This window comes from Poecilia reticulata, chromosome 21, assembly GCF_904066995.2.
Source record: "Poecilia reticulata chromosome 21, P_reticulata-male-v2, whole genome shotgun sequence".
Taxonomy (NCBI): Eukaryota; Metazoa; Chordata; class Actinopteri; order Cyprinodontiformes; family Poeciliidae; genus Poecilia; species Poecilia reticulata.
Window position 1 is genome coordinate 6431526 of NC_088850.1, and position 207684 is coordinate 6639209.

The 207684-nt window shown below is 39.4% G+C and overlaps 8 protein-coding genes and 2 long non-coding RNA genes across 19 annotated transcripts; 6 read left to right on the forward strand and 4 right to left on the reverse strand.

Annotated features, from left to right (window-relative positions):
- The first annotated feature begins 101 nt into the window (after positions 1 to 101).
- Positions 102 to 13822, forward strand: thbs1b (thrombospondin 1b). Of its 2 annotated transcripts, none has more exons than XM_081602385.1 (23): positions 102 to 355; positions 438 to 518; positions 654 to 1213; positions 1409 to 1484; positions 1772 to 1855; positions 2303 to 2412; positions 3242 to 3367; positions 4362 to 4458; positions 5328 to 5501; positions 5634 to 5810; positions 7073 to 7246; positions 7346 to 7473; positions 7555 to 7707; positions 8406 to 8624; positions 8710 to 8817; positions 9115 to 9274; positions 9361 to 9479; positions 10808 to 11042; positions 11122 to 11349; positions 11495 to 11766; positions 11845 to 11942; positions 12021 to 12160; positions 12240 to 13822. In XM_081602385.1, the coding sequence occupies exons 2-23, from the start codon at positions 455 to 457 to the stop codon at positions 12245 to 12247; spliced, it is 3510 nt and encodes a 1169-aa protein (XP_081458511.1). In that variant the 5' UTR covers positions 102 to 355; positions 438 to 454; the 3' UTR covers positions 12248 to 13822. The 2 variants fall into 2 exon arrangements, with proteins under 2 accessions (XP_081458511.1, XP_081458512.1); XM_081602386.1 differs by having other exon boundaries at positions 441 to 518.
- Positions 13823 to 26313: 12491 nt separating this feature from the next.
- On the reverse strand, positions 26314 to 27034 carry LOC145549753 (uncharacterized). Its single transcript, XR_014085596.1, has 2 exons — positions 26468 to 27034; positions 26314 to 26394 (listed from the first exon to the last, which is right to left on the reverse strand). It is a non-coding gene; the product is annotated as an uncharacterized LOC145549753 (long non-coding RNA).
- A 46461-nt stretch (positions 27035 to 73495) lies between these two features.
- gpr176 (G protein-coupled receptor 176) lies at positions 73496 to 90024 on the reverse strand. Its single transcript, XM_081602406.1, has 3 exons — positions 89112 to 90024; positions 83312 to 83564; positions 73496 to 79543 (listed from the first exon to the last, which is right to left on the reverse strand). Exons 1-3 carry the CDS (start codon positions 89350 to 89352, stop codon positions 78319 to 78321), a joined length of 1719 nt encoding a protein of 572 aa, XP_081458532.1. The 5' UTR covers positions 89353 to 90024; the 3' UTR covers positions 73496 to 78318.
- A 7704-nt stretch (positions 90025 to 97728) lies between these two features.
- Positions 97729 to 129473, forward strand: susd6 (sushi domain containing 6). The gene is made up of 7 exons (XM_008397386.3): positions 97729 to 97983; positions 104679 to 104841; positions 122552 to 122746; positions 123546 to 123740; positions 124341 to 124479; positions 125503 to 125981; positions 127092 to 129473. The coding sequence occupies exons 2-7, from the start codon at positions 104724 to 104726 to the stop codon at positions 127115 to 127117; spliced, it is 1152 nt and encodes a 383-aa protein (XP_008395608.1). The 5' UTR covers positions 97729 to 97983; positions 104679 to 104723; the 3' UTR covers positions 127118 to 129473.
- Positions 129474 to 130506: 1033 nt separating this feature from the next.
- Positions 130507 to 138629, forward strand: srsf5b (serine and arginine rich splicing factor 5b). Of its 3 annotated transcripts, none has more exons than XM_008397387.3 (8): positions 130507 to 130645; positions 130832 to 130980; positions 131404 to 131474; positions 132826 to 132939; positions 135026 to 135098; positions 136351 to 136424; positions 136640 to 136747; positions 137380 to 138629. In XM_008397387.3, the coding sequence occupies exons 2-8, from the start codon at positions 130855 to 130857 to the stop codon at positions 137717 to 137719; spliced, it is 906 nt and encodes a 301-aa protein (XP_008395609.1). In that variant the 5' UTR covers positions 130507 to 130645; positions 130832 to 130854; the 3' UTR covers positions 137720 to 138629. The 3 variants fall into 3 exon arrangements, with proteins under 3 accessions (XP_008395609.1, XP_081458284.1, XP_008395610.1); XM_008397388.3 differs by having other exon boundaries at positions 130511 to 130641; XM_081602158.1 differs by lacking the exons at positions 136640 to 136747; positions 137380 to 138629 and having other exon boundaries at positions 135379 to 136382.
- slc10a1 (solute carrier family 10 member 1) lies at positions 138519 to 146562 on the reverse strand. 2 transcript variants are annotated; one of them, XM_008397389.3, is made up of 8 exons: positions 146309 to 146562; positions 145182 to 145402; positions 145009 to 145095; positions 144346 to 144458; positions 142098 to 142302; positions 141684 to 141862; positions 139664 to 139863; positions 138519 to 138767 (listed from the first exon to the last, which is right to left on the reverse strand). In XM_008397389.3, the coding sequence occupies exons 2-8, from the start codon at positions 145386 to 145388 to the stop codon at positions 138706 to 138708; spliced, it is 1053 nt and encodes a 350-aa protein (XP_008395611.2). In that variant the 5' UTR covers positions 145389 to 145402; positions 146309 to 146562; the 3' UTR covers positions 138519 to 138705. The 2 variants fall into 2 exon arrangements, with proteins under 2 accessions (XP_008395611.2, XP_081458283.1); XM_081602157.1 differs by lacking the exon at positions 146309 to 146562 and having other exon boundaries at positions 145182 to 145417.
- A 5562-nt stretch (positions 146563 to 152124) lies between these two features.
- max (myc associated factor X) lies at positions 152125 to 166189 on the forward strand. Of its 4 annotated transcripts, none has more exons than XM_008397391.3 (5): positions 152125 to 152310; positions 152578 to 152604; positions 161098 to 161205; positions 162986 to 163109; positions 164745 to 166189. In XM_008397391.3, exons 1-5 carry the CDS (start codon positions 152275 to 152277, stop codon positions 164930 to 164932), a joined length of 483 nt encoding a protein of 160 aa, XP_008395613.1. In that variant the 5' UTR covers positions 152125 to 152274; the 3' UTR covers positions 164933 to 166189. The 4 variants fall into 4 exon arrangements, with proteins under 4 accessions (XP_008395613.1, XP_008395616.1, XP_008395615.1 ...); XM_008397394.3 differs by having other exon boundaries at positions 152126 to 152310; positions 162971 to 163109; XM_008397393.3 differs by lacking the exon at positions 152578 to 152604 and having other exon boundaries at positions 152127 to 152310.
- A 937-nt stretch (positions 166190 to 167126) lies between these two features.
- On the reverse strand, positions 167127 to 179702 carry fntb (farnesyltransferase, CAAX box, subunit beta). The gene is made up of 12 exons (XM_081602150.1): positions 179569 to 179702; positions 177455 to 177519; positions 175364 to 175436; positions 174970 to 175061; positions 172428 to 172574; positions 172191 to 172274; positions 171396 to 171482; positions 171170 to 171299; positions 170418 to 170550; positions 169777 to 169888; positions 169569 to 169683; positions 167127 to 167550 (listed from the first exon to the last, which is right to left on the reverse strand). Exons 1-12 carry the CDS (start codon positions 179665 to 179667, stop codon positions 167389 to 167391), a joined length of 1299 nt encoding a protein of 432 aa, XP_081458276.1. The 5' UTR covers positions 179668 to 179702; the 3' UTR covers positions 167127 to 167388.
- On the forward strand, positions 179678 to 207377 carry rab15 (RAB15, member RAS oncogene family). 3 transcript variants are annotated; one of them, XM_081602152.1, is made up of 9 exons: positions 179678 to 179802; positions 181587 to 181726; positions 182470 to 182502; positions 201039 to 201099; positions 202282 to 202342; positions 203117 to 203194; positions 203714 to 203803; positions 205632 to 205697; positions 205779 to 207377. In XM_081602152.1, the coding sequence occupies exons 2-9, from the start codon at positions 181603 to 181605 to the stop codon at positions 205938 to 205940; spliced, it is 675 nt and encodes a 224-aa protein (XP_081458278.1). In that variant the 5' UTR covers positions 179678 to 179802; positions 181587 to 181602; the 3' UTR covers positions 205941 to 207377. The 3 variants fall into 3 exon arrangements, with proteins under 3 accessions (XP_081458278.1, XP_081458277.1, XP_081458279.1); XM_081602151.1 differs by lacking the exon at positions 179678 to 179802 and having other exon boundaries at positions 181362 to 181726; XM_081602153.1 differs by lacking the exons at positions 179678 to 179802; positions 182470 to 182502 and having other exon boundaries at positions 181364 to 181726.
- Positions 182509 to 192439, forward strand: LOC103457352 (uncharacterized). The gene is made up of 2 exons (XR_532424.3): positions 182509 to 192103; positions 192385 to 192439. It is a non-coding gene; the product is annotated as an uncharacterized LOC103457352 (long non-coding RNA).
- Positions 207378 to 207684: the final 307 nt, after the last annotated feature.

Here is a 207684-nt window from a genome sequence, read left to right on the forward strand (position 1 = left end):
GACGCAGGTCCCTCGTCTAGTCCCCCTCCTCTCTGCGCACTAAAAAGGATCGTCCCTTTTTCTCTCCTCACCATGATTGGACGAGGCCACGTCTTAGGAAAGGCATCAAACTATTTAAATAACACTTTGTGCTGCCTCGGCTTAAAAAGGGAGTTTTTTAGCGGTGGATTCCAGAGGAGGCACATTTTCAATTAGGCAAAGGGGAAAAAGACGAGCAAGATTTCATTATTCCCCCTTTTCACTGTGGATTTTTAACTTCATAAATAAGGACGTTGGAATTATTGCAATTTTTTTTTACACATTTTCAAGGGATTTTATACTTTTGAAAAACTTTTTCTTTCATTTAAGGGAGCAGGTGAGTGTCAAAAATATTTCGCACGTTGCTCAACCTTGACTGAAGTCCTAAATTGTCGGATATTTCAATTTACTTGCGGCAGCAGGTTTGTGCTGCACCATGAAGGTGACAGGAATATGTTTGCTGTTGATGCTTTGTTCCTGTGACGGTGCGAGAGTCGCAGGTGAGCTTCAACTATTTAAATATCAGATTATTCTAATTTTCCAACATTTAATTGATTTTTAAAAAGCCGTAAAAGATTGAACATTTAGTATTCGTGCAGACAAAATGCTTACTGCTTCTTATTATTCACCCGCAGAGAGTCGAGACGACAATAGTGTGTTTGATTTGTTTGAGCTCATCCGAGTCCCCAGTAAGAACCACGGGGTCACCATGGCGAAAGGAGACGACCCGTACAGCCCCGCCTACAAGATCCTCAACCCAGACCTTATCCCCCCGGTCCCCGAGAGCTCCTTCAGGGACCTGATCGACTCGGTCCACGCCGAGAGGGGTTTCCTACTTCTGCTCAACTTCAAGCAGTTTAAACGCACCAGGGGCAGCCTCCTGACCGTGGAGAAGCGAGACGGCTCCGGACCCGTCTTCGAGATCGTCTCCAACGGCAAGGCGAACACCCTGGACATCGTTTACTCCACCGAGAACAAGCAGCAGGTGGTTTCCATCGAGGAGGTGGATCTGGCCACGGGGAGCTGGAAGAACATCACGCTGTTCGTGCAGGAGGACCGAGCGCAGCTGTTCGCAGGATGCGAGGAGGTGAACACCGCGGAGCTGGATGCGCCCATCCAGAACATCCTGACGCAAGGCACTCCAGCCGGCGCGCAGCTCCGGGTCGGGAAGGGAGCAGTGAACGACAGGTTCATGGTGAGCGCAGAAGATTGATTCTTACTCCGGAACGCCTTGTGTTTTCTTACGTTTTTAGAAGAAAGAACGCCTGAAACATTTGGATTTATGCGCAATTACGCACACAACTCAGGAACGACGGACTGACCAATTAAGCGTTTCTGAAATATCCAGCACTGATAACCATTTTTTCCTTTCTGACATCGATGCTTTTAGGGGGTGCTGCAAAACGTGCGGTTTGTGTTTGGAACAACGCTGGACGCGATCCTGCGCAACAAAGGATGCCAGAGCGGTAAGTAATCAAGTCCAAGAAGCGCAGTGCTCTTCATTACCCGCCACACAGTGCCAACACAAAGCAAGCTGCTGTCAGTGGGGAGTTGTTTTGGTTGTAATTTACACGCCAATTACTTGGTAAAAGCTTAAAAGTGGTTAACTAGTCTCTGAGGAATTTCAGGGTACAGCTCTCTCTGACGTCTAGTGTTTTTAAATTAATTTAAACTGTGAATAGCTGCGACATTAAGTGAGCACATAGAAATAAATGAGGATCTCTTGGAGATTTTATGACTTTTTGCCTTTCAGCTGCTCCAAGTGACACAATGATGGTGACCAACCTGAACGGCTCCTCTGCCATCAGAACAGAGTACACTGGACACAAAACTAAAGGTAAACACTATGTAATACTTGGACTTCATCGTCTTTGTAAGTGAAGCTCTAAAACTGGCACGACATGGGCTGATAGGAGATTAACCAGTAGTTACAGAAGTATGTGAAACGAAAACGTATGACATGATCCGACTGATCTTAAAATGGCATATGACAATTATTATGCACTGGTAGCAGTTGGTATGCTGCTAGAAGCTTCCCAACAGCATTTTATAACAAATTTACTTTAGTTATGGTGATGGGTGGTGCTCCTTTAGTTTTTACACCATGGCTGTCCTTATTTTTATGGACCTTTTTCCTTACATAAAAGCAAGGAAACCAGAAGTGTACATGAGCTTGTACGCTACATAGAAGAATTTCAGCAGTTTTAAAACGGGAACCTTGATATACTTTGTTTCCTGTGACAGGTCTGTCTGCAACAGACTTACCTAAGCTGTGTTTTTTAAGACCTGCAGATGGTGTGTGGCTTCTCCTGTGAGGATCTGATCAGCATGTTCAAGGAGCTGAAAGGCCTCGGCGTCGTGGTCAAGGAGCTGTCCAATGAGCTCCGCCAACTGGTAAGGACGAGACATCAACGTTTTGGGTTATTTGCTTAATTAACAGGAGCAGTTTGTGTTTATAAATGTGTCAGAGTGACACAAACTGTTGTTTTTCAAATGTGCTAGAAACAGTTTAATCCATTACCGCTTGAGTGGCTTTTAGAATGACGTAAAGACAGTTTTAGACCCGTAGTGTAACGTTAATCATTGAGTTTGTTCGTTAACCCTTCCAGACCGAACAGCCAAATTTGCAGTACTGTAACTCTGCGATACTTTACGCTATCAGAAAAATTCCAACAGTTTCTGAAAGGGGAGATGTTGCCCTTTCCAGCTAATATCGGGTTATTACTCTAATTTCATCCTCGCTGTAGCAGGAATACTCTTAATAGATGGTAAATTGCGAAAATAACTTGCTAGATGTTGAAAGTTCCAGACGTTATGGATAAATGGGCAAATATGTTTACCCAGGACATTTAAAGAACTGCGTACAATTAAAATAAGCAAAAATATCCAGGCAGAGATTTGAAACTTAGGTCTAAAATGGTTAAATCACAACCTGTGTTGTGCTCTGTTTGTGTATATAAATTGGAGTATCATCTGCATACAGTTTGAACTTACAAATGATATATCATTAAAATAAAGCAAAAACAGTCTGTCTTATCCACAGGATTCACTCTTCCATTTAAGGGTATGCACGTTGGGTTACTATGTCTCTCTGCTAGATTTGGTTTAGTTTCTATAAATGAAACATTTGTGATTACCCACACTGTGTTCGTACTTTTCAGTCTACTTATATGATCTCAAAACTCATTACATCATTGCATTTTTCTCTTTTCCACAACGCCAGACAAATGAGAACAAGCTTATTAAGAACCATATTGGAATACATAGAGGCGTCTGCATCCACAACGGCATTGTGCGCAAGAACAAAGACGAATGGACCGTCGATGACTGCACTGAGTGCACTTGTCAGGTGAAACCCTTCCCCCCCATTGACCTACCATTTGTGTCTGCTGCATGCTAAACTGTCAAACAAATATGACAGTTCTCCTCATTCAATCTGTATTGTCTCTTAAACTAAGACAATACAGATTGAATGAGGAGCACTTAACCATCACCTCAGCTGCTCGTGTTGGTAATTAGTAGTTTGTTGGTTTTGCAGAAGGTAGACAGTCTTGGTGTAGTAATGACATGTCTCTTGTCAGACATTCAGCATGAGTGTAGCCCTTGGGGACTCTAGCAGACTTTAAGTGATGTCCATAATTAGGAACAAGGCCTCGGCTCTGACAAAGTGGGGGATACTTGGCAGGAATCCTACAGACAATTCAATCCTATGGGCAGTTTTTTCTCTCCTACTTCTCTCTATTTCCACATTGTTTCCTGCCAGTAATCAAATCCAGGAGGGTGAGCATCAGCATGCAAACCTATAGAGCAGTTGTGAGCCCAGACTCACTTATGGTGTTGTGCTAGAAGGCAATATTTAGTTGTTTGTACCCCTGGATCTTTAAAGCGCCAATGTGAGACTGATTGTATTCAGGATTTTGAGCTTATGCCAACCCTCTCCTGACCCAGAGGGCAGGTGGTTATCTGCAGGGGGCATAAACTCCCTCCCAGGGCTCCGTGTTTTAACTTTTCTGGCATGGTTGAGTTCACCTTGTGATGTAATGTGTTGGTTGCACGAACAAACATGCAGATTGACTTTCCACTCACACACAATACGAGTGAAAAGACTGTTTTCTTAAGCTCAGTGCAACCTCTGAACAGTGATCTGTGCCAGAGCAGATAAGTTGAAGCACAAGTTTCAACACTAAAGTGCAAGTTACTGTCAATAACATTTTTATTTAATGATGTGGTGCCCGTTACGACGGCTTTGTCAGTCATTAGGGGGAAGACACAAGTTTGTAGAGTCAAATTATTCTCACATTAATCTCTTACCCACTAATCTGATTAGGAGTTTCTTTGTGCAGAACTCTGCCACCGTGTGCCGCAAAATCTCCTGCCCTCTGATCCCGTGTGCCAACGCCACCGTCCCCGATGGCGAATGCTGTCCTCGTTGTGGAACACGTAAGAATTGATATTTTCTGTGTGTGTATGTAAATAAATGCACACCATATGCTTGTATACATACAGTTCAGCTAACAGAAGATGCATTCAAACACTGCCACATTCACTGAAAGACCCATTTGTGTTTGCTTTACCACAAAAAATGCCCCGGATGGAGCGCTTTACCTTTAAGAGAGAAGGCTTGCTAACTTTTAAGATAATTTGTGTGCTGAAAAAAACTCCAGTTGATGTGAAAAAGGGGCTTATGTGGTTTGGTACTTTGAGCTCTAAAATATTTTGCCATTTTTCAGAGGTAAAGGTGGACTGAAAGATTCAATGTCACCAAAAACACAAAATCTTACCAAGTATATTTGGTGTAGTTTCTGGTACAAATGTCTTAGTTGACTTGAAATAAGACAAAATTAACTTACAAGAAATTTTTCAGCAAGAAATAGGAGTTTGTTTTAAGTAAATAATTCCTTAATATCGACAAAAAAGTACAAGTTATTTCACTTGTAACAAGATACTTTTAATATTTACTTGCTGAAAACGTGCTTGTTTTTCCAAGTGTACCGAGATATTTGCACTAAAACTAAACAAAAAAACTTGTTAAGATTTTGTGTTTTTGCAGTGTTTTGCAGCCGTTTCATCCTGAGTTACAGTCAACTTTTCTGTGTGTTAGTGTGTTAGTCATCTGCCTTGGCTCTGAACAGAAAACGTTTTCTGCATCTCATTCCCAGCTAAATCCTCTCCATTAGCCCTCCACTTGAGGAGCTTGCCCTCTTTGTTTATGCTCAGGGGCGTTTTAAAAAGGCTTGCTGCCTCTCTGGAATACCATTTTAATTGTTTCCCTCTTTTTCGTATTCTCTCCCGCTCCCTCCCTTGCGCAGCGAGTGACTATGCTGAGGACGGCTGGTCGCCCTGGTCTGAATGGACTCATTGTTCTGTGTCATGTGGGCGGGGCATCCAGCAGCGTGGCCGCTCTTGCGACCGTATCAATAATATCTGCGAGGGCACCTCGGTGCAAACCCGCGACTGCTACCTCCAGGAGTGTGACAAGCGCTGTGAGTAACAAATATATCACTTACTTGAAGTTTTGTTATCTGTAAAACATAAATAGCTTCAGTTATTAATCCAGCACATTACTTGCTGCCTGTTGACCTATGACCTCTTTTGCTTTTTCTTCAAATCTTCAGTCAAGCAGGACGGAAACTGGAGTCATTGGTCACCCTGGTCGTCGTGCTCCGTCACCTGTGGTTCTGGTGTCATCACTCGTATCCGCCTCTGCAACTCCCCCACCCCTCAGCTGGGAGGCAGGGACTGTGTGGGAGAGGGCCGACAAACTGAGACGTGCGAGAAGTCTCCATGTCCCAGTGAGTTTCAACGCCTTGGATTAGCCGGGTTTTCGGGACAAATGTGCACAAATCCTCGTCAACGGCAGCAACGGATGTAAACAGTTACATGAGATGTATTCATAATTCAGTCATGGTGCTAGTGTTCATCATCATCAATCATCAAAGGAGGCGTCGGCGTCTTATTCGGCGTTGGAGCAACAAAACTTTTATACCACTTTTGACAAATTCAAGGCCCGTGATCCAAATCTGGTCCACCATATCTTTTTATGTGGCCCATAGATTCGAGACTAAACAATAAGTGAGGTTAAATATTATTATCAATCAAATCAATGCAGTTTTTATCTGTTTACTGCCAAATTATATCAACCAGTCCTTCAAGGTTCTTGAGAATTATCGTGGAAATTCACGCAACATCAACAAATCCCCTCACCTTTTTGCACCAATACATAATTGGGAGCTTATTGCAGATTTTTCTCAAAAATTGTCAAAAACTTTCTTTCTTGTACTAAACAGCTGCGTCAGCCTTAACTGATGCCAGATTAAATGATCCATGACGAATAAAAAGTCAAATTTACTGTCACAGATAATATCAAATATTTCCAAATGTGTACCACAAAAATGTTGATTTTTATCGCAAAGAAAATTACGAAAAGAATCACGAAATCCTGGAGGAACTGAAAAGATGTTAAATAATATTATTTAACTTTAAGAATTCATTGATATTTTAAGAGTTTGTGATCAGTTTTTATCAATACATTCTGGCACAACCAGAGCTTTAAGAGCATTCATGATCTGGATTTGGCCCAAAACAAAAATTAGTTTAACACCCCTGCCTTATATATATGCAGCGTTTTAGGTAAGCTGTAGTTGCCGATTTTGCAGAAGAGTAATGGATTCCACACGTTCAAATGACACACAACTTTTTATGAACTGTGCGATTCAGTGAGAGCTATGGTGGAGCCAGAAAAAAACCCCTAAAAAACGTATTCCTCCTACAGCTTCCTGTTGTCTTCTTTGTAGTTTTCCTCAGTAGTAACATCCAGCTGTTAGTCATGTGTCTTTTGTATTTCCATTGCAGTTTTGTAAAATACATCTATTTAGATATGGCTGAAAAAACACCTCATCCTGGTGCAATTTTTTTTTCTTTAATCACAATCCATGAGTTTTTTTTAATCATCATTTCATTTTGCGCAATGTTATGTATGCTTCACGGAAACGCAGCTACTGACGTCTTGATTTTGCAGCGAGGGTAGAAACTGACCATGATTTCCTCTCTCCAGTTAACGGGAACTGGGGACCCTGGTCACCTTGGGGGACGTGCACCCTCACCTGTGGGGGTGGAGTTCAAAGTCGTAAGCGCCTGTGCAATGATCCTGCCCCACTGCATGGTGGTAAAGAGTGTGTTGGCGATGCCATAGACAGACAGATGTGCAATAAGAAAGCTTGCCCAATCGGTGAGTCATTTTAAAGCCCGCTTTAGGTTGATTGAGTTTTCATTTTTCACTTAAGCATTCTTAAGATTAAAAACAGATTATTCTTGTTGTTGTTTTCAGATGGATGCTTGTCCAACCCTTGCTTTTCTGGAGCCAAGTGCTCTAGTTTCCCTGATGGTTCCTGGAAGTGTGGAAATTGCCCAGTTGGCTTCACAGGAAATGGCATAAAGTGCAAAGATGTTGACGAGGTATGAGTTCATGATTGCAGAGCAAAAATGATTACCCTGGAAAAAAAAGTAACAGGGATTTTTATTTAACCACAAAAACAGTGCAAGGAGGTTCCAGATGCGTGCTTTGAGTTTAACGGTGTGCACCGCTGTGAGAACACAGAGCCAGGATACAACTGTCTGCCCTGCCCTCCTCGCTACTCTGGACCCCAACCGTTTGGCAAAGGAGTCGAGCAAGCTGTTGCTAACAAACAGGCAAGTGCACACCTGGCTTTTCCGTCAAAGTAAAGTCCAGAATATTTATGAACCTGTAGAAACTATTTCCAGTTATTGTTATTGATCGTCCTGACGTTGCTGCAATAAGAGTAACTTAGTTTGCTATGTAGACACTTTCATTCTTTCTTCTATACTTTTTAATCACTCAGTCTGTGGATGACAAATTCATTAATAACTGATTGAAACTGCTGTTTGAAACAAGTTGAGCATTTGAAATTTTCATCAGTACAGACAGAATGTCTGCATAATGTATTCTCATATTGAGTAATGGTCAGTCATTTCTGCATCTTTTGAGTAGCACGTACTCAATTTATTTCAGTATCGTGTAACACGTTATGTAGATTAATTACTCAGGCTGATGTTTACAAACATTTATCTTTGTTGTTAATTATGAGGATTTTCCACTTGCAGCTAATGAAAATATATGATTTTTAAAATGAGAACGTTTCTTAATGGAAAGTATGTTTAATAATAGCTAATTTAATCTGACAAATGAACCTAATCAGAATGCATATCAAGACGTATTATGAGTTTTTCAATGTTTAAATAAATTGTGACAAAATGATTTATGTTGTGAAGGAACTATGTGTGACATATAATAGTGTGACGTGAAATGTAATGATTTAGAATGGTACAGTTTGACTGATTACTTCTTGCTTAAACCGTTCGATCTACAGGTGTGCACACCCCGTAATCCTTGCCTCGATGGAAGCCACGACTGCAACAAAAACGCTCGCTGCAACTACCTCGGACACTTTTCCGACCCCATGTTCCGCTGCGAGTGCAAACCCGGATATGCTGGCAATGGTCACATCTGTGGAGAGGACACGGATTTGGACGGATGGCCCAATGCTGATCTGGTCTGTGTGGAGAATGCCACCTACCACTGTAAAAAGGTTCGTCAGGGTTGGGATGAAAAGATAAAATTACACGTAATGTTGCCTTCCAGTAGCCCATCTGAACATATTTCTCTTCATTCAGGATAACTGCCCCAATCTTCCAAACTCAGGGCAGGAAGATTATGATAAGGATGGAACTGGAGACGCATGTGACGACGATGATGACAATGATAGTATTCCTGATGACAGGGTTAGTATTTGTGTTCTGGTATCTTAACCCTCATGCACCTCAAAAGTTGAGGTGGGGCAGGAAAGCAAATGTTTTTCACTGATTCTTAGCCAAAACCATAAATATCAAAGCTAAGGCAGCGAGCAAAGGCACCTGCATTGTCTGACACTAATCCCAACATTAGAATTGAGCCTGAAAATAAAGCAGCCTTTCATCCTGCTCTGCTTGCACTGTGTACATAGACAGGTCCAGACAGCAAAAGATAAGCACTGCGACTGAAAACTTGTCATCAGCTCCTCATTCTGTCTTTGTGAACAGGACAACTGTCCGTTCGTGTACAATCCCAGGCAGTATGATTATGACCGCGATGAAGTGGGGGATCGCTGCGATAACTGCCCTTATAACAGCAACCCAGACCAGACAGACACAGACAACAACGGCGAGGGAGACGCCTGCGCTGTGGACATCGATGGAGATGGTAGGCATTCAAATTGTTTGTATAAAAACCCCTAAAAACTTTACTTTGGTGTTTCCAATCTTCACGGTTTCCTTGTTGATTGCCAGGAATACTGAATGAGAAGGACAACTGTCCCTACATATACAACGTTGACCAGAGAGACACAGATCTGGACGGAGTGGGAGACATGTGTGATAACTGTCCTCTGGAACATAATCCCGATCAGGTGTGTGGACACAGACGCAAACACCCTTCCCCATTTCCTTCCGCCTCAGCCACCAACAATAATCCACATTCAGATCCAAGCCTTTCTCTGTAGCTCAGCATATATCTGTCTTTCAATTGAGAGAGAGTCCCGGCGATTAGCCCTGTGTGGCTGTCTAAGCTTTATCACGCCATGTAATGGTGGAGCAAATCCCGCATGCAGCTCAAGGGCACATTAGTTCAATAAGGCGTGGTAGGAGGGGGGAGCAGGAGGCCTTTTCAATGGCCCATTGACGTTGGCTGGCTAATGTGAGGGAAGAGGCCCTAGGCTGGATATTATGGAGGAATTGGCTGGTCCTGGGGTATGTGCATGCCATGTCAATTCAGCACAGGCCTGCTCAGTCCACCTGTGCCATGCTACACTGAGAAATAGGAATGTGTTGAACAGCAGGAATTGGGCAGAAGTTTTGGGGAATGATAGGGTGTGTCAACGTGTTTTTTTTTTTTTACAAACAAATTGTGTGCTGCTTTAAACGACTAGAAGAGACTTGCTTACCATTGCTGGATGCATTAGTCCTAATATTTTCAAATTTATTAAACAAGTAGAGCTGCAACTAACAATTATTTTAGTTATCAATTAATCTATCAAATTATTCTGATGATTAATTGATTCATCGGTCAAAAAATTGACAAGTTTTGCACATTTTTGAGCGAATCCTTTTTTACGCAATAGTAGAAATCTCTTAAAAGATGCAAATAAATAGTTCAAGGAATGCTATCTCAAGGAATGCTATCTAATCCAAAAAGATAGCATTCTTTGAGTATACACTTGATTGTTTGGGGCAAAGGATGCATTTGCAGCTAAATAAAATACTTGGAATAGTACTAATAGTACAAAAGTTGCTGAACAGATTATTTTTTTAAAGAATTTGAGCCAGATGAAGCTAAAACTAACTAGTTAGCAAGTTACCTAACTAGCTAGTTTTAGCTAGCTTCCAGATGAAGCTAGTTTTAGCTAGGTTTGGGTAGAACATATTTACAGACAAAGATTTTTATTATCTTAAATTCAAAATGTATATATTTTGTTTGTATAAGGTTTTTTTTGAGTCTGTATATTGAAGTTAATGTTTAATCGATTACTAACTTACCTGACGATTATTTCAGTAGTTGATTCACAACAATTAATCCAATTAATCATTTCAGTCCTATCAGCAACACCATTGAAGGTCAACTCTGATTAATCTCTCAACAGAAACACAAGACAAATTAGTTGAAATGTTCATGTTATTCTATCCAGTCTAAACCTGTATTATGCTATAATGCAGATTATTTAACATCAACTAATTGCAGGTGGATTCAGATGATGATCGAGTGGGAGACAAGTGTGACAGTAACCAGGACATTGATGAGGACGGACACCAGAACAACCTGGACAATTGCCCATATATTCCCAACGCCAACCAGGCTGACCATGACAAGGATGGCAAGGGAGATGCTTGTGACCATGATGATGACAACGACGGCATCCCTGATGACAAAGACAACTGCAGACTGGCCTTCAACCCCGACCAGCTGGATTCTGATGGTAAGAAAATTCTGAAATGCATCTCACAGTGTGCAAGTACTTATGGAAAAACATTCTTAACTTACACCAAATTTCTCAGGCGATGGTCGTGGAGACGCTTGCAAAGACGACTTTGACCAAGACAACGTTCCTGATATCTATGATGTTTGTCCTGAGAACTTCGATATCAGTGAGACAGACTTCCGGAAGTTCCAGATGGTTCCTCTGGATCCAAAAGGCACCTCCCAGATTGATCCTAACTGGGTCGTCCGGCATCAAGGCAAAGAGCTGGTTCAGACTGTCAACTGCGATCCTGGCATTGCAGTCGGTATGTTAGTCTACTTTTTATTTCTTTTCTCTTAAGCCTTCTGGCCGAAAATGAAATTAGAAAAAGTCTACCAGTCATTGCATTTGTCTTGTTTTAATGCACAACTTCATGAAAACATTTTCTCTGGCCCCTTCTTCTGCAACAGGTTACCACGAGTTCAATGCCGTGGACTTCAGTGGAACTTTCTTCATAAACACAGAGAGAGACGACGATTATGCCGGCTTTGTGTTCGGCTACCAATCCAGTTCCAGGTTCTACGTGGTGATGTGGAAGCAGATCACGCAGACCTACTGGTCCAGTAAGCCCACCAAGGCCCAGGGATACTCAGGCCTGTCCATCAAAGTAGTTAACTCCACCACCGGCCCAGGAGAGCACCTTAGAAACGCTCTCTGGCACACAGGCAACACCCCAGGACAGGTAGGCTAGATTTAGATGAATATATTTAGTTGTTTGTCAGGCAGACTAAACTGCAGATCCTTTCTTCTCGGTTATTAGGTCCGCACTCTCTGGCACGACCCTAAAAATGTCGGATGGAAAGACTTCACTGCCTACAGGTGGCATCTGATTCACAGGCCAAGAACAGGACTGATCAGGTGGGAACAACAAAAAGCTTTTTATTATTCATGAACTCCGATCTTTGAACTTATTCAGTTGTATTTCTCTTTCCACAGAGTTGTGATGTATGAGGGTAAGAAGATCATGGCAGATTCTGGTAGCATCTATGACAAGACGTATGCCGGTGGCAGGCTAGGTCTTTTTGTCTTCTCACAGGAGATGGTTTATTTCTCAGACCTCAAGTATGAATGCAGAGGTGGGTAACATTGAAGAAAGTGTAAACATTCCTCTGAACACCGCAAAAGTATATGCTAACTTCTTTTATCTTTCAACAGATGCATAAAATGACGGTCAAACTCTCTGAGGAATGCACCTTTTATTTGTAAAGTAAGAACATATTTTCTCCTGCAAAGTCCAGGAGCTGATTTATTTCTGCATTACTTTTCTTCCGTGGCACGCACTCTCGGATGGGGCGAAGGGCGTACTGTTAGCCTCAGGGTAACTTGAAGTTGGTTTGGGCAAAGCACCAGCTAGCCAACTTCCGGTTGAGGATCAAAGGTCAAGGGGAGCTGAAAAGACTCTGACTTTGCAAGATGGACACCAACATTGGGAAAGGTTCCTCAGAAAAATATGCACTTCACTTCAATGCCTTTTCATTACTCCGTTTCTCATCTTCAGTCTCACTTTTTGGATAGACATCCCAAAGAAAGAAAAAACATATACTCTGTTCTTTACCAGACTACTCTTTGTATGACTTGTGAATGATACTTTTGCAGATTCAAAGAATGAACACAGAACATTTTAGGACTTGAAATGATTTAAGGGGAATGTTGAGTTGCGGGAGGTATGTCTTTATTCATGAACAGTGTGTGTGGAAGATTAGCCATGAATGGATAAAGAAAATCCTTCACCTGTCTACCTAAGAATCTCTGTTGAGTAGAGAAATTAAGTCTAGCTTAGTTCTAGTTTAAACAGAAGAACCACAAGCTGATGTCTGAATTTTTGACTCAGGATAAGATGGAAGTGACGATCTTCCGATATGAAACCAATGAGAAAAATCTAATCACCTGGTATCAAAAAGCCATGATCAATTCTAAAATTAACATTTAGTCACTGAAGAGATTTCTGTCCCTCAACTTTTGAGGATTTCAAGATGAAATGATGTAAATACATCTAGCTTATCGACTCTTGCCTACAGTGTAGGCAGTGAACAGAAGTAGTACTAAAACAAGTAAAACTCCTAATATCCGTTTCTTTGTTCTAGTAAAAGCTGATTTACAAGGTGAATTGGGTATTTCTCAGAACTCTTTTTTAATATGAAGTTGGTGTGATTTTTGTACTTTTTCTGCAGAGAGAGATGACATTTCTAATGTACAATTATTACCTCATTGCTGTTTATAATCTGATAAAACAAAACAATGCTTTTTCACAATCTTCTGAAATGTTGGACGTTCTAGTGCTACCCAAGCATAAGCTGTAAATAGTTGTATCTAAGAAACAGAGCAGAGTTCCCAGGGCCGTGGTGTACCCCAGTAAAAATGGGAGATTTTTATACATTTGCTTTGCCACATATTTTCAGTGCTATTTTTAGCAAATAAATTATTGTTTTGTTTGTCTTAGCTTTTTGTGAGAGCTTGATTTGTGTGTGCGTATAGATACATGCTATTTAAATAATTTATCAGGATGTGTGGTCTTGTAAAAGGGGACATGTCCGTCTGTATAAACAGTTTGCACACTGACGCGAGGATGTTCTGTTCTTTATTGTTTTACTTTGTTTTGTTGCCGTGTATCTGTTTCTACTATTAGTTTTGTCTGTAAACATTTTCTTAGTTGTATAAAGCAAAATGCTGTTTTTATTCACTGCTAATTTTTTGCTACCAACTTTTAGAAAATAAATAGCTGTTAAAATGTAAAAGTCTGCATGGACTTATGTTTTTTTTTTCTGTAATTAAATATTCACCTACAACGTGAAATAAAATTAAGAAACCACTTAAAATGATGAGTTTCTCTGATTTAAATTTTTATAGGTATACGTTTGAGTAAAATGAACGTTCTTTTATTCTATGAACTACTGACAACATGTCTCTGAAATTACAAGCAAAAATTTGGTTTTTATTTGCAGAAAATTAGAAATGCAGAGCTTTCAGAGCTCAAATAATGCAAAGAAAACAAGTTCATATTCATTTAGAAACGACAATACTAATGTTTTCACTCAGGATGAGTTCAGAAATTAATATTTGGTGGAAAAACCAGGAGGTTTTCTTAATTTTTTACAGAGCTGTACGTATAGCAAATAAGTAGCTCAGTGAATGTCAGTCTATTAACTAAATCTTCTAAACGGCACCGTTGATTTCTAGTGAGTTAGAATAACATCTATTTCAGCTTACTTAAGAATCCCAAAAAACTGCTGACAATTTATCAATCAGAATCAGCACACTAGCAAATATACATTTGATTTTGTCAGCTGATGGTCTTATTAGTCAAAGCAATGGCCATATTGTCAGCAAAACTTAAGATCACAAAGGGAATGCAACCAAACCGAACATGCGTCTAGTAGTCCAGGCATCACAAACATCAATTTGCTGAAGTTTACTACAACTTAATCATGTCTAAGATTAATCTTTTCAGCTGCTTTCCATGTAGGCGTTAAAGTAAAACAAGGAGGGGACATGAAGAAAAGCATCTACTTAAATGTAAGTCGTTTGGAGGATGTGTAGAGTTGACTGTCTTTCTAATCCAAAGGCCTTGGGAACATTGTTGAAGCGCCAGAAGATAGTGTTCTTCTGGAAAAAAACAATTACGCTGAACGTTTGTTCTGGAAAAAGTGGCAGTGGTAATAAAAGTCATCCATCCATTGCCGGGACCAGGGGGGAGATGGTGCTCATAATTTTTTATGACGCATAAGCATAGCAAAACGTTGTTTACAAATGGAAGCAGCTGATTAACAAAAGCTGAAGTAACGCTGAAGAGATAAATCCCAGATGAGTCGAAAAGACTCTTTTAATCTCCCTTTGGGATTAAAAAAGTATTTTTGAATTCGAAACAACAGTTAACAACTATTTCTTCATGTATTCTTTTAATCAGTAAGTTATTGAATAAAGAGTACTGGTGGATTTTTAGTGTTTACCATCTACTTCCAGTTTTTGTAAAAAGTTTAAAAGGTAAAATCTCTGTGTTGAATTAAAATAATTTTTGAATCCCAATGAATGTACATAGACATACAGCTCTGGAAAAAACTAAGAGCCCCATTGGAAACCTCCTGGTTTTTCCACTAAATATTGATTTCTGAACTCTTCCCGAGTTAAAACATTAGTATTGCTGTTTCTAAATGAATATGAACTTGTTTTGTTTGCATTATTGGAGCTCTGAAAGCAATGCATCTTTTTTCTCATTTTCTGCAAATAAATATTGAATCATTGCTTGTAATTTCAGAGACAAGTCAGTAGTTCATAGAATAAAATAACAATGTTCTTTTTACTCAAACATACAGATATCTTTTTATGTTTATGCTGTTTATACTGCTAATTTATTTATGCAGAGACAACGTACAACATCACATTAACCTTTCAAAGGAGAGATGCATGGTACCCACTGTTTTTTTTATTTGTTTAATTTAATTGCTAAAGCAGCGGCTAATGTTTAGTGCACAAAGACTATACATACACCTGCAAAACAGAAATTGTTTTATTTAATTCCTGCAGGAGAAACCATGTGGACCACCATCAGGTGGAAACGCCCAAATATCCTCAAACCTCACAATTAAAATCTGAAATACTTGATTCATATTCCACCAACCAACGACGGTCTGATTCATGCTAAATCCCACTGAAAACAGTGTTTTATTAATACACTTCCCTGCAACCTGCTTCTGTAAAAACAAGGGCTTTTGGATAACACCTGAACATACAGTTTTTGAGACTTGAATTAGAAAAGAATAACATTTTCTAAGACAATAAAGCTGTGACCAGCATAAGTCTGGAATGTGGTTTGGTAGATGTTTTTCTACTAACCTCGATGTACGGGTTGGTTCTGTAAATTCTGGTGCGTCGGTTTGCAAAATTTTTACAAAAATATCCACCTTTCAAGCATTAAATTCAGAAAAAGGTGAGTTTTAAGATCAGAGGCCCCAAATCCAACCTTTAGCACAAACCCAGGCCAGTTATTTTATTTTTTTAAATCACTGCAATCTTTGCATTTACAAAACAAAGACATTACTCTTTTAATTGTGTGACATAATTGCCTCATAATCGCATAAACACCTTGGCTACTTCTCTGTAATTGCCTTCCATAAGCTGTCATGAAAAACTGTAAACCCCCCCAAGAGAACAAACAGCTCCTGTGATTGTTGGCAGGAGTGTCGGGATTCCTGACGAGTATGTGCTCTGACCTCTGACCCTGTCGCTGCCTGATCCTGAGCACCTCAACCAAGAAGTTAATATTGTTTTTGTGAAACAATGATAAAAAATTACCTGAAAGTTGGACCTACAAATGGTTTCCTTGGCTCTTTATTTTTCAATGCATTGTGAGTTGAAATATAAAATAAATGACAGAGAAAAAAGGTAATTACTTAGAAGGGGATGGTGTTTTTTTACATTTCAATATAAATGAAGCCTGGTGGCCCGCCAGGCTTATAATATGTATTTCCCCAGACTTCCATACAATAAATCAAATGTGGTACAATGAGTGAATTATACAAAATAAACAAAGAAATTACAATGTTTTCTAGCTAAAGTTTAAATTTCTTTCTATTTTAGTAAATTAGGAATGTGCTATGGTCTTAACCTGAATTAACTTATTCATATTGTCTACATTTGTTGTTAGTGCACTTAAAAAAAAAAAAGCAAACAGCATGTTCTGGTACAATGTTCAGTGTTCGACCGAGACAACAGCTGACAGGAATGGGCCAAAATCCTGTTAGTTTGCTATTCATTAGCTGAGCTGGCAGCTGATGAGAGAAGCAGTGGCTTTTAATTTCGCGAAGGGAGCACGCCCTGCTGCTGCTGCGCCGTAGCTTCTGTTTATCTGCCAACCTGTAATTCCTTCTGGCCCTGCTCTTGTGTCGAGTTACACACTGGGCTTCAAAAAGAGCGCCCCTGCCACAGCAAAGTCACTGTGTGCCCGTTCTGTCTACCTCATCTGTGTGAGCAAGTGCAACACAACCATGCATTAACATCACTGTAAAACCACAGGTCTACTAATGACTGTAGGAGCTGGCAGGCCAGCTGCAAGTGGTTTGCAATGATTTTAGACGGCTACGTTAGCGGTGCGTATTTCTGGGGATGTTAATCCTATTGTGAGTTATTTTTATCAGCAAACTTGTAAAACATATTTGCCGATGTAACGTTCTCTTAATCCAGCGTTTCTCAAATATTTTCTGTCACAATTTTTTTTCAAGCCCTCCTAATTGAAATACCATTGGAAATCTGATCATACTGAATAATTTATCTGTACAAATAAATCACTGGCTCCAGCACCTGATTATCAATACGGTCTCAAAACAATTTCCAAGTTTAGTTTATTAAGACATTAAGTTAATCAAGACTATCCAGTCTGAAAGAGAAAAAGTGCAAATGATTCACTGGGATGTGTGTTTTTACAACTGTAAAAACTGTAAAAAAAAAAAAAAAAACTGGTTACTTATCAGCTTTTTCAGCTTATTGTTTTTCACAAAGCATATGATTTAACATTTATTGTGCAAAATGTGCAGCCATACTGCTAATATTTATTTTTTTCTGACCTTTTTCTGCGAGCTACAGTTATCTGTTTGTGATGGAATTTTGCCAGATGAGTTTTTTGTAGAGATGTGCCGATCAGGTTTTTTCCTGCCGATTCCGATCACCCATGATCACGGCCGATCACCAATACCGATCACATACTTCTTATTTTTTTAATCATGAGCACTACCGGTTACATTATGTGGAAAAAGGAACCATGAATTCACCTCAATTTAGACAAAAACTTGTTTTTAATAACTTTTTCCAAGAAGAAAACAAAACAGGCATTGTGCAAATTGTACTGCTATAGTAATACTATCTATAACAGACTGAAAACACATGAAGGCTCTGAAGAGGCTAAATAATGCAAAGAGCCAAAATAAAACCTCTCAACATTGCCAAAAAAATTAAAATATAAAACTTAACATTCAAAGGCAAATACAGGATCCATTACAATAAACAATCCAGTTACTGAATGAAAACTTCCTGATAGCATGGCGGCTAGCTGATTATTGCTAATTCTGAGTGGCTGTTTATGACTGAGCGGAGTAATTATGCAGAGCAGGGAGGAGATCGATTATTTTTTTAGAGATTATCTGTCTCATGTTAGGACAGCAAAAGTTTTAATACGCATGTAAAATGTATTTTTTTAGGTTAGATGCTGCGGCTTTAAGCAGAGGTTCGGTGTGAGAGTCACTACCAGGTGGAGCAGAAGCGGCGCTCCGTCTGTGAAATATCACTACCTGTAGCGCGTAGCAGCGGTTCAACAGCGAGAGCAGAACCAGCGTCTTACATCGCAGCTTGAAGACTTAAATAATTTTGCGGGTTATTTGTTTAGCTTTCTGACCATCATGTTAATCCAGGTGAGTGTCTGTAGCTGTGCGCTGCTTTACCTGCTATCTGATCCTCCACATGTCTTTTTTACTGCACTGAGCCTCGATGTAGCCAAACTCCGTCAAGTATAGCATTGTTTTTATGTCGTATTAGCTTCGTTGTGTTGATGCATTTCTACGTGCTTCACCCCACGTGCTTCAATTTTCCGCCGCAACACGCAAACGTCCCCATTCACTCAGTGCGTTATAGTTCCACGTCGCTTAGGATTTGTGTTGCATGGTTGCTGCGCGTTTGCGCAGTGTGAAGGAAAGAGGAGACCAGCTGCACAGGCAGGCTGCGAAATGAGATGCAGGTGATCGGTTTGTGTGATCGGCAACAAGAGACCGTGATCGGCGATCACTGATCATACACTTTTTCACGGAAATCGGCCGATTATGATCGGTGGCCGATCGATCGGTACACCTCTAGCGAAAACTAATGTGACTGAAGGTTTGAGCCAACTCTCTCTTGATTTAAAGTTTGATTTTTATACCATGAATGTGTCTACAGGATGTATAATATCCTCTGTTTATTTGAAGTGGAATCTTCCACCTTCACTCTCAACACAAAGGTGTGAAATATTAGGGAAAGTTGTGGTAGACAGATGTCCACACACCCTACATGTTTTTTGCAGAACAGTGTTTCATGAGATGTAAACAGTAAAGACAAACACCTGTGTCCCTTCTGTCCTTCGCAGAACAGAGTCTAATGTAAGTTGATGTTGACATTTCAATGAACTGACACAGGATGGTTTGGATTTGGAAGCTTGTACAAGAACTGGCTACACTGAAAGTAGGTCAACAGAGTCACGAATGACCCAGAAACCTATTTTTGTGTTTGCCAGTATCAAATTGTTCTTATTTCCAAAAAATTGGCGGATCCATTGACACACAAAAAAAAAATCAATTATAAGACTGGATTCACTTTGCAAGAACATGTACGACCAGGAACATCCTGTTCCAATATTGGTTCATCTGTTTATGTCTGTTTTGAAGAATAACTCTTTTGCAGCTGCTAGTACGTCAAGAAGGAATATAAAACAAATTTGAACCAAGTTGCATCTCACTACGAACTCAGTGGTGACACCTTTCAGCTAAAAGACCTTCATAAACAGATCACAGAGGACATGAGTGTGACTTGGGTGGACACAGGGTACAGAATCTCTTGTGGTATTGTTATTTTGGTATTGAATTTTGTTCCAGGACGAAACATAAACAGCATAGTAAAGTCTTGGACATGCTCTTTTGCAAAGCCAAAATATGTTTATATATTTTTTGTGGATGACTACGGCTCACTCCATAGATTTGTTATGCAGATTAGAGACATTGGGGCACCAGCACAAGACAAAATATCAGGAGTATGGTTAAAGTCCAAGATGTGGAGCAACACGCTGTTGATCTGCTATTCCTGTTTGCTGCCAAAGTTATAACATTTCTGGGAAAGCTTTTTTCTTTCTCTCTGCTTGTTGAAGAAATAGGGTTGAGGGATTTTTTCTTGTCATTGGACTATCATGTATAAATTACATTTTCTTCTACAGTGACCCACTTTATCACTTTACAACCTCAAAAATCTAGGCAAAGTGTCTAGATTTTATGCAATTGATCAACACAAAGTAACATTTTAGTGGCACGGCTAACAAATGTTTAATAAAATAATCGTTACACATCTACAGAGTATATTGTTGCTAATCTTTGTAAAATGGCAAAGTTTGGCATTTTCTGAACTGTTGTTTTTACTGTTGGACAAAGGTTTGATGCATTTTGCTAGACTTATCACTAAAGTTAAGATTAGTTGAATGAAAAAGGAGAAAAAATGTTGTCATCCGATTCTTCCAACAAAACTGTGAATCTCTGCAGCTGCTGCTCTGATCGAAGCTCTTCTTACTGGATCTTTTAGCTGTCCATTTTTTGAAAGTATTAAGTTCAAACACTACTTTAAACCTCACCAAAGATTCAAAAACAAGCGTTGGATTATATCAGCTGCATCCAAAATCTCAGTTATAACAAGCATACCATTAGAAGCACTCCACTCATATTGTTGTTCACTATTGTTCTCTGGATAATATAATTTGATCAAGTATTTTCTAATATTCCACACTAACAAAAAAGTAATGAAGTATGTATGGTATCAAGTTCATATCTGTCATATCAGAAGTGATTTGCCATCCAGGTGACCCTTGAAGGACTGTATTTTATTCAAGAGTCAATGCACACAAGCATGTTTTATACAATCCACACACATTTGTTTCTATTAAAAGCAATTCCTACAACTCTGTATGGGATGCCAGTAAATAATCTAAAGCTGTAATGATTCTTCCAACGACTCGAGTACTTTGATTATTTAGATTCGTTGAGGTAAATTATCTGCTTTGATGCTTCGTTAAATTATGTTTTATCATTATTTGCATTTCACAGCACTCTCACTTCCGCCTCTGAGATGCTGCTTAGTGCTAAGTGCTAACAGCATAACGCCCAATTTTCAAATTTAGTCTGGGAGAATTGTATTGATTGATGATAATGCCCAGGTTTGATCATTTTTCAGGGAATCAATAAGCATCCTTAAATTGACTGGAGTACGACAAACTTTCTCCTCCAGGAGCTGCTGCCTGGTGGCGGTGAAGAACGCGGCAGGTGCATTTATACAGATGAGCAGATAGACTGAACACAATGGGCTACTGCTCTGTAGTTGATGCTTAATGTAAGTGAAGCTTTACTGACGAACCATAAAATGAATTTCATATCATCTTGGCCTCAACAAATGGGTGGCAGAGCGCCCATAGAGAGTAGAAGTGTTTCTGTGTGTGACGAACAAATGTGTCAAATCCCGTCACTAGCATGGACACAAAAGCTATCAAAGGGCAAGGTGAGAGTTATAAACATTTTTTAAATCCGATTACGCAATTAATCGTAAGAATAATTGATAGAATACTCAGTTACTAAAATATTTGTTTACAACAGTTTGCTTTTTCAACACTGAACTACAATATTTTCAATAGCTACAACAAACAGTATTGGGATCTAAACCACACCACAAGAAACATTTAAGTGTCTCAGACCCATGAATGTAAATTCAAGGTTTCAAAATGCTGCTTATGTAACCATAAGTCACTGCCTAAAGTTTGATGTTTTGTTGGCAAAGACTGTGGCACAGACAATAAGTCACATTGTTGTCCATTTTTTTGTTATTTTCAGAGGAAATATTGAATAAATTTGTGTTCTTTTTAAGCTCACAACCAGATTCACGTAAGGCTGTCCACATCAGACTTCTTACAGGCAGACCATACCTTTGATAGTGAAGGTCAGGTTTGGTACCACACATATCTGATGGCAAATCTGTTTACCGGCAACATTCCTTCACCAATAAAAAGCTCATGTTTCAAGCCGTTGCTGGATAGACCCTCTGTAAAACTCTGGTGGAGTGCCTGCAGAGCAGAGCTACTCAGAGGAAGGCATTCTGCTCACATTACCGGGTCAGCGGCATTGCTTTACTATGTAGCCCACCAGGGAAAGCTTCAAGTGTTAGCTCAAAATACCACTTTAAAGGTTACTAGAAGAGGGTATTGCCATTTTTATCGTCAAGCTCCAGATAAAAATGGAGAATTACTGTACGCTGAGACAGCAAGTGCATAATTCAACACTGCTAAACGGATCCAGATTTTTTCATGTTTGTGACAGCAGCACTGACAGGGGGCAATGAGACATGTGAGGGCGCTGTATTGGGTTCCCTTCAGACCCATTTTGTGTCCTCAATCGGTGGCCTTGGACAAAAGGAGCACAGAAACCAGAGCTTGAGGTAGAACTGCACTTTTACTGTGAGTGAGGAAGGCTAGAAGAAAGGAGTCCTTTCTCTGTTCATCCTGGTTAGCTGTACTGTACACCTCAGAGAAGCACTCAGAGCTAAAGGGAGATGGGTTGTCTTTGATAAAGGACACCCACACCCACACACAGACATCCCCTTCAGGCTCATCTTTTCCTTCTAGAGTCTTAAAAGAGGCAGTGTGGCGTTCAAGGGATTTTGTATTGGCGAGAATTCATCTCCTTGCTGAGTCACAACAATCACGTTTGTTTGGCGAAAGTTCAGACTGTGAGGGGATCAGTCGTCTTCATCTCATCTGATACTGCAGGCTTTTTGTGGGCAAAAAAAGGACTTTTCATCACCGCTTTTTGTAATTTCAGAGACAGTGGGTGTCGTGCTGACACATATACACCACTCTTGAGTGCATGCAGCTATTGAGACCCGACTTGTTTCAGTGCTTCTTTCACACAACCAGACAATGAAGTGCGGAGATGAGCAAGGTGTTGTTCTCATGGCCAAGAAAATGTTCTGAATGATCCCATACGGTCTAAGCCGTCTCCAGAAGGCACAAATACATGAAAAAAAGATGAAAATGAATTCTTTCATACTTTTTTTGATAACTGCTGCCCATTGACAATGTCTTCATCACTGTTGCGTCTTAGCAAGATGGTCTTAGGTTTGAATCTCCCTCAGGTACTTTTTACATAAGTTTCTCAAATGTCTTTTGTCCATAGTGAGTGCATAAGAACTCACAAAGATTTAACATGGTCAATTTAAGCTGTAAAATTAATTTTTTGCAGATAACTCTCGTTGTCACCAAATGGTACATTTGTACCATAACTTTAGATAGAAACTTTTTCTTTCAACCAAAAGTTATGGTGAAGAAGATGTTTTGTGATGAAAGTACAGCATTATGCAGTCAAGACAAACACATTGTTCTCAGTAAATAAATAAAAAATAAGGGTAACGTAATTTCTAAATTAACTCGAATACTGGTTCAAAACTGATCTACCTTTTGATCAGTTTATAATCCTAATTAATTATTAATTAATAATCCAGTTTATAATTAAATGAATTACAATGCATTTTTGTTTTGAGTCAACTTTTTTCTCCAGTTGAACATTGAAGTCAGCTAAACTGAATTGAAATACACCACTTAGTTGGAGACTGTGTCTGAAAATTGGTACGAATAGGTTGAAATTCTTAAACATTTGCATCAGACAGCATATGGTTGTTGATTTGAAGTGATGTTTAAGCTGTTTGTAATAAATCTCATATTACTAAGGCAGTTGGCAGTTCCATGTGCCACAAAAGGTGCCCATTTTTTCCACTTGAGCACCTCCCTGTGTTTCTTTATTGGTCCAAAAAGAGAGAAACTTTTTATTGTTGTGAAAATTCAGCAGTAAACGGCCTCTAAATCGTAAGTTGTAAATGGCTTGTGCTTGTATTGTGCATTAGTAAGTCCGGAGGACGCCCAATTCTAATTTAGCTACCCATAAAAATGGCAACCTGTTGATAATTAGAAAACCCTTTTGTCTAAATAAAGCAGTGTGATATGGAAGACATTCACACAATGATAAAGTCTGTGTTCTTGCAGACTTCCTAAATCTTAAGATTATGGAGCTAATTACTGGCATTCCTTTAGGAACTTACAGACTTCGGCTCTAAACGTGGCAGCTTAGGAGAACAGTAGGCTCCTTATACGCCACTGTAGCAGACAAACAACATGTTGTTCTGTCCCACAAGAAGGACGTGAACCATGCATTGGATATAAAATAATGTTGACATTGAGCTCAGGCACTGAATACAGACTGCAAACTTTGTTATGTACAAACTATAAAAGATTTGATTTTTAAATGATTATTTTAGTAATCGAGTATTCTATTGATTATGATGATGATTAATTGAGTAATGTAATCAAATAAAAAATTGCTAAAATACAATAGTGGTAAATTTTTACAATAGGATATGAAGATCAACTCAAATTTCATATTTTTACATCACGACAATTACTTTTGTGTTGTTTAGAAAACTAACCAGTAACTAACCATAGTTCACATTTTAAGTTAACCTGGACAAAAAGTTTACAAAAATTTGAAGTTATATTCAATTTGAAAATAAAGAGGAAGGCTCACAAAGACACTTGTAAAAACATGTCGATTCTTCACTCTTTAGTTTATGTTTATTTTCAATCCATTTAATAGACAAACTCTCACTTTGCACAGTCATTTGTAGCTTCTATGTCAATGTTAGTGATGGAATTCGGCTCCTTTGTCACACAGAAGCACAAAAAATGACAGCTATGTACTGCCACGGTACGCTACGCCACCCATTTGTTGTGACTGGGATGAAAAGAAAAGTATTTTCTGGTTCGTCCGTAAAACTGCACTTATTTTAAGCATCAACTACGCCAGAGTCACCCACAGTGTTCAGTCTATCTGCTTACCTGTATAAATACACCCGCCGCGCTCTTCACCTCCACCAGGCACAAGCACCGGGAGCAGAAAGGTTGCCGTACTCCAGGCATCGCACCAGTCAGTTAAAGATACTTATCGTTCCCCTGCAAAACTATAAAAACCCGGACATTATCACCGATCAATGAAAAGCCCCCAAACTGAGGGCTTGTCATTGGACGTTATGCTGCTAACACTTAGCTTCTGTCAACAACTCAGAGGCGGAAATAAGAGCACTGTGCAATGCAAATAATCACCCGGCTGGAACACGGTGCGCTAAATAACAAACTTAATTTAACAAAGTTTCGAGGCAGATCATTTTCCTCCAGGAATTTTAATAATCGAGCTACTCGAGTCATTCTAAGAATCGTTACAGCCCTACTTTTTTCATTTACTTGCACTAATCAGCATTCTGATTAACAGAGATAATTAGGAATGGGCCTCAAAATGACCACTAGCACTAAAAATAGAAGTATTATAGATGGAAAAAACACAATTAAACAGTTGTTATGTGTCTGTTTTCCCTCTGTTAACCTTTTCATGTTACTTTATGAATGAGTTTTGGAAAACGCCTTTGTAGCTCCAGTTAAACACACCGCTTTTGAGTCAAACAGCAGACACAGTGACCTGATTCATGCTTGTTGGTATGAAAATGAGAGGGTCACAACCACAAGCAAGGACGGATGTAATGGTGCAATCTGGGCCAGTTTCTTTCATCTACTGTATACTTACTTTAGTGTGAAGAAATTATGACCCTAATTTGAAAGACGCATTCGTAGTCGTTTGCTGGAGCGGAACAGCCTTCGTAATTACATGGATTTTCTAAAAACCTGCAACTGCAGGCGGGAGTGGTGTGAGTAAGGCAGCTGAGGTGTCAAATGAGGCTGGTGGTGTTTATTACTCCACTGAATATCCAGAATATTGATATGATTGGAATTAAGATGCACGTTTTTGGAATCCATGCCATTTCAGGTCATTCAGTAGATTTATAAAGTTTTTGGAAACTTCCAACTCCCTTTTAAAATAATTGCTCGACTGATGTCACTTCATGTATTTTCATATTTGTCTTTTCTTAAAATTCCAAATGCCTTCGTAATTATAGTGTAGCATTTATGGTTTCCAACCATGTACTTATGTTATTATCAACATGGCAATTAAGGAATCCAATCGTTTTAGTACGACGGCCACAAGAAAGCGCTGAATTTCTCCCAGTTTTTCCCCTCCCAACAACAGCTTGAGTGGCATTAGCAACAAAACAGGCGAAAAGGGAGATCTTTATTTGAGCAACTTACAGCCAAAGTTCAGTCAAATTAAACACACAGTAAAAAAAACGCATTTAATTTCTGGAGATTCAACATTTTCTGTTCTACTGAGACGTTAAAAACAACTATTTTTTAATTTATCTTGCAATTAATTGATTTATTGGTTATTGTCACTTAGTACTCCATTCTTTTGAGTGAGAGCAGTAAAAACTACAAAACAAGACATTTCTTCTGTTTTTTTGTCTTTAGTTTGTGTCATGGTGGTGTCGAGTTTTCTAACCCACATGCAGAAATCACTCCAAAGACAGGAAATACAATGATGTGATTTATTTACAGTGAATGTGAACAAATGTGAAATCTGATCCTAGGTTCGTCTGGCAGGACTCGAGGCAACTAGGGGGGGGGCAGAGATGGTTAGTCTGGATCCAGGAAATCTTGCTGTTTGGGCGGAGGTTGGTGACTGTACCTGCTTGGGGAGAGTTTTGGGACCGGGGGAGGACCTAGAGGGTCGGAGGCTGGTCAGGGGTTTCGGGTTGAAGGCTGAGATCAGCGGCGGCAGCAGAGGACGAACAGGTCGGAGGTTCCGTCTCAAGGACTGGTGTTGACCTGATAATTCAGGACCAGGGCAGCTGTGAAGGCAGAGACAAGATGGGTCAGAATCAGAGATCAGATCGAGGCAGACGTAGCTCGAGGTAAGCCTGTACCATTACTGGCTAACACTCTGGCGGAGAAGTGTCAGCATCCTCCTCCACTTATACGCCTCCAAATGGTTTGATGGGGAACCGGTGTGCAGGCGCCGGCCCACGCCCTCAGGAGGAAGGTCACAGGCTCCCTCTAGTGGAAAAGAAAACTGACAAACTTCCCGATCCCAACAGTACCCCCCCCTCCCCAGCATTTCCGGTATCCGAGACCGTTCCTGAGCTGCTCCTAAATCCTGATCTGGAGCTTCGATCGGATTTGGCGTTCTTACCTGCGCCGAGGGAGTTCCGTGACCCTGTTCCAGAGTTGACGGGGGTTCCTGAGCTTCTACCTGTGCCAGAGGAGTTCAGAGATCCTGATCCGAAGTTTCGGGGTCTTCGGGAGCCCTTACCTGTTCCAGTGGGGTCCTGCGATCCTGTTCCGGAACTCCTGGATGTTCCAAGTTCCCGGTCATCTTCCTTGGAGAACTGTGGCCCTGAGCCTGAGACCTCGAGTCGTCCCGAGGGTCCACAGGCTCCGGAGTTCTCTGACGTTCTAGCTCCGGGATTTCAAGTGATCCCCAGATTCTTGCCATCCGGTTCGAGGAGGCAAGTTTCGGGGCCAGTGGACATTGCAGCTTTAGATGACCGCATTGAGCCCGCACGGGCGAGGGTGGGTCGTGGTCCTCAAACGGCTTGGAGACGCCGTCTGCTCTATGGATTTCGCTGTGCAGTACGCGGTCGGACCTCACGTCGACTGCCGGGCTGGTCGCCTGAGGTTAGGCGAATCTGGCGTCGACGTCTGGGTCGACCACCGGAAGGACTTTGGACATCACGATGGCGGCCAGGCCGCCCGCCTGACCTGAGACGGACTAATGCCCGGGTCCGCGTTTTAGTTCTGTGGAGTCAACATGTTGATTTTCCGGTTCACGGACTCTTGGGGGGGTTTTCTTAGGTCTGTCTCTGTGACAGTGTTTTTTGTTTTTTGCTCTGCCCCACGTCAGTTTTGGGTCGCTTTGGACTTGGTTCTTTCTTCCAATTAGTGGGGTTCGGATGATCATTGTTTCTTTTGTTTGGGCGTCTGGTATCCGCCCTTAAGGGGGGGATTCTGTCATGATGTCAGTTCTTTTGGGTTTATTTCTGTATTCTCATTCTATGTTTAGGGGTTTATTCTGTGTTTCTATGTTTATTCTGGTCATTTACCCTCTGTTGATTGATAATCTCGTTCACCTGTTCCCCTGGTAATTTAAGTCGGCGTGCACCATTGTGTGGCGCTGGATCGTCGTCAGAACCGTCAGAGAAGAAAGGTACCTCCGAGTTTAGTTTAGTTTTTTGAGGAAGACTCCGCAAGTTGTACTCTTGTATCTGACCTCAGTCATCTGTGTACGATGAAGAATAAACGCAGATCTACTCACCGTCGGCTCCCTGAGCGTTCGTTCCCAGTACCTCCAACCTCCCTCATGACAGTTTGCTGTGGAAAGTTAAAGACATTTCACTGTTTGACATGTTTCTGTCTATGTGACACCAATGTGTTTCAGTCGCCACATCAGCTCCAGCTTACCTATAAAAACCATGGACAGTTTCTGCTGTTATCCCACTGTTTGCTCCACTGGACTCCGACAAATTCTCTGATTGTTTTTTGGGATCTTGTAATGTAAACCAGCGGTGTCAAACTAATTTTCGCCTTGGGCCAAATCCAGATCATGAATGCTCTTAAAGAGCCAGTTGTACCAGAATGTATTGATAAAACCTGATGACAAACTGTTAAAATATCAATGAATTCCAAAAATTAAATAATATTATTTAACATCATTTCAGTCCATCCAGGATTTCGTGATTCTTTATGTGATTTTTCTGCAACAGTAAATGTGACTTTTTATTTCTCACTGTATAGATCATGGACTATAATCTGACATCAATTAAGGCTGAGGCAGCTGTTTAGTACAAGTAAGAAAGTTTTTGACAATTTTTGTGAAAAATCTGCAATAAACTCCCAGTTTTTAGAGCAATTTTCTGATTTTGCAGGAATTTGATTGATATAATTAGGCAGTAAACAGATAAAAACGGCATTAATTAGTTTGATAGCATAATATTTAAGCACACTTAGTGTTTAGTCTAGAATCTAGAGGACCACATAAAAAGCTACAGCGGGCCGGATTTGGATAAAGGGCCTTGAGTTTGACACATTCAAGTTTAATTTTAAAAAATAAGGGAGAAAATTGAAGAATAAAAAATCTGGGAATCACCATCTGCTTCAAAACAATAACATCCATGAGTGCATGTTTATTTTATGCACCTGTATAGGCTTAAGAAGGCATCTTTACAAAAACATCTGTTCTCCCTGATGGGTTTAGCCAAATAAAAGGAAGAGAAAGTTCCTCTCCTTCGGCTGGATGCAATTAGAGTCCAATCTGAGAGGCAAAAGGTGGTAGGAATGTCAGAAATGCCCATTTTGACCAGACTGTGGCTGCACTAGCCAGATGAGATTGTGCTCAGTTCGCTTTGGTTCTGCCACAAATTGCCTGGCTAATAATTGCTGGCGAATGCCACAGCTGCAGGGTGTTCCAAGTGGTGAAAGCCTGCAGTGAGGAAACCCAGACACCACACCCCAATAAAACACAAAGGTTGATCCACGCAGAACAACCTGCAGACCCACAGGATTCTGTCTCCATGGCGGATTTAATTCATAATGCATATTAACAGTTTCTGATATGGGTGTGATGGGCTCTCTTGTCTTGTTCAGTTAGTCTTACTTAGTTTTTAGAGTTAATTCGTCATTATTAGTTATATATTGTTCAGTTTTTGTTGAGGTAAGAAGTTTGAGTTTTTTCATACTTTAGCTAATTTTTAGGTGCAGAGTTATTGTGTTGTGTATTTATAATATAGTTCCCCATTAAATACAGGTTTTATTTATTTCAGTTAACCAAAACCTTTTCTCAATTTCAGTTTTTGAAATTACTGGAACCTTAAAAGCTACATGTGTCAAACTCAATTGGGCCAAATCCGGCCAGCTGTAGCTTTTTATGTGGCCCTCTAGATTCTAGACTAAACACTAATTTTGCTTAAATATCATGTTATCATTCAAATTAATGCGGTTTTTATCTGTTTACTGCCAAATTATATCAATCAGTCCCTCCAGTTTCTTGGGAATTATCGTGGAAATTCATGCAAAATCAACAAATTGAGCCAAAAACTGGGAGTTTATTGCAGATTTTTCTCAAAAATAGTCAAAAACGTTCTGACTTGTACTAAACAGCTGCCTCAGCTTTAACTGATGTCATATTATAGTCCATGATCTATACAGCCAGGAATAAAAAGTCACATTTACCGTCATAAATAAGCCCAAATATTTCCAAATTAGAACCACAAACACTTTGATTTTTATTGCAAAAAAATCACAAAAAGAATCAAGAAATCCTGGAGTGACTGAAAAGATGTTCAATAATATTATTTAATTTTAGGAATTCATTGATATTTTAACAGTTTGTGATCAGGTTTTATCATTACATTCTGGCCCTTTAAGAGCATTCATGATCTGGATTTGGCCCAAAATGAAAACCCCTGAAATAAACTCTACCAAATCTGAAAAGGTGAAATGTGGTCAGGTATTTATTGAAATATTAGTGGAGGTGTATGAATTTATTTGAGCTTGCATGTAAGTAGATGAGATATAGTTGACAGTAAATTGAAATGTTAGCACCCAGTCGATGTTGTTTTGTAAAAATCAGCTAAGCTTTAAATGGATCATAAAAACAAAATTTTTATTTGTCCTTAATGTCCATAATGAGTGTGTGCCATTATGAACTGGTTGACGGTTTACCTTCTCTTTTCTGCTATGGCTCTGAGTTTATTACATGATAATCTAGAGTCTTTGTTTCAATTACCATTTCTTTTAGTGTGTATTGTAAGTATCTTGTTTACAAGGACACAATTGTAAAAATTGCACTTCAAAATGCTAACAGCCAATTTGATTTACTAGTTTCCACAGTAATTATCCATTAGCAAAAGAGGGCATTTGGTCTTATAAAGTCCTATATTCAACTTGGTCGTTTTGGGATTTCCTGGCTAAGATCAAGCTGCAATCACCACACAGGGCTTTGAGCCTGAGCAATGGAGCGACATATGCAATTTGCGGTTGAAGTCATTGGTCTCAATCTGATCCTCTGAGATGGTGGCAATTAGATGCTGCTTGTTGTGCTCTCTTGGAATAAACCCTGAAGCAGACACATTGGTCTGCAAACTTCAGACAAAAACACAAAAAACACACAACTCTGAGTTCAGGTTGGTTTCGACATGCTAAGGGTTTCATTGGTGGCCATTGGAGGGAGTCAGATATCTACCAGTCCTACATTAGCACAGAGTTCCAGGTCAACTGGAGGTAGCTTATAACAGTGGTGTCAGACTCATTTAAAAAGTCTAAATGCAACTTTTTATCACTCACTGTATAGATCGTGGACTATAATCTGACATCAGTCAAAGCTGAGGCAGCTGTCTGGTACAAGTAAGAGAAAATATGCAACAAACTCCCAGTTTTTAGCTCAATTTGTTGATTTTGTGTGAATTTCCACGATAATTCTCCAGAAACTGGAGGGTCTGATTGATATCAATTGGCAGTAAACATATAAAAACTACATTGATTTTATTGATAAAATAATATTTGAGCTTACTTAGAGTCTTCTCTAGCTTCTAGGGCCACATAAAAAGCTGTGGCGGGCCGAATTTGGCCCACGTGCCTTCAGTTTGACACATCAGGTTTATTTAAACTGGTAAATTTCCTGGCAAACATCTCTTTTTGAAGCATATCTCACACAGTTTCAATTGTGCTGAAGCTGGAGTGTTTGTTAACATTTGTAATGAAAAAAAGACTAATTAAATAAGAAGTCCAACATTTAAAATCTTTTCCAGTATAAAATATGCAAAACATTGGAATTTAAAGTGGCGTATATCTTCTTTTTTTCACCATGAATTTAGGTGATGAATGCTGACACTGTTATCAAGCCACCTTCTATTATTTGTCAGATTAAGACCATTTTCTTTCTGTTTAAAAATGTCTCAACAACGTGCTTTCAGAGCAGAGTGTGAAAGAAAACCTTTTAGAGCCTTTGTGGTATCCAATCCAGCCTCAAGGCCAAGAATTTCCATACAACACACACGACTCACAAATGTCAGCGTACACAGAAAACAGGCCACTAATCGTCTTTTGTCACCCAGCAACATTCCTGATGTCCGCTCCCAGCAACCGGGACTTAAGGAAAGACGGGGATTTAGTTTGACAGCCGTGTCGCGGAGTTTAGTGCTTCTCAGGGCGGGGCGGACCGCCTGCGGACCGTGTTTAGGTGCCAAAGACTCAAACATGGTGATTCTGCTGAATATCAAAACAAGGTAACAAGTTTGATTAATGAACTCGGCCGCTTTTTTTCATCCAGTCTGAGGCGAAACTGACAGCTGAAAGACGTATCTACGGGGTAGAACGACAATGCCGAACCAGAATCCATTCTTTGGGCCAACCATTCATTCTTTTGGTCTTCAGATTCAAGTTCATGGATGTCAAGAAGCTTTTCTATTTCGTTTTAGATATTCTTCATAAAGCATTGTTAGTTAAGAGCACAAAATATTCAATAATAAATGCGTCATTGTAAAGATTAGAATGAAAATAAATAATTTCTCCTTCATGTTGAGGAAACATTGTACATATTCTCTAATGCTGTCATACAAGATTAGAAATTTTTCACACTTTTGGCGGATTTTAAGTTGTTTTCTTTCAACCAAGAATTACCAAAAGATGCAAACTATGGCATTTTTGTTTTAGCCACAGCATAACACAGACCAATTCCAGATAGATGCAGTTTTACACCTTTTGAGTTGTTAAGTTTCCAATTAATAAACTAATGCTTATAATCTAAATTTTAATACTTTTAAAAGTATTTTATAAGTACTTTAAAGTACAGATTCTACAGAGCTACAAGGCAGTTTAGGACAGAATGTAAACACTGGAAATAACTAAAGTCCAAGATTGCATCCACATCAGGAAAATCCGGGTCGCTACTTTCGATTTAATCGTGTCCTGCATGAGCGGAAGGCCTGTATGGCAAGCTCATTTATTACTTAATCAAAAGGAAAAAAAAATGCACCGATTTCTAATTCCTGTAAAATTTTTACATTAAGGTGAGCTTTCTCCTAGAAATATATCACTTTCAGGAAGACTGTATTTATGGACAGGTACAAAATAAAAAAAATGAGATGTCATTTGTTCTTGCAAAAATGACAGCTGAGCTAGCTGAAATGTTCATTTTGTGTATAAATATTCATATTTTTGTACATCTTTAAGTATATTTGTCAATAGAAAGAACTGATTTGTGGATGTTTGGTCTAAAAATCCTCCATTTCTTCCCACAAGCAAGCGTGCCTTCTGCTATGACATGCTTCACAAACACTAAGTGAGGATTTCAGAGTTTTCTGATCACATGTACCTTTATTGCATATGTGACAAACAGACTGCCATATCGCACATCTCTACTCCAAAGTGCCCTCTCTGCATGAGCTAATAGCTAATATCCTTATACATGAATAAGAAAATAGTGGCTGTGTTGCATCAAAAAAGTACTTATAAAATTAACATTTTTAAGTATGAGTTCACTTTTTATGCTTTTGTGCTGCTTCATGTCTTGTGTGGGTCACAGGGTATATTTTAGAGGTCAACATCTTCTCAGCAGGTTTTCTGAATAGCCAAGCTGAAAATTCGACGTAGTCAACAAAGACTTTCTGCTGAGGTCTTGGATATCGTTTTTGTCTGTTTGGTGCTATAATTGCCCATTTCATTTCATTTCCAAAACAGTTCAGATCCTTTCATTAGAGACATAGTCTGCTGAAAAACCCAAAATAAGCAGAGGTTTCCTGATTAAAAATAGCTAGAGCATAGTTTAGCTAGCCAGCAGAAAGGCTGTTTCATGTTAAACTGCTAGTGGCTATTCCTGTCACTTCTCCACAGGGTTCGGATAAACACGTCCATTCTGCAGTCTCGAAGACATAGTTAAGAGACCACGATTATAGCCTTGGGAGTGTTGTATAAATATCTCCTCTGGGAGCTAGCTGTGTCCTGACAGCCGCAGTTCCTGTTCCCCGTTTCTATTTAACATGTTTCCAGCAATTTTTCTCTCTCAGGCTTGTTGACCTGTAAAGCGAACTGTTTCTGCACGTGCTGAGAGTTTCCCTTTTCCTAAAAGTAGGACTGCTCAGACAGTCTGGCTCCGTGGCTGTGGTTCTGTCTTATATGAGCAAAGGAGCTATGTTTATTCTTTCTAGTCACCTTTACATATTCATTCTTTCCTGAATCTTTATAAATATTCAGTTGTTTAGCTGCACATGCTAAACACAAGCGATTATAGTACGTGTCAAACTCAAGACCCGTGGACCAAATCCGGCACGCCTCAGCTTTTTATGTGGCCCTTGAGATTATAAACTAAACACTAAGTGTGATTAAATATTATGTTATCAATCAACCTGCCAAATTATATGAGAATTATCGTGGAAAATCAACAAATTGTGCTAATAATTGGAAGTTTATTGCTGATTTTTCTCAAAATTTGTCAACTTTCTTACTTGTACTAAACAGCTGCCTCAGCTTTAATTGATGTCAGATTGTTATCCATAGATTCAACAATCTATATACGTTGCATTTAATGTCATAAATACGTGCAAATATTTCTAAATTACTACAAACATTTTGATTTTTATTGCAAAAAAATCAAAAAAAGATTCACGAAATCCTGGAAGGACCGAAAAGATGTTACCGTATTTTCGGACTATAACCATGCGTTTAATGCCCTAGTGCAGCGTTTCTGTGGATTTTTCTTCCACCACCAGGGGGCGCTTTAGCAGGAAGTGAATCATTGGAAGTCTAAACTGGAAATCAAAGAAGAACGTGCTAATTTTCATTTAGAACAAGCACATGCTAGCAGCAGGCCTGACAGAGAAATGTTTTCAAACTCATACCACCTCATCACGGAAACCACACGCAGAAGTTCAGATGATGCAGCTTTTAAGTTGAAAGGCTATCGATCTGTTAGGCTATCGATCTGTTATTACTGGAGGGAAATAGAGCCGCTGCATGTAAGCCCGGCGTGAACAAATCCATGGATCGGCTTTTTATTTTTATTTTTAGTTTAAGTTTTTTTTTTTTTTAGAGCTTTTTGAGTTCTTTTCGTCCAAAATGGTCACAGGCGACAATTGGACCACAGTCCATTATTCCAGGGGTAGGCAACGCAATCGGGAGGCGCGGCGAGGCACCGAACCACTGGGCTCCCCCTCAACAACGCTGGAGACCCAGCTACGCATCGGTGACCCGAGGCTACACCGCAAATCGCAGCAGGAGCTCCGGTCCTCCACGCCAGCGCTTCCAGAGCCAGCATCGCCCCCCTGGTAACGGCGGAATGTCCCATCCACGGCAGAGGGGCTTCCAACAGCGCCGAGGACCACATCCTTCTGGCCGAAACGGAGGATTCTGGCAACAACCGGACCGCTCACAGCCCCGCAACCAGTACCGCCAGCCACGTCCTCGCTCCCGGGGCTGGAATGGGAACGGAGGACCACGGCAGCAGCACCGGTGGCTACAACCAAGGCAGCAGCAGCAACAGCAGCCGCAACGTCCCGCACCCCAGAGCAGACCGAACCGCACCGATCACCAGCAATCAGACGACCCGGAGTTCGCGGATAAGGTCAGAGCCCTGCACAGGCTGCTTAAAGCTCATATTAGAATAATAATAATAAAAAAAAGAATCAGCAATGAAGACAGAAAAGTGAACACAGGAGTGTGAATTTATGTGCTGAATGATGTATCTGGTAATAAATCAGCAATGAAAAATTAGCTGCAGATATGTGTCACTAGCCCTCCAGTTGATAAACACATGCCAATTTGCATCTGTAACTACCTCTATCAGCAATGGATCATTTATGATTGTGCTTCTGTGCTGTCATACATGGCAACACCCACCACCTCAAGAATGTGTCCCAGAAAGACCGTGATCCGCCGGCCATTCAGCGGATCACCACCAACCTGGCAACCTCAATCAAACCTGCCAACCCGTCCATCAAAACACGGGATTTGATTGATGGGAATGCTAGGAACTGGGCGTTCAACACGATGTGCATCCTGAGACAACACTACCAGGATGCACGAGAGGAGGAGAAGCAGCGACTCCTGACAATGGGAGGAGACATGCTGCAACCGCTGGAGGTTGCTCTGAAGTGGGCTAAACGCAACCTCTGCAGGAGATTTAACCCGGAGCAGCAGATGAGGCGCAGGCATCATGAGGTAGCATCAGATGCTACCTCTTAGCATCTGATGATGATGAGGATGCTCCTGCCTCCTCCTCCTCCTCCTCCTCCTCCTCATCCAGCCCATCTTCTCAACCACCGAATGCAGATGTGGGAGGGCTTCCAGGACAAGCTGCAGAAGTAGAGGCTGAACCTGTTGAACATGCTTCACCAGATCAAGCTACGGGCACAGATGATGGGGGCTATGATTATCCTCACCAGTCCCCCTCCCAGCCGATGGCCCCTCACTCCTCTCCTTTGTCCCCACTCCCTACTCCTCCTCCCCCCCAGCCTGTCATGTCAACCACTGCAACCATGACAGACCCTATCCAAAACATCTGGTCGCCTTACAGGTCTGAGAGGGATGCCAGCAGTCCCTCTCATTCAACTGATGACGTCACTCCCTTGCCCCAACGTCAACAGGACCCCCCCCCAGAGAGACCACCTCTGTCCCCCCAAGGGAACCACAAGCCTCTCCACGGGGAAGGAGGACCCCTGCTCTGGATGAGGACATCTCATTTGTGGCTGAGTTTCTACAGGAGGAGCTGCAAAGATACAGGGCTACGACTCCGTGTCCGACCACCAGGCCTTCCCCTCCTCCCTCCTTGACCTCTGATCCTGCATCTCAAGGACGCCTGGCTTCACTGCGACCAAGGTTGGCTCCCATTCAACGGAGACTTCAGGTCAGCACCCAGCGCAAGCTCACCTTTGGTGTTCCGGCCTCGATCTCCTCCACCCACAACACTACGGAGCCTGCAGTGAACCAGGCCACGACGGCAGCGAGGCAGGAAGGCATCCTGAACAAGACCAGGAACTGGGCCCTCAACCTCGACAGGAAGTACGTCATCGTGGGAGACTCCAACGTGCCGAGATTTTCTAGTGTGAGCAACCCAGACCTGCAAATCATCAGCTTCTCTGGAGCTAAATGGAGGCATCTGACACACCTGTTCGGGAGGTCCCAGATCAACCAGGGTGTGGAACGTCTGATCCTCTCGCTGGGGATCAATCACAGGTCCCAGAGGAACAAGGAGGCTGCTGTGAAGGAGATGAGAGCAGCTGTGAGAGCAGCCAGGAATAAATGTCCCAACGCAGAGGTGTTTGTTCCTGAGATCAACTTCTCTTCTGCTCTGCCTCAGCAAGATCAGGTAACTCTTTCTCATCTGAACGCTCACATCATGCAGCTTCCTGCTTACATCCCTGCACTGAGAAGACGCCTCTTCACGGTGACCGGGGACCAGATCCACTGGACAAAAGCCACTGCATCTCGTGTGCTTGACCACTGGGGTGAGTGGTTAAAATAACTTGCCCGGTTAGCCTTGGAGAGAAGGAAGGGCACTCTCAGATTGTGTATAATAACATCTGTAATCTTTCAAAGTCATGTGTTCTGAGTGATGCACAATGTTCCCTGTTGAGCAGAGGTCTTACCTTTATTCCTAGCAAGGTTGGTAACAAACAGATAACAAAAATGCAAATGAGATTTGAATTACAAAAATATCACAGACGAATTAAACTGGCAATCTACTATAAAGATGATGTGTCTAACAATAAAAATAAAAACCTACCTTTCTTACCTGAATCCAACTGGTCTCCTCCAATCACCGCTCTTCCTCCTGAGGTGGAAAAATTAATCTCTAAAGACCTAAATTATCTAGATAATGATTTTAAATTTTATAAAACCATACCTAACCTAAGTATAGAAGAAACTCAAGCACTAAAAGAATTAATGAATAATAATAACATTATAATCAAACCTGCTGATAAAGGCAGTGCTATTGTGATTATGGATAGAGAACAGTACCTATGGGAGGGCTACAAACAATTACATAATGAAACATATTATAAGAAATTAGATACCCCAATTTATAAAGAAACTGCCCCCCTAATAACTAAAATCATAGAAAATTTGTATAAGAAAAAATTCATTAATGCTAAGCAAAAGTCCTACCTGCTTGGCCCTCCTGAGCCCAGAGCCAGGAGATTTTATCTGCTCCCAAAAATACATAAAAAAAGAGAGGCCTGGAGCAAGAAAAATGAGATCCCCCACGGAAGGCCAATAGTCTCAGACTGTGGGAGTGAAACATATAATACGGCTGAATTTATTGATTATTATTTATATCCTCTATCCATACTACACAAAAGCTACATCAAAGATACATACGATTTTATTGAGAACATTAATTTCTCTACCTCAGGACTCTATTCTATTTACCATTGACATCGACAGTTTGTACACCAATATTGACATAGATGAAGGAATTGGTTGCATTAAAAAAATATTTTTGAAATATCCAGATTCGAGGAGGCCAGATCGTGAGTTAATACAACTATTAGAGATCAACCTGAAGAGGAATGATTTTGTGTTTGATGGAAACTTCTTCCTGCAGATTAAGGGCACAGCCATGGGTAAGAAATTTGCACCTGCATATGCGAATATATTCATGGCTGACTGGGAGGAGAGGGCCCTGTTTTATTTCAGGTATCTGGACTCACTCTGAAGCAGAATTTAAGGAGTTCCTCCATCACCTAAACACACATAATCCATCCATAACAGTGAATTCTACCACGAGCGTTAAAGCCGTAGATTTCTTGGACACAACCACATTTAAAAGACCAAATTTTGTCACAACACATAAATTGGATATTAAAGTTTTTTTCAAAGAAACAGACACACATGCCCTTTTATTTAAAACAAGTTATCATCCAAGGCACACTTATGCCAGCCTCATTAAATCACAACTACTCAGATTCCACAGGATATGCACACTAAAAGCAGATTTTGAGGAGGCAGTTAAGATCCTGTTTTCTGCACTTACTAAGAGAGGATACTCCAGAACTTTCCTCAGGGCGTGTAGGAAAAACTTCTTGGAGTCCAGACCCCCCGATCCATCTCCGATGATTCCTCTGGTCACAACTTTCACCACTTCAGCAGGTAAATTTGTATACAACATCAAACAGAATTTTACTAAATTCCAATCTGAAACAACTTTACTTCAAAATCATCAAATAATTGCAGCCTACAAAAGGAACAAGAACCTGAGGGATTTCCTCGTTGAAGCTGAAGTAAAACCTCTGGAGAGGCCTAAGGTGAAAGGTCAGAGTGAGTTTTTCAAACAGTTGAATTGGGTACAAAATCAATACAACAACACAATTTTCAAATTGGACCAATTAGGACACCCTAAATTAAAAAATTGTGTTTATTTGATTACATGTCGAATCTGTAAAATCAATTATGTGGGCGAGACGGGAAACACCCTCCTCACCCGTTTCGCCCAACACAGACATAATATCCAAAAGCAAAAAAAGACCCATGTACCTCTAATTCAACACTTTATCAGACACAACTGGACCTCTGTCTCAGCTCTGGTGCTAGAATGCAACCCAGCATGGTCTGCAGCCCAGAGAAGGAGAGCCGAAAGGCTCTGGATAAACAGGCTGGGCACCAGGATCCCCAGAGGTCTCAATGAGAGGTAGGCTCCACGGTGGTTTCTCCTGGCGGAACGTGCCCGTGCACTTGGGTGGGGAAGAGGGTGAGAGGAAGGGGGCCATGGGATAAATACTTTGGTTCCTGACCTCTGACCCTGAATCCAAACCCTGCTCCAACCCGCAACTCACCTCCTGCTTGTCAACCTCTGCTGAGGTTAGCACCTCTTGTCACCTCTGCTGGCTTTATTAAGGACAAGAGCGACGGAGATATCAGCGGCTTATAGCCTGGAGCGGCTAAAATATGTACAGTTTGTGAACAGGTTTCATCAATACATTCTGGCACAACTGGCCCTTTAAGAGCGTTTATGACCTTGATTTGGCACAAAACAAAAATGAGTTTGACACCCCTGCTTCATAGCATCTTCTCAACAATAAAGGATTGCAGCTTTTGGGGGTCAGTATCTACCTGAGCAGCAGCACAGGGGGACACATTGCAGGTACAAATATATATTTTTAAAAAAGCTTTCTTTGTCAGGTTTCAGTCTGCAGCTGCAGCCGTGAAATCCTAGAGGAAAAACAATGGGAAGTGGCTGAGCAGCGAATGTGGTCGACAGAAGGAAAGCCGCCCTTGTCCTTTTCATGTGGTTTCAAGCTGTCCCCCTGGCAGCCAGCTGCTTGTTGATTTACACCACAGCAGCAATTCACAACGCAAACACACCCCAGACAAATAATTATGTCAACTTGGCTCTTTTGGGTTATTAAGGAAGCCAAAGTGAAAATATTTCCCACAAAGGCCAACATTAGAGTAATGCTATACAAGAGATGATGGTAAGTGAACCGCAGTGACGGATCTACTGCAGTGCATGAGCGAAGGGAGGCTTTGGGAGTATCAAGCTTTACCAGTTCAATAAAGTGGTGCAAGTAAAATTAAAATTTAAAGGCGGCATGAAACATTGCAAAAACAACACCAATGTTTAATCTTAACTTCTGAGGACTGGCTATGCAAAATGTTAGCATTTACACTCAATTCCTTGTACAGTTCAGGACAAACTAATACACAAAAATTAATGATTTACAACAAAAATACTTATACAATAAGATGACACATATTTTGGAATATTTTTTTGGTGTCTTTAACGTTCAACACTAAAATCAAAGCTGATTTAACCGTTTAACCTGCAGTCTTAGTGCGACGCTCGGGAAGAGGGCAGCAGATGTCACGGCCGGCTAACATCATACAGATGTGAGCTACGTACAAGATATTTGGACACAAAATATCTTTTTTTTTCCTCTACAATTTTGTTAATAGCATATAAAAACTCCAAAAATTATTCTTTTCTTTTGTATTTAAAGGAAAATCTCAAGGAATTCACCGTGCGTTTTTTTTTTCCTGAGATCACATTGGAAAATGCACCACTACTTGCTGATTGGCGCTCTGCGTCGAGCGGCGAAAGTTCAGACCCTCAACGCGCCTCCACATAGACTGAATGTAAACCAGACGTACCTCAAAAAGCGTTTAGTGTGAATACGCCATAAGACCTGCTCTTCAGTGTGTGAGGATATTGCTGTAAATGCTCAGTCAGATCCGCCGGACCTGCTGTTTCAAACAAAAAAGCTCAATCAGCTCAGGCTCATTTGAGTTCAGAGAGGGAAACTGGATCCCCGCGTCATAACAGTTTTAGTTTGAGGGTTGTTTCTTTTTGTAAAGCTATTTATGCTTTAAGTTTTTGTCCTGCCTCTGTTTCTAAGTTTAGAACTGGCTGTGGCCCATTGGGTGTATATAAAAACAAACTTCTGTAACTTCAGGAAGGTTCTAGGTTCGAATCCCAGTCAGGATCTTTCTGTGTGAAGTTTTCATGAGCACTGATTGTTATATTAATTTGCCACTCTAAATGTAAAAAACAACAAAAAAAAAAACACATTTTACATACTTTTTCCATACTATAAAATTGAGCAAACTATTTGCCACAGTGAATATTGCTATATTAGTATGCAGTTTTTGATATACCCGTGCTCCACTGGAAATGTAACCAAGTATTTTGGTCTAATTTCTAGTACACTTGAACTAAAACCAAACTCACTTACAAGCTACTTTTCAGCAAAATATAGGAGTTTATTTTAAGTCATTAATCCCTTAATATTGGAGAAAAAGTGCTATTTTATTTCTAGATTATTTCACTTATGACATGGTAAAAATGTAATGCTTTAGGTGAAAAAATGTCCCAGTGGAACTAGTATTGTTTTTAATCAATATTAAGAAATTACGTTCTTAGAAAAGCTCCTATTTTGCCTAAAAGTTACTTGTAAATTAGTTTTGTCTTATTTAAAGTGTTCAAAGATATCTGGATTAGAAACTAAACCACTTGGTAAGATGTTGTGCTGCTTTCATGTTAATAACGATAAATTAAAAAAGTTTGTGTCCTTAGTTTTTTAACTCAACATTATTTAAAAAATACATAAATAAGTTTCCTGCCACAAGTTGCCTTAGTTTCAATGTTGCACGGCCCCATTTTTAATTTGTTTTCTTTTTGTGTTTTTTTTTTTAAATAAAGGATCAAATGACTATTTGGACATTTCATTATAATGCTCCGTAAATCCTCAGACATGGATAAAAGCATTTTGAGTGCCCTCTTCTTAAAACACCATAAACGAAAATATTAGAAAAGAGTAGAGCTAGATGAGGATGTGGCTGGTTTGTATTTCTTTTTTATACGTCTAATTCTTATGAAAACACTCCGGCTTTAAAAGAACATGTGCTAAAAATCTTCATATCTACACTTCAAATGGCCAAAACATGTTTCTTTCCAAATAAAATTGGAAACACCGAGCCAGCTCTGCAGCTTACTGATGCACGACTACAAAGGCTACACTACACTGGGGATTTAATACGATGCAGATCTCCACTGTCTATGCGAGAAAGATGGGAACAGTCAAACTTGGCTGCTGCTGGAACCGAGACTATTTCTTTGTATCTTCCCTCTAGACTGCAATGATATTTTACCTCCTCTGAGAATCCATAAACCAGAACAATGACATCTTGTCATCTCAGTTTTTTACAATATTTGCTTATGCAAAAAGAGGGTGTGGTAGAGATTAAGTGAATGTGTAATTTCTTAATGCTAGGAGACATCTCTGCTTATATGTGTAAAATTTTGATTATGAATGAAATGGGAACATTTAAAATCTAAGAGTTTTCCATCTTGCAGTGCAAACTCTGTCCAATCAATCAATCAATCAAGTTTATTTGTACAGGACATTTCAGCGACAAAGCAGTTCAAAGTGCTTTACATCATAAAAACATAAAAATACATAGTACAATACAATTGTCAAGTGGCAACGTTGCACGTCAGATTATTGATTGTTTTATTAATGATGTTTCAACAGCTGCGTTTTGAGTTTAAAGGAACTCTGTGTTTCGACTGTTTTACAATTTTCTTGAAGTTTGCTCCAGATGTTCAGTTCTCCATGTTTGGTTCTGGTTCTGAGGATGTAGAAATGCATTTCATCGAGTTTGAATCTAAAAAAAACTTGATTCACAACAAGCCTTTAAATTAATTCAAAAGTTCTTAACAGATTAAGATTTCTGCGTGTGGTGGCATGAACCTCATTTTCAACATGAAGGAATCAAACGTTTGGCTCGCTGCTCTGCAGAACATCATGGCACGTCGAAAAGTTGTTAAACCATTCGATTCATATATGTTGAACCAGTCATTGCTTTTAATGAGTGGAATTGGAGACCTCCTACTTTGAACAAGTTTGTCCATCACATTCCACAGAGACTTGATTGGACTGATGGTACGTTCACTCCAGACACGTTTCTCGAGTCAAAAACGCATCCGACGCTTCAAGTTCGACTTGTTTGCACTTTGAATTCAGACGCTTGACATTTTTGCTCCAGGCGATTGTCGGACGTGCCAAAATCGCTCTAGTCGGGCCTTAAGAGGAGACTACTTGGCATACGTATCCTTCAAACTTTTCCGCCGTTTCCTGCATATTTCAAAAAATGCACCACTACGCCACATAGCGGAGTCTCTCGTATTAGTTGATGGTTCGCGTTGAGCGGTGAAAGTTCAGATTTTCTAACTCCAACATTGGATGGGTCAAATGCTCACAATGGTTCAAATCGCGTAACGCCAGACCCTTGACGTGCCTCCACATAGACTTTGAATGTAAACCAGAAGCGCCTGATGCTCAAAGCGCATTTGGTGTGAACGCACCAAAACCTCATGACCATTTGGTGGCCAAATCAACAACTCAAACTCAACAATAAATCCATTTCTTAACCATTTTTGCTTTGCAATAGGGTGTGTTTAGGAATACCACTTCCATTAAATAGTGCAAAGCGTCTCCAACCATGCTTATGTCTATGTCTGCTTCAAGGTGGTCAAAGCTATAAATCTATACACTCTGTAAAGATGTAGAATCGGTATAAATCCTTCGTTTTGCCCCATGGCCTCCTCCACTAAACGGCGTCATGCACATGTTGCAGGAACACCTGCTCACCTTTCAGAGCCTTCTGCCTGGAGACATGCATGAACTGAGACGAAGAATATTTCAACAACTTAGCAAGTGGGCAGTGGCCCTGCATTCTGCAAGAAATCACAGTGTTGCCCTGTGGCTATGTACTGTCAGCTGCTGGTTGTGGTTTTGTCACGTGCGTAGGAAAGATTCGTGTCCAATAGAGTTCAGAGCACACTCCTGAGCAGAGAGCAACACTGTGTGAAGCTTGCAAAGGCTTCACTAAACAGAGAAGTCTCAGTACTCTTGTGGTATCGTCATACGTGCACTGACATTAACAACAGTTTTCCTGTCTTCCTGTGGCACTCGATGTATTCAAAGCATGTTCTCTGGGTGCAGAACATTAAGAATCAACGGCACAGAAAAACACACTTCCCAAACGATCTGGAGAATAAAAGTCTTGTCCCAAGTCAAAGTGAATGGAAGTGAGTGGATTCCTGCTTTTCATTAGCATCTCTTCACTCACTGCCAACTACAACCACACTTCCAAATGCTGCTTATCCCTATGTGATCCCTGCAGAGATCGCACCTCGGGGTTCGAATCTGAGAAAAGAAAACAAGCGCAGCAAGGAGTCTGAACAACAGAACAGGACAAACTAGGCGCAGGAAGCTGAGCAGACACAAAGAACAAGGCGCTGCAGGGAGGTACGCCACATTAGCACCATGTCTGTCCAGCCAGAGTCTGGCAACAACCTGAAACAGGCCAGGTGTACATCTGGGGATGTGGGGAGTCGATGTTGTTATTGTAGCTGATAATTGTTTACAGACTGTACAAAATCTGCAGTGATCTGCTGTAAGTAGTGTTTTTCTTAAATGTCACCAAGGAAAGATCACTGTAAAGTAATACAGCTTAATTTTAAGTCATCTAGTTCTGCTACGTTTGACATGTTTAATTAGGATCAATTTGTCAAAAATCCCTTGACAGGTTGTAGAAAGACGTGTATTTCAGGTCCTAAGTGGCTCTTTGCTTCTACATTGATAGTTATTATAAGTATTTTCTTCCCAAATGGATTAAATTAAATATTCTCTCATCAGATGGGTACCGACTACACTACGTAGAGCACTAGACTGACATTATTTGACCTTTTCAGTTGTGCCCTTTTCCATGGGACTAAAGGTCAACATTTTCTCTGCAGTGTGAATGTAGTTTAATCTGGTTTTTCTATTTACAAGAAACAGTCTTGAAAAGCTGCACCGTCCTGAATGACGGCCTGATATCTTGCATAAACACGATCTTGATCATTTTAAATCAATACAATATGAATTAAAACTTCATCTCTCATTACTCTGGCATTTCGCAAGGACAGAATTAGTTTGGGGGATGACTTAAGCTTTAAATTCAGAGGCACAAGGGCTCCCAGTAATTTGAATAATTTGAAAATAAACAATGAAATTTGTGCAGCTGCTTCACTTAGAAGTGAAGAGTGGAGATTCTATTATCTAAAAGAACATACAAGATGAGCACTCGAGCCTTTTGCCAATTTAACTAAAAACACACCACAGTAAATTGAAACTGAATTTAAAAAATAATACTAAAACCAACACAGAACTAATTATAATCAGACAGAAGATGTTGCGTGCAATGGCAACAGTTATAATTGAATATATCTGTGCTTTGCATGTGCTAGACTTTAAATGGATAACAAATGGCTCTGCAAAGGCATGCCGAACTTTAGCGCAAGACGCCTTGTAATTAAGTTTTAATGCTTGTCCAAAAAGTTTAATATCCCAATCATCTTTAAGGCAACACGGCCAACGTCTTGCGAAAGACAAAGATTTATTTAAAGTCTCACATAGTTCAAATGAAAGCCATAAAACAAATGTTATGCATCCTTTTTGAAATTGAAGCAGTCTGGAAAGAAAATACATTTTTTTGCTTTTTAAAGCGAGGGACACCAATCACAGGATTTAAAATGTTGGACACAGATTCAGGACAGCAAAAACGTTTGGATAAGCAGAGTTGTGCGTTTTCGCAAAAACTGCAGCAGATGAGTGAAGACTGAAGCAATGGTTCGAGCAGCTTCAGTGTGATATTGTTTGCCAATATCATAATGTTCTGACTGACAAGTGCTCTGCAGATTTGCAGTAAAAATCGGTCATAAACGTGTCATCACTGACTTTACTGACAGTCAAGAATATGAGTTGGATCATTGTTGTTTTGCAAAAAAACACCAACCAGATGAAGACACAACCTAAAACCACACTGTGGCTCAGTAGTCCACTAGGAAAGCATCATGTCAAATTTATCACACAAAGAATGACAGTAATTTGAGTCAACACATAAAGAATTGTGTAATTTCTTTTGATACTTGTTCAGATTTAAACATTGCAAATGATGCTAATGTGCTGAACTTACACAGCTGTATCTTATATATATATATATATATATATATATATATATATATATATATATATAAATCCTGTTAAATCCAGTCGGTGAGGTAAACTAAAATAAAGCTATATTTTCAAACATGCCACTAAAGCCTTTATATCCTGCAGCTTCTGCTCCACAAAGAGGCCGTTTGCCTGACCACAAAGCCTCCAACGTAGACCGTACAAGGACAACGTTATCATAAATTGTTCTAATCTGTTTAGAACTACACTAGCCAGTCTTTCAGTATCATATTCTGTCGATGAAATCATGAAAAGAACAGATTGTCATTGTGCTTCAGATGGGACACCGCAGCACACACTGCAGAGCGAACCACTCGAGTCGTAATTTCAACTCCAAGTGGTTCAAAATGTTTGACAGGGATCCACCGCGGTCCCTGGAGTCGTTGCTGCCAGTAACGCAGACAAATTGTTGTCATGAAAGACCACACAAATGCAAACAGCAAAGAGTTCATTAAAGTCGACAGTGAATGCCAGAACCGTCATGAAAACAGATGAAAGTTGAGTATTTTGAGAACAAATACAGATTCAGGTCATAAGCAAGTAGGTCAGAAACTGTATCTGTGTTTGTCACAAATGAAAATTATGTTTTTGTTTGTCGTTATATTTTTCCAAAGAGGAAATGGGTCACACAGATCATATTACATACATGTATGTATGTATGTATGTATGTATGTATGTGTGTGTGTGTGTGTGTGTGTGTGTGTGTGTGTGTGTGTGTGTGTGTGTGTGTGTGTGTGTGTGTGTGCGTGCGCGTACTACTGCTGCTGTTGCTGCTGCTGCTGCTGATCAGCTACTCATTTTTTAAATCATGATTTTAAATTCTGGTTCCCATTGTTTTGGAACAACCAGAACCAAATGTGCACAAAATTCAAGTCCAGTGCCCTTGAGGATATCTCAGTCCTATTGCTGAAACGGCCAAATACCCAAGCCAAAAAATACAAGACATTAACTATAATTCCCCAAAGATGACTATTTCCCCAGTCTTTGTTCTGCAAGTGGAGCATGTCAAAAAAGAATAAAAAAAACAACAGGGCACTGTAGCTCTTGGGAGAAAATGTTTTACTAGTCTGACTGCAACTAATTATTGTTTGATTGTTGATTCATTTCTAAAAAAGCACTTCCATTCAAATGTTTTCTCGTCTTGGTATACAGTTTAGCTTTTACTGTCAGTCTAGACAGAATGGTCAGCCTATAAAACATAATTTTGGTAAAATATGTTCCAGAACTTGCAATGGTAGCAATAGAAAAAGAGGAGACAAGTGGTGATAAATCGAGATGGGTTTGTTTTTAAGGCTTCTGTGCTATAAACATTGGTATTTTTTCCTCATTAGTCTTTAAATCCTTAATGTTAGGAGAGTTTCATGATTGTTTTCAACTGATGTTTAATTAAACTGTAGTTATTAGTTGGATCTTGTTGCACTTTTCTCATGTATCTCATCAAGATAAATCAAATAAGTGAAAAATAAAAGTTCTGTAGCAGAAAATATGTTTATAGAGGGAGTCCATATAAAGTGTCAAACTCAAGGCCCGAGGGCCAAATCTGGCCGTTGTAGCTTCTAGGCTAAACACTGATATTATGTTATCAATCAAATCAATGCAGTTTTTATCTGTTTACTGCCAAATTATATCAATCAGGCCCTCCAGTTTCTTGAAAATTAGAGGAAATTCACACAAACTCAACAAATCCCAGCTCTTTTTTGCACTAAAAACTGGGAATTCATTGCAGATTTTTCTAAAAAAAATTGCCAAAAACTTTCTTACTTCTTGCCTCAGCCTTAATTGATGTGAGATTATAGTCCGTGATCTATACAGAAAAGTCACATTTACCGTCATAAATAAGCACAAATATCGCACATATTTCCAAATTAGTACCACAAAAACCACCCAAAAAAAATCACAAAATGAATCACAAAATCCTGGAGAGACTGAAAAGATGTTTAATAATAATATTTAATTTTAAGAATTTGTTGCTAACAGTTGGTGAACAGGTTTTATCAATACATTCTGGCACAACCGGCCCTTTAAGAGCGTTCATGATCTTAATTTGGGTCAAACCCAAAATGAGTTTGACACCGCTGCTTTAAAGCAATCGGAAAAAAAATTCAGACACGGATCACAAACTGCATCATCTTCCTCTCAGATGATTCACATGTCACGTTTTGTTCATGCATCCATCATAATTCCACTGGGCTACAAAAAAAAATGTTTTGGACATTGTCTATGTTTTTTCAACTGAATTAGGACTATTTTGTGTCGCTGAATCCAAAAATGCCATCCATTTTCTCACTCAGGACAGGTTTTTAATTCTTATTTGATTTAGAAAAATCTGATCTTCTGACTGAATTGATGACACATCAGTTAATTTTCATTAATATTTCTCATCCAAAAAAGGTTTTAGGAGAAAAAAAAAAGTTTTCTAACAGAGTCTATTAATTAAATGTTACAAACTTGGATTTGAGTAATGAACAAGTATATGTAAAATGAACATTACGTCTTCATCTTTCTCACTGCTCATCACTCACTGATCCCAGTTGATCAGAAAACTGATCCATATGTGAGAACTAGTCATGCATTTTGATGCTCTTGTTGCTCCATACTTCAGAAAGTTGACCTGATGGAGCAAAACCAATGTGATTTTTGGATTCAGCTCATCAAAATAACCCTAAAACAGTTGAAAAACCCCAGAAAATGTTTTGGCTGTTGACCAGTGTATTCGCTTTATCTTTGCTTATTCTATTAATTATGCTGCAAGCTTGACTGCAGCTTCAGTTAAACTTATTTTAGTGCTGCTTTTAGTTTTTTTCATCACTGCAAATGCAAACAATGCAAGCACTCACCAGATCGCTGGAGCAACTTTTCGCATGCCCACTTCGATAATCCTCTGCGACTACATAGCTGCGAAATGACCTGAATCACATGAGAGATTACAAATAATCAGTTGAGTCATTGTTTTGAAACAAACAGGAGTTACAAACTGCTTTTCTCATGTCCTGTACCTGCTAGTTGTGCTGCTGTGCTCACACTAGCTTGTACATAAACAGTAACACCTGGTTTCAGCTGTGTTAGCATGGACTTTGTCCTAATAAGCAGACTCAAACAAGAGTTGTACTGCTACATAAAAACCACCACACACTACTTGAGGGTGTAAACAGAGTTACTGTGAGGAGAGCTGAATAATAGGGTGCACTGTCTGCAACCCAGTGGGATTTTACTGTTACAAATAGGAGCATTAACTAAGACGCAGACGGCCAGGTTACAGGAGTCAGGATTACAGGCCGGGCTTAGCTAAGGGGCGTGGATGCTACTGATCTGAGGAAGCTCAAACACAGCTGGACGCAATACATTATTAAAATACCAAGAGGCGATACTTAAGACCCATGCACTGATAGGTCAAACATTTTGTCAATATTTATTGTATGGATTGTTAAGTTATATAAAGTCTTCATTACATTTCGTTTACAAGGACTCTAGTGTTGTTTTTAATGGCACAAATTTAACCAAAATCAATTCATGATTAACACAAAAAGCACATCTTAACGTTAAGATGGAACTTCTAGGCAAACTCTATTTCATTTGCCTAGAAAGTTTGGTTCATTTAGGGAGCGCGAAATCAAACTTTCACCAACATGGCAAACGCTGGTATGCCTAGAAGTCTCGGTCTCAACTCAGTTCGAATGCATATGTGAATGCTAAGTGAACTAGAGATCACTACAAAAGCAGGCACAGTGGATTACAGAACCAAAATAAAAGTGTGTATCTACCACTAGTGGGAGAATTAGCTCGTCATCTTTTGCCCAAGACAAAAGAGAAAATTGTACAACTGCTAAAATCTGATGCCACTCAATGTTTGCTTCCATTTAGAGAAGAAGAAATTTGCTCTCATGTCTTCTTCAAATGTTTTTATGTCGTTTCATTCAATTGTTCTTGGGCTGTTCATTTAAGGCAGTGCAGTGTGAAAGCGAACCACACTGGCTGAGAATGTAGCAAATGTTGTAATTCCAGCAAATCCAGTGTGAAAACATCCCAAATTGTGTGTTTTAGATGTTATTATGAATGGAAGAATTACAATTGCCCTTAATTAAAGACCTGCATCTCTAAAATGAATCATGAAGAGGAAACTTTAGATAACCTAATTAGCTACACCAGGAGACATTAGAGAAAACAACAGCGATATCTCCATGGACTGTGTGCAAATTGATCTAAAGTGTTCATCGAGTGAACGCATGAGGGATGAAAAGGTAAAAGTCTCAACAGTTCTCATACTGTAGATGTGATTTATGAGTGGTGGCTAGAATATTTTTATTACCAAAGAAAATCCTGTTTATGGGAAATGTAGTATTTACAGAAACAAGGCACAGAAATCTAAAACTGCCTGTACCAACTCTGGAGTCCAAGGCAAGTCCCAGGAGCAGAACAAAAACCTTGACCCACTCAACGTGATATTATATCTGAACAGTGGTTCTGCAGAAACAGATGTGGTTTTAGTGGTTTGCATCATATGGCATTTCATTTTCTCTCTGCCTCTGAAAAAGTCTCTCCATTATGAAATTGAATCACCAATAAACATTTGGTATGTTAAAAAGTCAAAGATGATTGATGCAGAAATGTGAGAAACAGATAGCGACAAAAATTTGGTATCTGGACCATGTCAAGAAATCCAGACATATGTCGTAAATTGAGATCAAGGCCCCCAGCAGCTCTTCAGTTCAACCGTAACTTTTTTGTTGAAATTACACAGTGACTGGAGTCTCTCTCACATCGGCATTTTATGAAACCAGGTTTCAGAGTGAAACTTTTCTTTAACACCACTGAAGGCGTCAAGATCCACATGCGCAGAAAGTACAGCCAGGGTTTATTCTATGCATGCACGGGCGGATAACGACATAAACAATTGACAAGACACGACCTGCCAATCATTCTAGGTCTGTCTGCAACTGACCAATCAGCGGTCACAATTTGTCCTCTGAACCTCCGTCAAAACTGCCGTGGTTCATCATCGGTAATGGCTGCGGTAACAGAGATTTTATGGAAAATAATAGGAAGTCATGGTCCAACGTTGTCAGTGGTTAACATGAAACCCCAACAGCAATTACCCAGAACTTAGAAAAGCAGAAAACAATTTATTATATTTCTTAAAATTTAAACTGAGTCTAGAATAATGCAAGGACTCTATCAGGGCCTGCAACAGACTTTATGTCCAGTTGAATCAAACTGTGATCAACGACAACTACATATGTTCGTCTGGACAGAGGTTTTCCTGTCCCTGTTTTTTTGGTTGTTTTTTTGGCCATAATGACACTTATCGATAGTCAAATCAATGGTGAATAAGTGAAGGTAGCTATGCTTGATTTTATGTGTGTAAATTTCAATGGTAGCTCTATGGAAGCATGAAAACGTGCGGGAGTAACTGCTGAGCACCTTTTCATGCTACTATAGTTTAAGTCATTACTTACCAGTTTTGTACGTGCAAAATACGTCGACGCAGCAAGTCCCTTAATGAACAGAATGACTGGGAATCCATGGAAAATTTGAGCCTTTTGAAGTTTAAATGGGGCTGCACAGTGGCGCAGTTGGTAGAGCTGTTGCCTTGCAGCACGAAGGTTCTGGGGTTCGATTCCCGGTCTTTCTGCATGGAGTTTGCATGTTCTCCCTGTGCATGTGTGGGTTTTGTCCGGGTACTCCGGTTTCCTCCCACAGTCCAAAAACATGACTGTTAGGTTAATTGGCCTCTCCAAATTGCCCCTAGGTGTGAGTGTGTGTGTGCATGGTTGTGTGTCCTGTGTGTCTCTGTGTTGCTCTGCGACAGACTGGCAACCTGTCCAGGGTGACCCCGCCTCTCGCCCGGAACGTTAGCTGGAGATGGGCACCAGCAACCCTCCCGACCCCACTGAGGGACATGGGTGAAAGAAAATGGATGGATGGATGGAAGTTTAAATGTGATTGATCATCTCATCAAACCTGGTGCACCAAGAACCTTTGCGAAGCACAAGCACTGGTCACAGAACATTTCAAGCTCTTGGTAACAGAACATAAAATGGACTGTTTTGTTTTATGTTCACAGCGACTAGAGGTAATGAGAGCACACACTCATGAATCCAGTGTCTTCCAGTCGTTGGCATTAGGCTATTTATGTAGCATTTGATTTTTAACTAAATATTTATACCTGTATTTCATTTATTTTGAAGTATGTTGGTCCTGTTTACAACTATGATTTTCATGTTCCAAAGCTATTTTTTGTATGTTCCATCTTATAGTAATTAACAAAACTGTTTGACTACAAAGACTAGTCAAGACTGCTTTACATTTAATTTATACGTTGAAATTTGTATAGTAAAATGCAATAAATTAGTTGTGATGTGCAGAAGATAAACATTAGCAAGCTCAAGAATATGTTTAACTCTTAATATATAATAGCAAAGGTTAGTTATAAAGACTAGATGACGTCAATTTATGGTCTTAAATTGCAAAATAAAGTCTGCAAATTGATTAGAATGGTTTCATTTTTACATCACTTTGCATGATGAGCTACTTTCAATCTAAGTGTTTTGTGTTCTGCAACTACATTTACTGTGGACTTAGTATTTAGTTTTGTTTCAAAATTATGTTAAGAATATATTAAATACATTAACTTTAATATATTTTACACTATATATGGTATAGAATAGAGACTTCAATAGTTTGGAAGACAAAAGTATTTGGAAATGTCCAAAGTTAAAAAAAAAAAAAAAGTTTGTGAATATATCACAAAAGAGTAAAAAGACAGTGAATTTCAGTTTTGGGTTAACAAAATATTGATAAATTTGACACAAAAAACTGTTAAATTATGGAAAATATTTTGATGGAAATTTTGAAGAAAAAAAATAAATAAAAAATACGGAAAATGTCCTGGTAATTCTCTGGCAGGATATTTTCCAGGTTTTTTTTGCAGAATTTCCATCAGAAGTTTCCCGTAATTTAACAGTATTTTATTTCAAATTTTTTCGTAAAAAAACAGGGAAATGTCCTGGTAATTTTCTGCCAATACATATTCTGTTTTTTTATGGAATTTCCAGCAGAATTTTTCCTCTAATTTAACAGTTTTTTCCCCCCGTAATTTAACAAATACAAACTGTTAAATTATGGCCCACCACTTCAGGTGACATTTCCCATATTCTCAAACTGAAAGCATGTATGGGGCAACGTGAGAGTTCATCTATTAAACTGACTGATGATGAATACATAAACTAAAACCTGGATCATAGACATTTTTAATAAGCGTATTTGTGGGCCTGCCTCTTTTTATTACGGTAAATTGAAATTAATTTTAGATTTTTGTATAACTTGTTGTCAGGTTAACTTAGAAAGTGAGCTGTTATTATTACAAGTTAGTTTTCTAAAATACAAAAAAGTAACTGTTAGGGAAGTAACACTGCTGTTATGACAGATTTACCAATACTTTATTTTGTTACATTTTTTATACGATTACTCGATTAATCGTAAGAATAATCGATAGATTACTCTATTACTAAAATATTAATTTACAATAGCCCTAATTGTATAAATAAAATAGCATTTATAAGGAGATCGGGGGGATTAATGTCTCTCCTTTGCTCCCTCCTCCTTCGCTTCCCCCAACCCTCCCCCCTCTAACAATACGTCAAACCCCTACTAATTATACTCTAGCCCCCCAGTCCGCAGATTAACGTCTCTCCTTCGCCCCCCTCCTTCTACAGCCAGACCTCCTCCCCCTTCTTGCAATACGCCGTCCGTCCAGCCCCCCCAGCACTCAACGGTACGCTAGACCGGCCCCAACCTCTTCGACCCCTCACACTTCTAATGGTACACTAGCCCCCCCTCAATGTCTCTCCTTCGCTCCCTCCTTCTTCGCTTCCCACCCTCCACCCCTTTAACGATATGTCAGCCCCCCACCTTCTCTCCTTCTTCGAACCCCTTCGAAGGTACTCTAGCCCCCCAGTCCGCCACCGTTCCCTCGGCCCCCCATTCTGACTCTTCGGTACACTCTTCCCACCTTGATCTGACTGTAACAGCGGATGACTAAAGGTTTCCAGTATTCTCAGATTGACACCTTGTAAGCACTCTTAAGGCCATAATCATCCGCTCCCGCAAGTTGTGAAGTTTTGATGAAGAAACGCATCCAGTTTTGACACTTCTGACAATGTGTCACTCCGTTGGTGAGAAAATATCCTGAAAACACCGTTAGGCATGAGGACTCAGAGGCAGGTCCTGTCTCAGAGGTCTGTCCAGACTCGGAGGCAGGTCCAGACTCTGAGGCAGGTCCAGACTCTGAGGCAGGTCCAGACTCGGAGGCAGGTCAAGACTCGAAGGCAGGTCAAGACTCAGAGGCGGGTCCAGACTCGGAGGCGGGTTCCGTCTCGGAGGCGGGTCCAAACTCGGAGGCGGGTCCTGTTTCGGAGGCGGATCCTCTCTCGGAAGCGGTTCCCCTCTCGGAGACGGGTCCTTTCTCGGAGGCGGTTCCTGTCTCAGCTGCTGGTCCAGACTCTGAGGCGGGTCCTGTCTCAGAGGCGGGTCCTGACTCGGAGGCGGGTCCTGACTCGGAGGCGGGTCCTGTCTCGGAGGCGGGTCCAGACTGTGAGGCGGGTCCTGACTCGGAGGCGGGTCCTGTCTCAGAGGCAGTTCCCCTCTCGGAGGTGGTTCCCCTCTCGGAGGCGGGTCCTTTCTCGGAGGCGGTTCCTGTCTCAGCTGCTGGTCCTGTCTCGGAGGCGGGTCCTGTCTCAGCTGCTGGTCCTGTCTCGGAGGCGGGTACTGTCTCGGAGGCGGGTCCTGACTCAGAGGCGGGTCCTCTCTCGGAAGCGGGTCCAGACTCTGAGGCGGGTCCCGTCTCGGAGGCGGGTCCCGTCTCGGAGGCGGCACCACACTCGGAGGCAGGTCCTTTCTCAGAGGCGGTTCCTTTCTCGGAGGCAGTTCCTTTCTCGGAGGCGGGTTCTTTCTTGGAGGCGGGTCCAGACTCTGAGGCGGGTCCCGTCTCGGAGGCGGCACCACACTCGGAGGCAGGTCCTTTCTCAGAGGCGGTTCCTTTCACGGAGGCGGGTCCAAACTCGGAGGCGGGTCCTGTTTCGGAGGCGGATCCTCTCTCGGAGGCGGTTCCCCTCTCGGAGACGGGTCCTTTCTCGGAGGCGGTTCCTGTCTCAGCTGCTGGTCCAGACTCTGAGGCGGGTCCTGTCTCGGAGGCGGGTCCTGACTCGGAGACCGGCCCTGACTTCTCCAACTCAGTACCGACCTCTGAGCAGACCAAACTTTGAGTCCCAACTAAGCATGGACTAAACACAGCGTTCGGTCCACTCTTGGTGGGTTCTTGCGTCTCTTCTTCCTCTGAAGCGTCTCCACAACAAGCAGCCTTTTTGATGTGCCCCCATGCCTTTTGAGGAACGGTGTCTCGGAGAATGATTTTCCGCGGTCGTGCCAGGGTTCTTCTGAAGCACTGGACAACCTTGTAGATAACTATTGGGTTGTCGCTTTTGATCATCTTGAAGAGCAGTTCTCTAACTGCATCTTCATTGCCCCAGAGAAGTTGCAAGATGTCTCTGCAGATTTTTTTTTCCATTTTCTCAAAAAATACAAAATCTATGTCCTTCACTTCTTTCCAGATTTTTGGAGCAAGCTTTCTCTGGACAGGTTCGGTGTGCTTCCTTTTGTAATGCCCATAGCTAGATCGGTTACTAGACTTATAAATCAATCTCCAAAGGATATTTTCCACCATAACTCGCCTTTCGTCTTCGGTTCCTCGTCTGAAACCCATCCTGTTTGCGTCCTTCAAAAACTGTTCAGGGTCCATGGCTGCCTGAGTATAATCCTGACTCAGGCAGTTTTCATCTGCGTACAAGTCTTCAGTAGGAAAAAATGTCTTTCTGAACTTTCTTTTTGTGGACGCTAACATTTTCTCTTTAGGAACAGGATTCTCCAGGTGCTTTTTGAATTTCTCCACAATTACTTGGTGTCCTTCTGGGTGATCAAGGAGTGCGATTAAATGCAGTCCACTGGCAAAGTGGAATGCATCTCTCGCAAGACTCTGGAAAATCCTTTCTCCTAGCTCTTCTGACACCTCGGAGACTACGTCCACGTTTAATTCTCCAGTTTTTCTCAAAAGCAAGATCAAAATTTTGCTGTGTTGTTCCTGAAAGGTTTGTCGGACAAGATGCAGAGTTGGTCCATCTGCAGCCTTTTCAATGACTTCCCACAGAAGTTCACTGAGAAAGTTTCTTTTCTTGTAATCTGGGCTTCTTTGACCAGGGTGAACTTTGTTGGACAATGTTTTTTTCACTTTTGTCCAAAAAGAGACCTTGGGCTTTACATCCATTTCTCTCTGTGGGCTTTCGTCGTTCATCTTTATTGAGCTGAGCTAAAACGTCCAAAAGAATCTTGTGCTGACTGACTGAACTGATTTGTGTTAACTGATCAGAGAATTAACTGATCAGTTGGTTATGTCATGGCCTCTATGACATCACAAAGTCACCCTTAGAATGGTCTCATGACACAGACATCATTTGAAGTCATGCTGATGACATTGTTAGCAGCATGGCAACTGTTGCTAGGGCTAATAATAGCAGGCAGTGAGCATGCGCTATGAAAAAAAATAGAATCTGTGGGCACTGAATGCATTATTCTCTCAAGTCTGACCTGGCAGTGATTTGCGCAGCGTAACAGGACGGCCAGGGAACCATTGACCCCTCCACTTTACCGCCCTATCCATTTTTATTTGTTATTTGGGTTCTATCTCCTAACAGGCGTAGGGCAAAGTGTCAACGGAACCGCTACATGACCTGGTTGTTTTCTATGTTAAAAATTTAACATATAAAAGCTGTTAAATTACAGGAAAAAATCTTTTTTTACGGAATTTTTTTTTACTGTGTGATTCAAGGTGTCCAAACATGAAACTTTTTCTCAATCAACATATGGAAATACCGACAGTTTCCAGGCAGAAGTCGACCTCGTATTAGGGTCATGGCAGATTGAAGAAAAATAGAGTAAATATCTACGAAATTTTTTTTTATTAATCTCAGATCTTTTCTACAAAAAACAAGGAAATTTCTGAGTCTGAAAAGCCGAAGCTTTGCTAGAAAAACGTAGAAATTTTGAGATTGAGCTCAGAAATTTTCTGAAAAATAAAAACATCAACATTTCTGAGTTTCAAAAGTTTAAAATTTTGTAACTTTTGAAATTCAGAAAATTCCATTATTTTTTCTCTCTAGAAAACTTCAGTTTTTTTCAAGAAAATTTTTGTCAAATTCAGAAGTTTCCTTGTTTTTTCTAGAAAACTTCTGAGTTATTTTGGTGGAATTTTCTTTCTTTTTTTCCTCTTATACAGGCTAATAGGCTTTCACACATGTAAACATAGCTTGAGATTTGAGAAAGAATTATCGTGGCATTTCAAAAATACATTTTTATATAAAACAAAAGTATATAAATAGAGAAATGGAAACAAGCTGACTGACATATTTAAAAATATGAATGCTCCTCTTTTGTACATTGAAGAGCAGATAAGAATCCCACCTTTCTTTACATGTCAAAGATCTGCGAAGACGCTCTTCATCTCTGCGTGTCCAAGGTCAGCAGAGAACTGCTAACTAATCAGCAGCTGATGACCGCTGGGATCAGGTCACTCTGCAAGCTGCCCAATATCACCTCCCTGCCTCAGAGAGACTCCCAGCGATGAAAAGGCTCCCAGATGGCCGAGGTCAAGCTCTGCTTATTTGTTAAACCACCATTTAACAAATTCCTAAAAAAATAAATAAGTTGTCTTTAGCTAGGGCAGACCGGGTTATGTTTTCTAAAATGAAAAGCAGGACTTAAGAACATACTTAACAAGTTTCATTTGTATTCTGTGTTTGTCTAAATGCCTTTTCTGACACTTATTAGTACGTTTTAAATAGGATTTTGCAGGATTTGTATTGCCACAGATATTTAAGCTGTGAGTTTCACTTCGAAATAATTTCACATTTTCTTTGCATTCACAAAAGGGTTGAAATTCTTAATTAAAGAAAAAATAAACTTTACTGTGTGCTAAAAAAAACTTGGCTCAGTGCATAAAATCTGGAAAGCTTTAAACTAAAATCAACTGTTACTGCTAAGAAACGTCCTGGTTTGTATGGATTTATTGCACAGAAACACATATTCATATAGAAAATTCTGTTTTTGTTTCCAAAAAGAACAAAGGCTCAGATTTATCGCCTGCTTCATTTATCTTTAATAGATGTGTTTTTGCACAGAGAGCACAAACGAGAACTTAATGGCATGTACAACATGCATGTGGAGAGGAGTTCAAAAAAACAGCCATTCCTGCCATCCTGCAGGTCAAAGGTCACAATCAGCGCTGTGTTGTTTCACCAGCTGCACCTAGACGTTTCCTGCACGTCCTGCTTAGGATCATGGAAAACCCACATTGCGCTTCCAGAGAGAGAATAAAAAACTCCACTGCCTTTTACAAACACTCAATAGAATGCAAGGAATGCAGAAAATCACAAAATTAACAGAGGGTGACACCTGAAAGTTGGAGGGAAAAGCGATAAAACAAGGGCATAAAAAATGATCGATTACATGTTTTTAATCTTGAAGTTTGGCTGCGTGATGATGGAGAAAATGCATGTTAAGTTAAAGATGTTCATTTATTTTTTAGGATTATGTTTTCATAGAGCATTTCTCCAGAAAAGCAAGGGAAATTTACAAGGTGTGGTTTTGTAACTATGGGCACAGAGTGCGCTAAGGATCACGCTTATAAATTACACGTTTATTTACGTAAAACCTTTTTCTGATTTTAAGCTGCACACAGAGGAGGTAGAAAACATTTTTCAGTAAAAGATTTAGCAGAAAGAAGGTTTTATTTAAACAATGCAATGGATAAATATGAGCTGCGTTCCAATGAAGATGACATTTTACTTGTTTTCAGAAACTTAAGAAAACAACACTGATAAGCAACAATGATCAGGGGGACCAAACTGGGAGGCCTAAAACTGACTTCCTGAAAAAGTCTCTTCAAAATAAAGTTAGGTAGGTGAAACTGGAAGCACAAAAAAAGACAACCTCAACTAAACATCACAAATTAAATATATGCACTAGGACATTATAGCATGAAAACACCAATTTACTTTAAACTCTACAGATACACATAGATTAATATTACATAAAATCTGATTCTATAAAAAAAAAGGGAAATAATATCTTGGCTTTGGGATTCAACTTTAAGGTTTCATTAAAATATATTCCACAATATACAGCATGCTCTTTAGTCTGAGTAAAATTATTATTACAAGTCAATTAAATGTTTTATTTTAACCGGTTAAAGCTCAAACAGTTTTCAAGATTTCAAAAAAGATAAGTCAATAAATTCTGCATTTTTGTGACTTTAAATCACGACTTCTCACGGATTCTAATGTATGAATTATTGTTAAGGTTTAGTTTTTAAAATACTGCCCCTGTCTTTACATACAAACACTATCATTTGCAAGTTCAACTCTTGAACACACCTACATAAACCACATCAGTTCCAGTTTTTCCCTCAGTGTATTATAAGCCTGGCGGGCCACCAGGCTTTACTTGTGCCCCCACCAGGCTTAGCATTACTTATTTATATCAGTTTTTTTTTTAATGTTTGCATCTTTTAGGACTTTATAGCTGGTGTTCAGATAATAATCTTCCAATCTTTCAATAACACATAAATATCAAGTGAAATTTTCAAATTTCCTGTCAACTTTAAACATTTTTCAACTGAAAAACACGACGGGATGAATGACTGCTGAGCGTCCCAACCACCGGCTTAGCAAGTTTTTCACAGTTGTGCTGTATTTATAAAGTGCAAATGACTGAAATATAAACTACAACTTTGATAGTGGGAACTTTGCATATTTTGGCAGCGTTAATTTCAATCATTTTATCATGGAAGATACAGAAATTCACTTTTTTTCTTTACTTCGTTTTTACTAAAAACAGCAACACAGCAAAGGCAGACTTGGCTTGCTGACCAAAAGACAACTGATTTTAGCTCAGCTCTGCTTGTCCCGCCACACACTCCTGTCTCCTGCAGGAGGTGAGACCACCGTCAGCGCTGCCGCCCTTTCCAGAGCTTTAAAGTCGATACAGTAATAACTGAGAGATATTTTCATAAAATACATCCAGAGAAAGTGTGGCATACGCTGGCTGCATTGCGGCTCAGAAAAGTGTCTGCCCTTTGCAGGTCCTACATCATCCCCAGCTGGAGGCATCTTTTTTTTTTAGCTAAAGTGTAACCTAACATTTGCTCAACCGAATTCTGACTTACCTGTCCTGAGTCAGCAACTGATCAGCTGCTTTCAATTTGGTGCTGCAGGAAGCCCCCCTGCTGGGTTGTGGTCTTAGTGTTGCTGTGTGAGTGTGTGGCTACTGCTGCTTCACCTCACCCTGCCTGCCGACCCGCCGGCCGGCCTGAGCTCAGATTTTCCAGCTGCAAGTCGCTCCTGCTAATTAGAACAAGGACTCTCCCTGGTCTTTCGGGAAACCACTTTCACATGAGAAGCTCCGGGTTTGTTCCTTGAAAATGTGCCCAAGCATAAGTTAGTGGTGTTACGCGACACTTCCAACCAAGAGAGAAGACCCATTCCTCTCTCCGCACGTGAGTTTTGACTGAGCCAAATTTAAACACAACAAAACGGAAAGAGGAATAATCTGTCCTTCATCCCTCAAGCATTTTCACATGATCAGGCCTGACACAGAATAAGGTGAGTTTTTCCAGACCGCAGAAGCTTCAACATAAGGTGCTGTTGATCTAAACATGAAATAACTCATGAGTCATCGTTTCCAAAATCATCCTAGGTTTGTCTGTGAAGCAGCCGGTCTCCTGTGTCTGCAGGATGCAGCTCGATTAAACCCACTGCACTAACAGATGTTTGTGTAAATAGCAATTGTTGGAAAGAAAACCAAAACACAAGAAGCTACAAAACTGGACATACGCCACATGAATATGAATATATCGATCGCGGTTTAATTTATTTATAGCAGGGTGTTAAACTCATTTTCATTTTGGGCCGTATCCAAAACCTGAATGTTCTTAAAGGGCCGGTTGTGCCAGAATACATTGATAAAACCAATTAAAAGATCACTAAATAGCTGTACCTACAGGATTTTGGGATTATTTGAGTGTTGTTTTTTTTTCCAAACAAAATTGCAGATTTTGTTGTGCCAATTTAGAAATGTTTGTAAGGAAATTTTATGGTATTTTTGCTAATGTATGATGTTAAATGTGACTTTTTATTACTTGCTGTATCAATCACAGACTATAACTTGACATCAAGTCAGGCTGCAGTCACAAACTCAGTATTTTTGAGAAAATTTGCAGTAAAATCAGAAAAAAGTGGAGATTTGTTAATTTTGACGGAAATTTGCAGATTTATGAAAAACTGGAGGAACTTATTGATGTAATTTGGAGTCTAAAGGGCCACATAAAAAGCTACGGCGGGCCATATTTGGCCCCCGGGCCTCGAGTTTGACACATGTGATTTATAGCATCTTTTAGTGAAAGGTAATTCAAAGTACATAAAGATACAACACATCAAACCAATAAGTTAATAGTTAAAAAAATATATAATAATAATAATAAACTGAGGTTAAGAGTAGACGGCAGCAAATAAAAATGTTTTTAGACTAGTTTTAAAAAACTTTAATGTAGGAGTGTTCCTGCACCGCACACTAAGTTTTTTAGTTGTTTTTTAACTTTAGTCTTGTCCATGTACTCAATAAATGCATTAAACAAATTAATATTTGGATGAGTCTAAGTTTTCTTCAGTTAAATAGTGAAAAATATGTTTTATTTGGTTCGGGTTGAGTTGCTCCTAACTTTGGTTGGACCCGATCTTTCAAGGATTTATATACTCAGTAATTTTATTGCAAGTCTGGTTCAGAGCTATCAAGTTGCATTTACTTTTTTATTTGAATTAAGTAAATACCCATACAATTAATGCTAAAACCATTTTAAGCATAAATTCCTTCTTGTGTTTAAAGGTTGACACAAAGTTCCCTGCAGTTAAATTTGCACCTTAGCTTTAGCAACGAAAAGAACTAAAAAAAAACAAAAACAGACTGTTAGAATCATTGTGGACTTTTTAATGTGGGCCACAGTAAAACTGGTTTGCTCCACAATGAGGTGACTATTGGAAACATCAAAGAAGGAACACACGGACGGTCTGAGTCACTTTGGGGACTGGAGAACGCTTGTAAACCCGAAAGCATCCCAAAAAATGACAAGAAACCAAGAGAGCACTGGCAGTGGAGCCAGGAGCAGAGAGAGTTGATGGAAAAGGTTTAAAGTGATGAATACACACACCAGGCATCCATACAAAAGGCTCCTGCACCAGTAAATACATTAAGTCTGTTTACTGCATGTGGTTTATTTTGGCTTCCTTATGATTTTAAAGTGTTGGTAGTCAATAATAAGGAATTATTGACTTAAAACAAGCTCCTTTATCTTGTTAAAATGCTGCTTGTAAACTAATTTTGCCTCATTTCAAGTGCAGTAAGATATTTCTCTAGAAACTAGACTAAAAATACTTGGTAAGATTTTGTGTTTTTGCAGTATGAGCGAATAAGAATAGGTGTTGTACATGCATAACGTAGCATAGGAATTATGAAGTATTTAGTTAGAAACAGCCTTTATTGTCAGTCAAAAGGAGAAATCAGGTGTAAAATCAGATTGAAATAAGTTCTTTATCTGGTTCAACACCTGAAATGTTCATTATTAGGTTTCTCCAGAATTTCAAGCCATGTTGAGATAACTGGAACATTTAAATCAGCTGTGCTGGAGTAGCTCTTCAGGACATGGAGCTGGACACGTGTCTTTTATAATTGAGACATTTCCTCACTTATAGTATGAGGAAATATCTTTGTATTATTTCCTCATAGTGGAACCAATACTTAGGAATATTAATCAGTATTAAAGAATTATTGACTTAAAACTATCTTGCAGAAGACCGACTTTAAAGTTAGTACATTTGAAATAAGACTAAACTAAGACATTTACACTAGAAACTAGACCAAAAATACTTGGTAAAACTTGTATTTTTTTGCAGAGCACATCATACCGGTGTTATTATGGTTCCTGATTTTAATCTTACAGGAGAAGCAAACAAGCAAAGATGCTCTCATTGATTTGCATTCTGAAATAGAGAGTGGTATTTACTGTAATTAATAAAAATAAACCATATTATTTAGATCTTATGGCAGTGTGCAACTCATAGGATTTAAATAAACCTGTTTTGAGGCACATTTTCAACGTACTTCTGAAATATTTTAAAATGTATATTTAGGGTACTGAAATAGTAATAAAGTTGATTTCTAGGTCATATTTTGCAGTGTTTTTCTTAATCTAAGCTTATCAAGGTTCTGTTTTGGCATCCAGAACTTGTATTGTATCATTTTGTATCATTTTTTAACGTTATAAACACCCAAACTGTTTTAACCCAGGATCCCAAAGCAAAACATCACTAATATTTTATTATGCTTTCATCAGCATCATGCATTTTTCATCTATTCTCATCTATTCTTGTCATGTTCATCTGTGTGTCAAACGTCCCGTTTGGTAAAGCGCAGAGTGCAAAGCAGTGTTTTGCTGTTATATCCAGCAGATGGGGATAAAACTCCAAAATAGAAGTTTAGAATAATCTTACTTTTAATCCATCTCCTTACAGCACAATATTGCATTAGGGAAATTTATAGAGAATAAAGACAAAGCTTGTTTTGAATGCAAACGTAGTCTTACCAAACAATACATGAGTATTTTTTTCTCTAGTTTCAAGTGCAAATATTTTAATACACTTAAAATTAAACAAAACTTACAAGTAACTTTTAAGCAAGAAATAGTACTTTGTTTTAACTCAATACTTAATTAATATTGCTGAAAAAGTATTAGTTCCACTGGCAGATTATTCCACTTATAATGTGGGGAAAATGTCTTGTTATAAGTGAAATAATCTGCATCAATATTATGAAATTATTGACTTAAAACAAACTCTTTCTTGCAGTAAAGTTACTTGTAAGTTTTCTTTTTTTTTTCTTATTTCAAGTGCACTAAGATATTTGCACTAGCAAGTAGGAAAAAAACTTGTGCGTAAATTTTTGTGCTTTTTTTTGCAGTGTGGCCACAAATCCTAATTAAATTCTGAAGAAAATTTGCTTTCCACAACACAAATTTCCTCACCATGTTTCTGAGCTTGGAAAAATGCACAAAGCAAAGCCAGCTGTGTTTTCTGGGTCACATCGGAAATGGATCAAATGATGTCCATGTTCATGTGGGCTGACTCAGCACAGAAACTGTATTTGTTTTGCAAATGTGAGGCCTTTAAAAAGTTTGCAAACCTCTTGGACTTCTTGTGGACGTTTACTTCATCTTAAAAATAATCTTTTAGGAAAGAGTTAGTTTGCTTTTTGGGTCATTACGTTAAGGGTGAGGGCGATCTTTTGACTTGATACCTGTGGTAACAAGTTAAAAAATGTAGCCAGTTGCTGGTTTAACGGCTCAGAAAGATGTGTCCATGTCAGAGGTCCAGCCCTGATCTTTTGGCCTGCTCTTTTTATCGGTTCACCATCATTTTCCTTTTATTTTGTTCCTCCCTTCATGGCAAACGAGTCTATAATTATCTTGAGCTTTAACTGTTTAAAACAGATGAAACAGATTTGTAGACGACTTTCAGGGTTTTCACTGAGAAGTGGTAACGACTGCAAACCAGGAGACTTTGTTAATGAGCACAATATGAACAAGATCATCATTTATTACCTTAATATGAGGTTAATACGTGAGAGGATGCTCAATGTGACTCTGCACCTAAATCAAGCATAACAAATCAGATGGTACAGAAGTTAACCCTTTCATGGACAGCTATCTAAAAGCCATTTTCTTGTGCTTCTTGTGGATTTTTATGTTATAAATGCACACAGACAACTGAAGTGGACACGAATGCATCATAAAATACACCATCAACTACTGGCCATCAGCTGCAAATGAAAAATATTTTTTGTTAAATCCAATATGGCCGACAGCCAAAAAAGCATGCCGACCGACCCGGTCCCTCCTTCTACTGTAGACGACTCTTGCAGGTAAAAAAAAATATTGTGACATCAGATCACCTCTAAAGAACAATACCACTGATGTATTTTTCAAATAACTTTGTATTTGGAGAAAATTACAATTGATCACCTAAAAAATAATAATAATAAAAGTACATTTTTTTCCTACCTTTGTTTTATGCCATAAGAAAATAAATAAAAAATTGGAAAAAAAATCCTAACACAAAGGATCATAATTCAGACATGAAAGGGTTAATTATCCAGGTGGATCTTTTAAAGAGGTTATGAATGAATAAGGATGTTGTTTACTTCTCTTTTCACTCAAAAATAACTGCTTTTATGTGCAACAAACCATCTATTGGCTCTAATTTGTGTGGCAGAAATACTTTATTAGATTTCTGTCATGATTTGTTGGTGTTATTATTGCCACCAAAATCTTTCCGTACAGGTTAATCAATTTGTGTTGAGTCTATTTCCAACATGAGCCACATGTATGAAAGCTTAATAAAAAAAACCTTAACATCCATCTGCTTTTTTTTATTTTTATTTTTTTAAGATTTTATCAGTTTTACTTTGAATCCCAGTTTCTTCTGCATAAACTGACTTTTCGCTGTCATTTCCCCATAATATCAATACATTTTAAAACCATCTGCCGTGTTAACATGCAGCTTACATGCAGCGTCTGCCTGCCTGCTCACATCAGTGAGTCCGTGAGGGTCTAAAAAAGATCGATAGGCATCTGTCAGCTTGGTGGTTGATCTCTGAGTCACAATGCTCCCACTCAGATTCCTCGCATGAATCTGCTCTAAACCCCCTCAAAACGCCGATGCGTTGATAGCAGCTGTCACGGAAACATGAAAAACAGAGAAATATGGCATGTGATGACCGTTATGCAAGTTTAATGATCAGAAACGCGCCTGGAGGTGGAGATGCTCAACAGATCCGTGAACTTATGTTGTCGACTAAATTAAAACTCTTCCTCCTGTTTCTAAAAACTGAAGATCAGATGAGTCCCTATAATTGATTCCTCCTTTTTGTGCCCAGTGTAATATTTATTAAAAGATTTAAAAGCTTTGCATTTTGAAGCATGGGAAGGCCTTACTTATGGGTAACTGCTGCCCCCTGTTGATCGATCAGTATTTGTTTTCAGTTGAAATCCAGTTTCTCTTTTTCTTCTGCAGGTAACCAACCCTGAGGGGAAAAAATGAAATCACAACTCATTTCTATTCCCAAGTTTGTAGTTTTTAGGGCTGGATTTTGTTAAACCTTTGAGATGCTTCATAATTTAGTTAAATGGTCCTCTAGACAGGCTGCCATGCATATTTTAGGTGTTTTCCTGCTTCTGCAAACCTGATTTCCATTATTGGCTGTTTAACAGTCTGTTGCCGAACTGCAATTATCTGAATCAGGTGTGTTAAAGCAGGGAAACGTATAAAAACATGCAGGATTTTACTTACCATCTACTTAATGCTGAGTTTTTGTTTTACAATTGACTCTCAGGGAATTGCATTGTTTGACTGTAAATACAGTTTAATCAATCAATCAATCAAATTTTATTTGTATGGCACATTTCAGCAGCAAGGCATTTCAAAGTGCTTTACATAATTAAAATAAAAACAGCATGTGACAGTGAATAAACAGTTAGAAAGACAAAGAGAATAAAAAAAAAGGTTAAAGATTAAAAACATTAAAACCCAGAGTTTTAGTTAAAATGCCATTTAACAAGGATTCTCACACCCCTAGATATAGATTCGTTTAACTGGGACGTTTTCCGGGGGGGCTTTACATAGTCAGTGTGAAAGAGAAATAAAAAGAAGTTAATAACTAGATGAAAAGTAAAGTAAACATTATTCATCCCTGTGGAGCTTAGATTATCAAGCATTTTTCATAAATTCAGCTGAAGAAAATAAAATTATAGACTGTTTCTGTGATGGGCTGCTCAAAAACATAAATGCAAAATGGTGTTGTTGTTCCCTTTATCATGGGTTTGCTGGGTTTCTTCATCATAATGTCAAATGTGGGTAAATATAGATGCAGCAAATCATTTAAAGAGATAAAACACCTCGAGTATTTCTCTTCATGTCTGGATCTTCTGTGGATAAATTTAGAAAATGAAATGTCAAAGTCTATCAGTCTCATGAGTGCAAAAAAATTAGAATTACCGCCATGTTTCAGGGCTAAATGTCATCTGTCTGCTCTGGTAAATACGACGGGAAAATGTGCAGCTTTTTAGATAGTTAATTGCAATTTTACAAAAAAAAAAGGCAAAGGCTTCTTTTTTTCTCTTCTCTCCTTTTAGTACTTGTTAATACCTGTGCATTAACAGAGCTTTTTTGAATAAAAGCATGAATTAGATGCATAAAACCCAACAGAGCAATGAACACATTTTTTCTTTCTAACATCAAACTCATGTTTTCACCCCCAATATTCACTGACGCATAAATGTAACAGGTTCAAACTAAATATTTAGCTCACCAACTAAATGCTTAATTTGGGGCAAAATGTTTAAATCGAGGGTAAAGGTAAATAATTAGCTAGTGTGTTAAATATTTAGCTTGGAGCTAATTATATATTTAGCAAGCTAAATATTAAGCTTCTAAGTAAATAGCCCCAAACTTAATATTTGGCTAGCAAGCTAAATATTTCCAAACTAAATGTTTAACTTGCTAATTAAATGTTAAGTTTAAAAAACCTTATAAATGAATAAATTAGGTCAAAATCTAACATTGAAAGAATAAACGGTTGAAACAAGTCCACACAGCGCATGACTTACAATCAATAGTACCCATACAGGCACATCCGCTAGAAGGAAACAAAAGCACAAAGTACAATACTTTCATTCTATTGGCTGAGAGGTTGCTAGGCGACTCTGCCAAAAAAGGCAGCGCTAGGTTTCGTAAGTGAACAGAGAGTCCAAGCAGAGACTAATGAGTTTGAGTGCAAGGTGATGTTTTGAGTACAGGCATTATAAGTTTTGAGAAGAAAGACATAAAGTCCTGCTTTCAAAATAAAAACGTAAGCAAACGTATTTAATGTTTTGAGAACAAAAGACATGAAATCCAGTTTTCAGTCTGAAAATGTGTGCTCTTGGATTATGGGAGAAAAATTCCCCCATTCTTTTTCAAATATTTTAGGTTGAATACAAATTTATGCTTCTGCTGAATTATGCTACATCTTTTGCTACATTTTACTATTTTACTTTTCAAACATTTCACCATTTTACTATTGTACTTTTTATATTTCAGATTGCATACAAATTTCTACTTCTGATGAATTATGTTATATCTTTTGCTGAATTTCAACATTTCTACCATGTATGACTGTCGCTTTCTTCTGTTTTTTTCCTATTTCTTATGCTTTGTTCTTCTCTTTCTTGCATATTCTGCAGCAGTCATTCTGCAGATTTGCATTCTCACAGCTGTTTCGTTAGGAACAGCAATTAGCATGTGTGTGCTCAGTTTTTGTCTCGTGGGTTTAAATAAAGACAAAAACTGAATAAATAAATGACTTCTGGTTTTCCTCTTCGTGTGATTTAAAACTTTTTAGACTCAGTTCAGGGAAAATATCAACTAAACAAACTGAACGATGAATGTGCAGTCTGTTTTCATGCTGCCTTAGAGCTACCGTTGGAATCTGCACCATAAAATCCAGCATATCTACCTTCATTTATTGATCTGGAAATGATTAGATATTTAGCATTGTTATCTTAATCAGATTGAGTTGTGTTTATTTGACGCTTAGCCGTCAGTCGTTAGCATGGAGTAGCACGGCTGCACGCTGACAGAACGATAACATTTAAGACTGACGACAGTCACACATAAACACTGATTAAGGCAGTGAACTCGAGGGACTGATTGATATAATTTGGGAGTAAAAACTGCATTGATTTGATTGATAATATAATATTTAAGCTCACTTAGTGTTTAGTCTAGAATCCAGAGGGCCACATAAAAATCTTCGGCAGGCCAGATTTGGCCCACGAGCCATGAGTTTGATAAATGTGATCTAAACAATGGCGATACCTGAAGGTACTGATCGATATCAGCCTTTAAATTTCTCCTAACCACCAGAAACAGTGTGATTGTGTTTCTCTAAAGGCCTTTTCCTACTGCTGGTGTCTGGATGTGTACGTCTGCTGCCGCTGCCTGATTCTGACACAAACCCGGCATGAGAAGCCGAGAGCAGAAGACGCTCCAGGCGGTCGCTGACCTCCCAGTGGATGGAGGCTCAGTCACCTAAATATCCCTGACAGGTCAGGAAAAGCACTTTTGTTTTAGTCTGTTGGGTTTTAGCCTCTAAAACAAAAGGTGTGGTTATACCTACAGATATCCAGAGCTTCATTGGTGCAAATGATTCATTTTCCATCATTACATCTGTGCAGAAAAAAATACTTTAACTTTTTTTTATTACTTCTTTCAGCGCAGATTATATAAAAGTTCAACCCACTCCTGCTTCTGCCATCATCATCATCATCGTCCTCATCATTTTGAGAATTGAGAGAAAGGTTTCCATGGGGATATTTTTTGGTTCACCATTATGGGTAATTGTTTGTATGTCTTTCTGCTTCTCCATTCACCACTTCACTGTCTGTCATAGATTTTCCTATTAAAACAGAAAATGGATTTAAATTGCAAAGCTTGGAAACAAGAGGTAAGAATATGTTTTTCTAAAAACTGCAAAGTCTCTGCAGGAGTCGTGGCAATTTACAAATCCTCAATTTATGATCTTTACAGCCGTTTTGTTGAGTATTTTGTCGTTATATACTCAAGTGTTTCCAAAGATATGACGAACAGATTGAGTTTTGTTGTATTCATATCCAACAGAAGCATAAATGGAGAAAATCAATCCCTCAGCTGAAGTTGCAGAGCACAAGAAATGTTAATAAATTGATCTGTTTAACATGTTCCCACTCTGCCAAAGGGTCCAATATGTTATTGAGAGCCTGCAGCAAACTTCTGCTATTAACCCTCCAGAAACTTGTTATCTGAATTGCTTTGTTGCTGCAGATGCTTCACGCTAATGCTAGTAAATCACTGTGGTTCTCTAGACAGAAAATGTTGATTTGAAGGTTTTGTATAGGCTCTTTTCATACCTTTCATTCCTCATCGCTTCCATGAAAAGCAAAACTGCTCCACAAATATATATTTTTTCTTTCCTACTTTGACTAAAGCTTTGAGAATAACATCTGTCTGGTCGATCCAGATTCTTCTGTTTCTTCTCGTCCTGCAGAAAATGTGTTTATTCCTGGGTGCTGCTTTGTATTTGATGCACCTTTGATGCCTGGAAGATACTAAAAGGCTGATAAGTGGTATTTTTATCCTGTTGATCATGCAGTGAATGACAGGATGAATTATTACAGCTAAAAGGATACATGCACACTGACCTACGAGACTGCTGTGTTTTTGTTTTTGAGCAAAAATATAGGGATGAAGCATAAAGTTTCTGTGGTGCATCTCTGACCAAGGAGGTGATACGGGGCATTTCATTGTATTTTTTGTGTTGCTAGTCTGAATGGTTAATAACGGACCGTTTTCATGTGCAGGACCATCTCAACCTTACACAAACAGACATAAACATGCAGTTTCCATCACGTTTTCACTCAGGCTCTTTAAAAGTGTATATATTTGAAATTTTAACTTGACATTTGTGACTGTACACAAAACAGACCAGGGTGTATTTGCTTGTTGCAAGAGAATGCAAAAGAGAAATCCCCCCCATGACCGCTAGGAGGCTCCGAAAGGTCAAAGCCGGTTGGTTACCATGGAAACTTTGGATGAAAGCAGGTGAAGAGACATTCCTGACAAAAGGCTAACTAACCCATTCTCCTGCTTTGTCCGAAGTCTGTTTTTGTTTTCACCTGAATAAATTACTCATTTGTCAAAATCCTCCAGTCAACTGAAACACATTTGTGAAAGTTTTTTCATCATATTTATTAAAAGGAAAGTCATCTACTTGATTCCTCAACTCAATCAAAGCCTCCAGGACTGTTAAAGCAGCAACATGACAGTCTTAATGACCGTCAGTCATTTTCTGAAATGATTTCAGCATCATCTTTCATAACATCCAGCAAGCAAAACTGTTTTATACAGTTGCGAAAATGTTCTAGCAGAAATGTTTTCCTAAGGTAAAATGAGCCGACTTTGTAAAGTATGTACTTATATATTTTTATCCAGAGCATATCTTAAAGGGGGGGTAGCAAACATGAACAGCCTGCTTGTAATCAGCTGTATTGGGAGAAGTCTTAGAGGGTGCTTTAAGGAAAGAACAAGGTGTTTCTGAGAGGCATGTAAGACCGAGTGATTCAGCCTCACCTCTGCAGGAGCCCATCAGGACCTGCTTTTATGTGTCTGTAAAAATACACCACTCGTAAGAGATGAGGTGAGGGAGCATCATGCTGAATTTTGAGGCTGTGGCGTGTCCAAATTATGTCGATTTTACCCTGAGCAACTGTTTATCCACATTGTGCAAAAAAAAAATAATAAAATAAATGCAAAGACTTACAGGATGTTGATTCAACAAGGTTTTCTGTTGATGGATAACAATGGAGCGTATTGGAAAATTTATTAAATGTGGTGGAAAATGGGTCAAAATGACCTGAGAGTTGTGACACTGGTTGAGACGCTGTGATGTTTTCTATTATACTTTCACCCAATATGTTTTTCTTTTAAACACTTCTTGGCAGAGTCATGCAACATCTGCAGACCACATTCAGCCTGAAGTCCTGGTTTGCACTCAGTACCATCAGAAAAAAAAATAAAAAATTGATTGATTTTTGTGTTTATGTGTTTTAAGTGTCTACTAGTAAGTAACAGGATCATAGAGTAGCTTGACTCTTGGGGGAACTGAAAGTCAGAAGTGTTGAACATATGCTACTGTAGCCAATAATATGACTACAGTCATTTTATTGGCTGTAGTCAATAAAATGAACTACAGACAAAAACACTTTTTCGAGTGCAGCCGTCGCAGGTTCGATTCCCGGCCTGATGACCTTTCCCCTCTGTCATTGCCCAATTTCCTGTCTAATTACTCTCAAATAAAGGCAAAAAAAAACTTTAAAAAAAGATCCTTTATTAGTTTACTTCTCTTTTTGAAGAAGTAAACTAATAAAGGATCTTTTTGAAAAGATTCTTAAAGTAAGACTGACTTAAATTAGTCATTTTTAAACACAGTAATAAAAAAAATGAATTCCGTAAAAAAAAAATAAAAATTATAAATTTAGTTGGATAAACTTAATTTAACTACTTGTTACCAATTGAAGCAATTAATTTAAGTTGGTTCAATTAATTTCTTTTTACAGTGTAACAATGCAGGGGGAGAAAACATTCAGTAAATGTTGGAGTTTAGCTGCTATCTGACCATCTGTAAGAGTTTCTTAAGCCATCTAGGGTTTGAGTCAGTTACCTTTGCATAAGCACGGTGGCAGAGGGGTGGTTATATGGGAATACTTTACTGCCATCAAGCAAACTCTTAACTCATCTGCATAAACACATTTTAAGGTTTATTTGAGCAATTTTGACACAGTGAAAGCACATTTTGATTTTATGTTTCAGATGTTTTAGCTGCAATCTGGACCAGAAACGACCCTTAACTTCACTTTCTCCGGAGAAATGAAACCCAAGCTGAAGTGTTCGCTTCCATCTGCCATCAAACTCTGAGTCACTGCAATACCATCACTTTGTGTTTTTGTCCCTGACACGTCCCCACACGTTACGTCAGCACAGAGGGAAACACTGGAAATGTTTACACCAGGAGCTGCTCCACTGCATCTGGGTTACCTGTTGTCTAGCAACCGCCCTGTTTAAATCAGGCCCAGCTTCCAGTTACTCAGAGTAATAACTACTTAAAAAAATGGAGAGAAAGGGGGGGAAAAAAAGGAAGTGGTCATGAGCGTGTGTTGCATCTGTTCCTGAGTGATGGCTGAAAATAGATTTCCACGATAACATTAGGATTTATCTACTGAGCTGACAGGAGGAGATATAATAAACACTCATCTTTGTTATGCATTCATATGAAACAATCAAATGTAATCCAGTGTAACAGTATTTCCAAATGATCCAGAGAGGCGAAAACGGACAAATCCTGGCAGTGGAAGCTGAAAAGTAGAAAGCAGAAATGGTTTTCAAAAGACGTAGCTATATGTTCATTTATTGTGTAAAACGAGAACGTTTCTACTTTACTTTAAGTTGACAAACGCTCCAGCAAAAAAGAAGAAATATTACCAGACAGTGACAGTACAGCCTAAATGGACATAATGCATCAGTGTTAAAACTTATTAGTAGCAAGTGGGGTACATTTAAAAAACATGTTTCTCTCCCTGTCACGTATTTTATAGCTTAATAACACCACCGAATTGATTTTTTTGTACCGACAGCAACCGCAATACAAACACAATCTTACTCGACTACGACGACTTTCCACAGAGACAAAGACATGGAAGGAAAAAACAGTCACGACCTGAATACCAACTACAACAATTCCTACTGTGGCTACAAAAACCTAATGCTGATCACAAATACAGATTTGTGCTTCTGTTACTCAATAATTCTTCATGTGCTTTTTCTTATGCGGCCTGCAAAGAAGATTAAACCGTGCTTACATAGTCTGGATTGCAGCCCATATAATTTCCTGCGCTCTAAGAGTCTGAAGCAAACCTCTCTGCTGATTTCCTCTAGAGTTTCTCTGCATATTAGGAGACACTCTTCCAGGCCAAAAGGAGGAGACAGTATTCTGTTAAGATGCTTTTAAATGATGAAATTAAGGGAAAAGTCGGCATTCACATTGGATTTCTGCTTTTCAGAGGCTGTAAGCTCTAAACTCTTAACGAAAAGCTATTTCTTCCCTGCAGAGTCTGGCAAAACAGAAATGCTTACAGAAACATCCCCTTATGTGCAACTTGTTTGGGCCACTTCTTGGTCCAAACAATGGTTTAAGACAAACAACAACAACAATAATAGAAATGTCAAGCCCCAATGTTCTTGTTGAAAATCATCAGGACTGTCCCCATTTGATTTTTTTATTTATTTTAAAAAAAAAATCTTGTTATGGAATCAAACTTTTCAAAAATGCATTTCAAAAATTCAATTAGGCTACGTTCACACTGCAGCCCGAAGCAGTAGTATTATTTTTGCCGTGCAACATGTATGTGTTCTCCAGCGGGAACTGCAAATGACCTGAAAGTGTCCCGCATGCGCAGTAGAGGGCGCTATAACGTCAGCCTTCTCAGTGTTTTGCAGCCACCATAAAAAAGAAGAAGTGCTCAATGTTTGCGGAAGAAAACGTGGATGCTAAGGCTGAAGCCTCGCTTGCGCTTTTGAAGTTGTTGTCCGACCGGAGTAGCACATTATCAACTTAATCCTCATTACGGCCCGCCATGATTGTTGTTTTTCTTCCCGCTTGAGCGTATAGGACGCAGAATAGTGACGTTTGTCGAGTATCGATGACGTTCAGGACCTGACCGTAAGGATTCAGGGTCACATTTGAAAAGATCGGATATGTATCAGATTATTATCCAACTGGCCTGGATCGCATTTGAAAATAAAAATTGTTTATACTGTCATGAAAAGATCAGATCCAGGTCGCATTACGGCAAAAAGAAGAAGAAGAAGAAAAAAAGAAAACTCGTAATTGGTTCACTTTGGGCTGCAACGTGAACGTAGCCTTATTGATGCTAAACTGCAATATCCACCCTGGGAAAGTTTGTGTTGTGAGAGCAGATGAAGAGATCAGCACCAGAAAATACCTTAATTTGGGTTGAAGTTTGGCCTGTCATCCTCCTCCAAACAGGTTAACATTTTTGAAGGAACGACTCCCATTTGCATTACATATATACCACAACCTTCAGGATCTTTTAGGAAAATTAAAAATAATTGGTTTGCTGCATTCAAACTCAAAAGGGCATGTTGCAAGAGGTCTTGTTGTGCTTTTCAACAATCCTCCCACATTCAAAGACAGAAAGCCTTTTTGCCTTCACAGTCAGGGAGTGAGTGAGTGACAGTGTGGATGCCTGACAGAAATTGACAAAAAAAAAGGAAAATTTCTCCATAGATTTAGATTTTTAAGATGATTTTCTCAAACCTTTTCAGTTTAAATTCATATTAAAACATTTGTCTTTAATCTATGCTGGTTTTTGTACATTGTTCCTGTTTCATCTTTTTGTATTTGAAGCTTAATATGAACTAACAAAAAAGATGCAGTGCTTTCAGACCTCAAATGATGCAAAGAAAACAAGTTGATATTCATTTAGAAACAACAATACTAATGTTTTAATTCATGAAGAATTCAGAAATCAATATTTGGAGGAATATCCAGGAGGTTTTCAATGGGGTTCACTGCAGTGAACCCCATTGAAAACCTCCTTCTGACAAGAATTGTGAAGTGCTACAACTATAAATAAAAATCCTACAACTCATGCATGTAATGCAGATCAATTTGTAAAATTCTGATTATCATAAGGTTTTAAAATATATCCTTGCAACAAAATCTGGAATAAATGCATACATTTTCTTTGCCATTAAAAACCAAAAACATATTTGTGTTCTTTTAGCATTTTATGACTGCACAACTAAAAGGTTGTCATGTTTGAATAAGCCATCTGTGAAATCAGGTGGCAAATTTGAGGTCAAACCCAGAATAAAATTCTGGGAGAAATCAATGACACTCTGGTTTTTATGTCACTGTAAACCAACAACCTGCTTTCTGGATAGTATTACAATGCTGAAAGTGCCAAATAAATATCAGAATTTCATATTTTTGTGCTTAAAATATAGCAAACATAAGCAAGGCGTGACACATTTTTCCTGATACCACTGGAGGTGGTATGAATCAGACATTCAAGTTCTTTGTGGACATAGCAAAGCATTGTGGGTATCCTCAATAGAGGATACTGATCTGCAAATATTTGAGGTGCAGCCCAGCTCTGTTTGCCTCAGACAAAGGTTAAGGAAGAAGCGGCTACTATTGAATTATGCATCACGAAGAAGACAGAGCTAGAAGAGTCAGTTGGAACTGTTGATGCTCTTGTGTTTCTGCTTGCTTGTTTTTTTTTTTAAGAGGATTGTTGCAAACCTAAAAGAAGTCAGCAGAACAGATTCACGACATTTAAGTTATTCTTGTTTCTATAAATCTGAATTTTTACTCAATGCGGCCGATCTAAAATAAAAACAAGCGGTTTGAGTCATTTAAAACCTGTATTTGCATAATCCACATCTGCACTTTTCAGCATATGAAACTCACATACAGTGAAAGAATGAACAATAATAATGTGTAAAATATTAGTAGAGACAGGAACATTTCCAATTAGGAACCTGCAGAAAACAAAGAGTAGAAATCAGAATGCAGATTTCAAACATTTCAGCAAAAACTGAAAAGACAAATTGTTACAAAAGGTTTGAGATGTGTTCAGATCTCATCAAACTTTCCAACCAGGAGAGTTTTCTACAAGCCTTTATTGGAATAGTTAGTGGAAATGTGTGCTAAATCTTTAGCATATCTCTCATTATGATTGGATTTCTTGTTTTTAATCACAGACAGCCTATGCAGTGGCTTGCAAACTTGCTCACACCCCTTGAACTTTTGCACATTTTTTCCTGTTACAACCACAATCTTCAAAGGACTTTATTGTTTTTTTTATGTGAAAGACCAACACAAAGTAACTCATGACACAAGAAAATGATGAATGGCTTTAAATAAAATCCCATCAGGGGTCTTTGAACATCTCAGATGTTCCACTCTGTCATCCAAAGATGGAAACAGTATGGCACAATAAACATACCAAAACACAACTTTCCAAATAATACAGCTCCGCCTTCCAGCAGGGAGAAGCTTAATGCTTGAGAATGGCGTAGTCAAAGTCACAGCCCAAATCCAACTTGGAATTTGTGGCAAAACTTGAAAACTGCTTTTCACCTACAGCATCCGAGAGCATTAATTATCTTGCAAAGGAGAATGTGCAAACTTGACAAAGACGTGACATCTGACTTGCATCTGAAAGACTTCTGATCAGAAGTCTTTCAGATGCAAGTTTTTTCTTTAAAGGTGACCTATTGCACTTCCTTGATCATGTCAGAATAAGTTTAAGAGATATATGAAATGTTCATTACATTTTTTGGTACGAAATCATTCTTAGATATTGAGATTTCAGCCTTAATGTTTACACTCATATGTGAAAATGGCTGCAAACAAATGCGTAATTATACAACCATAAAAAGCATAAGTAGAGCCTCCTGCAGAACCAGCAATAATGCAGCCAGTGGTTGATGGATGGTAAGTCAAGAACAAAACACTTGTCTTTTCCAGCAGCCATTGCACAGAGCACTGCTGACCAAATCTGCTGGAGATCCACTTGGGTTGCTAGGCTTCACTAGGGTTGCTAAGTAACCGGGCAGTGCCTGCTGATTTGTGACGCTACTTTCAGAAGGTTTTTGAAACGGCTCACTTTCCAGACACCAAAAAATGTTATTGCCAAAAACCAGAAGCAATAAAAACTCCAATCAAAGAACAAAAATGTGCAAAATGTGAATTTTGCATAGTAGGATGGCCTAAGATTACAGAAAATCATGCATAATTTTTATTCCACTTAACAATTAAGTACTTACTTAGTGTTGGTCCATCAGATACATTAAAAAAGTAAAATAAAGTTAAGTTTATGATTGTAATGTGAAAAAGCTCAAGTGCTATGAGTATTTATGCAAAGGCATCCGTCTTCTCAAACATTTTATTATGTTCTATAATTATAAAACAGGATCAGTCAAAGTTGTAACGGTGTCAACTTAGCTAAAACATTACAAATAAGTCATATCAAACCGTTTTTCCCTCCACAGTGCCTCTGGTTTAGTAAACTGAAAAGTCTGAGTTCGAGTAAAAAAAAGGAAAAATCTTGTCAAAAACTAGAGTTCCAGCCAACCATATGAAGCCATCGTTGTTAGCGAGTTGTGTCCAGTGGTGCAGACTCGGTTCACGGATCCACGACGGGAATCGTGCTGACCTTGTTGTTCCTGCTGATCCGCCGCTCGGGCCGCTGCCTGGGCAGTTTGGTCTGAATCAACTCCTCTGGTGTGTTGCCCAGCGGAGGCAGCAGCCTCTTCTTGCTGTTCCTCGTCTCAGGAAGCCACTGAGGCGGCAGCTCGAAAGGTCCGAAACCGAACTGTGGAGAGTCCTCCGCTTCTGTGGGGGTAGCGGGCGCCACCTGCGACGAGGAAGTGTATGCGCATGCGTGAACGGGAGAGGACCGAGTCGCTTTAGCTGAAGCAGGGGCTTCTTTAGTGATGATCAGCTCTGCAACAGGGTCCTTTGGTGTGTTCACATCACCCTTTAAGCTTCCCAGCCTTGACCCATCCTTCTGGTTTTCCTTGCGCTCCGAGTTGCCTCCTGATGCTTGAGAAGGAATCTCATTCTCCGCATCATCCTCTTCTTCCTCCTCTTCAGAAGGTCTAAAGATTTGCTGTTGGCCGATGTTAAACATCTCCAAAAGCTGGCTCCCAGAGCGGCCAGCTGTATCAAGGCCCACAGGCTCCCCAACTGGCCCCTCGCCCACAATAGACGCCAATCTGCCGGTGGTGACCGCGTTTCGGCGGCTGTAACGCCTGTGAATCCTGAACAGCAGATCCATGCAGCTGTGACGGGCCGAGCGGTTAACCGTCAGGAGCAAGACTGGGTTGGTAAGAAGGGAAACCTTGGGGAGCCAAAGGGCTGTGAGATAAAGTGAGACGGGTAACTCTTTAGTGTCTGCAAAAACAGTACGGTAAACCACCAAGGCTCCGTAGGGGGCGCTGCAGGCTGAGAAAGCCAGCACGGCGGCCAGCAGGGTGGCGTGAAGCTCCGCCTCTCTCTGCGACACGTACGGGATGGAGATGCTGTTCTGCGGGGTCCGCAGCGCTGCGATGATCACCTTCTTCTTCTGGCTGGCACTGAGCGCTCTGCGGATCAGGAGCATGAACAGGAAGACCAGGGCCAGGGGGAAGATCACTGTGGTGACGTTGTAGATCAAAACGAAGACCACGTGACCCAGGGAGCGGGCGTGGTCATCGGAGCAGGATGAGGTGACGTAGACGTCGGTAACGTTGGTCACGGCAAACACGGGGAGGCTGGCCACGACTGCATGGACCCAGATGTAGATGACCAAGTCTCGAGATCTGGAATCGGAGATTTTCCTCTCTAGTGGGTACAGAACCGAGTAGTACCTGCAGACACAACGACAAAGAGTCAGTGGTGTCAAACTCCATTTTCATTTTGATGATAAACGTCCTCAAGGGTCAGTTATGCAAGAATGGATTGATGAAACTGTAAAAAATATTAATAGTATCTCTGCATTCAATAAGTACTTCCTAAAATTAAATATCAAACATCTTTTCAAACTAAAATTTCATGTTTGTTTTTGTATTCTTTTGGTAATCAAAATCACAGTTTTTGTCGTGGTAATTTAGAAACTTTTAAAAAGGAATTTTGAAATATTTGCACTTATGTTTGATGTCAAATATGTTTTATAGTCATTGACCATGTTGATCACGGACTAAATCTTGAAAACGCTGAGGCAGAAATGTAATAGAAGAAAGATATACTGCCACCTGCAGGTGGGAGTTGGTAGTCTCAAATGGGTTTGACCATTTTAGCCGAAAATGTGCAATAAAGTCACAATTATGTATTATTAGCGTTGATTTTGCATGAATTTCCACAAAAAACTGATTGTCCATGGAAGTATGCAAATAAAACTGCTTTGATTTGATTGATAAAATAATGTTTAAGCACACAACTGTTATCTTGAAGGTTATATTTATGTGGTCTGGAGTCTAGAGGCCCAAAGTACAAGCTCTGTTGGGCCAGATTTGGCCGCCGGGCCTTGAGTTTGACACATATGATCTAAGAGAAACTGTGATTTGTCTCTTCATGTCCCAAAGGTGTAGCCAGTTTAAAGAAACTGAAGGTAGTTTGAGGGTTCTGATGTGGTTTAAGCCGTTTTCTACTGTGAAAAAAAAGGCCTTTTCATTGAGCCGAGTGTCGTCTGACTGCAGTCACGCCTAAAACGGCTTACGAAAATCTCCCTTAAGAGGATTTATGTGGAAATACAGATAAGCAGACTGGAATTTTAAAGAGTGAATCTGTTTAAAAAATATCCACATCAAAAACAGAAGGGTTCAGAAACACCATGTATCCTGTTGATGTGAAGTTAGGCGCGCAAAGCAGAAATTAACACAATCTCCTACTGATGTACGAGCTTCAAGTGGTTTTACAGGAAAGACAGAACAGCTCCAACATTAATGAATCCATTATATTTGCTGCAAATATTTTAAAAAATGGCTAAGAGGTGAATTTTTCTGTGAAACATTTATGTTGTTGCTCTATTAGAGGGAGTAAATTTGCAAGGGAATGGCTAATAGGAATATCTGAAGGATTTAAGCTGTATTTTTCTGATTTCATACAAAAAGTGCTTGAGTTTGCAGTTTTCTTAAAGGTACTTGTATCTGTAATTAAACTTTTAATGTTTCCTGCATGATTGGTGGCTTGCCCAGACCTTTTCTTCTGCTGTCCCACAACCATTAACATTCACAAGCAGGAAAAAAAATAATAAAAAATGCTGATTTTATTAGGTATTTTCCTGCATTGATGTATAAACGAGCCAGTAGCTGTGCAGCAGCCTCAACTGTTCTGTTTATCTGCAGCCCTGATTACCCTTCGAAAGAATAAATAATTAAGTGTTTTGATATTTTTTTGACTGCGGTTGCTGTGGAGCCAACACAATCTTTAAAGCAGTAAAATCCAGGTTGAGATGATGGTGCAACAATGTAGCAGCTGACTGCAACCCCAATGCAGAAAGTAAGCCGACACCAACTCAGTTGAATAGAGAAATAAAGCAGGGATTCTTTATAACCTGTTTTTTTTTCTGAATAAAGAGAAAATATGTATTTGGTTCCTCAGCAGTTAGTGTGAAAATGCTTTTTCCTGCTTTTCTGTCACACACTTTCAGCGCTAAGTTAGAAAAATTAGTAACTCTTGAATGGTTTGACACATTTACATTTACATAAAAACAGTATAGCATGGATTACTACATGCCTGTAATGTGTTACATTTATTGTTGTGATTATTAAAATGCTTTATCTCACCACTATGCACCTACTTTTAGTGCTTTGTGTATTTCTGAAAATCATGACAGTCCTTCATGGACATTTAACACGTTTAAAATGAACATTTAATTATTTTACTGCGTTCACATTTCAACATCTCAAGTTAAATTCAGTAACTTGTTATACAGTTATTTCATTGGTTTTCACCGAATAGATAAAAAAAAATCATGTACAATAATGCAAAAAACACTTGCCTAAGGTTGCCAGCAGGGGGCAACGTAGTGGGACAAAGACAGCATAATAAATTTATAAGATTAAAAAAGCAAGGAGGAGAACTATAGCCAGAATACTGCAAGAATGTTTTTAGACAAACTGTGTGCAAATTTGTTTTAACGGATAATTTTTTTCATAGGTGCATGCTAATGTAAGGTAAACATCTTAGCGAAGTTTCCCACGGTTGCTCCTTAACCCTTTCCTTTATCACTATAAATCTAACATGAATGAGCTGAGAATGATTATTGTCATTTGCTAATTTATTATAAGAATGTTTAAAAAGATGATAACCACAGCAGAAAAGAGCACAGGACAGTTTTTGCTGCTAATGTCTCTCCCTTTTGTCTGTTCCTACTTAATTTTTGATCCTGGGATACCAGGACGTTTTGTTTATGCCTGCAGGTAATATGCTCACAGCATGTTTATCTGCTTAACACAGATTTGTGGCACATCTTTGATCTAAAATCGCAGTCGACACCAGAAGCGATACTTAAAGTGTTCCCACAAAACTCAGCAGCACATTTTTGCATATTTCCACTGAAACAAACAAAATACGTGTCTTTGTGAATACTAAAAATAAAAAAAGGTGCATTACAACCTAAATTTTGTCCTTCCACATAATTTTCCATATGTTATAGGAGTGAGTGTTATTACAATCCAGCTCAAGATGCAAACAAAAAAAAGATATTTTGGCCACTTTTATGCAAACGTATCAAAATTTTAGACGTGTATTTAATTTTATTTTCATTTCGGGGCAACCCTTAAGTGGAAACATGACACATGCGCCTTCATGAATCAATTTGTATCCAGCAAATACTTTTTTTGCTTTGCTTTTTGCCCGTTTCTCTTCTGGTCTGACCAATTGTTTACTGCTTCATTATTTATTTAGCTGAACAAAGTGGATGCTCGATTAACCAATTCTGACAACAAACAGGACAAATGCGATTCCATTTTCCAGATGAGATAGAACACAGTTAAATTTTAAAGACAGTGTGTGCGACTTTATGTGGGCAGCAGCTGCTATCTTTGGCTGCAGCACTTAAAGCTGCAGGGAAGCTGAGACACATGCAGAATCAATCCCAGGGCACAGAGAGAGGCTAAAAGGACTATTCTGACAACCTGGACATATTTTTTAGCTCTTATTTGTGACTATTTTATAATATGTAGCTCACCGTTTTCAATGGTACAAAAAAAACCCCTTTCACTTTGGGAATGTTAGCATCATGTGTGGACAAAGTGAAGAGCTCAAATTACATTTGGTGAAGTGAGCAGGGGGTGCTCTTCATCATTTTTCAACTACATGTTGACATTTAGGTTGTTATGGCTGGAACAAAAAGCATTCAACTCCAGGAAGAAGCTTTTATTTCAAGAACACAATTTACTGTAAGTAGAAGTGCTGTAAAGACACATTTGCCCCCATACAGATTCCGCCTGTTCTTCCATTTTTGTTTCTTTTAATACATGAAATAATCATCTAAAAAAAAAAAAAGCGTTTCCTATTCACTCTCCATCAAATTAAGATTTGTACAAGGGCAAATCTTACATCCACAGCACTGTGTATAACGTCTTCCTGCTTTTAAAATGCAAACACTACAACAAACCAATGATTGTGTGTACCTGTCGAGCGCGATGGCGCTGAAGCTGAGCACAGTGACGGAGCAGAACAGTTTATGCAGGAATTTGACGACCTTGCAGAGCAGCAGAGTGTGAAGCCACAGGCAGCAGCGGGGACTGGCCCCCAGCGCCACGTCGAAGGGGACGCACACGAGTCCGGCGCAGATGCCGGAGCACGCCAGGTTCTTGATGAATCGTTTGGTAACCGACTTAAAGACACTCGTGCAGCAGGCGCACCACAGCACGGTCGCATTACCTGCGGAAAGGAGAAAATGGGTTGGGAGTAAGATCAGACTTTCTGTTTGCCTGAAGTGATTATGAAGCTGAATCGGTATTAAACGAAGTTAATGCAGATTGTAAAGGTGTGTTTACAACTGGTTCTTAGACTTTATTGCTGGGTGTCAGACTGGACCCGGATGACGCGCGAAATTCAAATGGGGTCTGAATTTCGCGCTCATGTATATTTTTTTGAGGTATCTCAAAAAAGTACACGTATATTTAGGATATGATCCATATTGTCTCGGAAAAATAAAATAATAAGAAAAGACTTATTATAATCTTGAGGATTTATCCGGAGTCTATGGTGCTGCAGACCTCATTTTATATAGTGAGCCAGAAGAAAGCTTTAAAAAGCCTGGAAGCATAAAATGATTTAGTTTCGGGTTGGGTCAACCATTTAGGATCAAAATAAGCATTAAATTGCTGTCGACTTGTTTCTGCTCAGGTGAGTAGCGAGTTTTTACTGTTTTAAGTAATTAGTCTATGATAACAACAACAACAAGCTAACTCGTGTTATTGCTACTTGTAAATAATTTATTTCTCTTCTGCAAACCCAAATTCATGCTGGGGTTGTATGTTAATGTTGAGTCGATCTGCATTTCTACAATGTAGGTCAACCATTCGGCATTAACATGGTTCGAGGCCAGAGACGGTGGGGAAACATTTCACAGCTCACTGTGACTTACATGTGGCTGCTTGTCTTTCTCAGTAACTGTCCAAAAAAATACCTGAAAATACAATTTAAACGATGCGATCGTCACCTGTTAGAAAGCGGAAACTCTGGCATTAAGTTTCTGCACATCCTGTTTTTAACCGCAGATTGTTGACACTTTTCGCGTTTATTTTATTTTATTTATTTTTTATTAACTCCCTTGTGACCAACTAGCTTTGGACAACGAAAATAACGTCCATCTCTCTATTAGAAAGGCTGGAACAACCGTACAGGACACAAACTTTAGGGATTTTGAAGCTGGATCAACAGAAGTAAACGGGCTGCGTTTACTTCCTGACCTTATTTGCATTGCATGACGTCGGTGCTACGTCATTTGAAATCCAGCAATAGAAATCGTTAGAAAAGCAAAAAAAAAAAAAAAAATGTATCGTTCATAATTACTTAATGGATAAATTAATTAGACCCTCACATAAAGCATTGACTGTTCATTTCTTTTTGTTTTACATTTTGGTACGGCAATAAAAATGCGCCTTTATATTGAGACATTATTTTTGCTAATCTGTTCATTTTAACCATGTTTTACGTCATAATCTGGCATCAACCAGCTGATACACATGAAGTCATATCCTTGGACAGCAAAGTGCTGTGTGGGATCAGCAACATGTTGTTCTGATGCGATAACAAGAACATCCCACATGCTCCAAACAGCTGCAGGTTGCTCACATCAAGGGCTCCCTGCAACAGAGACTCGCTCACAAAATGACATCTTCATGCAGACAGACAGCAATTTAACCTTCATCCTGCTTTTTTTTTTTTTAAATTTTAAATCTCTGCCTTACAATACTCACCTTCCACTTGGCAAACACCGTGACAACAACCAATAGAGATAAAAACCAAACACTAAATCTGACTGTTCTGTCAACCCGTCAAATGCCAGTCCAACCAGAGCGGCAGCAGAGAGGACAGTTTGTGTTTTCTCTGGGTTCAGAGTTAATGAGCTGCTCTCAGTGAGACGCCTCTATGTGTCTAAAGGTAGCAGCACAAGCTATTAAGACCAAATGTGTGACTCATTTTCAACGCATTTAACAGCTCCTTTTTTATTATTATCGCATCCGAGTGGTGTTTAATGACTTTATTTCCCATGGCAGCAATGTTTTGTGAATGATGAGCAGCAGATGGCTAAAACGCCTAATTTTTTCTCTTGGTTCTGAATGAAGCTGTTGCTTTGTTTGCTGTTCTGGCTGCACTTCACCAGAAAATTGCACCAAAGGAAGATACACAATTTGTTATTGTTTTAAATTTTGTTGAGAAGGCCGAAACAGCATAAATTAATCACTGAAAGTATTTGGCACTGTTATAATAATAATAATAATAATGATGAATTTAATTTGTAATGCACTTTTCATTAACAAAACTCTCATAGGATAACAATCAAAGCACTTGAAACTTGATTAAAAGTGAATAAAATCATTGATAATCAAGTAATGTTAGAAACTGTTATAACATTTCTTGGCTTTTTTTGTTGTGATGCTTATGGCATTATTTTTGCAATAATGCTATAAATTTATTTTTAACAACTTTTTTTTTAAATGAACTCTGAATAAAAAAAAGTGACACAATTAGAACATCGGATTACAGATAAAATGGTTATTTGATGGTATTAATTTCACTAATCGTTTCATTTTATTCTTTAAAATACAACAACTTATACATAACTTTATATTTTTGCATCATTTTTGGACAAATAAAGCCAAATGACCTGTTTTATTAAATACATTTTTATTCTAATTTCTGACTTGAATAATTGTTTGGATGACTACTTTTTACTGAATAGTAAAAATTGGACTGTTCTGATACATAAACATGATTGAACTAGACCATCTATCTCATTGTAGGTTTGGTTGTATCATTTTTACTCTTTCCACTGATATTTCAGTAATATTTTGCACCTTCTACCAAATCTTGATATTTTAACCAGTCTTAGGAAAGCAGAACTTATTGTAAACAGTCAGATTAACATAACAAAAACTATTTTTAAAAATATATTGTGAATAAAGAATAGCCATTGCTGAATTTATTGCTCTAACATTAAAGGCAGACAATACAAAATGAAGCTTCATCTTCAGTGTGATGCTGAGAGCATTTCAAGCCGTAACTTCTCCTACTTTCCCGGCTGTTTATTGCTTTCATTTTGTTTTCCGTTTATGAATGAGACCCTATGCGGAGCAGTGAGCCACAATAAACATTATTCTATGTTATTGTCAGACTTTAAAGCACACAAGAGCTTTCCTCCTGCAAACAATATCAACCCTTAACTACTGCGCACCAATCAACTCAAGCCCTTTGCCTGAAATAGCAGGAACTGGTTATCTTCTAATCGAAACAATAAAAATAAGAATTACATTTTTTGTAAATTGGTTGATTTGTAATTCTGCGTTTAGTGTTTTCCTCATAGAGGATCGCCTGAACACCTAAAAGAAGAAGCAACTAAAAAATATTCAACTCAATCATTATATGAATTACATGTTAAGTTCAGAGAAATATATGCAAAAAAGTGAGACAACAACAAGCTAAGTAAAGATTTAAGACTGCAGATGAGGGCTGTCTTTCTGCATGGAGTTTGCATGTTCTCCCTGTGCGTGTGTGGGTTTTCTCCGGGTACTCCGGTTTCCTCCCACAGTCCAAAAACATGACTGTTAGGTTAATTGGCCTCTCCAAATTGCCCCTAGGTGTGAGTGTGTGTGTGCATGGTTGTGTGTCCTGTGTGTCTCTGTGTTGCCCTGCGACAGACTGGCGACCTGTCCAGGGTGTACCCCGCCTCTCGCCCGAAACGTTGGCTGGAGATGGGCACCAGCAACCCTCCCGACCCCACTGAGGGAAAAAGGGTGCAAGAAAATGGATGGATGGATGGATGGATGGATGGATGGATGGATGGATGGATGGATGGATGGATGGATGGATGGATGGATGGATGGATGGATGGATGGATGGACTGCAGATGACACATTTGTCTGTAAATCATTAATATAAACACTAGAAGTTCAGCTGATTATTTGCAAGAGTTCACGTGTTCTTGATCAACACCTGAATTCAGATGATCTTTCATAAGTGTCCAAGTGAATCTGGTCCATTTAAAGTGGGTGAAAGCCACCTGATGCAGAACGGGAAAAGCTGACGTTAGCCGCTCGTGTCCGGGAGCTCACTCTTTCAATCGTTGCTCGTATCTTCAACAAAGATACGATCGTTGTTTGTATCTTCACAACGGCAGGTGAGGACTGGAATGCAGGTGAGTCAGTACATCAGGAGATTTACCTTTGAACCACGTTGCTTCAAACTATATGCATCAAAAACAAGACGTCAAAATGAGCGCTGGAAAATAAAACCTCGGATTCCCTTATCCTGGCCGCTTCACCGACTGCAAATTTCTTCAATGTGTTCTGAAGGTCATAGCAGCGAGAGGACAGTACAACCTCAGAGATTCCCAAAGCAGACACCAGAAAATCCTGACCGAGCCGAACGTGCCCCCATTTTGCAAAGCGTCTGCAAACTTTTGACTCAGATGTGTCGTCACATGAGCTGGAATATTTTAAATAAGAATCGTGGGATGTAATATCTGCAACTGGTGAGAAGGATAGCACAATTTAAAGGTGAGCAGCAGGACTACTTCTAATAAACGAAGGCCATTACCACGGTGGGGCTGAATTTAAAGCTCAAAATGTTTTCTCCACCTCTATGATACTGCTGCATTAAAATAATATCCACTTGTCTGGAGAATGTACTTGAAAAGCAGCAGTAAAAGGCCAAAACTGAAAGATTTATACAGAAAATCTTAGATTCGTCATTTAGATGCCGGCAGCTCAAAACAAGATCCATATTCATGAGGAAAATGTGAGGAAGCTGCGGAGAAGATTACATTTTAAAAATATGCATGGCTAGTCGTACAAAAAAAATGTTTAAAATATGTGCAAAGGTTGGGGAAGTCATTAACTTCACTTAGTGGAAACTGGAAATGCATGAGGAATATTCCCATTTTGGACCTGGTGGAGTATTCCCAGTCCTGGATTATTAATCCATGCATCGCTCTGAAGCCTTCCTGTTTCCTTCAGCTCCTTAGTGGTCTGTCAAACATACTGTTGCCATTCTATCCGACGCTCAATATGCATGTGTCTCTTGCTGAAGACGACCTTGTCTGCACAAGTTTATGGTGGAAATGAATCATTTTCATTCATGTAGCTCCCATGTTATCACAACAATGGTTTTACAAAACATTTCCTCCGTCATGTCAAGGAAAATCTTTCTCTTCTTTTCAATTAAAAGCATGTTTGACTTATTGGTGTGTTTGCAACTCAAGAGCTATTCATTTGTCTTTGATCTTGATGTGGTTTTGAGCCAAAGCCATGTCATTTCATTCTGTTTTGCAGCATTTTGTTTTTTAAGTCAATGGAACCAGCGTTCATGGTTCAAATGGGAACTTTGTGGCCTCTCCAAAAACATCCAGCCTCTGACGAATCTCATACCTTCCCTTGTGACACACAAGCAATCTGGTGCAAGTGTGTTTTCAGCTCCAGAGAAACACGATGTCACGACCGCATCCGTGACAAATGACACATGCATTTGCATATTTCATTTTTTGGCCAGAACGCTTATGCTTCTGGCTGCTATAACTGCGTGCATGTCAAAAAGCCAGGATGTGATAGAGGTCCGTCAAGGCAAGGCAAGACGGTGTGAACAGCTCTGCTGAGGCTCAGGGTAATGTCATGGAAAGAAGCTTAAGAAAGAGGCGTTAAAATGGCAAAATTTGAGAAAAATGTTCACTTTGTGGGTGATTGAATATGCAATAAGTGGACGTACCGAGCAGCGACCCGATCAGGATGAGAACCTGGACGGTGGTGGTGAAGTCCCGGTAGGCTTGCTCTCGGACCAGGCGCTCCTGCTGCTCCTGCAGCCCGGTTCCGTCTGCAGGCGGACTGCTGCTGCTGCTGCTGCTGCTGTCCCACCGGCCCGATGCGTTCAGGAGATCCAGCCAGAGGTGGGCTGCTGTGAAATTCACCGCACCGTCCCCCACCGTAGCTGCCCGGCTCCAGCCATCCATCTCGACCACGCAGAGATCCGAGGTGATTATTTCTAAGTAAGGTTGGAAGATGCTGGCCACGGGAACTACAAAAGCATGTTCACGGAAATTACGGTGAAAAAAAAATAAAAATAAAAAATCAGAAATGCAGAACGGAGAGCTAGGAAAATACGTGCAGATATGTAAATAAAACGTGGAAGAAGAAAACAATAAACAGTAATCACAGCGCAAAATGAACCTCAGCTGCAGCTTCCGACCCACATTTCCCCATTAGGGATGCATAGCAGAAAATACAGGTCAATGAAAGCCATGCACGCTGTGGACGGCTGGACGGTGCGACCTGACATCCAGGGCACCTACAACAACACCGGGCTGCGAAATGTCCACGATCCACAGGGGGACGCAGCGTGCGCCGCCAAAAACACAAACCCCTCTCCTCTTCTCGGCAAAAACATCCTGGCTGCAGGCTGGTAGCTGCTGTTTTCTTTACAGACTGGATGGTGAGGAGAGACTGCGACCGAATCCGGAATCTCCCAGCGTGAGGTGAAAGAATGGAGAGGAGAGGAAAGGAGAGGAGACGAGAGGAGAGGAGAGGAGAGCAGAGCCCCTCCTTCTGCTGTTGCACCGAGAAACTCCACAGAATCTTATGAATGGCACGCAGCATGACCAAACTGCATTCCAATTAAATTATGATGATGATGATTGGACTGTTAAACGCTTCCCACAAGATTAACCCACCGGGGTTTTATTTAAAGCAGCAAGCCAGACTTTTCTGTAAAATCATCAAACTCACCTTTAGTGGCGGTTCATGCCCTGGATGAGCCACAGAACCCAGAATGTGATAAGATGGTTGATTGTTTACCTCCATGGCGTAGAACACCTGTGTCAAACTCAAGCCCCGCGGGCCAAATCCGGCCCGCCGCAGCACATAAGTGTGCTTAAATATTAAGTTATTAATCACATCAATGCATTTTTTTTTATCCGTTTACTGCCGAATTATATCAGTCAGTCCCTCCAGTTTCTTGAGAATTATTGTGGAAATTCACGGATCCTTTGTTGAGCTGGTTTTATTGAATGATCAGGGCTGTGACACGGTTTGTCTTTAAAATGGATGACTTCTCGATTTATTCACGAAAACAACCGTGTTATAGGCTGCCCGCTCCAAGTCCTACACAAAACAAAAGTACATGACAAAACTAGAGTTAATTCCTGCTATTTTGCGATTGTAGGTTCACTAAAATACAGAACTGATTCATATATTGCAATGGTAATAACAAAAATGAACTTAATAGATCTATAAATAAACTGGATCTAGTTAAATGAAAAGTAAACACGCAAGACAACATGACAAAAGAGGAAGGTTTAAGGGCGCAAACAATTTAAAGATAATACTACAGAAAAGGAGGGGCTTGCGATCTTAAAGTAATGGCTAAAACAATTACAGTTTTAATAGGTGTTTCAGCAGGTAAGAAATAATAACCGAAAAAAATACATTTTGTGTAATTATAATAAAAGAGAAATATAACCAGGTTACACCAATAGCTACATAATTGGGAGTTTATTGCAGATTTTTCTCAAAATTTGTCAAAAACGTTCTTACTTGTACTAAACAGCTGCCTCAGTTTTAATTGGTATCAGATTATAGTCCATGATCTACATAGCGAGGAATAAAAAGTCACATTTACTGTCATAAGTGCCAATATTGCAAATATTTCCAAATTAGCTCCACAAACACTTTGATTTTTATTGCAAAAAAATCTCAGAAAGAATTACAAAATCCTGGAGGGACCGAAAAGATGTTCAATAACAGTAATTAATTTTAAGGATGTTTTGACTGAAGTCAGTAAACAATAAAAAACTTGTTAAAGGTACAACCCAAAAAAATGTAGTGAGTGCCTGCGCCGCCCATGTGGACAGAGAAACGGATCATTATAAGTGGTTTATTATGTTTCCAGAGCTGTACACACAGCTATTTTAACGGGCTTGTGTTTGTATTCTTTCTTGTTTGTTTTTCAGTTGTTGCTTTTTTTTTTATTAGTATATTTTATGAACAAGATTTTTAAACTTTTAAAGGCACACAAAAGGCAAGGGAAGTGCATAGATAACAAGAAAAGTGAGCCACAGCAAAACATATTGAGGCAATTTCACCTTCAAAATCAAAAATCTGCGTGCGGAGATCATTTCAAGTAAATCTGTTAAAGGAACTATAAGATTTGGTTGAGGTCAAGAATGTTTACAACAGAACACCTGTCCACCCCCCAAAAATGTGAAAAATGTAATGTTTTAGGTCACTCATTTCAGAAATCTAAACTTCTAGATAACTCCAAATTGAGTCTCTTGGAAAATTTGAACACTGTGAAATAGTTTAAATTGGAAGCTCGTGTAAACACCCCAGTCAGTTAATTAACTCAAAACACATGCAGGTTTCCTGACCCTCTAAATGGTCTCTCAGTCTGAGTCGTTAGGTTTCAAAATCATGGGGAAGGCTGCTGACTTGACACATGTCCAGAAGATAGTCAGTGACACCATGATTCTTTCCAGCGGCCATTAAGCGAGAGGCAGGGCAGCCTGGACTGGTCACCAAAGAGACGAATCAATCTAACAGAAGTTTTTTTGGACTATGTGAGAAAACTGGAGTACCTGGAAAGAATCCATGCAAACTCTTTGCAGAAAGACCCCAGGCTGGGATTCGAACCCAGGACCGTTTTGTTCTCTAATTTTCCAAAACACTGAAATTTCTGCTTTTCATGATCTGTAAGCCGCAATACTCAAATGTTACAAGTAACATAAAAATATTTCACTCTACATGATGACTCTCATGACTTCTTTTCAGACAAAAAATATCAAACTTTATGAGATTGTGATTTTTTTTTAAATGCACCTAAAAGTTTAAGTCAACACCAGAGGGAAAGAGAAACAAAAAATCTCATCTCAACAGTGGAAGAAAAAGAGACGTTTTCCAGCTCCTAAATAGTGCAGTGAGTCCAAACTGTGCACAGTGGCTCCTGTACTGTCAAATCACAACATTATTTAAGCTGTTTACTCATTTAGAAATTCATACCAGTTAATGTAAGAATCCCTTCCAAGCCAAACACTTCACAATCCATGTCGAAATCTGTGGTAAGCCTTTTAAAAGCTTTGGGTTTTGTGAAATCCTGTGCAGTGCAGGAATCCAAACTCCATCTCCATGGTGTGTTTTTACAATCATACATTTATTTGTGATAAAACTAAACCCTGGCGTGGTATCTTCAAGTGAACGCAATAACATTACATCTGAAGACGGACTGTTCTGTTCTTTAGGAAAATGCTTAACCTTTTTAAAGGATCCCCTTTCACACTGCAGTTGTTGCCTTCAGTTCAGGCTTTAACAGGAGCTTGTAACATTCCTCTTGGGTTTGATGGAAATACCAGAAGCAGGAGAGAACAGACTTCTGTAATGCAAAGCAGTTTGCATAACAACAAACAACACACAGTACTGCACACAAGCCTTTCAGTTATGTTTTGGGTAAATAGATCTACAACTTTTCGGTACGTTTTTTTTTTTTTTTTTGTGGATTATTTTATGATTTTGGCTGCTTTTCCACCCAACTTCTGTTTAAAGCGTAAAAATAAGATGAAAAGTGGAGGACAAAAAAAGTACCGAGACTACAAATCTCTTTCATAAGTAGGAATAATGTATTTATTATGTCACACTGGACTGAGGATGTAATCTAAGACAGTTATTTACAAAAGTATTCGTACTTTATTGTACCATCACTTCTTGTCCTCTATTTCCTAAATTTTTTGCCAGGATATTGTTTTGCTTATTTTAATTGTACGCAGTTCTTTAATAATTCAATAAGTCGAACGAATTAAATTCAAGTTCAACAATTTAAACATGAAAACCGATTCATTTTTTCTCCGAAACAATTTCGTCATGCAATTGAATTTCTTCTGGACGATGACGGACAACAGAGAGATCTCCTGGAGCTGCAAGCCGGAGGCCACAGAGGTCGTGCTAACGCTGTAATCCACCAGATCTCGCAGGTTTTCAGCTGAAGAGAGGATCGACTGGGACCCGTCCATCCTTCAGTGTTTAAGCCTGTGTTTTCAACCCAGTTTCTCTCCTAGAGTAAACTGCTGGAGGGTCGATTGGTGCAAATAACTGCCATGTTTTTTCCACCAAAGGAGCTTCTACTGCAACTAACTCGTTTCTTCTGTAGAAATACTCTTGGAGCAGCATTTTCTTTTTCTCTCTCTTTCTTTACTCTGTCCTTTCAAATCCCCCGAGTGTCGTGACAGATGGTCTTTCAAACAGAGCCAACTTCTGGTTCTGCTGGAGGGTTCTTCCTGTTAAAAGGAAGTTTTATCCTCTCCACTGTCACTACATGCATCCTCAATATGAGGCAATGATCTAACTTACTTAACTGCTGATCAATTTAAATAATTGGTGCAGAGTTAGCCTTTCACGCCACCCTTTTTTTTGGAAAGTCTTCCTGTTTAAAGGGAAGTTTTTTCCTCTCCAGTCATCACTTGCATCCTCAGTAGGAGGCATTGCTTAAACTTACTTTGCTTTTAGTGAATTTAGAAAATTGGTGCAGTGTTAAAAAGTGATTTCATTCTTGAGTCGTTAAAGGGTTGGACTTGCAACCTGCACCTGTCTTGTTGTCGCCTTCCTGTCCTCAAATTCCATTTGCATGATTTGTTTCTGTTTCTCCCAAAAACTGCATGAATAAAGTCTTCAGTTTGGTGCTTTGTGAACAAAATTGTTTTTTTAAAAAAAGGGTTTAGTTGAGACCAGAGACTTCATAATTCCTTTTATTTTGTAGTTTTTGTTTATTTAGGATATTTGAAATGTCTTCCAGTTCCAGTGTTGAATGTTTATTACAATTTGAAGTTTGAGGATGAAGAGGACGTCTTCCCTTTGGTCTTCTGGGTTGGGTTTTTAAAGTTTGATCTTTGAGAATGTGTTCTTGCATTATTATGCTGTAGCCATTGTATTAGTTGAAAATGGTCTCATTGCCATTTTACCGTTTATGGCAATAACTTCTCAGATGATTTGTCATCCAGCAGAACTTACTGTGACAGTCGTCAACCTAAACGTTGCTGGACAATAAATTGTCCCAGAAGTTATTGCCATAACATAGTGGCCATAGCATAATGATGCAGAAGCACATTTTCAAAGATCAATAAACTTTAAATTCTAATGAACATTTAATACTAGAATATGTCCAAAATAAATGTAAATGTCTTCTTCATCTGAGGTGCCATTGCTGGGGGAGATTTGAGATCAAACAACCTGAAAACGGCCTCACCTCTTCAGTTTGAGTCTCTACGTCACACTGAGCCAATGGACCTGGGAGACAGGAGACGCAGCGAGCTTCTGCTGCTGGGCAGTCCTGAGAGAAGAAAATGAGGATTTGACTAGACCGTCCTGATGAGAAGCTGCTTCTGGACTCAAATGAACTCCATCCATCCATCCTGGCTCCCTTACATTTCTGGGAATTACGTGACCATTTTGATTTCTTTTCAGGGCTGTTCTCACAAACTGTTAACATAAAAATGAATAAAACCAGAAAATCCTTTGAGTTAAATTTGTCTTTGAATGTGAAGATTTGACATGAAGATTCCTTTGAGATGACAGAAAAAGAGACAATATTAAACATTGGGCACAATGTTATCTCCAATGTTTAAAGTTGTCCCCAATTTTTAATTATATCTCCAGTGCTTAACATTGTCCTTGATGTTTAAGGTCACATCCGATGTTTACTGTATCTGGAATGTTTTGCTTTATCTCCAATGTTTAACTCAAAAGGAAACTTTTCTGGAGACGAAGTTTGACATCTGATAAACATGGCAATAATGTTAAACATCAACATTAATCATTATTCTTGATTAAATAAAAAATCGGGGACGTTAAATATCCTGGATATTAAATGCTAAACATCGGTGGTTATAGCAAAAAAAAAAAAATTTCTACCTGAAGACTCTGGACAGGTTGAGGTAATAAAGTATGATTTAACAGATTATGAATTGGTGATAAGCTGGTGTTATACAGTAATTATTTGCATACGTGTTGGATAAGTTATTATTCAGATCTCACTAAAACCAATCAAACTACAAACAGACATAAAACAATGTCTTTAACTTAATCAATAATGAGAACAAATGTGCACATTTAATACACATATTGTTAAATGTGCAAATATTATATAATTAGAACATGTTACAATCTCTTGGCAAACTGAAAAAGACAAGAACCTAATGAGCTAGTTTTAATTTATTTGTGATTTTTACACATTTAAGTGACATGAGTATCTTAGGTGTAAATTATCTACAGAAGTGTGTAAAAATGGATCCATTTTCTAATTTAAACCAATGTCATTAATAATCTGTAAGTGGACGGAACACTTTTTAAGATAAGCCCATTTTAAAAACACAAAATATACATGTCAACTAAAAAACTTCAGCCTCTCTTTGTTTGCATCTTAAACTGGAACTATAAGATGAAATATAAAATTTGTTGCACGCATACTTTAACAAGCAGGAGGTAAGTGTTAATTCAGGTGATGATTAGCACAAATATTAACAGCTTCCCCCTTCATTGCTTAACTAGAACAACAATTCAGACCTTGTGTAAAAGCAAAGAAGCCCGTTTGTCAGCTGCAGAACCAGGAATGAAAAGTGGGTTGAACCAGTGCCATCCTAGCACCATCTGCTGCTAGGATGCTTAATGAGTGTGTTCATCTTTCCATATTCCCAGTTCATAAAATATTCAATTCAAGAAAAAAACATATTGAGGTTCAAATACAGTTAAAAGCATGTTTTTTTTATTTATTTACATATTTTATCAAGAAAGTTGTGAAACCATCTTCCATTATAAGACTGTATAATTTAGTTTATTTCCTGTTTTATTTGTGAACTGTTTTTTTCTCCTAAAATTGTACGTTTTAATATTTTTTTTAAAAGCACTAATATTTATTACTACTTCCAATATTTTATTATTTAGATAAATGTGGAAACGGAAACCGCACAGTGAATGCAATAACCAACAACGACCACTAGATGTCAGCATAGACACACGTGGAAAATTTGAGGGGTTCCCCGTAGCTTCACTGGTTTTAACTTTTAAAGTATTTTGGGAAACATAACCAATAATATCCTTGTGAATCCAGAAAAATAGGAACAAAGTTTGATTTTAAAAAATAAATAAATAAACTAATTTACGCAAGATTAGTTTTGTATGATGATCTCGTTACAATAACAGTTGACACATTATATTAAATATATTTTAATTTCGATTGGCTAATTTGAAGAATGCAGGTCCACTACATGTTGATTTCCCGCAGAATAGATATGCATGTATATCACAGAGGTTCTTTACAGGACATCTGAAGTCACAGTGTTAATCTGGACTCTAATCCCATTACTCACTGGCGGCTTTATTGCTGGGCTCCATAACCATTGCTGTGACAAGAAAGGGACAGGGGATGAGAAATTAATTTTTCATATACAAAGCCAGAATAAGGGTGAGTGTGGAGCATGACAAAAAAATAAGCTGAAATGAATAAAGTTAATTTAGGAAATGAAGATGTGCAGAAATAGGACCCATATAAACTTACAGTACTTATTTTTACATAATCTTTACTTGATGGTTAATTTGCATTCCATATCATGCAATGATGTTTTTTGTAATTTAATACCACTATTCTTTTTAATGAATGTTATTATTACATTGGATAGATGTGATACCATGTCTAGAAATGTCTCTGGCATTTTAAGTTGAATTAATCAGCGGTATATAACTTACCGAAGAATAAACGCAAAACTATGGTTCTGAAGTATCGTTGCAGATTTTTTTTTTCTTGTGGAATCAAAGCTGACATTTTTACAAAGACGGATGTGTTTTTGGTTGGTTTAATTTGATCCTTAAGCAAAGATTATATATAAACTGAAACATTTATTTAATTGATAAGAGTATCATTCTGTGCTTAAAATGTTTGTTCCCTGTTGTTTATGTTGCAACTGGTTTTCTGAGGAACTACTTTCAATGAAAGCTGTTTACTTCATCCTTTGACCAGTAACGTTTTACATAAAAATGTTAATCTGTTTTGGCATATTCCATATTGTTTTTAACTTCATAATAATTATCATAATGTATATTTTAAACATCTTAAATATTTTACTCAAGACTTTGTTTCTGTTGTATACAAGGTGATTTAAAATTTTCTTGGTACATCAATACAAAATGTTTTGTTTTTTTCTCCATAAATACAACATTTGATCTCTATGTTTTATTGTACTTCGTTGATTACCTCTTTAATTCTTTTGTCTCCAAACCTGACACATGAGCTTTTATTTTGAAGCGCCATGACAAGCTTTAGGACCGCCCCTTTTATAGAGGTATCCATGGAGACCGCGCGAGAGCGAGGCAGGCAACCCTGTAGAGTTCTCACAGCAGCGAGTGTTTCCGCTCACCTAAAATAAAGAGCTGGCGAGTCGAGGAGGACAAGGAGTGACGGAGCAGGGCAGACGGGACCTCGACGGCGAAATACTTCTCTTCTACTTTCTCTTTACATCTTTAGTCTGTGGGTGTCGTCTTTAAAACTGACTTTAATGCCTCGATTGTGAACCGGGGCAGAGGAGGGCTCGCCGCTGTTAACCTTTACGTTGGTGAGTCTTTTTTTGTTGTCTTTTTTTCGCAAGCTAAGCACACATAGGCCACCAGGAGATCTCTAACAGTCTCCCATTCCGTCTTTTGTCCGTCTGAATTAGTTCGCTTCGAAACAACAAGGCAAAAATATCCACGTCTGGCAAACATTTACTGTTCTGCCAAAGAGAATAATGAGTTGTCAGTTTTCTGCTTTCCGATCTGAAACTAAGCTAGCCGTGTTCTTCCGTAAACGTTAAACGTTTGTCTAACGACGTAATGTGTCTGTTTTGACGTGCGTCTGTCGTGTTTAAGTTTGAATATTTGTTTAAAAAAAGCTTCAACTAATGTTTTGGAGATTGAACGTAAACATTTAGAGAATCTGGTCGGTCCGCTCTAACAGCTGTATTGTTGGACCAGTCACATGAACAATAAAAGGTACGAGGAAGTCATAGGTGTGTCGACTTTATCTTAGGCGAGTCGGTAAAATGAAGCCTGAACTCTTATGTGTGTCCTGCTATTTGAGTTGGATTGTTTTGTTCTAATCATTAACTTCTGTGTGTGATGTTGGCAGCCCACCACCACACTCTTTGTTTAAATGCCTCACAGTACAGTTACACGTGTCGAAGCGTGTGACTCTGCTTTTGACTCACGTTTGATGCAGTAGCAAAGATTTGTTATCGAGCTAGGATGCCCCGTTTTCTGTTTTTTTTTTGCTTTTGTTTTGTTTTTGTTTTTTTTTTACAGGGCAACCTCTCAGTAGTGTAATTTCCCACTCACTGACCTTTGTTCCAGTTTAAGTATGACTTGCTTACTGTTACCGGTGTTTGGCAAGTTATGACATTTGATATTGCAAAGAGCAGGGAAGTCCAGATGTGAAGTGTTTACATTGGAGGACAAAAGAAGGGGGGGTCCAAGTGTAGTGTTCCTCCAGCAATAACAGTTTGTTGTGCTGTCTGATTTAGCAGAGACTTGTGTATTGGGTTTTATATTGTAAAATGATTTAAGGGTGGTGTTTTTCACTTCCAAATGCATACTGATAGTAAAAACATGGGTAATAAATTATGGATTTCCACTGCAACATTTCAGAAAATGGAAAGTTTTAAATGGTCAAACTAACTAAAAAATACAGCCAATTCTGTTTTTGTGTCTTTGGATTGATTACATCACAAGAGACCCAAGAATCAAGCTGATAAGCGTTAGTAAACACTATTGCAAAGTAGATAATTTGAACACAGTCTTACAAACTTTCCATGTGACACAATATTGCAAGATTTTGCTGACATTCCAGATGTGTTCTCACATGCGGTATAAAAGTTTTTATAAGCATCTTTGAAGGAGGACTTTGATTTATAAGGCATAAAGACAGAGGGAGGACAAAGGTACAAAAATTGCAAAAGGAAAGTTGGAAAACCATTAATCAGCTGCTATATGAGATGTTGTGCTTTTGGTTTGGCTAATTATTTCCATCTTGTTGCCGTTTGCATATCCATTTCAGGAGAGGAAATATAAATGCATTTAAATATAAAATAACTATCTGTTATTGGCCATAACAGCAGTGTTGATATCACCCAAAAGTTTTATACCAGTGCATCCCTAATCTCTTGATCAAAGCAGTGGTTTAAGGTTAAGCTCTACGGTCTACTCATGTTGAAAACGAAATATGATTTGTGACCACAATAGATATCTGCTATCATTAAGTTATGGTGGGGGTTTTTGGCTTGTGGATTGTGGGCTAAGAAAACCACAGTCAATGCAAATTGGATGAATTATAACATTTTACATGCATTTTGAGTATTTTAGCATGACTGATTTTGGGATTTCATTTAAATGCTTTCAGAAGAAAGTGGTTAAGCACATGGGTGAGAAATACCTAGGAAGTTTGAAATAGAGAGGTAAACTCAAGTCCTCATCACAGTTCCAGTTGTTTTGAACTTTGTAATTAGTTCTTTAAATAACAATCAGGCGTGGTAATCTTGGGTAAGAAGCTGCTTTCTCATTGGCGTAAATATGTTCATAAAGATCTCACATAGGAGACATGACAACTTGTCTTTTTGTCTTTGTTTACAAGTATGAAATGGGGGATAAAAACTGGCAGAATGTGAATTGACCCAAAGCTGTTTATTTTCCACGTGTCAGCACAACTACACAATGACTAGCAAGTTCTATTTATTCTTGAAATCTTATTGAGAGGTGAATTGTGGGAAAATTAAGTATTGATTTAAGTGTTGTCTTTATTTTTTAGTTTTTAGTTCCAGCACATATAGGCTTGTTGAAAAAGGTGTACCTTTAAGCTACGACGCATTATCTCTCATTCTCTTGCTTCATCCCACTTTTCTTGCACGTTATTTTTCCCTCTTTCTCTTGTCTCTCTTTAGTCTTTCTGTGTATTTCTGTCTCTTGCTTGCAGCATTGGAGGGGGGATGCTGAGTAGCTGTGGGCCCTAACAGTACATACTACTGCATAACAAAGGCTCCTTTCTCTGCTGCCATGCAGAGTCCTGTCTCTGGGCTCCCTCCACAGGCCTATGCAGGCTCTAGCAGCAGCAGCAGCAGCACTGGGTCCTATTGGGTGGAAACCTCCTCTCGGCTGTTTCTTTGGCACACTGAGTGCTCTCTGTTCCCGGACACATGTCTGTGCTGGTGCTCTCCTTGGCTCCCTTTGCATTCCAGGAGCCTCGGGCAGCTGAAAAGCTGCAGCAGCAGCAGCCTGCTGGCTGGCTGGCTGGCTGGCTGGCTGGCTGGCTGGCTGGCTGGCTGGCTGCTTGTGTTGCTGCTATCTGAAGTGGGGAGTTGCATAGTTTTTTTTCCCCCCGCAAGTGGATGACTACAGACAGTTGTCTTGGCTTGCAAAATTTCCATTTCTTAAATCCTGAGGTCTGTTTCTTTTTTTTTTTTTTCTTTTGCTGATTGATACTTTCGATGTTTAGTTAATTACTGTGGATCTACATCGAAACGGAGTGGGACAGTAAAACTGGTACTGCCAGTTTTGATGGGTAGCTGCGTGGCTGGTTGTGGCAGTTTATGCCAGTTTCTGGGAACATAGAAGAAATAAAATTGGAAATCAAACTGCTAACATTGGCAGTTTTTTTCCCCCCACAATCCAGTTACTAATTTACATTTTATATACTTAAAAGTCCTAACAACAGAGATTTGTTTAGCAATAAAACAAGGAAGTTGTTTTTTGTTTTCTGATGCACCCATATGCAATGCTGGATACTTTTTAAATCTATTTGAAATCCCTTCTTTTTGTCCTCTTTCTCAAATCTTACTAGTTGTGGTGTTATTCAGAGATTCTGGATTTCTAAGACGTATTAAATCAGCTAATGTTGAGGATTACTTTGCAGTAAAGCTTGATGCAAAATCCCCCATGAAGCAAAACATGTTGATGTTTAAAATAACATGACGCATTTTAACATGATGCGTCGTGTTCAGCATTGCTATCTGACAGGACATAAACGCTGCTGCAGGTCAGGTTGACATCCAGACTTGTAGCATGCAGTTTTTTCCCCCCCTGTGAAACTGCTTGCTGGGATATTAATTAATTTATACCAGTAACATCCAGTCAGCAAATCTCAAGATCTGCAAACCTTTTTTTTTGGACAAAGTGCCTTCGCACTGATTAGATAAGTGTTTCACGTGAAGGCAGAATAATTCTGCTTAAGTTTTGATTTTTCTGATGATCTGGCTGGTCAATACTTTCTTTTAAGCTTTTTCCAAGAGCCCAGTCCAGCAGTGTGTTCAGGTTTAGCCACAAAGTGCATCTTTTCTATCCTTGATGCTTCTCACGCAGTTTATAAAGAACATCTAAAATGGCGAAGCCTTTTTGTAACCCAAATGTGGTCTAATTACAGTATGGACCAACAAGGAAATATCGACGCATCAGATGGCACGCTCAGGTCCCTCCTGTGTGCTTTGGGCTACCTGCTCTTTGGCTGAACACACTACCCAAATTGTCCTGCCAAAACTAATTTGCGTCACTCTCTCCCGCTAGCAGGCGCCACATGCAGGTATGCTTCTGTCCCGCTCATGCAGCGAGGGTATTGATGCTCGTGTGATCTTTCTGTGGAAGGGGATGATCAATCTAAATTTACAGAAGCAGATGAACTTCTGATGTGAAGACAAATGATTAGATAAATGGCACAGCATCGTACTAAAATAGCTGCTGTGAGATGGAAACCACAAGCTTTGTCACCGTAGTCATGCACACACTTTGTCATGCAGCTATTTTAGTTTTCTGACTATATATAAAACATTTTTACCCTAGTTGGACATTTAAGGAAGTTTTTTTGTAGTTTTTTTATTTTGGTAACTGTATAATTTTGTACATGGTAGTCATACCACCACAAAGACAAACACTGCTCTCAAAAAATATTCCCATTTGTAATGCTTTGGTACACCAGTCACATAAAAAAGTGTGATTTGTATCTCAAATAGGCACACAGCCACTGCATTTAATCATATTTTCAAAGTTATTGATGATTGTTGATACTTTTTGAACAAGCTGTGGAGAAAAATGAACAGTTTTAGGGGTTTGTAAACATCATTAATTGGAATTTATCATGATGAAATGAAAATATAAGAAATTTATCACACAAAAAGATAGATATGATATACTGTATGTCCACTGCAAAAAGGCAGTTTAAAGTGCCAAAACACTTTAAACAATTATGGAACAAGCGTAAACATTACGAATCAAGTCATAAAGATCAAGAACAATCATCATCAAATATATTGATCAGCGTTCCAGTTATTAATAATCAAGGGAAACTCTAAACAGGTGGGGTTTTTTTTAAGCCTTGATTTAAATGAACTCGGTGTTTCGGCTGCTTTTCAGTTTTCTGGAAGTTTGTTCCAGATTTATGTCCTGCATTTTTTACTCACTTGCATTGCAATCTTGCAGATTCTATGATTATACGACATGATTGACAGGGTAATGCAGAGTATCCTCTTTAATCTGCGTCACATAACTTTGAATAGCAACTATTTGCAACAAGGAAGGCTTGTTACTTTTCACTTTATTGCCATATTCACCCCGTCAAGCAGGTGTTTGCTGCCGGCTGTCTGGATTTGTCCACCAGTTGTTGTTGTCATTTTCCAAGCCTCCACGCAAGCCATCCAGTAGCACTTTTCTGTAAAGAATCGGAGCGCTTTGATCACCCCTCCAGCCCTGAAGCTCAGCAGCTTCAGTGAAAACTAGCCTCTGCACCTGGATGATTTGTTGCCACATTCCCCTCGAAGTGATCAGGATCCGATTGATATCCGTTACTGCTGGATCCTTTGAAGCAGGGCTGAATGACAGTTCAACATTTCACACTTGCACTCCAAAGCTAGGCATTAGCTGGTGTTATGACCTATGGGAATGGGGCTTCAGTGAAAACATGCCATTAATGTTGGCATGAACGCTTCAGCTTTTTGGAATGCTAATGGGCTCCTTTCCCTCTCCTGAGAACCTTTTACCTGCTGGCGTGCATGTTTCTTCAGAAAATGTGGCTTCTGGGTCTTCATCCAAATCCTGCTTTTAATGATTTTAACTCATTTCACCATGTGGGTTTTATCAGTTGGCAGTTTTTTTGCTGCTTTTTATAAGATTTGATTTTGTGTCCAGTATTGCTTTAATTAGTGTTTTCCACCCACATCTGGATAAGTACGGAGAAGCAAAACAGTTTGGGGGGAAAATAAAAAGTTATTTTCAGACTTAATTACCTTTCCAACTGTCTAAATGAAATATGTCGGCGATTCAAATTAGCCTTGTGTTCTTCATTTCCTATGCAGGTTTGTTTCAAACTAACCCGTACAGAAAATGGATAATCAAAGTCTGAAATAATCATTGAAACAAAAACAAAAGTGAAACTTTGTAGATTGATAAAAATGGTTTATAAGGGCTGTAAAAGATACCAGCAGCCAAGCAACGGCCCACATTTCTGTCTTAATATTTCCTTGTTTTATGCACTAAACTCTGCTGCAGCACCGCGTACAGAACTGACACTACCAAGCACTTTTTAACATAACACTTTAAAGTCTCTGCTGAAAACATTGTTTGAATTTGTAGTGAACATTTATTAATTATTTCTACCTCCCTTTTTGCTGTAATAGTATTAAAGTATATGAATTCTACATTTTAGATAGAATTGTGATTCGTTATGACAATGCTATAATCAAATATAACTTTCTGAACAGCATTTCTTTTGTTGAATGTGATGCACATTCAGATCTTCCCACCCCCTCCATCTGCCTTTTGCCACCTTATTAGCGGCTCTGATCTGTGTTGTTGTTATGTCACATACAACATCGTGTGCTTAAGGGCTTATGCAGATAGATGCTGTGCCAAGTCAAAGATTAGGGATTGAAGCAAGATGAGAGGAAGACTCGGATCGATGGGCTGTTGCTGGTGTACACTGATTATAAAACTCATAGGGGAGGAATACACTTATCCATAAAGTTGTGTGTTTTACCAGGCTAACTAAATATTGAACTGCAGGCATGGAGTTCAATGCCTGCAGTTGAACTCTGCCTGCAGAGTTCTCTCATGGTGTCAGAGAGAACTCTGACACGCTTGGTTTGTCAACCAATCTGTGTAGCCGCCTCTCATTATACCCGTCTTTCTGTCTGTTGCTTCTGGTTATGTAATCCTGGCTTGAACGTTGATGGTAATCCACGCTCTTCCTCTTCCTCTCCCCCTCCCCACGCGTCCCTTCCTGTCAATGTGGCTCGGACAGGTTAAGCCGTAGAGGACTCTGGCTGGCTGTCGGGGGGGGGAAAAGATGTGCGATGGAATGGTAGCGTTTCCGACGAGAGCCCCGTCCTCCTCCTCTGTAGCCCACAGACTGGCTGCCTCTGCACTTCTCCTCTTCATCCTGCTCCCTCATGGTCATGCATCAGGTAAGTCAGACCCACAAACACACACACACTTTCTTTCTTTCTTTCTTTCTTTTTTTGTCAGTGTTCCCACATGCTACACGCAGAATAAACCGCCATCTTTGACCATCTGTTGTGAATTGATTGAGGTATTTTCACCTTGCCTTTCAAGTCAGTCAGATTCAATGATCTTTCTCCGCCCTCTGGGTCATTCAGGTTGCTTAGGATTTCATTCTTGTGCTGCGTGAATTCATTCAACAATTTTCCTTTACTATTAAGTTATTAAGTCAATTGGGGAGATAACGTCATACTCCGACCGTAAAGTTTGATTCAAACACAACACTTACCGTCTATTCAGAGATTCAGGACATCTGACTAGCTTTAAATATTAACTTGGGTCCTCTTTTGTCATTCCAAGTGATCAAACACTATGTTTTAATTCGAAATATTATGTTGGGAAATTTATTTCATGTATGAAAGTTGAAGTTAACAGTTCCAGTTTCTAATACACCAGTGTTTCACTTCTTCACTGAAGACCCAGTTTACTTACTTTGACCTGTGAGCGCTGGAGCATCATTCCCCATCCTGACAGCCTCCTTGCATGTATCATCCACAGTCATTCACGTGCACAGGCCACACATCACAAGCTTGTGAAATGTACCAGATGTCCTTGCCACCGAGAGCCACAGTGCCTGTGAGAATGTGTGAGGGTTGTTTTTGTGAAGCCCTGACACATAGATGGGGCTCAGTTTGTCATTCTTTTATTGTTTTAAGTGATTAGTTGTTATGGGAAGAACGAAAGGCAACATTAAGAAATAAAACAATCAGAGACGAGTCTCTGAGCAAAGAGGGGAGGGAGGTGCTGATCCGAACGAAGCGCATCATCCCGTTCTGTCTTATGTAATACATGATTCATGTAAAGGCCAAAGGGGCCGTCAGTGTGCTGAGTTTCTGCTTTCAGCATGCTCGCATGTTTTCTTTCGATTATCTAAAATGTGCCTTTTGATCCAGAACTCCAGTCCGGTGATTCCTCATTTTGCTGACACTTTTCTGTCTTTATGAGAACACAATGTCCCCATTGGTCTCTGAGCTGTAGTATCTCATCTAAAGATGTAAACAAGGTTTGGACATTAATGGCAATTAGAGCTGACCAGATATATGTGAAGTTGCACACACTGATATTGCAACAATGATTGCTGTTAGATATGTTGTGCAGCTTTAATTTCTAGAATAATTTCCAATTGTAGCTGCAGCTACTATTGGGCCTGCACCAATCAGAATTACTTTGCCCAGTCTGACTTCTTATTAAAATAAATGCTCTATAAGAAAGCCATACGTTTCTAAAGATGCATGAGATACGGTTCATACAGCTTCTTGTTTTGTTTGGGCTGTTATTTACTGCAGTGTTGGTGTTTGCTTTCATTTATATTCACCATTTTTCCTCAAATTACCTTTTGGTAGAGTCGTAACTTTAATGCAAAAGGTTTGAGTGTGATATGCCATGCTGTTGATCGAGCCAGAGATCAGTTTGATGAAAGAAAAGGCATATTGTTCAGAAAATAATGCATACACATTATACATTATAATGTATAATGTGTATACATACAGGGATTTTTATGTAAATCCCTGTATTTACATAAAAATACAGGAATTGTGAATGTGCTAAAAGTCATTTAAAAATAACTTCATCAGTTTTTTTCCCATCATATATGCAGACAAAATGCAGATTTTAAGCAGTTTTGGGGGAAAAAAAATAAAAATCACTTTTTTATATGAATGTATTACAAGAAACCTTTACATTTTATTATGAGAAGAATAAACAAGATGTTAAAATAACTTCAAATGAGCAAGATGCATGCCAGCTTCAATAGCATTAGAAATACGTACTGCAGCATTCATGATGTGAAAGTATGAAATTGAATTCCTAATCAGACATATTATCATACTGCCAAGGCTTTAAAGTGGTCATTAGTCGTTTCAATCACCAACCTCTCTCTCCCTCCCTCTCAGCATACATAATTTACATAGGTAATCCCTCGACACGTCCCATGGATGGTGAGTGAATATCAAATTTCATCACCAGTAGCTGCTCTGTTACATGCATGAATAAAAAGCAGCTGGCTGTATCAATGTTGTGGCGTTTTTTCCCTGTAAGGGATTTCTTTTTATTGACAGGAGTGTTGAGTATTAATTTCTTTCAGTCATAATTTTGCTACATTTTTTTAAAAGCCAGAGTCTCTAAGTTTATTCCATATTTTCTTAAGTTTTCCTTCTCTATTAGGAAGAAGTGGAGCCAAGATATTTTTAGAATCAATCGCTTTCAAGCCTCGTCTTTTTATCTGTCCAATTGTTCATTGTGATGAAGTTACCGGCAGCGTATTTCCTGAATTAGCGCAAATGACTTTCTTGGGATTCACGTTTGCGATCGTTGCTCAATGGTTATGTTTACGTTTTGGCCGTGCTTCAGATGTAGCCACCTTCTGAAAAAAGCAAAGTGTTCCTAGAAACGGAGCTTTAACAAACAAGCATTTGCTGGGAAGCACCCCTGCAGGATTTTCAGGAAATTACGTGGATGTTGCTTGTTTCTTAACATTTTTCTGAGCACATCTGACATCCCTGCTGAAGTTGTCTGCCTGGAGCTCCGTTCCTAATATGGTGTCAATTTCTTACAGTAAGCCTTTGTGGCATGTTTCTGAGGAAGTACGCCCAGACAGTGAGTCAGAGCTGGAAGAGTAAAAGATGGGAACTCTGAACCCCAAAGGGTCTATTCCCATGATTTGCACAGCATGTTTTCAGCTATGACATTGTTCCATCTGGTGAGAAGTGGGAAAAAAAGGTTCAAACCGTCCGTCTGTAAGCAGTTAAAGAGATAAGTATTGGCTTCTGAAACCCATTGTTCTGACGTTGATCTAAAGTCGGGCATGAACAGAAATCTCCCATAAACGAGCCTGCTGTGTTTCCCGTATGCTGGCGACGTTGATATGTTAGTTCGTGAGAACGGGAAGTGGAATAACAAAAGAAATCCTAGGAAGAAGGACATAGCTGAGGGAAAGAGGGAGGAGAGATGGTGGGAGTGGAAAGCTGCCTTTTGCATTTCTTTGGCTTTTTGTTTTTGATAGTCGGAGTTGTGAAAGATGAACAAATATTTCTCAGCCTCATGAAAGGCTATTGCATGAACAGATTCTTCTGTTCGCTCATGAATCAATGTGTTGAGCTGTCTCCACTATTCAAGTCAAGTTTATCTCTGTAGCAGATTTCAGCAACAAGGCAGTTCAAACCAGCAGTAAACATTACAGTGAATCAAAAACCTTCATCAAAATCATCAAATCAAATATGTTGATTCCACTTTTTACTCTAAAGAGGGGAGGTTTTAGCCTTGATTTAAAGAAATGTTATGTGTGGAGGATAGAAACTGAATGCTGCTTCTCCGTGTTTGGTTCAGGTTGCAGAGTAGACTAGAACCAGAAAACCTGAGTGGTCTGGAATGCGACAGGCGATACAGATTTAAAGTTTTACCTCAGTGTTTTGAGATACTGTTGGAGCTATGAATACACCAATATGAAAATTTGGGCCAATATTCATATCCGATATTAATATTTGTGTTTTGTTCGATAACTGATATTTGCAGATATATATATTTTTAATATTTCTCCACTGTTTTGACACCTTGGGAGGGAAAAAAATGGCCAAAACAAACTGTACAGTTCAGTTTCTTTTGAACTGTACCATAGTGCATGTTTGCTTTCATTGAACAATCAGTGGAGAAAATATAAAACTATCAATCCTGGCCATAAGGACAGTTTTTAGGTGGTTTAAACATCACCAGTTGGTGTTTATTGTGACAGCAATAAATCAAAATTCTTATGCTAAGAAATTTATCATGATTAACGATGCAATAAATACCCACCCCTAGTCTAGAAGTTTGATGCAATAACCACAGATCTTTAATATATTTTGGTGCCTTCTGTTAGTTTCTGTTGCAAAGTAACAGAAGTATTTTAAAGTCCATTCTCCGAGCAACAGGGAGCCAATGGAAAGACTTTATGTGAATTAGTTCTCTTGAAGATTGGTCATAGAGACGGGTCTTGATGGCTCTTCTGTCTCCGCAGCAGAGCAAAGCCTCACTGACCACAGAGAAAAATATCTGAATGTGCCATGGCCGCCTTCTGGGATCTCCAGCGGTCTTTAAAGTATGTTGCTTCATGTACCAACAGAATGGTCTGTACATGCATCAAAAACTAAGCGTGTCATTTCGGTTACCAGTGTTTGTAGTAACACTACGGCTTGGGGATGTGGGGAATAATGTTTCCAGTGCAATTATTTGTTTGGGACGATTCCCTTAAGTCCTATTAGCAAGGCACTTTGCAGACGGGCAGGAGTAAAGCAATGCATTGACTTCTCCCTCCTCTCTGAAATCCGAGAACAAACAGTGCATTTAGAGGATATTGGAGGCCACGGTAAGCTGCATCGCCAGTCAGCATTTAGATCTGCTAACTCACCGTTTCTGTTGTGACAGAGCAAATTGTGCGCTGTGCCAGGTCCCTTTTCTGCGATTCGTCTCTTTGTTCTCCTCCATCTCTCAAAAGGTCTTAGCCATTAGCCAGGTGACACGGAGGGCCATTAAGAGCAGCCCGCTCAAATCCATCAGCCTTTCCCTTTCATTACCTGTGTGTTTATCACTTGAGCCATCAATCTTTGCTCTCACCCTGTGCCATTTAACAGTTTCCCCCATCCAATCAGGCCCTGAAGGCAAACTTTAGACGGGTCACCAAGCAAGGAAAAACAGATGCTGCAGTGCGGACAGGTGACGCAGGGGCATTTCATTCACTTTAAAGTGTTGTTTGGATTGTTCTAGATCACAGATGGTCGGGATTATTGTTGGCCACACAGTAACACCACACAGCGTGGCAGCACAAGGCTTATTGGAGATTGCAATTTGCACTGCTTTGACTCTTGTTGCTTCCTATCATTTGCAGTGCTTCTTCTTGATGTCCAACATTCACATTGTGCTGATTGCTATTTAACAGAGCTGCAACTAACAATTATTGTAGTACTGGTGAAAAAATTGGCACTTTCTACAGATTTGAAATAATTCAAATCATTTTTTAAAATAAGAAAACAATTTTATTCCCTAAAATGCAACACCATTCCTTTAGCAAATATTTACTGGGTGAAGTGAAAACTATAGCACTTTAGGAATTTTGGCTAAAACATATCTAAAGACTTCATCTTAAATGGCTTCATTACTGCTCAGTATATATTTTTTATTTTTCACCAAATGGCATTTTTTGTGTGTGTGTGTGTTAAAGACTACTCAATTACTAAATTAGTTGTAGTTTATTTCAATAATTGCTTAATCACAATGAATCATTTTAACCCTACTGTTTTAGCTCGTTGGAAATATGAGGAACCTGGAAATATACCTGAGACACCTGCTTTACTGTAAATGTTAATGAATGTCGAACCAGGAAGAGATGACGCTAGATACAGCGCTGTAAAATGGTGCTCGCACACAAAGGTTACTGTGTGAGCAGTTCTAACAGAGCAGTTGTTTCCCCTCTACCCAGCTTACTTATTGCTTATTAAATAATAATAATAACTCTGCAACTAAACGTCCTGCTAGAAATTATTTGATTGTAAACTCAATCTGGTCGTCTTTATTGCAGCCCAGACAAGCGGTCTCTCCTCTACAAACTTTGACCTCGGTAAATAAATCTTTTTCTACCATATTAGGAAACTGAACTGTGATATAATTTCTACCTTTCAGTCATGTATCAGGTGTCAGCATCTCTTGCAGCCAGGAAACCAAAGCGCTGCATATCTCATTGGCTTACAATGTGTTCATAACAGCTAAAAATGATGAACAGCAAATTGTTATTATTGCACACACTGATATTTCAGTGCTGACGCATCGTGGAGCCATTACTTGGACGTTCATGTGGCGTGACTTGACACTGGCCCACATTAGGGAGCTAATGTAGATACGCAATATGTCGCCTTCAAAATAAAACGATTCTTCAGAACTGACACTTTATTCATCTTATTGCTTGCCACGTCAAATTTTTAAGGATTATTCATGAGTGCTATTGTAGCTTTGTTTTTATTTCAAAAGTGGAGCTTGTGTGTTGAAGCCGTGGTCTGAGATCAATTGTTTGAATTTGACAATGATTTCGAGGAAACAATAAAGCCAAGCAGCGGAGAGACGGTTTGTAAATGGTTTTTCTGGGAAGCGAGTGCTGTTGTCTGGAGCAGCATGCAGTCGTAATGATTTCCAAAGGGTCTCATCGAAGGGACCAACCCGCTGAGTAGAGGACATCTCAAACTAATGAGCTGCTAAATATATCCCCCAGCCTCTCCTGTCTTCTGCTGCTTTTACTTCACTTTTTTTTTGCTTACGCCGAAACAGTCGCTCCTATTCTTGAATTTTATCTGATATCCTTGTATTTTTATTTCTGGAGAACTGAAAGGGCTTTTATGCTAACAATGAGGTGAAATGTCACGATATTAATTGACAAGTTAAGTCTCTGGAAAGTTACTGAATTATATTAGAAATATTGATATTTTGAGATTGGATTTCAGTTCTACTTTAAGTGTCCAGTGTCATTTTTCTCTCGGTTCTTGTAGCTTTTCTCTCCTCTCCTGTCTCACCTCCTCCTTGGTGTTTGCTCGTGTGTGTGTGTGTTTTTTTTTTTTTTTCCAGACCCACCGACAGTGTGGGTTGTTTTTGTCGTCACATGGTTAGTCAACACCAGCTTTCTGTTCAAACAAGCTCCTTGCCTTGCACACGAGGCACAAGGCATCCTACACACATGCTGACTTTGCCTGTTGGTGAGGCGTCCAAACTGTTTCAGAGCAACCACGATCGGCGCTCATGACGTTAAAATGCGTTTAAAATGTTATCTGAACATCTTGAGCTGCTTTGCTGTGTCCTACCGTTAAGATATTTTGATAGTAAGGTTTCCCTACTCTGCAGCTTACTTGGCTGTTGACAAAATGTTCCCTTTGCTGACTAGTTGCTATCATGATTGGAGCAGAACATAATGTCTGGTTGGCTATCTTCTGTAGTGGTACAAAGCTAACATTCATTCAGGCCCCAGCATGCCTCAATGTGGGTAGATTGGAAATATGGCAACACAGCTTCCCATCGAGTCCTTCCTGTTTTTTCAGCTTTCTCTTTGCTACATCTTCAACTTAGGAAAGCTTTAAGAAAATAAATAAAGGCCTGTTTGTGTGTGTTTTTTTAAAAATAACTTGCTAAAAGTGAGTGTATATTAAGAACCGACAGCCTGGCTGATACGCTGCTTAAGGGGAAGGGCTGGGCTGTACATGTGCTAGCCTGCTACATTTACGTAGCCTGTTGTCATGGAGTCAATGCACAGCTGTTTCGCTTTAACCCCCTGCTTTTGCTTTGTGAGAGCATTTCTTCTTCATTCATAGTGATTGTAAGTAAGCAAAAGTAGAGGGGAACAATGACTGTTCCTGACTCCCATCCTCCCTGCTTTTTAAAGAGCGGTTACACTAGAGACATGAACTGGAGTTTTCTCTTAAATGCAACTTCATAGCTTTCTCTTTGATATTGCTGGAATTCCCCTATTGAGGATCTACACAGCATCCAGTAATTTCTCATGACTCTTCATCCGGTTCCTGAAATATTTTGTGACCAGTGGCCTTTCCTCCACACTGGAAAGGCCACTGTAGTTGTAGTTTTATTGCAAACAAAACTACAACAATGATGATCTTTGTAGTGGCTTGATGTGACTCCATTTAGGTTAACGGTGTGCTTCTGTGTATTGAGCACCAGGTAAGCTAGTCACAATAAGCAATTAATCAATTGATCGCTTGATAAATTAAAATGAGCTTGATAATTTACACTGAGATTTTTTGAAGGGCAGTTTTGTTTTGACACATCATAATATTTGTTATGGTTTCAGTTGTAAGTGGTTTTTATTTCTTTTATTTATTGTTTTTGGTTGTTTTTGGATATTTTCCAGCAAGTGTTCATTACAAAATTATGTTATTTGTCTTCACAAGGGCAAACTTGCATTTTTATGCCATTGTCATTACATTAGTTGAAAATGGTCTCAAAACAACAAATATTGTTTATTGCTTTAATTTCTGGGACAGATTATCTTCCAACAAAATCTGCTATGGTGACAATCCCAGTTGCAGCATCTGTAAAGCTCCAGCCAACTATTGAAGCACTTTAAGTCGTAATTGCTGAAAGAAAAATGATGTTATACTCCTCGTAAATATATTTATATTTGAGTAAATTACTGCTTTATTGCTGGATTGTTTAAAAAAATGTCATAACATTGGAGTCGTGTTGATTGGAGGAGAGCGATTGCGGTTTCTGGTTGTAATTTACTGCAGTGGTTATTGAAAGAGTTTGCAATTTGTGATTGTTTGTAAAACACACAGTTTGCCTGAAAGGTGACACAAATTCACACACACAGCTAACCGCACGCCTTTTCTCTCATCGGCGCAGGCTGCTTGTGTTAAGAGGTTACACAGAGATGCCTGTTGCCATTTGTTCGCCCTCATGGAGACTCGTTGGAGCAGTTGGCCTGAGAGTCCAGTTGGACTTCATTACTGTGATGATGGACAAAGCGCTTGAACAGGGACGGCTTTGTTGCATAACAGACTGAGGAGAACTATTTCTGTCTCCTTTCGCTTTGGATTGAACTTCTTACACCGAAGTCTTGACTAGATTATAGAGATAAACACAACTTGTTTCAGACACTAGATTTTGATAACATTTTATTTGCGTTACTTTTTGGACTGGGCGATGAACTGATTTTATTGATTAACTGAAACTTTGGTTTTTGGAAATAATTTTACTCGTTGGGTTCAGAGTGATGTCAGCACAACCAGAACCGCCATCTTGTTTTACAGCTTCTGTAATTTGGATATTGAATTCAGGAATATAAGGTTTAGACTAAGATTTTTTTTTTAAAAAGTCCTCATGTTACAAGATTACAGTTGTATTAATATAAGGATAAAGTCTTAATATTACCAGAATACAGTTGTAATATTCAGAGAATGAGGAAGTAATTTAATAAGAACTCCAACACAAATAATAATAATTTATTATTCAAGCTTTTGTTTTCATTAAAATTACTCTTGTCATTTTAAGACATTTTTCTGGTAAAATTGCATCTGTATTCTGGTAATTTTATCACAAACGTCTCATAATTAAACAAAAATTCTTGTAGCCTGAATCCGTATAATTAAAATAAACACTTTCCTATCATTTGTATTGAATTTTTTTTTTTAGAAAAAAATTGGATCTTGTTTGGTAAGAAGTCAGATTTCCTTTTTAATTCACATTGCCCGGCCCTGACCACCAAGGTCATGCAGGCTCTGGTAACCAGGGTTGCCTTCAGCCGACTTTCACCTTCAGCCGGCGCCGCGGACTCGGCGCTCATGCCTCTTCTATCTGGCAGGCTCGAGCCGCTGAAACACGATCAACCCACAGTTACTTTGACAGTTTTTCAGTGAGGGGGATGTGTTCGGCTGAGCACATGCACGTGTGTGTGTGTGTGGGAGGGGTCCCACACACTCTTTTGTTTTCTCCTGAAAGCCTAGAAGTAGGAATGTCTGCCTCCCAGCTGTCGCCAACGGAGACGGCAATGAGAGAGAAGAAGGGAGCGCTCGCTGTTCGCCACCTCAGAACATCCTCCCATCTGTTGTGCGAGGGTCGAGAGTGTGTACATGTTTGCGTCTTTGGGGGGCCGGTGGGTCACACAATGGCTGCCCTCACCCGCTTTGGCCTCACATGCATATTTAACCCTTCAAATGCAAAGTTGTCTGTTGTCCTTTTCAGAGGCACGCTGCTTAAATCTGTCACTGTGCCCCGTCCATGGCGAGCGAGGACAATGGGGCGCACGGGCAGCACACGTGGCTCGCTAAATGCATCGGAGCAGCAGGGGTGGACTGAATGAGGACAGGGAGGATTTTCCTCTGCATTCAGACACTTCCATCTCTGGGCGTTTGCCTGTGTTTTTGCAACCTTGTGTTGCAGCTGCAGGAAGACGGGTTTTCTATAAATGCTCTTTTGAGACATGCAGCTGCTTGAGTCAAGTTTGCCGGATGGTTGCCTATTAGTTGTTGCAACAAATCTGGTAACTAACTAATAAATATTGTTTGATATTTAAGGGGTATATCACACATAAAACACAGATTAGAAAAGCAAAGCTGCTTATTTAGGGGAAATTGAAAAGTTTAGTCTCGACTTGTTCTTACATTTTGAAACTCCTTTTATCTTGGTGCCAGAACCTCCCACACACTCCTTTCTCTTCTTCATCGTTCTCATTTTAAACTTCTCTCTGTATCAGGTTGCTAAATCTTCTCTCAGAAACTCATTTCTGCAGAACATGACGCTTTGAGGTTTCGGCTTTGTTCTGCGTCATTTCCACCCTTCAGATTTCGACGTCAAACACCTACCATTTTGTGGTTATTATGTTCTCATTTTTCTCCTCAGCATGCTTCGTTCACACCTGTTCTCTCTTACTAAACACCCAGATTTTTTTTTTGTTTTGTTTTGTTCTCTTTCTGTCTTGCTACTGTGAGGTTTTCCTGAGGTGAGTGAGAGAAGCAGTGGGTTTTATAGAAATGAAATTTAGAAGTTGTTCTGAAAAGAAAATGACCCTGCTAGTATCAATCACACACTATCTGTTTCGTGTGAGTCTCTCAGCTCAAGTTGCACCTCTTATTGCTTGAATCATGTTTGTCTGCCTTGGCTGTTCTGTGATACTTGAGTTGAAGTGAGATGGAAAAAAAGGGATTTAAATTGCATGAGTTGGAAATGCATCCTTTAACGTCACACAATACGGTTCTGAGAGGACATTTGGAATATTGAGTTTTTCTATATTTATTACCAGGTGTCAAACTGAAAGTTCACACTTTTCTAGAGATTTAATTGCTTTTATTTCCAGCAAAGAACAATTTGGTAATTTATTACACAAGATCAGATTTTCACTAAATGTTAAATTTTACCACAAATTTTGACTTTTTAAAAAATATTTATTTTAAGTATTGATGAGTAAAATTCACCTAAAGTTATACTAAATAGCTGTGTCCATGTTGATGGAATAACTCTCTGATTTATTTATATTTTTTAGGTTTTTGTTGTTCATATGTTAAAACTGCAAACGAACTTCAAGCAACACAAAGATAAACTACTACAGCTGGCATTTTAAAACTGTCTTTAGCATCATATCATTAGTGTTCAGCACATTTATTGTAGTTAATTAGGTTAATGCTAGCCATAGATATGTTTCTTTGTGTGTGTATATATATATATTCCATATTATCCATACAATAAAGAGATGCTTACCTTAACTATTAGACTTCCTGTAGACTTCCAACATTTCCTAATACCAATCATCTTCCTTCTGAACTGGACTTTTCAGAAGGATTACGTTCAGCTTTGTTCTAAAATGTTCAGATTTCTGTGAATTGTCATGAAACGGCCGACATGCTCCTGCAGAAAATAGTTAATATTTTAGAAGCTGGTAAAAGTTTTGTAGTATTTTCCAAATACTAGAAACTGGTTACTTCCTTCAGTAGCAGCTTTATCACCAATGAGTGTTTTTAACGGGAAATTTCAGGAAATTTTCAGATTTAAAAAGCTTTCTTTAGCTTCCAATGGACTCGGGACTAATCAGGGGAGTCAAAAATAACTTCAGTTGAAAGTTTCAGATATGTTTACCAATTTTAAAGTTAAAAATCAAAGTTATTTTCTCTGCAGTTTTTATTGAGTTACCTCCAATTTAAACACACTAAACTTACTCAGGCATTCTTTTTAAATGCTTCTAAGCAAATATAAAAATAACAACACACACCCCAGCTTTAATCCCCTGTTAATATTTACGACTGAGCTTATCTTTTAGCGGCAGAAATTAGTGCAAGTGCTGTTATTTCTCTGACACTACCAGACCGTGGGCTCTGCTTCACCGTACTACACTCTAATAACAACAGCTTGGCTTAAAAATCCCACGGATTAGCTGGAGAGACAAGAGAGCACGGAAAAACAAAAACATCCTGGTTTCCAAAAATGATTGTAGTATCATCAAAAAAAGAAAAGAAAACAACAACAAAGGGATTGGGCTGAAGCCAACTAATATACAAAACGTATTTATCGGGAAAAATGGACCACGTCGTCATCTTTTCAGTTTGTAGCCTAATCCAAGCACAGCCCCCCCCCCCCCCCCCTCCTCCTCTCTCTATGTAAAACACACACATAGAGGAAAACACACCCTCTTTTATGGGCCATTGTAGAAAGCAGCATAGCCAGCTGACTGTTTAAGTAATCAGTATCTGATCTGCTGTAATGCGCTCCCGGCTTGTAACGGAGAACAATTAGAAATTTAATTTGCCTGGGCAATGATTGCTAAAACCCACATCTTTCTCCCACCCTGATTTTTTTTTTTTTCCTTTTTTTTCTTTCTTCATCCCAGTCCACCCCCCTCTTGCGCTCACCAGACGTGTGCCATTAGCGACAGATGGGAAAGCAGAGATATTCACAGGCAGTCCGGCACCTCAGGGCTAGGAAGGGGATTTTGATGCCCCTCCACCCGTGAGCTGAGTGTCCTCCAGCACAGCTTTACGGCTCTAGCTGTTGGGATTAGGAATCAGATTCACGGGCGGTGTGTCCAGGCAGAGTCTCTCTTCGACGTGAAGTTATTCTCTGATCTTTAAGCAACTAAGCACTTTGATCAGCTTATAATTGTGTGCTCAAATGGACTGTAATAGTTTAACCTTTTTAAATGTCTCCTTCATTTTGAGAGCTTGGATTTTTATCTTATTTAAATTTTTGTTTTGTCTTTCAGTAGCTTTCGCAGAGCACACACAACTCTGTTTGAGTCATTGCTTTTTGCCATTTCTTAAATTAAGTCTCTCTCGCGAGACTCAGATAACAGCTTGTGTTTTACTGTGACTCATTCCCTCCCTGAAAGCCTCGGAACATGCTGTACTAAACTTTGATTAGGCGATGCAAATCAACTCGGTCGGTTGTTTTCATCTTTTCTGTTTCGGTTTTAACTTTCGGCTAATTGACAGGGAGACGAACAGGTTGAATCACAAACATTGTACACATTCTGGCCACCTGGACTGAGTTCACTCTTTCAGCTAACAGAATCTCTTCATCAGGATTTCTGCCTCACCTCCAGGCTATTATAATCGTCATGCATTACATCCAGAAGTATTGGTTCATGCTAACCTGCCAAAACATGTTTGTAGCTTGTAGGTTGTAATTGCTTCTACCCTATTTTCCACCTGACGTTGTCATATTTCTCCTCCTGTCTGTTTGCTGTGTTTTATGGCCTCATCTTTCTATTTATCCTCCCTTTATCTCACTTTTTGTTGCAGTAGTTCAAGCATTTTAAAGTTTCATAGTAGCCAGAGTGGCATACATTTACAATTCCCACCTTTGGGATTGTTTTTCAGATGACCTGCATTTCAATTTCTCTTAAAGAAATTGTGTGCGAGTGTCTTTGTTGGAGAGAGATGGTTTTATTTTTAGCCGGTTTATATTTAGACCCTTTGTTTTTTTTGTGTCTATTCTTTTGCAAGCTGTGGTGTTGCACTCGGTTGCACTGATAGTGATGAATTCAGACTGAAACCGTTTGGTTTCACATGGTGGTTTAATTGTGCTCTCAACCACGTGTTAGTGTTGAGAGCACAAATACATTTATTTAATTTTTTTTATGCATATATTTTTCCTCTATTTTTGTTTCGTCAGTGTGGTGATTTATGTTATTTAAGGAAAAAGTTATGTATGAATAAATGTATGATCTCCTGACAAAGAAAAAAACCCACATTACGTAAAATATGAGTGATGTGACGGTGATAATCCTGCAGCGTAGGAGTTTAACTGAAGCAGCTTTTTCTTTAAGGTTTCAAAGGGTAGTGAAATATATTTAATATACAATATTGATAAATATTAGTTATTGGCCGTAACAGCAATATTTATATTGGTTATTGATATTGGACCAAATTTTCACATCGGTGCATCCCAGGTTTTTTTTGCCTTCAACTCATTCTTATAAAATGAGTTTTATAAGAAAATTTCAACATGTATTTATAAAAAATATTAACACACTAGCCTTTCTTCTAGTTAAGCTCTGTGTAATTCATTCAGTTTTATGCCTGGGTTATTGAGTAACAACCATGCATAAAGGCACCCATGCATTTCTAATTTTAAGGCTCTCCCTTAAATAAAAGCATTTCAAAGGGGAAAAAAAAGATTAGCACCATTACGACTCTTCTGTCCACATCAGCTCTATTGACCGCCTTGTGGGTCACCACAAAGGATAACAGCAGGGGTTAAAGCTGCTGCCCTGAACTGCCCCCTAAGGCCTGTTTTGTCCCATTCTGCCTCTCAGTCAGGTGTAATCAATTCATCACCTTTACCACCTCCATTACCTCCGTCCTCTCCTTGGAGAGCCGTTATTCTCCCCGAAGCCTTCCAGGGAACAACTGCTCTGGTCACGGTGTCAAATAACATCCTGAAATGTGGATGTGCAGTCGGCGTTCGGGTGTGTAAGTCAAAAGGAAGGATGTAGAAAGTTCAACTTTAAATGCATACATTTTGGTGTTGTTTTACCACATGAAGCACACGTTGGGGTCAAATCTGAGATTGACCTGTCACTGGAAATTGTTTTCCGAAAAAGGGATCCTGGAGGGAGAAGGATTTCTGTAACTTTGCATTTTGTAAAAAAAAATGTTGTGGAATTAATGGAAGCTAAAACTATATTATTTAATCAAGTATATAATATTTTAGAACAAGAACTGTTCTTAGTCACAGTTAAATGAGTTGATAATCAATATATCTGTTGAGCAAGACATTTGGTGAGCTATGAAATATAAAATCCCCAAGTTATGCAGCATGTTTTTATTCCTAAAGCAGCGTGAAATCAGATTTTTATGACGTAGCTGTTATAACCCTGTGGTAACTGAATGTTTTGTTCGTCTTTAAACCTCTTGAGTAAACACATCCAGCAGCACAGTTCAGTAACACGCCCACTGGTGTCAGTCTTGTCAGCCCTGGGCGTGCCTTTGTTTATGGGTGTTGACTTTGTTTCCCTGCACGTGTGTGTGTGTGTGTGTGTGTGTGTGTGTGTGTGTGTGTGTGTGTGTGTGTGTGTGTGTGTGTGTGTGTGTGTGTGTGTGTGTGTGTGTGTGTGTGTGTGTGTGTGTGTGTGTGTGTGTGTGTGTGTGTGTGTGTGTGTGTGTGTGTGTGTGTGTGAGAGAGAGAGAGAAAGAGAGAGCCTCACACATTTGAGTGTTTGCATTTAATCTTCTGGTGCCAGCTTAGAGCGTCGTTTCTCTCTGGAGATTAGGGAACGTCTGAGGCTCTGCTGTGGAAATAGTCTCTTTTCGATCTCTAAATACACACTGAAGTGGGGCGATGTGGCTGGTTGCTCTGTTCCTGTTTGTTTGTGACAGGCAACTTGTCAAAAGTTTCAGTAGAGGATGGGGAGTAAGATTTTTAAGGAATCGAATCAAGAATTGAACGAAGAAAGTAGATTTTAACTCCCATTTTAATTAAAAAAAGATTACTATGCAATGTTTAACTTTATAAAACAGATTAAAGAAGTGAAACAAAGAGTTACATCAAACTATTATTAGAAGATTAATTTATATATGCAATAGTAATAGATCTGGTAATAGCCTTTTAAATCTCATCATGACACATTCCTGGTTTCTACTGAAATCAAGCCCCGATTCTTACACACCAGTTTTACTTTGAGTTCTGTAGGAAAACATGAAGCCAAAGGAAAAAGGTCTGTGAGATTGCCTTTGTTTGTATTTGACACTTTAACAAATAAGCCTAAGCAATATATCACACTTAAAGCAGTAACTGTGTGGAACATGCATACCACATAAAACTGCAATAAATTCTTTCCAGCTCTCTACTGCCGTAGCTTTTTATGTGTCCCTTTAGTCTCCAAATTACATCAATAAGTTCCTCCAGTTTTTCACAAATCTGCAAAATTCAAACAAAATCAAGAAATCTTCAAATTTTCTCAAAATTGGTCAAAAACATTGGGTTTAAGTGACTGCAGCCTGACTTGATGTCAAGTTATAGTCTGTAATTGATACGACAAGTAATAAAAAGTCTGATTTTTATTAGACAGTAGTGCAAATATCATAATAATTACTTTCTAAATTGGCACCACAAAATCTGCAATTTTGATTGGGGAAGAAAAGAATGCTAAAACAATCACAAAATCCCAGAGGAACGGCTGTTTATTTATATTTTAACAGTTTAATTGGTTTTATCACTGTATTCTGGCACAACCGGCCCTTTAAGAACATTCAGGTTTTTGACATGAGCCAAAATAAAAACGAGTTTGACCCCCGCTGTGCTAGATGGTCTCTTGATCCTTCAATGTGGGGGGAAACAAATTAAATGACAATATCCTGGTCTGAATACTGAATTCTACACTCTTGATCCTAACATACATGCACTGTTCAGAAGGGGAGCACTTCCTTAAAGATATGACAGGACATGTTTCACAAAATCCCTTTCATTTCCCCACATTTAGACTCCGTAATACACCAGCAGCAAACATGGGAAGACGGGAAACGGTGTGACAGCTGCTCTACATTACCTGCCGTCAGGTGGCGCCACACCAGATTTACTCAGATTACCGTCTGGGCCCCGAGTTTTCCTCAGTTTGCACAGGTGCTGCAGTGTTGTGTCAGATGTGCTGGATTTAGATGCTCTCCCTCGCCAGATCGTAGCTTTAAATGTGGGGGTTATTGCGAGGAGCTGTTGGCACACAACACACATTTAGATGATTTTCTCTCACCGCAGTAAAACACAGGCTCCACGAGGAGCTGGCGTTGCCCCGCCGCGCCGTAGACGAAGCCTGTTAAGGTGGATCAAAACATGATTAACTCTAGGCTACTGCCTCATCCTGTGTTTCTTGGCTGGCTCGGATATCGAAGTCTGCTATTAACAGAAAATAAATGAACCCAGAGTAGGACCCAGACCTACTGCCAGATTGAGCCATGACCAGTTTGGGAAGAGGGCGGTTTAATGAGCAGGAGCTAATCTAGAGGAATTAGATCTATACAGAGCTCACTGTGACATTTTAATCCTCTGCACGGTAGCAAGACTTCCTCCATCTAACTCGTCATCTCGATCCAGTGTTCCTCTTCTTGTGGTGTGAGATGCAGCAGAGTTTTGGTTACAATACCAGCGCGCTTTAATTATCAGCTCTACTTGTCAACAGTTTCCCCTTTTGAAAGGTCGTTTGACCCGACGGCAGCTGCCTTCAGGGTAGACCAGGCCAAGGTTTATGTCAGCGCAACATTAATGCAGCACTCGAATGCCAGAGTGGCAATAAAACAATTCTTGTCTACACACTGAGTAAATTTTATGTGATATTTAAACATAAATCCAAATTGTAAATAGAACATTCCTCCAAAAGGTATACAGTTTGTTACTCCACTTGGCTGGTACATGAAAATCTCTGCCTAAATTAAAAATTAAGATACACATCCTGTCTAGAGGCAAGCTCAACTCGGTTTACTTACATAGCACATAATTACTTCTTTTTTTTTTAAATCTTGCATTATAAAATATGGATTATGATCTCAAACTGGCTGCCAGGCTGCAGCAGGGAGTTGGTTACGTAAGGCGGAGGAGCGAAGCTCAAATCCCATTTGTGTCCCAATCCTTCAAGCAGCGAGCCGATAAATATTCCTGTCGTTGTGACTTTAGGTTGTTCGCCGCCGCTCAGAGTGCAGCATGGAAGCCTGCTGAACCAGACCGAGTCCAACCAGGTCTCCTACCCTCCTGGCTCCCAGCTCACGTTTGGCTGCGATCCAGGATATACTCCAGATGGACCAGCTACTGTCTTTTGTACCAGTGATGGAGTTTGGTCCCGGTCACCTCCAAACTGTATCAAAAACTACGGTGAGCGGCAACTTTACTGCTGATTTAAAAGAAATGTAATTTCATGTTGATAAACTTCAAGATGGAGTACGTCATACCAATTAAAATCTTTAACGTTTCACTGCAAAAACACAAATCTTACCAAGTATTTCTGGTCTAGTTTCTAGTGCAAATATCTTAGTTCACTTGAAATAAGACACAACTAACCTAAAAGTACCTTTGTAGCTACATAAACAGGCTTGTTTTAAGTAAATAATTCCTTAACATTGATGAAGAAGTACTTAATCCATTAGCAGATTATTTTACCTATAACAAGAAATGTTCCCCATGTTTTAAGTTGATTTGTCTGCCAATGGACCAATACTTTTTCATCAGTATTTACTTGAAACAAGTGCCTATATCTTGAAACTGAAATGTTTCTTTTAGTTTGTCGTATTCCAAGTTTATTAAGATATTTGCACTAGAAACTAGACCAAAAAAGCTTGTTGTGTTTTTGATGCATTTTATTGCAATGTTCTATAATTAACACAAAGTGGAAGTAAAGTGATGCATGACTTCCTTTCAGACAGTAGTGCAGGCTTTTGAAGTCGAACTTCAGCACATAATACTCGAGTAAACTCAAACTGAAATGTCTCTTCACCGCGCCTCTATACAATACAGTAACATTGACAGAAAGGTTTGTCCTTCAGAGCTGGCAGGAAGCAGCGAGTCATTCTAGGTAAACTCTGAGCTCTGAAGTCTCTCTACAGGTAGAAATAATGACAGATTTTCTGACCGCAGTAATATTAATCAAACATCCATTTCACCTCGCTCTCTCCAGTGTGTTCGCCTCCTACGCAGCCAGAGAACGGAGGCTACCGCTGCCACCCGACTCCCTGCCACCGGCTCGTCCACAACACCGTCATCGAGTATTTCTGTGACGAGGGATACACAATGAAGGGCGACTACAAGTACCTCACCTGCCTTAACGGCGAGTGGGACAATCCCATGCAGATCAGCTGCAGACTAACACAAGGTTTGTTATCCTATTTACTGGTTTTTTTGGATTTTGATTATTTCCTTCCTTTTTTTCTTTTTCTTTGAAGGCTTGAAAATGTGGGAAATTATGACTGAGGACAAGAGGCATCATAAAAAGAGAAAAAGTCGTATTTGAATAAAGTCCTCGTATTACGAGAACAAAGTCGGAATAATACAAGAACATATTGTGAGAAAAGTTGTAATATGATTTAAAAAGTCACATGACAATAAAGTCAAAATGATATGGGAGTAAAGTCATAATATTACCAGAATACAGTTGTAATTTTAGTGGAATGAAGCAGTAATTTTATGATGATTACTACACCAAAAAAATGATACTTTTTTGACTTTGTTCTTGTAATTGCAGAAAAAAAAAAACTCAGCCCGGCCCCAATACTCTGTCATATTAAAGATTTGAATAAAATGTGTATATTTGATTTTAAGTCACTCGCTCTCATTTTAGCAAGTTGCAAATTCACTGTGAATCTTTCTATTTATTCTTATAAAACTGATTAAAAGTCCAAAGTCTCTCTGGAAATGTGCGTGTGAATCAGCGATCTAACTGCTTCTACTCCGATCTGTCTTGTGGCTCATCCAGACAAGGAGCCCAGCTTGCCGTTGGGGATGCCAGCGCTGTCCATCGTGTTGACCACAGCGAGTTCTGTGCTACTCATCCTGCTCTTAGTGGTGCTGTTTGTCCTCGTACAGCCAAAACTCAAGTCCTTCCATCATAACAGGTGAGATAACCTCCACGTCAAAGCTTTCCCTTTTCGTTTCCTCATACCGCAAAACTGAACTGGTTTCATGCAGTAAGTTGTGTTTTCTTTATCGAAGAGAATGTTTTCTGCATCTTATTACTAAAATGTGTTAAATCTATAACATTAAAAGGCCCGCATGTCCACTTCTTCTACGCTCTTACCTGTTAGTCATGTTTTGGTTGATTCTTGTTGTGTAATTTAGCTCATGTATGACTTGTTCTGCAAGCGTTCATTTCTGACTTTCCTGGCCGATAAAAATAAAAGCATTTAAAAAAAAGTTAATCTGATCACATTTGACAACTGCATCTGCTGGTGCTCTGTGATAGAAAAGCCAGGGTGATTTGATTTGATGCTCATTGGCGGTCTTGTTGATTGTGTAATGGACCAGATGGCTTCGTACAGCCCGATAAACAGGCAACACTAATCATTAGGAGATCTTGCTGCACCTCGCAACACGTTAGACCCTAACCCAAAACCGAGTTTCGTATTTAAGAGGGAACTACTATGAAAAATTCATATTTTATACATTTTTAGACGCATAAAAAAAGCAGGTGTTTTTGCCAATAAGTTTATGTTTTTTGGTGTCTGGAAAAGGAGCCTTTTCAAAAACCTCCTGATTTTTAACTGTCATTTATAACCCAACAACCCAAGCTGAGCTCCAGCATATTTAGTTTTCTGGTTTTACAGCTGTTTGTGCAGTACAATGGCTGCTGGAAAGACAAGTGTTGTTAACTTACCGGCCAAAAACCACTTGCTGTATTCTTGTTGGTTATCCAGGAGGCTCTACTAATGCATTTAAAGATGCATGATTGTATAATTGTAGCAATTTTTACCTGCAAAAGGCTCAAAATAGGCAGAACTGAGAACTTGTAATCTCATTGTCTAAAAATGTATTGAACATGTTTTGCATAACCCATAGGAAGCACAATGTGTCACCTTTAGATCACATATTCAGTTTAGCTTTAGGTGTTAAATTATTGTGTGTTTGTATTTGGTCATTAGGAGGGAGCAGGGCGTCTCAGGCCAGACCAGCTCCATCGTGGTGGAGGGCGTCCAGGTGTCCCTGCCCTCCTACGAAGAGGCGGTATATGGAAGTGGCGGACCCTGTGGCATGTCTGGACCTCCTCCTTCTCCGCCACCGGCTGCAGCTCCACCAGAGTCGCGGGTCCCCATCGTGCTCTCCGAGGGGCTTCCTCAGGGAGCCGCGGGGGGCCAAAGCTCCAGCAGGAGCCGCCAACACAGAGAATTAGACTTCTGTCTCCCGTCAACCTCTTCCTCCTCTTCCTCCTCCTCCCGCCATCACGCAGAGACGGTGTTGGTTCATCAGGCGCCCTCATCCTCCTCCTGCTCGTCTTCGACTTCATGGGCTAGAGAGCACCTTGCGGGTGCCTGGGCGGGCCCCCTACCTCTCCGTAGAGACTCTGAGAGCAGCGACCAGCACAGTCTGCTTTCAGTCACCTCTGTAGACGAGTTTGCTGATGGTAAGAGGAACATCTACAAAAAACTTTTACAAATATGACTTAATGATGTTTACATTTTCTGTTGGACCGATTCCTTTTCTTTCTTTTTTTTCTCTTTTTTTTTGTAAGTGTTATAAATATTCACATCCCTTGAATTTAACACATGTGCATTTATATACAGCTCTCTTAAGTCAAAATCACTTTTTAGCAGCAACCCCTCAGGGTATGTCTGTACTAGCTGCACATCTAGAGACTAAATGTGACACTATATGAAAATACATATTTCTATACAACTTTAAAGACAAATTGTCTGTCAAATTCCACTGATCAAATTTTAGTTTTTTGATGATTTAATTTTTGGAAAGCCTGAATTTTATTATTATTATTTTTTTACCAATGCACCACTTGGGTTACCATAGTTCATAGTGATGTCAGCACACCTACGGCGGCCATCTTGTTTAACAGACGTGTTTTTCAGCTTCTGTTTATTTGGACTTTGAATTCAGGTCAACTCTATGATGGAATCTACGGGTCAGGCTGCAATTCTTTTTCTTTATTTCCCCCTTTCAATCATGAGAATAAAGCCATAATATATTAGGAATACAAATATTATTTTCATAATGACTCAACACAGAAAATGATTAAACTTTTCTTCATTAAAACTACTTTTTTTCACTTAATTTTAAGTCCTTCTGGTAAAATTGTAATTATTTTTGCCAAAATTAAAACTATAACCTCGTAATTAATAATCCGCTGTTCAACTTACAGAAGGATTGATTGAAATAAAAACCACTTTTTGAAAACGTCTTCTGTCATTTGTAATTTCTCTTTTAGAAAAAACCCCCATTAAAATCAAGAAATCTGATCTGTTATGAAAAGACCTTAAATGTACTCCAACCCTTAATTTCTTGGTGCAAAAAAAAAAAGTTAAGCCACACAATAAGAAATGCAACATTTAACGTCAGAACCTGCACAGAGGTCACAGAGGATAGCAGAAACACAATCTGCAACGGAACAATGCAAAGCTGGAAGTGAAAACATAGCTTTGCACAACCTGATGCAGAGTTTTGCACCAAAGTTGATGCAGTAACCTTCGCTCTGCTCTCATACGACTCCTCTGTTCCCCTGCAGATATCCCTCTGTTGAAGGAAGCATGAAGCCTGCGGCCCGCTATCAACAGCAGCAGCAGCATCTTCCTCTATCTGTCGCTGCTGTCTGGAACCGACTGTGGCTGCCTATTTGCTTCCCCACAACTTCCCTCTGTCGTCCGAGCAGCCAGCAGAGAAGTGACTAGAACAATGCTCAATCTCCTACTGCAGCCTCTTCTGCTATTACTGTTCTCAAGCGAAACCAACAACCAGTACCGATACTGCAACATAAGCAATGATGGAGCCCACCGGACCCTTAAGCTGGTTGAACCTGAGCAAAGGCCAGACGCATTAAGTGGAACCCGATTGACGTAAATCCTGTAGATCCTGTGAATAAGAGTGAAAAATTACTTATCGAGTCAGGATTGTTTGTCATAGGTTGCGTGTTGCCCTGCCTCTCGCCCAGTGTAGTCATCTGTATCTCCACTGCAAATAGTTTAACTTTTTTTTTTTTTTTCAGCAAAAGCTCTAGACTCATCAGTTCTGATCGGAATCTGTTGATATGGGAAAAAAAAAAAAAAAAAAAGTTTGATTAACTTGTGATTTTTGGCTCCTGAAGCTTCGGCGCTCAGAACCGTCTTCCCGCTGTACTAGAAAAGTCGTGAGTCACGCCTGACTTTTTCGCGGCCCTCTTTTGCGAATGCTGCATGTTGTTTGTTTTGTTTTTTTTTCAGTTCACTGCTGAACGACGCATGAAGCCTCCTCCGTTTCCTTCTCTCTCTCTGTTCACCGCCGCTGTCTAGCAAATGGATTAGCCGGAGTGACAACCGTGTCACAAAAGCTAAAAGCAGCGCGCAGCGTTTCATTAAGCGCCACATCACGGCTATAAAAAGCCCTGCTTCTTTATTTTCCGCCGCCAGCTGCAGCCGTATCTAGAGGCCGCTGCTTCTGCTGCGTGAGTGGGATTGATTGGTGTTTTGGCTGCACATCTTACACTTCTCGTACACGGGAGAGGGGCGACGTGGTTTTCTGCCTGAGCTGAAGTGAGACGCCTGTTGTGATCGGACAGCTGATTAAACTTTTTAAGGTTCCTATTGTTAAATTTTTCTTTTTCCCTCACTGTATTTATTGTTTGCGTGTGACTGTTTGCTTTGAGTTGCCGAATCGGAGTGTGTATGTGTGTGTATTTCTTGTGTAGCCAGGCAGGAGAGAACATGTCCAGATATGGTAGGCCTCCATGCAACCCTTTTCCTGGTTTGCTTGTCCTCAGATTGAGGACAATGTCCCAGTCTTTCGTCGTAGGAAAACATCCCTCCCAACGCTTAAAAAAAAAAAAGTCACATGAACAAACCAGCTTCACTTGTGGCATTGAGTTCGCAACACAATAAGGGTATTATTTATCCACTCTCAAGCTAGAATACGGCTGTAGAACTTCACTCTCCTTAAAGGAACTGACTCGCCCGTCTTCATGCTGAACTAAAGACTCCACTGTTGAGAATTGTGGAAACAGACTGCAACTGGTTGCAGTAAAATAAAGAAAATAAGAAGAAAAGGCTTTGTTAGATAGCAATTCATCCCCCTCGACATACTCACTCACTCACTCGCTCGCTCACTCTTAACGCCAAGTGCAAATTAAAGAGAGAGAACGCGTCCTTCTGTTCGAAGTCATCATCTGTTTTCATTCCCACTTGAAAAGCTTTGAGCTGGTCACCGTGGAAACAGCATGGCTCGGACAAACCCTGACAATTACTTTTTGAGCTTTTGAAAACACACAGACACACACTAAATATCTGTTCTAGTTTTTATTTGGCTTTTTTTTTTTCTGTCATTGTCAGCGGCTACATTATTCATGCAAACAAAATGTTGCCTTAGATTTGTACATTTTCTTTTCTTTTAATATGTGTAATCTTAAGCCTCCAAATTGATTGCTTTACAGTTTTTGCAACTTGTTGTTTTCCCAATTGCCTTACTCTATTCTTTTTCTATTCTATGCATAAAACAGTCTTTATTTATCAATACGTTTACTTCTGTTGTGGGCACAACTAGGCGAATGTCTGTCCCTTTCTGTTCTCCCCACTGTTTTTCCAGCAACTGTGATGAAAATTGACAATGATAACAATGAGCCTGAAAGCACCTCTTTCATTACCTTTTGGCTTCTTTTGCTGCAAGGCTTCAAGTTTTAAGACGACTGGAGGAAAAAGAAAATGTTCTAAAGAAGCACTGTTGTACGGTGTTTATTCCCCAGAAATAACAAGTTCAAATTATCCATCTGGACTCTTAATTTCAATGCTTTAAGCTTTTTTTTTTCTCTCTGAACATGGCAGTGGGTGTGAAGATAGTAATTTAATATTTGTATAAAGTTTAATTTAATTTTACAGTGTGTATATAACTTTCTAATTAAAGCTTTCTTTTAAATGTGGAAGAAGGTGTGAACTTTTTTCAGTGTCCTGCTTATTTCTGTTCATGCTGGATTGAAATATTCTTGCAAACATTTTAATATTGATAGTTTTAGACCAGTTTTAAATGAATGCTCACATAATTTTTTGAAAGTGTATCACGTGGGCAGGGTTGCAAGTATTTATACTCTTGTAACTTTTTTACATCTTGCCATGCTACGGCTACAAATTTTAAGCCAATTTGAGCTAATTTGAGATTTATTGCAGTTTTATGAGGAACACTACATGATTTACAAACAGTTTGACAAATGCATGTCTGTAAAGTGGGAGAACTATGAAACGAGAACATGAGGGACAACTATAATCATCCTCTTTACAGGATTGTTATACAAAAGCTTTGTTGTTAGAAGCTTCAACAGAATCTCTGTAAAGACAGACTTGCATTAATTTTAAAAAGAAACATGGATATTATGAGTTACAACAACATTTAGTGTTTTTTCAATTGAACTGAATGTCTGATGTTAACTTAATCACTACACTCAAGAAAGGGGAATTAACTAAATATAATTAAAGTTTTGACTAAAAAAACAATGTTGGAAAAATGTTATCTTTCACATAAATCCCACTTAATGTAAGAAATACCTGAATCTGTTGGATAAATCCAAGTACAGCTAAGGATACTTCGCATGCTTCCTTCGATAAATTCATAAATCATTTACGAATTTATCATGGGAGACCATAATATCATGGTTAAAGATTTATTTTATATGACTCTATACTTTCTGTTTTGTGAGTATAAAAAACACAGTTCACCTATTTTTCTTAGCCTATTAAGTAGTGTTAAAAAATATTTCTTTCGATGTTTTTCCACGTCTTTTGTCTTAAAAACGCAAGCAGCCATTGTTTGATTAAATACAGTAGTGTGTTAGTGACCCCCAGTGGTCAAAAACGTAACTACACCAGTTGAAAAGACGTGCTTATGACGTCATATCCGGAAAAGTTCGGAATGCGTTTCGGGTTTGTTCGTGTTCTGCAGTCTGTGCTTTCGCTCTAGATCACGTGAGGCTTTTTCTTTAAAAAGACTCCGCCCTGAAATAGCAGCGGCACCATTTTGTTTCATCTTGCATTACAGTCGACGGTTCAGGGGATAGAAAGAGAAAATAAAATAAGAAAGAATAAGTCTGCAATCTTCCTGCGGTAGGTGCGTAAAGTTAGAATATTTATATTTTCACCATAGCAATTCTGCATATTTAGGAGAAGCGGTATAATTAGTTTCAGCTGTTATTTTGATGCATTAGCTTGTAACACAGTTAAGGCCCCGCCGTTGACTAGCATATGCAGGGCATTTGCTAACGGGGAAAATGCTTATAACGTCTTCTGATTGCAGCAAATTAAACTAAAACTGTCGACATGAGCGGATGTCGTATCTTCATCGGCCGCCTGAGCCCGTCGGCCCGAGAGAAGGATGTGGAGAGGTTTTTTAAAGGATACGGCCGCATTCGGGACATTGACCTAAAGAGAGGCTTCGGCTTCGTGGTGAGTCACCGCAGGAGAAAGTAGGTCACGGTGAAATTGCTGTTTGTGAACCGGAGAGCATCTAATCAAAGTGGGGTTAAATTATTCCAGAGATTTCCACCTTATAAACCTAACGTTTGACTGCAGAGGGAGTGATTTTTGCACGTCTTATTGAATTTTCAATGAGAAAAAGGAAAGGATGCCCCCGCCCCCTCTCCAAACCTCACCATGCTTCTCTGCTAGCCTGAGCAAGCACCAACCCGACATTTCGCATGAGTCTGAAGCAACATTAATGTACGCCTTGCGGGCAAGTTGAGCAATTAACAACATCAGTTTTGCAAGCAATGTTTAACTCAAACATGCATGTGGTGGAATGCCAATTTTGCAAGAGTAAGATGCTGAGGTTGCATACTTCTTTTGTGAACGCCTCTTTGTGTTTTTTAGGAGTTTGATGATCCTAGAGATGCCGAAGATGCTGTGTATGAACTCGATGGCAAAGAGTTATGTAATGAAAGGTGAGATTTTCTTGTTTTCAGTTAATGGTCATATTGAACTCGGTTCTATTTACACACTGTTCTTTCAGGCCGTATTAGTTCTTTGTTTCTGTACAGATGGGATAGCCACAAACCTGGGTGTGCAAGGTTTCCCCCAGAAAACCTGCAAGGCCCTGAGCTCAGGGCACTTGGGCAGTCATTCATCCAGCGGCCTGTCATGTTTTTCAGTTAAAAATGTTTAAAGTTGACAGGAAATTTTAAAATATCACTTGATAATTATGTGTTATTGAAATATTGGAAGATTAATATCTGAACACCAACTATAAAGTTTTAAAAATGCAAACATTAAAAAACTTAGAAGCATTGCTTAGCCTGGTGGGGGCACAAGTAAAGCCTGGTGGCCTGCCAGGCTTACAATACCAAAACCTAAAGTGTGTTTTATAGGGTTTTATGAACAGGACTGGAAGTAATGTAGGGGGAAAAAAGCAGCAGGAAAATGATTTTTACAAATAAAACCTGCTTAAAATGTTTAAATGCTTGAATTTTACTTGGGTGTTTTCAAGATTTGCAAATTTCTTGATTTCTGTTAAAACTGCTTGATATTCAAGTTGCACAGTTTTGTAAAAAAAAAAAGCGTGCTATTTAATGTTTGAAAGCCTAAATTTGGAAAGTATTATTTACAGTTGAAATCAATGTTTTCATAAACATAATAAAAATACTTGCAGATTTTTTGTCCCTGTTTGACATTAAATCGGACTAAACTTCTCTTACTGTTTTAGGTCAGTTATTTTATGCAAGACATAACATTTTATTATATTTTAGTTTATCCTGTCTTTGCTGTAGAATATCATATATTCTAGGCATTATTAACAGTGTTAATTATCATACAACGGTGAATTGAAACCGTCTTTTTTTTTTCTTTTATGATTTTTTTTTAACTCTGGAAAAGTGCTTGAACCTTGCTGTGGGGAAAAATATACAAACCCTGAAAATGTAATAGAAATTGCAGGTATATACTGTTATATCAGCATTTGCAATACTAACAAAGCAAACTTATTTTGAGAAGACGGCGATGAGTTATTGTAATAAGTCCTGTTATACTGCAGTGTGTAGACGTGCAGACTTCAACCAAAACACTAGTTTGTGGTTAAATATGATTCTGAAGTGTTGACTCAGGAGGGGTTAAATGTAAATGCATGCCACTCCATTCTATCACGTTAAATCATGATGATTTGTGGTTGTAACTTGGAGTTTAGGGAGTGAATAAGCACCAACCTCCTACTCGCATCAGTCCTTAATTGGCTTACTAAATCATTCCTGTCAATTGAGCTTCTGGAGTTTCTGCTTTTTAAATCCGAAATCTTCCCTGCAGGGTCACCATTGAGCATGCTCGTGTGCGTCTGCGGGGGGGCCGCGGACGAGGAGGTGGCGGCAGCGGAGGACGTTTCTCTGACCGCTATGGTAGAGGTTCCCAAAACAGTCGGAGGTAAAGAGAGGCTTTTACTTTCCTGTTGTTTCTGTTTTATTGTTTGTTTTTCAGAGTTTGTGTGGGTGTGAGAGATCCATCTAAACAGCACAACTTTGTAATAAAGTCCAATTTAACGCTTGATCAAATGCCTAAACTTGGAAAGCGTTATTTGCGGTTGAAACCGTATATTTTCATACACCTAAAGACATTTTGAAGTTAAAGCAGACTGAACTTGTTTTAGGTTATTTCTATATGCTAAATATAGCCTGGCCACAATAAATCAATTAATCGCATGATAAAAGAAACTCAATCATTTTCATTTGCTTGATTTGTCGTCCTTCTCTTTTTTTCTCTTTTTACCAAAAACATCTTCAGTCTGGCGTTTTGATCTCAACTATCTGTTTTTGAAAGATATTTTTGTTTACAAAGACTTCATAATTTATTTTACTTGTTGTTTATTTACTGTTGGATATTTCAAATGTCTTCCAGTTCCAGTGTTTAAATGTTCATTAGAATTTAAAGTTTATTGATCGCTGATAATGTGTTCTTTAGAGGTGTGCCGATTGATCGGTCACCGATCATAATTGGCTGATTTTTGTGAAAGTGCGTGATCGGCGATCATTGGCTCTTGTTGCCGATCACCTGCATCTCATTTCTCAGCCTGCCTGTGCAGCTGGTCTCCTCTTTCCTTCACACTGCACAAACGCGCAGCAACAAATCCTAAGCGATGTGGAAATATAACGCACTGAGTGAATGGGGAAGTTTGCGTGTTACGGCGGAAAATTGAAGCAGGTCAAAATGCATCAACACAACGAATCTAATACGACATAAAAACAATGCTATTCTTGACGGAGTTTGGCTACATCGAGGCTCACTGCAGTAAAAAAGACATGTGGAGGATCAGATAGCAGGTAAAGCAGTGCACAGCTACAAACACTCACCCGGATTAGCATGACGGTCAGAAAGCTAAACAAATAACCCGCAAAATTATTTAAGTCTCCGAGCTGCGATGTAAGACGCTGGTTCTGCTCTCGCTGTTGAACCGCTGCTACGCTACAGATAGTAATATTTCACAGACGGAGCGCCGCTTCTGCTCCACGTGGTAGTGACTCTCACACCGAACCTCTGCTTAAAGCTGCAGCATCTAACCTAAAAAAATACATTTTACATGCGTATTAAAACTTTCGCTGTCCTAACATGAGACAGATAATCTCTGAAAAAATAATCGATCTCCTCCCTGCTCTGCATAATTACTCTGCTCAGTCAGAAACAGCCACTCAGAACTAGCAGTAATCAGCTAGCCGCCATGCTATCAGGAAGTTTTCATTCAGTAACTCTGGATTGTTTATTGTAATGGATCCTGTATTTGCCTTTGAATGTTAAGTTTTATACTTGAATTTTTTGGCAATGTTGAGAGGTTTTATTTTGGCTCTTTGCATTATTTAGCCTCTTCAGAGCCTCCATATGTTTTCAGTCTGTTAAAGATAGTATTACTATAGCAGTACAATTTGCACAATGCCTGTTTTGTTTAGTTTTCTTCTTGGAAAAAGTTATTAAAAACAAGTTTTTGTCTACATTAAGGTGAATTCATGGTTCCTTTTTCCACATAATGTAACCGGTAGCGTTTATGATAAAATAATAATAATTATGTGATCGGTATTGGTGATCGGCCCTCATGGGTGATCGGTATCGGCAGGAAAAAACCTGATCGGCACATCTCTAGTGTTCTTGCATTTTTATGGCATTATTGCTATTGTATTACTTGAAAAGGTTCTTAAAACAATAATATCGTTTATCGCAATAAGTTCTGAGGCAATCCAGCAAAATTTATCGGGACAGGCCAGAAAATCTTGTGCAAACATATTTCAGTTTTATTTATTGTTCCTAAAGGCTCAATTATTTATGTGTAATTTAAATAAAGGTTGACTTGTATTTTATGCTAAACAGTATTATTGAGATCAGGGGAAATTGTGTTAAAATAATGTTTTGTTCACCAACTAGTCGGATTTTTAGTGTCTGTGACATTTCAAAACGTTTTATCTTATCTGTAGAAAGTGGTAATGAATGCAATGTTGTTCTTATTTATTTTTTAATTTCCTCCTAGCCGCAACCCTCCTCCGATGCGCACTGAGAACCGTCTGATTGTGGAAAACTTGTCCTCCCGCGTCAGCTGGCAGGTCAGCATTTCTTTAAAATGTCTCATTTTTCACAAATATCACCACCTGCATTTATTTAATTCCAACAATACACATTGTTGTACAATTGGCTGCTAAAAACCAACTTTAAAAAATTTAATTTGTATTGTCAGACTTAGCCTAGTGAGTTGGTTTCAGTAATTGTTGTAATTGTTTCAGAATTAAACACATGTTGATGTTTTAGCTAAACACAAAGCAACAAAACACCAGATTTGTTCATGTTTTCACATTTTAACCAATTCTCCACCCCTTTATTTGCCAGCTTGACTGTTGTGTCATGTGGAAGAGCTCGCTTATGGTGGAGTTAACCCCTTCTGGGTCCTTCAGTCTGGGTTGAGCCTGTGCTGTCAGCCAGTGTGTCCTACTCCTAGTTGATGCCTGCTGGTCATGTGAGCGCTCGCTCCACACTAGAGGCGCTGGCGGCCCTTCGCTCGCTCGCACCGCCTGCTGTGTGGTTGAGGGCGAGAGAGAGAGGAAACAGAGTTGGCAGAGAGAAAGCAGAGGAGAGAGCGAGAGTCGATGGTGGTGGCGTATTGATCGATGGTTCGTTAATTTGAGGGGCTTCGATCGATCGATATCCCCCCTTCCTACCTTCCCCCCGTGGTGTCCCCCGCACATCGTGAGAGAGAGAGAGGGTGTGAGTTCCTTCCAGGGGCCCGTGGATAAAATCTGCTGTAATCCTGGTAATGGTGGGCTCGGAGAGCCTGCGGCCCACCTCAAAGGGTATCGCTCTCAGGTAGTAGTTTCCTCTCTTCCACCCTGTTCACTCTCTTTACTGAGGTGGGGTGCCGAGACGGGGGCGGTCCCGGCGCCCGGCACCACCCGGACCCTCCTTGTCGGGGGGGGGAAATGGGGCTCTTGGTGCCAGAAGCTGCAGCCCAGTTGATGAAGATGATCATCTGTGTAGTTTTAAAGGAGCGATGAGCTCATAGATCTCAATGCTGCTGGAAGAGTCTGACCTTGTGCTGCAGTGATCCCTGCATCAAAACAAATAACATTATTATTATTATTATTATTTTAATCTGTATTTTCCTAAAACCAATCTTGTCAGAAGCACCAAGTCGGTGAGCAGCCATTGAGTTCCTTGGACTCATCCTCTGTAATTGCTGTAGTCTGTGTAGTTCTGAGAATCTAACCATCTCTCCCTTTGGGTAAATCAGTGCAGTTAATATCTCAGCCTGTGCTTGTTGCTCGCCGCGCCCCTCCGAAAACTGACCTGAGTTTGCGTGTGTAGGACCTGAAGGATTTCATGAGACAAGCTGGAGAGGTGACATTCGCAGACGCACATCGCCCAAAACTTAACGAAGGGTAAGAGAACGGGAGGGAATTTATCCAGAAAAACTTCTGGACATGAATCAAAAACGGCATATAAATATTATTACAGTTGTTTTTTGTCAGTGTTTTCTTCACATAGTGATGATTTATTGCCATCGTAAGGCTGGACAATAAATCCATAGCAATATGGATGACAGACAAGTGATCAATATCAGTAGATGATGCAGCTGATTTATTTCTTTTTTCAGGGTGGTTGAGTTTGCCTCTCATAGTGATCTGAAAAATGCTCTTGAAAAACTGTCTGGAAAGGAAATCAATGGAAGGAAAATCAAACTTATTGAAGCTTCCAAAAAGAGGTGAGTTTCCTGCATCAAATTTCCCCTCATATAAAATTAAACATTTCAAAAGTTGCTGTTTGAGCAAGGAAGGTATTAGAAATATGACACGGTTTGCAGAAGTTATTGAATTAAGTGTTTAAGGTCCAGAATATCACAGTTTTGTAGTAAAATGTAATCCAACGTTTTATTAAAAACCTAAATTTGGAAATCGTCACATATGGTTGAAATCGGATATAACGAGGTTTGTTTTTTCTCACTGTCTGAAATTAAATTAAACTAAACTTTTCTTCTTTTAGGCCAGATAGAATCACCAAAATTATTTATATTTGCCAAATGTAAGAAAAGTTGGCGACATTACTTTGAGTTTTTTTTTTTTTTTTTTTTTTTTTTTTTTTTTTTTTTTTGCTGCATCGTTCTTAGTTTTAGTGTTTAATTTGAGCATTAAGGTCATTTACCTCAACACTAATTGTTTGGATTGTTTCATGGGTCATTAAGCATTAATTAAATTTTTTTGTGTGTGTTCTTGGAAGAGAGGCACAGAAACATGGAGTCGTTATTAACAAATCATATAACAGTGAATTGAAACTTGTTGGAAGAGTTTCAGTCGTCACCATTTTCCATCCTAATTGTCGTATTTCTGTTTTTTTTAGGTCGAGAAGCCGTTCCCGTTCGGACAGCTCATCCCGCTCGCGCTCCCGTTCCCGCGGCCGTTCCCAGTCCCGCTCCCCCAGACGTTCCCGGAGTCCCGCCAAGGCCCACCACCGCTCCCGCTCCCGCAGCGGCACGCCGGCGCGTGGCGCCTCCTCGCCCAGCCCCAAATCAAAGGACCCCAAGCGCTCGTCCAAAAACAGCAAATCAGTAACGCCGTCCTCGCCGCCGCCGGCTCAGAGGTCGTCCAGATCCCGCTCTCGTTCCAGATCCCGCTCACGCTCCCGTTCTCGCTCCAGATCCCCACGATCCCGCTCTCCTTCTACTGACAGTCAACGCTAAGCTGGCTTAAAAAACAAGAGCAACTAGAAAACGCCCGTTGCCTCCTGGGAAAGCAGAGAGGTGAGGTTTTGTTTCAGATTTTTGTTTCCTTTTTGGATTGTTCTAGTGACTGTCCTCAAGTTATTTTTTACCAACAAACCAGGCTCATCTGAAACGATTAGCTGTCGTTTCTCCATTATTAATTGGCAGGATTTTTCCAGAATGCTTCTGAACTCAGAGTGACGCCTCGCCTCTAATCTGTTTATACACCTGTTATAACACAGCAGTACAGTTGGGATTACAAAATGAGCCACCATAAACATGCCTGAATTATGGGACCCGGTTATCGCTATTTTTTTTTTTTTTTTTTTTTCATTCTTCCTTCAGGATTTTTGTTTTTTGTTTTCCATCCAGATTCACTCACAAAAAAAATGCTTTTTTTGTGCTTGAAGCTAAAATACAAAACAGATTTTCCTCACATTGGCAGCTTCTCTTCCGGGCTCACAACTGTACAGCTGCAGATTATTCCACTGGTTTAAAACCTGTATATTCTCTCCATGTATGCTAGTTTTTTTTATGTTTGATTTTTGTACAGAGGCAAAACTCTTGAGGATGAAGCTAACCCTTCAGTTGCTCTCTGTGAGCAATAATGTTACTTATTGGAGTGATATTTCTTAAATTGAGGATTTGTGTACATACTGCAGCCTTCTGCTTAGTGTTGAGATGTGTACATGTTACCGCTAGGGTACTCTGACAGACGTTACTGTGTGTGTACATATAGACATGAATCTGAGGGAAAATGTTTTTTTTTTTTTTTCAGTTTTTTTTTTTTTTTTTGTACATGGGGATTTTTATTTTCAGTGAAGATAGTTGTTTGTAATGGTGTATTGAAAATAGACTTGATGAATAAATCAATTTTAATAAACCACAAGTTTTGTCTTTAATATGCTTTTATGACACTTTTCCACTTGTTTAAAGTGATATTTTTTTATTTGGGGATGCGGTGGTCATGCAGTTCCTTCAGAGATTTCCTTCAGCTTCTCCTCTGTCGACGTCAGCTGGTATGAATCTGTTGATCAATTAAATTATTTTATTAAATAAAGAAAACATGCATATCTCTAGAACTTTAATACATAAAATAACTCCTGAAAGGTTCTTCTGAAATGGTTACGATATTCTGAAGTTTGCTTCCTTGAAATCTATAATATCAAATTATTTCAGCCAACCTTTCTTGTCTAAGGAGCAAAATCGGAAGCTAAATATAACGCCTACCAAAATGAGGTACTTTTAATTTATTTTAATGGTAATTGCAGAGTAAGATACAAATGTGATTTTTGCCAGAGCAGAAACTCTGGTTTTTGACTATTTTAACAATTTCATGCATGAATTGGGATCCTTTACATCAGGATTTTTTTCTCTGTTTTTGATTTTCTTAAGCAAAGAACATCCATCCACCCATCCATTTTCTTTACACCCTTTGTCCCTTAGTGGGGTTGGGAGGGTTTAAGCAAAGAAAATGTTTTTCTTTTTCTAGGTGATCAGTCGTAATTTTCTCCAAATACAAAGTTATTTGGAAAGTACGTCACCAGTATTGGTCTTTAGGGGTTGCATGATGTCACAATATTTTTACCTGCAAGAGTTTTACAGCAGAAGGAAGGACTGGATGTTTCTGAGCTCTGCCATATTGAATCTAACAAATATTTTCTTGCACTTGCAGTGGATGGCCAGTAGTTGGCAGTGTATTGCATGATGCACTGTTGTCCACTTCAGTGGTCTGTGTGGATTTATAACGTAAAAATCCACAAGAAAATGGCTTTTAGGAAGATGTCCACTGCATGAAAGATTTCATTATAAATATGTAAAGAAACGTAAAAATAATCAGTGCTGTTCCCATCTCCAGAAGGTGATACAGATAAAACTAGTATAAAAACTTAATTTTTTTAATTCATCTTCAGCGGGTCTTACCTTTTCCTTTTGTTGTGAACCAGTGGTAACACCTGAACAGAAAGACCAGCAGCGCCGCCTCGATCACCTGGAAGAACCCCATGACGAGTGGGAACAGGTACATGGGTCCGATCACAGCGGGGGGGAAGGCTACCTTCACTACGGTGGCACACAGTTGGATGTTCTGACAGCCAGTTTCCATAGCAACGGTCCTCCGCTCTCTGAGGGGGTGAGGGTAGAGTTATACATAAGTCATGAATGTAGAGAAACGATCATGGTTCAATGCAGCTGATGCAGAATCAGTATTTACATGAACTTAAAGGTTCAAATGAGTGAATTATTTTAAATTGGAGGGAGATTTCACAAATTTAAAATCTGCAGAAGCTGGTGTGCATTGGTATTCATCCACCATGAGTCGATGCCTTTCACTGGTACATGCAGAGACCGACATTTTTCCTGTAAGAGAAATAAACTTCCAATAGGAAAATATAGACATTTTTGACTCTCTTAAGGAATTATTAAATTATTTAAACAAGCTCCCATATCTTGCTGAAAATTAACTAGTTGGTTTTGTTGTATTTCAAGTGAACTAAGATATTTGCATTAGAAAGTAGACCAAAAATGCTTGGTAAGATTTTGCGTTTTTGCACTAAAACCAGTTTCACTGTTTGCTCAGGTTGATGGCACAAACATAACCCCGTACACGTGCATTTTATGACCAAAACTGCCAAATAAGGTGGTGAGGTTGTTCATGATTGACTATGTCAGTCACAAGAAAAAACATTTTTTAATCAATCCAAAGTCAAAAGAAAGACTTGGGCAAATATGGGTTTTGGATTTCAGTAAGTGTCCTGATGAAAGGCCGGGCAGCAGAGAAAGGAGGTCAATATTTTGCAGAAAAGTTGCCTAAATATGACTCACGTAATTATGGTATGAAGCTAACAGTTTGTAAAAACATTTGATTCATGCATCATTGTGCTTCTTTGCATTGCTGGGTTGCAGAGACGTGACCCGGATGACACATGACATTCAGGTGGAGGTCAGGAAGTGGATTTCTCCGGTTCAAAACAGCTAAATGAATCACAGCGAGTAGTTAATGTCCTAAATAGGCTGGAACAGAGGAGGTATCTAAAAAAATACATGTGTATTTAGGATATGATCCATATTATCTTTGTAAAAAAAGACTTGGATAGTGTTGAGGATTTTCCTAACGTTGAGGTGATCTACATATCTAGTGCTGCAGACCTCAGATGAAAACTTCAAAAAGCCTGGAGCTGTTATTCAGTTTCAGGTTGGGTCAAACTTAGGATCAACAGAAGCATTAAATGGCTGACAACCTGTTTCTCCCCAGGTGAGTAGTGAGTTGTGCTATTTTAAGTAATTAGTCTATGATAACAATGCTATTGCTAAAACAAGCTAACCCGTGTTATTTCTATGAGCTTGGATCTCCTGGTAAATAATTTATTTAGCTTCTATACTTAGAAATTTATCCTGGAGTTGTAAGTTGAATCGTTCTGCATTTCTGCAATGTAGGTCGAACATTCACAGATCCACAGAAAACCCATTAAAAACATGGATTGACCAAGCCATATCTTATTTTCACGCCCTGGCTGCTTGTCTTTCTCAGTAACTGTCCAATAAAATATCTGAAAATACAATTTAAACGATGCGATCGTCACCTGTTGGAAAGCAGAAACTCTGGCATTGTTAGCTTCTGCTCCTCCTGTTTTTAGCCGCAGATTGTTGACACACTTTTCTCTTTTTTTTTCTCGGTGCATTTTTTAAAATTAACTCCCTTGTGACCAACTAGCTTTGGAGAACGAAAATAACGTCTATCTTTCTCTCTATTAGAACGGCTGATAAAACCGTTCAGGACACAGACTTTGGGCATTTTGAAGCTGGATCAACAGAAATAAACGGGCTGCATTTACTTCCTGACCCCCATCTGCTTTGCGTGACGTCGATGCCACGTCACCTGCACAATAAAGTTTGTGGCCCCAACATAAAGCCACTATAAAATGAAATACCGTTGAGTACTTACGGCTGTGTGAGCCTGAAGACCCAGGAGATGATGTAACCAAAGGCGTAGCCAATCAGGGGCATGAGGACGGCGGTGGCCATGATGGGAGGCGAGAGCATGGTAAGGAGGGAGCTTCCAATTTCAACGATGGAAATGATGCAGATGACAGGTATGGAAATCATCAAAACACAGACGCCCACCTGAAAACGACAGAAACAAGAAATGGATCAGACTTTCAAATTTGTAGTAGTCTCCAATGATTTCAATTTCTTCTGCTTCCCAGGAGGAGTGGCTTCTTTTAAAGCGTCCTGGTGTAATTTTGGGCTCTTTCTTACACTCATTTATAACCAATTTAAAACGGGTTTTAAAAATGACTACCTAAAAAAAAAATATGGAAAAACTAGAACACATTTTTTCCACATTGATTCGACCAACCTTTGTGATTATCTTTGAATACTGCGGCCGGAAGTAGTTGACGAGGATGCCGGCTCCGCAAGGTACCAGGATCGCAACCAGGGAAGTGACGATGCCCACGTACGGCACCGCTTTCTGCAGGTTGGAGAAGCCGTGGCAGTACAGGTACAGCAGCAGAGGCATCATGGCCAGAGCCAGCAGCGTGGAGCAGGAGGTCATCACAATGCTGAAGAGACAAAAAAAACTAAACAGTTTCAATGCTTGGAAAGGCTTTTCCATCTTCAATATTTTAATGTTAAAAAGAGCGGTTCATCAACCTGCACTTCTCCAATCCTTACACTGAAACACAGTTTTATTCATTTCAGATCAATTAATCACAGAGTGGTAAAATAAAAAAAGAAACAGAACATTACCTACTTTTTTTATGATAAATAAGCATAATAAACCTTTTACAAATCTGAATAAAGAAAAAAACTATATATTCAGCAACATAAACACAATGAAAGTTTGAAGTTTGTTGTGCCTGCCTAATTTTACTTGTAATGAACACTAAGTCCTCTAGGGGCCGCCAGTGAGGTAAATAATGCGGGTTTTGTTTTGTCAAGTCAATCAGGTGAACTTTCAACCTGGTAACTGTAAGACGGTTTATGGTCTTCATAACATTACACAATAGATGCAGTGGTAGTTTTTTATTCACACTACTTATGACGGTACAGTAGGTTCTCTTGGACAGTAAAAAATTAAGCAAGAATTGTATGTGTGCATATAAACACTATAAAGCTGAAACTGCTCAGTAGGAACACAGCAGTATAAGCAAACTGCTTTTCATTTAGCGTTTCTTTTCCACCTTATTATTATTATTATTATTATTGTGACTAAGTGCAAAACAGAATTTAAAGTTTTTTTCCCACCATTTTGACTTTCTTCTGTTTGTAGAATAATAGTCTTTCGTCCACACTTTGACAATTAACAGTCATCTTGAAAGGTTAGTTCACACAGAAACCATTCCCTACTTGTTATTAAATGAGCAGTATTATGTTATCAACGTTTTTGAGCTTTACATCATGTTATAATGTTATTCCCTCATCAAAAACAATACCTGGAGTGTTGCTTCAGTTATTTCGTGCTTGCTTGAGAGATCATTTAATCTCCAGTGGGAACCATTCAGCTGTGCAAAAGGCCTTGGTGGGGGCACAGAGGTGCAGCTCCTCCTCTTTTCAAGGCTAGGCTCCTACCTCACTCGGCTCCTTCAGACTAGCCAGCAGCAATTAGCAAACCCCTTGTGGAACGACACATCAGCTGAACTCATTATTGACCCTTTACAACTACGTCACTTAATCACCATGTTGGACGTTCAAAGTGGGAGATAGGAATATTGAACAGAGCGACTTAAATTGTTTTCCGAACTTGTTTTTGCCAGTTTATTCATGGTTCCTACTTGTTTTAGTAAAGGTAATTTGTATAGGCAACGTAACACAGCTGGTTGGGGCTCATAGACGGGGGTAATTATAAAAGCTTCTCATAGCTAGCTTAGAAACCGACCCATACCTCCTCCCTCCTGATGTGTTGATCAAAGTAGGTAACTCCCTGAATTTACACCACATGATTTATGTCACTATGTCATAAACAGCGTTTCCCTTTACGCCGGAGCAGCATTAAAGACGTACAGAAGACGAGATACTAACTAGTCTTCCAGACATGCTAGGCTACATGGCGGTGCGGCACTGTCTCCATGGTTACCAACGGTTAGACGCTGTCTATTTCGCATTATTTCATATAATTATTTCATTATATGAAATAATGCGATATTTCATATCTTTCTATTAATACGTATTTATAAAGTACATGAACGTTAATCTTTTTACCTTGTAAAAGGTGTTTGCTGCGCGATTTCACCGAGGGCTAACAGTCATTATGATTAACGGCTACTATCCATGGCCGCCGGATGCTTCCTCATTAAAAAGTTTAATATAATAAAATGACATGTTTGGTTTCTGTTCTTGTCTGTTTATGCAGCACTCTATGACAATATTTAAAGTGAAATCAACTAAATATAGGTGATATTAGGCTACAGATTTCTAGCGTTTTAAAAGGAGCCCATTGGTTTTCGAGGGCGTGACGTCACGTCCAAAGGGTCATCTACTTTTCATTGGTGCTGGTGAAAACGTTGTTGAAGGGTTAATGGAGAAGCCATGTTGTGTGATGACTTCCTCAAGAGTTTCAGAAAGAGCAGCAGCTTTTATTTGCTCTCCTGAACATGTCTGTGTACCTGAGGTTCATGTCTCCCCTTATAGCCAGAGCCAGGATGTTGGACAGGGCTCCTCCAGGACAGCAGCCGCAGATCAGAATCACCACAGCTGTGGTTTCAGACAGCTGGAACCCCTGCAACACAACCACACAGGGTATATGAGGAACATATCAAGACGAGTCGTGTTAATAAGAAAAATAAGTAGCTTAGTTGATGTCCTGCAATATATCAAGGTACTAGTTACCTCATGAATAAAGATGCCTAATGATTAGGAAAACATGTCAGTGGCGACGTGAATCATTAGAGCTTGTTAGCACAGCTCCTCAAAAATATTTGAACAAATTTATCAGAATTTTGAAATGTTCTGACTCTAAAGAATACAAAAATAATTCAGATTTGTTTGTTCACACAGAAAACTGTCATGTTTCGGTCCTCAGATTTTCCCATATTGAGTATCTTCAGAACCGTTAAAACAGTCTGGTTTTTTTTGTTTGTTTACTTGTTAAACTTCTAAATAAACACCGCCAGGCTTGAATATTTTAATGTTTTTCTATTTTTTGTTTTTAGTGAGGTGTTATGATGATACTTTCTCAGCTTTTGCAGGTTTGAACCAATTCTACAGCTGTGGTTGAAGCCTGAAAAACTTATTTCGTAAATGAACGGATTTAAATCTGCTGTACAAACCTTAGTCAAGCAAAACGCTGTGAGAGGCATGATGCCATACTGGGAGAGAATTGCGATGGCCACACCTTTCGGTTTCAGTATGTGATCCTGCAGCAGCAGAGAGTAGAAATATTACAGCAATGTGGTCATGAAAAGCTTTAAAACAGACGGCTTCACGTGGATGAGCTGCTTACTTTGATCTTGGTCACCTCCATGGTGCATCCCAGTGAAACCATGACGATAAACAGCACTACAATCATTATGATGTTGATTGTTTTGTCCATCGCTGGTGACAGAAGAGACGGGTAAAGCAAGCTGGTGTTGGCAGCTGTCAGATTGGGTGAGAAGTCATCATTTTCCAGAAACTCTGGGTCAGAAAACGGATTTTCTGTGCCGCCCATGTCGAGATCCGGGCCTGAAAAACAGATCAAGCTGATGAAACAAAGGCAGAGTCTCAACTGTCATATGAATGTTAATTTTGAAACTTTTAATGATTCATCGAACTGTTAGAATGTCATTATTATCAGAGTGCAGATGAAGCCAAATTAAGAAAAAAATACTCTGAATGTGACACTTTTTTCAGTCTTTGCTAAAAGCAGACATGTTGCTTTTAGACTGACAGGCAGGATCTTTTCAGCAGTTAAGATCAGTGATTAAAAAGAGCCTTGTACGTCAGTTCAGAGTACACGTTTTATAGTCCATGTAATATAAGTTCTTTGAACTTATATTACATGGACTGCAAGGCGTGTTTGCAGCGTTACCTGTTGGGCAATATAAGCTGTTCTGAATCTGATTCTTTCATTATTTAAACACAGATGGATCTTAGCGTTTTGGGTGACAATCAAAAAAGGTTTGAAAGTTTATTTTTCCTTGTGTTGTTGGAAATGAGCTGGATTGAATAATAATTGAATTCAAGTCTTTAAAACAAAAAGACTTACAGCAAAGTATGAAATTAGACATAATTCATGTTCAGACTGGTTAGAGTTAGAATTAGATCAGTTCGAATGGTTTAATTCAGACTTTTTAATATGACGAATTAGCTAAAAACACAGCAAAAAACAACAACATACAAACTGAAAACATAGAATCTGATAAATCTATCATCAACAAAGAATATGCATCATCTGGTGTTTCTATTTATATCTGTTTCTGCCTCCATCTCCAGAACTGACAACCACATCCTCCCTGCAGACGCACATGCATGCTGTGTGCAAACAAATAACTTTCACAGGATTTCTGTTTCTCTCTCAAAAAGAAATTAAACAACCGTATGAAAAAAAATATATATATAATAATGACGCAAAAATGTGAAAAGACTTACTGTGCAAGGCTGCAGGTGAAAATTGCACACCTGTTTGAGGAGGTCAGAGTGCAGGAATACTGTGATTTCCCCAGAGACAATCACTCCTCAGCTGGAAGACGTGTTTGCAGCGTTACCTGTTGGGCAAGACGCTGCTGCCTCTTATCTTCTCCCCTCCTACTTCACTCCTCTCCAGGATTAAATCAGGTCATTAAGTAAACGATAACTTATTTGAGTCCATCAGTTAAAAACAAAAACAAACAACTTTTGGGCTCAAGAGTTGTTTTTTGTCATGAAATTAAAACATTTTCTGACACCAGGAAATATATAATAAATTACACTGTGATAAGTCACCCATCATATAGGGACTAATAATGGGGGACTATTTACCCACTAAGCTTGAATATACAGTATTCCCTCTTCATTCAGGCAGACAACTTTTACTTGAATATTTTTACTGCAGCTAAAATGACACATTGGTTTTGCTTTATGTTAAATAAAACATTTAAAAGGTGTAATCATTCCTCTCTCTTATTTTGCTTAATGGCATTTAGTTCTGTCATTCCTGAAATTCTGACATCCAAGAGTAAGCTCTGTTACAGAGAGTTAACACAATAAAAACATGCATTATCTGCAGCATTATTCACTAAAAGGACACACCACTCGTTAAAGAAATTATACATACAGTAATAATAATATATGTATATACATACACTTAATAATATTTTACACCATTGCGTTAGGGAATACATTCAACGAGTTACTTTCCAAACTTTAACTGTTTTTAAAAACAAGTACTCATTCACTTTTAATCCAGCAAAAAATTGAGTGGGTAATCTGGAGCTTTTGTTTTTGCTAAAGTACATTTTTATCAGTTTATTTGTACGTTTACTTAAGTACAGTGCTGGAAACAGACAAACAAAAAACAGAATATCTTGTAAAAACTCAGAAATGTTCCCTCAAAATGTAGTAAAGCTGTGCGGATGTTAGAGAAAGAGCCATAATGTGATTTATAAACAGTTTTTTTTAACATAAAAGAGTCTCGTTTCACTCCGCCGCTCTCTTTGGTTAATTTGCCCTGCTCAGTGTCTGACAGGCGGACAACCAGTAGAAGTAGGTCAATTTTCCCTGTGTACTGTCTTGAAGGCATGACACCAGGTCATCTTGGTTTCCTCCACACTTGCATACTTTTGTGAAGCTTTGTTATTTGTTTTAGTCAATTGCAAAGAAATAAGTGTTAAGGAGAGGTAATTTGCAAAGCGTGTTCACTTGTTGAAGGTTATTCAGGCGGGGAGGTTATTTTTGTTTATGCCTAGAGTGAAAGTAAAACCAAGATTTACATGCTGAACTCTTTAAACATTACTAGTTGGTAAATTATTAAAGATGAGTACAGTTTGAGTCTGCAAATTTACACTATGTAGTTGTCTAATGTCTTAAATATTCAATGTTTGACTGATATTAAATGTCTGTTGTTGAGAAGATACATATTTGGATGTTATGAATAAGTTTATTTGAAGAAACTGGAATGGGACATTTTAAAACACTCATGTTTTAGTCTAGTTGTTTGAGTCTGAAGTATAGGAATTGGAGCTCAGGGAAAAGCTTTTGCAAAACAAAGACATGTAAACTGGATGACACACAAATGACCATCACACCAGTGGCGCCATAAGGTGGTTCACCCAGGGCGCCAAACAGGTTGGGACCGCCTCTGCAAACAATTAAGTAGACAAAAAGGAAAAATTACATGAACAAACTAGCTACAGCTTATCATGAGTCAGCAGGTCGTAAAACCACATTTAGTTGCATGAACTTGCAGTATCTGCTTTCCATATGACTCAGTTTGTTTCACATCGATGCTTCTTGCACGACTTGGTTTCAGACAAACTTTAGCTAGAATACAGATAGTTGCTGTTATTGCAAAGCAAGCTCAAATCATCAGCCCTCTGAACAGCAGATATGAGGTGTTCATGCTGATATGCATGACAGCTAAGCAGCCATTTTGGATCATTTTGGTCTCAAATGTCCAACAAGAGTTGGAGAACTCTTGTGGTTGGTTAAAATGAGGTTTGTCGCACCACAGTTTTGGTTTTAGAAGAGAAGCTTTATGTTGGAAGCCTCTGTAAACAAGCCAAACTCGTTCCGTATTTTTAATGAACCTTAACATTTAACACACCGACTGAAGCCTGCAGAGTTCAACATGAAGCTCCTGTATTTTGGGGGGTTTTTTCACGTTGGGTGGAATTTACTGGAACATCGATTTCCTGAGAAGATTATCAGCTGTCCTAAACCACTCGTGAATATTCATTGTTGCTGCAGAATAATGGCCTTCAAACCATTTTCTGAAATTGCCTCATAATCCTTCTTAGGTTGATAAGAGGGACAGTTGCCTCACAGAATCAACCGTTGATTTCTTTCGCAATTTTGCGTTGTGTTAAAACGCACACGTACGCTTCAGCGCAGCAAACTATCCGTGTTTGTGGCTTTATAGTTGTTGATTATAAGTTAATCAAAGCGATTTGATTCCCTTTTAGGTTCCCAACTGGATCAGTGAGAACTGAATTTGGATCAAATAGATTTAGTAAAATTTGTTATGAATTGGACCTTGCTGAGAGGATGTGTGTTGCAAACCAGCATTTTTTTTTCTTTTTAACTGGTAAATAAACTGAATTATATTATTAGAATTAGTTTTTTCTCCATGACAGTAAGAGAACAGACTGTTGGATTTAGAAAAAAGGGAGATTTATGAATATGAACACATCAGAGGATGAAATTTATTAATCATTTTCTTTCAAAATGCTACAGGAAAAGCACACGTTCCAAAAATAAGACTATATATATATATTTTTAAAACCCAATAATATCACCACAACTGAGAAAAAAAGGCCCACCGTCATAGCAACAGTTTGATAAAACATCATTATTTAACTTTGAAATGTTGCTTTTATGGTATATTTTACTCATGTGTTTTAAAAATATTTAATTGTTTCCTTGTTTGGTGATTGTTAAAATACTTTAGTCTTTATGGCACAACTTGTTCCTTTGACAAATACACTTAAAATGCATCCAGTAGAGCGCTTGAGACTTGCTGATTGATTGTCCTGCTATTTTACATCTCTTTTAAGTCACACACTTAAAAGAGCAAAAAAAGTGCCTGAACATTTATATTTTCTCATTTTCTCTGTTGTGTTTTTCTATATTAAAAACTACAGGGGAGACTGGGCATTTTTGATGCCAGTCAGACTTAAAATGTATACTTTTTTTTTTTTTTTACAATTTTTCTTCCTCTCTCAGTTCTGTAATCAGTGATCTCCCATCAGACTGAACACTATAATCTGAAATAGAGCTGAAACTGTTCATTACTGAGCTCAGGCCAGAGGGGAATCCACTGACTGTGTGGCAAGAATGAAGAAATATCTCCATTTTTAATTAACACATTTTTCTGCACCATTATTCATGACTTTGGGAATAAGGACGTTAACTGTGCTTTACAGTTGTTGTTTCTTCTTGAAGACGAAGAGGCTTCTCTGCATCAGATGCATTATTAAAGCCTGGCCTTATTACGGTTTCATGTTTTAGGCCACGCTGTCGCATGCAATATTTCTTGGTAAACCTCTTCTTGCGTTTCAACGGCGCTGCCTTCAGTTTAATTCACTCCAGCGGCGATTTAGGCGCAAGCGAGCGATTTGGCGGGATGATCCGCAGAGAGATGATAAGATGGAGGTCAGTGCAGATGTGCAGGAGGAGGAGTGGACAGCATGGTGTCTCCTGAAGCTGCTGTGGCCTCTTGGCCCGCTGGTGGAAAAGAGAAAAGATGTTTCCAGCTTTTTCTGAGCCACATAATCCACACTGTAAGCTTCTTATCTACAGTGTAGTTTGGTGAAAAAGGAAGCATGAAAGCAGATTATTTGAAATCTGGCAAACATATTACACATTTAGCCAGCGTGATGCGCTCAAATTAGGGCTGGGCGATGAATTGATTTGATCAATTAATCACATTTTTTCTTTTTGAAGATTTAATTTTTGGAAAATCAGATATGTATTTATCTTTTTTGCCGATTGATTTCCTTGTCTGTCCGTCGTCAGAGTGATGTCAGCACGCCGAGGACCGCCATCTTGTTCGACAAGTGTGTTTTACAATTTATTCATAGGGTTAGGCTACGTTTGTTCTTTTTTTATTATGAGATTAAAGTCATAATGTTACCAGAATATAGTCGTAATATTAGGAGAAAAAAGTTTATGAGAACCCTAACACAAAAATATCAAAAAGGTAAAATTAGATCTGCTGAGTATCTTGTGAGATTATATTAAGTTTTATAGATAATACTTAATAATTGATAGAAATATGTAATCTTCTATCACATCAAATTATTATCTGCAGCAGGATTTTCAAAGCAGGAATCAATCTATCTATTTTTTATCATTAAAACAAATTTTTTCTCCTAATTTTAAGAGGTCCTGGTAATATTATATTGTCAATTAAACAAACATTAATGTAGCTTCTCTCTGACACTCTGACATACAACTGACAGAAGACTGGAATAAAAGCAACTTTTTCATATGGACAAAGGAGCAGGAGCCTCATCTGCAGTAACACTGGGCCTTCTCCAGTCCAAAAGGTCAAGACAGAGGTCACGATGAAAGGAGTTTGGGGCTAAGTGGCTAAGCTTCATAGATAAGGTCAGGAGCTCCATCCAGACCCAGAACTACCATGTCGTGCTACAGCAAAAATAGCTTGTTTTCATAGTATGTAGAATGGAAAATGTGTTTAAATAAGAACAACTTATTTATTTTCATAGAAAACGGCATTTAAAAAAATCACATAGTTTGCAACCTATTAATAAAAAAAAGAACATTCCTTATACAACTCGTGTTTTTCTTTGTGGAAATTCAAAATGTATTGATTCCAAAGGGAAATTAAGACATGAATGTTGAGGTCCATTCATCCTAACATCAACCCTGACTGGCTTCCCCATTCCTGCTGAAGAAAAGCTTCAGCGCAGCATGATGCTGCCGCCACCACGTTTCACCGTGAGGATGATTTTTCAGGGAGATTTGCAGAATTAGCATTATCTTGAGATTTATATTTGTAAAAACTTCTTTTGCTTCCTACTTATAGGCTCATTTGTGATGATCTGTCACCTGAAATCCATTGTATTACAGCTATGCAATTTATATGAAAAAGTTTGATTATGGATGGATGGAAGTCAGTATAAAAAGCAATTATTATAAAAATATATGAATCTTAAAAATTTTTTCCCCATTTATTTTTAAATCTAATTCTTATTGAAGATATTTTTGTTGATTTTTGCAACTCCAATAGCTACCATTTTAAAACATAAAAGGAAAATAAAAATAAAAGAGGCACAATATTATGATCAAATTTAATGTGCATTTTTTTCCCATTTTTATTTATTTACTTTGCAGCCAGAGAGTCTAAATAAACTCAGATCATTGCCTTGGTAATATTCTCATGCTGTAGTCTATTCTTGAAATCCACGTGTCTCAGCCATGGCCCTTTTCAGCTCCTTTGACATACAAATATGACTCAGACTACCACTCCCATGGAGCAACACGACAAAGCAAATGATGTGACGTCACAGGCAGACGTTCGGATTTTAGGGCATTGTAGTTTAAAAGAGAAAAGTTGCGTTTTTGATTAAACATTTTGAGGTATTTATGTTAATTATTATAACGCTAATCATTGTGAGATTGTATTACTGTAACATTTGTTCGTTTAAATACTTGGAGAGTCCGTATGTTTTTGATTACTTGTAAAAGACTACGGCGTCCGACTACAACACCCACATAAATACTGCGCATGCGTGTTGCGCAGCAACAGTCGTGCGTGTGTAGTGTAATCACGTGGAGACGGTTCTGTCCAAACAGAAGGTGAGCTGCTGCTGCTAGCTGCGCCGCTCGGTGCTCAACTGATCCATGCTGTTTTTGTAGCTACCCGTCCCTTTAAAACCAGACTATTTCAGCGAAGAATGAGTGATAACGATGACATCGAAGTCGATAGTGACGTGAGTATACCCAATTTTTCCCTTTTTTAGGGACGTTATGCGCAGCTAGCTGGCGATTTAGCATTCAACTAGCTGCCCAGCTAGCTGACGAGCTGCTCTTTTCTGAGTTATTTTTTAATCAGGATTCTGGTTAATTCACAAAACCCCTTAGCCTGCCTTGTTGCTAATATGCTGAATTGTGTTACTTTTTAGCTACTTCAGCGTAAGAGTTCAGAATTGCCGAACAGTTATGGCTACAATTGTACTTTTTGTTCTGTTTCTTTGCAGGAAGAATCACCGAGATATCACTGTGTGGTGCGTAAAGCTGTGGGGGGATTTGTCCACTGTCGAGAAAATGTTTTCACTGTTCAGTTATTTTTATTCATCAAATTTGTCTTGTTTTGGTATTTAATGTTGCCCTAAGAACAAGGCCGTGACGTTGTAGCGTTAAGGAGTATTGCTTAATTAGGCAAATGTTTCAACAATCACATTCGTGGTTGGATACATCGAGAATTGAATTAATGATGCGTTTCTACTACTGAGGCGATTTTTGGCTCGCACTGTGCGTTGCAGGGTGTTCCCCATACGGAGTCCACTCGTTCACGACGTCTATATTTAGACCTAAGGTTTATCTCGCTACAAAGACTGGTTTTGTTGCAGGTTTGTTATTTTTTCCGGTAAACACAAAGCTGTCTGTTCTCGGCGGCAGCAGCCTTCCTCCTCCCCCTCCTCCTATCGGCGCTTGACTTCACACCACGGGGATTCCGCTTATGATCAGGGCTTTCTAGCATTTCACGCAGGCCATCATTTCGGTAAACAGTCGGTTTAGGATGAGGATGCAGAGGAGTCGGAGAGACGAGAGGCTTTTTTTTTGTGTTGTTGTTTTGTTATTGGTGTGGTGAAGCCGCGCCTGCATCTCGGACTGCGGCGGGATGTTTTTTCCTGTATTGCAGCCAGAGATTAGAGCCATCTTCTCCCTACAGGCGGCTAAATGAATGACGTATAGCTGCATCTCAAACCGGGAAGAGACGCAGCCAGTGCAGAACTTGGTTGCTGCACGAAAACGCGTCCCTTTTTTTTTCTTTTGGCGTCTGAATTTAAAATGTTTTTTTGTTTTGTTTATGCGTTAGAAATGGTATTAATCATTCTCATTTTCACCCTTAAAGCATTAAGCTTTTCCCTCACCAGGAACAATCAGGGAGTTGCTGTAACGATTAACGCTTGCCACACTTTTCAGATTTGTATTTGCTAAAATGGCACCTGGCCGTCCTACCGTAACTGACAAATTTGTGGTCTGTGTTTTGGAAAACTTTACATCCCGCACTATTTCAAATAACCATGACTATGGGGAAACATGTTGGTGGCGGCATTATGCTGTGGGGACTTTTTGTTTGTTTGTTTGTTTTTCAAGCAGGACAATGGAACAAGTCAGTGGTTATGCTTGTATAAGAAAACCTGGAGGTTGTTGAAGACTTGAATTTCACCTTCCAGCAGGACCACAGCTGAAGTTTTGTGGTTTAGCTCACAGCATGTTCTTGTCTTTGAACGGCCCAAACTGTTATCCAATTTAAAAAGTTTTGGCAGTAATTACATTTTCTCAGTATAATCATTGTGAGCTTGAGCTACTTTACAAAAAAAAAAAAAAAAACAGCTAAATGCTACTTAAGTTTCTACAAAAATGCAAGCAGCAAGACGCTTTATGATCAGATAAGGTATTATTTTGGACTCTTTGTGACACACTTTTTGACCAAAAGGAGCTTTTACTTATGGTTTTTGGTATGATAACAAGAACCGGTGTTTCCCAAATTGATCAAAGGCGTGTCCTGTCATGAGCGCCAACTGCTCCGGGTCAGTTACCCCCCTGGGCATTGACGTTTTCTCTTCCTACTTCCTGTTTGCACCCGTAAGCAACGCTTTTCAAACCAGTGCTCTTTACAATAGCATATCAGTTTGTTTGGTTTTGTTTTCTTTACAAGAAATGACCAAATCGACAAAGTTGGACAATGTCAGAGGGATACAACTTTACCAGATTGAATTTATTTTAAATGTAAAAGCTGCTTTATTCACGCAGCTAAAATAATGTAATATTCATTGGTGCGGTTGGAATCTCGTCTATAATCTGAGTTTGAATTTGAAACTGAAACTAGAGTGAAAAGAGAAACGTGTTGCGTTTGAATTTTACTCTGTATCTGCATGAATCAATCGGTAATTTAAATATAACATAAGCAGTAATTGTCATGGGTTCATGTTGGGAACGTGTCACGTTATGCTAGTTTTGTTCTTCTGTTTCATTCCTTGGATAAAGGAAGCACTGCAGTAAGGAGGAGCCCAGGTTTCCATACGCAAATGGTAAAGCCAAGGCGACTGGGCTGGACACCCAACCCTCTTTTGTAAAGCTTCACCATCAAAGTATGTAAAGAATGGAGGAGCAGCGGAGCTGGCGTGTCCGGAAAAATGCTCCTTTTATGCGATGAGTTAATAATTGCTGTGTCCCGTCAAAAAACGTCCGTAATTTCATGAAGTTTTCTGACTCGGATTGTCTCTTTTAAAGCTGAGAAGGCACAAAACTCGTGTATATTTATAAAAGCAGACTCAGCATCAGTGAGCCTCCAGAACTAGGTCGTTTTAATTAACTGAATAAAAAAAGAAAATCTGATGAACATGGGTGTGTAAAGTGAAAAGAGCTGGAGTTTTGAGAGCCTTTATTCGTCATTTTTAATATTAAACACATCTGTTTAGGCGTGCGCTCTATAAATGTGCGATTTAATGTCAGGGTTGTCTTAAATAATGCTCACTGTTGTAGTTTGTATCAATAAAATGAGGTTCTGGACAGAAACTTGGACATATTTTGTCTTCTAATCTGAATCTAGCAGGCTGATGTGAGTTGTTAGCCCGAAGGCCAACCTGCTGCTTCAGAACAGGCCACATTCCCAGATCTCAGTCACCGTTTAAAGAAACATCAGCCGCCTCGCTCTGAGATCACTCTCGCAGATTTAGCAAATGTTTTCCTCGTCTCCAGATGTGCGGAAAATTAGCTTTTTGGCTTGTGTCGTGGCGGTGGGAGCCGACGACCTGCTGTCTGTCCTCTCCACACTTTTCTTTCTGTTTGTGCTGAAACCGTCACTGCCAGACTTGTAAATGCACATACCTTCAGAGGTTAGTCATGTGTTTGTTTATGGCAGGGTTGATGCAGGGAGTGGATGCTAGGAGGCACGTGGAGTTTAGCTGATGCTGTGGCAGCGCAGACCAATCCAGTCACGAGACGCTGGGATGTGGTTGGAGCCGGTGGAATATTTCTGGTTTTTGCTGCAGTTTTAGTTTCAGTCGAGCGACATTAAGGCTCATTATTGGGCAGCGTGTTTCAAATCCTGGAATCTTGTGGATCTTTTGAGCGACTCAAACGTTTTGGCGGCATCCTTCCCGTGTTGCCCCTGAAACTTGAACTTGTTTCAGCCTGCTTTATGTCTCATTTGTGGTTACTTTGGTTTGTCATTGTGATCCTTGACAGCATGAGTCACATGTCTGTTACCTCGTCTTTAAATCGGCTGCAGAAATCTCGTGACAAAGTGCAACGTTGACTCCACATCAGCTCTGCACAGCAAAAACACCAAATTTTACAGAGTATTTTTGGTCTAGTTTCTAATGCAAATATCTTGGTGCACTTGGAATAAGAGAAAACTAACTTTTCAGCAAGATGTTGGAGCTAGTTTAAGTCAGTAATTCCTTCATATTGATGGAAAAGTGCTAGTTATAAGTAAGTCTGTTGCAAAGAGCATGATAATTTTCATTCTGATATTTTTTGAAACACATTCTATTTGCAAAACACATCGTAATCCATTTTATTTATGGCTTCAGCTGAAAGTGTTTTTTATTTCTGTTTTTATTTATTGTTTTTGGTTTCCTGTTTTATTTTTGGGTATTTAAAATGTCTTCCAGTTCCACTGGGCAAAATGAAAGTTTATTGGTTTTTGAGAGGGCGAACTTCCAGGGTTTCCCTCAGTGTATTATAAGCCTGGCGGGTCACCAGGCTTTACTTGCCACCCTCACAAGGCTAATTATGTTTTTATTTTTAAATAAACAAGACAAATACAACAATATTAGAATTTTTTCCCCCCTAAATGTCTTGCTCCACTGTTACTTCACTTATAGCTTACACTCTTCATTGATTTTTAAGGAGTAATTGATTTAAACAAGCTCATGCCTTGCTGCAAAGTTACTTGTTAAGTTAGTTTTGTCTTATTTTGAGTGTACTAAGGTAGAAACTAGACCAGAAATACTTGGTAATATATATTGTGTTTTGTTGAGGCGCTCAGTCTGGCTCGTCCCGCCTCTGGTTTCAGTGTTGGGCTTAATGTCTGTGGCCTGAGAGCATGGATTTGTCCAGAAGCACGTTTGATTGGAGGATTTGATGGTTTGGCCTAAAAACAGAGAAGTGAGCTGATCTCCAGCTTGGCTCTGGTTATGTAACAGTGAGCCTCGTACAGGGCAATTTTGATGCAAATCTGTGTTTTTATGTCAGTTTCAAGCTGGTGTTTAATGATTGTACAAGAGGTTTGGCAAAATCCAACCAGAATGGCTCAATTAAATGATGCATGAACAGAGAATTGGCACATTTTGGGCCTTTATGTTCTGAAACGGGAGCCATGAACGATAAAATCTCCAAACATCCTTTTAAATTGAGTTTTTCAGTGAGATGTTGTTGCTTTTCTTCCTCTCTGGTTTGGTATTCATGGCGTATTTGGTAGCAGGTCTGAGTGACAGCTGTTGATGTGACCTGGGTTTGGACCCGCTGCAGGATGAGGGTCTGATGAGCGCCTGCAGGCCGGAGTCACGGTGATGGAGTGACAGGACGGTGACCAGGTCGTGTGGCAAAGAAGTATTTATTCCTTCAAATGGACAACTAAAGCTTAGAGGGTCGGCTCTTTGAATCGTTGCTTGGTAAGCCTCAGAAGGCTTATGGTTTTGTTTTTTTATCATTCGATGAGTTATTAAAAAATCCTTTTAGTCAGATGAGCATAAAATCTGGGTCGATATTTTTGGTTTATCGGAGATAAGTTATAGGAATTATGTATGTATTCCAGAAAATATGCATTTTTTTAGCTTTTTTATATTTATTACTGCAAAATATGAAGTGCACTATCATGATTTAAAGACGATGATTTTCAGTTTAAAAAGCATGTTTCAAAAACAATATAATGCTGTTGAATAGATCGGTCACCGATCATAATCGGCCAATTTTTGTGAAAGTGCATGATCGGTGATCGGCGATCATTGGCTCTTGTTGCCGATACCGATCACCTGCATCTCATTTCGCAGCCTGCCTGTGCAACTGGTCTCCTCTTTCCTTCACTCTGTGCAAACGCGCAGCAACAAATCCTAAGCGATGTGGAACTATAACGCACTGAGTGAATGGGGAAGTTTGCGTGTTGCGGCAGAAAATTGAAGCATGTCAAAATGCATCAACACAACGAATCTAATACGACATAAAAACAATGCTATTCTTGACGGAGTTTGGCTACATCGAGGCTCACTGCAGTAAAAAAGACATGTGGAGGATCAGATAGCAGGTAAAGCAGCGCACAGCTGCAAACACTCACCCGGATTAGCATGACGGTCAGAAAGCTAAACAAACAACCCGCAAAATTATTTAAGTCTTCGAGCTGCGATGTAAGACGCTGGTTCTGCTCTCGCTGTTGAACCGCTGCTACGCTACAGGTAGTGATATTTCACAGACGAAGCGCCGCTTTTGCTCCACCTGGTAGTGACTCTCACACCGAACCTCTGCTTAAAGCTGCAGCATCTAACCTAAAAAAATACATTTTACATACGTATTAAAACTTTCGCTGTCCTAACATGAGACAGATAATCTCTGAAAAAATAATCGATCTCCTCCCTGCTCTGCATAATTACTCTGCTCAGTCAGAAACAGCCACTCAGAACTAGCAGTAATCAGCTAGCCGCCATGCTAACAGGAAGTTTTCATTCAGTAACTCTGGATTGTTTATTGTAATGGAACCTGTATTTGCCATTGAATGTTAAGTTTTATACTTGAATTTTTTTGGCAAGGTTTTATTTTGGCTCTTAGCATTATTTAGCCTCTTTAGAGCCTTCATATGTTATTAGTCTGTTAAAGATAGTATTACCCATAGCAGTACAATTTGCACCATGCCTGTTTTGTTTAGTTTTCTTCTTGGAAAAAGTTATTAAAAACAGGTTTTTGTCTACATTAAGGTGAATTCATGGTTCCTTTTTCCACATAATGTAACCGGTAGTGTTTATGATTTAAAAAAAATTAAAATAATTATGTGATCGGTATCGGTTTTTTCCTGCCGGTATTGGTATCGGCAGGAAAAAACCTGATTGGCACATCTCTAGTGTTCTTGCATTTTTGTCCCCAAATTGCAACCGATCACAATTTGATTCTACGTTAAAGTTTTTAAAGAATAACGACTCGTTAGCTTCAGAACGTTGCAAAAAAACGGCAAAAATGAATTTCTGAACGCTGCACTTTAAATCTCTGCAGTTTGTATTTTTGCTCGTTTTTTTGTCCCCTTCCCGGTTTTTGCAGGACAGATTCAAAATGGTTCCCTAACGAGGGGTAAACAATGAACACGCTTAGGTTCTGTGTAGGCCAACACCTGAACATTGGTAATTAAGCTTGCAGCATATTTCTGAGGTTCTGTGCAGAAAACATTTACTGAAAAACATTTTCTGGTGCATAAATCAACTGCTTTGCTTTACTTTTTCATATTTTTTCATTACTTTACAAGCAGAATTTGTTTTTAATGGGTTTTTATTTTCAAACCTGCACATTGTTGCGCATAATTGGGACATGAAGCAATATCTGAGCCTTTAAGTTTCTCAGTTTGTTAAATCCTTTATGAGAAAAACCATAGAAACACAGAAGAGGAAGCGTCATGCTGTGGGGATGCATTTCAAGTGAGGAAAAGACTTTGAGCAGAATGACTGAAATGGTTTAAATCGATGCTTATTCATGTTTTGGAGTGGTCTAATCAAAGTCCAGACCTAAATCCAATTGGAAATCTGTAGCAACTCTTAAAAGATAATGTTCCGAGATGCTTCCCATCCCAACTCACTGAGTTAGAGCAACTTTGCAAAGAAGACTGAGAATAAATCTCAATCTCAAAACATTTAGATTTCATGTACAAAGAAAATTAAAATGATTTTCATAATTTTCCTTCCATTTCATAACTATAAGCCATTTTGTTTTTGATCACACTGAGTTCAGATAGCACTCTGCAGTTTGTGGTACAGCGACTTGTATATTTAAAAGCCTTTTTTGTGAAATTGCATCTACAGACGGAAGCAAATTCAGGGAAGGAAACTAGTCGGATTGTTGAGGAAAATCCAGATCCAGTCCACACCAAATATTTAAAATAAACGAAATGCCCGGGTCTTAACGTCCCGGTTTAGTCCTCAAATGTAGTTTTTGTGGCTCGTTTTTGTTTTTTTCTTTTCCACTTTCTTCTGGCAGTGTTATGTAAAATCGACTCTTTACATCATGTTATGCTGTTATGGCCTCAACAAAAACATACCTGGAGTGTTGCCTTGATTCTGAGAAATCTTTACATCTCCATGGCAACCATTCATTCAGCTGGGTGGACGTAGCTCCGCCTTCGAGGCGCAGCTCCTCCTCAGAGGTTCGGTTCCTAAGCTTCTGCCTTCCTCCTGACTTCCCGCTCGGCTCCTTCAGACTAGCCAGCAGCAATTAGCGAACACCTGGTGCAGCTGCTCACCTGCTGAGCTCGTTATAGCAGCTACTTCTCAGTGAAATGTTGGTAAAAATGTTGCTAAAGGGTTAGCAGAGGAGCCATGTTGTGAAAATGTGTCATGTTGCCCCTTAGATTAAAACAAAAATTGGATTGTGTTTGATAGAACATTTTTTAGATTAGCAAAAGGAGTTTTCAGTCGTGGAAAAAGGTGAATATTGTCTGTAATGTTCATACACAAGACAGGCGTCTTTTTGAAAATAAAGCCATGTTGTGATGGAGTTTCAGGAAGAGCAGGAGTTCTTAAAGAGACAGAGACCCAATTTCAAGGCGTCAAATTTCTTTTAAGTCATATTTAATAAAAGCATTTTTATAACAACTTAAGGTAACATAGTTACTTGATTGATTACTTACTGAGACTGTATGACTTTCTTTTCTGTGGATTAAAATGCTGCATTATTTTTGTAAAGTTAGCCTGCTACAAAATGCAAATGCTAAAATGGAAGCTGAAAATGGATTAAGTTTAATGTCAAATTTATTTATGACATCTGCTCTCTAAGACAACGACAACACTCGGTGAAAAGTTGATGTCCTGCAGGCGTCATTGTCTCTGGTTTGTTGTATAAAACAAACGTCTTTCATATCGGTGAGTTAATTTGACGTCTGTTAAATTTTGCAGCTAATATTGGCCGATACGATAATATCATGCATCCTGGAAAACACATAACATCGCTCCTTTAACTTTTGGACATTTCTGTTTTAATCCACCATACATTTTATAAATTGTATTAATTTTGATTTTGTGCTCTGCATCTTCAAGAACATTTCTTCCTATTTTTAGGTATTTGCGCCTTTCTGTTCATCGGTCTGATCGACGATTCCATCAATTATTTCTCAGCAATTCCTATTTAAACGAGTGATCCTGCCTTTCTGTGGCACACAGAGTGAATGTGAAGCGACGCTGTGCAGCAGAGCAGCTTGTGTAGGTGTGAGCGGGGACGGCCAGCTGGACACCCGCCGTCCTCCTACCCACGCTGCACTGCTGCCAGGCTGAAGGCCCTGTGACTTCTCATTGCAGGCAGACAAACGGGCACACCACAATGCACTGGAGCGCAAACGTAGGGACCACATCAAAGACAGCTTTCACAGCCTGCGGGACTCTGTGCCCGCCCTGCAGGGAGAAAAGGTTGGTGACGTTCAGACCCTCATAAAGGAGAACAGTTTCATCCTGTGCTTTTGCTTTTTTTTCCCTTTAAATTCAATGTGCACCAGGGGAACGGCTGCAATGGCTGGGAAAGGAGCAGATGGTGGGAGAGTGTAGATTGGCAGCAGTGAGGCAGTTTAAATACTTGGACCAGCGTCAGGAAGTTATTACGAGAACATTTCGCTGCTCACTTCCTGTTTTCACATCAGTGTCATTGAGAAGATTTGGACACATCGGGCGCAGAGTTTGTCATCGCACCACGAAAAGCCCATTCAGGGATCTGAGGCAGAGCTGCGTCAGCTGTAGAAATGTTACACAAATCAGTTTTAGTTATTAAAATCCAAATTTTTTTTCTCACTAATGCTCTCCTTTGGTTTCCATAGCTCAGAGCCGCCATCTTGTTTGACAAGCTGCTATTTATCTGGACTAGTTTGAAGTTTTAAATTGCATTTAATCACTTTTTCTCTGAATTAACTTTTCCTTCATAGTTTCTCACTGTATTTAATTTATTTGGTATATTTTTGCTGCTTGTATTTTATGTGAAGCAACTTAAAAAGTGCTTCACACATAAAGCCGCATTGTCAGAAATAAACTATAGAAGGTAATTTGTAGCAATATTTCAGTATGTTTAGGTATAAGGTATCAAACATTTGCATTAGCTTGGACTTCGTGTTTACTAATAAAGATTAGGATTAGTCATTCTGAAGCCTTAATCTGGGAGTTTTACTTTCTGTTGTTGCTAATTGAATTATCTAGAGAAGAAGAAGTTGTTCTGCTTTTTTACCTCCCTGGTAAAAACATCTAAAACTAATATGTTATTGCAGTTGCGCAATCTCACTTTGGTCATTTTAATAAATTACAAACCCCATATTAAAAAACTAAACACCTCTACTAATAGATTTTTATTTCTGATACGGTGTTGTCTCAAAGAAACGATGAAGAAATGCACCGCACAGGCCCGCAGCATCACAGACCCTCTGCCATACCTAACAGAGAGAAATCTCACATTTTTAATTAAATTAACAGAAGTGATAGAAAAAGCTTTTGGAAAGGGCAAGATTAGGAGATTATCCTCCCACCTCTGCAGTCTAATCCAGGCCTTTCCAGTCAATCTAAGCTGTAGATGAAGGTAAGTTAAAATTATGAGCTTTTGTAAATTTATTTACACTTTTTATTACTTGTGAAAACATTTTTTTTTTTCCTAATTGAATTGGTTGTTTTCTTTTAAAATTTAAAGAGTGACAGTGATGGATTATTTAACTTCTTACACACTGATCAAATTAAAATAATAATATAAATGCCTTTTCTGTGTTTTTATGGAGTAAAAATGTCATCCTGTGATTGAGCTGCTGGTAATTAAAATGCATTTTGCACATTTGCTAAGGATAATTTTCTTAAAATATTATGTAGCAATAAAAATGTCATATTTTAGTTTTTTTGAGTGAATTTATTTTCTGAATAAATAATGTTCATCTATGGTTCATACTTGCCAATGAATTAAAGATTGCATAAGTGTGTTTAGATGTCAGGGGAATAATTCAGTGACGTGACAGACGGCCACTGAGCGCGCTCAGAACCGGCACCGCGAACCGTTCAGTCAGACTGAAATGTGAGCAGCTCAGAAAGCAAAGCGTCGCCCCAGATTCCCGTTTTTAGTTTGTTTGACAGAAGCAGGGAGGCTCTGTGAAAATGTGATGACTTCTCTGTGATGTGTCATTGCTTCACTTTCTGCATGTGTCACTAACAGCAGTCTACCAAACAGGCGTCTCGAGCTCAAATCCTAGACAAAGCCACAGAGTACATCCAGTACATGAGGCGAAAAAACCACACGCACCAGCAGGACATCGACGACCTGAAGAGGCAGAACGCTCTGCTGGAGCAGCAAGGTAACCGCTGCCGGAGGCCGGACCCTCCGGACGCGTTGGTGTCCAAACTGAGCAGCTGCAGAGTTCCAACTGAGAGAAAAACCTGCTGAACTTGATCCAGCGGAAGGAAAAATCTCAGTTTTTAGAAACTAAAAATGTAGACATGTTAGAAAGCTTTAGCTGGCCCTAAATCCATTTGATAAAACTGGGCGCAGACTTTGACTGGGCCGTTTTAGCACATGAATGTGCCCTCATCTAAGCTTCAAACTTGTACTCTAAAGAGCCAGTGACTTGCAACTTGAAGACGGTCCAACGTACCTGGATCACATGGGAGAATGATCTCATCAGCCTGCAGTCGGGGTCCAGTTGACCTGGTTATTTGAGCTAAAGGTTGCTCCTCAAGGATTGAGGTCCTTGAGGTGTTTTCACACCTTAAAGTCCGGTAGACTCGGTTTGTTTGGGGACAAAAATTGCAACATTTGCAAGGTTCCCCCAGAAAACCTGCTGAGCCTGGTGGTTGGTGTCAGGGCAGTCATTCGTCCAGCGGCCCGTCGTGTTTTTGAGTTAAAAAATGTTTAAAGTTGGCAAGACATTTGAAAATATCACTTGATAATTATTTGCTATTGAAAGATTGGAAGATTAATGCCTGAACATCAACGATAAAGTCTTTAAAAAAAAATGCAAACATCAAAAAGAAAAAAGTAATGCTTAGCCTGGTGGGGGCACAAGTAAAGCCTGGTGGCCCGCCAGGCTTATAATACAAAGAGGGAAACCACAATTTATTACATTTTCAGCCGGTGCGGTTTGTTTTCTCACTGCGCTGTAAAACGAACCAAACCCTTTGAAAAATCTGTTCCCCTTTTTGCCTGTGGTGGCGCTGCACTGAAGGAAACGACACAAAAACCTCTGAAGAAGACACGAGCGCAACTTCTTTATTCATGAAATGTAAACAAAAATTAAGTGGCGTCACATTTTAGCGGTTGTAGGATTTCTCTTGTTTTGGCAGAAGACAATGAAGCATTTCCCCTGCTAGCAGTAAACACTGTTTTGGTTACATTTACCCAGAATGCTCTGCGCTTCAGTTTCCTTGTTGCTTTTCACCAGAGTTTGCTGGTTTTGATACGTTTAGTGTGAATTCGTAAGCAAACTCTGGTCCACCTTAACTCCAGGGATCTCTGCTTGGTTGAAGTGAACTCTGGCACGGTAGGTTGCAGACTATAGAGCAGAGCATTGTGGGTAAATTCAGCCAAAACAAACACAAGTCGAGTGCTAGCAGAAGAAATGGCTCTTGGTTTTTAGACAACTGCTAAAATCTGATGATTTTTTTTCTGCAATTTTCATAAAGATGTGCGCTCAGTGTCTTCTTCAAAGGTTTTCATGTTGATTCCATCAGTGATTCTTGTTGCAGCGCCCCCACAGGTGAGGAGGGGAACAGGCTTTTCCAAAGGACTTGGATCGTTTGTGAAATTGTAACAAATGTTGCAACTTTGGTCCTCAAGCAAACCGATTCTACCGAACCATTCGTAACCTCAACTTAAACTCCACAGCTGCTCAGTCTCACATTTATTTACCATGTCTTCTGAATTCCTCAGTCGTCTTTGTTTTTTATTTTCTCTGCCTGGTGTTCTCAGCCGCTCATGTCTTTTGTTTTTTCAGTCCGTGCTCTGGAGAAAGTGAAAGGCTCCACGCAGATCCAGACCAGCTACTCGTCACCTGACAGCAGCCTGTACACCAACCCCAAAGGCAGCGCCGTGTCGGCGTTCGACGGCGGCTCCGACTCCAGCTCCGAGTCGGAGGCGGAGGAGCCGCCCACCAGGAAGAAGCTGCGAATGGAGGCCAGCTAGAGAGTCAATAAGCTGAAAACTGGCGAAGGACGGGGGCGCCAGGACGGGCGAGACGAGCCCCCCTCGTCGTTCTCTCTCGCGCTGGAGACGAGTGTCCCCTGAAATGTCCCACCACCGCCGTTTGTCCTTCCAGCGGAGAAGAGGGAGCGAGCCGGACTGAGGACGACGGCTCGCTTCGGTCCGTCTAGAGAGCTTCAGGTTTCCCCAGCTTCCCCTCGTCCCCGTTTGTCTTAGTTTTTCCCCTCCGTCGTCGGTGCCCACCCTGACCTGTTTCTTAGCAACAACAATCCAAAACTCAAAAAAAGGCAGCTTGGCAACTCAAAGACTTAAAGCGTTTTGTACCCCACCCCTCCATCGCTCCCCGGCTCTACTCTTCATTTTTGGGGCGGGAGGGGGAACCAGGTGTCCTCTTCCAAACACTGCTTTGTTGTATTTTGTTTATTTTTATGCTTAATGACAAAATAAACTGTTTAAGTTTTTACACACACCTCGATCTGTTGTCCTGGGAAAGAAAATCCACCTTTTTTAAAAATGTAAAAACATTTCTAGTTTTTATCCCCCCACCTCCACTCAAGAATGTGAAACTGCTTTGAGCAAACGGCCGCCTCAGGCCCACTGAAGTGCAGATGTTCTCTGCCTCACATTTAACACAAAATTATATATATATATATATTAAAAAAACGAAAATCCCAAGTCCTTTTGTTGAAATCGATGTTTTGAAGGAGAATATTCCTAAACTTTGTATCGTATTTTGTCCTTTTAGCTTGAAGTAGTGAATGACTTTAGGTGGCTGGATACGTTAGGCATCATTTATATATTCAGATTGGATGTCTTCAAAACCATGTAATGCATTTTTTTATTTTGTGGTAACCACACGATTCATGGAGAAAAGACCAATTTGTCGCACGTAGTGTTAACGGGTTTGAACTAGGTATTGAATGTCCAGGTAAACGGAGGCCAGGTGAGTCCCTGTCGACGTGTTGTGCTTCACACAGTAAAAATGTTGCTGACCCCTGACCCCTACACTTCATCCCTTTCCCCCCTCCCAAGGAAAATTAATATCTCTAGGAGACGTGTGTGTATGTATGTATATTGTTTCCATTTTATTTCCACTTAGGAGGATATAATTAGTGTGGTAGGTCTTTGATTCCATTCCATGGAAATTACAAGTATGTTGTACATACTGCCAACAATTGTCTTGCAAGTTGAGGCCTACCTTTACTATGAAACTATAAAATAAACTATTTTATCCTTTAACGGGCTTCCTGTGGTTCCTGACGTCACGATGTCAAATGTTTTCTGAAGCAGATTAGTCAGGAATCAATCAAATTTAACTGGAGTAGACGGATTCAAAAGAAGAGGCTGAAAACGGGGAAGTCAAAAATATAAATTTTGCATTTAGATGGAAAAAAAACTTGGGGCTCAAGTTTCAGCATTTACTAGATTATGGATAAATTAAGCAGTAACAGCTTTTCAGGGTTTTTTTTTTAGCTACAAATAAGCAAATTCTGTTAATGTATTCGTATTTATGTATTTCTAAAATTGTAAAAGGTTGAAACAAATTGATTATTGAAGTAAATTTAGTTATCAGTTGACTATATAGACTCAATTTACTGAAACGGCAGTAATTAAGCCAAAAACGTGCAAAAATAACATTTTGCATTTAAGAAAAATCTGACAAAACTCAAATGGCAGTTTTAGCTTTACTTAACCGTTTTCTCTCTGATTATTAATCAGTTAAATTAACCAGATTGGCCTTAAACTGCACTGATATTAAATCAAACTTTTGACATGTTGGAATATTTTTAGCTGCAGATTCATCTTTTGCTCCAAATTATCAAGTATAAACTAAATAATGCTTTATTATTGCATTTTAGGTCATATTTTTCAAGAAGGAATAGGTTTATTTGCAATGTATTTACTATTTAATAAGGCTCAAGTGGGTAAAATAAAAATATGCATTTTTATCTAATCACTAGAGAAATCAATGACTAAAATATTCATTAGTTGGAACCCTGGCTTTCATATTTAATCTGCCATCGCAGTAAAAATGTCTGCCATCTTTTATGTGTACAAAAAGAGTCAAAGTCCCTGCTGGAGGGCGAGGCAGCTCTTCAGTTTGCAGAAAACTTCCGAGTCAACAGGAAAAGCTTTGGTTATACTGAGTGTCAGGATTTATGACAGTACCATGATGAAAACTGCTGTATAAACCTTTATTAAGTCAGGTGATACTGAAATTATACAAAGTTACAATTTTTCCTTTCATAGGAATAAAACCATCTGCAATATGAGCAGGAGTTCCTCTGAATGTTTAAGCTGTCCAGACAATAATGTTGACCTGTACGGAGGTATAATGCTGCTAAACTCCGGCCCCCGTCTCTACCGAGGGCCCGTCGTCCTGTCTGCTCCCTTATGAAATCCTATCGGATCCAGTTCAGTACCTGGAGACTGGTGACCTAGGACTGAGGCCCGGCGGCGGCAGAGGCCGGTTCTGACGGCTCGGCGCCAGCAGGAGGTCCCGCCTGCCTGCTGGCGTCAGGAACCGACAGCTGGCGGAAGTGCTGCACGGCTTTAGCCACCTTGTCGGGACAAATGTTGTAAACTGGATGAGTGGGAGCCTAAAGAGAGAAAATGGAAACCAGGAGAAGATTTCATAAGATCCCTCTTCAAGTTTTTGCTCTTATTATGCTCATTCTTCAGAAAAAAAAACACACTGGCCCACTGACTGTTGGCAATCTACCCTCTCAACCTTCCAACCTCAATCCCAACCATAATCCCAACGTAATCCCAACCCTTCTTCCATCCCCAATCCTTCTTTATTCCCTCCTTCACATCATAATGCCTACCCTAATTCCTACCATAACTACAACCATAATTCCAACGCTCCTTCCAACGTAATCCCAACCCTTCTTCCAACCCCCACCATAATTTCAACCCTCCTTCCAACGTAATCCCAACCCCCACCATAATCCCAACCCTCCTTCCAACGTAATCCCAACCCTTCTTCCAACCCCCACCATAATCCCAACCCTTCTTCCAACGTAATCCCAACCCTTCTTCCAACCCCAATCCTCCTTTATTCCCTCCTTCACATCATAATGCCTACCCTAATTCCTACCATAACTACAACCATAATTCCAACGCTCCTTCCAACGTAATCCCAACCCTTCTTCCAACCCCCACCATAATTTCAACCCTCCTTCCAACGTAATCCCAACCCCCACCATAATCCCAACCCTCCTTCCAACGTAATCCCAACCCTTCTTCCAACCCCCACCATAATCCCAACCCTTCTTCCAACGTAATCCCAACCCTTCTTCCAACCCCAATCCTCCTTTATTCCCTCCTTCACATCATAATGCCTACCCTAATTCCTACCATAACTACAACCATAATTCCAACGCTCCTTCCAACGTAATCCCAACCCTTCTTCCAACCCCCACCATAATCCCAACCCTCCTTCCAACGTAATCCCAACCCTTCTTCCAACCCCCACCATAATTTCAACCCTCCTTCCAACGTAATCCCAACCCCCACCATAATCCCAACCCTTCTTCCAACGTAATCCCAACCCTTCTTCCAACCCCCACCATAATTTCAACCCTCCTTCCAACGTAATCCCAACCCCCACCATAATCCCAACCCTCCTTCCAACGTAATCCCAACCCTTCTTCCAACCCCCACCATAATCCCAACCCTTCTTCCAACCCCAATCCTCCTTTATTCCCTCCTTCACATCATAATGCCTACCCTAATTCCTACCATAACTGCAACCATAATTCCAACCCTTCTTCCAACCGCCATCCCAACCATAATTCCCACCCTAATGTCTAACCCATTTCCACCCTAATCCCAAACCTCCTAAATTTGTTACTGTAGGTCGACTAGCCTACATGTCATCATTATAGCATAATGACATCAATATGCTATAATGATTGTGATATAAAAAATTTATCTTTTGCATTCCTTGGTCATGTTATTTTATACTGCTATCATGTCCGAAAAAAATATATATTCTAGCTTGTTTTAGCTTTCAAGCTAATTTTAGTTTTTTCATGTTTTTTTTCTCCACTGCATGGAGTTTGTTGCTGTAGATCAACATGCTAGCCGTGCTAACCCAGAGGCTATCATTGGTATTCCAGCTAGCTTTAACTTTTTAGCTTATAAACTGTTGTGACCTTGCAGTTTAGCTTTGTAAACACTGTCCTGTGGGATTTTTGCATTTTCACCCCTCTACAGTTTTTCATTTTGTAGGTTTTTGATTTTAGCAGCTTCTCCTCATTAATTACATTTCTGCAAGTCTTTTGCAATTTTAAGCAAAAGCAGCTTACAGCATTCACACAGGAAATGCAAAATTCTCACAATATTACTACTTTATTCTCCTAATATAACAACTTTACTCTTCTAAAAAAAAAAATCTTATTTTGGCCCTAATATGCCAGAGTTGACCTAGAAGCTGTAAAAAAAAAAAGTGATTAATCAGTAAAATTGATTAAGGCTTTTTATCTCTGCACAGCGCACCAGCATTGTTTTTTTTAATTGAATTTGGCATAAACAGAGCAGACCCCTAATCCACCATTTTTACCCTGTAAAATGAAACTTTTTCTTGCACTTTGACCCCACCCGGCCCACTCACCAGCCGGTTCTCCTCCGTGCCGAGGATCACCTCGTAGTAATGCTCCACGTTCCCAAAGTGCTGCGCTACGGAGAGGCCGCTGAGGCAGTAACACGTGTGGTAAAAGTCTCTGGATCTGGAAGAAATCATAATGAAATCATGAATCCCACCTGATTTGATGTGTGTGTGTGTGTGTGTGTGTGTGCGCGTCAGATGGTGGGGTACTGACTTGCCAGGCTTGTCCAGAAGGCCGCCTGTTGGATTCTGACAGCACAGGAGGATGTACTCCTGCAGGGCCAGCTGGTCGAACATCCACCGCTGCCGACTCAGCTCAGACTCTCCTGCACCAGAGAAAACATTCACAAAAAGAATAAATACTCAAACTCACTCAAAATAGTTTGAAACCTCTCTGAAAAATTCAAACAACCGTGACAGGCTTCCTTGTTTCTCAGACTTTATTACATTTAAACAAAATTTTAGCACCAAACTTAAAAAAAACAAGATCGTTACATGTCTTACATGTTTCACGTCAAAGTTCCCCCTTTTCTAATTCAACATTTTAGAGCTCCTTTTGCCTTTGAGCAAGTTTTATGTAGTATGGACACAAAAGTTACATTTATGTCGTAAATTTTCTTTTTCACAGAGGCACAGCTCTGAATATGCATATTGCCTGATCGAAACATAAAGAGACACATGGATGGATGAACAGAAAGAAGGACGACGGCTGGACGAGGTTTTCTTTTAACTTCTTTATTTTCTCAGCAACAAATAAAGTCCAACTGATTGTTACGCATCAGTGGAACAGATCTTAAAGGTACTCAGTCTGCCAGGTCGCTTCGTTTGAAGACACTGATCACTTTGAAAACCTACCGTCGTTGAATAAGGCTCTGTGCAGCAGAGGCAGGAGTCCAGCCTGCCAGAAGGAGTAACATCCGTCCACCAGTTTGTTACATCGACCCTGGAAGCCTCCTTCAAACCGCATCTGTCTGCTGATCACCCAGCGCTGGGGAAGGTAACAAGAAACATGTTTACATTAAACCCGGGTCCTAATAAAGACTCACACACCTGTGAGACAGAAACACTGTTTTATGTTTAGGAAAAAAACAAAAATATTTCACAGGAGGTGGGGCAAAGAAACCATGTATATAAAAACCAAAAATTGCATAACGTTTAATCGATTTCTGACTTAGTTGACGACTATTTCAATGATTATGCTTTAAATTCTTCTCTAAACATACGGATTGCAAGTCACTTTTTGCTTTTTCTGACCGATTTCTTGTGACAATGTGACCAAAAGACTAAAATAATCAAAACCATCATTGCAGGGGGACGTTAAACGGATCATCCAGCGGTAGTTAACATTTTATACCTGCTGAACCAGAGCTGCTCACATGCACCACTTGAATTATAACTGCTTTGCATCTGAATAGCTGCTGCAGCAGGATGGCACTTCCAGCAGGGGAGCATCTGAAGTGATATTTTAACATCAGAGCACAGCACGGTTTCCTGATCCACTTTTATTTCATTTCATCGCAGCTGGTGAATTTCTGAAAGTATTCAAGTGACAAAACCTCGGCAGAAACCTCGATTGGGTTAATCAGAGAGGCAGAGGGGCCACCCACCAGCAAGGCCTTCAGATCCAGCATGTGTTCTTTGCCCAGGATGACGAGGGCGGCCGTGCCGCAGAACGTGTAACCGCCGTGAGCCTCCAGGCCCGGCACGCCGCTCAGGCCGCCCTCCCAGTTCTGACAGCTGCAGCCAGGACAAAGACAGGAAGAAAACGGCAGTCAGAATAAACACCGGGCGGCCGCTAAACAAACAAAAACACAAAAGCTGCTGTGGCTGAACCTCAGGATCCAGTTGGTCGTGTCTTCAAACAGCGCCGGCGTCATGATGTTCGTGAGCGACGCTACAGAGGCGGCGCAGTAAGCGCTCCTGGGAGAGGGAAAGGAAAACCGGATTCAGATCCACAGAGATCACTTTAAAATAATGAACAGAACTAACGTTTTTTATTTTTTTTAAGTTATTGAAATAAATAAACAGATTGTGGCAGCCTGATTATCACCACAATGTCAGGTGTTGTGTTTGTTTGAAACCTGCTTGTTTTCTGTTCAGAGATTTTAAAATAAAGTGAAGCTGCGGTTGAAATTAGTGAAACGGAACAAAAATGTTTTAAAATGTGTAGAAAAAATGGACTGATTTTGTGCGGCTTGTGAGCGAAATTCAGGAACGATAAAACCGCCAGCACGGCTGGTTGATGGAAATGGAGGCTCTTTTATTTATACCAACAAATTCAAATCTTCTTACAGTGGAAAAAGTCAGAAAACATTTTGTTTTTTCCAGTTTCTTTCACTTTAGCACAGAGTAATTTAGCAGCTGGATGCTTTTGTCTTGTTCAGTTTTCCCGGTGATTCTGACTGAATCTGCTTCTGCTCGGATTCTGACCTCTGTTCACGGCTGCAAACTATTTTTAAGCAAAAAGCAGGTGGACTGTTTGGTGGTGAAACACCATCTCTCCTCCCATCAGCTGTTTGATCTGCGTCCAACACAACAACATCACTCCATCTCATCAGAAACCATCCAAAGAAACATACAAACATACGCATGAGAACAGAAAACAGGAGGCAGTTGGCAGTAACTCACCTGACGTCCACCTCTCCTCCAATGTGCATCACAAAGGAGCCGTTTGGCTGCTTCAGCGACCACAGGAAGTCTAAAAGCTTCTCCCTGAGGAAGGTAGAAGATACAAATGAGGAAATAAGCTGTAAAACATCTGAGTGCTAGAAAATATAAAGGAATACATTTAAAGCGAACGTCAGGATATGTCTGCAGCTGTTCAGTAGCAAACCTGATTCTGTAGCTCTGCGGCGCGGATCGTACCTGTTTATCACGTTATAGGCCTCCTCTGTGCCGATGACGCAGAGGGCGTTGACGGCGGCGTAGGTGGGCGCCAGGTGGGCGTGTTGGCCCGGTCCGCCAGCAAACCCCCCTGTTGGGCTCTGACACAGAGCCAGGAACTGACACACTCTGAGGAGACAGAAGATTCAAGATGAGCAGAGTCAATTCAAAAAGCATGTTCAGATTACAGCTTCATATCAGGACAAAACTATAAAAACCAGCCTGGATTCAGAGTAAAAGTAATGCACCCCGAACCCAATATCTAGTTCTGCCAACAACAATAACTGGCAATGAGTGTTTTTCACTTCTGTTGAGGAATCTTGGCTCATTCTTCCCAGTATTTGTTTCAATTCAGACACACTGAAAGATGATCACTTCTGATCATTTATGAAGATTCTGATTCGCTAAAATTAACACAGAAAGTTAAATAAATAAATAAATACATAACAGTAAGTCGGGCTCGTTTCCGGTGAGAGTTGGACTCCGCCAAGGCTGCCCTTTGTCACCGATTCTGTTCATTACCTTCATAGACAGAATTTCTAGGAGCAGCCGAGGTGTTGAGGGATCCGTTTTGGTGGCCTTAGGATCGCATCTCTGCTTTTTGTGGATGATGTGGTCCTGTTGGCTTCATCGGATCGTGATCTGCAGCTCTCACTGGAGCGGTTCGCAGCCGAGTGTGAAGCGGCCGGGATGAGGCTCAGTGCCTCCAAATCTGAGGCCATGGTCTTGAGCCGGAAAAGGGTAGAGTGCCTTCTCCGGGTCAGGGGGGTCGTCCTGCCTCAAGTGGAGGAGTTTAAGTATCTGGGGATCTTGTTCACGAATGAGGGAAGAAGGGAGCGGGAGATCGACAGGCGGATTGGGGCAGCGTCTGCCGTGAAGCGGGCGCTGTACCGGTCCGTCGTGGTGAAGAGAGAGCTGAGCCAAAAAGCGAAGCTCTCGATTTACCGGTCGATCTACGTTCCCACCCTCATCTATGGTCATGAGCTTTGGGTCATGACCGAAAGAACGAGATCACGGGTACAAGCGGCCGAAATGGGTTTCCTCCGCAGGGTGGCTGGGCTCTCCCTTAGAGATGGGGTGAGAAGCTCGGTCATCCGGGAGGGACTCAGAGTAGAGCCGCTGCTCCTCCACGTCGAGAGGAGCCATTGAGGCTCAGGCATCTGGTCAGGATGCCTCCTGGACGCCTCCCTGGTGAGGTGTTCATGTCCCACCGGGAGGAGGCCTCGGGGAAGACCCAGGACACGCTGGAGGGACTATGTCTCTCGGCTGGCCTGGGAACACCTTGGGGTTCCTGGAGGAGCTGGAAGAAGTGGCTGGGGAGAGGGAAGTCTGGGCCTCCCTTCTGAAGCTGCTGCCCCCGCGACCCGACCCCGGATAAGCGGAAGAAAATGGATGGATGGATAACACTCGTAAAACTTCCAGTAAAACCTTAAAATAATCATTTTAGAGCTTCAGGAACGAAGCAAAGTTCAAAGCTTTGTTTCACTTCGGCTGACGTGCCACAGCGGACACTCTTTCTGGCCCCAACTCTCTTACAAATGTCCTTTCCAGCCTCCCCAGCAGAGAGGAATCACAAAACTGCAAGGATCCCAGGAGCCAAATGAGTTGGAAGAGATGCCTTCATTAACTCTGACCGAGCGGAGCGCCTGGTGCCAGTCCTGACCTGAGCCCGGTCACAGGACAGAGGAAGCAATCCGTCGTCGGGCTGCCATTGTTAGAAACGCTCAAGCTGGGCCAGCGCGTTCTGCGCCCGGCACGCGGCGCGCACGGGGCCAGACCGGCGCCCCTCTCAGTCATAATGAGCGCGTAGGCTGGCGGCGCTGAGAACCGAGGTTTGCAAAGCGTTCCGTCTGAAAGGCAGTAATTTTAGTTTTTGTGTTTCTCTGTTTAACTCCCGGCTGCTTGGAAACTGTTGCACAAAAAAACTTTCGATGACAGTGTGTTGCTAATCACACCGTCATTATTAGTGAGCAGGAATGATAATTACAGTGAAATCCTCAAGGCTTCAAAGATCTCAGTTAGTTCTTTAAGCAGAATAATGCAGGGAAAAAACAGGTTGTGAAAACAAGAAAAGGCTAAAATGACAAATACGTTTGATTACTGTGGATATTGTAGCTTCAAAAGAAACAAAAAACCTGACTAATTATGACCAGTGCTTTATTCTAAACAACAAACCCAATATGATGTAAAAAAAAAAAAACAAACAAAAAAAACACAACAAATGTTAATTTGTACATAATTCAGCTACTATTAACTCTGAAATAATTTCAATTACTAGAAACAGCTCAGTAAGCTTGAAGAATTATTTCTACTGCAATTTATATTCATGATTATTCTTGATTGTGTTGTTGCTAATCAGAAACTGAAATTCAAACTTTATTTCGTGACTTGATCATGACAAGTGAATTTATTCCCCGTTTTCTCCACTTTATTATTAAAATTCAGCTGATAGGTTTTGTGGTTTTCTTACAGTTTCTCTGGGTGTGAGCTGTAGTCGTGGTGTGTGTAAGTGTGTGAGACTCACTCGGAGGCGATGGCCGAAGGAATGGACTCCTCCAGTAACTCCAGACTGTGAAGGATCCAGAAGCAAAGCCACGGTCTGCTCGCATCCAGACACTGAGGGGAACATGTGTGATAAATTTTACATATTCCATCTCTAAACACATGGAAATGATGCAATTATTATGTGGCAAAAAGTTATTTTCGCTGCTTTGCCTCCAATAAAAGAGTACAGTGTCGTCATATCGGAAGCAGCAGTTACTGATAAAGACGCTTTAATAACGCAAAAAATATAAAACAAGTATTTATGCTAAAATAGTTAGCGTGTGCAATAAAAGTGCAAGGACTTAAAAGAACAAATAAATAAGAATAAAAAAGGCAAAAGCTGGTGTTCTTTATTAAATGTGGGATTTCTGTACCTCGTAAGCATCCGATAGGTTACGTAAACCTTTCTTGAGATACTGGTAATGTTGTTCCCGCAACAACGTTGGCCTGAAGAAACGACATTAAACAGAAACACGAATCAAAATGGAAACAACAGAATCCGAATGAGCCGGCAATATAAATGTTATGTCATAAAAGGTACTGCTCAAAATTAAAATACCCACTACCTGGGTCATTTTTAATATAGTAAAGTAATTCAATAACATGTAAAAATAATAAAACTACTCAAAGTTAGAAAAATCTTCAGAAATGGAACCTGTTAAAAAAATATTATTAATATAGGTAGCAAAAATTACTGTAGTAAATAAAAACTAAAAATAACATGAAAATAAAAAGTTTTTTTGTCTAAAAACTGAAGAAAATTTGCTAAATGAAAAGTACACATAAAACTAAAGACACCAAAATTTAAAATGTGTTCACAATGTTAAAGTACATGACAGTGACACAGATGTGAAGTATGCAAATTTGATGATAAGCTTGCAAAACACTCCCATCTCCTAGTTTGTGTAAATTAATATGCAAAACCGAATGAGCCAAACTGGGACTAAAAGTCTGCGTCCGCATTGTTTCCTGGGTTGTTTTGTGTCAAAGTGCATGTGAGCACCACCAGGAAGGCCTGCAACCTTCGTGTGCATCATTATCTCGTTGAAACGAGCATATATGCTGAATGAGTCAACCACCAACCCGGTCCTCCCGCCTAATCTGGATCTCCGTCTGCCCTTTTAATTCATTGTTTGCCGTCCTGCTGTAATCGTGCTCATCCTACACCGGGTTAGTCACAGGGTTTTATCCGAGGTTTTGTCGCAGCAAATATGCAGCACAACAACAACAACCAGTCGCCCCGCTGCGTCAGATAAAGATCCACCACTGCGGCCTTTCAAATGCGGAGGCCAGACAATGGCTCAGATGACGAGATGAAAAATGTATAATAATCTCTGGATAACGTTGATGAGCTCCCACATCTATGATATGAATGATTCAACGTACCCAGCTTACGGTAGAAGAAAAGAGGCGGGGAAACGAGAACAATGCATTTATATCAAATGTGCAAAAGATGAAGCCCGGGGTAAGTTTACGCATCTGCAGGAAAATGATAAACATCACGTTTAAAACATCAGACAAACAAACCAGGAATGTTGAGATAATTTACAGATGGACAGAAAGTTCTGCAACATTGATGATGGTAAAAAATCCACGTTTTTCATATTTTCAGAGTTTTTTCTCCTTTTTCTGATTATATATGTGCAAAAGTTCATAATTCATTTACATCAGTTATTACTACTGGTATTTCTACAATGGTCACTGGTTAAATAAAAATAATGGCTGGACGGGCAAAAAAATGGATGGATGGATGGATGGATGGATGGATGGATGGATGGATGGATGGATGGATGGATGGATGGATGGATGGATGGATGGATGGATGGATGGATGGATGGATGGATGGATGGATGGATGGATGGACGGACAGATTGGATTGGTGAATGGATTGGTGAATGGATGGATAATGCATCTATTCTTTCTTATAATTTCTACATAAACTGAATATAAATGGTACTAAAACTGAAGTTATTTCAGGTTCAAACAGATAATAAATCATCTTGCCGTTTCATTTACTCCACCCCTGAATTACGGCCAGGAAGAGCAGAGAACATCCAGTCTCCAACAAGCACACACCCTCCTGACTAATAACATGAATTTTCCTGATGGAACCCAATGTACCTCCACATAGGCTGCCGAGTCGGCGATCGGCAGATCCAGCGGTTGTCATAGAAATGAAATGAGTCACCCACATGGAGACGGGATGACAGCTGATAGCAGCGCATGTGGGCCGATCAGCACGGCCTTTTAGATAACAGCCGTCGAACATCACAGCCGCGACTGAGAATGTGACAACTCAATGAACAGATGACTATCACCCTGAAGCTTCGGCGCACCGCTCCTGTTTGTCAATGAACCGCCTATATCCCACTTTAAGAATCAAAATACCGTCTCCACCAACATGCAATCTGGAAACTTTAACAGAAAGGGATCATTTGCTAACATTTAGTTCTGCAGGAACTTACTGAGGAAAGCTGTGCATCTGCTTGTAAACATTGATGGCCGCTTCGATGGCCTCCTCCACTTTTTTCTGGATAAAATAAAGGGAATAGTTTGAAAAACAACACAAAAAGCCCAGAGTTGATCAAAAATACACAGAGAGAACAGACATTTGCTGTTTTTATTCCAGAAAAAATATGATTAAGCATCAATATTTGAACATTTCTTAAAAAGAACTGAATATTTAGAGAGATGGGTTTATTTTGTAGCATGAACATGACTGACATGTTTGCTTGTCTTTCCAGTTTTTAAGAGTGCAAGAGAAATGGATCCATGTCATGTGATATTTAAACACCAAGGAAGCTTTATTAGAATAATTTTCAACACTTATGAACAGCTACATTTTTTCAATGTTCTTTTTTTTAAATTCTGTGAGTTAATTAGTGATTAACTTTATCTTCACCTTACGCAATTCAAATTTTCTTTCATAGCTTTGCAGGCAAAATATTTAAGTCCTTTTGACATTCATTTGACACTTTATATTTTTATTTTTTTTATATAGTTACTTTAGATTAAGTTGATTAAAAAAATACACATGCTTAATATTTTACCAACACTTTTATGTCTCCATCTGCTGCTTTCTGCTCCGTCACTGATTGCTATACATTGTGGAGGCTAATTATGGAAAATTTTCTAAATAATATATATTTTTAAGACAACGTTTACGTCTTTGTCATATGAAGTTACTTAACAAGGCTCTTTAAAAGCCTTTGAAGTTTCCCTCCTGGGCGCGGGTAATGAATTCACACATATTAGAGGCCGGTGTAAGAGCGCTACCTACGCAGTGCTGACAGAGGAGAAAGTTCCTACTACGCCCCCGACACATTCTTCCATGTATATTAATACCTGGAAGGTGGTGCCAATTCTCCATTCACAAGATGCCTGCAAATATTGTAAATGTACACTTTTTTTAAACAGATTATATTATAACTTGGGACTTATGGAAGAATCTTACTAGTTTTGCTTAATGACGCATTTTCTTTAATTTTTACATTTAAGTTTGTATGTTTTTGTTTACTTTAAGCCATTTGAATTCTCATCGTTTCTTCAGGACAACTAGTGAATTAACTTTTGTAATTAAAACACATAAAATTGTATATTTATATTTTTGTTCACATTTGTTTTTGAAATGTCGATAGTTGGTCATCATATGAATATCCAGCAGTCAAACTGCTACAAAATAAACCCATCTCTCTAAATATTCAGTTCTTTTTAAGAAATGTTCAAATATTGATGCTTAATCATATTTTATCTGGAATAAAAACGGACAAATTATGTCAGTAAGTAAATAGATGAGTGAGATTTAATCAGAAACTGTAAATGACGTGTAGCTTTTCAAGAACTAAATGTAATGTTTCGATAGGTTTAAAACAGTCTCCAAATTTAAAACAAAATCTGAACATTTTGAGTTTAACACTAGCAGGTGATATTATGATTGTTTTGACATGCAACTGCTGTGAATATAGCCAACTATTTGGGAAAAATATGCCAATTAATCAGATATTTAAAAAAAAACCAGACCTATTAAACATACAATGGCTACTAAAAGTATACATTTATTTTATAATGCCAGGTTTAGAGTTGCAAAAACAAAAACGTATAGCTTGCATTTTAACAAGGGCATGCACATTTTATATAAAAACATTCGTTGAAACTAGCAGCATAAAAATAAGTAATTTGATTTTCAGTCTTTTTTAGAAACCTGAATATCACTCCAGTTTGAAGAAAAAGTTGTAAAATATCAGAGAGATGGTTATTTTGTTGTCAAAAGTCTTTAAACAAAGCCTAGCACTCGCTGAAGTCTCGAACAGTGAGGTCCGGTGCATAAAAAAAAACTTAATCTCATTATGAGTCCATTGTTAGCTAAGTAGAGGCTAAAGTTTGCGAAGGACACAACAGAGACCTTACAACGGAAAAAAACTGATTCAACGTCTTTCTTTAACGGAATGAAAATAAAACGTCTTATCGGGAGTAATTTAGTCACTTTCTTTTCCACTTTCTCCTCCAGCTCCAAGCACAGAACCGCACAGAAGCGTTAGCTCCAAAGTAGCCAATGTAGCTAATCTGTACGTTAGCTCACCTGCTCCACCGAAGTCACCGTTTCCACCCCGTCATCCTCAAACATTTCTGCCGTGTGCTGCTCATCGAAGCACCGCAAAGGAGTTGGAACACCGTCCATGGTGGTGGAAAAAAGACTCGCTACCAGCAGAGCTCCGGGAACGAAACGGGAGCGTCCAGATTCTCACGTTGTTTTGATAGTTTTCAGATTTCTTGCTGAAGTGGGCGTAAAAAGCTGCGTGAAAAGCCAACTACGGTGAGTCAGAGGGAACAAACCTTCTTCGTTTCGCTTCATTCACCGAAACGTGAAAACGGACGCGTCGCACCTGAGAGTTTGTTTTATTAATAATCTTCAGGATTAATAATTGCGAGCATTTTGATGCCACTAAATATCATTTCAACACAGAATTAAAAGAGAAACTCAGACAATGATGAAGATATGTAAAAGAGCTGCATAATATTATTTCTTAACACAAATTTAGAGGAAATGGTGTAATTTACCCTTCAAAATAAACTAGTTGTCTATTAATATTTTGATGGCTTTAATGAGAAAATTACCATTTCATGCAGAAAAGACTACCGATTTACAGAAAATGCTTTCTTTCTGTAATTTTTTTAGTCCTCTGTTGTGTTTCAAAGCACTTTGTGATGTATATTTTTAAAAACATCTTCACTCATCTTTCTCACAATCAACATGGAGTGGAAATGACTGTCACACTTGTATGGTCCAGACTAGTGAACTGTATAGCAATCTTTATAACTCACATTCTAAAAATGGTGTTGTCTGCATTAAAAGGTAAATTAATTTAGACTTTTATCAAACCAAGAAAATGTTACTTTTTTTCTTCACTATCAGTTTATTTTGAAAGTAAATCGTAAAATATCCTCTCAATTTCAGTTGAGGAAATTTAATGCATTTAAGAGTACATTGAAATATTAGGCAATGCTGTCAAAAATGATTGTAATTACAACTAAGAAACGATTTATTAAAAATAACTTTTCAACCCAGGTTCTGGAGGTAAAATTTTATGCTTCAGTAAGTGAAGCAGGATGAAAATACATTTTTCTTTATGCATCCTAGCTGGGGCTGCACAGTGGCGCAGTTGGTAGAGCTGTTGCCTTGCAGCAAGAAGGCTCTGGGTTCGATTCCCGGCCCCAGTCTTTCTGCATGGAGTTTGCATGTTCTCCCTATGCGTGGGTTTTCTCCGGGTACTCCGGTTTCCTCCCACAGTCCAAAAACATTACTGTCAGGTTAATTGGTCTGTCTAAATTGCCCCTAGGTGAGAGTGTTTGTGTGTCCTGTGTGTCTCTGTGTTGCCCTGCGACAGACTGGCGACCTGTCCAGGGTGAACCCCGCCTCTCGCCCGGCACGCCAGCTGGAGATGGGCACCAGCAACCCTCCCGACCCCACTGAGGGACAAGGGTGAAAGAAAATGGATGGATGGCATCCTAGCTGGCTGTTCATGCAATGTTTTTGCCAACTCTATCAAGACTATCAAAACAAATGAGGAGTATACATTTTCTATTTGCCTCTGAGAAACTCTGAAAAACAATTTGGCTTTTACACTATTATAAAAGTGTAGAAATGCAGACTACAGTGGAGCACAAAAATAATAATTTTGGCTAATTTGGAAGCAGTTCTGCTCTCAAAGCTGATGTCTTTCCGAATCAACAACCTGCAAAACAGTTGATGTAAGTGAGCTTTGCCTCACAAAATAAAAGAGAATAATCTCGAATTTCCCCCACGAGTGTTTTAAAATTGAATGTTTTATTTTGAAAGGCATGACAGGAAAAGCATATTTATAACAGAGAATAAATTGACGGAGGTCCACCGCACCCACTGGAAGCTGGAGGCTGCTTGGGAAGCTGGAGCATCCCAGTTTTATTGTCATCAGTGAACAAAAACACCCACAGCCTTAGGTGGTCCTGCTGAACAGACATGGCAGCCAGGCGGGGAGAGAGCGGCCACTCATCGCTCAGTTAGCTGACTCTGATATCAATTTCCATTTTATTCTTATTTTTATTTTTTTCATTCAATAGCCCATGAAACAACACCATGGCTAAGCAGTACGATGTGCTCTTCCGACTCCTGCTCCTCGGGGACTCCGGGGTTGGAAAAACATGTTTGTTATGCAGATTCACGGATAACGAATTTCACCCTTCCCACATCTCCACCATCGGTAAGACTCATGTTTTTCTTAAAATCATCAACCGCTTTTACTGTTTATTTGAAATGAACTGCTCTTCTATCGTTTTATGTTGAAAAAAAAATTTGCAGCTCATTCCTGTTTTGTATCATCATATTTTAATATTAATCTCACAAACTCGACTATAAACAAAATATAAAACAGATTTAAATTGAAATAAAACAGGCAGTGTGACTGCACTGATAATATGCGTCTTTTAGGGTGAAGAACAAACAGTGGGAGGGATGAAAATGAGTTCACAAAGTATCAGCACTTTGCAATAACAGTGCAACACTTTGCAAAACCACATATGGCACAATTCCCAATACAGTAAAACATGCAGATCATGTTTTTACCAAGGCAGAGTGAGTGCAGCATCTGGTCTTTATTGCTTTATTCTTGATTTAGCAGAATGCAACAAATAAGTACTGGTATTTCTGCTGCAGCATAGCTTAACTGAATCCTCCCAACTTCTATTATGTTCTCAATGATTATTTTCATTATTCTTCTCTATTTGTACAATAACTGCTTATGGCTTCTTCAGCTCCTTCCCTATTTGCAGAAAAGTTTTCCCACTGGTAAATTTACCACATTCCTGCTCATAACTATTCCCTTTTTTTTTTGTTTAATTTGAGCTTGCAGAATATCTCAGTTTAGACCATGGCAAGCACATTACTTAGCTTCATTTTGACAACCCCCACATGGCTGCGGCTGAGTCTCTTATCTTTTTCTTTCAGCGCCTGTTTCTTCTTGTGTGCATGCATATTCAGGTAATAGACTGATTTCCTCCCCTGCTAAGCTTCTTTTTGTGAGTCTCTGCAGATGCGTCTTTCTGACATTGTTTGCAGTAATTGGGCACAGACTGGAAAAGCCAAAATCCAGTCAGTGCTGTAGACGGAGGGCAGAAAGCCATTTTTTTTAACTTAATAGAGCAAAACATGGGAACATTTAAACAATATTGTTTAGAAAATGTGATTAGGAGATTGTTTTAATAGTTTTGAGACAGAAACTGCCTGACAGATAAACAATGCAGTACATGTACTGGAAAAAATGAAGAGCCCACTGCACTGAACCACATTAAAAACCTCCTGGTTATTCCTCCAAATATTGATTTCTGATCTCTTCCTGAGTTAAAACATTAGTATTGTTGTTTCTAAATGAATATTTGCATTATTTGAGGTCTAAAAGCACTGCATCTTTTTCATTATTTTGACCATTTCTCATTTTCTGCAAATAAATACTAAATTTTTGCTTGCAATTTTGGAGACATGTTGTCAGTAGTTCATAGAATAAAAGAACAATGTTCATATTACTTAAACATAAACCCATAAAGAGTAAAATCAGAGAAACTGATTATTCTCTTAATTATTTCCAGAGCTGTATTTTAAAAATAACTATTTTAGAGACATTAAATAACTCTACTTTGTAGTTCTAAAATGAAAGGACTCATTGCTCATTAAACTATCCCAACACGAAAGATACATTTAGATATACAAAAAAAAAACATGCATAATAATAAAATCCAAACTGTTTTTTGCAGAGAAAATATGCCGGTTTCCTCTCAAACCTATTAATTCTTCTTGAGCTCTTTCCCATTTTGTCAAGTTACAACAACAAACAAGTGAGGGATCCATTTATAATCAGCCCCTCCAGTCAACGCTTTGTAGAACCAGCTTTTGCTGCAATTACACCTGTAGGAATTTAACAGTACGTCACACTTTTCACATTTAGAGACTGAATTTTTTTATGTTTTAGGCTTTTCTAAGCCTGAAACCTCTGCCTGAGTCTTAAATCCTCTAACAAGTTTTCATTCCTGAGTGACATGTATCCATCAGCTCTAACCAACAACATCCCCATAAGATACAATACATTTCATCTTTCTATAGACATCATATTCAAAGTAGCAGCTCAGTCATTTTTTTCCTCACACGGTCCTCAGTTTTTCTTCTTCATAGACTTCAAAATGCGTCTCATGTTATCCGGTTCTGTCCAAGAAGTTAGAAGTATGAATTTTTCATGATGGGAGCTAAATCACCCTCCACAGGCCTTGTGGCTGTGATTCTTTGGTCATCTGAAGCTTTTTCCGGAGAAGCACTAAAGACGTTTTTGTACTGCAGATCTCTTGATTTAGTTGAAAAAGGCCTGTGGATTTGATTGTCCTTTTTCCACACTCTTGTAATTTATTTTTGGTTACTATTTAATTACCACTTTTTTCTGCATCTTCACCCAGCTTTTTCATAGCCTGGAGTTGTGCAAGTGCATTTAATTAATGATTTGACCGCAAGATCCAACTGTGTTAGCCAGTTTGATAAATGTTCACATGTTTGTAATGTCTGCAGTGAGCTATTTTAAGTCCTAGTCGTATAATGCTCCACCATGCACTGAGATATTTACTCTGAATATTTCCAGACTCATTTCTCTCATTTTGAGAATGTTTAAAAAGCTGAATGACACGAGATTGGATAGATATTTTCTTTCACCTGCAATGATTAAATCTTCAGTTTCCAATAAATAACTTCCCACAAAGTGTCCAGAGTCGGTGCTGTCCTGCAAAGGGTCAGTATATAATCCACCAACCTTCACAGTGACAGTAGAAATATAAATTCTCCTCCATGTGGACCCAAATCTCCCATCAGCTCCACTGACGCGCCAATCAATCGTGTTCTGGTCTCATTATCTGAAAAGCTGGCCGCATGTCTCACCCCTCAATTTCTGTTCTCCCATATCCGGTTATAATTCAGAAACATGAAATATTAACCCCTTAAATACTTCTGTTCCCCTTCAGATGTCATCAAGTACTTTGCAGTATACCTGAACATTTCTCTGTTCTCATGCAATATATTGACAATGGCATAACAACACATTACATTACTTTTATTAAACATTTTGGAGCTGATTTAAAAGAGCTTAAAGTTTCTGTACATCACAGATTTCCAGGCGCTTGTTTCTGGAGCTGAGTTAAAATATTACTCATTGGGAGTAGAGTGTGAGGCTTAAAACTTTTCCAAAGGATAAAATATATCAGTTTATCTGGGCTCTATCTGTTTTCATTCACTCACATCTAAGCACACAAAGACTTTCTGAAAACATCCATGATAAACTCATCTCAGAGTTAATGTTGACGTCTTTAATGAATCATAAACAGTTGCCATAATCAGCAAATTCCTGCAGTGTTGGACATATTGTCCTTATAGCTGGCAAATCCTTTTCCTTTGCAGTTATGTTCAAGAATGATGCATCATAACGTGCTTTGACTAGATTAAGAAACTGTGATAAAATGTTGATTCTTGATGACAAACTCAATTTGGTTGAATTTGCATCATTTGTGCTAAATCTGTAATATCTTTATCTTGTCCATCCACACAAATAAATTTAATGACTCTGCAGTAATTAAAATGTGTGTATGGGCTGTTTTTAAGCTCCTTGGCACACCCGGGCATCCGCAAAACCTTTTATTTTTGCATTACTTGGGGGATCTCTGTGCATCTTTGAGCGATAAAAGCGCCGCACTTCAACAGGAAAGAAAACTGGCCCTTGATGCGAGTGATTAAAATAGGACATGTTCCACCCATTTCATTTCTCTCTTCTGGGATTTCATCTGGATGGTTCTTAAGCCAGGTTGATGGGATTTGACTTTGTTAAAAGGCTTGTTGTCTCAGAGGTGTCGGCTTATCTTAGCACGCTAAATTCAGAAGTTTTACCTGAGGAACGCAGCTTGTTTTTAAGATGATTTATGAAGATATAGAACTAGACTCTTACTGATTAAGATGTCATGTTTTATTTCCACAAAACACAGTTCTCTGGTCTCCAGAGTGCATATTTCTCTGGCACAGAGCCAGAGAAATGATCTAAAATTGGTATTCAGTCACACCGCTCAGTTTAATCTTCCTCACCTTCATCTCGGTGGTCCCATCCTAGACTCCCTCTGGAGCCAATGGCTGTGAAATCAGCCATAAAACATCACCTCCACCCGTCTCTACATCACACCTGGATAAGCTGCTGCCTTATGTTGGACTCCTTGTGTTGTTTGGGTCACGGCCTTGTCATAAACACTCAGCCGACCCCGGCTCATCACTCGGAGGATCACGGCCACCGCAGACAGACGGTGTGTCGTAAAGAAAGTAGCAACAAATAATATTGTGCTTTAGCTTTTGTCAGGGATGGTGCAAACTAAAACTATTTTTATCTTTCTGTAACTTCATGTTTTGAAGGCCTCAAGAACTATTCATGCCACTTCCATGAGTTTTTTGTGATTAAAAACTAACTGGAAAAATGTACACAGGCTTAAAAAAAGTATCTGTACGTCTTGAATTTTCCCACATTTTTTGACAGCACAAACTACGTATTCCTCTGATTTTTAAACCTTTCTGCAACATGTTCAGTAAAGAAGGTAGTATGGTACAATTACGATGCAAATCATAAGAAGGGGCAAATAAACTTTGGGTTTTACTACCTAAAAGTTCTGGATGCAAGGTAGCCATATTGGGTTTTGAGGTTAGAATCTAATATCCCAGAATCTAGGATTTCAAAATGGCAGCAAGCCTTGTGGTACTCAGAAACATTAGTATTTACTTAATTAAAGGTGGTGCTTGTTGCTTGCAGTGGTCCAGTCCAAGTCCAGACCTAAACATTACAAAGAATCTTATAATTTGCTGCTTACAGATGCTCTCCATCCAATCTATTCTGCAACAAGTTTAGCCTCTATAGATACAAAAACAATGTTCAGCAGCAACTGCGGCAAAAGATGGCCAAATACAAAAACATTCCACACTTTTCTGATTTGTATTAGTAAAAAATATTGAAAACATAAAATTTTCCATCCACTTCAAAGGTTTAAAGGAGTGTAAACACCTTTGCTTGAGATTGTCTGAATCCAGAATATAGTTATGTATCACTGGTGCTTCTGGATTTTATGGGAAAATACTTGGTAGAGTGTTAACATGCATGCATTGATAAACTATTTTTCAAATATGTTTCTTAACAAATTAAATGCTTCCAGGTGCATTACCAGCTCATTTTTATCCTACAGTCTAAGACACAGGTGTCAAACTCCAGTCCTCCAGGCCAGCTGCCCTGCAACTTTTAGATCTGCCTCTGCTGCACCACCTGAATAGAATAATTAGGTCATTAGCAAGGCTCTGGAAAATGTATCTACACAAGAAAGAGGTAATTAAGCCATTTCATTCCAGTGTTTTGTACCTGTGGCACATATAAAAACTGCAGGACAGCGGCCCTTGAGGACTGGAGTTTGACACCTCTGGTCCAAGAGTTGGAAGATCATGGCCATTTTCGTTGCTTGTCAGCATCTTCACTACCACTCGGCTTCTATCTACATTTCTCAGATAATTTAGTCTTTTTGATTTCACTTTCAGAGTGTTTTGAAGTTGTATGTTCCCTCCGAGTCCCACAGAGGGGTGGAGGGCTCCTCCTCTCTAGCTGTGGTAAAAACAGGCTTACGACCTTGCCTGGTTCGTTTCAGAGACAGTCTCTTTGCTGTGATGTTGTCACGGTTGCTTTGTTTTTGACTCAGCCTGAAGGTTTTTCACTTATTATGCTTTTGTTCATTGCTATGATTTTCATCTTTTACTTCGGTGCTGGTATTTCATAGTTGGTTTTGCTTCGCTCTTCACACCGGGTGTTGCTTTAAAGATAACACCTGCCTTTGTTTATTCATTACCTCTATAAGCGTTTAAAAGGTTTTATGTCATCTGCAGTTACTGTATATTTTTGCTTTCCTGTAAGTTACCAAAGTTGTCTTGAGCGACAATCCTTCAGGCTTTCTGAAGAGTTTTCTCCGGATTTCTTTGCGTTTTCTCTTTAATTTCTGTTCAGTCTTTGTAAAACAATTAAAGCAGACCATTGTAAGGAAAAATTAATAATGCCAAAGGTAAAACACTATCCATAGCAGATTAGGAGCATATGGCTCTAATGTATTTTTTTGAATCCAGACATACCAGAGATATGTCTCATCATTTAAGTGAATTAGATCATTGTTAAAATGTTAAATTTTTTCATTAATTCAGGTCAAAAAGTGAAACTCCTACATTATATTGATTATTTACATACAAACTGATATGTCTTAGGTTTATAGAATGCTAAAAGATTATAAAGAAGAAATTCTTTGCCACTGAAACGTTATTTTAAGGCCAACTGTCTTCTTTAAAGGAGAAGACAGTTCACTTGACACCGACATGCTCCCCAAAAGGGTAAGCCAAAGTAGGTCATTGCTTTAATGTGCCGTGGAAAGTTAAGTGGAAGGAAAAAAGTCAGGTAGAAATAAAGATTATAAGACAGAGCAAAATTAAAACCTTTGATGAAGATATGGCTAGAATCATGACTTCAAAAGTCACCACTGTTACATTCCCTGTATTAGGTTATTCCTAAACCAGAAACAAACATCTTACCTGATCAGAGCAGAAGAAGAACTGGACTGTTGTTCAGTAATCTGACGTCCTCTTTTCAGATGAAAGTAAAGTGTGGAAATCATGAATATCATCAAAATTAGTAGAAACAAATGCTTAGAATGTGTCACTTTGTATGTAATCTGTCTATATGATATGTTTCTATAATGAATTAACTTTTTGGATAATATTCTAAGGTATTAAGATACACCTGTATTTAAAGGTACATTTTAAAGATTACAAGAAAATCTTGTAAATTTAATCATCTTAGCAGCATGAGTTTGTGCATTACTGCAACCACAAAACGATGCTTTTATATTTATTGATCTTCTTATTGGTAACATATTTGATAACATAATGCCCACACCTGATGTTATCCACCTTCAGTGGCTGAGATACTAAAGCTCACAGAAGTGTGAAGAAAGAAACGATTCAGGGAAATGTGGGTTAATTGCAATCCATCAAAAAGCCATTACTATTTTCAGCAAATGTTTCATAATTAAATACTTTCCACAAGCTATCATTTAGACTTCTTTTTTAACAATACATCTCAGTTTATTTTATGTCAGGCAAGTTTCTGCCATGTTCTGCCTTTCATTCCCAGGATTAAACTGCTAGACTTTCTTTGTCTCCAGCAGCTTTCAATTTATTTAATAAAATGTATTCATAACACTATCCAGCTGCGTCCCGAGGTCTGCCTGCATTAGCATTTTCTCCACCAAAACAAAAAACAAAAAAAAGAAAAAACAGAGCCCTGCATGACATCTGCTGCCATTTAAACTATGTTGTTTACAACACATTTGACTTCTCTCTTTGTCTCTCTTTTATGAAATACTTTGGTCTCAACCACAAAATATAAAAAAAAAAATTATCTCCTACATTAATGTTTTTATTTTTGACTTGCCATTTGCCACAATGTTCAATTTTAAAGGTTTTAAGTGACAGGTAAATTGCTGAATTTGTTTTTTACTTCTCACTTCATTGTCCTTTTAACCTCTGAATATCAAATCTGCATTCTTAATGGCAAAAAAAAAACCAGACAAATTTGTTTGTGAGTCAGAAAAATGAGGCACTGTGACAAGTAAAGAGAAATAAATGCCTTGTAATTGTGCAATGTACAGGAGAATAGCACTATTTCCAGCAGTAAATGCTGCCAATTGCTTCAATTCAAAGTCCTGCATGAATATTATGTGTGGTGGGATTACTCAGTTCAGCTGCAGCTTCTGAGTTTTTCTGAGAAAAACTGAAAAATCTTCGTGCTCAGTCTGATGCTGACTCACTTGGAATCAAAAGAGGACATTCATAGCTTTAAATAAATCCCATTGAAGGCCTTACTTTGTTCAGCCCTTACCAGATGTACTTCAAAACACTCTCAAACTATGACAATGTTTTTTTATATTACCTAACCTGTTCATATCCAATGGGGCCAAGAAGTACAAATACTGGGTTGGACAGCATTCCCTTTTTACATGAAGGAAGTTATAAACACCCGATGAGATTGACCAAAGACACTTTTTTTTTGGACAAAATTTCCATGGTGAGGTTAAAAAAATGTAAAATGTACTTTGTTTTACCACTAATACATTAGGAATGGTAATAGCTAGTGCCGAGACTGGAAAAGCATTTTTACCTTAAACAGTTTGCATTTAGATCTGTTGCACTGTAAAAACACAAAATCTTATGATGTATTTTTGTCAAATATCTGGTGCAAAATTTTTAGTACACTTGAAATAAGTCACTTATAAGTAACTTTTCAGCAAGATATTTTAACTGAATAATTATTGAATACTAACAAATAGTACGTAGGTTACGTTCACACCACAACCTGAAGTGACCCAAATCCGATTTTTTTATTTTTATTTTTTGGCGTGGTTGTTCACACTTCCATATATATGCGACTTGATCTCATATAGTCCTAGAGGTGTCAGAGCTTTGTGGAGCTTTAGTGGCAGCACAGTTGAACAGTATCCTGAAGAAAGAACTCACCTCGACTATCAGAAGAACATTCCTGTGGTCGGACTCGACAACTGTCCTCAACTGGTTGAGCTCGCAGTCCTGTCGCTATAAAATCTTTGTTGGAGCCAGGATAGCAGAGATACAGGAGTTGACAGAAAACTGTACCTGGCGCTATGTAGATTCCAAAAGTAATCCAGCTGATGACGGTCATCAGCTGGAAGGCTCTAGCAGAACTGCTAGAGCTGGAAGGCTCTAGCAGAACTCAACGTGCCAAACAGGTGGTCAGATGGACCCCCCTTTCTGCTCCACAGTCCTGACACATGGCCAGAAAAGCCCAACTCTGAGCCCATTAATGAGGAATCAGAGCTCCGAAAGACTGTCTTCTGTGGAACAGTGACCACCTCCACACCTACCTGTCAGGATGGAATGGTGTACAAGACCTGGCAGGAGCTCTTGGATGTAATTGTTAAGGAACATCAAGAACAAACGCTCTCAACTTCTCTACCTAATGCTGAGGAATATCAAGCTGCTGAACAGGCCATCCTTAGACAAGCTCAACAGGAGTCATTTCCAGAGGAGTGTCATTTGCTTGCTGAATCAAAACCTGTTTCATCCAGAAGTCGGTTACTCACCTTGGCACCTGAACTGGATACCTCAGCAGGCCTTATCAGAGTAGGAAGTCGATTAAGACGTCTAGGAGTTCTTGATGGATCGACCTTACATCCTATTGTCCTGGACCCTACTCACTCCTTCACACGTCTTCTCGTCCAGAAATATGACATCGATCTCCATCATCCAGGCCCTGAACGGGTCTTTGCAGAGCTGCGGAGATCTTACTGGATACTGCGTGGAAGAGAAGCGATACGCAAATATCAGCGCACCTGTCCTGAGTGCCAGCGTTGGAGGGCTCAACCCTCAATTCCAAAGATGGCTGACCTTCCTGCCGCTCGGCTTAGGCTATATAAGCCAGCCTTTTACTCCACTGGTGTGGACTGTTTTGGGCCCATGATAGTGAAAATAGGAAGACGGCAGGAGAAACGCTGGGGAACTCAGAGAAGCCTTTGCCAACATGTCAGAGACGCTGCAGGGGCAGCTAGCCTCCCAGGAGATTAAGTTTCAATTTAATCCCCCAGCAGCGCCACATTTTGGTGGAGTGTGGGAACGAGAGGTTTGTTCAGTGAAGTCAGCTCTTCGAACCTGTGTGGGTTCCCAACCTCTTCAGGAGGGGAGGTACTTCTGACAGTTCTTCTGGAGGTGGAATCAATACTGAATTCAAAGCCTTTGGGCTATGTATCAACTGATGTGGCAGATGTGGACCCTGTGACTCCTAATAGTCTCCTCATGGGGCGGCCTGATGGATCTCTACCTCAAGTGGTGTACCCAGAGATAGAAAACCTCAGTCGAAGACGTTGGCGGCACTCACAGATTCTCGCTGATCACTTCTGGGCCAGGTTCATCAGAGAATACCTTCCTGGCTTACTGACAAGACACAAATGGCAATCAAACCCTCCTGAACTTCTGCAAAATGCCGTCGTTATGGTTGTGGATCCCCAGTTGCCCCGAGCCTTATGGCCGATAGGTCATGTAATCAAGATTCATCGGAGCGATGATTGACTTATCAGATCTGCGGATGTGAAAGTTACTGGACATGTCTACACAAGGCCAGTTGCTCGGTTGGTCGTTTTACCAGCCTTGCCAGCTGAAGAAAAAGACACTGAGAAGAGCAGCCAGTCGCTCCCCCAAGACTAATAAAGCCTTTTATGTTTAGCAAATGTGTAACCATATTTGGGGGCGGCTATATAAAAGGCTCTGATTTTTTTCTGTATTTATTTTGTAATAGTGGTTTAGAGGTCATTCTAGGAAGTGGCGTAAGCCTGAGTTAGTACTGAGCTAGCGCTCACCATGGGAACCTAATATACCTCCGGATCAGTTTGTTGCATTTTCCAACCGTGAGATCGCATTCCCGGTGTAGTCCTGAGAAGTGATGCACCGAGTGTTAAGTTTATGACAGAAAGTAAGTTACCGCATTTAGCGTTCTATTTGTTCACTCTAGATTCAGTTATATGTGCGTTTCAGCCATATCTGTTACTGCTTTACGTCGAGTTGTCGCGTTAGAGTAATGCTGCCAGTTGCCGCCATTGTGTAGAGGTTTATCTGGCCACATGATGGCGCCAAAGTGCTTCTTATGTTAAATTCGGCCAAAGACTGTCTATTTGTGGGTTTCACTGAGTTTGTATAAGTTGAACCTGTATTGCTGTAATACATTAGCCTAATGGCAATTTATTGTTATTGCAGACTGCTGGCAACACTGAGTATCGGGGCAAAATAAACCAGCTCACAGCTACAGTAAGCCCTGGTCTCATGTCCTCCTTCCTGTATCCTGACCGATACACCATCTTGTTAGCTGCAAATACCTACGAACCTAACCCCAATTCAACTGTATTTAAAGAAACCAGCCTTCGATCGGAGAGTAAACCAGCTAGCAGCAGCTTTAGCCAGTTAGGAAATGTATAAACACCAACTGACGTCTCTTCAGAAAGCCGTCAATGAGAACGTCACTGATTATATTATACGAGCAGAAACCGCAATTACAGCGTTGCGTAATGCAGGAGACGTTTTAAGCGATGGCCTGCTGACTGCAATGATTTTAAAAGGACTGTCCGATGAGTTCAAGCCATTCTCTGTTTACGTTACACAGAGTGATGAAGAGTTAACTTTTGCCCAATTTAAAACCAAGCTGAGGAGCTATGAGGGCACCGAGAAGTTGTGTGTTGCGGACTCCGCGGAAGACTGCGTGATGACAGTTAAAGGAAGAGACGATTGGAGCCAGTGGCGCAACTACACATTATTCAGGTGGATGCGAAAACATAGATCGGCGCCCCCCACCACCCAACCTCCCGAGGGAAGGATCGTCAGGGTGAAGGAGCGACGCTCTCCCCCCCCTGCCCCCCCGAGGCGACGATACGTGAAGGGTAAAACTCGCTACATTTACCTCGTTATGTGCGCGAGGTGAAGGAGCGTTACACGCGCCGAAGTGTATGGGAAAACAATCATCGGCGCGCCGCCCCCTCCAGACGGGGTTTTGGCGCCCCCTCTGGTGCTGCGCCCCTATGCGTTGCATACCCTGCATACCCACTTTTTGCGCCACTGATTGGAGCACGAAACTCACCTGTTACACCTGTGGCCAGAGAGGACACAAAGCCCTGGATTGTCAACCTCGGGCGAGCGCAGAGAGTCGAGACAGAGGTGTAGTTTCTGCAAGAGCGCCACGCATAAAGACGCAAACTGCCGGCGGAAAAGGCGAGACAAGGTGAAGCAAGCGATGGATGAGGAGGACCACACGTTCGCTTTCAAGGTGAAGCAGATCGACGACTCCCAGATCTATGGCACGAAGATGAAGGGCCTCATGATTGACTCAGGTGCAACAAAGCACATTGTGACGGACGCGGCGAAGTTCCAGGATTTCGACTCGACGTTTAAGCCTCAGAGCCATGTGTTGGAGTTGGCTGACGGCGTGAGGGCCAGTGGCATCGCGCTGAAGAAAGGCACCGCCAGAGTTCGTGTGAGAGACGGTAATGGACGGGTTGTGGAGATGATGTTGAGGGACACCTTGTACGTCCCGTCATTTTCCCAGGACATCTTTTCAGTTAAAGCCGCAACTGCCCAAGGAGCGACAGTCATCTTCAAAGATGGACAGAACCGGCTCATCCATAAAAATGGTACGGCTTTTGATATTGATGTTCATTACAGACTGTTCTATTTAAATACTCTTGCAGATGAGGTTGATGAATGCAATGCATGTTATGACATCCAAACGTGGCATGAAATATTAGGTCACTGTAATTATGAAGATGTGTCAAAGTTGGAGAGTGTTGCAGATGGAATGAAAATTAAAGGTAAAACTGAAAAGCCTCATCTAAACTGTGAAGTGTGCACAAAGGGCAAGTTTACTCAGACCAGAAATAGAGAGCCTGATGGAAAAGCTAAAGGTGCATTAGATCTAGTACATGCAGATCTGGCTGGACCAATAGAGCCAGCTGCTAAAGATGGGTTTAGATACACACTAGCTTTTACAGATGACTATTCAGGTTTACCTACTTCCTGAAAGCTAAGAGTGACACTGTTAAAGGGACAGAGAAGTTTATTGCAGATGTGGCACCTTATGGGAAAATCAAATGTATAAGATCTGATAATGGAATTGAATTTTTCTCTAGTGAGTTCCAGTCATTGCTTAGTCAAAATGCCATTAGACATGAAGCCTCGGCCCCTTATTCTCCCCATCAGAATGGGACAGCTGAAAGAACATGGAGAACCGTCTTTGAAATGGCAAGATGCATGTTGATTGAGAGCAATCTGCCTAAAGATTTATGGACATAATGCAGTTCAGACGGCTGCTATTATCCGTAACAGATGTTGCAACAAACGTACTGAGCAGACTCCATATTACATGTTAACTGAAAAAAAACCTGACCTTTCTAAAATGAGAACTTTTGGGTCTGAATGTTATGCATACAAATACAACAAGAAAAAGTTAGATTCACGTTGTGAAAAGGGAATTTTTGTTGGCTACAACAAGAATAGTCCTGCATATCTTGTGTTTTATCCTGACACAGGTAGGATAAAACACCTATTTTACCTGTGTAGGATAGGTGTAAAGTTATAAAAGTTTTATAACTTTACCAGTTATAAAACCTGTAAAGTTTATAACAAAAAGTGAATGTGACGCTCAAACTGATGACATAAATGAGAATATCTCACTCAGAAAGACAGTTGAAAGTGAGCAATCAAAACCTGAGTTGCGAACAGTTTTGATGACAAAACTGTCATCAAAACATGACAGTTTTGATGTCATGTCTCACATGACATCAAAACTGAGACTTGTGACATAGATGAGGGTCAAAGTGGAGGTAACCTTGGTGCACACAAATACACTCCAAACTTTGGAGATTTGTGTGCACACAAATCTCCAAAGTACTACACAGATCAAGATTATGAAATGTGAGGATGATTATGCAAATGTTTACATTGATTATTGCTATAGGATTGCATGTGATGTGCCTAAGACGGTGGAAGAAGCTATGAGCTCACCACAATCAGAACTATGGGCTAAAGCTATGAAGGATGAAATGGATTCTTTAAAAGAGAATGATACTTACACCCTAACTTCCTTACCTCAGGGTTAACAAGCAGTGGGGGGTAGTGGGTATTTACTGTTAAAGAAAATCCTGTAGAGACACTTTATAAGGCAAGATATGTAGCAAAAGGCTATAATCAGGTTGCTGGTATTGACTACCATGAGACTTTTTCTCCTACAGCTGATATGACATCTGTGCGTGTTCTAATGCAACTTGCTGCTCAATGTGATTTGGATTTACACCAAATGGACGTCAAAACGGCATATTTACATGCCCCTATTGATTGTGAGATTTTTTCTTAGAACAACCTGAAGGATTTGAGGTGGAAACAGAAACTGGGGAGAAACTAGTCTGTAAACTTAATAAGTCACTTTATGGTCTGACACAGTCGGGACGAAATTGGAATAAAATGTTACATGATTTCCTTATTGAAAATGACTTTGTGCGGAATCCTGCTGACTATTGTGTTTACAGCAAAGAAAATGAAAATGAGAGGGTGATCTTGATTATTTGGGTTGATGATCTTATTCTTGCAGCTAGCTAGTAATGATCAAATACTTCAGTGTGAAGAAAATGTTGGCTGCTAAGTTTAAAATTAAAGATCTTGGAAGACGTAAACATTTTCTAGGTATTGATTTCCACTCAGAAACATGGTCAAGTGAAAATGAACCAGAAAAGATACATCATGAAAATCTTGAAAAGGTTTGACATGACTAACTGCAAACCAAGATCAACCCCATGCGAAAATAAAATGAAGTTGGACAGTGAAGGTCGACCTGCTGATCATAAAAAGTATCGTGAAGTCGTGGGGAGTTTGATCTATGTGATGATGAGCACCAGACCTGACTTGAGTTTTCTTGTCAGTAAGTTGTCACAATACTTGTCTGAACCAAAAGAACAACATTGGGTTGCAGCAAAGCATGTATTGAGATATTTGAAATGTACATTAGATCAGGAATTATGTTTTAAGAAAAATGATCTAAATCTTAAACTTGCGGCATACTGTGATGCTGACTGGGCGGGAGACGAGGACAGAAGAAGTATGACTGGTTACTGTTTTTGTTTATCAGAAACTGGACCTACTGTTTCCTGGAAGTCTAAAAAGCAGTCCACAGTTTCTTTATCCACATGTGAAGCTGAAGATGTTACTTTGGCTGCTGCTACACAGGAAAGCATTTACCTGGTCAATCTAATGAATGGAATGGACTCTGGACATGAATACACACCTTTTGAAGACCATTTGTGACCATTTTTGAAGACAACCAAGGTGCAATTGCTCTTTCTAAAAGCGCCGTCTGCCGCCAAAGATGCAAGCACATAGATATTTGTTACCACTTTATTCGATCAGCACTTACTGATGGAAAAATAACTCTCTGTTACTGTCCAACAACAGAAATGGTGGCTGATATTTTCACAAAGTCTGTAACTAAAATGAGAATGGATAAATTTGTATGTTTTCTTTTCGGTATGTGAATGAAATGTATTCTGTCAACATAAGAACAAGTGGGGGGTGTTGAATATTGTTTTCATGTTGACTTCCTGTTGTGGGCGGAGTTTTGCGCAGGTGACACCGTTTTTCTAATAAAAGGCCACAAGTCGCTCCGGTGAGCACTGCACTCAGGCCAAACGCAACTGGAGGCTCTGTGGGTTGATTTCCTCCGTCTCTCCTCGGCATTTCCAGCCCTTTACTAATGGCAGCTTCAGCGCATTAAGGAAGAAAAAAAAATCGGAATTGGGTCACTTTGGGCTTCAGTGTGAATGCAGCCTTAGTTGTGTCTATAGGACCCTTTAAATGGAGAGTGACGTAGGTGTGTTGTTTCATAATTTGGTTTACACAAAGCTTAACAGTTCAGGTCAGATCAATGACAATCAAGTAAAAATAATAAAATTAAAATGTTTTGGCCCTTGATCTGCAGCGCCCACACGGCATGACAGCTGCTGTCTGTCCTCTGCTGGTTATGACAGTTATGGATGATAAGTCTGGTCCTCCACTGAATAAAAGTCATCCATCCGTTCATCCATCCATTACTGGTGCCATCGCCATCACTGACTTGCATTACTGCAAAAGCCATCTCATATTATCAAGCCCAGTCAATTAGTTCAGTCAGTTTAGGGGTGTGTTCACATTAATTTTTACATGGCTCTCACGCTGCCAACTTAAATTAAGTGCTGTCCATTACACCGTGCAAATTTCACGCCATTGTTAGAATTACGAGTGAAGGAAAAGTGGAAGACAAATTGATTTTTTAAAGCTGCTCTTTGAGGTTTTATATTTTAAAAGCTGCTATGATAATATTTGAAGGAAACCTCTTGCTTCCAAATTAAATTGAGTTTTATTTACTTACAGATTCAGCCAAATATATTATCTGATTTCAATAAAATTGGATTGTGCCACATTTGTTAGCACTTTTTGTCTTACAGCAAGAATGTCTTGAGTTCTTATAAATATTTTACAGTCCTCGGATTAGTTGGTGATTTATTAAAAATCAAACTTTTAGAAGTGGAAATAAATAGTTTGTTTTTGCAGCTATTGCTAGGATTTATGTGCAAGGAACTGAGGAACTGATGCAGGTTTCATGGTTCCCGCTGAACTTTTTGCCTTTCAGTTAATTTTATTTTTACAAAAATAAAACAGTGGCAGCAACTACTATAAGATATTGCAACTAATATCTTGGTTGCAATATTCAAAAATTTTGTGCAGCCTTAAATTTCACCTGCAAATGAGGCTCTATTTAAATCTTAAAGTGGTGAAGAATTTTATATTTATGATTGCTGTGCTCTTTAGTTTTGTTTTCTTAATGTTTGTGTTAATGACATCAGATCTTTACGTTTTTCCCAGAAAGTTAAAACATTCTTTTTCAACGTAATAAATGTGATATTCAATTGACCTGTTATGACTCAAATTTTGGGTGTCCGCCCCCCTCTGCTGCTGCTGCGTTGTGGAAAACCTGGAGCGGCAGAGATATCTGCGGCTTAGATCTGTATGTTTACTGGTTAAAAACAACAAAAAACTTTGGGGTTGTGGTTTATAGTCTGGTGCGGCTCATAGTTAGGAAAATACGGACTATCACACTTCCTGTATTTTTTCTGTGTAGAACCCACAGAGGGTTATTTGGTTATTATTTATGGTGTTATTATCTATTTCCTGACTTTTGTTCTGCGAAGAACCCAGAGAAGGTTATTTGATTGTACTTTCTGGAAAACAATACATTTTTACATTTAGGCACTCCTGCAATAGTCTAACTTTTTCTGTTACAAACTGATTCCGGCCCTCCACCAGAGAAGGGAAAAGTTATGTGACCCTCACAGGGAAAAGTTTGGGGACCCCTGAGTTAGAGCATTAATAAATGTAAAAAAATGTCGTTTTGGGATTATTATTGCTGAGCCATGCAGTCATAGTTATACAGAGACCTGAAAAAGTAGCTTTTATTGTTATCGCAGTACAGAAAACATCATGATAAAACTTTAAGTCCATATCTCCCACCCTTATTTGATGTCCTTTAAAATGAACTCAAATATTTCTATAAAGCTTTGGGCTGATTTCCATGAGGCTGCTTGGTTTTGTTTGTACACATGACGCTATTACTTCTTCAGTTTCTGTCCATACCTTCAAATGAATAAAAAAAAGTACAACGCAGGAAGCTTCTTCTTCTCCCCTGCTGCCCCTGGTAAGTCAAGATACTGATTGCTGTGCTGACCTTTCAGTTGGCCCGAGTCCTCTGCAGCTTAAAGCAAACGCTGTATTTCTTCTTCAATGAGGTCTCATGTCAGTTCGGTATCCGGAGAGCCCTCGCTTGTCTCCAGCTTGTTTTAAGCAAGCAAAAGTCTGGCAGGCTGTTTTGCATCCGTCAGCTGTTTTTGTCAGTTTCTCAAGTTATGCATAACCCACCAGAAAAGCAGCCGTAAAAATAAAATCACCCACACACTACGGCTTCCCCACTCGTGTGAATCGATTGGAGTGAGTTTATTTTTCTCACGGCGTTCGCGTGCAGTGCCAGCTGTGACACCGAGGTGCTGCGGACTACCAGGTTAATTGGATTGAGTTGCTAATTGATTTCTCTGGGATGAAAGGAGTCTAGATGCCTGATTAAATTAAAGTCACCAGTCAGAGAAGATCAATGGAGAATTTAAAAAAAAAATTCATTTAGAAAATTTTTATTCCATATAATATCATATTTATTAAAGACTGTACTTATATCTGCGACAGACTGGCGACCTGGGTGACCCCGCCTCTCGCCCGGTACGCTAGCTGGAGATAGGCACCAGCACCCCTCCTGACCCCACTGAGGGACAAGGGTGTAAGAAAATAAATGGATGTAGTTATATGCTATTACTGTTTTGTAGTTTGCTCTCTTACAACTCTCTCTCTCCTGTACATTAATCAGCAACAAACATGGTTAATTCTCATGATAAATGAGAATGAAAAACATTTCTTACCTGCACTGGTTTGTTAGTGAAACTATTTTCAACATATAAATTAGAATATGAGATTAAAAGTACCTTTTCAAAATAACCAGCAGATATTAAACATATCTTTCATTGAGCCCACATTTTTTTTTTATATTTATTGGTCAGATGTAATATTTCAGTTTTAGATGTTGTGTTTTCATTAACATAATCAACAGGAGTGAAAGCTTGAAAACGTCACCGTGTGTTTTAATAATCTACTTCACTTAGTTACTGAAATAAATGAGCTTTTTAATAAAATGCACGACTCCATTCACATTCAGCACAGATACTGTTCCTGTTTCACCCAGAAAACACGACCAAAATTAGATACATCCTTTCCGAAACATGTTTAGAAAAATGTCTCCATTTGTTTTGCACTTTTATGCTGCGAAGCAGTTTTAGCTAGATGTCTGAAGAAGTCTGTAGTGGCAGCAGTGAGTGGAAAATGCTGCAGCCAGAGTTTGACAGTATGTCCCAATAAAAGGGAGAGAGCTAGCAGTGTCAGTGCTGACCTTCCTTATACAGACAACATTTATTATAACAACAATTTCCCAGCCCTAAACTGGAGGCAGAGCCTTTAGTTTTCAGGCCTCCGTCCTGTGAAACGAGCTGGTCAGGTTGTACCCAAAATGCCAGCGGCGGACCTATTTTTAAAAGTAAACGTAATATTTTGAAAGAGCATTTTTAGAAAATATCATATATTTAAAGTGTCCAATTGTTATGCAGATTGTACTTATCTATATTTACAAATGGATTTCACAAAGTGTCACTAAAGAATCTCTTCACTTTATTTATAACATGAATTCTTGATTGTTTTTGTCTCGTAAAGAACTTGGACATGTCCAATCTTGACCGATTGACTTCCACTCAGAGTAATTAAGTTCTTGTCATTTTTTTCAGACAGATATACATGACAAACTAAACTAAAACATCTCAGTGTTTGATTTAATACATTCACTCCTCTTAAAAAGATCACTGACAACCTGTTTTTTTTCTCTCCGTTTGAACCCGTCCAGTTTTCTTTTCATTTTCCTCCTCTGGTCTGTTATCGGTTAATTATTATTATTATTTTTTTTATAAATACAGAAAACTGATCTTCACGGTTCGCTGGATCGTTGCCTTGATCTCCTGACAGGCTGATTATGCTGCGATAGCAGGAGTCTCGTTTTGTCAATGCTGTCTGATGTTTACAAAGCCGTAGCAGAGAATTGGTGATCTGTAAAGCACGTTTTCCTTTAGTCACATTGTTGAAAGAAATAAAATGCCCAACTAATAGTTTCTAAACCCTGGAAGAACATTAAATAAACCCAGAACTCTCCTGTGGCTGTAATATTGTATTTTCTAACCTCATCTTCTCTCCTGTAGGAGTCGACTTCAAAATGAAGACGCTACTAATAGATGGTATCAAAGTTCGAATACAGATATGGTAAGATATCGGAGCGAGGATTTGCACAGGAGATATTGGGAATGCAGTGATCTCTCTGACAGGACGGGATTTAAAAAGAGCAAATCTTGTTGGAATCATGTCTGTAGTTCATAGAATAAAGGAACAATATTCATTTTACTCAAACATTTATGTACCTGTAAAAAATAAAATCAGAGAAACTGATCATTTCAAGTGGTCTCTTAATTTTTTTTCCCATTTTCAGAGTTGGGCAGTAGTTACATTTACACAGTTTAATTTACTTGAGTAACTTATTTAAAAGAATTTAATTTTAGGAGTATTCTTACTATTACTATTATTATTCTTACTACCCTTACTTTTAATTGAGTAATTTTGAGTAATTTTATTATTAAGTATTTTTACTCTTATTTGAGTCAAATTTCTGGATTTTACCCACTGAGTGACAGAAAAAAAAAACTTTTAACCAAAAGTTCACCAGAGACAAACACACAGCTGCAGTTTTTGTAAAAGTTTCATAAGTTTTTTTTAATGAAGAAACTGATTTGGAACTGATTTTGTTATTTTTTTGTTACTTATATTAATTATTGTCATTTTGGTTCTTAAAATACCAATACTGTCGCCTAGCTTTACATTTTGTTCTGCCTGATTGTGTAATTTTTAAAATATTAAATCATTGCTAATTTATCAGTTACTCAGTTATTTGAGTAGACTTTTCACCAAATACATTTTTACTGTTGCTAGAGTGATTTTATTATGAAGTAGCTCTACTCTTACTTGAGTAAAATGTCTGGATTTTCTACCCACTGAATGAAAAACAAACATGTTTTAGCCAAAAATTCACCATGCACAGACACACTTCTGCAGTTTTGTTAAAGCTTTAGTAGTTTTAGAAATATTTTTTCTTTTGCCTGATTTTTGTTATTTTTTGTTATTTATATGAATTGTTGTCACTTTCGTCCTTAAAATACCGAAATGTCCACTTAATGTTGCATTTTGGTTTGTCAGAATATGTAATTTTTAAATATTAAATGACTATCTGATCAGTTACTCGGTTCTAGAGTAGACCTTTTAATACTTTTTCACTCTTACTCGAGTCGAGTAATTTCTTGGATGGCTACTTTTTACTTTTACTTGATTAAAATATGTTGAAGTAGTGCTAGTTTTACTTGGCTACAACTTCTGGGTTTGTTTGTTTCCATGCAGGGATACAGCGGGCCAGGAAAGGTACCAGACCATTACCAAGCAGTACTACAGACGAGCACAGGTACATTTATTTATCTGCAATATCTGGTAGATCACATTTAGCTTTTAATTAAAAACATTCTGTTTCTTTTATAAGTCAAGTCAGTTTGGAGCAGCATCTATATGTAAAAGCCCTGAAGAAGGGGAGAATTTTAATAAAAGAGCCTTATTATCTCGTTGACTTACAAACATACACATCGATATCAACGTTGACACAGCAGTATCTTAGCAACGGTGCTAACAGTGGAGCTAACAGAGCTAACAACGAAATTTAACATTCAGAGCGTCCCAAAAAAAAAACTCTCAATCTTTCTGAAAGTTAAGAAACAAATGTACAATCTACAGGTATGTGTATATATACTCATACCTGAAGAAGGGGAGAATTTTAATAAAAGAACAGGCAGCTAAAGTACCTTAAAACCGCCCTCTTTTGCCTTTCTTTAGCCTGCGGCTGATATGAGCTTAGAAGGGACCAAACTAAATTGTCCTCTTAACAGAAGCTGGTAATGAAATTTAAGTGGAATCGTCTCGTTCCTGTTTAGTGGATTATTCATCGACCAGACGGCTTACAACGTCTGCAAAAGCTTCCAATGTTCCAGGCAGTATTCTGATTTACTTCAACTAATCGCTTTACTTTAGCTTAGCTCAGCTCAAGCACATTAGACCGCCACCTCTGAAAATCGTTGAAATTTTATTGGCTCGCTAGGATTTATTTGTTTCAAGAAAAACAAAATAAGCGGAGGGAGATAAAACCGAAGGTGTGAGGTGCTTTCGATCGTCTCTTCTCACTTTGCAGGGAATCTTTCTGGTGTATGATATCACGAGTGAGCGATCTTTCCAGCACATCATGAAGTGGGCCAGTGATGTGGACGAGGTGAGTCATGCTAAATCAGGGACATTAACCAATCAGAAAGCACGCTTTCCACATTTTAGACAGAGCCACTTTAACAGATCTGCTGAGGGTTCAGAGAGCCAGTTCTGACAGCGGACATGGTGAGGCGGAGCCCGCGTTGCGTGAGATTTTCATCTTTAATTTCCAGTCTCTGGCAAATTTTTAATAGTGTTTCCATAAACAAAGGAAATGACATTTTTCCAGGTTTCTGTCTTTCACAAGCTGTCTCCCATGCCCTACTTTCCACTGTCATTTCCCTCACTCTTATTTTTTTTAATTGAGTCATTATGGGCCTAATTTCCTCAGTGGATCTGTCTGAATATAGTCTCTATTGATCTTGGCTTGCTTCCCTACGTCTGATCAGGCTCTCATTTCCCGCATGCTCGCACTCCTGTGTTTTCTCTACCACCCTCAGCTTCTCCTGACATTTAAATTTACCCTTTCTGTCTGTTTATTGCTGTTTTAAATCTCCTTTTATGTCCCCATGACAAACATGTGCAGTATGCTCCAGATAAAGTCCAGAAGATTCTGGTCGGGAACAAGTCAGACGACGTGGAGAAGAGGCAGGTGGCCACAGAGCAAGGCGTCAAGGTGAGTCAGCTACGGTCTGTCCACTTGCTTTGCAGAGGATTCTTGGACCAGCATGCTTAATATTTTCAACACAAATTTTAATTTTGGTTAAAACTGGGACTGGAATATAGAAATATTAATGGAAGTAATGTATTTTTTGGTTGAATTTTGGTTATGCAGAGCTGAAATCAGGAGAAAATTGGCACCGAGTGGATGCATTTTGAAAAATTACCACAAGAGGGCGCTGTTTCCATTTGTTTTGAATTTACGCTGCATTACAGGTGTAGCGCCCAGACGCAGAGTCCTCTTGTTACTTAAAAAACTATTCTTGTTTTTTTTAAATAAATAAATAAAATAAAAAAATAGAAATAAGAATTTGTCTCAAGGTTTGATGAACAGAATGTCCTCTTTTCTCCGATGAGGCAAAGTAACTTGGGCAGATTGGAAACCCAAATAATAATTTATACATTTTTTGACTACAGGGTTAATTTATAAACTGTTTTTGTTAGAAACATGTCTGTAAAATTTTGCCAAGACACAAATTGATCTTTATTACTAGTCAGCTCTTTATTGTTCTCTGTAGATTTCTAAGCACAAAACTGCAACAATGTCAGCTCTCTTGGCTTAGATGTAAGGAAATCTTATGAAGCAAAAAGAGAATTTCTAATTTATGAACATTAAGGTAAAATCTGCTTGACAGAAGATTTGTGTGGTCTAAGGATACAGACATGTGACTCAGACATCCATAAAGTTGAGCCTCCTGCAAACCTTGAACCGAGAAGCCAACTTTATCGACAGATCAACTCTTTTATGCTTTGGCATTGTCTGTGCTGTTGACTCTTAATTCTCCATTTCAGTCTTGGGATTAAGTTTGGGTTTTCTCCAAGAGCTTGGCAAAATTACAAAACAGACAAATAAATTACATTGTTCTCTTTTGATCAGGGAATCTCCAGGTTTTTAGAAAACGGTTCAAAAGACTTTCTTAACCGGTTGGACTTTCCCATTGTTCTGAGTTCAGCAAATGTTGAACTCAGAACAATGAACATTAAAAGTTGTCAGTGGCTGGTACATGATTGTAGTCAATCATGAATATTAAAAGTACCATATTTTTCGGACTATAAGCCCCTACCTTTTCCCCCACGCTTTGAACCATGCGTCTTATAGCCGGTGCGGCTTTTCTGTGGATTTTTCTTCCACCACCAGGGGGCTCTTTAGCAGGAAGTGAATCATTGGAAGTCAGAATTGGAAACCAAAGAAGAAAGCGCTGATTTTCTTAGAGCAAGCACATGCTAGCAGCAGCCATGATGGAGAAATTTCTTCAAACATGGAAACCATCACGAAGAAGTTCATATGATGCAGCTTTTAAGTTGAAGGCTATCGATCTGGCAGTACATAGAGCCACTGCATGTCAGCTCGGCGTGAAGGGATCCATGGTTAGGCGTTGGAGACGGAGAGCTGCGTCCTTAATAAATCCAACAGATTTATCAAGGATGTAGCTCTCTGCTGCGTCCTTGTGAAAAACCGAGAGCGCCGGAGAGTGCTGGTTTGGCGGCTTATAGCCCGGTTCGGCTTATATATATATATGTATGTTTCCAGTTTTTAAAAACAACTTTGTAGATGCGGATTCTAGTAAGGTGCGCTCTATAGTCCGGAAAACACGGTATTTAGTACAATTTCTAGAAGCATTTGGGTGAATATATGCATTATTTTACTCTGTAGTACAATTTTAAGCTTGTTTAAATTAGAAAAACTTCCATTAACCTAACCAAGTGGAACCAATTATCGTTTTTAAACTTCATTGACAAATTAAAAATATTTAAAATAAAAATGCTGTTATTCTCTCTTTCAGCTGGCCAAGGCCTATGGAATGGACTTCTTTGAGACAAGTGCCTTCACCAATCACAACATAACAGAGGTGCGGTCATCCGAAAGACACTGAAAGTTTCGCGATCAACATTTTATTCCAACTGTTTTTCTTTTGTGTTTTGGTTCAAAGTCTTTTACACGACTGGCTGAGCAGGTGCTGGCGGCCAACAAAAAGGACCTGGATCTACTCCGGATATCCCTCAACGACGAGCTGAATCTCACTGCTCTGGAGGAGGAGGAGGGACTATGTGACGATACGAGTGGCGACCAGCAGAAAGCCTGCTGGTGTTAAAGAACCGTGGCCATCTGCCTCCAAACATCGGTGGAAAAATCTGCTTGATTTTCGTCTTTAATCTGATATAAATGAGGCCAACTTTAAATCAGATTTTCAGGTCCACCAAATGGATCACCTTTTCAAGGATACATAGAGAGACATTTTGCCTTAATGCCCTTGGTGTATGACAAAGAGTTTTCGGCAAAGTTCAGAGTCACTTTAATAAAATGCAATTCCTATCCGACAATTTGGCACAAATGTTTCCAGGATGGGTGTAAATGTAGATTTGACATTTCTTTTTTTAAAAATACAATTTTTGTCACATTTTCATCTCTAGATTATTGGATGTGACTGATTTTAATTATTTCACCACATTAATTTTTATTATGAACTGTAATAAATTGTCTGATATTGATCATTGGGCTGGCTACTGCCCAAAATGGAGCAAGTACTCTATTGTTGACTGGTTAGACTGTTGTGTGAAATATTACCACAAGAGGGTGCTAGAGGGTGTTAGAAAAGCATCACTGGAGATTATTTATGTCCAATTATAATATTTGATCAAAGGCTTTCAGTTTTAATTCCCTCCATTGCATTTTTGTTTTATCACACTGATAAAAGCTATCTTTAATGAACATAAAATATTCATTTATTAATTTTCTTGCTTTGATTTCTTGTAAAGCAACCTGTTAAGTCGAGGTGTTTGACAGTAGCTTGGTGAACAAAATTAAAAAAATTCTGTTTCCCTGTAGCAAAACAGAATGTATTTTTCTATGTTCTCTGTTTGATTAGCATGAAAGAAGCTGCGCCCTAAACAGCTCCTTGCATTGTACATATCAGGTGTTTTAAAGCAAAACTGATGTTCATGAATTTTACCACAATAATGTTAGAAATTGTTACAAAGAGCCCTAAAAAACAGACTTTACTTTGTGGAGAAAATGTCTTGGGTTTTGTGTCTTTGTACAGAGTTTTGGATGCAGTTTTCTCCACCCCCCCCCCCCCCCCCCTCCCCGCCATTTCAGAAGGAACAAGTGAAACTTTTGCATGTAGGTCACATTTCTTTCCTTTTTTACTGCAACTTCAGTGAAGTTAATCATCTACTCAGCATAACACAAGCAGAGCATTTGACCAGAGTTGCCTCTTTGAAGGTCACACAGTATTTATCATTTAAAAGAGAGCTTGACCTACTACATTTTTGCAACTTGGTATGACTAAATGCTACTAAAACAAGTGTTAATGTGTGCCATGTGCGATATGATAGTATGTGGTATTGAGTGATGTAGGCTGTAGATACACAAGGTATTATTGTGTTGCTTTTCAGGACCTCTATTTTCTTCCTCTTGTAAACTACTTAAGTGGTAATTGTGGAACTATATTAAATGCAAACATGTAAAATGCAACTTGTTATTCTTGGAGAAAATATGCCGAATGTGTCTGAGTAAATATTTGAAGATTTGTGACTGTGTTTGTGGCGTCTTTCTTGGTAAAGTTTATATTAAAGAATTTCTGCTCCTGTTCAGTGAGTTGTAATGATCACAGTGCAGAGATACAAATTTCAGTGATTTTCATTTGCAGATGTTTAAACTTTTATTTAAATGTCAAGAAGCACAGAACCTTCTTAAGGATATCTATGTCGCCATGTATTTTCTTACAACTTGCAAGTTATTTTAATAGATTATAGAATGCATTTATAAAATATTTTTTAAGCATACAGGTAACTTTTGGGAGCATTGTGGTTACTTACAAGAACGTACAGCTTCCT

What these genes read in the sequence shown, in the direction of transcription:
- thbs1b (XM_081602385.1), top strand. Translation starts at nt 455, where the DNA reads ATGAAGGTGACAGGAATATGTTTGCTGTTGATGCTTTGTTCCTGTGAC. An exon ending in CAGTGAACGACAGGTTCATG is followed by an intron (nt 1,214 to 1,408) that starts GTGAGCGCAGAA and finishes CGATGCTTTTAG; the next exon opens with GGGGTGCTGCAAAACGTGCG. An exon ending in CACTGGACACAAAACTAAAG is followed by an intron (nt 1,856 to 2,302) that starts GTAAACACTATG and finishes GTGTTTTTTAAG; the next exon opens with ACCTGCAGATGGTGTGTGGC.
- gpr176 (XM_081602406.1), bottom strand. Translation starts at nt 89,352, where the DNA reads ATGGATGGCTGGAGCCGGGCAGCTACGGTGGGGGACGGTGCGGTGAAT. An exon ending in CCTGATCGGGTCGCTGCTCG is followed by an intron (nt 83,565 to 89,111) that starts GTACGTCCACTT and finishes TCCTTTCCGCAG; the next exon opens with GTAATGCGACCGTGCTGTGG. An exon ending in AGCGCCATCGCGCTCGACAG is followed by an intron (nt 79,544 to 83,311) that starts GTACACACAATC and finishes TTGTGTCTGCAG; the next exon opens with GTACTACTCGGTTCTGTACC.
- susd6 (XM_008397386.3), top strand. Translation starts at nt 104,724, where the DNA reads ATGTGCGATGGAATGGTAGCGTTTCCGACGAGAGCCCCGTCCTCCTCC. An exon ending in CCCTCATGGTCATGCATCAG is followed by an intron (nt 104,842 to 122,551) that starts GTAAGTCAGACC and finishes TTGTGACTTTAG; the next exon opens with GTTGTTCGCCGCCGCTCAGA. An exon ending in AAGTCCTTCCATCATAACAG is followed by an intron (nt 124,480 to 125,502) that starts GTGAGATAACCT and finishes TTTGGTCATTAG; the next exon opens with GAGGGAGCAGGGCGTCTCAG.
- srsf5b (XM_008397387.3), top strand. Translation starts at nt 130,855, where the DNA reads ATGAGCGGATGTCGTATCTTCATCGGCCGCCTGAGCCCGTCGGCCCGA. An exon ending in GGTTCCCAAAACAGTCGGAG is followed by an intron (nt 132,940 to 135,025) that starts GTAAAGAGAGGC and finishes ATTTCCTCCTAG; the next exon opens with CCGCAACCCTCCTCCGATGC. An exon ending in ATTGAAGCTTCCAAAAAGAG is followed by an intron (nt 136,748 to 137,379) that starts GTGAGTTTCCTG and finishes TGTTTTTTTTAG; the next exon opens with GTCGAGAAGCCGTTCCCGTT.
- slc10a1 (XM_008397389.3), bottom strand. Translation starts at nt 145,388, where the DNA reads ATGGGCGGCACAGAAAATCCGTTTTCTGACCCAGAGTTTCTGGAAAAT. An exon ending in CAGCGTTTTGCTTGACTAAG is followed by an intron (nt 144,459 to 145,008) that starts GTTTGTACAGCA and finishes GTTGTGTTGCAG; the next exon opens with GGGTTCCAGCTGTCTGAAAC. An exon ending in AGGGGAGACATGAACCTCAG is followed by an intron (nt 142,303 to 144,345) that starts GTACACAGACAT and finishes TTGTCTCTTCAG; the next exon opens with CATTGTGATGACCTCCTGCT.
- max (XM_008397394.3), top strand. Translation starts at nt 152,275, where the DNA reads ATGAGTGATAACGATGACATCGAAGTCGATAGTGAC. An exon ending in ACATCGAAGTCGATAGTGAC is followed by an intron (nt 152,311 to 152,577) that starts GTGAGTATACCC and finishes GTTTCTTTGCAG; the next exon opens with GAAGAATCACCGAGATATCA. An exon ending in CCGCCCTGCAGGGAGAAAAG is followed by an intron (nt 161,206 to 162,970) that starts GTTGGTGACGTT and finishes TGTCACTAACAG; the next exon opens with CAGTCTACCAAACAGGCGTC.
- fntb (XM_081602150.1), bottom strand. Translation starts at nt 179,667, where the DNA reads ATGGACGGTGTTCCAACTCCTTTGCGGTGCTTCGATGAGCAGCACACG. An exon ending in GGAGGAGAGGTGGACGTCAG is followed by an intron (nt 171,483 to 172,190) that starts GTGAGTTACTGC and finishes TCCCTCTCCCAG; the next exon opens with GAGCGCTTACTGCGCCGCCT. An exon ending in CTTCTGGACAAGCCTGGCAA is followed by an intron (nt 169,684 to 169,776) that starts GTCAGTACCCCA and finishes GATTTCTTCCAG; the next exon opens with ATCCAGAGACTTTTACCACA.
- rab15 (XM_081602152.1), top strand. Translation starts at nt 181,603, where the DNA reads ATGGCTAAGCAGTACGATGTGCTCTTCCGACTCCTGCTCCTCGGGGAC. An exon ending in TTCCCACATCTCCACCATCG is followed by an intron (nt 181,727 to 182,469) that starts GTAAGACTCATG and finishes TTTTTCTTTCAG; the next exon opens with CGCCTGTTTCTTCTTGTGTG. An exon ending in TTGTGTGCATGCATATTCAG is followed by an intron (nt 182,503 to 201,038) that starts GTAATAGACTGA and finishes TCTCTCCTGTAG; the next exon opens with GAGTCGACTTCAAAATGAAG.